Source organism: Pongo abelii, chromosome 7 (assembly GCF_028885655.2).
Source record: "Pongo abelii isolate AG06213 chromosome 7, NHGRI_mPonAbe1-v2.0_pri, whole genome shotgun sequence".
NCBI lineage: Eukaryota > Metazoa > Chordata > Mammalia > Primates > Hominidae > Pongo > Pongo abelii.
Window position 1 is genome coordinate 157,808,161 of NC_071992.2, and position 281,086 is coordinate 158,089,246.

The 281,086-nt window shown below is 56.0% G+C and overlaps 3 protein-coding genes, 1 non-coding gene and 1 pseudogene across 21 annotated transcripts; 4 read left to right on the forward strand and 1 right to left on the reverse strand.

The window, feature by feature from the left end:
• The first annotated feature begins 6,773 nt into the window (after positions 1 to 6,773).
• Positions 6,774 to 52,583, forward strand: PTP4A3 (protein tyrosine phosphatase 4A3). Of its 7 annotated transcripts, none has more exons than XM_054518935.2 (7): positions 6,784 to 6,891; positions 42,652 to 42,955; positions 43,450 to 43,614; positions 46,418 to 46,510; positions 48,344 to 48,474; positions 49,156 to 49,230; positions 51,973 to 52,583. In XM_054518935.2, exons 3-7 carry the CDS (start codon positions 43,510 to 43,512, stop codon positions 52,088 to 52,090), a joined length of 522 nt encoding a protein of 173 aa, XP_054374910.1. In that variant the 5' UTR covers positions 6,784 to 6,891; positions 42,652 to 42,955; positions 43,450 to 43,509; the 3' UTR covers positions 52,091 to 52,583. The 7 variants fall into 7 exon arrangements, with proteins under 7 accessions (XP_063582923.1, XP_054374910.1, XP_054374911.1 ...); XM_054518936.2 differs by having other exon boundaries at positions 42,652 to 42,874; XM_063726853.1 differs by having other exon boundaries at positions 6,774 to 6,891; positions 42,652 to 43,614.
• Positions 52,584 to 53,507: 924 nt separating this feature from the next.
• On the reverse strand, positions 53,508 to 132,113 carry LOC100451616 (maestro heat-like repeat family member 5). Of its 11 annotated transcripts, none has more exons than XM_054518923.2 (30): positions 125,926 to 126,608; positions 115,696 to 115,877; positions 114,710 to 114,855; positions 114,182 to 114,310; positions 110,376 to 110,535; positions 108,722 to 108,774; positions 100,441 to 100,548; positions 100,013 to 100,129; positions 99,308 to 99,427; positions 98,718 to 98,864; positions 97,870 to 97,992; positions 97,497 to 97,576; positions 96,114 to 96,249; positions 94,238 to 94,333; positions 92,937 to 93,041; positions 91,138 to 91,273; positions 90,681 to 90,844; positions 87,193 to 87,342; positions 86,206 to 86,360; positions 69,368 to 69,524; positions 67,685 to 67,866; positions 62,306 to 62,449; positions 61,813 to 61,927; positions 60,885 to 61,028; positions 57,604 to 57,780; positions 56,836 to 56,991; positions 56,051 to 56,173; positions 55,747 to 55,849; positions 55,474 to 55,548; positions 53,508 to 55,007 (listed from the first exon to the last, which is right to left on the reverse strand). In XM_054518923.2, exons 1-30 carry the CDS (start codon positions 126,003 to 126,005, stop codon positions 54,907 to 54,909), a joined length of 3,864 nt encoding a protein of 1,287 aa, XP_054374898.2. In that variant the 5' UTR covers positions 126,006 to 126,608; the 3' UTR covers positions 53,508 to 54,906. The 11 variants fall into 11 exon arrangements, with proteins under 11 accessions (XP_054374898.2, XP_054374897.2, XP_054374896.2 ...); XM_054518922.2 differs by having other exon boundaries at positions 90,681 to 90,847; XM_054518921.2 differs by having other exon boundaries at positions 91,129 to 91,273.
• Positions 67,256 to 67,330, forward strand: LOC112134815 (small nucleolar RNA SNORD5). Its single transcript, XR_002916165.2, has one exon. It is a non-coding gene; the product is annotated as a small nucleolar RNA SNORD5 (small nucleolar RNA).
• Positions 78,803 to 80,357, forward strand: LOC100939289 (heterogeneous nuclear ribonucleoprotein A1-like; annotated as a pseudogene).
• Positions 132,114 to 134,431: 2,318 nt separating the features above from the next.
• C7H8orf90 (chromosome 7 C8orf90 homolog) lies at positions 134,432 to 139,670 on the forward strand. Of its 2 annotated transcripts, XM_054518931.2 has the most exons (3): positions 138,175 to 138,359; positions 138,688 to 138,897; positions 139,157 to 139,670. In XM_054518931.2, exons 1-3 carry the CDS (start codon positions 138,342 to 138,344, stop codon positions 139,499 to 139,501), a joined length of 573 nt encoding a protein of 190 aa, XP_054374906.1. In that variant the 5' UTR covers positions 138,175 to 138,341; the 3' UTR covers positions 139,502 to 139,670. The 2 variants fall into 2 exon arrangements, with proteins under 2 accessions (XP_054374907.2, XP_054374906.1); XM_054518932.2 differs by lacking the exons at positions 138,175 to 138,359; positions 138,688 to 138,897 and adding an exon at positions 134,432 to 134,569.
• The last annotated feature ends 141,416 nt before the right edge of the window (positions 139,671 to 281,086 follow it).

Consider the following 281,086-nt stretch of genomic DNA (forward strand, 5'->3'; position numbering starts at 1 on the left):
GCTCCCTGTGGGGACACCAATCTCCCTTCCTCAGCCTCCCCAACAGGCCTCATCTGCTGAGGACCGGGAGGCACGGGGCCCAGGCACCAGGCCCGTCTCTCGTCCCTTCCCAGAATATCTTCTGCCTCCTCCCCTTCTCATCTTCCCTTTCACCTCCTCCCTCCTTTCTCACTCCCTCTCTCTCTTTCCCTTCCTCCTCCCTCCCTCTCTTTCCCTTCTCCCTCCTCCCCTTCTTCCTTCTGTTCCTCGCTCTCCTCCCCTTCTTCCTTCTGTTCCTCGCTCTCCTCCCCTTCTTCCTTCTGTTCCTCGCTCTCCTCCTCCTGTCCCCTCTTTGCCTTCCTCATCATCTCTCCTCTCTCCTCCTCAGCTCAGGGACCCTTCACTGAATCTGGAAAGAACAGGAGAAACAGCCTCATCACAAATTCTCCAAATTGTTCTTGGATAGAGGGTTGAGAACTTCAATGCCAGAAACGGTGTTGTTTTCCTGGTTTGGCAGGGGTCTCTGAGCCCTGTGGGCCCCTCCAGGGTCTAAGAGGTCCCCAGAAAATGAGGCAGGATGGAAGCCCTCTGTCAATACCCTTGCCCAGAGGTACACGTGAGGGCTTCAGGACAGGAGGCAGGAGTCCCACTCCTGGGCCCCTGGTGGGCCAGGGGTACAGGGGAGAGCGGCATTCCGAACCTGTATGGGTGTGTGAGTTGGGCAGGCCCCGGTGGAAGGCCACTCCCCACTCTCCCTGGAGACCTCCCGTGGGGTCTGCCCCTCTGAAGATACAGGTTTTCCTAAGTCACACTGAGGGGCGGGCTTGCTGAGGCCCAGCTGGGGGTCTTCCTGCAGACCGGCCTGTCACTCCCCACTTGCCAGTGGTCTGGGCTGCAGCTGGGGAGGGCTTCTGCTCTGGGCCTCAGGACCTGGTGTGGGCAACTCACGGAGCGGGCTCTCCCTGCATTTGTGGGGGTGAAAGGACAGGCCCTCCCAGGCTGATCTCTGGGGGAGGGTCCTGACCCCCGGGAGCCCTGGGTGCTGAGGAGGCCTCTCCCAGGGCCATAGTCTCCATGGATGGAAGTAGGGGGTGGTGGCTGGGCCAGCCCCCTGACACCCACCAGCTGCCAGGCCTGCTCTGAGAGTCCCCGATCCCTCCACCACTCTTGAGGCCACACCCAGCTGTGGTGTCCCAAAGCCCTGCTCCTGGGGCGGACAGGGAGCATGGTTCTACTCTCCCCACCAGCCGCTCCAGGCCGGCTCTGCTGGACCCTGCAGTGCAGAGAGGACAGAGCTGGACCCCACCTTGATGGGCCACAGGATGGGGGCACATCAGACACACGAGAGGTCTCCTTTGGCCATGCCATGTGTGCGGGAGCCTCAGTTAAACTGTGAACATGCTCAGCCTCAAAGGACTGAGCGGAGGGCCCTGTGCTTGCAGATCGCATCCTCCTTCACCGGGATTGTGGGGTGAGGAGCAGACCCTGGCTGCGGCTCTGCCTCTTGCCCTGAATGGGGTGCTACAGGGCTGGCATGTGGATGCTTTTTACTGGAGTCTCCCCTGAATCCCAACAGATGAGGAAGCCAGATGCGGACCCGCAGGCAGGACCTGATACGTAATTTCAGGGGCCTGGGGCAAAATGGAAATGCATGCCTCTCATTCAAAAATGTTCAACATCGCCCTACAGCAACAGCAGAGCATTCAACCTGGCTGAGGGCGGTGCCCGTGACCCGTGCCCAGCTCGTACCCAGTGCAGCGGCCCTGCCCCACAGGCCCCACGAGGGGGCGCCCGTGTGGCATGCCTGAGGCCCACATCCCACAAGCCCGCCTGCCCTGACCCTCCCGGCATCCTCAATGCCGCAGCATGGGTGTCCCAGCCTCCTCACTGGCGGGAGCATCTACGGACCTTGGTCCTCCTGGAGCTGGGGGTCACAAGTGCAATGGCAGGTGCAAGATGGGGCTGAGGCCAGCAGGGCTGTGTGTGGTGGGACATCTGGCTACGGTCACCCCTAGGGAGGCCCCGTCATCCCCAGGAGACACCCTAGCTCTTGCCTGGGACCCCAGCACCAGGCCACAGGGTCCCTGCTGACTCCCTGATTCTCCATCCGCCAAGGCGCCCCTCCTGCCTGCTGAGCGCCAGCCCCTTTACTCCAGGAAGAACGCTTGGCCGGCAGTTCCCTGCTCAGATGCAGTGCCTGGGACGTGCCTCCTGGATGCCCCCACTACAGTAGCTGCGGCACTGTCTGGGGGGGCTCCCACTGCAGGTCCCAGTGAGGCTTGGCACAGGTGCTCAATGAAAGTTTGCCAAATGCAGGGGCAGTGGGAGCCAGGAGCGCTTTCAGCTGTCAATGGGCGACACAGCTACAGCATTCAGGCTTAGGGTAGCCCCGCTGCTGCAAAGGTCCCAGCTCAGTGTCCCACCAAGCTCCCACACCCTACCTCATTGGTGGTCTCAGAAGTCCAGGTCAGGCACTGCCCTACCTCCACCCCAGCCCCCAAGGGGCCAGAGCTCAGCCTGTAGTGGCCTTCCCTCATCCTTGCAGGTGGCACCAGCTGCAGGCTCGGGAAGCCGCCCCACCCTGCCCACGCCAAGTCAGGGCAGGCCTGGGTGCCCCACAGAACACAGTGAGGTGGCGCTGGGTGGCTTCTGAGGTCAGATCACATGTGTCTTGCTCTTCTGGGTCACTCCATGTGGGAGAGGGCAGCCCCAGCACTGGGAGGACACCCAAGCATCCCTACAGACGGGCGTCTTGAGGAAGACTCTGAAGCAGCAGCTAATAACCTGCATGGCCTGGCCAGCTGGGACAGTGAGAGGGTTCCGAAGGGGATCCCCCAGTCACAGTCGGGCCCTTGCATGTCTGGAACCCTGGCCATCTGACTGCATCTCATGAGACCCCAGCCAGAACCGCCCAGCCCAGCCACTCAGAACTCCCAACCACAGACGCAGAGAGCGAGCAGGTTTCACAGGTACAACTAATACACAAATGAAAATTTCATCATCACAGTAGCATGGTGGCATTCATGAAACTAGAGGAAGGAGGGAAATGAAAATGACTTTCACAGCTCCTGCACACCCATCTCCTGAGTCCTGGCCTCCCTCAAGCCCTGCTTCCTCTTTGCATCAGGGGCATGGCTGCTTATGCTGGTTCCCTCGATAGCAGAGCCTGAGATAGGGACATTGGCGCAGGTGGTTTATTTGTGATGACCAGGCGAGGGAGCCAACACAGGTGTGTTATTGAGGTCTCAGCTGGTTTCAGGACCTCCTGGGAAGTGTGCCGGACACCTGAGGAAGGTCCTTCTGCAGATGGGAGGCAGGTGTATCCGCCAGAGCCCTGCCACACTGGGGAGGGCTGGCCCTCCTCTGCCCCTCGGGGCTTGGTACACACGGAAGGCAGGCACTGAGGAAGATGGTCCAAGCTTGCTCAGAATGGGCCACTGCCACTGAAATCAGGGCACAGAGGGGATGTGAGGTGGCCCAGAGAGCATCGTTCCCCACACTTACTCTCTTCCTAGATGTATACTCCTGCACCCCGCTTCTGTTTACCTAACTAACCACTAAACAACAAGCTCTTTTTTATTTTGTTTGACCCTCAGGGCTTGAGGAGGATTCAAAAGGACAGTCATAAAAACATCTACTTCTGCGCAGGCAGAAGCAACGCAGCACTTGACAGCCACCGTCTTGTGGGTCTTCCCAAGAGCCGTGTGAGGTTGGAGCTGCTACTATGACATTTATAGACGGGGAAACAGGCAGAGGTGAAAGTGTGCAGCCCAGTGATGGGGGTTCAAGAGCTGCTGCTGGTGCCACTAGCCCACCCATGCCCTCCGTGGCTGGATCTAGGTCCCCCAGCCTGGGCCCCTCCTGTAGGGCCCTGCTGGGCTGGAGGAGGCTTTCCAGAAATCCACTTAGCGCTGACCTCGTCTTTGTCCTCCTTGGAGCTAATCTGCTAATCCTGCCAGCCCCAGTGGGCCTCACCACTGTCTAGATCGTCCTGCATGGTTGGCACCCCTCTCCAACAATCCCCCACCTGCTGGGGGCCTCCTACTGGCCATGCCTCCAGGGCTGGGCAGGTCCAGTGACTGGGGTAGGTGGAGCTGGGATTCTTTCTGTGGAACATACCTCAATCCTGGGGGAGATTCTGGAGTCTGGAATTCAGGAGACTGGGCCTGGCTTCTGACCCCACCTTTTCACAGCTCAGCCATCATCTCTGAGGCCCCATTTTCTCATCTGTAAAACACGATCACTTTGAGCTCTCTTCCGGCTATGAAATCCCAAGATTCTCCCTAAGCCTACTCATGCCCGGCCCGTTCCACTCACAGCAGTTGGACAGCTCTGGCTTCACCATGCCTGGGTTTGAATCTTGATTCTGCTTTCACTTAGCTTCTGCTTCCTAATCTGCAAAATGGGGGTGTCAGGGATTCCTCTGCAGGGCTCAGTGTGGACTTGGTGGGTGGGTGTAAGTCCCTGGCATGTGGTCAGCACTCAGTGAGTGTCTGAGAACTGAAATGAATCCAGCATGGAGGAGTCTCCTCCTTTGCTCCTGACTCCCTGCATGATGGTAAGAGCGTGGGGAGGAAGGAGACTCCAGCCTCTTGGGAGCCCACTCACCCCAGCAAATTTGGGTGGCTGGGATAGAAACCTCTCTGAGATTTTGGGCAGGAGAGGAGGAAAATAGCATGAAACAGGCAGGGGGTGTTGGTGCTGCTCAGGCTAGATGAAGCCAAACATTTATTTATTAATGCTTTTTTTTTTTAATCTTTTTTTGAGACAGGCTCTCGCTCTTTCACTTAGGCTGGGGTGCGGTGGTGCAATCAGGGCTTACTCTAGCCTTGACCTCTTAGGCTCAGGTGATCTTCCCACCTCAACCTCCAAGCTTGGACTATAGGAGCATGCCATCATGACTGCCTAATTTTTTATTTTTTGTAAAGATAGGGTCCCACTATGTTAGCTAGGCTGGTCTTGAACTCCTAGGCTCAAGTGATCCTCCCGCCTCAGCCTCCCAAATTGCTGGGATTATAGTGTGAGTCACTGTGCCTGGCCTGAAGCTAAACATTTAAAAAATAAGAATTAAAATGCAGCCACAGTGAAATGGCAAGGGGCTGCTTTTACAGGTGCTGAACTTCCCGGCAATAGAAGCATTTAATGGGAGGTTCCCTTTTTCCTAGGACCTCAAAGCTGGAGCACCAGGGATGTTGCCTTGACCTTCCCATGTGTGGATTTCTGCTTGAACACACCAAGTACAGGACACCCTGTTTAGTGGCTAAACGTGGAAATTGCACCAGCTTTACTCCCAACTTGCTGGGCAATCTTTGGGAGTTGCTGACCTTCTCTGTGTCTCATCAGCAAAACAGGAAGAACACTAGCTCTCCCACCATGGGCTGTGTGAGGACTAAATGAGCTCATGAGCCCAGATTTGAACCCGGGTCTGCAAGGGTATGTCCTCTGAGCCATCCCCACCCCTGCCCTTAAGGACCAGGGGCCTCTGGACACCATCAGCTTGCCCACCTGTCCAGGATTTGCATGCACCTGCTCTGTGCCAGATGCTGGGCACTGGGGACAAACCAGGTGAGGTGTGGACCATGACCTGTGTTGTCATTGATTGGGGGACTTTCTGGCAGAGTGGAGAGTGCAGTGGGCTGAGAGACACGATGGCCAGTGGAGACTGAGCTCTCAGAGGCGGCGGCAGCTGATGGGGACCATGCAATGCGAAGGACGGAGGCCCTGGGACAGTCTGGGGTGAACTTCCAGACAGAAGGAACAGCAGGTGCAAAGGCCCTTAGCTGGGAAGGAAACTTTGGGTTGGAGGAATAGCTTGCAGGCGCTCTGAGAGAGGCTGGCAGCCAGGTGGCAGGGAGGCAGCCCAGTCAGGTGGTCTTGGGACAGTTTAGGGTCTCTGGCCTTCACCAGTGAGGTGGTGCCTGGAGACTTTTGCAGAGGAAGGCAGCTCTCACTCGCATCTTCCCGGGGTCCCTCTGGCTGCTGAGGGTGGATGGGTGGAAGAGCATCTTTCAGGGAAGTGGAGACAGGGCTGGAGCAGTTGAACATCTGACTGGGCCAAGGGTCCAGGGATTGGCATGGAACAGGGCTGGGTGGGTGAGGCCCCCTGGGAGACCCCAGCTTGCCTCTGTTTCCCCCTGTACTGGGGCCTCCTGCGTGAACCAGCACTGGTTTTTCCACTAACTGGAGCCACAAGCCTCCCTAGGAAGGGCTGACCCATAAGAGGACGTCCTCAAGGTCCCCAAGGGCTAGAGGCTGAGATGCCGCCCTCACCTGGGCGGGTCTCGCAGCCTGGAGGCACGGGGTGTTGCAGCTCGGGCAGGCCCCGTCCACACGCCTCCCTGCTCTTCTGAGCACCACGCGTCCCGTGGGCTCCCTACCCGTCCTGATAACACGGCGGTCCGGGGGCCTCGAAGCCGGTCTGACCCCAAGTACCCGGGCCAGGTGGCTGCTGTCTTGTCGCCCCAGCCCATCCCCTCAGCCAGCCCGCCTGGCGGCACGGGACCCAGCCCCAGTCGACTTAGGAGGAAACTGAGAACTCCAGAAGTTTCGTGAACTCCCTGGCCTCGTCCGCATCCCGCCCTCTGCCTCCTCACTCGGGCTTCAAAACTGCCCCTCCGACGCCCGCCTGCCCCAGGCCGACCTGGCCCAGGCGCCCGGCAGGCACAAGAGACAAGGTCAGCCCCCGAGGCCACCCGCGCGGCCGCAGCCGCCTCCTCCCAGCCCAGGGGCGGCCTCGGGGGCGGCGGGCGCGCGGCCGCGGCGTGGGGAGCGCTCCCATTGGGCCGTGCCCCCACGTGACCCAGCGGGTCCGGCGCGCGCCCTAAGCCGGTGGAGCCGCGGCCGCGCCTGTGCGCGAGGGCGCGCGCGTCCCGAGTCCTCTACCCGTCGTGCCGGCGCCGTCCGGACCGCCAGGTCAGTCTCCTCCGCGCCCGCTCGGGGCGGGGGCGCGCGGCGCTTTGTGGAGGCGCGTGGGGGGCCGTCCGCGCGCGAGTCCGCCGCCCGCTCCGGGCACGGCTTCGGGGCCGCGCAGCCGGGAGGGCCACCGCCTTCCCCCTGCCCGCGCGTCCCGGGACTCTTGCGCCTGGCGGCCGATCCGGCGGGAACGTGGGCCTGGAGGCTGCCACGTGCCGGGGCCGAGCCTCAGGAGTCCGCTGTTTCCCCAGGCGAGCCACAGGACACCCCTGGCTGGAAGGGGGTGACCCGCTCCCGTTTCTGGGTGCGCGGGAGACCTCCTACCCTGAGTTCATCCTGCCCAGGGTCCCGCCCAGGATCTGGCTCTGCCCCCATTCACGGCTCAGTGTCCTCAGCCACACAGTTTGGGGAGCTGGAACCCCACAGCCTTCCGTGCCTCCAGGGCAGGTCGTAGATGTCAGTGGAGGTCACGGGGAAGCAGAGCGTCAGGCCTCAGGCCGGGTGGAGTCCGCCTCAGACCATCCCAGTGTTGGGACTCGGGTGGCGCCTCAGCCCTCCAAGCACAGCCCGGTAGAATCAGGTCAGCAGGCTTGATCCACGTGCCTCAGGGATTAAACCGGTGACTCCTGACACGCCCCTGGGCAGCTGGTGGCCCAGGGGTGGGGTGGTGGCATGCTTAGCTCCAAGTGGGCAGAGCAGTTTCACCCTGCCGGTTCCCGGAGGGAAGCCCTTTATGAGGGAGGCTTCCCTGGCCCTCTCTGATAGCGGCTCCAAGGGCAGCGTGAGGTCCAGGCTAGCTGGTCACAGTGTGTGCCCGGGCACCCTCAGCCAAGGCAGAAAGGCACGTGTTGCACCCCCTCTCTCTGCCTAAGGGTTCTGGGGTGTGCCCCGCACACGATGGTGGGTATTGGGCATCCAGCTAGTCTGCGGACCCTGGAGGCCCTGCTCCCAGGATAGAGCAGTGTCCTCGGCTGCAGACCAGAGGAGGTCACTGAACACAGGGTGCCTGTGGCCTTGTACAGACAGAAGCCACCTGGCAGCCCTGTGCAGAGCCGTGCTTCACTGAGTTCCTGCAGTCCTCCCAAGAAGTTCATTAACCCCATTTCTCAGATGAGGAGACTGAGGCCCAGAAAGGCGGAGTTGGTGCAGCCCCTAAGCCTGCAGGGCTAGGCAGAGCCTTGTTGTTCCCATCTGCAAAGGGGGCGTTGGAGCTGCTGTAAATGGGGGGCCCCAAGCCTGTCACCTGAGTGGAATTAGGCATTGGGGCTCTCCCCATCACCACGCCGGCCCCCCTCACTGTGGTTACTAAGGAGGAGAAGCTGTCCTGTGTAGGAATTCCTGGGCTGTTTCCAAATAGCCCTGCTAGGGAGCTGGTCACCCCTCAACACCCCCAACGTGCTCGCCAAGCACTTACTCTGTGCCAGGCCCAATGCTGGACCTGGAGATGGGGTATGGCTGGCTGGCTGAGCGGGGCAGGTTGCGGACAGGCCCCCGCAGGCAGTTGGCGTGATGGGAGAAAATGCAGGCGGGGATGAGATGCAGCCTCCAGGTGGTTTCCTCAGCTGCCTGCTCCTCTCTGCCTTTGCCCTCCTCCCGGAAGCCTGCGCTGACCACTGGAGTAAGGCTGGGGGCCTCAGCTGGTCCCCTCTCTGTCCCAAGTACCAGCCCAGGACATGGTGAGGGTGGCTGGCTGATGCAGTCAGGCACTGGATATGGGAGGCAGGAGGAAGGCTGGGAGGGTGGGCATCTTTCTCAGACAAGTGGGCAGTTTGGATGGTGAGGAGGTCTTGGAGTCACCATGGGTGGCTGGGCTCAAAGATGACATGAGGGCATGCTTAACAGATGCTTAACCAAATCCTGAATTGGCATTGGCCAATTTCTGTGGTGTAACTACTCCCAAACTACACAGACGTGACTTTACTGGCTGAGGACATGGGCAGAGGTGCACACAGTCAGCCTGAGGGGGGCATAAGCTGGTGTGAGCCCTCCCGCTCACCGCCAGGGTGGGCAGAGTGTCCGCTGGTGCCTGATGCCTATGCACGTGACCTCCTTAGGGACTTACATCCAGATGGCGGTGATACAGCTTGGGGAGGCCTCTCCCTGGTTGGCAGGTCCTGGCGAAAGGGTGAGTTAAGTGGAAAGGGTACCAGGCTGGTGTCCAGGTGGCATTTGGCCAGAGGGGCTGAGCTGGGAGCTCCTGGGCCTGGGGCTGGCAGACAGTAGTGATTTTTCGCCCCCCAAGACCTTGGGCTTGCCTTGTTCCATGAAGGTCCCAAAACTGACCAAAGGCTGTAGCCAGATGGTCACTGTCCCAGACCACCCCAGGGCGCTTTCTCACCTCGAGAGCACCACTTCTCCCCACCTCCACCCTGGCTACCCTTGCTGTCACCTACTCCCTCTGGTCCCTGGCACCCCTCCCTGCCCGCAGTGGCGTTTCCTAGCAAGTGCAGCAGCCCGAGGCTGGGCTAGAGGCAGGAGGGCCTGGGAGGCTGGGCTAGAGGCAGGAGGGCCTGGGAGGCTGGGCTAGAGGCAGGAGGGCCTGGGAGGCTGGGCTAGAGGCAGGAGGGCCTGGGAGGCTGGGCTAGAGGCAGGAGGGCCTGGGAGGCTGGGCTAGAGGCAGGAGGGCCTGGCTTCCCAGTGTCTTGCTGGATACTTGGCTTCTTGCCCCTCCGTTTCCACACCTGTAAAATGGGAGCAATGACAGGTCTTCCTGGCAGGACAGTGGTGAGGCTTGGTCACACGGGTGGACATGTGTGAGGTAAAAAAAGACTTCCCATCCCTCCTTCTGACCTGGACCGGCTCGCAGGACCCATAGGCAGGGACCTGGGCAAGGTCTGAGGGCCGATGAGCCCTGCCCTCTCTGCACAGTTCAGAGTTGGGTGGGAGTGGCCGTGGGCCGCAGGTGGAGGTTCAGAGTTGGGTGGGAGTGGCCGTGGGCCGCAGGAGGAGGTATTGCACTTCGCACAGTTACGTGGTCGGGTTGGCATCGCCGCTGCCTGACTTCGGCGCCCCGCGAGTGGGGTGTGTGCGGTTGGGGGCGGCCCAGGGTGTGCCCCACGCCTGCCAATCGGGTAGGCCAGCCTCCCTGGAGCGTGGGGGGGCCTCCCCGAGGTGGGACGGGGACAGGGATGGGTGCTTCCTTCCACCCAGGAGCCTGAGCAGAGGGTGGAGGGTCCTGGCAGCCACCTACGGCAGCTGAGAGCTGCACTCTTTAGCCGAGCGGGATCAGGGCTACGTGGACACAGCCCATGCCAGTGTGGGTGGGGCATGAGCTGTGGGTTCCGATGGCCCAGGAGGTGTTCACCTGGCAGAGAGGGTGCACGTGTGTCCCCTCCTCGGGGCGCCTCAGGTCAGGACCCTGAGAACCTCACTTATCCTTTGAGCTGCGCCAAGGCTGTTGTACAAAAGACAGTTCAGAAAATAAGGACAGGCTGTTCCTCCCAGCTGAGGGTGTGGCCCTAAGGACCCCTAGGTGGGGCATTGCTTCCCGCCAGGCACGTGTCACTCAGTCTTGGGCTGCTTTAGTGGCAGCCTCCTGGTTTGGAAGCGGAACTGAGGGTCAGGGATGAGCACATGGCTCAGGGCTCAGCTGGGGTCCTGAGAGTGGGCCCTCAGGTTTACCTTCCTCCTGGAGGGGAACTGGGGGCCATCGCCCAGTGCACACCCACTTCCCCTTAGGTGCGTGGGCCACCCTCCCTCCTGCAGCCCCCGTTCATCTACCCGGGGGGTATGTCCCCCGGCTCCTCTCCTGGCGTCTTCCCGGGATGTAGGGGTGCTCCCATGCCCCCCCGGCTCCTCTCCTGATGTCTCCCCAGATGTAGGGGTGCCCTCATGTCAGGGCTCATGCTTCTAGAAGGAATGGAAATGCAGCACAGTCATTGCTGTTGCCTGCCAAGGGCCACCCTGGCTGGGGACAGATGGGGCTGCCTCCCCTCTCCCACCCTGTCCTGGCCACCTGCCCCGGCCAACCCTGCCACTGGCTCAGAGGAAGCAGGCCTAACCCGATGTGTAACCCCCACCCCTGCCATGACGGTAACCCCGTGCCGTGTGAAGGTGGGGCTCCTTGGCAGTGCCTGGTGATCGCAGTACAGCCAGAACTGGCCCCATTATCTGGGCTGTGGGTGCCATTGGTCAGGACCATGATGGACTCATACGTAGCACTTGATGCCTTTTAACTCGCTTCATCCTAGAGGATTGAGACCTCTGGGGTAAGTGTTCATATTACCGTCCTGCCCTAGAGCCAGGGAAGGACCCTAGGGGAGAAGGGACGTGCCAGGGTCACTGCTGGGAGGAGAGCAGGAATTTGAACGCTGGCCATGCCTCCTTTTTGGGGAAAGGTCAGTAAATGGCCAGGGGAGGGTTCTGGTCATTTGGGTGGTGGTGCCAGTGGGGCGAGCAGCTCCAGGGCATCAGCTGGTATGGAATCTGGCCCCAGGCAGCCCGTCCAGCATTCCTCTCTCACCGAGCCTGCAGCCCTGGAGCACCTACTGTGTGTGCCTGCTCTGGCTCACTGGGAACAGGACAGTCCCAAGCCCTGCCCCGAGGAGCTGGCACCAAGTGGAGCAGCTGCACCACAGGTACACGGGGGACAAAGGGCACCTGCTGATGATTTGGCCTGGAAGAGATGAGGTGGGGATGGGGGCTACAGGGTGGGGAGAAGGCGGCCTTGGGAAGGGCTAGCTTGGCCATGCCAGCTTGGTCATGTCACCTTCTGAGCCTCAGTGTACCCTTCTCACGTGGGACAAGACCACGCATAACCTGATGGGCTGCGTGTGTGGAGTCGACAAGCTGACGTGCGGGTCCTGAGTGCACTGAGTCTGCTGGGGTTCCAGATACAGTGGATGAACGATCCAGGGAAGGAAACAGCCCGGGCTGTGCTCTCTGGGACCTGCCCTTGAGCCAGGTACTCCTGTGGGAGGGTGGCCGGGCTGGCTGGGGACCCAGAGCCCACAGCCTCTCCTCCCTTGCTGTTTTCCCGGCCAGGGAGGAAGCCAGGCTGGAAGGCCCCAGAGGGCTCAGGGGGATGAATGCAGGTTGATCTGTGTTGACTGTGGCTCTAGCCGCCTCCTCAGGGCCAGAGCGGCTCCTGGAGCAGGAGTGAGAGCTGTGTTACAGGCAGGGAAGCCGGGGCTCGGGGAAGGTGGTTGCCAGGGTGTGCAGGGCTGTGCCGACCCCATCCTGGTGGGTCCCTGTGACAACAGGACAGGCCGTCTGCCCATTGTACAATGAGAGGCTGATGCTCTGTCACTTCATGAGGTCACACAGGCTCCAGGCAGTGGGGGCTCTCTGAAGGAGGTCCCAGTGACCCGAATGGAGCCCCCTGGGTGGGCTGGAACTTCTTCCTGTAAGGCCTGTCCTGGATTGGGGTTGGGTGGGAGAGGGCAGGAGTCCTGCTGGGAAGGGCCTCTGCCATGCCCAGCTCCTACCACAAGTACAGAACAACGACAGCTCTGCCACCTGGCTGCCCCACGCTGGCACATGCTCCCCGCTGGCCTCAGCTGGGAGTCCAGTGAGTCAGGAGGTGAAGGTGGGGTGCACGTCCCCTGCAGACCCTCACAAGGCAGGTGGTGGGCGAGTAATTGGGCATGAGAACCCTGCCTTGGGGCCTGAGTGCCTCAGTGGCTGTGGAGCCTGGTTTCGACCTCTTTGGGACCAGTGTTCTTGTCTATAAAAGGCAGTGATCTTTCTGGATAGTTCAGGGAGATTCTGTTGTCCTTGCCCATCAGAGCTGGAAGGGAGTTGAACAAAATGTTTTGCAGAAATTGGATCGGAGTTGGGCATTGCTCCTCTTGCTGCCCCTGGTTCTGAGGGCTTGGCGCCACTAGCCCGCTGTCTGTCCAGGGTTGGTCCGGCTCCTGCCTTTATTATGTGTGAGCCTTGCTGTGTGTGGCTCAGTCCTGGACGGGCCGAGACCCGGATGCAGGACCCTGGACAGTCAGCGCAGGCGGAGCAGGGAGGGAGGCATCTGCCTGAGGCCTGCTTGGAGGTGCCCAGGCTGGAGCCCTTGGCCCTGGAAGATGTGGTCAGGTCCCAGTGGTGTTGGGATGGCTGAGAAGAGGGCCCCTGTGCCCTCCGCCCGGGGCTTGGCCTAGCCAGTGCTCAGGGCTTATTTGCTGGATGAGAGGTGGAGTGGGCCAGTGGGGCCCAGGTCTCCTGCTAGGTGACCCTCAGAGGTGGGCATAACATCCCTTGGAGTCTCTGCTCTGCACTTGCAAATAAGAGGCTGGACCATTTGAGTGGTTATAAGTTGGGGAAGCACTCCCTGATTGCTTGGTTGTGTTTGAGGCACAGCCCCCAACTCCCAGAGATTCCAACACTCCTGCAGGAGCTACCATTACTGATGTGGGCAGAAGGGCATCTGGGAACCCCCCAGACTCAGCATACTAGGGTTCAAGTCCCTGACTTCCATCCTGGGGCATGGAGTGGCAGGAGCCAGGGAATGTTCTAGAGCGAGGTGGTGAGGTGGAGCAGGGCCTGCAGGGATCAGATTTCCCAAGGGTGGGGTCCTGGAAATGGGGCATCAAGAGGAAGCCTCTAACCCTGTGAGTTGGAGGGTCTCGGGTCCATGGCTGAGGGTGGATGTGCTAGAACCGGACTCTGGAAGCTGAAGACCCCCAGATGAGGGTGCTCAGGGCCTGGCTGGGGAGACTCTTGCCTTGTTCTCCCCAGTGTCCGGGCCTGGGCTGACCAGGGGACACTTCAGTTGATGACATCATTGTCCAGGAGGCTTTTCTCTTGGACCTCAGTTTCCCCTTCTGCAGGATGGGCTGGACCCACTCTGTCTAGCTCTACCACCCCCCAGTCCCTCTGGGGAGCTGCAGGAGCCTGTTCCCACGGCCTCGTCCTCACCCGCCACGGAGATCTCGAAGCCAGGCCTGGCCCAGCTAGAGGAGGTGACGGGTGGCCCTGCCCTGTCCCTGTCCCCATCTCGGTCCCCTTCCCACGGGACCGGTGCTCCCGGCTGCTCTCCTGGCCCTGGGTCCCTCCTGTGACTCAGGCTTCCTGGAAGAGGCTCGGGAGGGCTCGGAGGATTCCCCGCCACCCCACCCAGGGTTTTTGCCTGCCTGCCTCAGGTCCCCGTCACCACCCCTGCTGCGGCACACGGTGTACTTTACCTGCTCGTCCACTCCACCCTTGCCCCTAGAGTGGGTGCCTCTTACTCCTGGCACCCCCACTCTGGCATCTTCTACTGATGCCTGGAACGCTGGCCCCCTCCTCTGGCTCGCCGGCCCCCTCCTCTGGCTCGCCTGGTCCTGGGGCCCCTGCCAAGGCAAACATCTTCTCCTTTAATCTCCCCGTCCTGGGTCAGCCGCAGAGGCCCTTCCTCCCGGGCTTTGCTTCCCTCTGGCCAGCTGCCCAGAGGCCCATCTGCTGGGAATTGCCGTGTGGAGCTCAGGGGGTCCCTGGGGGTGCCCGGGGCTCCCGGCTGCCCCTCCCCTTGGTGGCCTCCCTGTCCCCTCCGCATGGCCCTAGGGAGCTACAAGGCCTGGCCCTGGCTCTGCTGACTCTCCCTGCTCCTGCCCTTTCTGGGCCTCGATTTTTGTGTCTGGAGAATGGGGAACCTGGGGGAGACCCCGGCCCCCACAGCAGATGGGTGGGGATCAGGACAAAGGCCCGGCAGCTGAGCCCCAGCCACCTGAGCCAGGCTGCTTGCTTCTGAGTCGGTGACTGCCATGGATGGACCGGGTCCTGGTGGCATGCCCGTTACTCTCTTCCAGGCCTGTGACCTAGGAGAGGGCTGTCCATGGGTGCCTCAGTTTCCCTACCTGCCAGGTTGTGTTCTTGGGGCAGGCTGGGGACATGCAATGGCAGCACTGCGGGACCCATAAGGCGCTTACATGGGGGAGAGGCGACATTTGAACAACGCTTCAAACATATAGTTATTGTTTTATCTTTTTTGAGATGGAGTCTCGCCCTATAGTCCAGGCTGGAATACAGTGGCACGATCTCAGCTCACTGCAAATCTCCGCCTCCCAGGCACAAGCGATTCTCCTGACTCAGCCTCCTGAGTAGCTGGGACCACAGGCATGTGCCACTATGCCCAGCTATTTTTTGTAGAGATGGCATTTCACCATGTTGGCCAGGCTGCTTCTCCTGGACTCAAGTGATCCTCCTGCCCCAGCCTCCCAAAGTGCTGGGATTACAGTGTGAGCCACTGCGCCCGGCCCGCCTCTGCACCCGGCCCACCTCTGCGCCTGGCCCAAACATGTGGTTATTGTTTTAGTCACACATTTGGTGATGTTCATTATAAAAATTCAAACAGCCTGGGAAATACATGGCTGCAGTAGCTCTGGGCTTCTGCTTCATTTCACAAGAAGCAGGCCGGCTTCGGGTGCTGTTCTGCAGTGTCACTTGAAATTTCCCTGGGTGTTGACTGGGGTCCTCTCCTGATGGCACCCTTGGACCCTGGTCTCTGGGTCTGGTCGGATGCTTGTTTATTAACCAGCCATCCCCCCTGCCCCATGATGGGCTCTCCTAAGTGAGGCCATGGACAGCCAGGATGTGCGTCTCAGCACTGAGGTGAGTCTTTCTTGGCCCACTGGCAGAACCCTGGGTCAGATGGGAGGGTTGTTGGTGCCCGGCTATGTGTCTGCCAGCCCCTTCATCCCTATCCTGGCTGCTGTGTAGCTCCTGCCTCCCCATAACTCTTGGGGGGCTGCCCGGACCCACACTGGCCCCGTGGGGATGGCAGTAGGCAGAGAGGGGCGGTCCTGAACCCAGAGACATCCCATGGGTGAGTAGGACTTGTAGGAGATGGCAGTTCCCTTCCTGGAGCATGTGTCCCCAAGACTTAAGAGGTCATGGTGGGGCGGGAAGCAGGTAGTCAGGGTGGGCTTTTGGGAGGAGATGGCATCACAGTACGGAGGGAGTCATGCATGAGGCACCAGGAAGGGGCAAGCCGGGTGAGGACAGGCTCCCCCTGGGGACCCAGGACCTGATGGAACAGCATCACTCTTGATGGCACCGTTGCAAGCCTCTTCTGGGCCAGCAGCCGGAGCTCACCCAGGGCACATCCTTAAACCTCAGGGTCCCCTGGTGGCAGCTGCCATGGTCGTCCTGTTTCCCAGGGAGGGAAGCTGGTGTCTGAGGCTGGCACTCTGCTAGGTAGCACAGTTGGGGAGTGGCAGTGCTAGGACAGAAGACAGACGAGCTGGCACCTGCACATCTGCACGTCCTGTCGTTCTGGTGACCTCTAGCCAGCCAGCTCATCTGCTCCTTTGCAGATGAGGCCAGAGAGACGGGAGTCTCCGGTGTGGAGGGGAGGGCACTGGGTTTGATGGGCTGGCCCTGGGGTAACTTGCCTGCCTGTGCTTCAGTGTCCCCCTCTGTAAACAGGGTGTGATGTCACCCCGGCCATGTCGGAGGCTCCGAGAGGGCAGCGGGTCCATCTCAGCAGATGCTCTGCTGACAGATGCTGCTGGCTGGCCCCTGCTCCCACCCTCCCCTCCTTTGGTGGCCTCCCCGGGCCGGGCTGTTCCCACGGCTGCCCAGCCACAGGAAGCCATCTGGAGGCCTTGTTTACCCCTCCCCCTGGCCTCCCTGGCAGGAAGTCACCGGAAGGGCCGTCCCGAGGGGCCCCGAGCCTGTGAGGACAGCCATCGGCTCAGAGGTCTGTGCCGTGGAGACCCAGGATAGCGTGCGGGGGCAGGGAGCTCAGAGAACAGCAGGTGGAGCGGGGCTCCGGGGCACTGGGGCATGTGGGCTGGAGCGTGGACCGAACCATTTACCGACCACATCCATCTGTCCGTCCACACAGTCACCTACCCCTCCCCCGCTACGGCCCCAGCAGGGCCCAGTCCCATGAAGCTCACAGTCTCGAGGCACGGACGAGGCCACTCCAGCTTCAGCCCAGGGTGGCCCCGTGATGTCAGGGCCATTCCTCCAGCTCCCGGGATCCCACACCTCCCCTGATATCACACAAGCCACCCTGGGTCAGGGCTGGAGAAGAAGACCTGGGCAGCAGCTGAGGTGTCCAGGAGAAGGGAGTTGGGGAGAGGGGTGCCAGCAGAGGGTGCAGCCTCTGGAAACACTGGAGGCCGCCCTGGGTGATGGGTCTGAGGCTGCAAGGTGTGGCTGGGGAAGGTGAAGGGAGAGGTCGGCAGGCGCAGCTGGCGGGGGCTGAAGGCATGGATGGGACCAGTCGGGGTGCTTGTGGCCCTGCAGAACCCCTCTCTCCACCACCTCCTCCAGCCCTCTGGCGCCCTGCTCAGGGCTCCCCCAGATAACCCTGTAGGTCTGGACCCTCCTGGAGTGGGCTCAGGGGCCTGGGTTTCCACTCCACAGGATGGGTCCAGCTGCCCTGGCATTTGTGGCAGCCCCAGTGCCCACTGACAGGCCTGAGTGTAGCTGGCTAGCCCAGGGCCTTTCCCACGGACACTGATAGCAGGGACTGCCTGGCCCTAGGGGGATCTTTGACCTCCGTGGGGCCTTGTGCCCTGTGTTCTTGGCGGCCTCGTGCCTGTCCCGGCCTCCTGCCTTCAGGAGTCAGGTGGGGTGGGGCAGGCAGCCCTGCCCCCGCCCACATGGGGAGGCTGAGGATTGGCCCTTCCACCTCTGGCTACCCCTCTTCCCCTCCTCCATACCTCCTGCTCCCCTTTTTCCTCACTTTCCCCCCACCCCTCCCCCCTCCTGCTGCCGCTTTCTCATCCCTTTAGAAGGTGCCTACTCATGATCTTCTTGGGTAAAGCCCTCCCTGAGAGTGTGTTGGGGTTTCGGGCCTGGCAAGCATCCCTAGCCTCCCCTGAAGAGGAAGTGAGCGTGAGAACTGGGGCTTTGGCGGATCCAGGTGCCTGCGGGCAGCCCAGGGGCTTGTTTGTTGGGGGCCTGGCCAGCGGGCCGGTCCAGAGAAGGAATAGATGTCTCAGGAGGGTCCCTGGCTGGTCCCAAGCACCTCCTGTGTGCAGCAGGGCCACTGTTCTTCCGTCCAGCCTCCCAGCAGCCCTGGGGTGTGGGTGCCTCTGATTCGGAGGGAATGACAGGACTTAGGGTTAGCCACCTCCCTAGGTCAGACAGGCAGAGAGCCCTGCGCCAACCCCAGGATGAGCCCCGTCAGCCTCTCCTTCCTGACTCATTCGAGATAGTAAGTGAAAGAGCGCATGCAACCAGCACGCAGCCCCAGAGGAAAGGCTGCAGCGGCCTCGCGCGGGGCCAAGGAGGCTGGGCACTGTGTGTGTGGTGGCACTGCCCTCCCTGGTGTTGCCGATGCTGCTGAGATTGGAGAATGTTGTGGCATTCTGGGGGAGGCTCTGGTCTGAGAGTCCTGAGCCTGGGGAGACGGCCTGGCTGGGCCCAGGCTGGCCACAGGGGCACCCCAGACTTTTTTCCTGGGCATGGTGTAGAGTAAGTCCTCACATCACATCATCCATAAGTTATTGGAAGCTGCAACTTCAAGCAAAATGATGCCAGTTTTAAGTGAAAATTGGTTTAAGGAAACTAGTGTTCCCATAAGTTGATAGATACAGATAAGAGTTAAGTTCCTGCCAAGTATTTCTGGTCACAAATACATCACCAGGCTTCCAATGAAGACCCCAAACACTTCTAATATTAAACACTGAAGTAAATGTGAGCTACACATACATGTAAGAAGAGTGAATTAAACAGGGAAGAGAATTGCTTCCCCAGCTTTCCATGGGTCAGTGAGTGGCAGCGGAACACACATCTCACAGTGACCGTGGTCGGGAGCTCCTCCTGCCACCACGCACTTCAAAATCAAACAATCACAAACGTGGCGGCTTCCTGTATTGCCATGTATTCGTCTGACTATGTCTATTTGACAAATTTTTATTTTGCAGTAATTTTTATTCATTTATTCATTCATTTTCCAACCCACTAATTCCAGTTCAGGGTCACGAGTGGCTGAGCCTGTCTCAGCAGCTCCGGGCACAAGGTGGGATCCGACTCTGCTCAGGACACCATCCCCTCGCGGGGCACACTCACATGCACAGCCACACCCACTCAGCCAGGGCCACGGCGACACGCCTGTTCACCGGATGTGCACAGCGTTGGGTATGGGGGAGCTGGAGGACAGGGAGAAAACCCACAAAAGGCGGGGCATGGTGGCTCACGCTTGTAATCCCAGCACTTTGGGAGGCCGAGGCGGGCGGATCACGAGGTCAGGAGATCGAGACCACGGTGAAACCCCGTCTCTACTAAAAACACACACACAAAACTAGCTGGGCATGGTGGCGGGCGCCTGTAGTCCCAGCTACTCAGAGAGGCTGAGGCAGGAGAATGGCGTGAACCCGGGAGGCGGAGCTTGCAGTGAGCTGAGATCGCGCCACTGCCCTCCAGCCTGGGTGACAGAGCGAGATTCTGTCTCAAAAAAAAAGAAAAAAAAAAAAAGAAAACCCACACAGACCTGGGGAGCTCGTGCACACGCCACGCAATGGCCCTGAAAGGGAAGCGATTTTTTTCTCATCGGCGTTATCACAAAACCATGTTGAAAGCAACACTTACTTGAGGAGCTGCTGTACTTGACGGATGGTGCAGGACAAGGTGGGCCCTCTTCGGGGCCTCTGCGTCTCTCCCCCTTTCAGGGGGTTGGGGTAGAAACTAGATCAAGGATAGGGGATTCTCATGGGGTTGGAGGGTCCATTGGGGCAGGGCCCCCCAGCAGCTGAGGGCCTCTCTCCCCCTGTCCTGGGGTCCTGGGGTCTCTGGCCCCCACGAGTCCAGCTGATTGCTCTGCCAAGTTTGCTGTCATGCCAGGAACTGAGCCTTTCTCCTCGTGAGCTCTCTTGGACCCGCAGTATAGCCATGGTATTCAGTAGGTGTCCAGTAAGTGTGGGCTGGTGAATGGGCCTCCAGGGAGGTGGGATTTGGATGGACAGAATGGCCGGGTCCTCGGGAGGTGGTACTGAGTCAGCAGAGGCTTGGGGGCAGAGCATCTCTGCAGAGGCAGGGGCTCCATCCTCAAGGACCCCCTGAGGGCCTCCAGGAGGAGGCAGCCATGGGGTGGGTGGGGAAGTAGGAGCGGCAGCTCTGAGTGAGCTCGTCCCAGCTCTGAGCTCCCTCCTGCACCTCCCTGTCTCCACTGTGGGGGCCATACAGCCTTTACATGTAAAGGGCATGAAGCAGCGCCTGGCACTCAGGCTGCCAGTACCACCAACTGGCAGCGCTCATTGGGCATTGACTGTCTACATTGCCAGGAGTGTTCAAGAAGTAATTTAAACTGCCAGAAATCCTCATCCCACGGCGTTAACTGACACCTGCTTTGGGCCTGACCCTGTGCCTGATCCTGGGGACCTGGCATGGGTCAGTCAGCACGGTCCATGACAGGGACAGACAAGTCACGAACAGGGCTGCAGGGGCTGACCCAGGAATGAGCAGGACCTCTCTGGCACTGTTTAGGGCTTTGGCCCCCTGGTGAGGGAGCAGTGAGGCTGTGGGGACCCAGGTCCCTTGGGCCTTGCATGCCTGGTTCCTGATCCTGTGGGCCCCATGCAGAAGTGGCCCCCAGTTCTTTCTGGGTGCTTGGCATGTCCTGTCTTCCTTGGGGGCTCCCCAGGCAATTTTGGCTAGACACCCAGCAGATGCTCCTTCCTGCAGGCCCCCCAACCTCTGGGTCCCTGAGGTCGGAGCTAGTTTTCCCCAAGACCACCCAAGCAGTGACTTTGGGTCCACCCACAGATGCCCTGGTCACTGTGTTGCTGGGAGTGCTTGGGTGAGAAGGAATGGCTGCTGGCGGGTCCTCCTTTCTCCATCCTCAGCATCCTCATCCATCACTGAGGATGCTTGTCTCTGCCTTGCTCCCACTCACAGGACAGTTGAATGTGTTCACACATCCACTGAGCCAGCAACTGCTGTGTACGGTGCCCATTGAGAACCAGGGAGCCGAGGGTGGAGCTGTGGCCGGGCTCTTGTCCTGTGTGGGGAGAGAGGCTGACAAGCTTTGCCAGAAGGGGGACAGATGATCCCTACTGTGTGTGGGGGACAGAGGATAGGTCTCGGTGGCTAGCAGGAGGAACAGGAGGATGCTGAATCTGAGATCCGAGTGGTAAGAAGGGGCCAGCACTGGACGATGTGGGGACAGAGCATGCTCCTGGCCACCAGCACAGCCAGTGCAAGGGCTTGGAGGTAGGACTGTGCTTGGCAAGTTGCAGGAACAGCTGGGAGGCAGGTGAGGCTACAGCAGATGAGGAGAGGGGAGTGGTAGGAGGTCAGAGGGCAGGGAGCAGCTCGTGTGGGGCCTTTAGGGCGATAAGGATTTTTGGCTTTCCTGAGTGATGTGGGCACCACTGGGGGCTTTGAGCAGAGGGGGCTATGATCTGACTTAGGTCGAGGACAGTGGTGGGGATAGCCAGGATGCCAGGTGGGTATCCCAGATTCTTGGTGTCCCTCGGTAGCCCCTCTGGGCGGTGGCTTTAGGCATCTGGGCTCAGGTATCACCATTTCACTTGTTGGCCACCCACGGCTGCTTTCCTGCCCCATCTGGGGATTCCGGGAACTTTGCTTCCTCACCTTGCATGTGATTCTGTGATGTGCCTGGACTGGGGACTGTGGAGGCCTGTCTGTGCCCTGAAGCTCTTCTGAGAAGCCAGGGAGCAGTTCCCTGGGGTGTCCCCTGGGAAGTCCTGCCGTCCTCTTTCTGCTGCCACCCAGAGCCCGCCCTTTCCGGAGAGCAGTTCCCTGGGGGGGTCCCCCTGGGAAGTCCTGCCCTCCTCTCTCCACTGCCTGCCCTCCTGCCTCTGGCCCTTGCTCAAGCCGCGCCCCCGTCTGGATGCCCCCTTCTTCCACTCTGCTCTGTTGGACCAATTAGGCCAACTCTGGGGATGTGTGACCCCAGTGTTTGTAATCAAACGGGGCCCAGACTCATTGACATCCTGCGTGAACTACAGTTTTGGTAGAGGTGCAAGTGGATTCTGTGTGGCACAGAAGATGGCGAGTGGTGACGGCTGTGTTGCCTGCACGCCACCGACAGCCCGCCTCTTCTTTCCATCTTAATCCATCTTGCCAGCTCTCAAGGGCTGTAGGCACTTCGCCCTGAATCCTCCTCTGAGCCGGCTTTGCCTCCTGCCATTCCCACTGAGCGAATTAAATAAGTCTTTGCCCTGTGCCCCCTGTACGTGCAAGGTCATGCAGGTTATGCTTTGAACTTCCAAAAATGCGCTCAGAAATCTTTCCTGTCCTCTAAGGCCCATCTCTGATGCCACCTTCACCTTCTGGATTCTCTCCAGGGGAGGAGGTCGGGCCCTTGGGGGGTACCCTTTGCCCTCTCTGCCGGGGATCCTGGAGAGTCCCTCCCCAACTCCCCTGGCCACTGGGACCTCTCTTCGTCGCTGACCTGCTCAGCATCCTCCCTTGGCAGAGCCTGGCACAGCCCGGACAGACCCTAGAAGGTGTGGATTCTGCCTGCCTGCCCTGTGTCCCCACAGTCCACATGCTGGCCTGGACTCTCAGGCCTCCCCACCTCCAGTCCTTCTCCTGCCCCCTCCATTCCTTCACACACGTGGGCACAAAGCTGGGGCTCCCGTAAGGGTGCATCTGGTAAGACCTCAACCTCCTGTACCCAATGGGGTCTTGGGAGAACAGAAGCTGTGGGTGATAGTTAAGGTGTAGCCCTCTTCCCAACCTTGCACAGCCCCCTGGCTCAGTCCCTGAGAGTAAAATTCAGACAGACCTGGAAATGACCCAAATGTCCATCAGCTGAGGATAAACGAAATGTGGCAGGCCATAGAGTAGAACGAGCTTGCCCAGCCCGCAGCGCGGCCCAGGACAGCTTTGAATGCGGCCCAACACACATTCATAAACTTTCTATTTTTTTTTTTTTTTTTTTGAGATGGAGTCTCACTCTGTTGCCCAGGCTGGAGTGCAGTGGTGGGATCTTGGCTCACTACAACCTCCACCTCCTGGGTTTAAGTGATTCTCCTGCTTCAGCCTCCCAAGTAGATGGGATTACAGGTGCCCGCGACCACACCCAGCTAATTTTTGTATTTTTAGTAGAGATGGGGTTTTGCCATGTTGGCCAGGCTGGTTTCAAACTCCTGACCTCAAGTGATCCACCTGCCTCAGCCTCCCAAAGTGGTGAGATTACAGGCGTGAGCCACCGTGCCTGGCCAAATTTGTAAACTTTCTTAAAACATCATGAGGTTTTTTTTGTTGTTGTTGTTCATCAGCCATCATTAGTGTTAGTGTATTTTATGTGTGGTCCTAGACAATTCTTCCAGCGTGGCCCAGGGAAGCCAAAAGATTGCACACTCTTGCAGTAGAATATAGGTGGCCAACAGGTGGAGCGGGCACAGACTCAGGCTGCGCCGTGGCTGAGCCTTTAGAACTCCAGGAGAAGCGAAAGGGACCAGGCGCAGAAGGCCACGTGGTGTGTGAGGCCATTCACAGCAAATGTCCTGAACAGGCAAGTCCACAGAGATGGAAAGCAGACTTGTGGTTGCCAGGGGCTGGGGGAGGAGGGGTGGAGTGACTGCTGGTGGGAGGGGGTGATGATGGAAGTGTTCTGGAATTAGTGGTGATGATTACACAGCACTGTGAATGTATTAAAAACACTGAAGGTTACACTTTAAGATGGCTAAAATGACTGGGCCTGGTGGCTCATGCCTGTAATCCCAGCACTTTGGGAGGCCGAGGCAGCGGATCACCTGAGGTCAGGAGTTTGAGACCAGCCTGGCCAACACGGCAAAACCCTGTCTCTACTAAAAATACAAAAATTAGCCAGTTGTGGTCATGGGCGCCCGTAATTCCAGCTACTCGGGAGGCTGAGGCAGGAGAATTGCTTGAACCCGGGGGCGGAGGTTGCAGTGAGCTGAGATCGTGCCACTGCACTCCAGCCTGGGTAACAGAGCGAGACTCCATCTAAAAAAAAAAAAAAAAAAAGACTAAAATGGTGGATTTCATGTGTTATTAATTTTATCTCAAAAAATAAATTAGGATAGCACCCCCGCCTGCACAGACTCTGTCCTGAGCAGCTCTCAGAAGTCCGTAAAATAGGGTGAAAGTGTCGTTGCCCTGCCCCCGGGTTCCCAGTGCTGTGGGGACGTCACCAGCTGCTGGGGAACAGAGGGATGCTGGCACCCACCCAGGGCTCAGGGCAGGGCAGGGGCTTGGTGTGCACTAGAGACTAGAGTGAGAAGGCCCTTCCCCGGCCCTCACAGAGTGCCTTGCCACTGGGGAGTTGAGTGAAGGCACAGACAAGGTTGTGAGGTACCCACGCTGCCGTGTAGCGTCACCATGCCCTGATATGGATAACCTGTTTTCTTTGCTCATCTGGGTAGACTGATGGGGCATTTGATTCTGGAGGGTGGGGTTCCAGTCTGCATGGTTCCCTGGGGATCCCCAGCCCCAACATGAAGGCAGTGTGGCCTGAGGGCCTCTCAGTCCCCAAGGTGCTGACCCACCACTGCCTTCCCGAGTCCTCCCTGGGCCCTGCTAGGGGAGGCCCGGGAGCTACAGCATCCAACAGGCCCGTGTGAATGGCCTGGCCACAGCACTGCCAGACAGGGCGAAGTTCCTGGCCCGGGGCTGTCTCTGAGCCCTGGAGTTGGCGGGGTAGGGACCAGCTCCTATGAGCTCCCTCCACCCCTAGATCCACCCTTCAGGTCTAGGGCTATTTGGTGGCAGCTCCTGGTGGGGCAGGGGGATGGGAGGGATGGGAGCCTCCATCCATGGACCCGGCACCCAGTCTGCCTGCAGGCCTGGTGATTGTGGCCCACCGTGGTGCCCACCCCTTCTGGGCACCACGGCGATGCCCAGAGCCCCTGAGGGGCTGTGCAGGCAGGGCATAAGATGGCACAGGGCTCCGCGTAGCCCCTAGGGCGGCAGGATGTGTTCTGAGCTGAGGTCCTCTGGAAAGCGCCTGTGGATTTCTGGCCCCTCCCTGGGGTGTTCCCCACCTGCCTGCTGAGCCTTCAGATGCCTGGGAGAGCAGGTCTCCCTTAGGTCCGCTGGTTCTGATGGTTCCCCTCCTTCTCTTCTGGGAGCTGGGCAGCTGCTCAAAGCGGGCAGTGCAGGCTGCCCAGTGTGCCCAGCTCCCAGGATGCACCATGTGACCCAGGCCCCCTCCTGCCCTGCTTGAGCTGGCGAGGGGCCGTGGCTGGGTGCCCAGTGGTGCCTGCGGGGGCCCACTCCCTGGGGCAGTGCCTGCCTGCCACCCACCTGGGCTGGGCATCCAGTCTGGCCTTGGCTGTTGTCATGGCAGCCAGTGCCTGCAGCCAGGAGCTAAACTTGCTACCTTCATGCCACTGTCACCACAGCTGTGACGAACATGGGGACATACAGGCTGGGTCGCGGAGGTGACCAAGCCTGGCTCTGCCCAGCCCCTGCTGCGGACGGTCACCGCAGTCACAGCCCACATGACCTGCCTGCCATCCCCTCATGCCGTGGCATGGGCTGTCTGAGGTTCCATGTCATGGATGAGGCCCCAGGATCACAGAAGTGCCCACAGCCACACAGACGGGCAGGAGTCGGGAGGCCCCGGCCCCCAGGCTCCTAGCCAGACTGGGGGAATGGGGCTGGCCTAATCTGGAGTTGCCAAGGTGGGGTTCTGTGAGGTACGATTGTTGCTAGTGCCTGGTTTCAAAAACATTCCAGAAATGCCCTGCTGGCCACCTGCCTGGTTCTGAGGTCCCCACATCTGTGGAGGAACAGGGGCTTTAAGAAGCTCTGCAGGGAAGAAGCCCCATCCGTGCAGGTTCCCCTGAGGATTCTGAGGCATCTGCTGGGAACTGTGGTCTTCTTGGGGCGCTCGGTGTCCTCACAGCCCCTGTGGGTACCTGGCACAGTGCCAGTGTTCCAGGGACTCAGGCGAGGCCTCTTGGAAAGGGTAATGTCCCTCCGATCCCAGGAGAACACCAAGGGCAGGTCCATGAAGGACAGCCTTTCAGTGAACCCATCCTACAGATGAGCACACTGAGGCACAGAGGACAGCCTTCCAGTGAACCCATCCTACAGATGAGCACACTGAGGCACAGCGAGGTTGCGGGATGTGCCCATCACACAGCTCACAATGGGGAGCCAGTAGGGGAACCAGGTCACACAGCCCTGTGTGAAGACAGTGGCCATGGGCTGAGCAATGGCCAGGCTTCGGGGGTGGAAAGGAGCTGTCCCCTCCCCTGGACCCCAGAGAACTCACCTGCCTTGGCTTTGAGCTGAGCTTTGAGCCGGGGTCACCGGCTGAGTCTCGCACCCTCTCTGAGCCTCAGGTTCCCCATTTGTCAGATGGGGAAGGCCAAGACCCAGGGTAGATGGAGCCCGAGCCAGTGCTGGCAGCACTGGCGTTGTGGGCTGGCGAGGCGTGGGCACCTCTGTGTGCATGGGGTGGACTTGTGTGTGCCCAGCGGCCTTCCTGCCACAAACCACCCTCCTCCTGTATGTCAGGGTCACAGGAGCTGAAGATAGTGGCCAAGCCCCGCTTTTTCTGCCCCCTCTTGATTGTTTCAGGGATGAGGTCTGGTTCTTTGTCAACCCAAGTGCCCAGCACAGGGTTTGGCATGTGGTGGTGGCCTGTAAAAGCCAGTGGTGTGACTATGAAACTAATCCACTCATAGCACTGCACGTGCTTTTTGGGAGGGAGATGGCTCAGAGAGGAAAGGCCATCAGTACCGGTCCCCCCAGCAGGATCTAGGCACCATGGGGAACCTGCGGGCCCCTCCAGCCCCTCCACCGTGTGTCCTGGGGGTAGCCCTATCCCGCTGGGCCTCGGTGGCGCCATGTGCACAGGCCCTGGGGGTGCCAGGCTGCGTCTCACCATCGGGCCAGCCCAGAAATAGCTGTGACCTTCCGCAGCCAGCTTGGCAGCGCTTGGGGCCGAGAGGCCTACGTGCATGCCGGCTGAGTCCCCTCACCGTGCAGGGCTGGCTATTTTGGACGTGGCCTCCCGAGGCCAGGTCAGAGCTCTTTCCCGCGGCTCCTCAGGCCCCTCTGACGTGCGTCCACTAGAGCCTTGGCTAGTGGCCCTGGCTAGCTCCATGATCTCGATCCCCCTTCCTATACCCCTGACCCCACAGGCCCTGGGTGGCACAGAGGAGGGGATCCCAGGGACTGAGCACAGGGTGACCACGCCTGCTGGGACTGACATGGAGTGTAGGGCTTGGCCGTTTTAAGAAGAAAATGCAGAGAAAGTGCCCACCCTGGGTAGGCCCTGAATCCTGTCTCAGCCTCTCAGAGCTCTCGCTGACTGCACAGCCTGAGCCTCAGTTTACTCATCCATAAAATGGGGTGATGGGCGCCTTCCAGGACTGCTCTGAGGACAGACTTGGGCATTGCCTGTGCTGAGGGCACCATGCAAGACCACTACACAGACGGGTTCTTGGGCCTTCTCCGCCTTCCATGGGACTGGACACTGGGTTCAGGGAGGGGCATCGTGGGGTATATGGGGGTGGTGCGCTGGGCAGTGGCTGAGCGTGGGCTCTTCCTTTTCTGTGACACAGCAGAGGTGTACATGCCTGCTGCCCTGCCCAGGGTGTCTGGGTATGGTGGAAGTGGCCCCAAGGTCTAGCCACCCTCAGGGACCACAAGCTTCCTGGACATCCTGCTGACAGGGTCCCACTGTGGAGGAACAGGCTGGCCCAGCTCCCCACCTCCCAAGTGAGCACAGGTGGCTGGGTGGGCATGTGGGATTGGCTCCCCTGCTACAGGGCAGAACTCCTGTTCCCGTGAAGGTGCTGGGTGGGGTGTGACTCTGCTCCTGGGTTTGGGGTCAGACATGCCAGGAACAGCAAGCGGGGGCTGCCTGCTTGCCTAGTGCAGGCTGCATGCTCATGGCCCTTAGGGCCCTGTCCCCTTGATGGTCTAGGGGTCCCGAGGAGGAGCCATGGCCTCTTCTCCGTGGGGAGGGCCTGTGGGCCCAAGGCCTGGCTCCATCCAGGCAGGCACATGGAATTCAGCCAGACTCTGGATCCTTTCTGCAGAGCAGGCTTAGCTTGAGCCCTCCCACAGCGAGCGCGCCCCCTGCCCACCCTACCCTCTCAGCCTCTGGGACAACTCTGTGGGCACTGCCGGGGCAGTTCCTGTGTGTTCTCATCTGGTGATGGGTTCATAATTCCCATGTTGTGCGGGTAACTAACAAGGTCTGGGAGCTCAGGAGAGAGGCCCAGAGGCACACAGCGTGCATGGGAGGGTTTCGCAGTTCCCAAGGGCACCTGGGGTGGAGGCTCAGCCAGGCCCAGTGGGCTCAGGGCTGGCCTCAGGCCCTTCGCCCATTGTGGACCACTTTGGGGCCTCTGGCTGATGCTGGTGGGTGAGGACCTTCCTGGGCAGCCTCCTCTGGCCAGCAGGAGGGACCATCAGGCCATGCGGACCCTCGGAGAGCTTGGGGGTCGGTTCCTGCTCTGGAGTCAGCTGCGTCTGCTGAGGGTCCACTGGTGTGTGGTACAGAAGGGGTAGGGGCTGTGCCTGGTGTGCCAGGGAGGCCCTGAGCTCTCCGGGAGGCCAGATCAGGGGCCTCCTCTGGGCCTGCTGGGGGCCTCTGCATTCTTGGCAGGGCCTCAGGGACTGGGGCGGGGAGAGGCTCCTTCTCAGAGGCCATGAGCTCCGAATGAAACTCCATGCCCTCCGGGACACCATGCCCACTTTTGGGTACTGGCCTTTAGGGGCCTTGGATGTGGGTGGCATGGTGCTGGCTAAATGGGGCCCAGGAGGAAGGCAGCAGGACCGTGGGCACGCAGGCCTAATGCCAGGGCCAGGGCAGGCTTCATGCCGGCTTCCTCCTGTCTAGAATCCTGGAGCCGCACAATTTCCAGAGTACTCCAGAGTGATTGGCTCTTAACGGAAGCTGCTGCTGGCAGGTGTGTTATAACAGAGATCTGGGGTGGGAGGTTGGGGACAGGGAAGGTTAGGGCCATCAGAACACGGCTCCCTCCTGCCCAGGGCAAGGCAGGGCCACGTGTGCACATGTGAGTGGGGCACCTGGTCTGGGTGTGGCCTGGGCACCTGCATGTTACAGACGCCATGGTTTTGGAAACACTCAGGAGTCCAGCTGTGTCTGTTCCAAGATGGGTCAGGGTTGCCGCAGGGAGGGCAGTGACTGGTCCACAGCTGGTGTGGCTGTGCCATCCTCCTTCCAGCCTGGGCAGAGGCCTTCCAGGCAAGATGAAAGATGCGGTGTGGACAGGAGGACATGGAGGATTCAGGGCTCATGGTGTCCCTGGAGGCTCTGGTGGGCATCGTAGGGCTGGACTGCTGCAGGGCAATGGGGTCCCCATCTTCCCAGCACAGGCGTCTGATCTGGTCATCTGTTTCTGTGGCGTGTGTGTGTGTGTGCACGTGAGCACACATCTCTGTGTATGCAGGTCAGTGTGTGTGCTTGCCAGAGCTTCCCATTGGGTGGTTTCCACAAGGGGTTCTCAGTCATCCTGGGAGGTGAGGCATGAGCACTGGACTGGGAGTCCTGTCTGAGCCACTGACTTGGCCTGCCGTTGTGGAGCTGTCCTGTCCACTCGCTGGACATCAGGCCATTTGTGTACAATGATCCCCTGAGGTTTGTATCCTCCCATGGGGAGATCAAAAGGGGCCGAGTGTGGCCCTAGGATCTGGGGGCCCAGCCTGGTGGGTAACTCCAGGTAGACCTGGCTTCTGGGACTGTAGTGGTGGAAGGTGGCTGGGGCAGGGGAGGTTCACTCACCGGGAGGCTGGAAGAGGTGGCCCGGTAGGGGGAGAGAAGGGCAGCCAGACAGAGGGCGTGTGGGAGCAGCAGCCTGCTGGCAGGCATGTGAGTCTCTGCACCTGGCCGGGGTCTTGAGGAGCAGTAGAGGTTCAGGCGGGTGGCTGAGGAGAATGCGGGCACTGAGCTTGGGAAGAGCTCTGGGCTGGGGGCGGTAGTGCCTGTTGGGCAGCCCCAGACTGGCACAGGTGGATGGGGTGCCTAGGCAGGGGGTGGTGAGTTATGGGGCAGCTGTCCTGGTGGCTGGGGGAGCAGGGATAAGGGTGGACTTCTTAGTGACCAATGTCTGCCCCAGGAGGTAGAGTCCTGGGGGCTAGGCTGGTCTGAGAGACGCCCCCTCACCCTTTCCAGGGTGAGGTACGAGGGCCCCGCCCCCTCCTGATATCACCAGGCCTGGGGCAGCATCCTGATGGGGGAGGGGCAAGTGACCCTGGCCCTGGACTGCAGGAACAGCCCCTCCTCCACTGGTGGAGTTCCCACTTCCTGCGGAAGGAACTATGTTAGAACTTGTGTATGTGGGGTGGGGGTTGGGTGTGGGTGGTGGGGGGCCTGGGTGGGGTCCACTAAGTCGCCTCCCCTGTCTCCCTGCACTTCCTCCTGGAGGAAATGGGGACAAAAGGATGAAGTGAGGGCCTGCTGAGCCCAGGGCTGCCACCTGGGAGTGAAGAGGCCCAGGGGGCTGCGCAGCCCGGGCGGGCTGCAGGGTCCGGGCCCTTCTGTGTGGGCGGGTGGGAGTGGTGGGGATGCAGTGAGACTCCCTCCGGCGCAGCAAGGAACGGGCCCTGGGACCCTCTTCCCAGCCTGCAGCAGGCAGTGGGGAGACACGCCGGAGCCCTGGGCAGCCCCATCTTTCCCCACCCCAACTACAGGGCCTGGGTCTCCGTGCGCCACTCCCCTCCCGCCCCCTCCCGCCCCCTCCCGCTCGCTCCCGCTGTTACAGGGCCCTAGGGACCGCCCTGTCCCCCGTGGGCCCCAGAGCCCAGGCCAGCGCTGGAGGGGCCCTCCTGCCCTCTGGCCGGGACCAGGGTGCCCGCCGCAGCCCTGGGACCCTGCGGCCCCGGTCCCTATTCGAGGCCCCAGCCGGAGCGTTCCGGGATCCTTCAGGGGAGTGCCCAGCCCCGTGCCCCCGCCTGCCACAGGACTCCGGGTGGGCCCTTTTGACGTGCGCGGAGGGCGGGGCGGGGGGGCAGGGGGCGGGGCGGGGGGGCAGGGGGCGGGGCGGGGGGCAGGGAGCGGGGCGAGGGGGTAAGAGGCAGGGGGCGGGGGTGGTGAAGGGTAGGGGGCGTGGCGGGGAGAGGGTTAGTGGGCACGGCGGGGAGAGGGTTAGGGGTAGGGCCGGGGACGGGGGGGGGTTGGTCAGAGGGTTGGTGAGGGTGGGGGTGCGGGGAGGGGAGTGGAAGGCGTGGGGAGGGGGGAGCGAGTGGAGTGGAGCGGGCAGGGCAGGGGAGGGGGGCGCGGGGGCGGGGAGGGCCGGCGCAGGCGGGGATAAAGCCCGCGGCGCGGCTCGGCTGACTCGGAGCGCGGAGGACCGGCCTGCCGGGTGAGTGTCTGCGCCGGCCTTGGCGGGCCCGGGACGTGGGACAGACCAGGGAGAGGGGCCCGCTAGGGGTCCGGTTGCGGGGGCGGGAAAAACCCTACCTTCCGCGCACGCGCGCCGCTGGGCCTGAGCGTGCAGTCGACCGGGTGGGCGAGGGCGCCGCCCTGGTGGCGGAAGCGCCTCCTCCAGGGCTCCCCCGAACGGCGGCGCCGGAACCCCGCTCTCCTTGGGCTCTGCCTCAGACCCCACGTGGCGATGCCCGGGCCTCGGTGTGCGCGTCGGTGCGGAGGCCAGCCCTTCGAGCTGGGTCCCGAGATCGCTGACATCTGGCCTCGACTCCCAGCCGCACCATCCGGAGGCAGGGGTGGGGGGCTAGCGGGTGGGGGTCAACCTGATTCTTCTGCGGAGGAGAAAGCTCCCGATCCCCTCTGCTCGTGGCCTGTCTTAATAGCTGAGGGTCATCACGCAGTGGCCGCGTGGTTTGTCCCTTATCACTCTGTCACTAAAGGAGGTCCTGTGAGCGGGCACTCCAGGACGGCAGGGTGGACCAGGGCTGCCTGGGTCACCCCAGTCACACAGGTGTCCTTGGAGGTGCCGTGGGACCGGAACCTGGCCACGCGGCCCCGTGGTTGGCATGGCCATTAGAGCAGATGCAACTCTCGCCCACACCGGAGTGTGGACCAACTTCTCCTCATCCTCACAGCAGCCGGGGAGGCTGCTGACCCCCGCTGTGCAGGGCACCTCAGCGGGGGTTCAGAGCCGCAGAAGCTCCCCACCCAATAGGCAGCGGAGACTCAGGACCTACTGACCCTGACAATCATCAGGCTCTGTCAAAAATCTGGTTCCCAATATGTGACAAATGTCACAATAACTGTTAACACATGGCAGGTTAGGTGGTCATCTACTCCTGGGTTTTAATCATCCCTGTGAAGTCTGAAGTCTCAGTGGCTTTCTGGGTTAGTTGGCCAGTCCCTGGCTGAGTTGAGGATCTGAGAAGCTGGCCTGGGGTGCAGTGGCTGAGTCCAGGCGTGAGTCTCTTTCCATCTGCTCGGCTGCTCTACAGGCTGCTCTCAGGATTTGCTGGGGTGGAAGAGAAGGAGCCCTGGGCTTAGCACTGGAAAACCTGGTTTCCCGCGGCTCTGTCCTGTCTGGCCAGCGTCTGTGTCAAATGGGGCTCATAGGCTTGGGTCTGTGGTGGGGGTGACATCACGCATGGGGGCGGGGGTGATGGGACATGGGGCATGAAGGGGCTCTGAGATGCCAGTGGGGACAGACTTGATGTGTGCTGTGCTCGTGGGGCTCAGTGGAGAGTCTGGTACATTCCCCACCTTGGGAGCCCATACCACCCTCTGGGAGGATCCTACCCTGCCTGAAGGCCACCTCCTCAGAGAGGCCTCCATGATTGCTCCCCCCAGCAATCACAGGAGGGATGGGAATCAATGGTTCTGTGGGTCACATGCCACTTCCCATTGCCATAATCCTTTGCCTGGTTAGTGTGTGTCCGCCCGCCCCCACTGACCACCCAACCAGTGCCCTCTGAGTGTGGGTGATGGGGTTTGCTCACCCCTGACCCCCACCCAGCACCTATCATGGGGCCTGGAGCCCAGAGGGTGTTTGGCAGGTACATGTATGAATGGAAATGTGATAGGGGAGACCCAGGCACTGAGGGTACCTGCAGGCTTCCTGGAGGAGGAGGGACTCTGGTCTGGTCTTGAGCATGAGGAGGTGTGTCCTGGGACATTCTGGGCAGAGAGAAGAGGGTACCTGGAGGTGTGACTCCTACAGTCCCTCCCCCTCCTCACCTGTGAGGGAGGCAAGGGCAGAGGGGCCAGTGGGCCAGGCTGAAAAGCCAGTACTTGGTGTGTAGGCCATAGGGAGCCACGGAAGGTATGGAGCAGCAGCAGGGTGGGGGCCACCATTGTGTCTCCAGTCCTGTGCCAGGCCTCGCTGTAGGGGGGTGGCTTGCCGGGTGGGTGGACAGCTGACATGGGCTCTTGACCCCAAGTGTAGTCTGGGCTGGAGGTGGGCTGCACACTTAGCAAACTTGAATCAAGCTGCCCTCAGAGACAAGGATGTGTGTACCTCCCTTGATACCTGCCCTGGTGAGGAGGCTGGGCTGGCTGATTGGGTGGGGGTGGGGGACAGGAGGGGTGGTAGACTAGAGACCCCAATCAGGTGGGGAGACCAGTGGGCCCCTGGGGCCTCGATGGTGGAAGCAGGGCTGGCCCAGCGGTGGCCCTCTGGAGGCAGACCTTTGCTCTCCCATTTGGTTCTCTGGTTGGGGTCCTGAGCTGCCTGGGGATGTCAGGGACATTGACAAGGAGAAGGCATAATGACATGGGTGAGAGGCCCTGAGACCTGGGCCCGTAGCGAGGCGGGAGTCAGGGAGGCAGCGGCCAGGGGCCCACTGTAGCCTCGGAGGATGCCCAGGCCTGGCTGGCCCATTCCTCGCTGGACCCAGACCAAGACCGGAGGAGAAAGGGTGGCATCCTTTCTGGGGTTTGGGGATACAGGGGCCACGCAGGCAGCACTAGGCACTGTTCTGAGCACTTTTCATGACCTGATTCATTTATTTCCGAGGAGGAAGCTGAGGTGCAGGGAGTGGCTGTTACTAGGTAGTGAAGATTCCCCTGAGGAGGTGGTGTTCCTGGCAGAGCATGACCCAGGCTGGGAGGTGGGGAGGGAGCTTGTAAGGGTGGGCTGGGAGGGGAGGTGGGCAGCTCCGTGGAGGCAGCTTGTGGAGGCCTTGGCTAGGCCGATGGCTGGGGACAGTAGGGGGAGTGGAGGCCTGACGGCCCTGGGTCCTGATCTGCCTGCCGTGGCGGTGTCTCCGCTGTGAGCCAGGCATCCTACATTCTAACCCTGTTTGTGACAGCCTGGGAAACTGAGGCACAGGTTGGCATGGGGTCTCTTTGAGGAACCAAGTGGCTTGGCTCCAGGGAGGAAGTGACCCCCGACTCAGTAGAGATGCCAGCATGTGGGCACCCTGGACCCCTCCCTGGAAACTCACGATATTGTCATTACCTGGCCCACCCGCCCGGGGAGTCTGGGAGGCAGCTTGGCAGGGCAGGGGGTGGAGGGGGTGGCTGGGCAGCCCCACCTGGGAGGGCAGGAGAAGGTGGGCAGGCTGTGTACTGGTTCTGTCCATTTCTTTCCTGAATCTCCCAAGGTTAGCCCAGCACCTAGCCCTTGAAGGTGCTCAGTACATATTTGTCAAATTGGATGAATGAACAGATGAATGAACGGATGAATGAATGGATGAATGAATGGATGAATGAACGGATGAATGAATGGATGAATGAACGGATGAATGAGGGGATGAATGGACGGATGAATGAATGGATGAATGCCTGGTCTCCAGTCCTCGTTGGTGGGAGTTTTGTGATCCAGGGTGGGCGTAGGGGAGGCTCAGAGGCACTGCTGAGCCTCAGGAGGGTGCAGGGCAGTGTAGAGAGCAGGACGCCCCCTGCAGGGATGGGGAGGTGGGTGGTGGGCTTTGTGCAGGGCAGGCAGCCCAGGATGCAGGCCTTACGTGCCGGAGTGTGGCACCGTGTGGTGTCAACAGGTGGCCCGGCTGGCAGTGGCTGCTGGGATGCTTTCCAAGCACTGACACCCCCATCTCGGCCCCCAGGAAGGGCAGGTGGGGGGCTGGGGTGCTGGGGGAATGACAAGGGCAGGGTGAGGGGAGCTGGGAGGGGGGCCTGGCTGTGTCACGCCCCCAGGCAGGGAAGATGCCCTACCTGTTCTGCCACCAGGTAGTCTTCTAGGGTGGCAGAAGGGGTGAAGGTTTGCATGGCCACATTTGGGAGTCACACTTCCTCTGGCCGTGCCTCAGTTTCCTCATCTGAGCTGCTGCCAGAGGCCCCGTCTTCCAGCTGTCAGTGTCCACTGTCCCCTCGTCCCCTCGTCCCCTCAAGACCCCGGTGAGCCAGGGCTTGCCATACCTTTTACAGGTGGGGAACCCGGGCTCAGAGGGGAGAAATGGTCACAGGCAGCACTGGGCTTGACCCTAGGCCCTGTGAGCCCAGAGCCCAGTCCTGACTGCCGTGGTTTGGTGCCACCTTGTGAGTGGGGTCAGAACCCCTCCCTGTGACTGTCCCCCTCTTCTACCTCCTCCCCCTGCCACCTGTCCTTCCTTGCTCCTTTCCTCTGGCATCCCAGGTCCCATTAGGGTGGTCCAGGCCCACAAGGGTGAGGCTGGCCGAGCTGAGTCCAGGTGGGGAGGGCTGGGGCTTGGCGCTGGGCTATGGGGGTAGGGGTCTGAGTCCTGGGTTGGGATTGGGCATCGCAGCAGGCCATAGGGTGGTATTAAGCACCTCCTGGGGTCAGGTTTCTACCCATCACCTGGGTGGTTCTCCTGATGCCATTGGAGGTTGGGAGGCTCCGGGTGGGCCTGGCAGGGCCTGAGTGGCCACAGATTTGGGAGGTTCCTGGTGCTTGGCGGGCATCACCTGCTGCCTGCCTGATGCTGGGTGCTTGGGGCCCAATGGCAGCCTGAGTGGAGCCCCATGGCCTCGCCCATGCTCTCGCCAGGTGCCCACCTACCCGCCTGCCTGTGGAAGCAGTGGTTACAGCCCCCAGGTCTGTGGTGGAACTGTGGCCTGCCTGGGCACTGCTGGTGGCTGGCAGCATGTGAGCAGCTTCAGGAGGAGCAGGGCAGGCCTCCTGGGTTGGCAGATTAACAAAATGCCCCAGGAGGCACTGTTAAAGCTGTGTGCAGCCTGGAAGGGCAGCGGCTGAGCACAGGGGCATGTCCTTGGAGCCCACAGTCATCTGTAGATGCCCAGCGGGTAGAACCTGAGCCAGTGCCCAACAGCTCTGCTTCCAGGCCGCAACCAGGCACCCCATGACTGGCTTGGAGCTGGCACCATCTTGGAAGGTGGCTTTCCTTTCTGGCAGCATCTCTATTTGTAAAGGCGGCCATGGACCCCAGAGGGCTAGCACTGGCCCAGGGTCACACAGGGAGTCGGGGTAGTGGGTCAAGCCTGATGTGAGACTCCAGGCATCAGGAGCATGCCTGCCTCCCCCCTGGCCATTTCCTCCAGGAAGCTTTCCCTGACCTCCCACCCTCCAGATCACCTGCCATCCTGGGGCTGCTTCCGCTCAGGGGCTTTCCTCCTGCTGGTCGCCGTCCCTGCAATGAGTGCTCAGAAGCACCAGAGAGGGGCCTGGGACCGACAGCTTGGGAGGCTGCCTGGAGGTGGAGGGCACGAGGGCTTCTAAGGAGTAGTGAGGTCCCCATCACCAGAGGTGTGCAAGCTGGTGCTTAGGTGTGGCGTAGGTGACCTTTGAGGTTCCTCTAGACCTCAGGGCCTCAGGGGTCGAGATTCCGTGATGGGTTCTGGATGTTTCCCAGATCTGGACCTCTGCCCACAATGTTGGGTCATTTGTTCCTTCCACAAACAAGTGGGAGCCCTCTTGGTGCCAGGGCCTGTGTAGGAGGTGGGGTGAAACTGAGGATCTCTCAGCCCTCCTCCAGTTGGGATGCCTTCCTTGGGGCCTGCGACACGCTACTCTAAAGGACACCACATAGCAAGGGGAGAGGGGATGGGATGGGGTGGGAAGAGGAGATGGGGTAGGGTGGGGAGAGGGGATGGGGTGGGGTAGGGATTGGGGATGGGGTAGGGTGGGGAGAGGGGGTGGGGTGGGGTGGGGATTGGGGATGGGGTGGGGTAGGGTGGGGACAGGGGATGGGGTGGGGTGGGGACTGGGGATGGGGTGGGGTGGGGACTGGGGGTGGGGTGGGGAGAGGGGGTGGGGTGGGGATTGGGGATGGGGTGGGGTGGGGATTGGGGATGGGGTGGGGTGGGGATTGGGGATGGGGTGGGGTGGGGATTGGGGATGGGGTGGGGTGGGGATTGGGGGTGGGGTGGGGTGGGGAGAGGGGGTGGGGTGGGATGGGGATTGGGGATGGGGTGGGGTAGGGTGGGGACAGGGGATGGGGTGGGGTGGGGAGAGGGGGTGGGGTGGGGAGAGGGGGTCGGGAGGGGGGTGGGGTGGGGATTGGGGATGGGGTGGGGTGGGGAGAGGGGATGGGGTGGGGTGGGGAGGGGGGATGGGATGGGGTGGGGGGATACGGCAGTGAGGGGGCTGGGCCCTTGGAGCTGCTGGGTGCAGAGGCCTGGAGGACTCTGGGAAGGCGTCCTAGTGCATCAAGCGTGGGCTTGGCCTGCTCGGGTCTCCCCTCCTGGCCCCCCTAGCAATGGGCGGACTTGGGCCCGCTCTGGGAGGATTCCAGGAACAGCTCCTGCCCGGATATAAATAGACTTCTCCGAAAGGCCTGGGGCTGTGCCAGCTGCAGCAGGTGCCCCCCAGACCCGGCCAGAGGGCCCCAGGCAAGGGGGTGGAGCCCGGGTGGGGGTGATGAGGATGCCGGGGTCCACCTTTGTAGCCCCAGAAGCATGATGGGCTCTGTCTGGTTGTAGCATCAGAGCTTGATGGGAACTTTCACCCTGAGACCCCTTTTATGAATAAGAAAACTGAGGCTGGGGTGGCAGGAGCAGCTTACCCCAGAGGTCCTCTCTCCCAGAGGGCTAGGGTTGGGCTAAGCAGGGTCTCGGGGGGGCAGCAAGACCCAGCTCCAAATGTGGTTCCTCTGCCTTTTGGCTGTGTGACTCAGAAGGGTTGCTCAGCTTCTCTGAGCTGTTACGGTTTGTCAATGCAGTGTGGCAAGTGTTAGTGCCTTGCTTGTGGAATGCAGTGTCTAGCCTGGTATCCTTAGAAAGTGGCTGAGGTTGGAGATTGGTGGGGCAGAGTCCCTGAAGCTGACCTATTTCTGCCTTGGACCTTCAGGGAGTCGCTGCTGGAAGTGGTGAGCTGAGAGCACTGGGCAGGAGTCAGAGCCTAGCATCTCCCTGTGGCGCTGGGTGCACAGACGTGGGTGGGTGTCCTTGCCAGGGAGCTCACACCCTTGGGGGTCCATGAGCTGGCAGGCAGGGCTACTTGGCTTGGTGCGCCCTTGGGTGGGGGCTCCCATGGGGCCCTTCAGACTGGGCACAGCCCTCCTGTCCTTGGCTCCCCAGCCTGCTTGCCCACCTGGAGGTGGGAGGAGGCTAGAGTTGCCGGCACAGCTGGGCCAGGCTGATGGTGATGCTGTCTGGAAGTGTGGGTGGGGAGAGCCTGGTGGGGGGAGGGGGGGTCGTGCTCTCAGCTGGGCCCCTTGATGACCTCAGATTGCAGGGACCAGGTTGAGAGCTGCAAGCAAGGCCACACCTCCAGGGACCCCGTGCTGGGGGTGCCACCCGTGCCCCTCCACCCTGCTCTGAGGGCCCTGGGTGGCCAGGGCGGGCACAGAGTGGGCGGTGATGCCAGCTGCACCCCTGGGGCTCATAGTCTGGGGAGCACATGAGTTCCCGGCACAGTGCTCCCAGGAGGCAGAGCCAGGAGTCGCAGAGAGGCCTTTGCTTGAGAGGGTCTGGGAGGGCTTCCTGGAAGAGGGGGCATCAGTGCCGAGCCTCGGAGTTTGTGGAGCCCGCCGCCTGGCTGAATCCTGCCTGCCGGTGTTACCTGTGTTCCTCGTTTCAGTGCCTCAGTTTCCTCACCAGTACGCTAGGGGAGACCAGCGTAGCCAGCCACAGCTGGGTCGTGAGGATTAAGTGAGGGGACAGCAGTGTCTGGCACACGGTGGGTGCTGAGTAAATACATGGAGGAGTGCCCGGGCGGTGGGCTGGTGAGCTGGGCAGGGGGTCTGAACTGGAGGGACTCGGGCGCCCTCCTCCTCAGGGTGCAGGACAGCACCTGCACAGCGGGGCCGTATTTCCATTTCCAAAGCTGGGCGCGCTCCTTCCAGGCCTCCCCACCAGGAGCGCGGCCCGGCGGCTCCTGCCCTCCGGACCCCCAGCCCACAGGCCCGTGCAGCCCCATGAGGGGGCCAGGGGGAGCTCCGAGGTTCTAGGGAGGGCGCGCACCGGGAGAGGGCGCTGGGCCGGCCGGCGGGAGGAAGGAGGGGTCCCGGGCGGCAGCGCCCCCGGCCCTCGCCGCGCCCTGCACTTCCCTTTCCTGGCCGGGCTTCCTCTTCCCCGCGCCCGCCCTGCGCGGCCCCTTTGTTTCCCGGGCAGGGCGCGGCTATATTTAGGCGGCAGGTGTGGGAGCCCCCGGCAGCCGGGTCGCCCGCCGGTCACGCCCCCCACGTGACGCCCGGGCGCTATAAATAGCCGCAGGCGGCGGTGGCGGCAGCGCCTGGAGCCGGCTCCGCGGCGGAGGGGCGGCGCCCCGACCCAGGCCCAGCACCGTGGGCACCGCCCGGCCGGCGCGTATGGAGGCGGCGGGACGCCTGCGGCGCGGGTGAGCCTGGCAGGTGGGGACGCGGCGGACCCAGGCCTTCCGGGACCCTAGCCCCGCCGTGGAGGAGGTGGCGCCCTCCGGAGGGCTGGGCGGGAGCCCCGCTGGCACCCAGGGAGGGGGCCGCGCCCCTTACCACGACCCCACCCGCGACTGGTTCCCCGGGACTCCCCAGAGCGCCCACCTCAGCCCTGACCGCGGCGCAGCCTTACTTCTCCTGAGACCCACTGAGCCGCGGGCCTCCAGCCTCCTCCCCCAAAATCACAGGGGGGGCCCTCTCCGAAGCAGAGGCTGGATTCAAACTTCTTAACCTGCTGTGCCATTGGGAAGGAGGGCGGTAACCTCTCTGAACCTCGATTTCCTCCTCTATACAGGGGGCTCCGTGTTATTCCTGCCTCCTAGACTTGAGCCAGAGAGAACCCAGTTAACTGGACGCCTGGTGTGGCCCTGGCGGAGAATGTCCTCCCTTTCCCTGGCTTGTTTCCTCATCTCGCAAACAGGGACAAGGATGGACTCTCCCTTAAAGGGTCTTGAGAAATAGCTGAGGGCTCTGGGCCTGCTGGCCCGAGGAGGCTGAGCCAGATCTTGGGAAGGGTTCTGCAGGGCTTGGTAGCAGGAGGGAAGGAGGGGCCACGGCTGCCAGTGGGTCCCCGTGCTGTGGGTCGCGGGCTTGGTGGGGGTGGTAGCGACACATGTAGGCAGGGGCAACCTGTCCCCATTTCGCAGATGGGAAGCCTGAGGCTTTGGCTTCAGGGAGTTCTCAGTGCCCATCCCTGGGGATCCTTAACCCTTGCTCTCAGGGTCCTACCCGGTGACCTCACTGGGGGCGTGTAGTTAGGGAGGGGTTTTCTCCCTTGGGGGACAGCCACCAGGCAGGGCAGAGCCACACAGTGGTGCCAGGGCATCATTGCTTTGCTCTCACCTTGGGCAGGGATAGGGGCCCTAGGCTGCAGAGACAAGTGGGGTGTGTGGCAAGACCCCAGCCCAGCCTGGTCCAGCCTCTCCCTGGACCCCTGACCCCATTCTAGCCTGGGCTGTGACCCCTGAGCGTAGCCCAGGCTAACCCCCTGATTCCGGCAGATGTGTGGCATCCTTAGGCCTTCAGTAGGGGGTAGTGTGGGGTGGTTCAGAGCCTCCTCCCTCCCAGTAGCCTGCAGCCCTGAGGACCTGTCCAGGGCCACTAGGCAGCAGGTCCAGGCCATGTGCTGGTGCCTGTGGGGTCTTCCCGGGTCCCTGGCAACTGTGGGTGTGAGGGGTTGGTCAGCCCCTCAGGGAGAGGCCCAATACTGTGGCTTCTCCGGTGCTTTTCCTCCTTTCTGTAAACATGAGCTCGGCTCCCACGTGCACACACACAGGGACATCCTGCTGCCCCAGGAGGGACCCAGGTATTTGTGAGCTGTTAGCATGCGGTGGCTTCCCTCACCCACACTCAGAGCCTGTGCTCCCTCCAGTTGGGCAAGGTGGGAGCTGGCGGGACCAGGGACAGGATCCTTGTCTCCACCTTTACCTCTTTCTGGGGGTCCCACCCCACCGCCTGTTTTTTTTTTTTTTTTTTTTTGAGACGGAGTTTTGCTCTTGTTGCCCAGGCTAGAGGGCAATGGAGCGATCTCGGCTCACTGCAACCTCTGCCTCCTGGGTTCAAGCAATTCTCCTGCCTCAGCCTCCCGAGTAGCTGGGATTACAGGCATGCACCAGCGTGCCTGGCTAATTTTTTTTATTTTTATTTTTAGTAGAGATGGGGTTTCTCCATGTTGATCAGGCTGGTCTTGAACTCCTGACCTCAGGTGATCCGCCCGCCTTGGCCTACCAAAGTGCTGGGATTACAGGAGTGAGCCACCGCGCCTGGCACCCACCGCCCATTTTAACCTTCCCAGAACCACGCAGTGGACAGAGCCTGAGGTGTGGCGCTGGCTGCCACCCAGGGTGTGGAGGGCAGGCAAGGAGGAGCCCACTGTCCCAGGTAGCCACCCTCTGAGTCCAGGGGCCCAGGCCTCAAGCCCTACCTGCACCTGGGCTAAAGCTCCAAGGGCCCAGCCTGCCTGGTGGGCAGCTGGGAAGGAGGGGCTGGGGCTGGGGCAGGGGCACAGGTGAGAGGGGGTGGATTAGGGAATGGAGGGCTCTGCTGGGCGAGGGGCTCTGAAGTGCCTTTCCTTGGGTGGCAGGTAGTAGTGACAGGGCCGGGCTTGGGTTGAGTCTAGGGGGCTGGAGATTCTGCTAACAGCTGGGTCACAGCTGGGGCCAGCAGCACGGGGACCCTTCAGCAGCAGTGCCCAAGCACAGCTTGGGTCACTTGTGTCACCCCTCATCGTGCTAATGGGGTAACAAAGAGGCCGGCACCTTGCTCAAGGTCTCCCAGCCCTTCTGTAGAGAGGGAAGGGGGCTGCGTGCTCCTGGAACCCCTTTGCCCGGGAGCTTTGGGATCATGAGACTCAGCAAGGGAGAGAGGCAGGTGTGGAGGTGCCTTGGGTTGCTATGGCCCCCCTGCAGCCTCCCTCTTCAGGGCCCTGTCATGGTGTGAACCCGCTCCTGGCCACCTGTGCTGCCACCACCTTGGCATGTGTGCCTGATGGCTGGCCGATTGGCGTGGTCTGTCCCCGCCTCCCCGAGCTCCTGGAGGGGCAGAGTTGGCCTGTTTATCCCCGAGCCTGGCTGAGCCCTGTGTGAGCAGTGGAAACGCAGTGGCAGGGGGACACTGGTGGGCAGAGGGCTGCTGACAGGCAGGAGACTTTCTGCAGAAAGCAAGAGGCGATTAGCGTGGCCCACGGCCGCGTGTGGGGCCAGGCCCCTCACTTGCCTGTGCTGGCAGCACTGACCGAGTGCCTGGGCCCCGTTCCCTGAGGATGGGCCACCCAGAGATACCTGGGCTCAGACGCTCGCAGTGGTCAAGAATCGGAAGAGGAGAGGGCAGCTGTCCTGGGGTGGGGTTTCCACAGAGCACAGCAGGTGGGCAGGGGCCAGGCTCAGGCTTCTTAGGGGAACTCAGCCTCTGTCCCCACAGAGGGACCTGTCATCTGTGTGCTGGGGTTCATCATGTCCTCGGGGGTATGTGTATCCCTGAAATCCCTGTCCCCCTCTGTCCTCCGTCATGCCCTGTTGGCTGTGTGGTGGCTGCCCTGTCGCCTCCAGGCCCTGGGTCAGTCCTGGCAGGAGCAGTGCTTCCTTGTGCTCCCACATAAGGAAACAGACCCAAGAGGGTCATTCTCTCAGCATGGTCAGGAGGAGGGCTCTGGGAGTGTCGCCTGTGACTGTGGGCTCAGGGCAGGCATGAACCCCTCGTGGGAGGCAGGGCCCCCTGCGACCCTTTTCTATTCATTTTCTTCATCTTTCCCCCCAGATGCTGTGTGCTGCAGACCCGCCTGGGGTTCATGGAGTGGGCCACGGGGCCCAGCCCTGAGCACTGCTGCACTGAGGGTCACTGCGCCTGCTGCTGAGGGGTCCCCGCGCCGCTGGCTCTCACCATTGCCCTCGCCTGCCGATGGCCTCTGCTGCCCAGCCTGGGGCCAGCTCTACCGCCTGAGCCCCCTGCCCCACTCCAGGACTCACCGTACCCCGATGGGGTAACGTGACACAGGCCCCGCACGTCAGAGGCTGCTGTCCCCACGGCTGCTGCCCGTGACCCCGGGCCCAAGGCTGCTGGAGTTGGTTCAGTTCAAGTTCATTCTTCCTCTGGCCCTTGGGGGCTTGGGGCCCACCTCTGAGTGAAGGGGGCTGTCTGCCCATCCACCGATGCGGAGAGGGCGCCCCCAGCGTGGGGTCCAGCTCTGGACACTGCTTGGCGGCCGGGTTCACTTTGGGTTTTTAAGTTTTCTTTGCTGAGCTTTTTTGGTTGTTCTTTTTATTTTTTGACTCTTTATGACTATCCAGCTCTGAGAGACGGGAGTTTGGAGTTTCCCGCTTTACTTTGGTTGGGTGGGGGGGGGGGGGGGGGCGGGCTGTTTTGTTCCTTTTCTTTTTTAAGAGTTGGGTTTTCTTTTTTAATTATCCAAACACTGGGCAGCTTCCTCCCCCACACCCAAGTATTTGCACAATATTTGTGCGGGGTATGGGGGTGGGTTTTTAAATCTCATTTCTCTTGGACAAGCACAGGGATCTCGTTCTCCTCATTTTTTGGGGGTGTGTGGGGACTTCTCAGGTCGTGTCCCCAGCCTTCTCTGTAGCCCCTTCTGCCCTGCCGGGCCCATCGGGAGGCGCCATGGCTCGGATGAACCGCCCGGCCCCAGTGGAGGTGAGCTACAAACACATGCGCTTCCTCATCACCCACAACCCCACCAACGCCACGCTCAGCACCTTCATTGAGGTGAGTGGAGACGGAGGCGTGGCAGACAGGTGGCCCAGGTGTCTGGGAAGCCCGGCTGAGCTGCCCTCAGGCCTCCCAAGAGGGGTCCCCCGCCCTGGCTGGCCAGACAGGGCTCACAGCCTTGGAGCAAAGCCCAGTCTGCCTGTTACAGGATCCTGGAGGAGGGACATGGGGGTGCCCTGGGGGTTGGGGGTGAGGGTGTTGGGGGATCAGCTGGGTCCCCTGGGAGGCCTGCAGGGGGCTGGCATGTGATAGGAGGGACTCCATGCCATGTGGATAGAGGCAGGGGGTGAGGCGGGGGGATACATGGACCAGGCTCTGCGTGCTCAGCCGTGGCCTGGGCTGGGGCCCTCCCGAGCCCTTTGCTGTCCTTTTGACCTCTATGTAGAGGCTGAGCGGGCAGGAGGTGCCTTGGTATGAGAAGTGGCTGCTTAATGGGGAAACAGGCAGAGGGGGGACAGGTATGCAGGTTGGCTCTGTGGCTAGCCCAGGCCTCCAGACGTTGCTGGGCTCTGGATGAGGCCTCAGGTTAGACCAGGCTGGACTTAGGGGCTTCAGGGCCCAGATCTCTGTGTGAGGAGGGACTGAGCAAGGGTCAGCACTGACTACAGGAGGGAGGGACCGCTGTCCCCTGGAGAGTCAGCCGAGATGCCTACCACTGGCAACCCTGGCAGATGGGACCAGATGCGTTTACAGAAGCTTTCTTGGGAGTGGAGTGTGGAGCGACCTGCATGGCCTCCTGGAGGAGCCTGGCCTCTGCAGAACACCCTGCTGTTTGCAGGCCTGGGGCCGTTTGCAGAGTCTGCAGCGGTGTGCGGGGCAGTTGACAGAGCCTCTGACTGTGCCAGGCTGAGTCAGAGGCTGCAGCGGTGCGCGGGGTCATTTACGGCTGAGTCCTTTCCCCTGTGACATGAGATAAACCATCATGGTCTTATCATCATGAAACAGGGATTTGGGCGTGAGAGGGCATTGAGAACTGTAGAGCAGCAGGCGGCATTGGGTACCCTGCCATCAGGGAGCCTGGACCCTGGACACTGAGCCAGGCGCCCTGAAGAAGATGGCTGTCCCTCTCACAGCTGAGACCTTTGAGATGACAGCAGGATCTACAGAAAGATTGGTGAGAACAGCATGTTGAGTGGCCAGGGTGAGGCCTCAGAATATGACTGGGATCAGGGTTAAGCCTGTAACCAAGGTCAGGTCTCAGTGTGTGACCAAGGTTGGGGCTCAGTGTTTGACCAGGATCAGGGCTCTGTGTGACCAGGGTCAGGGTTCGGTGTGTGTCTGGGATCAGGGCTCAATGTGTGACCAGGGTCGAGGCTCAGTGTGTGTCCAGGATTAGGGCTCAGTGTGTGATCAAGGTTGGGACTCAGTGTGTGTCCAGGATCAGCGCTCAGTATGTGACCAAGGTTGTGGCTCAGTGTGTGACCAGGATCAGGGTTTGGTGTGTGTCTGGGATCAGGGCTCAGTATGTGACCAGGGTCGAAGCTCAGTGTGTGTCCGAGATCAGGGTTCAGTGTGTGACCAGGATTGGGGCTTAGTAGGTGAGCAGGGTTAGGGAGGGCTCATCCTGTGACCAGGGTTAACGCTTAGTGTCTGACCAGGATCAGGGCTCAGTGTGTGACCCAGATGAAGGCTCGGTATGTGACCAGGATCAGGGCTCAATGTGTGACCAGGGTTGGGGCTTAGCATGTGACCAGGATTAGGGCTCAGAGGTGTGTGACTATCAAGGCTCAGGACGTGACCAGGATCAGGGCTCAGTGTGTGACCAGGATCAGGAAGGGCTCAGCCTGTGACCAGGGTCAGGGCTGAACCCTGGGCTGGGTGGCCATTCCCTCTGCTGAGAGTGCAGAGGGCCTCTGAGGTACCCTATGGCCACAGAGCCCAGCACCCTGCCTGCTCCCTGCATTCTCAGATAGTTGGGTGCTGGCCTCTCTGTGTTCCAGGTCCCTGTCCTGTGACCAGCAAGACCCAGCGGCTGATTCCTCACCCCTCCCAAAATAGCTACGAGAGCAGGTGGGGTGGGAACAGCCCCCGCACGTGACCCCCATGGAGTGGATCCCCCACAGTGGGGGTATAAATATCGGCCTGGCTGTGAACCACCACGACCTTTTCCCTGGTCGTGTGGGGCTTCCCTGCTGGCGTACAGGGCCCAGCTCCCTCCTGGCTACCATCTGAGCGGTGCCCACCCTGCCTGCTCTGAGGCGCCCCAGCTGATGCCTGCCCCTCTTAGACCCCAAAGACTGGACCCATCCCTGTGGCTCAGCTGTCACTGTTCGGATGCAGGAGCTCACACGTGGGCTGGGGAGTCCAGTTCCTGCTGCGGGGACCCAGTAGCCTTTCTGGAAGAAATGTCCTGGCTGGTAGATCTGGGGTCCTGGGCACCCCAGAGGAGGGAGTGGTGTGCTGGGCAGCTGGAGACCCAGCTGCCAGTTACCGTGAATGTAGGTGGGGACACCTTTGCCTCTGCTGGGTGGCCCAAGGGACCTAGTACAGGCTCTTCCATACCCAGACACCACCTCAACCAGTAGTGGAGCCTGAAGTCTGCTCTTGGTGGGCCTCATTGCATCAGGGTCTGCCTGGCTGGAGGGTGACCTGCCCTTCCCTGGGGGCTTCAGGGGCCACGACCCTGCCCCAGGGGACTGAGGGGACAAGGTTCCACCCCGAGAGGTCTGAGGGGACATGTCCAAGTCCTGGGTGACTGTGGGGGACACAGCTGTGCCCTGGGAGCCCTGGTGAATGGGTCCTGCCCCCTGAGCCCTGCAGCCCCAGCCCAGCCCTGCCTCCTCCGTCCTCCCACCCCCAGGACCTGAAGAAGTACGGGGCTACCACCGTGGTGCGCGTGTGTGAAGTGACCTATGACAAAACACCGCTGGAGAAGGACGGCATCACTGTTGTGGTGAGGCGCGCGCCACGGGGACCCTAGTCACTGCTGCCACTGGGGGAGGGTGGGGCGGGGGGCTCTGGGCCTGTGCAGAGGGTTTGGTGCCCCTCCAGTGGCAGCCCTGGGCATGTCTGTGCCTGGGCCACGTGTGTGTCTGGGTACATCGAGGGAAGGCCAGGGTGTTGGACCGTGTGACCTCAAGAAAGTCACCCTTGTGCACCCGTCTTTCTGTCTCTAGGGTGGGCCAGCCTGGCTCGCCAGGCAGGGGTGGCACATGGTTGGTGCATCGGCGAAGGTGGCGGGTGGGCTCCTCCGCCTGTCTCAGGCCCTCCTCTGGGCCTATCTTGGGTGCATCTCAGTCTCGCTGCCCGGGTGGCTGGGGCCCTGTTGCCAGGCAGCAGGCTCCTGGGGAGGACCTCTGGGCAGTTTCCTCGGCTCCTTTGGCCCTGGGGACCCAGGTCTGGGCGGGGGGTGGGGCGGTTCTGCTGCCATATCCTTGGGGGGTGGTTCACAGCAGCCGCAATCCTTGGTGGGTGGTTCACAGCAGCCGCAGGCCCAGAGCCAGACCCGGGGGGTCCACCCCCGGCCCGGTGGATGACTGCCCCCCGGTGCAGGCCCGCCCAGCTGTGCCTGGGCCTCAGTCTCCTCAGTGCGGAGCACCCCTCAGTCACTGCTTTTCATCCCAGGACTCTGCTTTTGGCTGGGGTTGCAGTTTTGTGACCTCAGCTTGGCGGTTTGAAATGGTGGCAGCGCTGGCGGTTTGGGGTCAGACAGGCCTTGGGCTGCGTCCTGCCTCTGCCCTCCTCAGCCTTGCGACCCTGCAGGTCACTCCGAGCTTTGGGTTCCTCACCTCAAAGAGAGGCTGCTTGGAAGAATGGGAGGCAAAGGCGTGTCCCCGCTTCTCGCGTGGGGTGCGGCCACACCCTCCCTCCCCTTCCACAGTAGCGGGAGGGATTGGGGTCAGATGTAAGTAGCCGTGCATACCAGTTGTCTCTAGGAGTTGCCCTGCCTGGAGGCTGGGGAGGGGTGAGATGCCCCCAAGGGCTGTGTGTCTGCCTCAGTGGGCCCAGCGGGCTCTCCCTGGCACCAGACAGCCCCATGCGTGGCATAGTCCCGCGGCCCTGCATGAACCCGCCTTCCCAAGACTGAAACGTGTCCATTCCTACTGCAGCGCCCTGGCCCGGGCCCTCCCCTAGGAAGACTCACGTTGCCCACTGATCCAGAGCGCTGGGGGATGGGACAGTGGGAAGCGCAGGTCATCTTCCAAGACCAAATTAACCTCCAGGAACAATGGGCCGGGGCCCGGTGGAACCTCCTGTTTTGTGTCTTGCCCTTGGAAATGTGGGGCCTGTCTCGCCCCACAGCCCTGTCTTCAGTCCTTCCTGGCACCTGGTCTGTGTGTGGCATATGCCAGCCATCTTTGCATGCCACCACAGGGGATGAGACCCCTTGCACCAGCCGACCCAAAACCTCTCAGGCTGCCACCGGCACACAGGCGTGAGGGATTGTGACCCCAGAACCAGAGCTCGTGCTGACAGGTGTGGGGATTAGGATTTGTGCGACTCCTGAGCAGGCTCTACTCGGAAAGGGGTGGGGTGGTCCAGGAAGGCTTCCTGGAGGAGGGGACAGCTGCAGTGTATGGGGAATGATGAGGAGTCTGAAGCACTCACCGTGGGGTGCTCATGGCCAAGCTGTGCCCCTCCTGTGTGCCCTCTGGGTCTGCTGCCCCCACCCTAGCGGGCTCCTGGCACCCTCTGCCTCTCAGAGCTCCCTGTCCTCGCCTGAGCCCCAGGGCCGCCTCTCCACCCTCCCTCAGCTGGGGGTCCTCATGTCTGCTTTCCTCTGCAGGACTGGCCGTTTGACGACGGGGCGCCCCCGCCCGGCAAGGTAGTGGACGACTGGCTGAGCCTGGTGAAGGCCAAGTTCTGTGAGGCCCCCGGCAGCTGCGTGGCTGTGCACTGCGTGGCGGGCCTGGGCCGGTGAGTGTCGGGGCGGGGTGCGGCTCTTCGTGTCGGGTGGTTGGGCATCTCGTGGTCTGACAGCCTCGCTTTTGGATGTGGGTCTTGAACACATTTCCACGCGACCTTTCCAGGAGGCCCGTGCCCGTAGTGCTGGGGCTCCCAGACTGGTCCTCTCCCAGCATCACAGAGAGGAAGTGTTTCCCAAAGTCTAACCCAGCTTCTTCCTGCTGTGGTTGAAACCATCTCAACGTCTTGTGCAGGAAAGGGCTGCCGTCCCCCTCTCCAGACACAAAGATTCCCCCACACACAGCTGGGGTCCTCAGACCCCCTGCTGGGAGGACGGGAGGAAGAATGGCAGCTGGGATCGGATGACATGACCAGTGGGACACACCCATCTGCAGAGGGGAACCCAGGCGAGCAGAGTTGATAGCAGGCATGGATCCGGCTCTTAGCACTTCATCCGCGAGCCCTTATTTAACCCTCCACCAGCAGATCACAGAGAGGTTGCCTAGGAGGGAGCCAGGATTTAGACCCAGTGCTCAGGCTGGGCTGTGAGGCTGTGGCCTCCATGAGGGAGCTTCAGGCAGGGGGGAGTCTGGGCCCCTTGGGCCCCCGTGCCCTGCGTCTTCAGCAGGTGCCCTGCCAAGGGGATAGGGGCGCACAGGCTCCGATGACCCCAGCCCTGCTGTTTGCCCCCAGGGCTCCAGTCCTTGTGGCGCTGGCCCTTATTGAGAGCGGGATGAAGTACGAGGACGCCATCCAGTTCATCCGCCAGTGAGTGGCCCTGGTGGTGGGGTGGGCTGTGAGCGCTGGGGGAGGGGAGATCCGGCTGCTCACAAAGGGCGGCAGCGTTGGCTGTGTGGTTCCGTCGCCCTGAGGCTGCATCGATCAGCACAAGCTGGGCCTTGCTGCAGAAACGGGGAAGCCCGAGGTGTTTCTGATGGGCGGGGACAGCAGCCCCCGAGTGACCATGCAGCCACTCATGGACACAGCGAGGCCACCCGCCACGCCGTCCTGCCCGCCCTCCACAGACAGAGCTCCTTCTGTCCCAGCCATCCTGACGGGGGTGGAAGGACCCCCAGAGCCAGCCAGTTCAGTCCCTCCATGAAAAGCTAGAACCTGAAACCCCACACCACACCGTGTCCACCCCCAGGGACGCTGACACTGGGCTAGTGTCTCAGGGCTGCTCTGAGTCTAGCTGCTCACCACCCCTCCCCCCAACCCCGAGCTCTCCAGCTCAGCCCCTGCCCACCCTCGGAGGCTTCCAGGCCAGCTCGCCTGCCCCATCCCTGTCACTTGGTGGCCTCCCTGGGGAGGGCTGCCATCTGCCCACTGCCCAGGGGGTCCTGGGGGAGTCTGGCCAGGACAGCAGGACCAACTCTGGAGGAACGGATGCGGCACCTGAAGCCTGCCCCTGCCCAGCCCACCATGTGTGTGCCTGTGAGTGTGACACACCCATGGTACTCCACGGACAGGCTTGACTGGCGGGGCCATCTCTTCCTCCCAGAGGCAGGCTTGTTTCCAGCCATGCCAGCTGGCCCTGTGGGTCTGTGCGAGAGCGTGGCCCACCCTGTGGGTCTGTGCGAGAGCGTGGCCCACCCTGTGGGTCTGTGCGTGAGCGTGGCCCGCCCTGTGGGTCTGTGCGAGAGCGTGGCCCGCCCTGTGGGTCTGTGCGTGAGCGTGGCCCACCCTGTGGGTCTGTGCGAGAGCGTGTTCTGCAGGTGCTCGGGTCTCCCTGGGGACCCTGGGATGTGCACGCTCACACACAGACATGCATGGGGGTCATACAGGCACACATTCACACACAAGCACATGTGTGCACACACAGACCCAGACATACGTAGGCACACACTTACGTACAGGCAGGTGTGTGAACACAGGCACATACAGACAAGTGGGTGTTTGCACACATGGACACACATGGATGCACTCAGGCACGTACACACGTGTGCACTCATACATGACACGCACTCTCACACATGGGGGTGCACACAGGCGAGCGCCTTCCCCAGGCCCTCTCCCCACCCAACGTCTCACCGAGCAAGGGCTTGTCTCCCTTGTGGCTTTTGCTGTGTGCCTCCCCGCACCTGAGGCTGCGCTGGTCAGGACAGATTGGGCCATGCTGCAGAAACAGCCAGGCCCGAACCCCAACGACTCAGAACAGCATGGGCATTTCTTGCCCCTGTTGCGTGTCTGTTGGTGGGGGCCCTGCGCAGAGGCCTGGCTGAGGGCTGCGCCTTCCCCAGCGTGCCGATTGCTGGGCAGAGGAAGCGAGCATGGTGGAGCCACACGGGGCACCTGCAGCTTTGCTGGGCAGAGACTCCTCGTGCTACTGCCGCTCCCACTTCCTTGGCCAGGGCCAGCCTGTGGCCACGCCTGAGGTCATGGCAGGTGGGGATGGATGAGCCTCCAGAGGCACTGGGTGGGCAGCCCCCGCCCCCCAACGCCTGTCACCTCAGGGCCTCTCAGGTGTGGCTGCAGCATCCTCTCCAGGAAGTCTTCCTGTCCACCCCAGCCAGGTACATGTGGTCAAGGACCACGTGGCGGGGGCAGGGTGAGTGCACAGCCCAGGTCCCTGCTGTAAGGACCAGGTGGCGGGGACAGGGTGAGCACATGGCCCAGGTCCCCGCTGTAAGGACGAGGTGGCGGGGACAGGGTGAGCACATGGCCCAGGTCCCCGCTGTAAGGACGAGGTGGCGGGGACAGGGTGAGCATACAGACCAGGTTTCCGCTATAAGGACGAGGTGGCGGGGACAGGGTGAACATACAGACCAGGTTTCTGCTATAAGGACGAGGTGGCGGAGACAGGGTGAGCATACAGACCAGGTTTCCGCTGTAAGGACGAGGTGGCGGGGACAGGGTGAGCATACAGACCAGGTTTCCGCTGTAAGGACGAGGTGGCGGGGACAGGGTGAGCACATGGCCCAGGTCCCCGCTTGTAAGGATGAGGTGGCGGGGACAGGGTGAGCATACAGACCAGGTCCCCGCTGTAAGGACGAGGTGGCAGGGACAGGGTGAGCATACAGACCAGGTTTCCGCTGTAAGGACCAGGTGGTAGGGATGGTGGGGACAGGGTGGCCATGCAGCCCAGGTCCCTGCTGTAAGGAAAGGTCACGCAGCTGGGCTGGAATTCTGGGCTCAGCCCCTCCCTTACTCACAGGCCCCCCCTTCCTGCATGGTGGAGGTGCCCAGGCACCACCCTTGTTGCCTGCTCATGGCCTTGGGGTGGGTCCTATCCAGCTGGGGAAGCCTGGGGGCCGTAGGGAGCCCAGAGTCAGCCTGGAGGAGGTGGCACTTTGGTGAGTTTGGAAGGCAAGCAGGGGTGAGCTGCAGGGGGCCAGGAAAGGGTGACTGACTCTGGGAGCAGCCGTGCCAAGGCCCTGGGATAGGAGGGGCTTGGCCAGCCTCAAGGCCTTACTCTAGCCCACTGCACTCTCAGCTTCCAGCTCCCTGGGGCAGGTGAGGTGGCCAAGCCAGGGCCTTGGATGATCCCTGTTCCTGTCCCCCTCTTCCCAGGAAGCGCCGTGGAGCCATCAACAGCAAGCAGCTCACCTACCTGGAGAAATACCGGCCCAAACAGAGGCTGCGGTTCAAAGACCCGCACACGCACAAGACCCGGTGCTGCGTCATGTAGCTCAGGACCTTGGCTGGGCCTGGTCGTCATGTAGGTCAGGACCTTGGCTGGACCTGGTGGCCCTGCCCAGCCCTGCTCTGCCCAGCCCAGCCCAGCCCAGCAGGGGCTCCAGGCCTTGGCTGGCCCCACATCGCCTTTTCCTCCCCGACGCCTCCGTGCACTTGTGTCCGAGGAGCCCCTCGGGCCCCGTGTGGCCTCTGGGCCCTTTCTCCTTTCTCTGCCGCTCCCTCTGGCGGCGCTGGCCGTGGCTCTGTCTCTCCGAGGTGGGTCGGGCGCCCTCTTCCCTGGACCCCCTGCCCGCCCCCTCCCACACCAGCCAGGCCGGTCTCCTCTAGCCTGTTTGTTGCGGGGTGGGGATATATTTTGTAACCACCGGGCCCCCAGCCCCTCTTCTGCGACCCCTTGCCCTGACCTGTTCTCGGCACCTTAAATTATTAGACCCCGGGGCAGTCAGGTGCTCCGGACACTCGAAGGCAATAAAACAGGAGCCGTGGCTGTGTGTGTGGAGTGGGCTGCAGCGTCAGGCGGGGCGGGCCGGTGGCCTGGGGGCCCCAGAGGCCGCTGTCTGGATGCTGGGCTGCTGCTCAGGATGGGGCTCCCGCGTGCTCTTGCGCTACCCTCTGGTGGCCGCTCTGGGTCCTTGCACCCTGACCAGGGGCCGGCTTGCCCTGTCCTGTCCTGATACTGAGGCGGGAGCCCTGCCTTGGCCAGGGTGGCCATGTTGACGGTTCTTGGGACTGTGACATTGGAAGGCGAGGCAGGTCACCAGCACTGTCCTCTGCAGGATGGGCTGGGATTCATTTGGCAGCTCCTCAGGGCCTGTGTCCGGCGGGTTGGTCCCTGTGCTGCCCAAACTAGGTGTCCACATTTCAGGCTCTGAGGTGCAGAGAAGTGGGCAGGTGGTGGCTTGGGTGGAGGAAGGCACCATCCATCAGCCCAGGGAGGGAGGGTACCGCCTGGGCACCTGGGGCTGAATGTGAGAGGCCTGGACCAGGGCCCGCCGGAGGGCGTGGACTGGATGCTCATGTGTTCCTGGGTGCAGTGTCTGTGTTGGGGGCTGGCCCCACCCTAGGCCGGGGTGCATGGAGAGCATGGCCCCAGCTGGGAGGAAGGTGGGCCTAGGGCTGGCTCCAGGGTGTGGAGAGCCTGGGAGTGGTCTCTGTCCTGGGGCCCCAGGAGGTTCCAGCAAGGAGCGACTGGGGCAGGTGCTGGAGGAGGTCAGTGGACAAGATGGGGAGATGTGGAAACCCCAAAAGCCCCTTCTCAGGCAGCCCTGCCCCCAAGACCAACAAATGGCTAAGGGGGCCGCAGACCTGGCTCCCCCAGCTGCTGCGTGGAGAAAGGGCAACAGCTGTCCCGGATGGTTACTCTCTCCTTTCCTCAAACACATTTGGAACTCAAGTAAATCCGATGCATGTTGGGTGAAGTTTGCTGTATTTTTTCAATCCACCAGCCAAGTTTTGGGGTCACCTCTGCTGGCCCTGTGTAGTCATGTCCCTGCCCCAAGAGGCTCACAGTCTAGCAGGCTTGGGGGGAAGACAGGCTGGTAAGCCTCCCAGTTACAGCTAGGGGTGCTCCACCTCGGGGGGCGGCAGGGGGACAGGGGGCATGGAGGTGGGGCCTTGGGGTGCTGCACCTTGGGGAGACTGAGGGACAGGGTGCATGGAGGCAGGGCCTCAGGTGCTCCACCTTGCGGGGGGGCGGGGGAATGGGGGCATGGAGGCGGGGCCTTCGTGTGCTCCACCTTGTTAGGGGGCAGGGGGACGGGTTGTGGAGGCAGGGCCTGGGGAGGCACAGTGCAGAGTACCAGGTCAGGAGGTGGGGGAGATGCCCCAGGTGGAAGGACCGCCTGAGCTGAGTGTGGAGTGGGGGTCAGCGCTGGTCAGGAGGGGAAAGGGGGTGCAGTCTGGATCATCCCATTGGTGGGATGGTGGCTGGCCTGGCAGGATCCCGAGACACATGCAGCAGGGGATGAGACCCCAGGCAGAGCTCTGCAGGGAGGGGCTCTCCAGGAGCTGTGTGGACCCCAGGCCAGGCGGAAACCCAGGCCGAGGCTGAAGGTTGGGCAGGTCCCCTGGTGGCTCTCTGGGAGTCCAGGGTACCTGCCTCTGGACTCATCCCTCCAAGGGTCTCGGGAGAAAGGTCTTACTGCCCATTTTACAGATGGAACAGCTGAGCATCAGAGAGCCAAGACTCCTGCCTCAGGCCACAGTGTGTCCAGGGTGGGTCTGGCTGGTTCTGCTGCTGGTTCCTGAATGGACTGAGAAGGATGTTGGTGGGGGTGGAGGGAGACGCTGGGGGCCGGAAGCTGGGGGTCCCGACTGAGGGGACCCCATCCCACCGTCAGCCCCCAGCCACTGTGGCGCACCAAGCTGGAGACAACTGAAGATTGAGCGGCCACCCTGGGTGGAGGCTGCCCTTGATTCGAGTGTCTGCCCAGCCCCCAGGACCCTGGGACCCTGGCAGGCTGTGGCTTGGGCTCAGGCCCTAATCAAGGTGGCCCTGTCTCCAGGAGTGGACAGGTGTCCACCTGCAGGGCCTTCACAGACTTCACAGTTTGTCTCTGTCTCCTGGGCCTGACCCTGAGTTTGTCCCCAAGTCCTGCCAGTGTCTGCTGGGGCTTGGCTTGGTCACAGCAGAGGGGCCTGTGGTGGGCAGGGAGCTGACACGCATAACGCTTCTTTGTTGAATCTAGATTTTTCTTTCAAATGGAAAAACGTTATGCAACCAAGCTCTGGGCGGGGGGGGGCGGATGGGGCAGGGCTGACCAGGTGGACACAGGGGAGGGGAAGATGGTGGGGGAGGATGGCTGGAGGTCACTGCTTGGGTCTGGCCGACACCTTGTGGAGGAAGGAGAGCTGGCTGGTGGCGAATTCCCGGATGCTGGGCTCAGGGTCACTTTTGAGATGTTCAAAAGCTCCAGAAGAGAAGGAGCAGGTCAGAGGTGACCCCAGTCCAGGAGCAGCCCCTTTACTTCAGCCCAGGTGTGGGGGGGGGGGGCAGCTCAGACCCCACCTCCTGTGACTCCAGGCCTGGGATGCTTCCCTCCACCATTCACCCACCACCCCCATTCCCCGGCCCCTTGTTCTGTTGGTGCCATGAGGCAGCTGTGGAATGAGTGTGAGCCCCAGGCCCCAGGTGCCCTGATGGGGGCCTGGGGAGGGGAAGGGTCAACCTCAGCCTCCAGACATGAAGGTGGGATGGGGGCTGGGCGCTGCTCAGGGGGCCTGTGTCTTTGTCCTGATGCTGATGCTGGGTACGGGGGGCAGGGGGGGTTCCCCTCTGGGGCCTCAGTCTTGCTGTGTGTGCAATAGGTCTTAAGAGTGCTTGGGCAGGGGTGGGAGGGTGTGGGTTGCGGGAGCTCTGGAGGGAGGGCTGCTTACTGCGGAATAGCAGGTTGGTGTCCACAGCATTCAGCATCTGCAACACGGCCTGGGGGTGGTAGCAGATGGTGTAGCCTGTGTAACAGACGGGCAGCTGGCGGCTCAGGGCTCCCTGTTTCCTGGGGGGCTCCAGCCCACCCCTGCCCCTCTTCAGCCCCAAGCTCCTCCTCATCCACCCCCTTTCCTCTCTTGTGGGCGGTGGGTCAGGGAGGGTCAAGGGTGCTTGGGTGGGGGCAGGCCTGGGGGTCTCCAAGCCCGGCTTCGCCCTCCCACCTATGAAGAGCGCCGCCCAGGTCTTGATGTGGCAGGAGTGGCTGTGCAGGTAGCTGAGGGCCTGTGACAAGTGGATGTTGAATTCCTCCTGGCTGCGGGTCATCTGGCCAGAGGAGAGCACACCTGGCTGGGATGGGTTGGGGGGCCCTGGGGATACCAGGGTCCTCCAGCCCCAGCTTGCCTTGCCCAGTCCCTGGAGCTGCCATAGCAGCTGTGTGTGAGATGGGAGTGAATGGGGGAGCCGCAAGTCTGGTCCCCCCCACTCCCTGGCCCTGTTCCTGCCCACCGATCCCAGGCCTCTCACCAGGCAGGTCCAGAGGAAGTGGCGGGCGCTAAGGCCCCTCTCCCAGGCCAGCGTGCAGAAGAGGGTGTGCAGTAGCCGCCAGCGGAGCAGCACAGCACAGCGGTAGAAGGCGAATTTGGCCTGCTGCAGGGACAGGCGTGGAGGGTCACCCACCGCTCGTGTCTGAGCCCTTTCCTCTAGAGACCACAGGCCTCCATGGGCACTGGAAGCAGCCTGCTGTGCGGGTGTTCCCTGGTTCTGTCCTGCTTGTGCCCCTCGGCAAGCCTCCCCGACCCTGGCAACAGCACCTGGCCCCCGGAGCCCAGGCTGGCCTGCCCGCGGCCCTGGCTCTGCCCCTTCCGTGGTTGCCGCGTATCCTTTTCCCCATGGCAGGGAGACCCACGAGGCCAAGCTCTGACTTCGTGGGCTGTGCACAGGGCGTGTGCTGGCACAGCAGGCAGGGCACAGTCCATATTCACACAAGCTCTGTGAGCTGCTGGACCCCCCGCCCCGTTACAGGCACTGGGGGCATAGCAGTGAGCAGAAAAGACCGGGTCCTGCCGCGTCGATGGCAAGCCTCGCTCGCATGTGTGTGCACAGTGGGGGAGCGGGCAGGCCAACTGTGGTCAGAGAAACCAGTGCAGGTGGCCAGACCCTCTGCCCGCCACTTGCTGCCCCGTGGGAGCTCCCCCAACTCTCAGGCAGCGCTGCTGCCATCCATCTGCCCCATACCCTGGCCTCGTGTGGGCCCCAGCCCTGGCCAAGGTGAAGGCCTATCACCTGCCTTTCCTGGGGTGGGCACTGACCGTGGCAACAGCTGGGCATTGGTCCTTCAGGTGCAGGAGCAGGGGCACCATGCTCTGGTGCACCTGAGTCCGCAGGCCGCTCAGCTCCCTGTCTGCCATGGCCACCACCAGGTCCCCGAACAGTGCCATGGCTGCCGCCCGAATCCCATCCCGCTCCTGCAAGGCAGAGGCTCAGAGGCATGGCCAGACCTGTCTAGGGGTCCCAGCTTTGGTCCAAGTTGGGACCCCACACCTTGTAGGGGTGCAACTCAGTTCCTTCTGCAGGATTCCTTCACCCAGGCTCTCGGCTCCTGGGGAAGGGCTGGGGCTCCCCACTCACACAGGGCTCTCTGGTGTCCCTGAGGACGTAAGAATCACATCTCCCTTCTACCCACAACTGCATCCTGGCAGCCGAGGCCTCATGAATGCATTTGAGGGGCGCCTATCCCCCAGATTCCCCAGTGAAGGAAAAACAGCCACGCTAACCGTGCTGACATGTCAGAAAGTTAATCTGGGTAGCCTGTTGTGGGGCCAGAGACCAGTGCACTTGGAGACTGAACATGAGAACTAGTTCAGCCTTGTGGAGAAGGGGTGAGCACCAGGGGCCCACCCAGCCCACCTGCAGAGTGCTCACCTCAACCGAGGGCCACAAGCGGGCAGCTCCCCTGGGCCTGGGCCTCCCTGCCTGCAGCTTGGGGTCCCCCCTTTGGCAGAGGAAGGGAGCTGGGTTGGGAGGAGGGTCCTGGAGGGCGTGAGCAGGAGGTAGCCCCGCCCTGCCCCAGTGCTCACATCATTAAAGAAGGAGCGTGCGCTGATGGCAACACTGAGGCTCTGGCTCCCTGCGCCCTGCGCGCCCAGGCGGTGCAGCGTGTCTGACACGGTGCCCATGATGCACACGATCACCTGCTCGCTGCTCTGGAAGAAGCCGTCGAGGAAGGGCCGCAGCTGTCCCTGGAGCAGGCTTCCCTGGGGGCAGTGGCGGCTGGTGGGCGGAGAGCACCAGGACCCGCTGGCCCCATGCTCCGCCTCGTCCTCCCACTTGACCCCCTCACCCCATCTGCACCAGGGGGCAGGGTGGGGGGTGGTGATTCAGAGCTGTGGGTCCCGGCCTGGCCCTGCCAGCCATGGGGAGCTGTGGGTCCCGGCCTGGCCCTGCCCACCATGGGGAGCTGTGCCCCTACCTGGGCTTTGTCCACCAGGAGTTGCGTGGCCTGGACAGGGCGGCCTCTTTTCTTTTTTGAGACAGGGTCTCACACTGTCACCCAGGCTGGAGTACAGTGGTGTGATCATAGCTTACTGCAGCCTTGACCTGCCAGGCTCAAGCAATCCTCCCAACATAGCCTCCTGAGTAGCTGGGTCTACAGGTGCGTGCCACCACACCTGGCTGGTTTTTTTTTTTTTTTTTTTTTGTAGAGATGGGGTCTCACTATGTTGCCTAGGCTGGTCTCAAACTCCTGGAGTTGAACAATCCACCCGCCTTGGCCTCCCAAAGTGCTGGGATTATAGGCATGAGCCAACACATTCGATTTGTTTTTTTTTTTAAATTAATTTTCAGCCAGTTCTGTCTTCTCCACTTGATTGCGTGTTTGCAGTGAGTTCCTGAGTTATCAGGATGAATGGTCAGAAAGCAGTGTGCCCACCAATGGATGTTTCCTGCCATTGGGCCCCTTAGCAGTGACTTGTGTGCAAAAGAGAGTGATTTTTACAACTTTTAAACAAGTTTAAAGCAACTTTTTTGGCTTTCTAGCTGTTTGCTTTGAAAATATTAAATTCATTTTCAGCAAGTGAGTCATTCAGCAGTCACACTTTCTGAGCATCTATGTTTGCAGCCAGTGTTCGAAGACCAGGGTTCTGGCCAGGTCAGAACAAGACAACAGAATGAAATTGTAATGGAAATGGTGAGAAAAGAAAATAAAAATGCATAGCATGGCGTATTTCTGCTCAGTTAGAGTGGAGTGGGGTGGCTTGCCCCAGCCACACCTGGTTCAGCCTGCCCATCCCCAAGCCGGCAGGCCTCCCTGGCTGGCAGTGCTCTCGGGGCCTGTCTCCTCTGGCCTGCTGTGGCTGCTTGTCCACATCCCACCTGATGCCAGGCGGGGAGCCATTCCCTCTTCTCTGGACCTGGTCCTCCTGATCTAGCAGGGCCCTTCTTTGCCTTTATGTATTCCCTGTATTCAGTGCAGGGTACAGAGGAGGCACATGGAAACTTCCTACTGATCATCTCCCTGCCTGAGAGAACATTTGGTGCACAGAAAACTGAACACTGAATGAATGAATGAATGAATGAATGAGGGAGCAAACGTGAATAACTGATTGGGTGAATGAATAGACATATAAAGAATGAACAAAATAAATAATGCAAGAATGAGTCATAGATGAAGGACCCAAGGAACAAGTGGGTGGGTGGAGGGATGTATGTGGGTGGATGAGTGGGTAGATGGATGGAGGCATGGATAGAGAGATGAATGGGTGGGTCGATGGTTGGATGGATGGATTGTTGAATGGAGGAATGAATGGGTGGGTGGATGGATGGAGGCATGGGTGGAGGGATAAATGGGTGAGTGGATGGATAGGTAGGTAAATAATTGGATGGGTGGTTGGATGGATGGAGGCATGGATGGAGAGATGAATGGATGGGTAGGTGAATAGCTGGATGAATGGGTGAGTGGATGGTTGGCTGGATGGATGGATGGGTGGAGGGATGAATGGGTATGTGGATGGGTGGGTGGATGGATGGATGGAGGGATCAATGGATAGACAGATGGGAAGATGAATGGGTGGGTGGATGGATGGAGGCATGGATGGAGAGATGAATGGATGGGTAGGTGAATAGCTGGATGAATGGGTGGGTGGGTGGATGGATAAAGGATGGAGGGATGAACAGATCAATGAGGAAGTGCTATCTAGTCTCCATCTTCCATTAAGCACCTACTATGCATCATGCACAATGCAAAGGGCTTTGCCAACTGTGACCCTAATGGAGGTCAGTCTTCTTAACCATGTGGAGGCCTGTGATTGGAACAGAATCAGAGTGAACTAGTCTGCTAGGCAAATGACTGGGATCTCTTTGGAAATGGCCCCTTCTGCTGCCTTCCCATGATGACACTTTTCTCCCATAAGCCCTGAAAATATTTATGTTTATAACAGCCTCCTCCAACAGCAACAGAAATGGGGGCTGGGCATGTCGCCTTCCCTCTGGGGTCTTAATGCAGCCCTGGGGTGGATGAGGGGAGGCTAAGGCTCCACACTTCCTGATCAGGTGAGAAAATTTCTGCCTCTAACTCAGCATTTTCATGGTGTAGAGTCAGCCAGGCAGGAAGTTTGCTGCTGCTGCCAGCCACGGCCCCTAGGGCTGACCACGTGCCAGGGACTGGTCTCTGCATGGCACTCATGACCTGCCTACCACAAGAGGCAGGCATTATTACTGCTCTCATTTTACAGATGTGGTCACTGAGGCCTGGAGAGCTGACAAAGCCTCCCAGCTAGAAGGTGCTGGAGCGGGGATAGGTCCAGGGCCTGCACTCTTAACTACTGCATGGTGCCTTGGGCCCCCACAGCAAGGGCGATGTCAGTTAAATGGGGGGCTGTAGCTGGGGTAAGGCCGATCCCCCAAAGGCGGCATCGCAGGCCTTCCCTCCCACAGCTGTCCGTGATGGGATATGGGTTATTATGGTGTTGAGGTAGAATTGGTTGGGACTGGAGAAGTCAGCAATGGGTTGGGGAGACCCATTCATAAGATTCTCAGAGGGCATTGTCCTCTCTGGGTGAGCTCTGGGATGCCATCTGGCGGGCTTCACAGTGACCACCTGGAGGTCTGCAACAAGGCCCCTCTCTCTTTCAGGTGTGGAGGAGACTCTGTGTCCGGGGAATAGACACTTTGACCCCTCCCACAACCTGCCGCATCTACAGATGAGGAAACAGGCCCAGAGAGGTGGAGTCAGGTGTCCCAAGCCACACCACCTGAAGTGACAGAGCCAGGATTCCAACCCAGTGGCCCTTGCCTACACCCGGTGCACCGGCTGTTCTGTGGGGTCGGGTGTGCACCAGCCACAGTGCCCGAGAGCCATTACCTTATCTGCGTGGAAGAGGATGTTGCTTAGGCCCTGCAGACTCAACACGCGGACCTCGGGGCTGGGGTCGCGGAGGCCTTGTGCCAGCACGGTCAAAGCAGCTTGTTTGGGAAGCACCTCCAGCAGGGCAGGGCTGTAGAGGAACTGGGGTGGCCCCCGGGAGGGCAGGCAGGTCACTCTTTTTTGAGGCGCCTGCATCTGTGTTGAGGGCTGGGGCTCTAGGACCGGAGTCTGGTGGGAGTTTCAGGGAGGGAGGTTGACCAGTGCCCTCTGGGTATCTTGGTGAACAAGTATTTGAAACCCACCTGGTTCAACCCCTCAATGTACAGCTGGGGAAACTGAGCCCCCAAAAGGGAAAGGGCCTTGCCTAAGGTCACACAGCGAGGCAAGGCCTCGCTTTTATCAAGAGCCGGGCTTGTGGGGCACCTGGGGGTAGAGCTCCCATGGAGGGCGGCCTAGGCAGCTGGTGGGTGGGAGCTGGCATGAGGCTTTCGCTTGGGTTCCCCTACTAGTGTCAGTTATGGAAACAGCACCCTCCTCGCCCCAGTCCCACCCCTGCCTGAGCTTGCAGCTCCAAAGTGTGCCACACCCAGCGGCATCTGCTTCTACCCGTTCCCCTTTGGCTTCACCCGGAGTCCCACAGGCAGGACAGGGCTGAAGTTGGAGCGTGGACCTGCCTGAGTCTGCACCCAGTGCCCCTTCAACTCTGCAGGGATTGTGCCAGGGAGGGCCGAGTGGGGAGACAGGTCCCCAAAGGCTGCAGCCCCCCTCCGAGGGCTGAGAGTGGGAAGGCAGGAATACGGGGGGGTCTGTCTAGGTAGCCTCCCCGGTCAGGGCGAGCTCTGGCATGGGTTCTGCTGGGGTGTCAAGGAGGCTGGAGGAGGAGGCTCAGGCATCTGAGGTGCTCCCTGCTGGCCTGCATCTCTACCTCGGTGAGGATGAGGATGGCCACCTTCCTCTCACACTCCTCTGGGCTCTGCAGGCTGGGCAGCAGCTGACGCAGCACCGCTGTGATCTGCTTGCAGTGGTTCTGCACCATGGCCCTGCAGGGGTGGGCCTGGGCTGGCGGTCACTGCTCAGAGCCCACCCTCCTGCCCCCGCCCATCTCATCAGGGCTGGTGTCCCAGAGCGTCCCGATGTGGCAGGCACGTTCCCACTCCCCTTGCACCCACTGGCTGCCCACTGCGTGCCAGGCTTGGGTTGGACATGCGGGAGACAGAGAAGCAGGCACAGCCCTTGTTCCCTAGAAGGTCACAGGCCAGGGTGAGGGCTGGGGGAAGACACTGCATCAACAGGCTCTGAGCGTGTGCCTGTGACTGGGGGCAGGGGGCCGTGTCCTGTCACAGCAGTCCGGATACCCAGTCCCCTGGATGGGCGTGGCCTGAAGCAGGCTGCCTCGACCTGTCCTGGCCCCACCGTACCTGGCAAGGAGGCCCACGCCCTTCGGGTAGGTGTGGATGCTGGTGAAGAGCTCCCAGGATCCCTGCAGCTCCAGGTGGGCAAAGTCATGCCAGTGCCCCGTGGTGGACAGCAGGCTCTTCAGTGCCTCCAGTGACGTGCTGCAGCTGAGCAGAGGGGACTCAGGGCTTGCCTCAGGCCACAAGCGGCCCCCTGGGCCACCCCCTGCCCTGGGAAGGGTGCCCAGCTGACCCAGATAGAAAGGCACGTTCTGGTTCCTATGCCTGGCATCACTGAGGCCCCCCGGGGCTGCTCTCTCCTGCCCTGTTTTACGCGGAAATGCTGGGACCTAGGATTGGCGGAGCTGGGCCGAGCACGGGGGGGCGGCATGTGCCCAGTCAGACCCCGGGCCTTGCTTGGGCAGGAGACCAGGGGGTGCCCTTCTAGGGAGGGGCACTCTGCTGAAGGACACCTGCCCTTCAGCTCGAGGATGGCAGCGTTTAAATATGGGCAAAGAGTACAGAGGGTAGCAGCGGGCGAGGGCGCAGGAAAGTCAGGGTGTGTGGCCTAGCGGAGCCCAGCGAGTGTCCATTCTCCACTCCCGAGATTCCTGCCCTCAGAGGACACGGAGAAACCCGCAGCACCAGCCCTCGCTTGTGAGTGATGGAGAAAGATGCTGTGCATGGCTTGTGGTGTCATCGTGTGCTTGGTAGTTGCCAGGTACCATGGACGGTGCGTCACCTGCCCAGCCTGAGGTGGCCCTCTACTGTCGCTGTCCTTCAGCAGAGGAGGGAGCAGTCCTGTCACACAGCCTGGCCAAGGGCACAGAGGTGGGGTCAAGCTGGGCCCTGGCTCCAAACCTGCCAGTGATGTCACTGTCACAGGATGTCACTGTCACTGAACGCAGTCCCTGGGGCACAGGTAGAAAGCCCCAGAATGCAGGCCCATGAAACATGAGATGGCCCTGGCTTGCTGGTGTGTCTCACTGTTCCGGCCACACACCCCCGCCCTGGCCCCTGTGCTCGGTCAGTGTAAGTGCATCACCCTGGATGTGTGAGCATGCCCGGACGAGGTTGTCAGCTTGGACCAGGCACGTTTCTGAGCAGATTTGCAAAACCGAGTGTCAAATGATGAAATGCCATCCGTGAAAGTTCTGACAGTGCCAATCCAAATGCCAGCTGGCTTGTCCTCTCGCCCCAAGCTGTGTCATAAAAAGAGGCAGCATTTTCCAGGTCACTGGCCTCAGCCACAATGTGACAATGATTTTCAGAAGAAGGGGACTTGGTGGGGGGAGTGACATTTTGTTTGCTCTGGGAGGACTCCAGAAGCTTCTGGTCCTGTGACTTCTTGGGCACTGTGTTGGCTTGTTCTTCAAGATTGCCTTGTCCCTGCAGCCCCAGCAGGGCTTCCAGAAAGATGGGCTGATTCAGCATTCTTGGGAATCCATGCCCAACTGCCCTACAGGTCCATGGAACCCAAAACCACCTCCAGCCCAGGACCCCCGGCAATGCTCAAGGACATGTGTCTCCTGAAATCCATACATAGCCCCAAGACCGATGAAGGTGGAGCCCCTTGAGTCTGTGCCTCGCCATGGACTCAAGGAACCATCCTCCGTTCCTGCTGGTCCCAACGTCGCTGCCTGCCTTCAGCCTCTTTGGACACTTGGCATCCCAGTGATGCCTGCCCCATGCTCGACCAACACTCCTTTCCCCACTCTGGCCCCGGAGAGGGCAAAGGCACCTGAGAAAGAGGAGGCAAAGCCCCTCTGCTCTCCACACTCCTCCCCAGCCTGAGGGTCCATGAGACCCTCTTCCCTCTCCCATTACCTCCTCCTCTTCTGGTTTTATTTTTATTTTTAATTGTGGTAAAATGCAAATCTCATAAAATTTACCATTTTAAGTGTACAGGTCAGTGGCATTGAGCACATTCATAATATTATGCAACCATCACCACCATCCATCTCCAGAATGTTCTCATCTTCCCACACTGAAACTCTGTCCCCATTAAACATTAACTCCCCATTCTCCCTCCATCTAGCCTCTGGCACCCAGCATTCTACTTTCTGTCTCTGTAGATTTGGCTACTCATGGACCTTAAGTAAGTGGACTCACACAGTATTTGACTCAGCGGAATGTGCTCAAGTTTCATCCATGTTGTAGCATCAGAATTTCCTTCCTTTTCAAGGCTGAGTAGTATTCCATTGTATGGATGGACCACACTGCTTATTCTAATTCACCCATTGATGAACACTTGTGTTGCTTCTACCTTTTGGTTATCGTGAGTAACACTGCTGTGAGCAGGGTGTACAAATATCTGTCCCAGGTGCCTGCTTTCCTTTCTTTTGGGTGTACACCCATTAGTGGAATTCCTGGGCCATATGGTAATTCTATATTTAATTTTTGGAGGAACTTCCATACTCTATTCCAAAGCAGCTGTGCTGTTTTACATTCCCACCAACAGTGCACAAGGCTTCTGATTTCTCCACATCCTCGCCAACACTCATTTTCTGATTTTTTTTTTGGACAGTAGCCAACCTAATGGGTGTGAAGTTCCTCCTCTTCTTTTGATCACAAGCCTTTGGCCCCAAATCCCCAGGGGACAGAGGGAAAGATGAAGATGAGATGAGGGTGAGAATGATGAGTGCCTTCGAAATAAAGAGAAACGATGTAGCCCATTCGAATTAAATAGAGTTGGCTCACATGGATGACATGTGAGAACAACGAGAATTCCTTTGTGGGGCAGGGTGGAGAATGGCTAGAGGAGGTCCCAGCTGAGAACTGACCAACGCAGGAAACATCTCTAAGGAAAAGGCTTTATTAGTGGAGGAGCAGGGGAGAGGGAAGCCCCTCTGGCAGGCCTGGCAGCACCTGTTGCAGTCCTGCCCAGGGAAGGGTGCCCTGCTCAACCCCACTCGCTGCTTCCTGGTCCCAGAGGCCTGCCCATCTAAGCAGGACATGAGAACTTCAGAGGCCCAGGGCTGGCCCCATCAGGCCTCAAGACTCGCCTGCTGCCCCATGGTGTCCTGTGCTGCCCCCGCCGTTTTGGGCATGCAGAGACAGTGGCTACTCAGCACTGCTCATCCAGATGTCCTTCTGGGCCTCTGCCCCACCTTGACAGTGCCACAGCAGCCTGGCAGGGACCTGAGACCCTGAGTCACCGGGATACACCTGGGTGACACTCTGCTCTCAGGCCTCCCTTCCTCCCTAGCTCCGTGGTGGCGCTGGGTGGCGTGGCTGCTGGTTTGGCAACCGGAGCCTGGGCCCCTTCGCCGTGGTCGAAGAGACCTGGGGCCATCCTGCTCCCTGGAGGGCGTGGGAGCCAGGCCTGGCCAATCAGAGCCGCACAGGCCCCTGTGGCCAAGGTGATTGGTTCAGGAGTGGGTATGTGAGCCAAGCTAGGCCAATCAGAGCCCAGGACTGTGCCCGTGGTGAGAGTTTTTCCTCTTGGGGCTGCGGGGGCTGCAGGAGCCACCTCCAGGGGTCCAGGAGAACCTGCCCGGAGAGGGGCCAGCGGAGCGGCCTGAGCAGAAACCACCCGTGGCCACGCGCGAGGCAGACGTCCCTGCTATATGGGGAGCCGGAGAGAGACAGACAGACGTCCCAGCTGTATGGGGAGCCCGAGAGAGAGAGAGACGTCCTTGCTGGTGGGGGAACCCGCGAGAAACAGATGTCTCAGCCGCATGGGGAGCCCCCAGTGAGACAGACAGACATTCCCACTGTATGGGGAGCCCCCAGTGAGACAGACAGACGTCCTTGCTGTATGGGGAGCCCGCGAGAGACAGACAGATGTCTCTGGCTCTTCGGGACCTTCCAGTCTATGGGTGCGGGCAGTAAAGCAGGTAAAAGGCGCAGATCACAGATGGTAGCTGATGGCGGTGCTGCGGAGAGAATAAAGCAGCAGAGGGTGGGAGGCGCCGAAGGGGCTGCTATTTTAGAGGGTGGTGGGGGAGGCCTCAGCGAGGTGCGGGTGAGCAGAGCCTGCAGAGGCAGGATGGCTGGGGGAAGAACATTCCAGCAGGGGGAGGAGCAGACGGGGTGAGGCTTTCTCCCAACCCTCCCACGTTCCGGGAGGAGAAGGTTTTATTAGCTTATTAGGAAAGATTCATGCATTTTGCATGGTTGAACTGAATAAAAAAGGAACTTCATGCACATTCGAATTCAGAGGCAAGATGAGAAGAAGTGGCATTTTTTTTTAAGTGACTTGCCTTGGGGAGAGCTGTTAAAACTGACAAATTGCGTGACGCACATCATAATACAAACAAATGAAAAGAGTCGGCCCCAGCGGTTTTTAAAGACTTGCTTATTGGATTTTTGGAAATATGACCTGGTGCAGAGGGAAGGTGAAGGCAGCCAGCCCTACTGAGGCCAGAATACGGCGGGCGGGGGAGCGGGCAACTGGCCATGATGTCAGTCCGGGCATGTGCTGAGGACCAATGAGATGCCTAAGAGGGCCTGGAAAGGCATCTGCTCCCATGGGTGAGCCCAGTTCGCCTCTGCATGGATGTGCTGTGTGGCCCAGGGGAAGCCTCTGACCCTCTCTGAGCCTCAGTTGCCTCATCTGTAGAGCAGGGACAATGACATTCATCTCGAGTCCTCGCAGGAAGCCCATTGGGGTAAGATGTGGCTCACTGCATAGGTGCTCTTGGTAACTGCTGTCCCCTTGGGGTCCCTGTATGGCAGTGACACTAAATATCTCTACTGCCAAGCACCCTCAGGTGACAGGTAAGCGGGACGAACACCTGCCTGCAGGTGCTGTCCACAGCCCCTGTGGGCCTGGCCGTGGCTGGGGCTCGGGTTCATCACTGTTGTGGGTTGAACTGTGTCCCCCCGAAAAGAGATATATTGAAGTCAACCAACGGTACCCGTGACTGTGACCTTATTTGGAAAGAAGGTCTTTGCAGATGTTATCAAGTTGAGGTCGTTAGGGTGGGGCCCTAACCCAGTGATTGGTACCCTTATAAGAAGGGGAAATTTATTCAGATGCTGAATTTAACTGTTCAACTGCTGGACCACTCAACAGACATGAACGAAAGCTTAATTCTGACAGAGCTGGAAAAAAAAGGGGGAAATTTAAACACTGGCACAGAAGGGAGAATGTCAGGTGACCACAAGGGCAGAGATGACCGTGGTGCAGCCTCAGGCCCAGGAACACCCAGCATGGCCACGAGACACTGGGAACCGGAATCAGTGAGGAAGGCCCCCTCAGGTTTCAGGGGAGCACACCCTGGTGACACCTTGGTTTGACTTCTGGCCTCCAGCACTGGGAGATGTTGCTTTGAGTCCCTGGGGTGCGTGTCTTTGTTACTGTGCCCTATGAGGCTAGCACAGTCTTTGCCCTCGGACGTCTGCGGAACCCTGTGTGTGTCTGGCCGGGCCAGGAGGCCTGGGAGGCTCTAGTCTTACCTTTGGGGGCTGGACACGGCCGCCTCCTGGGCCTGCGGCTTGGGCTGGGCCTCCCCGGGCAGGTTCAGCTCCAAGACATAGTGCATCTGGGTGAGGAGGGCCAGGAAGAGCTTGGGGTAGGCCTCCTGCACAGCCTGCTTGAACTCCCGGGCAAACTGCAGCTCATGCAGCATGTTCATGGCCTGTCGGGGGCAAGCGTGGAGTGAGGCTCCCAGGCCCTGGGTCCCGGGACCAGGGGTTCTGACCCACTGTCCCACAAAAGCCAAGTCCAAGCTTGCTCGTCCCTCCCTGCTGCAAGCTCTTCAGGACCAAGTCTAAGTGTCCACATGCTGTCCCTCCCTGTGGGGCCTGACCCCTGTGCCTCTGCAGCCTCAGCCTGGCCCTCTCTTGCACCCTCTGGACCCACCGCTTGCGTCTGGCTGCTGCTGGATGGCCTAGTGGTCCCCAGCCTCCCCCAGCTGTCCACCTGGATGCTGTCCACTCTACACCCCTGCAGACCTCCACCTTGACCCAGGGCCTCCCTCAGACCGCACACTGGATGCCGCCATCTGCCCTCTGCACTTTGCTCCTGTCTGAGGGGTGACCTGCTGGTGTCTGGGCCCTCTGCTCTGCTGCCTTGAAGGCAAGGTCCTGTGCTGTGTGGTCCCACGGTACCCTCAGCTCTGTGGCTGGCACACAGCAGGGCCTGATGCCTGGGAGTTGGAGAACCCATGGCCCTGGAAGGCAGAGTCAGCTGATAGCAGCCCCCAATCCCAAAGGCCTGCTGTGCCTGCCGGGGCCTTCAGTCCAGAATGTTCTCAGGGTGGGGCCAACACTGAGCAGTGACAACTGGGGGAGGGCAGGAACTGGCGGTGTGGTGGGGTGCAGGGAAGGCTCCCCTGCTACCCCTGGGTGGGTCTCACCCATGCTGCTGTGTGGTCCTCTGGTAGGGGGGTAGCATCAGCCCAGGGCCGACCAGGGCGGGGGTGATGGGGACGGCCAGCCAACAAATCCCCGGGCCGAGGGGGTGCTCTCCCACCGGCTGCCATTGTTAAGCCCTCATCACACCCCTGCTGCAGGCAGAAGCTTGTCTGGGGGGCTCTGGGTGGCAGGGGAGCTGCTGTGAGCTCTGGGCCACTGCTGGGGGGCCTTTGGGGCAGGGACTCAGCCTGGAAAGCTCTAAACAGCAACACAGCTGTGGCCTCACCAGGGTCCAGGTAAGGGGGACAGGTGTGGCCATGCCAGGAGGGGAGCTCATGGCTCCTGGGAGGGTGGAAGCAGTGCTGGTCTTATGAGGAAAACCAGGGGCTTCCTACAGGGGGGTGGCGGCTGCAGAGGGAAGCCTCTAAGATTCCTCTAGAATCTATGACTCCCCAGAACCCAAGCATGGGGACAGCTCTCAACTCTGTCCACACCCTTCCCTCTACCTGAAGCCCCTCTCTGAGGCTGCCCCACAGTGACTGAGTGAGTTCCCTTGCCAGCCCAGGGGACTGACACGACTGTCCTGATTCACAGACAGGAGCTCACAGCCCTCGGCCAGGAGGTGGGAGCTGGGCCTGTGTGGTCAGCCCTGGGCGGCTTTCCTCCAGGCTGGGGCTGGACTGGGTGTCTGTAGCCTGGATATGGGGTGCCCCCCTACAGCCTGGCACAGAGTGAGTGCCCGAGGTACTGCCAGTATCTGACGGGGCGGTGGCAGAGACTCACAGCCAGCGAGCGCAGGTAGGTCTTCTTGGGGCAGGGGCTGCTGTCGCTGGCACCGGTGGGCAGGGGCCGCTCCTGCAGCCAGGCCAGCAGCGTGGTCAGCACCAGGTGGCTCGTGGGCTGCTCGGCCCCCAGGGCCCTCCACAGCTGGAAGGTGTGGCTGTGGGTAGAGAGGGCATATGAGGGCAGTGCTGCCACCGAGGCCTGGCTGGGCTCAGCCACATGAGCAGGCCACCATCACCAGGGCCTGGGTGCCTGGAACAGCAAACTTAGGCTAGGCCCTGAGCTGGACCCTAGTGGGATGGGGCTCAGGGCAGATACGAGCATTGCAGGTTGGTGTGGGAGGGGCCCAAGGCGGGGGCTGGACAGGAGGCCCCTGGTCCCTGCCTGTGGTCTCACATCCACACCAGCCTCCTCCTGGATCTCCGCACTTTCAGGGTCTCTCCGCTAGCTCCTCACTCATGCTGGAGGTTTCCTAATGTGCCCTGTCTCCCAACTGCTTGTCATCTTCCCTGGCTCCCAGGTCCTGCGGACCACAGCTCCAGCTGGCACTCAAAGTCACAGCCTCCAAGCCCTCTGCTCTCTGACCTCCAGCCCCTGCCTGTGCTTCCCTTTCTCTCCTTCCCTTCCTCTGGACCCCCACATGTGCAGGCCTGGTGTTTAGAGCACTCCTTGTCCCTGACTAATTCTCCCTCATCTCTTAGGGCTCACCACAAAGTCACTTCCCTCTGGAAGCCTTCCCTGACTACTCCCTCCTAGTCTGGGTTTGCTGGGGCCCAGCTCCTCAGGCCCAACCTGCTTCAAGTGACAGGTCCTCACTAGCATGAGCACAGTGCTTTACAGTTTGTAGACTGCCCATTTTGCAGATGGGGCCACTAAGGACGAGAGAGGAGACCTGTCCTGATCAAGGCCCTGTCTTGGAACTGGGGAGCCTGGAGGCCAGGGCTGTCCAGTCCTGTGGCCTTTCCATGGTTCCATGGGGCATGGCTCGGTGAGGCCTGGAGGGAAGGAAGGGACAGCTGGATTGCCCTGAGATGCTGGTGACCACGATGGCCCTGTTTACTGCCCTAAATGGTCTTTGGGTCTGAGTGTTGGGTGGAAGGGGTTCGAGGGGCAGGAGGGCCCCTGGCATGAGGAAGCTGGGGCTGCGAGGACCACAGGAGGGTGGCTCCATGCGCTCCCACCCCTGCTTTAAGACAGACTCAAGGGCGGCTGCCCTTTAAACCCTGGGGAAGCCACTCCAGGACCATCTGACCCTTGGCTGGGTGGGCGCGGCAGCTCGGAGGACTCTATGAGTTTCCACCCAGCTGGAAAGAGCCGGGTCTTTGGAGTCAGAAGGGTCTAGGCTCAGACCCCCACTCTGCCCCATGCTGGCTGTGTGACCTTGGGTGAGTCACTTAACCCCTCTGAGCCTTGGATTCCTGGCCGCAGAGTAGTGGGCAATGCCTGCCTCAAGAGGCTTAAGCGGGAGGATTCTCCCCCGAGCGAGTGTGCATGCCCAGAGGGCGGGTGTTTCTATTCTGCTGCCGGCGGGCCTGCCCCTCAGTCAGCAGGTGTGAGCCGAGCGCCATTGCGTGCAGACAGTGTCCCAGGGGACCAAGCAGTGGCGGAACCGGCAGGAGTCCCCGACCTCCTGTGCATGACAGCCTCGTGGGACACAGCAGGAAGCGCAGTGTGCCGGATGCTCAGTGCTGCTCAAGAGAAAAAAGCAGCATGCGGGGCAGGGGGAGAGTCTGGGTGCCTTCGGTTTCAGACAGGGCAGTCGGGGACGCATCCCCTGAGAAGGGGACACTTGAGCAAAGCCCTGAGGATATCGGGAGGGAGCCAGGCAGTGATGCGAGGGAGAGAAGCTTCCAGACAGACAGCCCTGAGACAGCTCAATTCCTGGTGTGTTCAAGGGACAGAAAGAAAGGCCAGTGTCATTGGGGTGGAGTGGGGAGGGGAGAGGAGGAAAGACGGTGATATCATCGGGGCCACAGCACAACCTTGATGGCTGCTGTGGAGGCTTTGAATGAGATGGGACCACTGGAGGATTTTATGCAGAGTTGTGGCATGGGCCTACGTGTGTTCTTCAAGGATGGGGCTGGGGGTGGGGGGCGACTGGAAGTGGGCAAGTCACTGCAGGTGAGAGGCGGTGGTGTCCTGGGCTACGGTGGTGGCAGCAGGGGAGGGACACAGGCGGAGGTGGAGCTGGCAGGGTTTCCTAGGGGATGGGATGTGGGTGTAGAGAAGAGTTGGATGGCATCAAGAATTCCAGCCTGAGACGCTGGGAGCACAGAGTCACCAGGTGTGACATGGGGAAGCCTGCAGGAGGGGCAGGTTGGGGGAGGCCAGGGGTGTGGCCTGGCTGGGTCGGTGGGAGACGCCTGTGTGACATCCAAGGGCTGCTGTCAGGGGGTTGGGGGAGAGGCCTGGGCCAGAGGTGTCAGTATTTAGGGGATATTTGAAGCCATGGGAATGGATGTGGCCACCATGAAACTGAGTGTAGCTGAGGAGGAGGATCAAGGGTCAGCCCTGTGGCCCCAGGGCTATGAAATCTGGGAGATGAGGAGGAGCCAGTGGAGGAGGCTGAGCGGGAGTGGCTGGGGAAGTAGGAGGAGAGCCGGAGAGGGCAGCGTTCCCAGGAGGAGAGAGTCACTGGCTGAGTCAAATTCTGCTGACAGGTCACATAAGGTGGGGACAGAGAATGGACTATTGGACCTAGTGACATGAGGTTACTGATGACCTTGACAAGAACATTTTATTGGAGCAGCAGTGGACAAAGTCTGGTTCATGTGGGTCTACGAAGGAATGGGAGCTACAAGTCACAACCCAAAGACAAACAACCCAATTCAAAAGTGGAGAAAGGGCTTGAACAGGCATTTCTCCAAAAAAGATAGGCAAATGGCCAATAAGCACATGAACCAATGCTCAGGGAAACACAAATCAAAACCACAATATGTCACTTCACACCTCCTAGGATGGCTACAGCCCCAAGATGAGAAACACCAAGTGCTGGTGCGTATGTGGAGACACAGAAACCCTGGTACATTGCTGGTGAAAATAGAGAATGGTGCAGTTGCTATGGAAAATGGTACAGCAGTTCCTCAAAAAGCTAAACATAGTACGGCCACATGGCCCAGAAACTTCACTCCTAGGTACACACCCAAAATAGCTGAGAGAAGGGTCTCGAACATGCTTGTATGCCAATGCTGACAGCATCGTTATTCATGATGGCCCAAAGGTGGAGGCCACCCCGAGTGTCCATCAACAGATGAATGGATAAATAAAATGTGGCCTACTCGTGCAGTGGATTATTATTCAGCAATGAAAAGAAATGAAGTTCCGATACATGCTATGGCATGGATGAACCTTGAAAACATTAGGCAGAGGGAAAGAATCCAGACCCGAAAGGACAAATATCATATCATTCCACTTACATGAAATGTTGAGAATAGCCAAATTCATAAGACAGGAAGTAGATTAGAGGTTATCAAGGGCTATAGGGAGGGGAAGATGGGGAATTATTATTTAATAGTTACACAGCTTCTGTGTGGGGTGATAAAAAAGTTTTAGAATTAGACAGTGGTGATAGCTGTGCAACAACGGCAAATATAATTAATGCCACTGAATCATACACTTAAAAGTGAATAAAATGACAAAGTTTATATTATACATATTTTACTACAATTAAAAAATCATGTAATATGCCAAACCCATTGAATTGTACACTTTAAATGGACAAATTGTGTAGTATGTGAGTTATAGCTCAATAGATCTGTTTTTTAAAAAAATGAATGAGAAGACTTCTTCATCTTCCGGTAGTGGTGCACTAAGCTACTTGAATCAGCTCCTCCACTGAAAACAACTACAAAGGTTGGAGAAAATATAAACATGTAGGCTGGGCATGGTGGCTCATACCTGTAATTCCAGCACTTTGGGAGGCAGAGGTGGGTAGATCACTTGAGGTCAGGAGTTCGAGACCAACCTGGCCAACATGATGAAACCCCATCTCTACTAAAAACACAAAAATTAGGTGTAGTGGCACGTGCCTATAATTCCAGCTACTTGGGAGGCTGAGGCAGGAGAATAGCTTCAACCCAGGAGGCAGAGGTTGCAGTGAGCCGAGATTGTGCCACTGCTCTCTAGCCTGGGTGACGAAGTGAGACCCTGTCTCAAAAAGAAAAAAAAAAAAAGAAAATATAAACAAGGGTCCTGAGAGTATTAAAGAGATGACAAGACTGTAAGAAATTGCAAGGCCAACATGTGGGGAATATGACGACCCTGAGGGGTGGGGAGCAGGAAAGCTACTGATGCCTTGGGGGCATCTGACAATTCTGGAAAATTAGATCCTTTGTTCTGACAGCCTTGTGGGATGAAGGGACAGAGACCTAAGCTCAGAGACTGCACAACATGGTTAATCTCATAGGAGACCCTCGGCCACTTCCAGACTGGTGCCTAAGCAGGTGTGAAAAACCCAAGCAAATTTCAGCCACGTTTGAGTTGAATGGGGGCATCCAGGGAACCTAAAGCATTGGATTAGGTTTAAGGTAATCACGGGCTTACCTTAGGTATCCTTAGGTGCTTGGCAGAGACAAAGACAAGTTGTTTTTGTTGGAGGAAAATACCTTAATTATGGGCCCCAAATCATTCCTACATTTTTTTTTTCCAAAAACAACATCCAGTATGTAGTCAAAAGATAATCAGACACATGAGAAAGGCAGACTCCATCGGCAACATACAGCAAGAATAACAAATAAAGTAGACCTGAAAACTTAGAATTGTCAGGCATGAACTATGAAACAAATACTTGACTATGAATGCAGGAATAAAAGACAAGCTTAAAAATGTCTTCAGGGACTAGGAACCTAGAAGTGATATAGCAGGCGAGAAAAAGAACCAAAATGACATTTTAGAAATAAAAAATACCAAATCTGAAATAAAAAAAATGCAATGGAAAACTTTAACATCACATTGACATGGTTAAAGGAGAACTAATGAACTAGAAGATAACTCAAAATAAATTATACAGAATTCAGCAATGAGGGACACAAATATGGGGTAAGCCGAAGGGAAGTAAGAAATTGTGCTGAATATCTTCCGCTTGCTCCCGCAGATATAATATCTGCTCTTCCCCATCCTGCCTCATGCCCCAGGAAGCTGACCTGTATAGACGGCATCAAGAAGCTCTCTTGACCTTTGGCTTCCAGTTGACTTGGCTAATGGTGAGCACTAGCAGGAGGTCAGAAGGTGGGAGTGGAGGGAAGTCAGGGTATTTATACCGCAGAGTCTCTCCCTGTGGGTGGCCACAGGATTGCTGTGTCCCTCTGTCCTGTGGTCTAGCCATATAGACATCCTTGGTTCTGGGAGCACTCCCATTCCCTGCCCCTTTAGGTCTAGAAGGTGGCAATGACTCAACATTGTTACTTTTCCTGGGGCACTGGCCCTTCCCCTGTCAGTCACATTAAACTCTACCCCTTGTCCAATAGCTCTTTTATTAAATTTTCCACCTCAACCAATTTGAGTGTGTTATCTGTTCCCCTCAGCACTCTGAGTGATCTAGTGAAATAGAGGATATGGTAAGATATTGACATGTGCCTAATCAGTGCCCTAGAAGGAAAGTGAGAGAGAATGCAGGAGAAGCACTATGTGGAGAGATAATGGCTGGGATTCTTCCAGAACCAGAATATTCCAGAACAGGAATTCAAGACAGGATAAACATAAAGAAACCCATTCCTAGACACACTGTGGTGACTTATCAGACAAATAAAAACAAACAAAACAACAAACTTTCCCAAACCAGAAAAAACCAGAGTACTGTAAAACCAGTCACGGGATAAAGCACATAGCGTGATGAAAAGAGCAGCTGCCCTGCTGATAGCTGACTTCTCAACAGCAGCAATGGAAGCCAGTGACAGTGGGATGTTAGCTTGGCGTGCAGAAAGAAAATAACTGCCAGTATTGAATTCTATACCCAGTGAAGTGTCTATCAAAATTGAAGATGAAATGAAGACATTTTCATATAAAACTGAAAGCATTTGCTAACAGCAGACCCAAATTAAAGGGGGTTCTAAAGGATGTGCTTTAGGTTGGAGGAAAATGGCCTCAGGTGAGGGGTATGAGGCTTAAAAAGAAATGAAGAGCAAAGAAAATAGTGAAAATGTGGGCAACTCTAAATGAATATTGACTTGTGAGATTTAAAAATATACAGAATTAAACGACAAGGGCACTAAAATTGGGAATGTGTTCAGTCAGTTGAAGACTCTGAAGGTTCTTTTTTTTTGGTCTGGAAAGAAAGTAAAGATGGTAAATTCAATCCCAAATATATAAACAATTATATTACATGTAAATTGAATAAATGCTTCAATTAAAGACAAAGGTCATCAGGCTATAAAAACCCAACTAAATGCTGTTTACAAAAGACACATCTAAAACAAAAGAATGTAGAAATAGCAAAAGTCTGGAAAAAGGCATACTATGCAATATCAACAAAAGAAAACTGGTGTTATTATGACTAGAGACTTAATATTAAACAATATAAACTCTAAAAAACTACAGTAATATTAGGCAAATGGAAATCTCCAAGTATCTGCAACATAATGCCCTTCATATGAAAGTATAAAAATTATAACTCACATGAAATTATAATTTATATGAAATTAGAAAAACAATAAAGTACTTTTAGGAATATGTTTAGGTGCAATAAAACTAAATAAAAGAAAGCAACGGAATGATGAACCTTAGATATGGTGAGCCAGGGGACTGGAAATTAGCAATGGCGGACAACACAATAGAAACGTGTGCAGGATACTTGAATAGGCATATCACCAGAGGCTAAAAAGAAATGAAAAGATGTTCAGCTTCTTTATTTAATCATGAAAGTGGGAACGAATACCACAATACTGATTAATAGCACCACCAGATTGACTAAAACTTTGATTACTGGCTAAAAAGTGAATGCTAAGTGTTAGTAAACTGCGGAGTAACAAGAACTCTAAAAAAAATACTGCTGAGAGTGTGAATCAGTACAAGCTCTTTGGAAACATTTTGCATTATGTATTAGAGTTGGATATATGTATAGCTTTATGATGCAGACATTTCCATCCTAGATGCATACACTGTGGAAACTGAGAGCTTATGTACATCCAGGCACATGTATAAGCAAGTTCACTGCAGCATTGCTAACCATAGTACCAAATAGGAAATGACCCAAATGTTAACCTATAGTAAAAAGAATAATTGGCATTCATAAAATGGAATACTATACAGCAACAAAAATGAATGAACTACAACATGTTAAAATGAATCTTAGACACATCATATTGGAGGAAAAAAAAAAAGCCAGACATGCTGGGCATGGTGGCTCATGCCTATAATCTCAGCGCTTTGGGACGTCAAGGTGGAAGGACTGCTTGAGGCCAGGAGTTTGAGATCAGCCTGGGCAACATAATGAGACCCCACCTCTTCAAAAAAAAAATTAGCCAGGTGTAGTGATGCATGCCTGTAGTCCTAGCTACTCATGAGGCTAAGGTGGGAGGATCACTTGAGCCCAGGAGTTTGAGGTTACGATGAGCTATGATTGTACCACTACATTCTAGCCGGGGCAACTAAGTGAGACCTTGTCTCAACAAACAAACAAACACCCAAGCCAGACAACAGAAGAATATTGGAAGACTACATATTGTACAATTCTGTTTATACTTTTAGGACACACCCCACCATGATTTCGCGTATTTCTAAGAAAGAAAAAATGGCCAAGATGGGAGTCTTATAGGAGACCCCAGCATAGAGCTGGGACCCAAAGGTCTGCATGTACGGTTTAAGGGTGATCAAAATAAACAAACAAAACTCGGCCCTGCAGAAAGAAAAATCGAGAAAACTTTCATGCTTCAGTCAGCATACTGGGTGGAATTGGGAAGGGGTACGGATATCCTGAGGATTTGAACCCAAACCTGTTTGGATGCCTGAATTCACACCAATGTGGCCCAATAAAATCTCAAGCAGAGACTTTTAAATTTAAAGTGGTCTCAAACTAACAGTGCCCCCAGGTGACTGGCAGAAAACTATATAAATCCAGGTGTTAAGGCACCATCAATGTAAAATGCACCCTGATTTCATAAATGTTAAAATGTGAAAAAAAATGCTTCTTAGAGTTGAGGAAACAAGATAAAAATTCCAATACAATAAAATAGAACTGTAAACTTCTAGGTAGCTGAAGACGATGCCTGTTGCCTAGGTCTCCACCTCTCAAAATTTCCTTGAGATACAACAGAAAAAGAAGGGAAATAAAAATGCACAAAAACTATGACTCCAGTGCAAATTCAGAGAGTTCCCGAACTTCAAAATTAAGCAGAAAGAGAAGAGTGTCAACCTTAGCATGAAATCTCTACTGCTCCCGCCCTATCCCGTTCTACCATAAGGCTTTGATAAAGGCAGGCTGAGAGAAACTGGGGGGAAAGAGGGAAGGGAGGAGCTAGCAACAGGGCTTGAGATTGATATAAAGCCTAAAGCACCTTCTAGAAGACTAAGTCCACCCTAAGTCTTAAAAAAAAAAAAAAAAAAGTTCAGGTGTCAGAGCCCCAATCACAGAGAAGTGACTTAAAAGTATGCCTGCTTTGGAGGGCGGTCTTCAAAATGCACAGATTTTGGGAAAGGAAAGGGCAAAAAAGAAAGCAGAGGTATCCTTTGGAGATTAGGTGGTGATAGGGAAAGAGGTAAAAGGGAAAAATGTACAGCCCTGTAATAGAAATGGAACCAAAACATTGGAGGATCCATAATCCTTTTGCTTACCACCCAAACAGTCTATTAAATTATCTGGACTTTGCTGTATTGACAGAAGAGGGTGCCATTGAACTTAAAATCACATAAAACACTCAAAGAACACAAACATGAACAGGAACAAAATTAACAGATCCATAGAATTATTGTAAAAAATGAGAAAACAAAAATCAGCACACACAAAATAAGGAACTCCCCCCTGGAAAAAATCACAATACAAGAAAAAACCCTAAGACTACATTCATTCTACGTGTCATTAAATATGCTCAAATAAGCATTTAAAGATATGAAAACTACCTTGAATTATGAGTTCAAAAAAGGACAAAAAAATCCAACAGGAGCTGCAAAGAGAGTTGATTGACTTCAGGAAAGAAATGGATGAGATGAAGAAATTATCTCAGAAATGAAGAAAGAGTATAAGGTGTCCAAGAGAGATAAGACTCAAATGATAATTTAAAAAGGGGCATTTAGGCAAACAAGAAAAGCAACCAAGAGGATGAAAGTGAATTTAAGAAAGAGTCAACGGGGTCAGAGGGAAAGTAGTGAAAATGGAAGACAGGAGGAATAGCATTTGTATTATTGGAGTCCCTGAGGAAGAAAAACAGCAATGGAACGTGACTGATATTTACAACTTTAACCAAGAAAATTTTCCGGGAGTAGCAACCTCAAAAACATTTCAATTCTTTTTTTCTTCTGCCCGTGGATGCCCCTGAAGAAGCATCGTTAAAGTCTCTCTTCTTCCTGCTGTCATGTCTAAGTCCGAGTCCCCTAAAGAGCCCGAACAGCTGAGGAAACTCTTCATTGGAGGGTTGAGCTTTGAAACAACAGATGAGAGCCTTGAGGAGCCATTCTGAGCAATGGGGAACACTCACGGACTGTGTGGTAATGAGAGATTCCAACACCAAGCGTTCCGGGGGTTTTGGGTTTGTCACGTATGCCACTGTGGAGGAGGTGGATGCAGCCACGAATGCAAGGCCACACAAGGTGGATGGAAGAGTTGTGGAACCAAAGAGAGCTGTCTCAAGAGAAGATTCTCAAAGATCAGTTGCCCAATTAACTGTGAAAAAGATATTTGTTGGTGGCATTAAAGAAGACACAGAAGAACATCACCTAAGGGATTATTTTGAACAATTTGGAAAAATTGAAGTGACTGAAATCACGACTGACTGAGGCAGTGGCAAGAAAAGGGGCTTTGCCTTTGTAACCTTTGACAACTATGACTCTGTGGATAAGCTTGTCATTCAGAAATACCATACTGTGAATGGCCACAGCTGTGAAGTTAGGAAAGCCCTGTCAAAGCAAGAGATGGCGAGTGCTTCATCCAGCCAAAGAGGTCGAAGTGGTTCTGGAAACTTTGGTGGTGATTGTGGCAGTGGTTTCGGTGGGAATGACAACTTTGGTCATGGAGAAAACTTTAGTGGTTGTGGTGGCTTTGGTGGCAGCCATGGTGGTGGTGGGTATGGTGGCAGTAGGGATGGCTATAATGGATTTGGTAATGATGGAAGCCATTTTGGAGGTGGTGGAAGCTACAATGATTTTGGCAATTAGAACAATGAGTCTTCAAATTTTGGCCCTATGAAGGGAGGAAACTTTGGAGGCAGAAGCTCTGGCCCCTATGGTGGTGGAGGCCAATACTTTGCTAAACCATGAAACCAAGGTGGCTATGGCAGTTCCAGTAGCAGCAGTAGCTATGGCAGTGGCAGAAGATTTTAATTAGGAAACAAAGCTTAGCAGGATAGGAGAGCCATAGAAGTGACAGGGAAGCTACAGGTTACAACAGATTTGTGAACTCAGTCAAGCACAGTGGTGGCAGGGCCTAGCTGCTACAAAGAAGACATGTTTTAGGCAAATACTCATGTGTATGGGCAAAAAACTCGAGGACTGTATTTGTGACTAATTGTATAACAGGTTATTTTAGTTTCTGTTCTGTGGAAAGTGTAAAGCATTCCAACAAAGGGTTTTAATGTAGATTTTTTTTTTTTGCTCCCACGCTGTTGATTGCTAAATGTAATAGTCTGATCGTGATGCTGAATAAATGTCTTTTTTTTTTTTTAAATGTGTGGTGTAAAGTTAGTCTACTCTGAAGCCATCTTGGTAAACTTCCCCAACAGTGTGAAGTTAGAATTCCTTCAGGGTGATGCCAGGTTCTATTTGGAATTTATGTACAACCTGCTTGGGTGGAGACGCCATTGTCTTCAGAAACCTTGGTGTAGTTGAACTGATAGTTACTGTTGTGACCTGAAGTTCACCATTAAAAGGGATGGCCCAAGAAAAATCATGGAATTGTTGGTTATAAAAATGATTGTTGGCACATCCTATGAAATATATATAAATTGAATAATGGTACCAGATAAAACTATAGATGGGAATGAAGCTTGTGTATCATCCATTATCATGTGTAATCAATAAATGATTTAATTCTCTTGAAAAAAAAAAGATCTCAATCTACAAAATCAAAGAATGTACCAGGTGCCTGGGAACATTAACCCAGAATGATCAGCTCTGAGACATTTCCTAACTAAATGATTAGATTTCAAAGATTACAAAAAAATCTTAAAGTCTCTGGGCAAAAAGATCAAATAACTTACAAACTCCAAAAAAACCCCTATTGTCATTAACTTTTAAAAAACAACGCAAGGCAACGATGAAACAACATATAAAAAATACTTAATAAAATAAAATGTGAACAAAGAATTTTATATCCAGCCAAACCATTCTTCAAATAAAGAACTTTCAACATAAAAGAACCTAAAGAATTCTGAATCTTTTGGAGGATGACTAAGATGACTGGAAAACTTCAGCCTAGGAACTGATGGTGTGCCTGTAAACACGAAGTGTGGAGATGAGGGTGGAGCAGTAGAGTGTCAATGTTCAGTGTTTTGACAAAGTACAAATATGTAACTGAAAAATGGGAGAAGAAAGGAAACAGAAAGAGGAAAATAGAATAATTTCACTGACTGTTGTGCAGAAAATAGGTGGGAATTAAAGAGTATTGGGGTAGGAGGTGGGACACGGACACAGGACCAAATTGGGGACTAGCTATCACAGGGATGGGGCAGAAGCACCTTTCCATAAGGCACACCCACCGGCGTGCCATGTCAGTTTACCATGGCCATGGTTACGCCGGGAGGTTACCACCTCTTTCCACGGCAATGACCTGATGACCCCGAAGTTACCACCCTTTTCCTAAGAATTTCTGCATAAAATACCCCGTAATTTGCACGTAATTAACTGCAGAAGTGCCTCTGAGCTGCTCCTCTGGGCTCACGGCCTCTGGGTAGCCCTGCTCTGTAAGGAGCAGGCCTCTGCTGCTGCTGCGCATGGCCGCTTCAATCAAAGTTGCTGTCTAACACCATTGGCTTGCTCCTGAATTTTTTCCTGGGCAAGGCTAAGAACCTTCCTGGGGTAAGCCCCACCTTTGGGGCTCACCAGCCCTGCATCAGTATCAAATAAAAAGGATAAACCTGGCCAGGCACGTTGGCTCACGCCTGTAATCCCAGCACTTTGGGAGGCTGAGGGGGGTGGGTCACCTGAGGTCAGGAGTTCAAGACCACCAGCCTGGCCAATATGGCAAAACCCTGTCTTTACTAAAAATACAAAAATCAGCCAGGCGTGGTGGTGCACACCTGTAATCCCAGCTACTTGGGAGGCTGAGGCAGAGGAATTGCTTCAACCTAGGAGGCGGAGGTTGCACTGAGCTGAGATTGCACCACTGTACTCCAGCCTGGGTGACAGAGCAAGACTCCGCCACACACACACACACACACACACACACAAAGATAAACCTGATATTAAAGGGCTGAATAATAAAATGGGGACTAAGGGACTAAGGGCATTAAAATAGGTTAGGAGCACAAAGGTAACAACTAGGACAAAAATGCATTTCCTAGATTAAAACAAAACTGAAGTTAAAGAGCAAAGAATGCACCTCTTGTAGAGAGAGAAACAGCAAATATCATGGAATACACACAACTACAAAATGTCATGACAGATAAACATATCAATCGCATCAATATCGACAGGCTTCACTCACCTATTACAAAAGATTTTCAATTTGGATTACAAATCAGGACAAACTTTGTGCTGTATTTAAGATGGAGACCTAAAACAAAGGGATTCCCAAAGGCTAAAATAAAGAAGTAGAGAAATGCATACTGGGCAAATGGAAAAATAAAAAAGCAGGTTAATAATTCTGAACAGACAGTAGAATTCAAGTCCCCAAAGCATTAAGTGTGACAAAGCAGGGCATCTCAATACTAAAAGTCATGGTTCATAAACATAGAATACTTATGACTATGTATGTGGCAAATAACATGGCAACCACCTTCACAAAGTAAAAGTCCAGGGATTGAAAGTATAGATAGAGACACACCAACGTTTCTTTAGCGAGACTTTAACACACACTCAGTCCAAGACAGATCAAGAGGACAGAAATTAAGTATGTAGAAAACCTCGACAACACAATCAAGGTAAACCTTATACATATAGAGGCACACCTCGTTTTACTGTGTGTCACTTTATTGTACTTTGCGGATATTGCATTTTTTACGAGTTGAGGGTCTGTGACAACCCAGCGTCGAGCAAGTCTGTTGGTGCCATTTTTCCAGCAGTGTGTGCTCACTTCATGCCTCTGTGTGATATTTTGGTAATTCTCACAGTATTTTAAACATCCTCATTATTATTAATCAGTTATGGTGATCTGTGATCAGTGATCTTTGCTGTTACTATTGTAATTGTTTTAAGGCACCATGAGCCACACCCATATAAGATGTCAAACTGAATCCATAGATGTTGTGGGTTCTGACTGCTCCACCCACTGGCCGTTCCCCCATCTCTCTTCCTTTCCTTGGGCCTCTCTATTCCCCAAGACACAACAACATTGAAATTAGGCCAATTAATAACTTAACATGGGCTCTAAGTATTCAAGTGAAAGGAAGAGTCCTATTTCTCTCACTTTAAATCAAAGACTAGAAATGATTAAGTTCAGTGAAGAAAGCATGTTGAAAGCCAAGATAGGCCCAAAGCAAAGACTCTTTTGCCAAACAGTGAGCCAAGCTGTGAATGCACAGGAACAATTATTGAAGGAAATGAAAAGTGCTACTCCAGTGAACACACACATATGAAGAAAGTGAAACAGCCTTATTGCTGATATGGATAAAAGGTTTTAGTGGTTTGAGGAGAAGATCAAGCAACCACAACATTCTCTTAAGCCAAAGCCTAATCTAGAGCAAGGCCCTAACTCTTCCACCCTATGAAGGCTGAGAGAGGTGGTGAGGAAGCTGCAAAAGAAAAGTCTGAAGCTAGCAGTGGTTGGTTCACGATGTTGAAGGAAAAAAGCCATCTCCATAGCATAAAAGTGCAAGATGAAGCCTCAAGTGCTGGTGGAGAAGCTGTAGCAAGTTATCGAGAAGATCTAGCTAAGATCACTGATGAAGGTGGCTACACTAAACAACACATTTTCAATGAAGAAACAACCTTCTATTGGAAGATGCCATCTAGGACTTCTGTAGCTAGAGAGGTAAAGTCAAAGCCTGGCTTCAAACTTCAGAGGACAGGTTGACTCTCGTGTCAGGGGCTAATGCAGCTGGTGATTTTAAGTTGAAGCCAATGCTCATTTCCCATTCTGAAATTCCTAGGGCCCTTCAGAATGATGCTAAATCCACTCTGCCTGTGCTCTAGACATGGAACGACAAAGCCTGGTTGACAGCGCATCTCTTTACTTCATGGTTTACTGAATATTTTAAGCCCACTGATGAGACCTACTGCTCAGAACTAAAAGATTCCTTTCAAAATGTGAGTGCATATTGACAATGCACCTGTCACCCAAGAGCTCTGATGGAGATGTACAAGGTGATTGATGTGGTTTTCCTGCCTGTGAACACAACAACCATTCTGCAGCCTATGGATCAAAGAGTCATTTTGACTTTCAAGTCTTATTATTGAAGAAATACACTTTGCAAGAGGGTAGCTGCCATAGATAGTTGTTTCTCTGATGCATCTGGGCAAAGTACATTGAAAACCTTCTGGAAAGGATTCACTATGCTAGATGCCATTAACAACATTCGTGATTCATGGGGAGGAGGGCAAAAGAGCAACATGAACAGCAGTTTGGAAGAAGTTGATTCCAACCCTCACAGATGACTTTGAGGGGCTCAAGACTTTGGTGGAGGAAGTAACTGCAGATGTGGTAGAAATAGCAGGAGAACTAGAATTAGAAGTGGAGCCGGAAGACTGAATTGCTGCAATCTCATGATCAGACTTGAACAGATGAAGAGCTGCTTCTTATGGATGAGCTAAGAAAGTGGTTTCTGAGATGGAATCTACTCCTGGTGAAGATGCTGTTGAAATGACATCCAAGGATTTAGAATATTCCATAAATTTACTGATAAAGCAGTGGCAGGGTTTGAGAGAATTGACTCCAAATTTGAAAGAAGTTTTACTGTGGGCAAAATGCTATCAAACAGCATCACATGGCACAATCTTTTGGGAAAGGAAGAGTCTATTGATGCTAAAAACGTCATTGTTGTCTTATTTTGAAGAACTTGCCAGACACCCGAACCTTCAACAGCCACCACCCTGACCAGTCAGCTGTCCTCACCACCCACCAGCAAGAGGGTCCTGACTTGCTGAAGGCTCAGATGATCATTAGCAGTTTTTAGAACTAAAGCATTTTTAAATTAAGGTAAGTACATTGTTCTTTGAAAAGACATAATGCTATTGCCTACTGAATAGACCACAGTATAGTATAAACAGAACTCTTATGTGCACTGGGAAACACGGAGGCACACGTGACTGCTCTATTGTGGTGGCCTGGAACCGAACCCGTAATATCCTGAGATATGCCGGTATCTCAAACTGTACACCCTGACAACAGAAAATACACCTGCTTCTTGAGTGCCAATGGGACATTCACAAAAAGCATTTAAAAGATTAGTAAATTCCATAAGGTAAAAACTTTACAGACAACACTCTCCAACCACAGTGCAGTAAAACTAGAAATTATTCACAGAACCACAAATGCACTTCCACATGGAAATTAGACATCTTCCTGGAAACAACTCTTGGGCTCTGGGAGCTTATGACACCCCTGTTCTGGTGGCTTCTAAGTGTTCAGTGAAATGGGAGCAAGGCCAGCAGCTGGGGCCAGGGACCTGTGTGTGTGCAGGAGTCACTGTCTCACTGCCAGGTGCACCCCAGGCTGGAAGGAGGGTGACATTGAGGACAGGTGAGGGGGAGTAAGAGGGGTGCAGGGCAGTGCACGGTGGGTCCTGGGGACAAGGCTCACTGGGTCTGGAGCTGTAAAGGTGGGAGTGCCTGAAGCTGGTGATGGTCACACCAAGGGATGGCCGGGGGAGTGGGTGGCTGCGGGGGATGGAAGACAAGGTCCTTGGGAGGGAGGAGATCCAGGCCTGGAGAAATCAGGGTGAGGGGAAGACAGGGAAATCCCCCAGGAGTCAGGCACGGGGAGTGAGCTGGGGGGTGTCCCTGACTGGAGCGAGGGGCCATCCAGGACAGGTGCGTGGTAGGTAGGTGGCAGGGGGTATGGACTGAGGACCTGGGAAGCAGAGCTGGGACTTTGGGAAGGGCCATGAGCGGTGACAAGGATCCTAGCCCATCTCCAGGCCCAGGGGTCTGAGGGCTGTGAGAGAAAAGCCAGCCCCACCTGAGAGGGCTTTGATGGCCTCTGGCGGACGTAGTGGGGTGGTCTGTAGAGGGGCAGGAAGGACAATAGAGTGTCTGTAGATTAGAAGAGACAGAGGGGTTTGCTGCTGGGCGGCGAGGCTTCAGTGTGGGCTGGGGTCTTGCCAGGAGCACCCAGGGTCCTGCGGCCTCTCCATCGGGTGACAGAGTGGCCCGGCTGGGGCAGGTGTTTCATGTGGAGCCAGGACAGGAGACAGTGAGCAGTGCCTCCCCTGTGGCCGCCCAGGAGGTGTGCAATGATGAACAGATGTGGGCTCCCTCCAAGCACCCAGCCCTATAGAGGTCCTTGTGGGCCATGACGGGGGCAGACAGGAGGGCAGAGGTCACCACTCCTGCCTGGGGAGAGGACGGGGAGTGGGCACTGAGGGTAGAGGGGCAGGCACCTGTCCAAGGGGATGGAGATGTCCAGGAAGGTGGCCACCAGCTCGCGGGTGTGGCTCCGGGCCAGCAGGGTGATGGCATGCAGGGTCTTTTCCTTGGCTTGGGGGATGCGGACAGAGCACAGGCGGAGGCGGATGGCTTGGGCCATGCTGGAAACCTATGCAGAGAGGGAGAGGTCTGGCAGGGAGGCCCAGCCCTGCCCTGGGAGCCTGAAGGCAGAGGGAGGTCTCACCCTGATGAGCATGGAGCCCCTTCAGATATGGCCCTGTCCTGAGCTGTCTGGGTGGGGGGCACAGCCCTACCCCGGCTGCTTGGTCTGAAGAGAAGTCCCAGTCTGGGGGAGGGGACAGGTCCTGCCATGTTCTGCATGGCATTTGAGGTCTTTGTATGCTGTCCACACTGCCCAGGCCGACACTGGAAGGTCCAGGCCCCCTGCCTCCCAACTCATTCCTAAACATGGCACTTTGCACATGCGGTGCCCTGTGCCTGGGGCACCCTGCCTTCTCCTTGGGGTCTCTCCTGCTCATCCCTAATGCCCAGTGCCAGTCTCCCTGTCTGAGCTCGCCCACTTGCAGGACTTGGCACTGGGCATCCTCTCTCTGGGGTGCACTGCTCACCTCCCTGGGGGGTCCTCCTCCCCCACATCATATCCCCATACGCTGCCCAGGCAACATCTGCCTGTGTGTCCGTCTTCCCCGAGACCTCAAGCTCCTTGAGGGGCTGGTCTGTGCTGTCCCCTTCCTTTCCCACCATTCCCACATTATGGCACACAGCGGCTGCTCAGACCCCACAGTCACCACCCAGGACCCAGGGGACTTGCTTGGGCCATCCATTCATTCATTTGCTCACTCAAAACCATCAGACTAGTTGCTTCCTAGGGTGGGATCTGTGTCTCCCCCATCAGGCTCAAGGACCTGAGCCCTGGATGCTGACCTCTGGGCCCGCCCTCCGCCCCCTGGCCCTTCCTGGCTCAGCCCCAGCGCCGTCACCATCTCCAGCTTGGCCCCATGCTCCTGGATGGCTGTGAGCAGCATCTCGGAGGCCGCCTGCACGCGGAAGGGGTTGGTGGAGCCCAGGCCATCGATGGCCGTCCAGATGACGTCGTTCAACTCTGCCAGTGTGAGCTGCTGCATGATTTCCTGTACAGCGCGGGTGGAGAGAGGCCATCACCTTGGGCGCCCTGGGCCTGGGCATCCGCCTCCCCACTTCTGCTTTTACCCTTCTCCTTTGTCCCAGGATCTCCCAAGTCTCTGAGCATATCTGGCCTCCTAAGCCCCACTCCTCCGGGTTCCAAGCACCTGCCAGTGATTTGCAGTCTAGACTTGCGCACGTCCACATCTGTCAGAGCCAACCATGGCCCGGGCTCTTTCCCACACTCACACTCCGTGCTTGTCTCAGGACTGGGTGGCCGGGCCAGCCTCCCTTCTCCCCTCCTCTGCTGTCCTCTGCCCATAGGGCTTCCTCATCTGCCAGCCTCAGCCCCGTGGGGTGTCCCCCTGCCAGGCTCCAGTCCTCCTTATGAGCATTTATCAAAGAGAAAGTAACTTCCTGGCTGTGAAGGAGCTTTGAGGTCACCTGGGCCAACCCCCAGTCCCAGAAGGGGGCGTGGGCTGCCGTCAGCCTCGGAGCAGGTCAGGGTGGGTGGAGCCAGGACCCAGCTCCTGTCCCAGGACAGGCAGCACTGTCCCGGGACCCTGACACCCTCTGTCCATCTCCTCCCAGGAGTGGATTTAAAGGTCCAGGAAGGTGGGTCTCGCGTCCGCAAGCGGTCGTGAGCTCAGGGGTAAGGAAGGGGCTCTAGAGAAATGCAAGATGATGGGTGTGACCCCCCCCCCCCCATAGCCTCAGACTACAGCCTCCTGGAGGGGGGACCAGGCCTCAGTCACTGCTGTAAAGGTAGAACTTTCTGGAAAGACTTTAGGCATTGTGCAACTAGCTATACACAGCTATTTATATTTCAATTTAAGTACAATTAAAAATTCAGTTCTGCAGTAGCACTAGCCACATTTCAAGTGCTCCATGGCTCCCCGTGGCCAGTGGCTACCTTGGGTAGCACAGAGATAGAACACACCCATCCTCCCAGAGGGTTCTCTGCACAGTGGGGACACACAGCATTGAACCGAAGGAAGTTAGAAGCTGAAGGAGGGATAGGAGAGCAGCCTCACAGAAAATTAGGGTGTTTGCAAGGATGTCAGGATGGCAAAATGCTTCTTTGCATGTTAGGATATTTGTTGGCATGTGCCTGCAAACTTAGAAACTTAGGACGTTTCTAAGTATATTAGAACATCAAATTAAGTGTTAAATAATGGATGTTAGAATATTTATTAGAATCTTTTAATTCTAAAATTTTGGTACAGTGTTTGTGAGAATGTTAGAGTATTAGCACAATGGTTAGAATGTTAAAATAATTTTAGTGGAAGATTTGTGGTAAGAACTTTTTTAAAAGAATATTATGTTATTATACATCTGGCTAGAATATTTGTTAGATGATTAAAATCATTTGCTAGAATGTTAAACTTTTGCTTAAATCTAGCATTTAGAATGTTTGTGAAGAAATTCAACTTGGAATGGTGGTTAGATTCTCAGAATACTACAATCTCAGGATTGGTAAAGACTTTGGAGCCATCTTCCTTCAATCAAGGGCAGGAATAAATGTGAAATGAAGGTGGCAGTGATGGTAGAAGTGGTGGTGGTGGTGATAACGATGGTGGTGCAGGGTCATAGTAATGCAGATGGTGATGGTGGTTGTAGTCATGGTGATGTGGTGGTGGTGGCAATGGTGGTTATGGTGATGGTGGTGATAATGGTGGTGGTGACAGTGATAGTGATCATGATGGTGGTGATGGTGATGGTGGTGATGATTGTGGGGGTGGGGGTGGTGATGGTGGTGGTGGTGATGATGGTGATGGTGATGATGCTTATGGTGATAGTGATGGGTGGTGACAGTGATAGTGATCATGATGGTGGTGATGGTGATGGTGGTGATGATTGTGGGGGTGGTGGTGGTGATGATGGTGATGGTGATGATGCTTATGGTGATAGTGATGGGTGGTGACAGTGATAGTGATCATGATGGTGGTGATGGTGATGGTGGTGATAGTGATGGTGGTGGTGATGGTGGTGATAATGTTGGTGGTGGTGACAGTGATAGTGATCATGATGGTGGTGATGGTGATGGTGGTGATGGTGATGGTGGTGATGGTGGTGATGGTGATGGTGGTGGTGGTGATGATGGTGATGTTGATGATGCTTATGGTGATAGTGATGGTGGTGGTGATGGTGGTGATAATGTTGGTGGTGACAGTGATCATGATGGTGGTGATGATGATTGCAGTGATCATGATGGTGGTGATGATGTTGGTGGTGATGACTGTGGGGGCAGTGATGGTACTAATGGTGGTGGTGGTGATGATAGTGATGTTGATGATGCTTATGGTGATAGTGATGGTGGTGGTGATGGTGGTGATAATGTTGGTGGTGACAGTGATCATGATGGTGGTGATGATGATTGCAGTGATCAGGATGGTGGTGATGATGTTGGTGGTGATGGGGTGGTGATGGTAGTAATGGTGATGATGGAGATGGTGGTGGTGGCGGTGATGGTGGTGGTAGTGATGATGGTGATAGTGATGTTGGTGGTGGTGGCGGTGATAGTGGTGGTGATGATGGTGGTGGTTGTGACAGTGACAGTGATCATGATGGTGGTGATAATGCTGGTGGTGATGATGACAGTGGGGGTGGTGATAAAGATGTCATGTATCCAAGACCACATGAGGAGTTAGGGGCAAACTTGGGACCAGAACCCAGGCCCAAAATGTCTGTTCTCCAGCTGGAACCTTCTCAGCCCTGTAGTTCTACGATGGTTCTATGATTAGCAGACCCTCCCATCCTCTCCTTTCTACTGCTCCTGTCTGTCTGGGGAGAGCCAGAGCTGGACACCCATGGTCTGTGTGCAGGGACCACATGGAGTGAAGCAGCTGTCCCTTCAGTGAAACTCTTCCTTCCCAGCCCTGCCTCTGCCTTCAGGGCAGGTTCTGTAGGGTAAACTGCAGCCAAGTAAGGTATTTTTCCTTCTGAACACAGACAGTGAGTTGGCCCTAGGGCTTTAGGTTTTCCACACTGTGCCTCAGCACACCAATGGCTTGCAACAGTTGCCGAGGGCACGGGTTCTGGAGTAGCTGGGGCTGGATCAAATTCCAGTGGGGCACTGACCAGCCCTGTGCCATCATTTCTTCATCATTTGGTTCAAATCCGTTTATAAAACTTGAGGAAGGGATGTGGTAATGTCTGTGAAGCCCTTGGCATAGGTAATAAGTAGGCATCTAATGTGTGCTGGCCCCCCTGTGTGCTGGCTCCACCTCAACAACATGAGAGTGAGCGAGTGAGTGAGCGCATTTACATACCACTCCCCACTCCCCAGATATGTGGTGTGCTCTGGTCACGCCCCTGCCCTGCCCTCCACTCTAAGGACTTTGACCTTGATGACTTGGGAGCCGCAGAGCTGGAAGATGTGGTTCTTTGCCATCTCCTGGGGGCCCAGGGGAGTGGCCTTCTGGTCTCTGCTGTTCCAGAGTGGGGCTCCGTCCGAATGGGCCTGGGAGAGCTCCTTGGGGGCCTGTGATTCTGCCTGCAAAGCTTCAACTGCTGGCCAGGGACAGGGTGGGTAAGGGCAGGGTGAAGGTGGTCTTGGGGTCTAGTTTGGGCCAGGGCAGGGTTAGGGTAGTCATTTGTAATCAGGGTCAGGCCTGTGCCCAGTTTGGGGACTGGGATCAGAGTGGTGGGGGTCAGGGTGAGGCCATTACAGGGTTATGGCTCAGATCCGGGTTGGGTTTGGGGGTAAATTTGGGGCAAGGTTGAGGTCAGGGGTGCGGGTGTGGGTATGCCAGAGGTTGCAGCTGGGGTGGAAGTTGGTGCTCAGAACTCACAGAACTCACTTTTGTGGCGCATCAAGAGCTGGTAGAGATGGCTTGCCCCTTCCAGGCTGCAGTGCTGGGTGGCCCTGTCTGGGTCCTGGCACAGCATCCCCAGTATGCCCACCAGTTGCCCAATCCTTTTGAAGTTCTCTTTTGGCTGTGTTGAGAGTACAGGAATCACTGATGGCAGACCCTCCCTTCAGAGCCCTGCCACACACTCACCCAGCATGGCCTACATCAGAGATGACCCCTCCAACGGTGTGGCAGGGCCAGGACTAGGGGCTGGGCAAAACATTCAGTAATCAAGAAAAGTAATATTTTAGGTGGCTGGGTGCAGTGGCTCACGCCTATAATCCCAGCACTTTGGGAGGCCGAGGCAGGCAGATCACGAGGTCAGGAGATCGAGACCATCCTGGCTAACATGGTGAAACCCTGACTCTACTAAAAATACCAAAAATTAGCTGGGTGTGGTGGCGGGCACCTGTAGTCCCAGCTACTCGGGAGGCTGAGGCAGGAGAATGGCGTGAACCTGGGAGGTGGGGGTTGCAGTGAGCTGAAATCGCGCCACTGCACTCCAGCCTGGGCGACAGAGTGAGACTCTGTCTCAAAAAAAAAAAAAAAAAAAAAAAAGAAAAGTAATATTTTAATGCAGTATTTAGAAAAATCAGAATAAGTGCAAAAAACTCTGTGATGAGCAAAATCTCAAAACTGTAAGTAAAGTCAGGATCTGACCCTGGTTTTGCATGTCACCTCACCTGTCCTACCCACATCCTGGTCCTGGTTTAATAAAACTTTATTTACAAAAGCAGGTGGTCAGCCCATGGGCCATAGCTTGCCAAATTGAGTTTTGAAAACATGAATCATCTTGATTACAGAATTTTTTGTTTCTGCGGTAAGTTTTGTGCGCAAGGTGAGTATCTTGCTTGCCTTACCCTGGTCCAGTCCTGTGATGTTGAAATGGATTTTGAGTAAATTGAAGCCACTTTAATTGTCCACCTCCTCCTAGGGGTGCAGGGTCTTTCCCTTGGCAGAACAGTCCCCCCTCCTTTCAGCACTTCTGCCTCCTGCCCTCATTAGACCAGGCAGCCACCAGGCATTAGGGCAAGGAACTAATTTTCCCATCCCCCTGAGTATGTCTAGGGAGTTAATGCGGGTTTAATGCGGGTTTGGGCTCATACTCGCGGAAGCGCACTCTCTGACCATATGCTGATGCAACTCAAGGGCAGTAGCGACAAATAAGGGCTGTAAGCCATGTCATGATAGGGGCTGCACTGGCGGAAGGGTGGTGGGGTGGCCACTCCATGCAGCAAGGAACCCCTAATCAGGCGCAGGGCCGTACAGTTTACCAGCCTTCTCACGGCCTCCACCCCATCTGAGCCCCACCATATCGCTCTAGGGAGGGGTCATTTCCATTTACTTTACAGGTGAAAAGCTGGGGCTCGTTGAGGAGAAACACCTGTACAAGGCCTCAGGTGCATAGACAGGTGCCTAGCTCCAGGGTCAGGGGTCAGGGGTCAGGGAGACCTGCCTTCAGATCCCAGCTGTGAGGCCTCGGGCAGGTCCTGCCCCTCCCTGCCTGTTCCCTCAGTTGCAAGGAGGCAGATTGCCTGGGCCGCCAGTCAATGTGGAGCCCGGCTGCGCTGTCGGGTACTCAGGGATCCACTCTGTCCTGGAGGCAGGTGTCCAGGGGGCCTTGAACCCTATGAACCCTGGCAGGATCTGGGAGGAGGGCGGCTCTGGCTGGGCCCTTGCGATCCAGGGCAGGAGGCCCAGTCGGCAGAGCGGGTGCGGGGCATGGGACCGGCGAACCGCGTACTCACGTCCAAGTAGCCATTGTGGTTCAGGAATTTGAGGAGGATCATGCAGCTGTGCACAGCCCGCTGCCGCTCTTGCGCCTTCTCCGACGCCAGCCAGAGGTACAGGTGCTGCGGGGCGGGCAGGGTCGGGGAGAGGATTCTGCGGGGCCCTTGGCTCAGGCCCCGCCCACCACCGGCTCAGACCCCGCCCACTCGGCCCAGGCCCCGCCCACTCCGGCTTTGCCCCCTCTCTAAGGCTCCATCCATCCTCGGCTAGGCTCTGCCTGCTGCACTTACAAAGGCATCTGGAGACTGGTACGTCAGATAGTTTTTAAGCCAAATCTGAGCTCTTTATTAAGGTGGTATATGATTAGAAATATAATTAGTGGCTCTGAAGTAGGATGAGGGTACATGGTATTTGGAGATTCTGTGACCCAGTGGTGTCCCAGAAACACATCTGTGACTTCCCCAAGACGCGCTGGGCTCCTCTGCACTGCTCACCTTTGCCCTGCGTGCCCTCTGCCTGCTGGGCCCCACCCTTCCCTTCTCTGCCTGTGGCTGCCTTAGTCCTCAGCCAGGGCTGCGAGAAGTCCCGTTGGGCTTGACCTCTGAGCCAGAGCCAGCCTCCCCTCCCTGGGCCTCCGCCTGCCCCGGGACTGTCATTGCCTGCTCTGGTCTCCCTCCTGACAAGGTGAGGGAGGGCAGGCGGGAGTGGGGGCAGCGGGTTTGGGAGACCCTTCAGGGGACACTGCAGGGGAAGTTCTCTAGGAGGGGAGGGTGGGACCCTCATCAGCCCTCTTTCTTTCTTTTTTTTTTTTTGAGACAGAGTTTCTCTCTTTTGCCTGGGCTGGAGTGAAGTGGTGAGATCTCGGCTCACTGCAACCTCTATCCCCCGGGTTCCAGCAATTCTCCTGCCTCAGCCTCCTGAGTAGCTGGGATTATAGGTGCCCACCACCATGCCTGACTAATTTTTTTTTTTTGGTATTTTTAGTAGAGATGGGGTTTTACCATGTTGGCCAGGCTGGTCTCGAACTCCTGACCTCAAGTGGTCCACCCGCCTTGGCCTCCCAAAGTGTTGAGATTACAGGCGTGCACCGTGCCTGGCCCATCAGCCCTCTTTCTACAAGGCCACCTGCTGTCTCTCCCTCCCCAGTGCCCCAAACCACTGTGATCCCTAAGTGCCGGTGGCCCTCACCCCTCCCGGTTCCTGGACCACTCGAAGCCCCCAGGTCCCGCCCTGTCTCCTCTGGGATGCCCTCCTTTGGAGTCTGGCCATAGGCTGAGGACCCCTCGGCCCCAGCCGACTGGCCTCCCCGCAGCCTCACCGACAGTAGGAAATGCAGCTCCTCGGCGGTGGGGTTCTGCATGATAAGGCTTTGCAGCATGAGGTCCAGCGCCTCCGTGGTCCTGCTGTACAGGCTCTGTGTAGAGACAAGGGTGGTCAGGCAGTGCCACGCCCAGATGGACGCAGAGCCTGAGGAGCGCCTACTTCCTGCATGTGCCGGGCTGCTCACCACTGGGGCTCGCCACCGTGCCTGCGAGGGGGCCGCCATGGCCCCCATTTGGCAGATGTAGGGACTAGGTGGGGAGGCCGCTGGTGATCACCCAAGGGCACAGGTGTCTCCGTGGCCCGGACGAGTTCATTCCTAGCAGGGCTAGCTTCACAGGAGGGTGCCCTGAGTGGTCCCAGGGTCCCGGGCTGAAAAGGGCCCTGCGCTGGGTGAATGCTCTGGAGGTTCTTAGGTTTGAAGCAGGGGCTGGCGTCTTCATTTTGCCCAGGCCCTGCCAATGATGCAGTGGGCTGAGTTCTGGGTCTTACATGCCATGCTCCTAATCTTCACTGCTTTGCTTGCTGGGCATGTTCAGAGAGGGAGAGGACCAGAGAAATGCCCCCAGCTACCCTCCCTTCCAGGGCCCATCAGGAGCAGAGCCCTGGGGCTCTGGTCACTCACTAGGTGCCCTGGGGAGACTTACTTTGCCTCTCTGAGCTTACTTTCCTCACCTGAGAATGGCATGAAGCCAGCCCCACCTGCCAGAGTGGAGGCAGGCAGGTGATTGGAGTCAACAGGAACCCCACCTCAGTGCTCCCAGCTCCCAGCGCCGGACCCCCAGACACCAGGTGGCACTCCCTGGGTGAGCCAGCCTCAGTGTCACCGTGTCATCAGGTAACGAGATCACTCTGAACTGCGGTGGGATTGGGGTGTGGCCAGGGGCCACCGTTCTGGAGGGCTGTGTTGCCCTGGGCCCAGGACACCCTTGTTCTCTCACCACCCCACCCTAAGTGTCTGTCTAGTTCCAGCCTGGACTCAGCCTTGGGGGACAGGGTCGGGGTTCAAACCCTGCCTCTCCCACCAGACAGCCTCATTTCTCTGAGCATTTCTTTACTCTGGGGCCGCTGCTGGGAAGGTGAGATAACTGATCTAGGGCCGGGCACCTAGCAGGGGCTCAGTTAACACTGGCTCTGGCCACAGGCTGAGGACTGCAGACACGCTAGAAGCCAGGCACGGTGACTGTGCCCAGGAGCCACACATGTACCCGGTGGTGGCCATGAGCAATGGCAGGTGTCTCTCTGCAGGGGCGGCTTTTACTGAACAGAACCCAGGAAGGGGTAGGCACTGGCCAAGTGCTGAGAGCAATCCTGGAGTTCCTTTCCCCAGCCTCCTGGGGTGGCAGGGTGGGCTGGGCACAGCCTGGGCACGGCACCACCTCTGAGTAGCTGTGTGGTAAGACTGAGCCCACCCTGCAGGGAAGGTGACTCACTCCAGGTGTTGCAGGGACCCCTACAAGGTTGGGGAACTCATCTCCCTCCTCTCTGCTTCCCTTGGGCTGCTGGGGAGCTCGGCGAAAACTCAGATGTGACCCTGCCACATAGCATGGCGGCCAAGGCCTGCAGGGCTGGGCAGCACGGGCTTGCCAGCCTCTTCCCGCTGGCTCTCAGGGCCGGCAGGGAGGGAGGGAGGCTACACGCGCCACTGTTTACAGGGCGCTCCTCCACGCCACTGCTCACCCAGTGTCTCAGTTCAGTTGCCAAGTGTTAAGTACCATTGGCCATGTTAGTATCACCCCCATTTTACAGGTGGGCAAACACACTGCGGCATATAGCACGCAGCAAACCTGTAGGTGGTCAGAGCAGTGAAGAACTGCCCCGGGTCCCCAGCCCTGGTGCATCCAGCCTGACTGCTCCCAAGCCATAGGCCACACCTGGATGTTGGGAGGCTCCAGAAAGAGGCAGGTGTGCTTCTCCAGGGCATCCAGCAGCGGCAGGGCAAACACGCTGCGGAAGCAGGTGGACAGGAGCTGAGACTTCCTTTCCAAGTCTATGGGAGGCCTCAGCTTGCTGTAGGGAAGACAGAGGGCCATTAGCATGGGGCTGGGGCCTGGGGAGGTCCCTGAGTGGTGTCTGCCTTCATCCCTGCAGACTTCTGGCCTTCGGCTGTTCACAGAGACTCTTGTGCACACATCTGCCTCCCTGGCCCACCTGCCTCTGCAGGGCCTTGAGCTGGGGCATCCTGGCCAGGTGATGTCCTGGTCCATCTCTCCTCTCAGTCCCTGGCTTTAAATGCCATCCTGATGCTGTCTAAGGAGCATCTCCATCTTGACGCATTCCCCCAGGGTAGCTGCACCTGCAGCCCGCCCCATCACAGTGGACTGTCCTCCTTGTTGCTTGGGTGAAGCCTCAGCACCTTCTCCATTCTTTTCCCTCCCTTGAAAGCTGCTTCCAGCCCTCCAGCAGCTCCTGATAGCTCTACCATCACAATTTATTCGACATTTAAGGACTTCTTACTCTTAATTAGACCACTTGTTACTTTTCTCCTGGATTATTCTAGGGGGTCCTGACTGGTCCCCCATTTTTTCTTGGAAGCTCCATCTACTCCCCACACTGGATCCAGACATTCCTTCTCAAGTGTGACTCCCCCAAGGCCCCACCTCGCTCAGGCAAGAGCCAGTGCCCTGCAGTAGCCTGGACGACCTTCCCCGTGGCTCCCGGGGCCCTCATGCATTCCAGCCCTGCCACCCTGGCCCCCTGCGGGTCCTCCAGCAACCCTGCTGCGCACCAGCCTCAGGGCCTTTGCACCCACTGTCCCTTCAGCTGGAAACTGCAGGGCTACTCTCTCACCCTTTCAGGTCTTTGCCCAAAAGTCCCCTTTCAGGGCCAACTAACCCAGCCTCAGGCTGTATCCTGGAGCCTAGAAGAGCATGGGGCCAGTGGTGGGTGCCCAGCCCACCAATATTCAGTTAATCAATTCTCCTTTCAGAGTCTCCTGTAGCCCTCAACACGTGAGGATCTTACCTCCCCTCCACCTCGCTCCCCCAGCCCCATCTGCCTTCAGGCAGCAGTGTCAGCTGTCGCTGAGATGTGTGGTTTGCTCACGGTCTGTCCCCATCCACCAAATGTCAGCTCTTAGAGAACAGGGATGTTCCCTGCTGTCCCACAGCTGGGTCCTCAGACCCTAGAATGGTGCCTGGCACACAGAATGGTGCTCCATTTCTGACCTCTCCACCTTGCTGCCTGCCAGCTCCAAACCCGAGTGGAGAGGCTGCTGCATGGCACTGAGGAAGCCCTGTGTGAGGCGGGGGGCCTACCAGAGGCTGGACGCGATGTGCATGGCCTGCTGGCGACTCCGCGTGCACAGAGTGTCCTGGGGCTCCTTCTCCATCAAAACCTGCAAGTCCCAGGTGGCACCAAGCCGCTCAGGCCTGGCCAGTCCCACTTCCGACACCAGGTCTCCCCACCCTGGGAAGATCTCATTGCCTGGCATCCTCCAGAGCTGCAGGATTATGCTCCAGCCCTTCACCCGCCCAGAGAGGCCTCTGTGAGCTGCCCCACCAGGAGGCCAGAGCACCAGAGCAAAGCCACTGGAGTCAGGTTAGGACATGCCCTAGAAACCCACCCCACTCCTTCCACAGGAGGTAAACTGAGGGAGGCTGCCCGCCTCGCTCAGGGCCTGGAACGCACCATCAGACACTGGAGGAGCTCGGAGGTCTGGGAGAACTCATAGCTGTGGGCGCCCTCACTCCGGCTCACCGCACCCATCAGCATCAGGGTGGCTGTGAGGAAGCTCTGCTTCAGGGTCTCATCCTGGAACGGGGGACAGGGTCAGGGCCCAGGGCGCGGGAGTGTGCAGTGGGAGCAAGAGCGTGAGGCTGTGATCCAAGGGGCAGCAAGGTCATGGCTGAAAGGGGACAGAAGAGACCACCCACCAGGGCCGCACCTGGGGGGCTTCTTAAGGGTTGGGGCTGCATGGTTTTGTTTAAAACTGTAATTGGCAACGTTTAAACACTGGGAGAGTGCGTGTAAGTCTCTTGAGATGTGGCAACCCCATGCCCCAGGGCCACAGCAGCGGCAACCTGGGGCAGTGATGTGGCTACTTTGGGATGGGGGCAGCCCTGCGGGGCCCCTCACAGTGACCTGGGCTGGAGGCCCCTGGTGTGGAGTGTGGAGTCAGGGGCTTGTCATCAAGGCATGATGGATGTCAGCCTGGCCTCTCCATACCCATGTCCCCCACCCCCAAAGTGAAAACCCAGGGTTTGCTTTAAGAGGAGAAGTGAGGGTAGAGGCATCATGAAGCCCAGAGAACTTTCGGTGGGATGGACGGACGAAACCTGGGGCCACCAGGAAGCTGGGCCTGGTTCCTCATGATTCCGGGGTTGGGTGGGGCATGGGGGTGGGCTCCAAGGCCCTGGAAGGTCCTGGAGTTCTCCGCTCTGAGAGGCTGGTGGGGCAGCTCTGGGCTGGGGTCCAGGACTCGGTCTTGGTGGGAAGGGGCAGGTGTTGGGATGTTGCAGGGGCAGCCAGGGGCCTACCCAAGAGCTGTAGTGGAAGTAGAAGACCATCCTGGACACGATGTTGTCCACCCACGGGAGGATGTGGGCCCGGGCTTTGGCCGCCACCTGGCCGTATGCCAGGAGGATGGTGCTGCTGGCCCATTTCCAGTGCAGGTCCTCCGAGTTCTGGCCGAGGGGTGGCAGGCAGGTGAGGAGTGTCAGCACCCCACCCTACCCTCCTCTGGGGAGCTGTGGAGGTGATTGCCCAGCTCTAGCAGGGCCCTGGGGGCAGGTGTCTGTCCTGAGGGGCAGTGGGCCTCCATGGCCCTCAGTCAGAAAACAGGGGGACTGGGACTGGCTATTTGGGGGATGGCTTGGGCCTTGTTAGGGCCATGGTTTGGGTAGGGTGTTAGGGTGGGGTGTATGTGGGGCGCTCGTCTCTGCTGGAGCTGGCTGGAGTCCAGGACCCTTGCCTTCCCCTCCTTGTGGAGGCCCCTCCCACACCCCCCTGAACGGGGTGGGTGAAAGGGACAGTGTCCTGGGAGTCCCCAGAGGCTGGCCTTCACAGAGGGTGGGGGGTCTTGCTGTCCCAGCCCCCTGCTGGTCTCTGAGGACCCCTGAGCCAGTACCTTTGGGGAGGAGCTGTGGAGACTCCATCTGACAGGCCTGCTCCGGCCAAACTGGTCCAGGACGGCCCAGACGTCATCCAGGTGGCGGGTGGCCGCCAACCCCAAGGTCAGAGCCATGCCCTGTGGGTCGGGGATCAGGGTCACTCATCGGGGGCCCCAAAGTCCAGGACCAGACCCGGCTCCTCCCCTGGCAGGAGTGAAAACTGAGGGGGAATGGGACCCCCAGAGGGGGTTGGGGCTCATCCAGGGCCCCAGGGCAGCCAGCACCCACCCCACTCTGTCAGGACCCATGACCAAGCCCATGCCAGGGGACACACGGCTTATGGGGTCTGGTGTGGGGAGTGAGGGGCGCAGGGGGCAGAGGTGAATCCCTGGAGGCCCATTATCCCTCACTGCCGGCTATGAGCAGGCTGTGCCGGAGTGGGAACGAGGAGATGTGTTTAAGATGGAGGAGGAGGGCTACGCCGCGGCTGAGATCACGGCTGTAACTGGGGTCAGGGGCTAGCCTGTGATCAGCGTCAAGGCTCAACTGTAGACCAAGGTCAGAACTTAGTCTGTGACCAGGGTCAGGGGTTGGGGTGAGAACAGGGAGAAAAAGGCTCAGGCTGTGGTCAGGATTAGGGCATGGTGTGAGACCAGCCGTCAGGCTCAGCCTGTGATCAGGGTCAGGTGGTGGTGGGGACAGGGTGGGGCCTGGGTCCTCACCTCCCTCTGCTTGGGCCACTGGTGGGATGTTTCCAGGAGGGCTTGCAGGTGTCTCCTGACCGTGGCACCGTTTTTTTCAGCTTGAAGGATTAGCCCATAGTAGGTGAACAGGAAGGCCTGTGGGAGGGGCAGCATCTTGTCCTGTGCTTGACCCCCCCAGGTGGCCTGCCACCTCCTCTGAGCAGCTGCCACTGACCACGCTCGCTTGGCCTCCCTTGCCCCTGCAGCCACCGCAACACCTGGCTTTGGACTGTTCAAGCCTCTGCCTGTGGCTGCAGCGGATGCAGCTCAAGTCCTGCTGTCCAGGCCCCGCCCCTGCCTCAAGTCCACCAGCTTCTTTCTAGGGCCCTGGGTGTCCTATGGACAGAGCCCCTGGGGCTGTGTAGGGGGCAGGTAGGGGCTGCTCCTGGAGGCAGGGTGGGGCTCACCTTCTCAGGGGACTGCTCCTGTTGGGTCCAGCTGGGTGTGGTGAGTGTCCACAGCAGCTCCTTGGACCACACATCCGTGCTCAGGAATGGGACTGACTTGATGGCCATCTGTCAGCAGAGGGTCATGGGGGGCTGGAGTCATCTGTCCCTCTACCTGAGAGCAGGGCCTGGGATTCTAGCTGCCCTGGCCCACGCTGGCCACCCTGAAACCTGATTCCATCACCGCCTTGTCCCTCCCCTCTTTCGAGTCCCCAGCGCCCAGCTGTCTTCTTTGTTCTATGGTTCTCAGGGACAGGGAACTCATTCCCGAAGATTCTTTCTGTGGAGCTGCTCAAGGTGGGGCTGGAAAACCAGGAGGCTGGAGAGTGGAGTCCTGACTGTGTCCCGGGCACCACCCAGGAGTCTCCAACATAGCAGATGATTAGTGAGTGTCAGCTGAAGGTGGCCCCTCTGCGGTGGGTGCCAGGAGGGCAGGGCCTTGTCTGGTTATTCACAGCTGGATCTCCAGCACCCTGCATGGTACCCGGCACACAGCAGATAGGCCATTAATTTTATAAATCAATGAATGAGAAATAAATGAATGAATGAACTGTCCCTTCAAAATATAAGGTCCTGAAAGTTCTGTTCCTAACATCACGTGATTTTATAACGATGACTGCAATATTTCTCAATTTCAAGTGTTCCCAGATTCTGTGATTCAATATTTCCAAAGTTTTTGATCCCAAGATTCTTTGGGGGTGGGTGATAACCCCCAAAATTATGGTCCCAAACCCAAAAACCGTAAAAGCAAAGATTGATAAATGTGAAGATAAACATTTAAAAAAGCTAGTTCAGCAAAATTACTATAAATTAAGTGGAAAGATGAAGCAAAGTTTTGTTTTGATCTTTGTTGCTGCCTATTGCCAAGGGTTAACATCAGAGATCAACAACCCACACTTTATAAATCGATAAGAAGATGACAAACAAGACATTGTAAAATGATGAAGGGATACATGCCTGGTGAAGACACTGTAAACTCAACCTCGCTAATACTTAAGGAACGAAAACTAATGTAACATTTTGACTAAGCCTGGCAAACAGTCAAACGCTGACTATCAGCAAGGAAGTGTCCTTTGGTGGGAGGCTGATTGGATCTGCATTTTTGGAAGGTTTTTTCAATCTCAATTAAAAGGCAATGTCAATATCAAAGTTGAAAATATACAGAATTTCCCCAAGTGACCCCATTTCTAGAAGTTTATCCTAAAGGAATACTAAATGTGTGATGCTGTGAGCATGAGGGGACATCTTGTGGGGCAGAAGACATAGGTGGGACCGTTTGCATCCTCCTTGGGGTTGATCCCTTGGTCCCTGGAATGGAAATCCGCCCTCCACTTATGGCAGAAGCTGGATAGCTTGTCTGCCCAGGATAGACCTCCTCCTGGCCATTTGTAAAACAATGGGGTACAGCGGGACCTGGGGGGCTCTCTCACCCATGAAACAGGTGATGGCAGAACCTCCATGAAACCCCAGCCCCCCAGGAAGCCCTGAGGTCCCCCAGAAGGTCCCCTCCCCCAGACCTTTACTGTCTTTGTTCACTGCTGCATATAACAACGCCACAGTTCTTTGTCTAAAATTGAAATTCCCAAGCTCAGAAAATTAAACTTTTTTTCCCCCACAGCTTTGCAGCAGCCTCATTGGATAGCAGACACTGAGCCGCACTGACGTGATGCAATTTGTGGGACCCAGTGTGACTATTTGCTTGTGCAGCAGGGATGCCAATCTATTTCATTCTACATCTGCCCAGACCCTGCTAAGGATGTTCTTGAAATATACAGCATGTATATCATATTACTTTTTAAAAAATCTAAAATATTCTGAATTTTGAAGCACATCTCTTCCCCAAATTTTTAATTTTTAAAGTTCTAAGTATTTAAAAAATTGAGGTATTTTAACTCACAATGAAGGGCACAGATCTTTACTGTAGAGCTCATGAATCCAGCCCACGTAATTCACATCCTCTCAGGATATAGAACATTTGCCACCACCCCAAAAAGCTCTCTCATGCCCCTTCCTGGTTAAGCTCCATCACTACAAAACTGTTCTGATTTCCCTGCCGATGAGTTTGGCCTTTTCCAGAATTGCATGTAATTGGAAGCAGGCAGTCTGTGATCTTCTGTGTCTGGAACTTTTTCACTCAGCATGTTTTTGAGATTCATCCATGTCGTTGCATGTGCCGCAAGTTCATTCCTCTTTTTCTATTTTAACTTTTATTATTTCATTTCCTTTGCCTGGTTCAGGTTTAACTTGATCCTTCCCTAGTTTCCTGAGATAGACACTTAGATGATTGACTTTAGATCTTTTCAGGGGGATGTGCAGTATTCTTCCTGTCTGGGTTGTTTCCAGTTTGAGGCTAGAATGAATAAGGCTGCTATGACCATTTTTGTAGAAGTAATTTTGTGTATGGATGTTTTCACATCTCTTGAGTAAAATACCGAAAAGTGGGATTGCTGAGTCATATGTTAACTTCAGAAGAAAATGTCAGTTTTCCAAAGAGGTTGCGCCATTTTCCCATCCCGCCCTCAACGTTCTGCTGGCGCCATGGCCTTGCCAATATCTGTTGTGGTCCTTTTTTCACCTGCGTGCCCTCGGTGGAGACGCAGAGGTGGCTCCTTGTGGTTTTAACCGAGCCTTCCCTGAGGACTAACGACACTCATCGTTTTTTTCACTTGCTTATTGGTCATCGAGGTGTCTTCCTTCCTTTTTATTATTATTATTATTATACTTTAAGTTTTAGGGTACATGTGCATGTGCACAATGTGCAGGTTAGTTACATATGTATACATGTGCCATGCTGGTGTGCTGCACACATTAACTCGTCATTTAGCATTAGGTATATCTCCTAATGCTATCCCTCCCCCTTCCCCCCACCCCACAATAGTCCCCAGAGTGTGATGTTCTCCTTCCTGTGTCCATGTGTTCTCATTGTTCAATTCCCATCTATGAGTGAGAACATGCGGTGTTTGGTTTTTTGTCCTTGTGATAGTTTACTGAGAATGATGATTTCCAATTTCATCCATGTCCCTACAAAGGACATGAACTCATCATTTTTTATGGCTGCATAGTATTCCATGGCTTTTTTGCTCATTTAAAAAATTGACCTCTTTGTCTTTTGCTTACTGAGTTATACAAGTTCTTTATTTATTCTGGATATAGCCTCTTTTCAGATACACAGTTTGTGAGTATTTTCTCCATGTTTGTGGCTTGCCTTTTCATTTTCTTAGCATTATCAGTTGATGAAACGTTTTAATTTTGATGAAATCTAACATCATTTTTAAAATCTTTATGATGATTACTTTCTGAGCCCTAAGAAATATCTAGCTACCCTAAGGCTGGCAAGATTTTCTCCCATGTTTTCTTCTAGACACTTTTGAGTTTTACCTTTTACATTTTAGGCTTTGGCCCCACCTCAATTAATATTTGCAAATGATTTGAACTAGGCACTAAAGTTCACTTTTTTTCTTACATATATGAAATAGTGTATAAGACTTTCCCCATTGAACTGCTTTGATATCTTTTTTTTTAAAAAAAATCAATCAACTGTTTACGTGTGGTTTGACATTGGATTTTCCATTCTGTTCAATTGATTTATCTGTTTAACCTGTGCCAGTGCCTCATGTCTTGTTTGCTGTAGCCCTATAGTAAGTCTTGAAATCAAGTAGCTGATTTCTTGCAAATTTTTTCTTTTTCATAGTTGTTTTGGCTATTCTAGGCTGTTTAAAATTTCTTTATAAAAATTTATTCTATAGCTTATATTTAATCCTACAATATAGTTTTCTGAGGTTGATTGGCATTGCATTCAATCTACAAATCAATTTTGGGGGAATTGACATCTTACCATTATCGAATCATTTGTCCACAAACACCATATGTCTCCATTTTTTAAGGGTTGTTTTAATTTCTCTTTGCAATGCTTTGTAACAATATTGCATATATTTTGTTGCATTTATCTTTGAGTCTTTTATATCTTTGATGCTGCTGAAAATGTCATTTTTTAAGAAAAAATTTATTTTCTAATTATTTGTCACCAATATATAGAAGTTCAATTGATTTTTGTATATCGATCTTGTATCCTGAGATCTTGCTATATCCAAGTATTAGTAATTATTAGTTCTAGTATTTTAAATGATTCTGTAAGATTTTATATGTATATAGTCACATTGTCTACAAAAGAGATAGTTTTACTTTTTCAATTGCAATCTCTATGTCTTTTTTCCCTTCTCCTTTTTCTTACCTTATTGCATTGGCTAGCAACTTCAGTGTAATGTTGAGTGGAAGTGGAGAGAAAGGACACCTTTGCTTTATTCCTGATCTTAGTGGGAAAGTGTTCAGTCTTTGATCATTAATTGTGTTAACTGTAGCTTTAGATGTCCATTGTCACATTGAGGCAGTTTCCTTCTACTCCTAGTTTGTTGAGAGCTTTTATCGTGGACAGGTATTGAATTCTGTCAGATGCTTTTTCCACATGAGTTTTTATAAACATGACCAAACTTTTTTTACTTTATTCTGTTAATGTGTTGAATTGCACTTATTGCTTTTTAAATGTTAAATTGACCTTGTGTCCCTGGGATAAACCCTCCTTGATCATGGTGTATTATCCTTTTATTCAATTTGTTAATATATTGTTAAGATTTTTGAGTCTATTTTCAGGCAGGCAGTGGCTCATATCTGTAATCCCAGCACTTTGGGAGGCTGAGGCAGGCAGATCACGAGGTCAAGAGATTGAGACCATTCTGGCCAACATGGTGAAACCCCATCTCTACTTCAAAAGAAAAAAATACAAAAATTAGCTGGGCGTGGTGGTGTGTGCCTGTAGTCCCAGCTACTTGGGAGGCTGAGGCAGGAGAATTGCTTGAACCCGGGAGGCGGAGGTTGCAGTGAGCCGAGATTGTGCCACTGCAACCTGGCATGTGCCTCCAGCAACAGAGTGAGACTCTGTCTCAAAAAAACAAAACAAAACAAAACTATTTTTGAATCTATTTTCATAAAATATATTGGTCTTTAGTTTTCTTTCTCTTCTTATAATGTCTTTGGATTGTGTAGCCCTCATAAAATGATTTAGGAAGTTATTCCTTCCTCCTCTATTTTCTTGAAAACATTTGTATAGAATTAGTACTATTTCTTTTTTAACTTTTTGATAGAATTCACAGTGAAGTGTCTGGGTTTGAAGTTTTCTTAGTGAAAATGTTTTAAATTATGATTTCAATTTATTTAATAGATATAGGACTATTCATTTTTTGTTTCTTCTTATGTCAGTTTGGTAACGTGTTTTTAGAGAATTTGTCTATTCAATCTAAATTATCTAATTTATTGAATATTTCATTATAATTTTTAATGTCTGAAGGATGTGTAGCGTTCCTTATTCCTTTCTGAAATTGGTATTTTGTGTTTTCTCTCTTTTTGATCCATCTAGTGAGGGGGTTTATCAATTTACTTATTTATTTATCATTTTTTAAACAGAGATTGGTCTTGCTCTGTTGCCCAGGCTGGAGTGCAGTGGTTTGATCCTAGCTCACTGCAGCTTTGAACTCTTGGGCTCAAGTGATCCTTCTGCCTTTAGCCTCATGAGTAGCTGGACTACAGGTATAAGCTACTATGCCTGGCTAAGTTTTAGAAGTGTTTTTTTTTTCTTAAATCTCATATTCAACCCTAATATAAGTTTTTTTAGAGACAGGTTCTTACTACGTTGCTCAGGTTGGTCTTGAACTCCTGGCCTCAAGCAGTCCATCTGCCTCAGCCTCCAGAGTAGCTGGCATTACAGGCATAAGCCATGGCATCTGGTTCAATGTATTGATCTTTTAGTTCTAGTCATTCTCTGTTTATCTCTTTTTGTTTCTTTGATTTCTGCTCTAGTTTTTGTTATTCCTTCCTTCTACTTTAAGTTTATCACCTGCTCATTTTTTGGCTAGATTCTTAAAATAGAGGCTTAGATAATTGATTTTATACCTTTCTTCTTTCCTAATATAGGCATTAAAATATAAATTTCCTTCTAAGTGTTGCTTTTTATCGCATCCCACTGATTTTCATAGGTTGTGTTTCATTATCATTCAGTTCAAAATATTTTCTAATTTTTCTTGTGATTTCTTCCTTGACTGATGGGTTATTTAGAAATGTGTTGTTTAATTTCCAAGGATTTGAAGTTTCTCCAGATATATTTTATATTGGACTCTAATTTGTATTTTGATCAGAGAATGTACTCTGTTTGATATCAGCTGTTTTAAATTTGTTGAAACTTGATATGGCCCGGCATATGGTCTATCTTGGTGAATTTTTAAAAAAATTTAATATTTTTAATTTTTGTGGGTATATAGTAGTATATAAATTTATGGGGTATATGGGCTATTTTGCTACAGGTGTACAATGTGCAATAATCACATCAGGGTAAATAAGGTATCCATCACCTGAAGCATTTATCTTTTGTGTTACAAACAATCCAATTATACTCTTTTACTTTATTTTATTATTATTTTTTAAGACGTGGTCTCACTCTTTTGCCCAGGCTGGAGTGCAATTGCACGATCTCGGCTCATTGCAACTTCCACCTCCAGGGTTCAAGCAGTTCTCTGCCTCAGCTTCTCGAGTAGCTGGGACTACAGGTGCATGCCACCATGCCCAGCTAATTTTTGTATTTTTTAGTAGAGACGGGGTTTCGTCATGTTGGGCAGGCTGGCCTTGAACTCCTGACCTCAGGAGATCCGCTGGCCTCAGTCTCCCAAAGTGCTGGGATTACAGGCATGAGCCACTGTGCCCGGCCCTCTTTTAGTTATTTTATTTTATTTTGAGATGGAGTCTTGCTCTGTTGAACAGGCTGGAGTGCAGTGGCGGGGTCTCGGCTCACTGCAACTTCTGCTTCCTGGTTTCAAGCGATTCTCCCATATCAGTCTCCCGAGTAGCTGGGATTACAGGCATGTGCCACGACGCTGGGCTAATTTTGTATTTTTAGTAGAGATGGGGTTTCGCCATATTGGCCAGGCTGGTCTCGAACCCCTGACCTCAAGTGATCTGCTCGTCTTGGCCTCCCAAAGTGCTGGGATTACAGGGGTGAGCCACCACACCCAGCCTCTTTCAGTTATTTTAAAATCTACAATTAAATAATGGACTATAGTCATCCTGATCTTATTCATTCTTCCTATTTTTTGTACTCATTAACCATCCCCATTTCCCCCTACACCCCCTGGCGAATATTTTGTTTGCACTTTATTAGACGAATTTGGTTAATGTGTTGTTCAAGTTTTCTCTATCCTCGGTAACTTTTTGTGTTCTTGTTCTATTAATTGCTTGTGTTGCTGCTGGTGCTATTTCTACTGGATACCATTCCATTCCAAGTATTCTCCTGCCACCACCGCTGCTGCTCCTGTCACTACCACTACAGCTCTTACCATAGGACACTAATGATATTAGCGAGGGCTTCCTGCGTCACTGGCACGGTGCCCGACGCTTTCCACGGATTACCTCGTGTACTCGTCGTACCCACCGTTTGAGTGAGGTGCTGGGATTCCCATTCGACCGATGAGGAAACTAAGGGACCGAGAGGTGAAGTGGGTCCCCCCAGGTCACAGAGTGGTGATTGGTTAAATATGAACTTGGATCCAGGGGGCGGAGGTCTCGTGTCCCTTCCCTCAGCCATGTCAGCCCCTCACTCACTCGGGTGTGTGTTCAGGGATGGGCCTGCACGGACTCTGTTTCTCGGCTGGGGCTCCCTCTGTTCACCCCAACCTGCTTCCTGCCTTCCAGGGCGACAGCTCTGGCCGAGTACGTGGGGTATGTGCTCTGTGCCAGGTACGTGGAGACCAAGGTTTGAATCCCGACGCCTCAGTGACCGGCCCTGTGACTGTGGTCCCCTCCCCAGTCCCAGTGCCGAAGTGACTGGCCCTGTGACTGCAGTCCCCTCCCTTTTCCAGACTTGTGTGCTCATCTGCAGAGTAGGGGCCTCCCTTCCTCCTTCCCTCCCTGCTCCCTCTTGTTCCCCGATCTTCCTTCCTCCCCCTCAATCCCCTCTTCTTGCCTCCTCCTCCTCCTTTTCCCCCTCCCTCTCATTTCTCCCTCCTTCCTCCCCGACATTCCCCCTTCCTCCCATCCTCCCTGTCTCCCCACTACCCTCTCTTCCTCCCTCCCCTCCCCTTCTCTGCCTTCCCTTCCTCCTCCCTCCTTCTGTCTACCCCTCCTCCCAGGCACCCATCCTGCTGCCTCTCCCCTGTTGCCCCCACAGAAGGCCTGGTGGCTGGGAGCTGGGCTCCCTCCCTACCTGGATCAGTTGCTCTTCCCAGCAGGCCTTGTCTTCCTGGCTGAAGAGCTCCTCTGTGGGAGGAGGGATGGGTCACAGGGCCCTGTCTAATACCCGTCTCCTCCAGCCTTTAGCACTGGCCCAGGCTGATGCTGCTGGCCTCTGCCTGCCCTAGCTCTGTGGGGCGCGGGAGCTGGAGGGACGTGAGCCGGGCTTGGCTCTGGGTTCAGAGAGCTGGGGTGGACTCGCGGCCCAGCTGCTCTTACTGTGTGGTCTCAGGCTGGCTGGGCTCCCTCTCTGGGCCTCGGGCTCACTCATGGTGAATGGAGGGGTGGTGCCAAGCATGGCCCCTCAAAAGTGGGAAAATAAGCCTTTGGGAGGGAGGCATTGTGAGAGTGGAGAGCTTTTCGGGAACTTTGGAACCTACCCCAGAGGGAGAGGCTGCTTTGGGGAGGGATCTGGTGGCCTCAGAGGTACCCCCAGGTGCAGAGGGACCTCCACCCAGCCTGCTAATCCTGGGGTGGGAGATGCAAGGCTAAGTCGAGCAGGTCCTGCTTTGCCTCAGGTCTTAGCGTCCAAACACCCCTGCTGGGCCTGGGCCTCCCTGCAGGTCACAGGCCCTGCCACACCCCAACCCCATCCCTCACTGTGGCTGCTGACCAACTCTTCCTCAAGGCCCTTGGCAGAGGGAGTATCCCTCCTCACCCTCCTACACACCCCAACCCCATCCCTCACTGTGGCTGCTGACCAACTCTTCCTCAAGGCCCTTGGCAGAGGGAGTGTCCCTCCTCACCCTCCTACACATCTCTCTAGATGTGGCCTATACTGGCTGCCTCCTCCAGGAAGCCCTCCTTGATGGCCCCAGGACAGCTGGTCCCTCTCCTCTCTGGGCTCCCCCAGCTGCCCTCAAGGCAGCCCTGCATCTCCCAGTGGGAAGAGCAGCAGCATATGCTTGTGAATGAATGAGTGAATGAATGAAGGCTGGCCCTCGCCTCATGTGGCTGGGGGCCTGGCACTAGGTAGGTGCTTAGTAAGTGTTCGCTATTTTGTGTCAGCAACTCCCCGAATGTCCTTCCTCTGGGGTCCTCAGAGGCCCCACTGTCCGGGCCGGCCCTTCCCGCAGCTTGGAGGCAGCGGCTATGGTGGACACAGGGCCCAGACACTGCCGGCTGTGACAGGCTGGGAGTGGCCCTGGCTGGCCATGCTGCCTCTCTGAGCTCCATCTCTTCATCTTCCAGGGGAGGAGTGCCCACCTGCCTTGTGTGACCAAGGGAAGAGACAGATGCAGCAGCTGGCGGTGGAGTTGCCCGGCCGTGTGCCAGCCTCACACCTGTCCTGGGCCACCTCTTGGGACCTCCTCCGTCATCCTGGCTCCGCCCAGGTCCAGCTGTTGCAATACTGACAGCAGGAGTGGGTGAGCCGTCAGAGGGGCTGACACGGCTGGGCCTGGTGTCGCTCTTTCCAGGGAGATCCTGAGCACGGCCTGGGCCCTGAGGGGTGGTGGGCAGTGGGGGTCCTCGGGGCAGCAGCCTGTTGCTGCCGGGCACGAAGCTACCTCATGGTGCACAAGTGACGTGCAGCCCCTGTACCCTGCCCATGTGGACCCTCAGAGCCACCTCTTGGATCACTATCCATGACCCACCCCGTCCTGTCCACAAACTGGTGCCCGACATACCGCTGGAGGACAGGATGCCCATCACGTAGAGGAGGCTGCGGTGTGGGAAGACGCCCGTCAGGAGCTCCGTCTCCAGATGCTGCGCCACCGCCCGCCACGAGTGCCTGCAGATGGCCACCAGCACGTTGCTGGCTGCGTCCTGGTATATGTCTTCCAGCTCCTGGGGTGGGGTGGGAGCAGGCAGGGCGGGAGGTAGAGAAAGAGCGGCTTGTTACGAGATCTCATGTCTTCTCATGCCAGGGCTGGTTTGAGGGGCAGGACAGCAGCCACAGCCCATGTTTCTTTTGGTAGAAAACTGAGGCTGAGGGAGTCTGAGGCCTTCCTGGTCTGCGTCCATTGCTGGAACACCTCCTCCTCTTCCTCCCTACCTCTGAGCCCTTGCTCACGCTGTGTGCCTGCCTGCACCTCCACTCCCGCTTAGAGCCTGCTCCAAGGCCTGGGTTCAGGGCACTCATCCTGAAACCTCCAGCCCACATCACCTCTCCTCCTGAGCTCCCGGCGGCTCGGGACAATGTCACGTCTTTCACCATGAATTCAGAACCAGAGGCTATGTTCCTGTCCAGGAGAGCCAGGGCATCAGCTGCTCAAGGGCAGAGCCCCTCTGACTGGGTCCCTGGCCTCCCTGACCCTGGCCGAGCCCCCACTGTCCAGTGGAGGGGCATCTTCAGCAGGAAGGAACCACATGGGTCCCAGAGTCTGGCTCTGTGTGGTCACACCTGGGACTTTCTCAACAAGCGTGTGGGTATCCCTTTAGGTCTTGCTGCAATTTTGATTTCTACTCTTTTCTCTGTCTTCATGGGAACCATAAGGCAGCTTCTGTGGCTCTGAGGCAGGTGAACAGGAGGCCTGCCTGCACTTGGGGGCGTCTGAAAGTGGGGGTGTCTGAGCCCTGCCATGCAGCTTGAATCATCGCATGAAATAGATATATCATTTATAACTTATGGTAAGTATGGTTACAGGGGCTTCTTGTGAAGACGGTGATTGAATCTGATTTTGCTCTTTCAAAAAACCTACCTCAGCTAACACTACATTTAGGAGATTTTTTAAAAAGGACAATAGCAACCGCACTGTGGAAGCGGGAAGCAGGTAGGTGAGGGCCTGAAGATCACGTGTAGGCTAGTGGAACAGAGGCTGAGCGGCCAGCTCACCCACACGGCACCGTCCCCCACTATTTGAAGATGGGGGGGGCCTCTTGTCTCCCAACCCCTAGAACTGGAGGGGCAGTGGAGGGGGCTGAAACTAAAGGTGATGTGGTTTTAGAAGTAGTTGAGTCCCTAGATGTACCTCCCACACTCTGCACACGTGAAGGGAGCTGGGCCTGTCCCACCCCAGCAAGACTCTGGGGACTCAGTCTCTGGAGAGGGCAGATGAGTGTCTCTACCCAGGGGTTGCCAGGCCTGTAAACTCCAGGAATACTCACTTCCCAGGCCAGGCTTGGCATGACTGCCATGGGATGGGACCCTGACCTCTAGGCAGGGTCCCTGGGTGAGCGTCTCCCTGGGACTCCTCAGAGCGTAGAAGGGAAGATAGGGAAGATGGAGAGATGCTGACGTAGCTGGGTGAGGGTGGTTAGCAGTGGGCTCACCTGGTCACTCTACGGTGGAACCAAGGGCTCAGGTAGCCAGATGGAAGGGATACGTGACCACAAAGCGTGGTGGCTAATGCTGCACCCAGAGTGAGTTCCACTCCTGCGGAATGGGCAGGGCAAAGACTCCACGAGCCCGAGCCCCCCAGCAGACATCAGGTTGCGTGTGAAGGATCATGGTTCAGAGTGACTCTGGATCCTCAACAGTCACGAGGGCCAGAGGACAATGGACAGCAGTTGCCAACCCACAGTCCAGTGTGAAATCGAATCCAGAGATTTCTGGAAATGCAGAGGCTCAAAACCTTACTTCCCTTAAGCCCTTCCCCAAGAAGCACCTCCCAGAAGCTGAAGTTTGTCTCCGGTTTAAGAAAGTAAATCGGGAAAGGGGAGACTTAGGGTGTAGGAAACACAGTCCCCCACTGGAGCAGGGCAACAGGAGTGCGGGCCCAGGCCGGTCCTCGCTGACTCCAAGCTCTATGCTGGGCTGAAAGATTGTCTGAACTCGGCTGGTCCTGAGCTAGGTGACAGAGTGCCTGATGCCCCTCTGTGTCCCAGGTGGTGGGTAGGACCCACAGAAGTGTCCCTCTGTGTCCCAGGGGGCAGGTAGGACCCACACAAGTGTCCACTTACTCTGGGGGCTGGAGCGGGGCTGCGGTGTGTTCAGAAGCAGAAAATGTAGACCAGTCCTGGCCTCGTTCATGCCAGACTCCATGCAGGGGCCCCTCCTCATGAAGCCCCAGGAGGGTCTTGTCCACCCTAAGGGAGGCTGAGGCCAGACCACACCCCTGAGAGTGTACCAAAGCCCTCGCCTCCCTGGGGGAACCGCTCCCCGACCCCAGCTCCCTAGGATCATCGATCTGTAAACTGCAGAGACGCCTGATAGACTTCGCAGTGGTGAGTGTGACAAACACATGCATAGGATTCCAAAAGAAAAATGAGGTGGAAAAAAGAAATAGGAGGACAGGGCCCTTGCTTCCCATTTTGCTGTCTCTCACACCCAGGGTGGCCTCATTCACTTCTCTGGGGAAGCAAAGGGGCATGTCCCACCTGCCACCCACCAGCTGGGCTGTGATTGCAGGCCAGTCCCTAAGGCTCTGGGCTCCAGCCTCTCCATCCGTAAATGGGGCCACAAACTCCTGTGTGGAGGGTGTGTTGACCATGCTTGTAGGCCCTGTGCTGGCTGTTTGATGTCTGTTATTCCAAATAACCTCTCCTTGAGTTTGTTGAATCATAGGGCCAGGTGAGCAGCTGAAGCTGCTTACATCTTTTGGGGAGTATGGAAGTCCCATTACAATGCCCCCGACCTGCCTGTGTCCCTGTAGCTCCTAGGGGATGTCCCTACTTCATTACTTCCCACCACCACGGCCCTGAAGATATGTTCAGATGGTCCCTCTGTCTGCTTCCTGACCCCTGCGTGGGACAGGCCTGTGTGGCCCTGTGGGGTGTGCTGTGCCTTTCACTGTGCCTTTCGCTTTGGGGGGAGATTTGAGTATTAAAGACCTTTCAGTGGCCTTTGCCTCCTGCACAATCACGTGAATGAAGACTCGGCACCACACAGAGGGTAAATGGTGTCTACTTCTGCTGTGTGGGGCACCCTAGTGTGTGTGCGTATTGAGGTGTACCCTGGGGCCGCCCTGGCCTAGTCAGTCTAAGCCACCTGCTCCCAAGTCTCCACTCTTGGAGTGGAGATTGTTGGTGGCTAGGGCCGGCTCTTGGACTGCAAGCTGCAGGTGGGGTGGGGTGGGGTGGGTGGGGCAGTTCAGGTCCAGACCCCCAAGTCTCCATCAAGCAGGAACCCAGAAGGTGGAGGCCAAGGGCAGAGTTACAGCCTGCAGGCTGGGTTAGACTCGCAGCAGGCCTTCCAGAGGCTGGGCTGCAGGCAGCTGCCATGCAATGGTGAGGAAGGTGGTACAGGGGGAACCATAGCCTGCTTCAGGGAGAGACCTCCTTTGGGGAGAGGGCCCCCCAATTTACGAGCCCCTTGGCTTTAGACAAGCAATGCTCTCTTGAGCCTCACCTTCCTGAAATGGGAAAGTGAGATGGAAAAGTGTGATTGTCCCGCTGAAGGGGCTGGGGGTAAGAACGCGAGTCACTGGATGGAAATTGCTTGGTAAGCCACAAGGCTGGGCATGCCCAGCATCACTTGGGTCCCTGGGGCAGCCGCTGGCATTCCCAGAACCCGTGGGGGGTTGGCCCACTTGCTGCGGGAGGGGAGGCCCACCGTGGCCTTGGTCATGTTCTCCAGGGCGAGCCGCGTGAAGGTTTTCTCCCAGGTCTCCTCCAGGATGTCACTGGCCCGGATGACCGTCTCCAGGGTCTGGAACAGCCGGAACTTGTGCCTGCTGGAGATCTGTGGATGGCAGACCAACGGTGGCTTGGGGACAGATCAGGTCAGATCGTGTGGGAGATGTGGGCAGGGGCGTGGATGGGGAGGGTGTGAGAGGAGCCATTTCTCTCTGCCACTTCATGGTTCTATGACTCCAGGCAAATCCCTTGGCCTCCCTACGCCTTAGTTTCCCCACCTGTGAGGGTCAGGATCGCCACCTCATGAGTGCATTCTGAGGGTGGTCAATGCATGCGGGTCCACTTTTCTCTCTCCCCATTTGGCCCATTTGACATATGAGGAAATCGAGACTTGCCCCAAGTCATGTAGGTGTTCTAGGCAAGATCTAGGGTTTGAGCCCACCTTGGGGTCCCACCCTCCCCCTCTGCCCCCTGTGCCTGCCCCAGTGGCCCAAGCTGTCCCCACCTCCGGGTTGTCTATGAAGTAATCGTGGATGGTTTCCATCACCAGTTTGGGGGAGCCATGAGCCATGTTCTTGATCTTCTTGATGATGTACTTCAAGTGGAAGGGGTCGGCACTGTTCATGTCCTGCAGCATCTTGAAGCAGGTGGCTAAGGTTGGCAAGAAGGCATGTGTGAGCAAGCTGTGGGTTGCTCACATTGTGGCAGCAAGGCTTGGCAGGCAGGATGGTGGGTCTGGGGATGGAAGGAGTGCTCTGAAAATGAGAACTGGGGAATGGATGTATGAGAAGTCCAGGACCTCCTGACTGTCCAGATGGACTTTCTGGGGTTCAACATAGGTAAGGAGCAGGAGTACAGGTGCATGAGCACGTCCTCACTCACCATTCATATTCCCATCCGCCCATCATCCACTCATCCACCTGTCCATCCAGCCATCTGTCCATCCACCCACATGTTCCATCTGTCCATCCTTCCATCTACTAATCCACCTGCTCATCTATCTTTCCATTCATCTACCTGCCCATCTGCCCAACATCCATTTATTCATAAATTTATTCACCCACCCATCCACTCATGAATTCATCCCTCCATCCCCCCAACCATTCTTTTATCCTTTCACCATCCATCCAGTCATCCAGCATTCAACGGTGTTTGAATAAGGCAGGGGCTAGGCCTGGACTGTCGTTCCGAGGTGTGAAAGGGAAAGGGAGGATAGCGGAGGGCGGAGTGTAGGGTGAGCTGGGGCATTATTTGGGCTTTGGATGGTGCCTCAGGAGGCATGAAGAGGCCAAGCCGGGTGTGCAGGGTTCTTTGCTGAAAGCTTCACTATGTCCACACCACTTGATACCCTCAAGGTCCTGGAGTGGAGACTCCCTCTGGCCATCACCCTCAGGACTGCTTTTGGTGGAGGGACATGGTGGGATCTGCTGGAGCCTGACCCCATCTGGGCCGACCCGCCCCTGCCTGTCTGAGCCCAGGGCTGGCAGTCACCTGCACTGTAGGCCTCCGTCATGAACATCCTGTGCTCCTGTGGCATCAGTGTGGCCTGGCTGCTCTGCGACTTGTGAAGAATGATGGTGGTGGGGTGTGAACATCTGTCCCTGTGGGCAGAGTCCTGGGGTACCTTCATGCAAGATGAGTCCTTCGTGGATGTGGAGACAGGGAGGGAGATTCTGAAATGGAGGAGGGGCCCTGGGTGTTGGCATCTGAGTGCATATTTCTGCGTTAGTACACGGGGTGCTGAGTGCAGCATTGGCTTCCATCGGGCTCAGCTACATCCTTCATATGTTTGTCCTTCCATTCAATGGATTGGCTGGGCCCTGGGAGGAGGGCAGGGGTCTGGAGGCCTCAGGGACACTGTTGAGTAGGCAGCATCACCTGCCTGGTGGGGCCTGGCCTCCCAGCAAGTGTCAGGTTCTGAGGTTGGGTTTGAGACAGACATGGCTGGTGGGACGTGGCAGGGCCCAGGGTATGGTATCCCTAGCTCAGGCTTTTGACTTGAGAGAGCCATCTCATTCCAATCACATGTGAGACTGCCTCAGTCACCCAGACATCTGGTGGAGTCTCTGAGCGGGGGAGCTGCAGGAGCAGTGAGAGCGGAGCAAGGGAGGAGGCAGGGGCCTCCAAGGAAGGCCTCCTCTCCTTCCTCCAAGGTGGCCTCTGCCTTCTCCTCCTCTCCTGCCTCCAAGCTGGTCTCTGTCTTCTCCTCCTCTCCTTCCTCCAAGCTGGCCTCTGCCTTCTCCTCCTCTCCTTCCTTCAAGCTGGCCTCTGCCTTCTCCTCCTCTCCTTCCTCTTCTCTGGCAAATGTGGGGAAAGCACTACCTCAGGCTGTGTTAGTGGCCACAATGGGCCAAAAGAGACTGCGTTCTTCCTTTTGGGGATGCTGCCCAAGCCTGGTCCCCCATCACGACTTCTGCTGGTGAGCCCCTGGGACAGGCACAGGCTCCTGCTTCACCCACTTCCTGACCTTATTCATTTGTTCACTCTTGGTACCCACTTCCCAGGTGCCTACTATGGGTGGGACGTGTTCTAGGCTCCTGGGATGCATCAATGAATGAGATAAAGTCAGCAAATCAAATCAGTGAATGCTGTGGTACATTAGAAGACAGTTCATCTCTCAATATTTTACCCATTCATTTGTCCCACCATGGGAGGGATGCATGGCAGATCATGCCACTCAAAATCTACCCATATGCCTCCCATTTCACTCAGAGTAAAACCCAAAGTCCTGAAAATGACATAAGACACTGATGCTTCCATCTACGAGGGTGTAACAAGGACCAGCTTCACCCTCCTGTCTTAAACAACTCAAAAATTGGAAAAATATACAAAACCATGATTATCAGACATCAGACAACAGCAGCACAGGACGAAGATGCCTGAAAATGGAAAACCAGCAAGGTGAGCCCAGCATGGCCACAGCCAGATGCCTGGGAAGTTTCCAGTTTGCAGCGCAGGGAGAGGGAGCCCGATAAAGCCCAGTAGTCTCTCTGAGTGGAGGAAGTGGACGTGAAAGGCTTGGGGAGCCAAAGTGGCTGGAGTTTGCTGGGAAGAGTCACAGGAGAGAGCTGCAAAAGGAGGAGAGAGAGTTCTGGGGCTTTGTAGGGGATCCCCTGCATTCCCCATCTTCATCTGAGCTCAGTACGTTTGGGAAAGAACCACAAAGCTCCAAAAGGAGTAGAGGGAACAATCTTTGGAACTCACACAGAGCTAGGAAGAGTTCCTTTTCTCATCAGCAAGAGTGGAAAACCTGGTAATTCACAGGGCATTAGGTAGAGTGCTAATGATATGACCTCAGTAATGGGGGAAAAAATCTGCCCTAAACAACAATGCTTTGGCTCTTCCTACCAAAGCTTTAAAATCAAAGCCTCAAAGGAACCAAACTTTTCAAGTAATTTAATTGTGTTCAAGAACAAATCTGAAGGATATTTTAAAAGTACAGGAATATCCAGTACCCAACAAGGCAAAATTCACAATGTCTAGCATCCAATCAAAATTTGCTAGGCATGGAAAGAAGCAAAAAAATACAATCTACAATGAGGAGAAAAATCAATTAATTGAAACCAACACAGAAATGATATAATTAGTAGACAAGAACATTAAAACAATTATAACCATAAGGTTGGTGCAAAAGTAATTGCAGCTTTTGCCATTACTGTTAATGATATATTTCTCATGTTCAACATGGTAGAGCAAAACATAAGCATGGTAAGGAGAGACATGGAAAATATAAAACGATGAAGAATACATTTCATACTCTGAATACACTAGTTTAGCAGCAGATTAGACAATGTAGAAGCGAAGATGAGTGAACCTGGAGACACAGCAATAGAAACTATCCAAAAATGAAACATATAGAGAAAAAAGACTGGAAAAAAATAGAGCATTAGTGAGCTGTAGGACAGCATCACATGGCATTTTGTATGTGGAATTTGCATCCCCACAGAAGGAAGGGGAAAGAAAACATATTTGAGGAAATAATACCTGAACATTTTACAAATTTGATGAAAGTTATAAATCCATAGATCCAGGAAACTCAACGAATTCCAAGCAAAAGAAATACAAAGAAAACTACATGAAGACACATTGAAATAATATTGCCCAAAACCAATGATAAGAGCAAATCTTAAAAACAGCCATAGAAAAAAGACACATGAAAGGAATGAAAAATGAGAGCACAGTTCTTGTTGAAAACGGTACAAGCTGAGAGACAGTCGCGCAACAATTTAACGCCCTGAAAGAAGAAAACAAAACGAAACAACAACCTGCCAAGCTGGAATTCCATACCTAGAGAAAATATCTTTAAAAACGGAAGGTGATATAGAAACACTTTTCATGTACATAAACACCAGAAGAAGTTATCACCAGGAGTCCTGCACTACAAAAAATGTTTGAGATAGTCTTCCAGACAGAAGGAAAATGACAACAGATGGAAATAGGAAACTACACAAAAGAATAATGAGCACCGGAAATGGGATAAATGGAGGTAAATAGAATTTGTTTATTTTTAAAATTTAAAGTAAAAATAATAAGGCATTGTGGGTTTATAACAAATATAGAAAAAATATATAACAATAATAGCACAAAAGCCAGGAGGGGAAAATGAAAACAAAATATTGGAAGGTGCTTATATTCTTAATTTTACTGGAAGGTATAATTTCAATTGAAGGTAGACCGAGATAAGCTAACATGTATACAAGAAACCCAAAAGCAATGACTAAATAATAAAACAACATAAGACAAAATATGTGTGGCTAACAAGTCCACAAAGGAGATAAGGTGGAGTCATAAAAAATACTCAATGCAAATAAAGGCAGAAGATGAGAAAAAATTGCATAAAAAGAGATGAGACAAAGAGAAAACAAATTGTAAGATGGTAGACTAAAACCAAATCATATCAATAGTCATATTAAATATAAATTATTAAATCACCACAATCAAATAGCAGAGATTGTCAAGTTGAATAAAAAAGCAAGAGCCAAGTGTACACTGCCTATACAAAATCCACTTGAAATATAGTAGATACTAATCAATCAAAAGTAAAAGGATAGAAAATGATATACCATGCTAACACAAATATAAAAAAACTGTGTGGTTATATTAATGTCAGACAAAGTATATTTTAGAGTAAATAATATAACAGGGATAAAGAGAATCAGTTCATTAATCAAGGAGATATAAGAATCTTAAATGTTCATGCATCTAGTCACAGAACTTCAAAACACATAAAGCAAAGAAGTTAGAGCTAGAAGGAAAAATAGACAAGTCAATAATCTTAGTTGAACATTTCAACATCCATCTATTGATAATTGATAAAATAAGTCAACAAGTAATTGGTAAGACTATAAAAGGCTCAAACAATTATTAATCAACCTAACTGAACTGACATTTATAGAACTCTAACCACAAAAGAATAAACTTTATTTTCAAATACACATGGCACATTTACCAAGGCAGACTATATTCTGTGCCATAAAAAGTCTTAGCAAATTGGAAAAGATTCAGATCCAACAAAGCATGATCTCTGACCACATGGAATTAAATTGGAAATCAGTAACAGAAAGATAGATGGAAAATACCTAAGTATAAGGAAACTAAATAACATACTTTTAAATAATCCATAGGTAAAGAAGAAATAAAAGGTAATGAAAGTAAAAGGTATCTTGAACAAAACAAAAATGAAAACACAGCATATAAAAATCCCTAGGGTGCAGCATTAAAACACCTATATTAGAAAAGAATGAAGGTCTGAAATCAGATTATAACTGAATAAATTAGGAAAAGAACAGCAAATTAAACTCAAGAAAAAAAGAGCAAAAATCAATGAAATAGAAAATAACAAAAAATAGAAAAAAATCAGTGAAACCAGTAGGTTACTTTTTTGAAAAGATGAAAACATTGATAAACCACTAGCAGGATTTATTAGGGCTAAAAAGTAAAAACACAGATTATTAACATCAGTAAGAGTGGGTACGTCATTATAGGTTCTACAGACATTAAAAGAATAATGAAGGGATAGTCTGAATAACTTTATGCCAATAAATTTGGTGACATAGATGAAATGAACACATTTCTTAGAGTCATAAAATACCAAAGCTTACTCAAGAATTAAATAACAAGAATAACCCTATATTATGAAAATTGAACGTGTAGTTGAAAACTTTCCCACAAAGAAAATTTTAGGCTGAGTTGGCTTCACTCTTGAATTCTATCAAGTGTTTAAGGAAGAAATAATACCAATACTACAAACTCTTCCAGAAAATTGAAGAGGAGGGAACACTTCCCAACCATTCCATGAGGCAAAACCTGACACCAAAACCAGATAAATATATTGGAAATAGAGAAAACTACAGCCTAATATCTTCTATGAACAGACACAAACTTTCTTAACAAAACAATTTAAAGTATAAATAAATGATTATCCATCATCTCCTAGCGGGGCTTATCCTGGGAATACAAGGCTAATTGAATATTTGAAAAATCAGTCAATGTAATTCACTAGATTGACTGACTAAGGAAAGAAAATATAATGATCTCAATAGATGCAGAGAAATATTTGGTAAAACCCAACATCTATTCTAAAATAAACATAGGAATTAAGAAAAATTCCTCAACCTGATAAAGAGTATCTATAAAAATCCTACAGCTAACATCACACTTTATGGTGAAAGTCTATTTTTCCACATGACTGGGAATGAGGCAAGAAGTCTGCTCTTACCTCTCTCATTCAACATTAGACTGTGGACTTAATCAATGTGAGAAGTCACCAAAAAGGAATAAAAGTCATACAGCCTGGGAAAGAAGAAACAAACTATTTTTATTTGTAGAAGGCATTATTATACAAGTGGAAAATTCCAAATCTACAGAAAAGCCTACTAGAACTAAAAAATAAGTTCAGCAAATTTGCAAATTGTAAGGTCAATAAACAAAAATTATTCATATTTATGCATACTGGCAATGAACAATTGGGAATTGAAATAAAAAAGGTACCATGTACACTGGCACCAAAAATCATGAGTTATTTAGGCATAAACCTAACCAACAATTGCAAGGTCTGTATACTGTAAACTACAAAATATTGATGAAATAAATCAAGAAGATAAATAGATACACCATGTTCATGGATTGGAAGACTCAATATTGTTGAGATGTTAATTTTCTCTAACTTTTTCTAAATATTCAATGCAATTTCAATAAAAACCCCAGCAAGAATTTTTTTTGGTAGTAACCAACAAGCTATTTCTAAAATTTTTATGGAAAGGTAAAGAAACTAGGATAGTCAAAATGATTTTGTAGAAGAACAAAATTGGAGGACCATTACCAATGTCAAGACTTATTGTCAAGCTATAGTAATCAAGGCAATGTAATATTGATAAAAGCACATAAATATAAATATGTGTAACAGAACATGGATTCCGGAAAAAGGCCCACACATATAAGGTCAATTGATTATTTTTGTTCTGTTTTGTTTAGAGATAGGGTCTCACTCTGTTGCTCAGGCTGGAGTACAGTGATGTGGTCATAGCTCACTGCAGTCTCGAACTTCTGGGCTCAAGCAATTCTCCTGCCTCAGCCTCCTGAGTAGTTGGGACTACAGATGCATGCCACTGTGCCTGGCTTCAACTGATTTTTGATAAGGGTGCCAGAGCAACTCTATTAAAAAAGCATTAACAGATGGTGCTGCAATTATTGGACAGACACATGCAAAAAATAACCCCTAATCCATACCTCACACCATATGTAAAAATTTACTCAAAAAGATCATAGACCCAAAAGTAAGACCTAAACTTCTAAAACTTTCAGAAGAAAATATAGGAGGAAATCTTTATGATCTTGGGTTAGACAAAGATTTCTTAGATGTGACACCAAAAGCACTATATAAAAGAAGAAATGATAAATTTGATTTCATAAAGATTAAAAACTTCTGCTTTTTGAAAGATATGTGAAACATGTTGGAATCAAAATGGAGTCACTGTGTTAAAACTCTGATAAATGGGGCTGGAGGAAGCCTTAAAGGAATGGTTCTCATGCACAAATGCCTGACTGCAAGAACTATCACAAAAGACACTGCAAAACCCACAACCTTGCACAAAGGCCAATTGCAACCTTACATACACACACAAATACTTCTGTGAGGTCATCTACCCAGAAAACTGTCTTTCCAACCTAGGACTCACCCCAGCCTTGTTATTGACCCTTGTAGCCAAGAATTATTATTTCAGAACAACTTATATAATCAATCATTTTAATTTTGCCTTTAAAAACTTACCTTTGCCCCAGGCTTGAATAGGCATGTGGTTTACCATGGCACACATATTACTATTGTGATGCCCATTCCTGAATAAATATCATTTTCTTTTAGAGATCCCCTCTGTCTTTATTTTATTTTTGTTTTCTAGAGAGAGTCTTGATCTGTTGCCTAGGCTGGAGTGCAGTGGCACAATCATAGCTCACTCACTGTAGCCTCCAACTCCTGGGCTCAAGAGATGATCCTGCCTCAGCCTCCCAAGTAGCTAGGACTACAGATGCATGCCACCATGTCTGCCTATTTTTTTTTTTGTTTTTTTTATTATAGAGGCAGGGTGTCTCTATATTGCTCAGGCTGGTCTTGAACTCCTGGGCTCAAATGATCCTCCTGCTTCTGCCTCCCAAAGTGCTGGGATTACAGGCATGAGCCACTGCACCTGGTCCCCCTCTCTTTTATTTAGATTAAGGGATATGCCATTAAAAAATGATAAGCTGCAGACTTGGAGGCAGTATTTGCAAATCACATATCTGATAAAGGACTATCTCCAGAATATAGAAAGAACTCTCAAAACAAAACAAAGCAAAGCGCAAGCGGCCTAAGGAAACACAGGCAGGAGACTGGGACAAGGCATCAGAGGAGGCATACAGATGGCAAAGAAGCACCTGAAAAGCATTCAACATTCCTCACGAGGGAAACCAACTAACACCACAGTGGGCTATCACTACACATCTACTGAAATGGCTAAAATCAGAGACACTGGAAATACCAAGTGCTGGTGAGGTTGCAGAATAGCTCTGAGCTTCCATACATTGCTGGTGGTAATGCACAGTGGCACAGCCCTCTTGGAAGATAGCCTGGTATTTGCTAATAAAGTTGGATGTACACTTACCAAATGGCTCAGCTACCCACTCCTAGGCATTCGCTCAAGCGAAATGACTACTGACTAAAATATATACACAAACATTTATGCTGGCTTTATTTATGATATCTCCACACTGAAATAATCCAAATGTCCCTCACCCTGGGAATGTATAAACAAACCATGTCACATTCACACTAATGCTACTCAGCAACAAAAGAAGTGAATCACTGATAAACACAAAAACATGGATGCTCCAGGAGGGAAACCAGACTCCAAAAGCTACATGTAGTGTCATTTCACTTTTATGACATTCTGAAAAAGGTGAAACTACAGACAGAGAGCAGGTCAGTGGTTCCCAGGGACTGGGAGTTGGAGAGAGTTCACTACAAAGGGACGGGAGGGAGTGTCTGGGATATGGAGCTGTCTGGGCGTCATGTACCCACCGCCATATTTTGTTTGTGATGGTGGGTCCATGACTATATACATTTGTCAAAATTTGAGAGCTATATGCTAAAAATAGTGAATTTTGTCATCTGTAAATCATACTGTAATTGAAAAAAAAGACACATAAGAACAAAAATGGTCTCTCTGCCCTTATTTCGTTCTGCTCTCCCCTGCTTATTCCACCCCAGTGATGGGACGCTCCCACCACCGGGTGCACGTCTACCTCTCGACCTTTGTGTGGCCACTCCTTCCGTCTGGGGAACACCGTTCCTCCAGGTGGATGCCTGGCTCAGTCCCTCACCTGATTTTAGTCTTTGCTCAATTGTCACCTTCTTGAAGAACTGATTTAAAATCCTCACCCCACACTTCCCCCTCCCCACCCTCACTATTTTCCATTTCACTTTTTGCCCTGTAACATCATATCGTTTACTTTCCTGCTTCTGGTCTTACTGGCAGGTCTCCCTACCTGGAATGTAAGGCATGAGGGCAGGGTCTTTATCTCTTTTGTTCCCAGCAGTATCCCTGACACCTAGAACACCTGGTCCACGTAGCAGGTGCTCAGCAAATACTGGCAGAATGAAAGGAGTGCTTCATAGCAGGTGATGTATCCGGAGCCACCACCGGCCCCATCCTGGCCTTGGATATGGCACTGTGACAACCCTCCCACCTCTCCAGGATCCAGTCCGTCCCCTGCAATCATCACATCAGATCCAGCTTCCCAAATGCCTGCTGGTGGACCCTGTGAGGCTCTGCTTCCCTGGCCCCTCTGCCCAGAGCATGTCTCCTTCTCCTCCTTTCTTTTCTGTCCCCTTGCCAGGGCTGTAGGAGGACACCCACCAGGCTTCTCCATCCCATAACTGCATCAGAGGGTTGGGGTTGCCTGAGCAGCTGCATTTCTGCACATCTGAGCTCTGCTGTCTGAAGAGCTCCAGAGCCTGCGTCCTGGAGATCACGTGTTCTGACATCTCTTGGCATCTCAGGGCCAGGGTAGCTCTGGGGAGGCCCTCAAACCCTGCTCTCTTGACCTTGAGAGGTCAAGACACAGTTTACCCCTTCTGGAAGCCACCTCCTTCCTGTGACCTCTCAGAAAACTAGCCAGTTCCCTGATCCTGGAAAGGGTGACCTTCCAGACAGACCTGGCTGCGGCCCACTCTGGGAGTGGGAGTGAGGATCCTGTTGGAGCTAGAGCCCAGCTTCCCCCAGGCACAGCAGTGGTCACGGCATGGGCCGCAGGCACCAGCGAGGCCCGTACCTTGTCCCTCCAAACCCACATCGCAGCCCCTGTGGCTTCGAGTTAAATGCATTTTTAAAAATAGAAAAATGATGTGAACACACTATTAGCAAACATCTGCAGAGGAGTACTCTTGGCTTAGCAGCAACAGAAGCTATGGCAGAGAAGGGAGGCCTGACAACATTCAAACGTGGACTGCGAGGGCCGGAAATACCTGAGTTCACAGGCAGGTACCGAGACACTCCCGGAACAGCCACTGCAGGCAGTGTGGATTGCAACCAGGAATCCTGCTCTGAACCCATGGCTTGGCTATGGGCCCCAGCCCGGGTGGACGAGTGTCTGGACAGCAGAACCTGCTTTGAGTCCCCATAGAGGGGGCGGGCAGGGCTCTGGGCTAGGGGCCAGACAGCTCTGACCTGCCTATCGGATACAGGAAGGTAGAGATGCCCTTTGTGTATTTCCAGGTTCCTGGGACACTGGGGTTCCCTGGGGACCCTGGAAGGCTGTGGAGGAACCTTCCTTTATTCCTGTCCCTTAAATCTCCGCAGAAACACTGGCTGTGGTATCATCTCAATTCTGCTGAATAGAAGCCGAGGCTCAGAGAAGCAGGTGGACGGTCTGTCCATCCATTCACTGACCCGTTCACACAGACACAGCCTGCAGGCACTGTTGGCAACACAGGCCATGGTCCCTCTGGCCCTCACACAGGTGCAGGCTATGTGGGCAAGGCCCTCACTCCAGTTGAAGCTTCCGCCCTCCTGGCCTCCTCTCCTCCAACCGGATCCCCACTCCAATCCCCGCAGGCTGCTCTTGGGGGCAGGACACTCCTTCCTCAGCACAAGGAGCCCTGGACGGCCTGCAGGGAGGCTCCCCTGACGGATGAGGAGGCCAAGTACTGGTAGGGGGTCAGGGGGTCCCTGCTGGGGCTGAGCTGACCTGGAGTTTTGGGACACGGCTGACGACATTCTACCCGTCGGGGTGCGGCTGTGTGGCCTTTCAGAACACTGCCTGTCCATGGTTGGGGTGCAGTGCAGACCCACAGGAACCCACCACTAGCTCTGGCCTCACGCCTGTGAGCTGGCCCTGTCTCCAGCACTGGCCCTCCCCCGCCCTGGCAGGCCTGACCTCACCCCTGAGGTCACAATGGTTCCAGTGTCCACAGCATCCTTTCTAGGGCCTGTCTGTGTTGTGGGGACAGCAAGTGTGCGTGTGTGCCTGTGTTTGTGGGTGCGTGCTCAGACGTGTGTCCTCAAGGGGTTCCGGGCCTGCCCCTGCCTTCTCTGGGCCTCAGTTGTCTCTGGGAGACCCGGGGATGATCCGGCTTGGGCCATTTGTTTGCTAAGTCCAGGTCCCTGTGCGGGTGGCAGGTCCCGGGGCTGGAGCTGTGACTTCCCCTCTGGGTCTGAGTCTGAGCACCTGCGATGTGCTGGGCTCCCCTCTGGGTGCGGGTGCTTGCTGCCTCTGGGATCCTCTCCAGCCGAAGGAACCAGGAGCGGGGACAGCCTGGGAGCTCAGCCTGTGGGGCTGGGCAGGCTGCCCCGAATCAAATCCAGCCCCCTCTCTGCTGACCGCGTGCCCGGGAACCTCGCCGTGCCTCACTGTGCACTCCTCCCCATCTGTAAGACTGGAGCAGGTCCGAGGGTCAGAGGGGCCGCTGTGGGCCTGGCCCTGCTCACCGCCCTGGGATTGGGGTGGAGCTCAGAGAGGGCCAGGAGCCAGCGGCTGGTCGCACAGCAATCACTGGTGGAAATGAGCCTCAAACTCAGGTCCCCAGACCCAAGTCTAGGGTGAGGACGAGGCCCCTGGACCAGTGGCACCCCCTCCCTCCCCGCCTGCTCCGCGACCCGGCCCCCGCGCGGCCGGCAGATGGCGCTGCGGGCCCAGGCAGGACTCACGCTGCAGGAGGGCAGCGGCCTGGACCGGGGGCCTGTGAGAGGCACACGTGCCACCCAGCCCACGCGCCCTCCCCGCCGCACCCTCCCTCCAGCCAGGGACCCGCAGAAAGGGCGTCATGGGTAGGGGTGCCTGGCGTCCCACCGCCTTAGGCCTGGGGCTGCAGGCACTACCCACTGGGGGCAGTGAAGCCAGAGGGCGCCACGTGGGTCCCACCACCAAGCCTTTGCCTTGGTCGTTCCCCCTCCTGCTGTTCGCCTGCAATGAGGAAGGGGCCAGACTCAAGGGCCGGGCAGCTCCCTGGCCTCCCAGGCTCCTTCTCTCTGTCCCTGCCCAACTCCCCGAGGTTCCTAGGCTGCAGCCAGGTTTGAGGCTTTGTGCAGTGCCTTCCTCCTGGAATGCGCCCTGCCTCCCACTTTCCTAAAGAAACTCATTTTTGCCCTTTCCTATTTGTCCTTGGAGACCCCCGCCCAGGCCGCCTCCTCGGGGAAGCCACCCTGATTTCTTTGGGCTCCAATAGCATTTATTCTCGAGGCGGTTTGTTCAACCGTGCTGGGCTTGACTGGGCGGCGGGGTGGTGGGGGCTGTGGTTTGACTGGAAGTGACAGGAGGGGCCAGGTGGACACCCATGCCCCTCGTCCAGCTGGGTCCCACCACCAGCTCCCCTGGCTGCTGCCCCAAGGCCTGACTCTGTGAAGTTCCCTTCCCAGGAGACAGTCGCCCTGTTTGACCAGTGGACACCCCCACAGAAGACGTAAACGTAAGACCTGAAGCTGTAAAACTCCTAGAGGAAAACAGGGGAAATGCTGTTTGACATGGGTCTTGGCAATGATTTTTTGGATTTGAAGCCAAAAGCACAGGCGAAAAATCAAAAATAGACAAGTGGGACTACACCAAACTCAAAAGCTTCTGCACAGCAAAGGAAACAACAAAATGAAAAGGCAGCCTACGGAATGGGAGGGAATATTTGCAAACCCTCTCTCTGATAAGGGGTTAACATCTAAGATATATAAGGAACTGCTGTCACTCAATAGCAGAAAACCAAATCAGTCAATTAAAAAGTGGGCAGTGGATTTGAATCGACATTTATCCAAAGAAGACAAATAATCAACCGGTATATAAAAAGGTGCCCGACATCACTAATCACCAGGACATGCAAATCAAAGCCACAGTGAGATCGCCTTGCACCTGTTAGGATGGCTGGCATCAAAAAGACAAGATGGCAAGTGTTGGTTGGGGTATGGAGAAAGGGAGCCCTTGTACCCTGTTGGTGGGAATGTAAAATGGTGCAACCAATATAGGAAACAGCATGGAGGTTCCTGGGAAAACTAAAGATAGACCTGCCATCTGATCCAGCAATCCCTCTACTGGGTTACAGCCAAAGGAAATGGCACCAGGATCTTGAAGAGAGAGCTGCACTCCCATGATGGCAGTGGCTTTGTTGAGGATGGCCAAGATACGGAAACGCCCGCAGTGTCTGTGGTCAGATGAATGAAGAAAGAAAATGTGGTATATACACACAATGGAATATTAGCCTTTAAAAAGAAGGAAACCTGCCATATATGACAACAGGAATAAACCTGGAGGATTTTATGCCAAGTGCAATAAAGCCAGACCCAGAAAGGCCAATGCTGCTTGATTCTGCTTCTATATGGAATCTAAAATAGTCAAAGTCAGAAGCAGAGAGTAAAATGGTGGTTCCCAGGGCGGGTCGGGGGAAGCGGAAAGAAGGCATTGCTGCTGAATGGGGATAAAGTTTCAGTGAAGATAAGTTGCAGAAGTCTGCCGTGCCACATTGCACCCATAGTTAACGAAGCTGCACTGCACACTTAAATGTTTGTTAAGTGCGTAGATCTCATGTTAAGTGTTCTTACCAGAGAAAAACAAAAACGACCACCACAAACAACCACCACTGAGCACACCCGACCCAGCCTCTAGTGGCAGCGCTGGGATCCCCAAGAGGGGCTGCAGGGTCTTGAGGTTGGCCCTCCCCTAGCAGCTGCAGCCTGGCGGGGCTCTGGACTCTTGCTGGGGCTCCGTGCTCGTGGCTGAGGGAGTCCCTGTCCTCTCTGAGCCTCCCTACCGTCAGATGCACAGCAGGGATGGACTGAGTCCCCTCCAGGGGGACAGAGAGAGTGTCCACCTCCTGGCCCTGGGTGGTCCCCATCCTGCAGATGGTTGATTTCCTATGCCAAGATTGCCCAGGGAGGGTCCCACTGGTGGCTCTGGGGTCCACGGGGTGGGGCAGCCCCGGTCAGCAGCAGGCCCGGGTCCCCAAGCTGGGACACTGCCCATGGGCTCCTCCTCGCCTTCCAGGGCTCCCCTCCTCCTCCACACCCCCTCCTACGCTTTCACAGAAAAAAGAGTGGAGAAAAGGCAAAAGAAAGAGGTTTTCTCCTCCGCTTTCTGAAAATGAGATTTTAAAAATAACTCCTGGTGGGGGGAGCACTGGGAGGGGCCTTTCTGGGGAGGCCAGCCAAGCCTGCTCTCCCTCCTCCGTTGGCAGCCACCTCCCAGGGCCTTTCCGGGGAGGCCAGCCGAGCCTGCTCTCCCTCCTCCATTGGCAGCCACCCCCTGGGGCCTGGGGCTTGCATGCCTCCACCTAGAGGCTTCCTCTGCCTGGCCCCCTTCTCTGTCCCTCAGGAAGGCAGGGCCTTCCTGACCTGCTGGAGGAGGCAGCAAAGGCCAGTGTGTAGTGGGGGGGACTGCTGGGGGGGGTGATGCTGATGGCGGAGGAAGGAATGTCAGGCCGTGGCCCTAGGCAGGAGAAGGGGGCTGGCTCCTACAAGTCCCCAACATTTCCTCTGTCTCGCCGGTGCCCTTGGCCTCCTCTCGGCTCACTGCTCACCAGCCACAGGCCTCCTGGGCTGATGTTTCATGGTCCTCAGGAGCTGGGGCTTTTCCTGCCACGGGGCCTTTGCACACGCTGCTCCTAAGGCCTGCCTACCCCCTGCTTCAGCGTCATTCCTTGAGAGGCCATCTCAGATCACAGAATGGACACAGAGTGTCCCCCCAACCTCAACATTGTCGGAGCTCCCGGCAAATTTCCCTTTCACAATGGCATTTCCTTCTGGGTTTCTCTCTGTTGCCCTCCCAGCTTACAGTAGAGAGGCTCCGGAGGGTGGGCTGGGCACAGATGCTCTTGCTCCCTCACCCCGCACTCGGGCTCTCGTCATTCCTATTCTTCACCTGCCATCACCTGTGTTTCTCTCTGGGAGGATCTCTGGCCACTGCTGAAGCTACCAGGGAATCCAGCTTTCCTGGGAGCAGCCTTTGACCCGTGATTTGGGGGCGGGGACAGACGGCTTAGCCCTGCCCCTCCGATGGGGTGACCCAGTGGGATCAAGCCCTGGTGGCTTCCAGGATGCTGAGTGCTTGACAACGCCACTCTGGCTTCCCACCTTCCGAGTCTCTCTTCCTCCCCCACCCCACAGTGTTTCCTGGGATCACGTCCCAAGAACATGCCTGCCCTGAGTTGCTGCCTTGGGGTCTGCATGGTAGGCAGAAGAAATGCCCCAAAGTGTCAATGTTCTCATGCCTGGAACCTGTACTTATTACTTTTTATGGCAAATAAGGACTTTGTAGTTGTGATGAAATTAAGAATCTTTAGGGACATTATTATCCAGGTGGTCCCCCAATGCAATTATGTGTGGCCTTACAAGAGGGAGGCAGAGGCAGGTTTGACTACAGAAAGAAAGGAGGCTGTGTGGCCCTGGAGGCAGAGGTTGGAGGGAGGCAGCCACCAGCTTCTGGCAGAGGTGAGGAAGGCTCCGGCCAGAGCCTCGGGGGTGAGCATGGCCCTGCTGGCTCCTTGGTTTTGGCCCAGGGATGCGACTTTAACCCAGGATGGTGTTGATTAGTTACAGCAGCTCCAGGAAGCGCACCCTCGGCTGCAGGGGAGCCCACATTGAGACGCACTGGATCGGCTTCATTCTTGCCGCCAAATGAAGGTTGTCCCTCCAGATGCTGGGCACATGGTCACCCAGGAGTGGATGGCATGTCCCAGCCTCCTTTGCAGCCAACAGGGACCACAAGACTATCCTCAGTCTTGGAGTTTGAGAAGTGGAGTGGGCAGTGCCCTGGAGTTTGAGAAGTGGAGTGGGCAGTGCCCTGGAGTTTGAGAAGTGGAGTGGGCAGTGCCCTGGAGTTTGAGAAGTGGAGTGGGCAGTGCCCTGGAGTTTGAGAAGTGGAGTGGGCAGTGCCCTGGAGTTTGAGAAGTGGAGTGGGCAGTGCCCTGGAGTTTGAGAAGTGGAGTGGGCAGTGCCCTGGAGTTTGAGAAGTGGAGTGGGCAGTGCCCTGGAGTTTGAGAAATGGAGTGGGCAGTGTCTCCTTGTGTTCTCCATAGGAAGCTGCCAGCCCATGACTGCCTTTGCCCCTCCCGGGCTGGGATGCAGTACGTGCCGCTGCACCTTGGCCTCGCAGATAAGGACACCCACCCCCAGGTGAGGGCAGAGCCACAGGCCAAAGATCCTGGGCCCCTGAGTGTCCCTATGGAGCAGAGCTGCCCTCAAGGCCTGCAGTGGCCAGACTGTTGCAGGAGGGAGACAAGTGTTCTGTCTTGTTTTAGCCACTGTATTTGGGGGTGCTTTGTTGCAACAGCTTAGATGTCTCCCTGACTGATACAGCTTGGTTTAGAAGCCACCAGCCAGCTGAGGCGTGGTCCCCAGGAGGTGCTCAGTGGTGGTCTGCAGAATGAGCATGTCAGAATGAACTGTTTCTTCCTCTCATGGTCACACAATGATATTGATAGCTGAGCTGCCATTCAGGACCGTAATTCGGCCGGAGCCCACCAGGCTAAGCTGAAGTTGACCTGCGCTTGCCTTGAGAATTGGTGTCGGGGCGCCACCTGGCTGGAGCACAGGAAGGTGGAAAACACATGCGGGCTATGTGAATACAGGACCACACTCACCATGGCTGACTCTGAGGTCCGAGAGCTGGGTGTGCTCCTGCCTACAGGTGCCTGGAGGGCTGGGCTTCAGCCTTCCCATCCTTCTCCATGCCTAGCTCAGAGCCTGGCCCAGCAGGGGCTCAGGAAATGTTCGGGGGTGGAGGCTGGACGGGGCACTGGGACGCTGCTTCTTGGGACTGCGGATGGCGCTCAGGGCCTGGACGGAGGAAGCAGAGGTCGTAGACCTCATGGCTGGAGGCCAGATCCCGGGCACGCTCCACATTCCTGAGCACTGTGCCTGTGGGGGCCATCCCAGCACTGTGACCTCACTGGGGGGGGTGTCACACAGGACAGTAACGGGAAGGAACTGTGCACACATGCTGCCTACCAGCACCTGATCCCACTCTGGGGGAACCGATATCCCCATGAGCTCTTTGTGGCTGGGGCGAGGTCTGACCTGCTTCATAGGCACTACTGGAGTTGCTGAAGACAGGGACTGCTGACCCGGGCTCTGAGGACTTCAGGAACGCCTGTGGGAGTCCCGTGGTCTGGAGGGACAGGCCAGCTGAGGCTGGATCAAGGCCTCGGCTGCCCTGAGGATGCTCACAGGCTGCAGCTGTGGACACCTGCAGGGCCCTGGACAGGCAGGGCCCTGGACATGGGACCATGTGCAGGCGCCACGCGTGCGGGAATGCAGGGAGCTCGATTTCCTGTTCCACGTCTGTCGTTTTATACCAGTGAATGTGAGACACACATGTGCCTTTCAGAGCAGTGCCGTGGCAGGTTCCAGGCCCAGCCCCGCCCCCCATAAGATCGGAGGGTCTTCAACGACAAAGGTCCCATCACGAGGTGGCCAGGAAGTCAGGCCTCCAGGGTGAGGGGAGGTTCCAAGGCCAGGTTGACTTCCAGCTTTGTTTATACTGTATTGTCCCTTCTCAAAGGTCCATTTATTTCTCTGTTCACCTCAGGTCTTCAGCCCCATTTCATAGATGGGCAAACGAGGCTCAGGGAGGTGAGGAGGTTGCACAGCCCACAGGTTTCGAGCGTCCCACTCAGAGCCTCGGCCTCTGCTGGGTCTCCTGGGCTGCACCCCAGCCTTGCTGGAGGTGGCGGAGGGCGTGGGGTGTGGCTTATCTGGGGAGAAGGGTTCCAGCTCACCTGCTGGGGCTGGGCAGGCCTTTCTTTAAGTCTGGCCCAGAGGACGTGGCCCAGGCCTGTCCTGAGGGGTTCTCAGGGGGGTGGGAAGACAGAATGGGTACAGGGTTTTGCTATGACAACCCTGGCCTTCCCTGCCTCCCACATACCCACCTTCCTAAGTCTGAGGCTGGCACTGACCTAGGAATCTCAGCGGAGGGAGCTGGAGCCTGAGCTGCTCAGAGGTGTGGCCCCGAGGGGCAGGGCCCTGGACATGGGACCATGTGCAGCCTGAGGTCATCACCAGGACACATGGGAGCCCATGGGAGGCAGTGGAGGGACCATATCCAAACAGATGACTTCTGATGGGGGTGCCAGCCAGGCCTGGGAGGCTCTCAGGTACAGAGCAGGCCGGGTGGGCTTCCTGGAGGAGGTGGTATGAGCCAGAACCTGAAGGGGGAGCACGAGTCTGCATTGCAGAGGAGAGTGGGAAGGGCACCCTCTCAAGGCAATTGCACAGAGATGTGGAGGTGCAAAAATACAGAGACCAGGAGAGGGGAGGAGGCCCCTGCTCCCCAGTCAAGCCCCGTCCTGTCCTACGTCACAGCCCTGCTGTATTAGAGGCTGTGGTAACAGAGAGCCTGGCATGAGTGACACTCAAACACCAGGGGCGTTGACTGCTCGATCACATCCCAGTCTGTGGCTGGGGTTCTCCTTGTGAAGAGCCAGGCCCCAGCTCAGGCCCCTGGGAGCACTTACCTTTCTTTCCCTGAGGCCATCTCTGGCTGCCAGGCTGCTTGCAAGCCACACCTGCTGGGGACACAGCAGCCCACGGCTGTTTGGGCAGGCGGGGTAGCTCTGAGGCCATCCCCGGTAAAACTGTGCTAGGATGTGTCTTCCCAGGCTTTGTTCCCTTCTCTGTCTCATGTCCCCACCCCTACCAGCACTTGATCCCACTTTGGGGGAACTGATATCCCCATGAGCTCATTGTGGCTGGGGCGAGGTCTGACCTGCTTCATAGGGACTACTGGAGTTGCTGAAGATGGGGACTGCTGACCTGGGCTCTGAAGACTTCGGGAATGCCTGTGGGAGCCCCGTGGTCTGGCGGGACAGGCCAGCTGAGGCTGGATCAAGGCCTCGGCTGCCCTGAGGGCACTCACAGGCTGCGGCTGTGGACACCAGGCTGACCCGAGGCGAGTCAGGAGGAAGAGTGCTGGTGGGGACAGGCTGGCGGTCTCTGGGTGCCAGGTTCTCATAGTCCCTGAGCAGGACAGGTGAGCAGATGTGACTGGGGATTGATCTTGGAGGGTTCCTGGGTGCAATGGGAAGGGTTAAGGATGGGAGGCTGGCCCAGAGGGTGGCCCTGCAGGGTCCAGGCGAGGGGCAGGGTGCTGGGTGAGGGGCTGCAGTGATGCCCACAGAGAGGTTAGTGCACAAGAGGCCACCGAGCCCACAGGTCCCCACTCAGCCTCCCCCACAGCCCCAGCCCACTCCTGAGTGGAAGCCCTTTAAATGCAAGGTTCTGTCCTCCCCTGGGAGGCCCCTCCCTGTCTCCTGGGCAGCCAAGTAAACAGAAGCCTGTCCCCCGGGCTGCTGGCATGGCTTCCTCTTGTCCTGGGACCCCCAGCCCGGCAGGTCTGCCCCCTCCTTCTGTAGCCACTCCAGGTGAGACACTTGGTGAGGGAGGGGAATGGAGGGGAAGGAGGACGGGGCACCTGGGGCTCTGAGAATGTGGGAGCAGGAAGAGGCCCTCTGACCCATCTTCCAGAAGATGCTCTGCCAAGGTCATGAAAGAAAGTGGCAGTGGGGCTGGGCCAGGATGGGGGCATCAAAGCCTCCCTGTAAAGGTCCTTCTCCTCCCTACCCTCCCCAATGCTCTGATGCTCTGAAGTCCCCAGGGAAGGGGTTGGCTCTCTTCCTGAAGCCTTTGGACCTATGGACCTGGAGGTGTGCAGGGTCCTTCTCACTCTTTAGGGCCCCTTCCAGATCATTCTGCCCTTGCCTCTTCTAAAACCCAGCTCTGGATCTCAGAGGCAGTGGGAGGGACAGCCAGCCATCCATTCACTCACCCATCTATCCACCCATCCACCCACCCATTCACCCACCCACCCATCCATCCATCCACCCAACCATCCATCCATCCATCCATCCATCCATCCATCCATCCATCCATCCATCCATTCATCCATCCATCCACACTTCCACCCACCCACCCACCCACCTCTCTCCCCACCCATCCATCCACTCATCCACCCACCCATTCACCCACCCACCCATTCATGCATCCATCCATCCATCCATCCATCCACCCATCCATCCACCCACCCATTCACCCACCCAACCCACCTACCCATCCATCCATCCATCCACCCATCCACCCACCCACCCACCTATCCATCCATCCATCCACCCATTCATCCATCCATCCACCCATCCACCCACCCACCCACCTATCCATCCATCCATCCATCCATCCATCCATCCATCCATCCATCCACCCATCCACCCACCCATTCACCCACCCAACCCACCTACCCATCCATCCATCCATCCACCCATCCACCCGCCCACCCACCTATCCATCCATCCATCCATCCATCCATCCATCCATCCATCCACCCATCTACCCACCCACCCACCTATCCATCCATCCATCCATCCATCCATCCACCCATCCACCCACTCTTCCACCCACTCACCTGCCCACCCATCCATCCACCCACCCACCTATGCATCCATCCATCCATCCATCCACCCATCCACCCACCCACCCACCTATCCATCCATCCATCCATCCATCCATCCATCCATCCATCCATCCATCCACCCACCCATCCACCCACTCCTCCACCCACTCATCTGCCCACCCATCCACCCACCCACCCACCTATCCATCCATCCATCCATCCATCCATCCATCCATCCATCCATCCACCCACCCACCCATCCACCCACTCCTCCACCCACTCATCTGCCCACCCATCCACCCACCCACCCACCTATCCATCCATCCATCCATCCATCCATCCATCCATCCATCCATCCATCCACCCATCCACCCACCCACCCACCTATCCATCCATCCATCCACCCATCCACCCATCCACCCACCCACCCACCTATCCATCCATCCATCCATCCATCCATCCATCCATCCATCCATCCACCCACCCACCCATCCACCCACTCCTCCACCCACTCATCTGCCCACCCATCCACCCATCCACCCACCTATCCATCCATCCATCCATCCATCCATCCATCCACCCATCCACCCACCCACCCACCTATCCATCCATCCATCCATCCATCCATGCATCCATCCATCCATCCATCCATCCACCCACCCATCCACCCACTCCTCCACCCTCTCATCTGCCCACCCATCCGTGCACCCTGCCCATGGTCAATGCCTTCGCTCCTGAAGACCCTGGCCCCTGCCCTGCCCTGTCCCTAGCTCTCCTGTCATCCTATTGATGATTTCTCTCAGCCCCTTGGACTCCTCCAAGGATTTTGTCCCCTCACCCAGCCACCCGCCCCACAAACTGTACCCAAACTGCAGTCCCCTTGTCCCCACCGCACTCTGGGGATTCTCGCCCCAGCTCCTGCCCTCGAGGGCCAGCCCCAGCACTCCTTTAGTGAGATGGAAGCCCACAGTGTCTTCCACCTGTCTGGCCTCCTCCACCCCTGCTCACATCTTTGCCATGGCTTCTGCCCCCTCGCTGGCCCCCCTCCTGTTTTCTTGTACTAGTTTGGCAGCCCCAACTCCCTGCTGCCCTTGCCTGTGCCCTTGCAGTGGGCTGCAGCTGAGCGAACTCTGCCTTGCTAATGCCTGCACTTGGCCAGGGCTTCAGCAGCAAGGAGGCTGGCTCCGCTGCCCTCCCTGGTCTGCCCAGCCTCTCCTCACCTAGCAACCACCTTGCACCTTCTCTCCCTCTAAGCCCCCATCCTCTCTCTCCTCACACTGTGCTGCTGGCCTTGCAGCCTCCTTCCCTGAGAAGCTGAAGGCACTGGAAGAGGACTTTGCTGGTGCCCACCCACTGTACTTATGGCATTGGGCACTGTCCACCCCGGCCTGCTCCTGTGAATGCCCCATCCCTCCTCTCAGCCAAAGGCAGCATTCAGCTTCTCCCATTCCATCTCCCAACTCATGCTGTCACTCCAGCAACTCTTCACCCTCTCTCTCCTGCATCACGATACCGCTCTTTCCCAGGTTGTTCCCACTGGCATGAAAGCATGCTGCGATTTATCCTGTCTCTTGACCCCACTTCCCTTCCAGCTCCTGCCCTACTTCTCTGCTCCTCATTCAGAGCCGAACCTCAGGAAGGTCATTTGTCCTTGCTGCCTCCACGTTCTTCCCTCTCATTTGCTCTTGAACCCACTCTCACCGGGTTTTAATTTCCAGTGCTTCACTAAAGCAGCTCTAGCAAAAGTCATCAGTGACCTCTGCGCTGGTAAGTCTGAGGTCACTTGTGGGGCCTCATTTGATGTGAGGCGCCAGCAGCACACGGCTCAGGTCCCTGCTCCCACACTTGGCTTCCAGAGCTCCCACACTCCCATCACTGCCCGCTCTCTCTTGGTGCCCTCACTGGCTCCTCCTCTCCTTGACCTGGTCAGGAGGGAGGACCCTAAGCTCTCTGTTTGCGCTTCTGCCCTTTCTAACCCCACTCCCGCAGTGATTCATCTAGTTTTGTGGCTTAAACATCATCTCCCCAGTGTCTATGTCCAGCCTCGACCCCTCTACAAGCAGAGCAGTCTAGGCTCTGTGTGAGCCGGATCTTCTCCAGCCTGGGGGCTCCATTCTTAGCCCCAGCATGGCGCTGTCCACGGTGCTGATTTAGGAAAGTACTTCCCATTGATCAAACAGCCTGGTCAATGTCATCTCATCTGCAACTGCAGCAGAACAGGGTTGGTTGGTTCCATTTTCAGAGGCTCTTGGAAGGTGAAAGACTAGCCCAGGCCCTGACAGGTGGAAGGAACCCCACGTCTGTGCTGCTCATGGCAGTAGCTGATGGCTCAAACAGAGCCTGCCTGCCACACAGTAGGTGTTCAGTGAATATTTGTGCAGAGGGAAGAGACTCTTAATCAAAAGGCCCTTGAGCCGGGGGCGTGGCATAGTGGAAAGTGATTGCCCAGCCCAGGGCTTCAGCTCGGCATCTGTGTATGACTTCTCTGGGTTTGTATCCTCACCAGTAAAACAGACTGAATATTGTTACCCCTCTCAAGGGTGTTGGGAGAAGGATCTGACAATTCATGGTCATGTTTATCCATTCCCACTTCCTAACCTCCCAGTGTGGCCATCCCCAGAGAGCTGCCTGGTCTGGCTCCTGTGTCCACCTGGGGCCTGACTACATTCTTTCCTGGACTGTGTGCCCAAGTGAGGCCCCATGGCTGCTTTGCTCACTTCAGTATCCCTACAGCTAAGCACATTTGCTAAATGAAGGGAAGAAGGAAGGTAGGGGTCTCTCCTGAATGGAGGGCCTAGATTTGGGCAGGGTGTGGACCATGGGCCAGCAACCTGGGTGCCTTCTGGGGACCACGGATAGGCTGAAGGGTGGCATGACTGAGCCAAAACCAAACTCCCCTTCCACCACCTCTCCCTCCTGGGGCTGCAGCTCCCTCTGGATCCCAGGGTCAGCTGTGTCCAGGCTGCGAGCCAGGCTGTCCCCACAGGCTCCTCCCTGTCTCGGTCTACAAGGCCTGGCGATCTGGCCCTGCAGCCTCTCCCCAGGTGGTGTTTTCCCATCCTCATGTTCATCTTGTCCTCCCCTGGATCTGACCAGACCTTGAAGCTGGGCCCCCAAAGTCCATTCTCTGCACAGCGGCCGGATCAACTTTCAAATGAGAGTGACCGCTTCACCTCCTGCCCCAAGCTGGCCACTGTCTTCAGGGAGAACCTCAACATCCTAAGCTCGCTCAGTCCCCACATGGTCACGCTGGCCAAAGTCTGCAGCCTCCTCGCCATTGGGAACGCTCTGCCCAAAGAGTATTTAGTGAGCATCCCCTTCCCTACACTCAGGACCTCCCCCTCTTCCTGGTTTGCTGGTGCTGTTCCCTCAGAAATGCAGGGCCCGGCCTCGCCTCATCACCAGGTGGCCCTGGCCATCCCCAGCTCTGCCTTTCGAGCTCATTCGGCGGCTCCTTCCAGACTGGCCACCTCTCTTCGCGCCCGGCCTCCTCGTCTCCTGCCTGCGCGGGCCGCTCCGGGCCCTCCCCGCACTGCCGGGCATTCACTGTCCCCTCCGCCCGCAGGTCCCGCGGCGCCCCCGGAGCCCGCCTTCCCGGACATCTACGGCGGGGACGCGCGGCTCTGGGAGGCGCATTTCCGCGGCATCGGGCGCGCCTACCGCGCGCTGGGCAAGCAGGACGACTTCGCCATCCGCGTGCTCACCGAGAACTTCACGCTGCCCTTCCCGTTCGCCTGGCCGCCGGGGCCGGACCCCGCCTGCGGGCCGCTCTTCTATGATCCCCGCGACCGCGCAGACTTCGACTTCCTGCTGCGCGGCCCCGGAGCTTCGCCCCCCGCGCTGCTGCGGCCTCTGCACGCCACGGCCCAGGCAGCGATGCGCAAGCGGCGCCTGGAGCGACTGGCCCTGAGCTACGCCCGCGCGCGGGGCCCGGGCCCGGCCTCGTCCTGCTGCTGCCCGGCCCCGCCGCCGCCTTCCCGGAGCCCGAGGCCAGCGCTTCCGGCGACGGCACCCCCAGGCTGGCCCGGGCCCCGCCGCTGCCTCGAGAGCGAACAGAATAAATAAAGAGTTTCCCCAGCTCTCCCGCGCCCGGCGCTTTTTCTGCACACACTCCGACAGGCCTGGGCGGCTGGGCCTGGCGGGGAAGGCGGACGGTGGGACGGTGGACCAGGAACCCAACTGGGACACCGGACCAGGCCGGGCAGCGTCGGGACTGGGAAGCCGCATGGGTCCGAAGGTGCAGTGAACACATTCGTGGTAGAAACGGTGACGGAGGCAGGCCCTCTTCAGAGGGAGGAGGACCCGGGTACGGTGGGTGGGGGGCCGGGCCTCCACCCTCAGTGCCCACGCCCTGGGACCCTCCCCACAGCTCTGCGGTGGGGACTAGCGTCCCCATCCCACAGACCAGCATACCAAGGCCCCATGCCTCCAGGGAACAGCTGGGATTTAGTTCGCCACATGCAGACACCAAGTCCAGCAGCTTTCCCGTTTCCCATGATAGAGGCGCAGCAGGATGGGGAGGGGGCCAGGAGAAGGGGCGACGCAGCAGAACAGAGGAAGAGAAAAGAAAGGAGTGGAGAGCATGCGTGGGGCAGAGAGACGCGAAGGAGGGGGCACCACAAGGCACCTATCCCTCACTTGCTGCCTCCCCTTCCTGGTCCCTGGGGAGGGGCTGCCTCCTGCTTCCCCCGTGTGGGGCTGAGAGAGTCTGCTGAGCCCAGCGTGGCCATCAATGACCTGGCCTCTGCCCTGGACCACCTCCCTCTGCAGGTGACAAACCCCTGCCAGAGGCCTGGCTCTACTGTGGGCCGGCTGGTGGCAGGGCGGAAGGACGGCATGACCCGGGTATCTCCTCCTCCTCCTCCCCACAGAACACCAAGCAGGGAGGCCAAGTGGCCTTTAGGAGAGGTGCCATGGTCTCGCGCTGGGGAGCTTGCAACCCAGGCGTACAGGGGAGACCACATCAGGTGCAGGTGGAATCCGGGTGTTTTTTTTTTTTTTTCTCTTTTCTTTTTTTCCCGAATCCAGGAGTTATTTATTACATCCCAGTCATGGGGAGAAAAGGTTTCTCCAAGCCCTGGTTTTGCTGAAGAAGCAGTTGTGGATGGGAACACTCATCTCTGGAGAAGGAGGAAACCCTGGGCTGGGAAGAGGCGTCTCCAGCCTCCCCCTCCTCTGCTGCCACCGGCCCCAACTGAGATGCCAGCCCCTGCTCCAGGCTTCTCCCACCCCGGGCCTTGTTTCTTCAATTTTACAGATGCACAGTTACATTGCAATAATAACCATGCATTTGAATCCTGATGGGGCAACAGCAGTAATGACATTATATACTATATATCCTATATTGTAGATGAATTGGGGTCCCCAGAAGCAGTCCCTGAACATGGATTTTGGTGCAAGTGGTTTGTTTGAGACGTGGTCCTTGGAAATACAGGCAGGGAGTGAGGACGCAAGACAGGCAGGGAAAGAAGCCAGGAAGGGTGCGATGGGAGCAACTTACCCCTGCGGGCACTGGAGGTCAGTCCTACAGGGGACCCCTGGGAGACAGTGTGGCGCGTGCCCCAGAGCCGTCCCACCTAGGGAGAGTGGCACCAAGCACTACTACCTCCTTGTCATCACTGGCAGTTTGGCTTACCTGTGGGGTATGCATCCAGCTCCTCTGCAAACAGCAACTAACAGTGACCACTGAGAAATGTTTATAACAATTTGATAGAGTAATTTTATGACTGGAGAGTGTCACAAGATAAATGTGGGGTCTATACTTTGTGCTTTTTCAAACTACATTTTTCTAGAAATTTATTTTTAAAGTAGTTTACAGCAGTGTGGGGCTGTGGCAGATTGGAAACAAAAACCTTGGTCCTTCACCGCTGCTAGTGTGAGAAGCCTGGTCTAGGGGACCCAGACCCAAGGCAAGTAATCAAATAGGAAACAAACACGGTGAAGAAATGCAGTGAGTGCTGTGAAGGACATGAAGAGACTGACCGTACTTCAAATAGGGTGGTGAGAGAGGCGAGTCACCCTGGAGAAGGCGGCGTTGAAGCTGAGGATGGAAGGATGAGGAGCAGCCAGTTATATGGATATTGGGGAGGACACTCCAGGCCAAGGGGGCCGTGTGGGCAAATGCTGGGGAATGAAACAGAGCTTCAAGGGTTAAAGAATGGGAACCAGGGCTCTTTGAGGCTGGAGCAGATAGAGCAGTATGTTATTTGGAGCTCTGACTGGCTTAAACCACAAAAGGGACTAAGTGGTTCATGTAATTGGAACATTCAGAAATAAGATGAACTTCAGGGAAGGTTTGATCCAGGGGCTCAGTGTTGTTATGGAGGCCCAATCTTCTGTGATGCCAGTTCTACCCTCAGACTAGTTTCCTCAGTAGTGGCAACATGGTAGACACAGCTCCTGACTACACAGTCTGTCTGGCCACTGAGAAGGCCAGAGGCCACTGGCTTCCATGAGCTGTCTCAGATGAGCAACTGTATGTCCTGCAAAGCCCTGGGAGCCTCCTCACATGACCCGTGGGTCTGATTGGCTCATGTGCCCAATCCTGAACTATCCCTGCGGCCGAGGGAGTACCATGCATTGATTGGCTTAGGCCTGTGTTGCCTGAATCTGTGGCAAGGGGGTAGGGCGACGTTGGCTGGATTATGACAATAAGGTCCAGAACACTGTGTGGCCCACAGTAGGGGAGCTGACCACCATGTCCAGCACCGCCAAGTGGTATGAACCCTGGGATTTGCTCCAGAGCTGTCTTCTGCTAAATCTCAGGCCTTCCTTCCAGTTAGACCTGCTGCTCCCACAGAAAAGCATGGTCAGAAACGACCCCTGGCTGGAGTCTCTGTCTTTTGTGTAAAGCAGAGTGGATAATCTGTTTTCTCAGCATCTGTTCTGTGCTGTGCCTGATGCTGAGGCTGGCATTCACAGAGGGAAGATGCTTCCTGCCACCAGGAGCTGGCAGATGGAGGGCTGGGAGGGTATCAAGACAACAGACAGCCCGCATTGCCCCTTGGACAACAGCCTGGGCAATGCCTCCTGGGACTCAGTTTCCCTGCTTCCCTCCATCACACAGAGAGAGCCAGGTAGCCCTCATATTGCCCTTTTTGCTATGGCTGCTGGGATGCTCAAAGCACATTTGTGCCCCATTGTTCTGACTTTCCCAGGCTTGCCATTTTGGGGCAGCTTGCCCGTCTGCTCTGGCTTTGTGGTCCCCTGCAGCTGCCTGGCTTTTTTTTTTTTTTTCCACAATGCCTGGATTATAATTGTAAGAATGATGCTTCAATTATTTTTGGAAATTAGGGGGAAATACCTTTTTTGTAAAGTCACGGATTCCAGCTCTGGTTGGCAGCACTTCACTCCCCAGCTTCTTCCCACTGACCTGCCAGGAGACTCTGCCATCTTTTCTGAACAAAACCCAGTGGCCTATGTGGGAATACCGTGGCTATTTCCTCGGGAGCCAGCCACTGCATCATTGGGCCCTGGTGCCAGTGGGGTGGGCAGGGGCTACAGCACGGGCTCTGGGAGATGACAGAACTTGGCTTGCGTGCTGGGTCCTCCACCCACTGACCGGGCAGCCCTCAGCCACCACTGCTGATTTTCGTGCCTTAGTCCTCAGCTGTGAGGGGGAACACAGCAACGGGACCTCCGGGGAGCTGCTGGGGGGATCATGAGAGAGACTGTCGGTCATGCCCCCAGTCCCAGCCTGGCACAGTGAGAGCCCGACAGAGAGAGGGCAGCTGTTTCTCCATGATGGGGCACACTCCCTGCCCCATATGCAGGCTGGCACAGACACCTTCCCCAGGGCTAAGGGGGGCCATCAGCTTTTCCCCAGCACCAGCTGGCCCTTGTGCTCAGAGGGTTCTGGAATCAGAAGCACACATGTTCCCCCTCTTTGCGGCTGTGTGGCCTTGGACAAGCCTCTTGACCTCTCTGAGGTACCATGTCCTCACCTGTAAAACGGGAGCCAGAAGCATGTCTGGTGTATGGCCTTGATGAACTGGTACGACCAGACGGGGACCTGCCCGTGCAGTGTTCTGTAAATGTGGCTATTACTTGTTCCCTTGTCTGGCCACCCCTCCTCTGTCCAGAGAACACATCTGCCTTGCAGGGTGCCTCTTATCCTCCCTGGAGCCAGGGCTGCCGGCTATCTCTTCAGCTCAGCCCGGAACACACCAGCCTTGACAGGGAGCTGGAGTTGCCAAGGGCACAGCAAGGGCATGCTGTTTGACCTGTTCCATTCCCTGTGAGGCGCTGCTCCGAGAACCAGGATAGGCACGCAGGAGGTGCTCAGTATTTTCTGAATAGGCCAATGTGATCTGGGAGATAAGCTTGCTGAGCAGAGGGGCTGGGGCCTCCTGGGGCCCTGCCCATTCTGGGTGCAGGTGGAGCCCCAGAGGGAGGGCAGGAGTCTGGGGCGTTGGCTGGAATCGGGAGGCCAGGTTCTTTCCACCTCCCCAGCTGCCCCCCGGAGACTTCATGCCCTTCGATATTCAAAGGAGACAGGTTCCCCTTTTGATTCTGGGGCCGCTGGGGACAGGGGTCAGGTATCCCCCTCTCCTTGACCCTGCTCCAGTTTCCTGGGAACAGACTCTGAGGAGCAGCGAAGATGTTTAATTAATTGCAATTACTATCTTCAAAGGAAGCCCAGAGTTGAAAGTTGTTCCTAATTACTGTGTTATGATGTTGACCAGCTACTCAAATTGATTGTGTGAGAATTTCCGATGGAGGATTAATTGAGTTGCTGTGAGGACCTACTCTATGTCCCTCCCCTTTAGATGTTCGGCCTAGGCAAAGGCGTGTGGGGCCGGAATGACAGCGAGGGCTGGGACCCGGGTGGCAGCTGCCTGGATGAAGACCTCAACGCCAAGGTCGGGGCCGCGGGCTCAGTGTGACGGCCCGTGGAGTTCATCGCGTGCTTTCTGTGCTGGACTCTGGCACTTCACAGGGGGTGCCGCTCCTCCTGGCCCCTGCAGTGGGTGAGGTCAGCAGGTGACCAGTGCTGGCCGATGAGTTGTGGGCACAATGACATCTGTCACTTCTGAGCCAAAGCATTTATGGCCAGTGTGAGAGCCTCTGAGCTCTCTTTCTGTCTGCCACCACTGGGTGTGCTCAAGACAGTGGCTCCTTCACCACCGGAGTCCTGGGCTGGCCCAAGGCGGGGGACCTGCAGTGTGAGTGAGAGGCGAGCCGTCATGATGCCCAGCCCCTGAGAGTTCGGGAAGGCTTTCTCACAGTGTCATCTAGCCTCTCCTGACCAGCACAGGATGCAGCAGGCAGGCCTGGCTGTGTAATGTGCAGGCCCAGTGTGAAGTGAAATGCAAGCCCATTGTGGGAAAATTACTAAGATTTGGCACGGCAGTGGCAGCACGTTAGAGCCAGCTGGGTCCTTCTGAGCATGGGCCGTCTGTGACCACTCAGATCGCCTCCTGTGCCGTCAGCTCTGTTGCAGACTCAGGTGTCTTTTGGGGTCTGCAGGTGTGGATGTGTGGCTTCGGCTGAGTGGCTTTCTTCCTCTGTGCCTCGGTGTCCTCATCTGTGAAATGGGAGGCTGTGAGGCCCGAATGGGATGGGGCAGGGGTGTGACTGTGCATCAGGGGCCGCAGGGAGGATGAGTCAGGGTGACTCACTTTCCTCCTGTCCTTCTGCCTTCAGGAGGAAGGTTCCTCCCTCAGCAGGTGGTCACCTGTTGCATTTCAGACACGGGTCTCTGGCCTGGGACCCAGCGGGAGCCCCTGCCTTCCTGAACGAAGATGGAGCACAGGGTATGGGGCAGTGCGTGCCATCTCAGTGAGAAAAGTGCCTTCCGGGGCATCAAGCAGGCCTGAGGGCGGGGAAGAGGGGCATCCTTTCCCGCTGGATGGCAAGGAGGCCTCCCTGAGAAGGGGTGCTGAGCAGAGGCCCCAGGGAAAGGAGGGGTCTGTGGAGGCAGACAGTTGCGGGCGGGGAGCCCGGGCAAAGGGAACACGAGCGCAGGAACCTGGAGGCCAGAGGGAGGCCCGAGCCTCCAGCCCACGAGGGCAGAATTGGAGGACGCGGTGGCTCCCGGGACCCAGGCCTGATGGAGGGAACTTGGACTTGTCCCTTGGGTGGGTCTGGAGCCAAGAAATGCCATGATCTCATTCATGCATTAGAATAAGCCTTCCCAAGGGGGTGGTCTCAGCCCCAAGGGGAGTGTTTGGTTCTTGGGGCATGAAGAAATCTCACTGTTTATGTAGAAAGCCCAGACACTTACACGGCACATAAACAGATGCATATTTGTCTGTGGTTTTAAAATTCCATGGTGGGCGGGCAAATTAAAAAAAAAAAACAGCCTATAAAGTTTCTTTAGGTTAGACGGCAGTGATTAGGAAAGCAAGTTTGAGATGCTGATCTGGAAGGATCGTTTTCACCGCCATGGGCTGGAAATAGGTTTGGGGGCAGAGGCGGGAGGCGTTCAGGGCTGTCGTGAGGAGCTCTGCCAGCTCCCTTGCTGGGTGGGTCTGGCGGTGTCAGAGGCGGTGGAGAAGTGGGTGGATTCGAGGGTCCTCTGGAAGGTGGAGCCAGTGGGGATTCCTGAAGGGTAGACACAAACTCGGAGAAAGAGAGGGTCAGGATGGCAAGGCTGGGGCCGGGGCGGTGGGAAGGATGAGGTTTCTGTGCACTGAGATGGGGCTGCTGGGGGCTATCTGGGGAGTCCAAGGTGCCCAGGGGCAGGCGGTGGGCTCAGTACACGAACACTGCAGGCAAACAGCACTCGGGGACAAACATGAACGCTGCGGGCAAACAGGCCAGGGGAGGAGCGAGGACCTGCCTGCTGGTGGCCGAGGCTCTTGAAGGGCCCCTGGAGAGGTGCGCTTGGAGCCCCTGATCGTGGCAGGCCCTCAGGCTTCTCATCTGCAAAATGGGGCAGCTGACTCTTGGCCCCGGGTGGGCTCCCATCCCTGGGGTGGGGCTGGAGTTGCTGAGGCCCATTTCAGGCCTGAAGGCCGGGCTGTTCCTGGGAAGTGATGAGTGCCCTGTAGCCCTTTCATTACTGAACACTATACCTAGCCCTGAAATGCAATCAAGAAGCGAGGGTACCTTGTCTTCTCTCCGAGCCCAGGAGGGATATCAGGGACAGATGGAGGCCCCGGTGGGGAGGCTTCCAACAGGCCCTGCCCTGTGCCACCGAGAATGTGGCATATGGAGGCTTACAGGCTATTCTGACATTCAGGCACCCTCTGGGCCTCATGTGGGCCCCAAGAGAGGTGGGTGGATCAGCTGGCTCCAGACTGATGGCGGGTCAGGGGCAGGCATGAGAACACCCCAGCTCCAGACCTGGCGGACCCCGTCATCCCCATATTTTGCAGTTGGGGAAACTGAGGCACACAGCAATGGCAGGCAGAGAGTGACACTGCAGGTTTCTGGTCCCAATGTCCATGCTGCTAATGACTGCCCTGTGGCCTGGCTGGATCCCCAACTTCTCTGAGCTCTGGTTTCATCTGTGCAATGGGGTGATGGGCACCACTGTCAGAAGATCACTGCGTATTACGGAAGAAGACGCGCACCATGTGTGTGCCCAGCCCAGCTTAGACCACAGGGCTGACCGGGTCTCCCCCTGCCATCAGGGCTTGGGTCTGATGCCCAAGGTGCCTGTGTCCATGACTGCGGGGCCACCCTGGGGTGGGCCTCAGCGCTCTGACCCCAGCCCTGCCCTTGATCATTGGCCACTCCATGCCCTTTGCCCAGTCCCAGGCCAAGGGCTTTGGAAAACATCCCAGGGAGCTCCCTACTCCCTCATTCAACATGTTGGTTCCAAACCCATGAATATGCAGTTGTTGCCCACCCCCTCCACAGAACTTCCTCCACTTCTGCAGCCAGCTTCAACATTAATCACAGCTAATTGCTAGCAGGAGTCGTTTATGTCAAGAGCCATTATTCCTGGGAATAAAGAGACATAAAAGACAGTTCCTTTTTGGAAGCCCGGCGTCGCCTGGGGAGGAACAATGCCAGACCCGGAAGAGGTCCCTGGCCGGCCCCGGCCCACTTCCAGCTGCTCCAAAATGCGTGTGACAAACTTGAGGCCCCGGCCTTTGCTGCGTATTCAGTGAGATGAGTCCATCCGTCATGTTCACGCGCTTCTCTGAAGTTGTTGTGAGTTTCCTTGAAACCATGAGGGTTTTTTTCTTTTTTCCTTTTTTTGGCAACAACAGCTGGGAATAAGTTGACACTTTCTAAAAACTGCCACTTACCGCCCGGAAGGGGCTGAGGGAAAGACACCCCATGCGTGCCAAGTCCCCAGGCCCAGAGCTGAGCTCACATGCCAGATCCTGTCCGTCCTCAGCATCTCCAGGGTGGGCGGCCTCCAGGGTTTTCAGGAGGTCAGTGGAGAGAGAATTCTGGGTAGGAGGAGGTACGGGGTTGAGTTTTATTCACAGGCGTTATCTGTGGGCATTATGTGCGGACATTATCCCTTGGGCTCTGGGCCGGGCTCTCCTCACAGGACCCAAGGACGGATTGAGGGGAAGGTAGAGAGGAGTTTCTGCATGTTGTTCATTTTTAACACTGCTTCCATATTTTCATTTTTATTGCAATAGGTCATAAATCAGTTTATTACCGGGAATATCTGGTTGTTATTTTCTTATAATCAAACACCATGTTTGTCTGTGTCTGTTGATACTGACTGCGGCCACACATGAGGCTTGGGAACAGCGGGTGGCTGTGCAGAGCTCTGGGCACTCTGTGCTTGTGCACATGTTTGCTGGTATCCAGTGCAAGTGCATGCATGCTTCACACATGTGTATGCATGCAGGTGTGCACACCGCTTGCTAGTGTGTGTGTAGACGTGTCGGTGGCAGTACACATGCATACCCGTGTGTGAGTGCCTCGTGTGTGCGTGTGTGTCTCTGGGTGCCTGCGCTCGCTGTGGTTTCTGTACATGGGTAATAGAAAGCTCTTGTAACTCTGGAAGCCCCATGCCTGCCTTGCCCCCTCTGTGTGTCAGGAACTCTTTGAGCTCTGTCATTTTATGCATATTCTACTGAGGGGGAAACTGAGGCTGAGAGGGCTCAGAGGACCTGCCGGCTGGGACATGGCTTGGGTTTCTGATTGTAAGTCTCATCTATGTCCATAAGGACCCCCTGGGAAGGGCAGAGGTGGCTGCATGGTGGATTGGAGCAGCAGGCAGGACGTGGTGTTCTGAGGCCCCTCCTGTCTTTGTTCCCTCGCCTCCTGGTTGGTCTCACTGCGATTCTCACCAGCCCCGCTTCCAGTGCCCACTCCTACCACACCCTTCACAACCAGCGTTGTGGTCCTTCTCCCCTTCAAGAGCCTCTGGCTCCCACTGCAGTGGTTTCCTGGGCATGCACCTCTGAGCTCCACAAATGGCCCAAAGGCAAAATGAGACTTGCAATCCTCCCTGAACTGGCTTCCCCTGCTGGGCCTCTCCCAAGATGGCCCTGCCATCTGTGCAGCCAGACAGTGGGGAGTCTTCCGGTTCTCCCACCCCTACCCGCCCCCGCCAGGAGCGTGCTTACCTCCCCACTCTTGCTCCTCTCTCCCTGTCTGTGCCTCAGATGGTCGCTGACCACACATCCTCACCCTGGCACACCTCCTCCTGGAAGCCTCCCCAGATCCTCCCCACACTCCAGGCTGGGGATCCCCCGGGCTCGTCTCAGCACCTGCCACCACTCTGTGTGACTGCCACTCTGTTCATCTATTCCCAGCAGGGTTGAGTCTCATGGGCCTGGATGCACAGCACCAGACGCAGAATGCTCTGTGGTCACCAAGGTGACATGAGATATCAACTAGAACTCAGGATGAACTGGATCCTGACCTCTCCAGCCGCATGTCACTGGGGGATGACAGGCAGGTTTCATGCTGTGTGCTGCTGCTGGTTCTTGGGTGTGGGCCTCCTCTGGTGATGTGTTGAGAAAGACCCTGAAGTGAGTTCTTGGCTCAGGCAGGCATGCACCCTGATGGACTGGTGATGTCTGCCATGGTGTGGAGTGGGAAGAGGAGGGAGGAGGGAGCAGAGGAGAGCAGGGAGAAACACAGAGGAAGAGGCATGGAAGGTGAGGAGACTGAGGGAAGCTTCCAGCCTGGGCCTATGTGGGGCTGACTCTGCCTCTCCTTTGGCTCAGAGCTGCATGGGCGTGGGAACTCCCTCAGCTCAGCTGGCAGCAGGGCCCTGCCCTGGCAGACCTGGAGCCCAAGAGCCAGCAGGTTTGGCAAAAAGCCCCCGACCCCCCATCAGGCCACTCACCCAGCCCCGGGGGACCCAGGGCCCCTCCCCAGCCTCAGCTGGAGCGCCCCAGGTGAACTGATGAAGTGTTCCTGGAACAGTGTGAAAACATTTTCCATGTCTCCCTTGTAAGCCTCCTGAAGGGTGGACCCTTGTCCCGCCCCAACTAGCCCTGGGGATGGTGTCTCTTGGTGAACACCCTGCAGCAGGACAATGACTGCCTTCCTGACCCCGGCTCCCCTCCACCAAACGCTGAGGCTACCCCGCTGCTTCCTCCTCCCTGCCTCTAGGCACCCGCTGGAGACAGCCTGGGCCCAGAGTCAGAAAAACTCAGGTTCACACCCAGGCTTCTTCTCTTATTAGCCACGTGATTGCAGGCAGGTGGCTCCTTGCCTCCAAGCCTCCATACCCTCATCTGTAAAATGGAGGTGCCATGAACTGAGGTGAGGCGAGGTGAGTTGAGGTGCACCTGGGACCCCAGGGTGCTTGGGGAGCTGGTGGGAAAGTCAGTCTTGCCGTCCTGCTGGGAATCTCCAGGTCTCCAGGCGTGTTTGGCCACCTTCGCGATGCTTCGGAGGCTCAGCTAAGGACCAGATGGTGTTTTGAGCATTTTAATAAGAGCTATTTGCAGTGTTGCTGCCATAAAAAAAATTCCTGCTTAATGAGCAAATGCACATTGGTATTGAGTTAAAGGCGCTTGGATGTTTTAAATATTATGTACGTCGTGTTCGTGTTAACAAACCTGATTTTTAATTACACCTTCCCCTGCTGCCTGGCTGGGCTGAGGGTAGGGGAGGGGAAAAAAATCAGGCAAAACAAGTGTGTCTTGCTGTCAGAAATGACAGGCAGTTTCTCCGGATCTGTCCTCTGCAGACACCGCTCTGATGGCACACGGAGTACTGGAGCTTGGCGGGGGTACAGGATGGCTCCTCCTTTGCTAACCCTTATTTTGCACTCCCAGCCTGAGCCCTGACCCTGGTTGAACACTGAGCCTAATCCTGGTCATGTACTGAGCTCCTATCCCAGGTCATACTTGGAGCTTTGAGCCCTGACCCTGGCCACACACTGAGCCCTGATCTCAGTCACACACTAAACGCTGATCCTGGTCATAGACTGAGTCATGAATTCAGGCATAGGCTGAGCCCTGATCCTGGGCACTAACTGAGTCTTGACACTGGTTGCAAACCTAGCCCATTTCCTGGTCATAATCTGAGCCCTGATCCCAGCCATGAACTGAGTCTTGATCATGTTCACAGACTAAGCCCTTAGACATGTACGGAAGACCTCAGCTCCCTTGGCTGGTGTCCCCAGGGGGAGGCAGACGTGGTGGGTCTGAGCATGCAGGAAAGGCCTTGTGCGCCTGGACTAATGGTGTGGGCCTCAGGGACAGAGGCGCGGCGCTAGGCTCCTTCGCTGATGGCGGAGACGTGATCCTTGGCTTCCCAGTCACGAGGTGTGACATGGAGATGCCCCTTTCCACGTTCTGTCCACAGCATCCCTGCCTCCTTCCCAGTGAGGATCCCTCAAGGACCTTGTGGTCTCATTGCAGAAATGAGAGAGTGGGCTTATGCTATGGTCCTGTGTCTGCTGGGAGTTCCTCCTACCAGATCCCTCCACCCATCTCTTCCTTTCACAAGTGATAAAGTGGGGGCTGTGGGAGGTGAGGTGACTTGCCCAGGGTCCCATGGCTGGTGCCTTGCAGAGTCATTGGGTTTGAAAGCCTGCAACAGACAAACAGAAGGGGCCCCAGGTCCTTAGGGCCAGTGGATGTGGGAGTGCTGGGGAAGCCCCACGGAGAGTCACCCCACCCCCCCTTGGGGACAGATGGCTGCATTCACAGAGACGGTGATGGTGGATGCCTCCTGCCTTTGCTCTAGCCCAGCCCAGCCTCCAGCCCCATCCCCCTCATTCTAGGGAGAGGGGGAAAGCTGCGCCCAGGGACAGAGCCAAGACGCAGGCCCAGACAGCTCACTCTTCCCCTCAGCCCCTCTGCCCACTTGTGCACACTGTCTTCATTCTCTTCCCTTTAGCTGGGCCCCTCCACTGGGAAAAGATGAAATGTCTTCTCAGATCCAGTTCAAAAGGCTCCCAGGGAAGGTCCCTGCTTGGTCCAAACTGGGTCATGTGCTCACACCCTGGACCAATCAGCTGCTGTTGGGCCGAAAGGCTGCTGTGATTGGCAGCTCCACGGAGCCTCGTGGTTGGGCGCTACCCCGCCCCAGCAGGCCAACTGCCTGGGAGGGGCACAGGGAGCCTGGGGGAGGGGCATGCAACTGCCACCCCCCCCCCCTTCACAGGGAGCACGGCTGGCCAGGGACAGTGCAGTGCTGGGGGCACTCGGAGTGGCCGTTTTTTTTTTTTTTTTTTTGAGACAGAATCTCGCTGTGTCGCCCAGGCTGGAGTGCTGTGGCGCGATCTCGGCTCGCTGCAACCTCCGACTCCCTGGTTCAAACGATTCTCCTGCCTCAGCCTCCAGAGGAGCTGAGACTAAAGGTACCGCCACCACGCCCGGCTAATTTTTGCATTTTTAGTAGAGACGGGGTTTCATCATGTTGGCCAGGATGGTCTCGATCTCCTACCCTCGTGATCCGCCCGCCACGGCCTCCCAAAGTGCTGGGATTACAGGCGTGAGCCACCGTGCTCGGCCGGCGTGGCCGTCTTTATGGTTGTACAGTGCCACTTTGATTTTGTGGCAATCATGAAAATCTTAAATTAATAAAACCATCATGCTGCTGATAGATTTTAATGTCATATTTGTGAGTTTTTGCCCGGAGATAAGCTGCAGCAATAAATGCTATTAACTCCTTATGAAGTCTTCTACTTAAATTTTTCAAAAAGTGATGCTGATTTTCGATTGGGGACTTCAGAGAGCCTGGAGCCCCGTCACGTCCCTGCGCTTCCCCCGTTCCTGCATCAGAGTGCGTCAGAGCTGCGAGGGAACCTCACGATCCGCATGTGAAACCTGCTGCTTCCCAGAAAGGAGGTGGGGGCCAGAGGAGGCCGGGGACCTGCTGAGGCAGCGCAGCCCCTCAGAGAAGGGGCAGGAAGGCAGGTCCTCTGAGTCCCAGGCTGCCTGTCCCGTGCCTGTCCACCCTCACAAGCACTGGCCTGTCACATCCCAGAGATGCCAGACTGCATGTGATGGTTAATACTGAGTGTCAACTTGATTGGATCGAAGGATGCAAAGTGTTGTTCCTGGGTGTGTCTGTGAGGGTGTCGCCAAAGGAGGTTAACATTTGAGTCAGTGGACTGGGAGAGGCAGACCCACCCTCGACATGGGCGGGCACCATCTAATCAGCTGCCAGCATGGCTAGAATAAGGCAGGCAGAAGAACATGGAAGGACCTGGCTTGCTGTCTCCCGGCCTTCATCTTTCTCGTGTGCTGGATGCTTCCTGCCCTCGAACATCGCACTCCAAGCTCTTCAGCCTTGGGACTCTTGGACCTTCAGCCACAGACTGAAGGCTGGACTGTTGGCTTCCCTACTTCTGAGATTTTGAAACTTGGACTGGCTTCCTTGCTCCTCAGCTTGCAGACGGCCTATTGTGGGACCTCACCTTGTGATTGTGTGAGTCGACTCTCCTTAATAAACCCCCCTTTATATATACATCTATCCTATTGGTTCTGTCCCTCTAGAGAACCCTGACTAAAACACTGAGGAACAGAGGACGCGCTGGACCCTTCTTTGCTCAAGAACCTTCAGCAGCTCCCAAAGCTCAGAGGAAGAAGCTAATGTTGCTAAACTTGGCCTCTGGAACTAGGTCCTCTCTTGGCCCCCAGAATGTTCATGGGTCTCTTCTTCCTCCAGGGAGTCTTTTCTTCCAACTGGAGTGGTTGGCATCTGTTGATGAATGCATGTTTGTGAAATGAACGTGTGAGTGAATGAGTGTCCTCCATAGCTATTTGCCTAACATGTTGGCTGTTAGATTCCGTGCTGTGCTGGCTGCAGTGGCTCATGCCTGTAATCCCAGAGCTTTGGGAGGCCAAGGCAGGAGGATGGTTGGAGGCCAGGAGTTCCAGACCAGCCTGGGGAACATACCTAGACTTTGTCTCACAACGAATTAAAACATTATCTTGGTGTGGTGGCATGCACCTCTGGTCCCAGCTACTTGGGAGGCTGAGGTGGGAGCATGGCTTGAGCCCAGGAGTTCAAGGCTGCAGTGAGCTGTGATTGTGCCACTGCACTCTAGCATGGGTAACAGAGCAAGGCTCCACCTGTAAAACTAAAAGCACAAAACAAAAAAACCCCGACCGAATAGATTCTGAAATCTGAAGATCCTAAGATGCGTGGGGGTCACATTGATGGAGACGCCCTGCCCCACCATCTATGACCCTTACTCGCCCCTCCCACTGGAATGGGTGTGGGTTGTTGGAATGCACCCTCCTGTACCATGCCCCCTCCTTCCTCCAGGCATTCACCCTTGCTGTTTCCTCCACCAGAAACAGCCTTCTTTCTCTTCTTTGAGAATTCCTACTGATTCTCAAGTCCCAGCTTGGATACCATTGGGGGCCATGGTGTCTCTGGCCAGTGGCTGCGTAGGCTCTGTGTCCCGCGGGACCCTGAGGGGACTCCCTGACGTAGCACTTGTGTGCTTCTCTCTGACTGCTGGTGTCTGTCTCCTGCCAGGTGGTGTGTGCCCTGGGACAGCTGCCTCTCCTTCTGCTCAGTATCCACAGGAATAGTAGCACCGACACCACCATTGTCGGCTCCCCAAGGCAGCTAGCCACATGCCTGGCGCTTTGTATGGGTTTTGGAGCTCCTCCTTTCTACTGAGGGCCGGCATTTGATGACCTCAGAATGCATAATTTTCAGTGAAGGAATGGACAAAGGCACAAGAAACATGCAAAAGTCGCCAGGTAGTGGGAGCGACTGCTTGCTCTAGATGGCCCCTCTACCCCCAGCCTCAATCTCAGTGCGGCTGCTATCAGCATCCCAGGGCTGGAGCTTTGGGCAGGGGCCTTTTCAAGACGGGGACCCCAAGACGAGTGGCTCCCCAGGAGGCTGGGCAAGTCAGCCTTGGGATGGAGCTGTGCCAGGAGCCAGCCAATGGAGGTGGTCCCTAGGCAGGACATGGAAAGACCCCACCACCACGCCAGGGTTGAAATGTTTTTGACGTGCCTGACATGGCCAAGAAATTAGGATGTGCTGCCGGCTGGATGGACTGGATTGGGGTGGGCTGGATTGGGGTGGGCTGGGCCCAGCAAAGCATCTGAGCTTGGGCTCCCAAGATGCTTTCAGGGGATCTGCAAGTTCACAATTGTTTCAGCAGGAATACTCAGATGCTATTGTCTCTTGATGTTTGATGTTTTCCCCGATGGTGCAAAAGCAATGACCGGTAATGCTGCGGATGTGTGAGCACCGATCTCCGTGGTGGTGCCAATGCCGCTTGAAGGCGGGCATCGATTCTGCCGTGCCACACGCTTGCAGAACTCCCAAGCCCCAAAACAGTCAGTTTCACCTAGGACTGTCTTTGATGAAGCACAGAAAATACTTTTTATTAAATCATGACCTTGAGGCTGGGCGTGGTGGCTCATGCCTGTAATCCCAGCACTTTGGGCGGCCAAGGCAGGAGGATCACTTGAGGCCAGGAGTTTGAGACCAGCTTGGCCAACATGGTGAAACCCTGTCTGTGCTAAAAATCCAAAAATTAGCCGGGTGTGGTTGGGCGCCTGTAGTCCCAGCTACTCAGGAGACTGAGGCATTAGAATCTCTTCAAACCAGGAGGCAGAGGTTGTGGTGAGTCGAGATCACACTACTGCACTCCAGCATGGGCAACAGAGTGAAACGAGTTCTTCTCGCTGGGACGCTGTCTTCTCCTCTGGAACATGGGATGGTTGTAACTTCTTCACAGGTGTCCTCTGAAGAACGAAGAGTGTTTGTAAAGTGCCCGGCATTTGTAGAGGTTCTAAACCCGTCACCAGTTGTTGCTGGGAACGATCATTTTCCTGAAAACCTTATGAAATATGTCCCAATGTGTCTGTTTTGGAGAGGGGGAAACTGAGGTTTGGGGGGAACTGATCTGTCCAGGGTTACACAGCGAGGAAGGATTCCAGCTGGGCTGTTTCACCCTCTACGGCTGCCTGGCACCCCTCCTCCCACTGGTCTTCCTCAGACCCCACCACGGGGTCCTGCCACCCAGGTGGCTGTACCCCCACCCTGGCCTGCAGCTCAGGCCTCGGCAGAACCAGTTTCTCAGGGCAACCCCCTATCTGGAGCTGGCTTCCTGGCTGTTGTCATGGAAACTGTTTCCTCATTGCCAAATGCTGCTGACCGGGGAAACTGAGTTGGACGGATGGGATGGATGGGATGGATGGAGGGAGGACCGGAGCTGGGGGGGCAGGAATGAGGAGCCAGGAGGGGAGACAGCTTCTGGGTGGGCCTGGATGGGCAGCACGAGGGGGAGGGAGATGGTCGTCTCTGTCCCATCAATGGACATGCAGTGGGCACTTGGAGTGAGTCTCTTCAGGGTGCCAGGCAGGAGTGGGTGACCAGAGGGACTGGGGAGGAGGGGGCAGGCAGGGCTTGAGGCAGGCCCCACGGCGGCCTATAGGTGGGAAACGCTCCCTCTTTTCCTGAGTAAGGGGCTTGACAGTGACTCCTGAGTGAGGGGCTTGACAGTGGCTGCCCCCAAGCCTGTGCCTGGAGAACTCCATGGACCCGACTTCCTGCAACTTTGGCCGAACCGGGGAGTCTGGGGCTGCTCTCCATAGCCCCGTGGCTGGCCTGACCCCACACTCCTGGGGGATAGGGCTGCTCCTCTTCCCTCTCCCCGACCCGGGCCTGGACACCTGGGGGGGTCTGTGAGGCTGTGGAGTGGAGGCCAGCCAGCCCAGGACATGGGCCCAAGGCAGCCTGTGTGGGTCCAGGGTTCCCGGCCCAGCCCATCCCTTGACTCAGAGGGTGACCTTGGAGCTTCGCTGCTGTCTCAGCATGGCCTCCATCTCCTGGGCCTTCGGGCTGTGTTTGGGCCTGAAATCCAGCTTCGGGGCCGGTGCCCTCTCCTGCCCCGCTGGGATGGGATGGGGCTGGCTGGTCCCTGGATGCCAGAGCTGCAGAAACATTTGCTCTCAGAAGCAGAACATGCTGCACAAAAATAGCAGCCTGGCGACGGATCCGCCTGCCGGGAACATATGCTGCCTCAGGAGGGGGCGGTGGGCAGCGGGGAGGGGCGGGGGCCTCTCTGCTGGAGGCATGGGTGCGTTGGGGTCCCTGTCATTGGCTCTGGGTGGAGAGGGCCAGGCCAAGCTGCTGCCCGAGGCTCTCCTGGGTGCCTGGTGCTGCCCATCTGTCCTCAGGGTCGCTCTGAGAGGACCTGCCAGGCAGGTGCTCTTGTCCCTCCCCAGATAAGGATGCCCAGGGAGAGAGGCCTCAGGACTGCCCGGTCACATAGAGGAGGGGCAGAGCCGGGGCTGGCCTGCCTGGCACCAAGGGAGGGGCCCTGCTGTTGGCACGGGTGGGACAGATTCACCCCCTCATGCATTCACTCATTCATCAGTTACTGTGCTGGGTGTGAGTTCTCACCTTACTTCACTCACTGAGGACCCCTGCCATCTTACCTGGGGCCCTGTGGAGCCCTGCATCCTCAAGCGGAGAGTGGACACCTCCCCAGGAGCCCTGCTGGCCGAGCAGGAATGGCACCCTTAGCCTAGTCCCCCATCCCCGCAGGCCGCCTGGAGAGGGACTGGCGAGGCCTCTCCCCTTCCACCCCCACTTCTGCCTCACTGGCATGGTGGCATGGACTTGGAGCCGGGCTGCTGGGTCTGCTTCTGGCCCCTGTAATGGATCTCTCTATGTGCCATCCATATCCTCAGCTGTGAGATGGGGGACTAGTCACCCCACCTTAGTGAGTAGTTGGGATAATCCAACTGGGACATGGATCTGGAGCCTGAAAACAGGTGGGCTGTTATGACTGTCAGGATCCATCAGCTCCTGGGCACCCACTCAGGGCTGGGCCCAGTTCTGGGGTCCAGAGACTCAGAGTGGAGTGGCCCTTGTCAGGAGTTGAGTGGCCCTTGTCAGGCTTTGTCCCCAGGATCTCAGGTCTAGCTGGGGGCCTACAAGTGAAGGGACATTGGCCGTGCAGTGTGACCAGCCACGGGGCAGGCGAGGTGGACAGCTCCATGGGGGTGTGCTCTGCAGCCACCTGCCTCCTGCCTGGGTGGGACCCCAGCCCTGGGCTGCTCTCCTCTGGCTGTCCCTGTCCCTGGGCAGCTTGGAGGGAAGAGCACACAGCCCGGCCTCGCAGCCTGCACGCCCTTCCCAGCTCCCCCGGGCGGGGGCTTGTGAGCACCACGGGCCGGGATCCAGCCTCCACCTGGGCTGGCCTGGGTGATGCAGGGCTAGGGTGCGCAGGGCTGGGGTGTTCAGTGATGAGTCGGTGATGGTCTGAGCAGGGCTGGAGACCTTCCTGGGTTGGTGGGGGTGCTGTAGTGGGTACCACACCCTCCCCTGCTTCCTGGGTCTCCCTGGGAGAAGTCCTTCCAGTCTATCCCGGCTTCTACCCACTGCAGCTCCAATCAGCCTCCCCTCTGGAGCCTGATTAGGACAGTCAGTTGGAGGGAAGCTGTAGCAGAGGCATCGCCTGGCTGGGAGGGAGGGTGACATGCGGGCTCCCGTCAAACGCGTCCTCCTTCTGCCTGTGGTGGGGCTGTTGAAGAGCAATTTGGAGCTGGTGTGCAGGGTGGAGAGCAGAGCAGCTTCCGCGGGAGAAGGGGCTCTTCTCTGGGCAATAGAGAGACACGCCTCTGCCGCCTCCTCATCCAGAGTGAGGCTGAGGGGAGAATGAGAGGGTCACTTTTTTCCTGCAGAGGAGGCTGTCAGGCAGACAGGGAACTGGCCTCTGCTGTCTTTGTCATCATGACGAAGGCCACCCAACCTCTGGCGTCCTCTCCCCAGCAGCCCTGCCCTCCCCCAAGGCTAGGTCATGGTCCTGACCTGTGGGCTCAGGTGGCTTCAGAGTGTCTCCCTTCCTGAGCATCTCCCAGCCTGGCTTTTGGTGTCCCCAGAAGCCATTTGGAAACAGGATTTCCACATAGGAGGTCAAGTCTTGGAAGCCTGTCAGGCAGAGGGGGTACAGGAGTCACTGAGTTTAGGCTCAGAGTGTCCTCGGATGGAGGGGGTGGGAGACGCTGTGATCAGCAGGCTGCCCAATCGTAGGGTTGTGGACCGGCCCAGCACGGCCCTCACCATGGCGGATCCAGGAAGGCCCAGCAGGTCAGAGCCTGGCGGGGGCATCTCACAGATGGGGAAACTGCCTCCTCCATTGCACCCCACAGGAGCGTTTCCCTCACTCTCTGCCTCCCCCATTGTACCCCACCGGGGTGTTTGCCTCACTCTCTGCCTCCTCCATCGCACCCCACGGGAGTGTTTCCCTCACTCTCTACCTCCTCCATCACACCCCACGGGGGCGTTTCCCTCACTCTCTGCTTCCTCCATCGCACCCCAAGGGAGCCTTTCCCGCCCTCTCTACCTCCTCCATCGCACCTCACAGGGGCGTTTCCCTCACTCTCTGCCTCCTCCATCGCACCCCACAGGGGCATTTCCCTCACTCTCTGCCTCCTCCATCGCACCCCACGGGAGCGTTTCCCTCACTCTCTGCCTCCTCCATCACACCCCACAGGAGCGAAGTTTCCCTCACTCTCTGCCTCCTCCATCGCACCCCACAGGAGCTTTTCCCTCACTGGTTCTGTTGGTGGTGGTGGCACCAATCCGAGTCACATGGCACCAGAGTATGTCACGGGCGGCGGATCTGGATGGGGCTGCAGAGCCTCACACTTCCGGTGTCTTGCAGCCCTTCTGCCCTGACACTTTCCTTGGGGTGCGCTGTCTGAACGCACATGCTTGAATCCACTCGCCCAGCTCCTGAGATCTTATCGGGAAGCGGCTGATCACGTTTCGGGTGTTTCCTATCTGTTGGGAGATGGCCTTTCCCTGGCGCTGGCTGCGGCCAATTATTACTTTAGAGAGACAGTTAATGACCGCCTGACCATCACCCGAGGGTTGGCTGACACTTCTGTGTGTGGGGGCCGTCTCCTGCCCTGCCCTACCCGATTAGCTACCCACTGGGACAGTTCCTGGGCCGTCTCCCCGCCGACTGGGTTTCCCAGGAAAGGGTTCTGTGTGATGTTTTCAAACCATGCCCCCGTCCGAGGCCCCTGGCCCAGAGCAGGTGACAGTCAAACAGTGACTGAATGGCCGCTGGCGTGGCTATGTCATGAAGGGTGCAGGGCCAGCTGAGGACTTGGGAGCTGCAGGTTGGTGAATGCACCATGCCCCACCCCAAGGCCCCTGAAAGCATTGCTCATCAACCACAGCACCGCTTCTCCGGTCCGGGTGCAGGGAGCTTCTCAGTCACCCTCCACGTGGTGCTCCAGGGGGCCTCTCGCCTGGAAGCTTCCTCACACAGTCCTTGGCTGGGGCAGCGGGAGCCTCTGAAGGTGGTGGGACAGGGAGTGACATGGTTGTTTAGGAGCTGTAGGAATGGCTGATCCTGGCTGGATTAAGGGCTTCCTGTGTAAGGGGCTCGGCGGTGGGGAGGTGTGCGTCAGCAAGGAAAGCTGGCATGGTTGTGGGTGGGACAGCTTCCCTGAGGAGGTTGGGCTCGGGCTGTGCCCAGCAGAAGAGGTCAGGTCCCTCCTATGGCTGAGAAAACTGTGTGTGAGAGCCCTGAGTGGGGAAGCTGGGGAACCACACATGCGCTGGCCTCATCCCATGATCCAGGCACAGAAAAGGGGTCCCCGCTCATTATCTTGGTCACTGACAGCCTTTCTAGGCAGGCACCCTCCACCCCCTGCTCTGGATAAGGAGAGAGAGGGTGGGGGCTGTGATGACTGCCCGAGGTCACCCAGCTTGGGGTGAAGTGCAGAGAGGATTGTGAACCCTGGGTCCCCCTCACCTGCACGTACACTATGTACACCAGCACACACGGACACTTGAGCATGCAAATGCGCAGACACACACACACTCTCAGACACATGTGCACACAGTGCAATACATGCACACACACACAGGCACGTGTCTGCACACAGCCACACCCACTCAGACACATGTACACACACACAGCACATACAAACGTGTCCATGTGCACACTTCCATACGCACACGAGATCCACGGCCCGCCCAGGACCCATCCCCAGTATGCTCTCTTGCTCACTGGCCTCACTGAGGGTGACGTCTGGGTCAGGAGCTCCCTGGGGGACCTTCTCCTTCTCGCTGTCTCCGAGGCCCTGGCTGGCAGGGTGGCTGGGTCTTTGTTGGTGTCCACAGGGAGCAAGGACAGGCCCCCTCCAGATCAGGACAGAGCAGGAAGCACCCTTGTTGGCCCCGTGTCTCCGTGTCCAGTCCTGCCTCGGGGGCTGACCCTGCTTCCTGCTGGTCTCAGCCCTCATCTGGGCCAGCAGGCCCTGCCTTATCACCCACTAACACCCCGTGGCCTGGAGCAGAGATGCCCAGGTCCTTGTCGGCTGAGAACGAGGCTGGGGCCTCCACTCCCAGCCCCTGAGGCTCCTCTGGATCTCCTTTTTCTTTGCAAGCTGGGGAGAGCTCCTAAGTTAGTTCCTGGGGCTATGGTACAAAGCACCAAAGGCTGGGTGGCTGAGGCAACACAGATAGGTCCCCACAGTCCTGGAGGTGGGACCCCAGATCAAGGTGTCCCTCCTGGGGGTGCCTGCAGATGCCACCTTCTCCCTGCTTCCTCATGTGGTCGTCCTTCTGAGTGTGCCTGTGTCCCCATCGCCTCTTCTTATAAGGACACCAGGCATCCTGGATCAGGGCCCACCCCAGTGACTTCAGCTTACCTTCACTGCCTATTTAAAGACCCTATCTCCCAATACCATCCCATTCTGAGGTCCTGGGGGGCAGGACTTGCACAGAGAAATTTTTGGGGCACTGATTCAGTTCATAAACCCCTCCTCCTCCGGGTTTGGGGAACTGCCTGCTCCACTTCCCTGCAGCAGGGCAGAGACTCTTGTTATTTAGTGTCATTTCCTTTAGTTCTCTCCATTGCTGCAGGATGGAATCTACACAACCCTGTCCACATATACACCCTTCACACACACACCACACATGCACGTACACCACACAGACACCAGACGACACACACACGCCACACACCACACAGACACACACTACACACACACCACACAGACATACACTACACGCACCACGCACACACACCACATAGACACAAACCAGACATACCCTACACACATCAAACACACACCACACTCACACCACACACACACCACATGCACACACACAGCACACACACACTTGCAAACTCCATGTCCGTTGTGCGTTCCTGTCATACCCAGTGCTCCACATGCACAGCCCAGGAAGCCCGCAGACCTTTCACACGCTTGGCACACGTGTTACACAGACACATACATTGTACAGAAGCCGTGGCTCTCCTTCACATGTGCACAGCACACATGTGTGCAGGCGGAGCAAGGCCAGGTCCTGCATTCTCTACACCAGGGCTCTCAGGCTCCAGAGGTCACTGGGATTGCCTGGAGTCTGATTCGCTATGCCTGGGTGGGGCCAGCCAGGTGCGTCTCCGTGAGCAGGGACCCGTGGCTGCCATGCACAGTCCCTGAGGACATGCTAGGCCTGGCTTCTCAGCTGCGTGCCTTCTTCCTGCATGGAGCTCACGAAAGACAAAGGCCTTCCTGGCGATGGGGCAGTATCAGGGATCCCACTCCTGCAGCCTCTTCCTCCCAGGCTTCCCCTCTGCCTTCCTGTTCCACCCAGGACAGCTTGGACCCAGGAGGACTCCCACCTGCTGGAGGCTGGAAGTGGGCAGGCAGCCCCAGGAGGAACCAGCCCCACACAGGACCAGCCGACTGCATGAAGGACGCTTCTCATCCCATCACTTCATTTTTAATCAACCAGCCCCGTGCTGGCTGGGATGCCCCTCTGGGGACAGACGTCTGCGGTGCCCTTTCAGAAGCCAGCACATTTGGGAGGAACTGGAATCTGTCACTGGGCACAGACATTATTCACTGCTGGAGGCCAAGCTGCCGAAAATGTAAATTTCTAATTAAAATAGAAATTAATCCTCTCTCCCAACTACCTGCTATCTCCAGCTGGATGAGCAAAAGTTTTATGCTGCTAATTAATGTTATCACCCGGAAGCTTTATTTACATAAGCAGATAGAATTCACACGGCTTTGCAGGAGCTGATGGAGAAAGTAAAAAAAAAAAAAATTAAGTTAAAAAAATTAATTACCTTGATCCTCCGTCTTGTATTCTAATCACACACTGGCAGGGGTCCCTCTTTGGCTTCCCTAAAACCCACCATTGGTGCTTTCTTTGATGAACTGGGCACTTGTTCCAAATGCAGAGAGAAAAAGTTGAAAATTGCCATGAGCGGTTCAGAGAAAGGAAGAGCAGTCGCTGGTACATGGAAGGCCCAATGGATGGGAAAATTATTTACTGTTCCTGGCGTCGGATGTTTTTGTTACCCAGCTAAGTAGATCCTAAATTTCAAATTAAGATCTTGAGAAGTTCCTGGCAGATTAATAAATCACACTAACTGCTCTGTGTTCTGCAGGTCTTACAGGGAGGTTTGAGTCTGGGGATGCTTCTGTCACTTCCCTGGAGGGTCCACACCTCCCTGTCCTCCAAGGGGAGGAGCCCCCGAGACATGTGGAGGCTGGAGGCCCTGGCCCCTTGCTGGAGGTCTCTTTCCTTCAGGCTGTGGGTGGGGACCCAGTCAGCCTGACTGTCTCTCTGCTCTCATGAAATGAAAACTCAGACGTTCAAGTCGGCTGCTGGGTGCCTGGGTGATGCTGGCCCAAGGTGCTGAGAGCTATGCTCCTGAGGAGGGAATGGTGGAGTGGGGCCATTATTCAATCAGCAGACGTACTGTGGGGGGCCCCCCATGTGGTTGTCTTATGCTTGCCCCCGAGCGATGTAGACAAGCTCTCTATTTCGGGTTGAATTGTGGCCTCCCCAAAATACATGTTGAAGTCCTAACCCCAATACCTGTGAATGTGAACTTATCCGGAAAGAGGGTCTTTGCAGATGTCATCAAGTTCAGATGAGGCCATACTGGAGGAGGGTGGGTCCAAATCCAATGTGACTGGTGCCCTTATGAGAAGAGGGGACTTTAGACACAGAGAAAGGGGAGGATGCCACTTGAAGACAGTGACACGGAGGCACCAGGAGAAGGCGGCATGATGACGGGGGCAGAGGTCAGAGCGATGCATCCCCCAGCCAAGGAACACCAGGCACTGGCCATCCCGACAGCTGGGAGGGAGGCCTGGAACTGACCACCCCCAAAGCTGGGAGGGAGGCCCGGTGCAGCTCCCCCTTCACAGCCTCCAGCAGGTGCCAGCCCTGCCAACACTTTCATCTTGGACTTCAGGCCTCCACAACAGGGGGCGAAACAACCTCTGATTGTTTCAAGCCACGCAGTGCGTGGGAATTTGCTACGACAGCCTGGGAGGCCAATTCACTGCCCCCTGGGGCCTCCGTCCAGTGGGGAAGACAGAACCTCAATCCCTATAGACACAAAGCTCAGGATGGCCTGGGTGGGTGGGCGCAGGGCACCAGGCTCAGCCCCAAACTCACGGAGGGCTTCCTGGAAGAGGGGAGGGATGGGGCTGAGCCCCGGCCCAGGCTGCCACTGATCCTCGTTCCACCTTGTGTGTCCGCTTCCACCAGCCTCTTCCCCCATCCCATTCTGAACCTTCCACTGCCATGCCTGGGCCTTTGCCGTTCCTTCTGCTGCAGGGTCCTTCCACTCTGTCCCCACTTTGAGACCCTAGCCCACCTCCTGGCACCACCCCCAGGAAGCTTCCCGAGGCTGCGACCTGGGAGAGGCCTCTCCCTCTGTCTCCTGCACGCTGCTCTCTTATGCCCAGCTGTGTGACTGTGATTTCTGCTTTCCTCCCTCTGGGGCTGGAAGCTCCTTGGGCATCTCATTCCACCCATGGTCCCCAGTCTGTCCCCGTGCACGGCACACTTAAGCTTCTGGGAACTGTTGGCCAGACTCCAAGGAGTGGGACCCCTTTCTGTGATTGCGGGATCAGAGGGCACCCCGGAGTCCCGGTGTGGCACTGCCAGCCCCTAGCACAACTCTCCACCTCTGTCTCCACACCTGTGAAATGCAGGCTGTGCCCTCCGACCTAGGGCCTCAGGGTGGGACAAGGTGGTCAGGTGGGAGGGTCTCAGTGTGGCCCCTCTCTCTCCTCATCTCTTCATCTCCTACAGGGGGAGAAGTTGGCTGTCGGCTCCCCGATCTGCCAGTCTGGGGGTCTTGGATCAAATGCCACTTGGAGATCAGAGAGGCCTGCGGTTTTGAAGACTCCCAGGAATGTAAAGATCACCAACCGCCACACTCCCTCAAGAAAGGATGGGGTTTCTTTCAGGGGACAAAATACAGTGACACTTTGAAGAAGTCTTCTTCCCCGCCCTGCAGAGAGCAGCTGTGTAGGGTCTGAAAGAATTTCCTCCCCTCTAAAGAGATGCTGGTGTGTTTCTTCCCCTCCTTGAATGGAGGAAAGAAATGACGCTAAGTAGAGAGTAATTACTCCAATTGAGGCGGAAATCAGTCATGAAAGGGAGAGAAATGAAGAGGATCAGCCAGGAAATGCCCCCTCCCCGCCTCGGCCCTTCTTCCACCTGCTCGTCCGCCTGCCTCCCTACCCAGGCCCTGAGGGATGTGGTCCTTCCCAGCAGCAGGCCTTGCTCCAGGGCGCTGGACCCCCATCCCGCAGCCAGCAGGGTCCCCCAACCCCGAGAGCTCTTGGCACTCCCAGCCCCCCTCACTGGTAGCTCCCGCTGCTTCCAGGGCCGGGTGGAAACAGCAGTGCCCTGGCTTCACAAAGTTGTGGAAAAGAAACCTGAACATGATGGAGCCAGCTCATTCTTTTTCTTTCCTCTTTTTGAAATCATGCTCATTTTACCTGTCCGGTGGGGAAAGATGAGCTGATACTCGCCAGCAAAGGAAATGCAGGTGGAAATTCCCCATGCGGCACCGCGCAGAGCAGAGACGGCCACTCACCCGTGATGTGGCCTCTTCCCTCTGGTCCTTTGCCTTCTACATAAGGGCTGCCAGCATCAATGCTGTGCTTCCTGTTTATACAGTGGCAAGCGCCCGCTGTGTCCCCTGCCTCCCACAGCCAGGCTGCTGCTCTCTTTCCATTTGTGGAGACACAGCGGCTCCAAGCCAGGGGTTGTCGGTGTTGAAGCCCAGTCGCCTGTCCCGCTCCAAGCCAGGCCAGTTTGAGAGCTTCCGGAAGCAGTTTTGTAGAAAACTGCTCAAGAAAATTGTCAAGGTCAAATCATGAGCGGGGCCCAGGGACATCTGCAGACCCCAGAGTCTGCCCAGGAAAGGCTCCCAGAAAGCCTCCCGAGAGGAAAACCAGGGAACTTTGAAGAAAAAGGCTGTTTAACATTTCTAACAACCAGTTTTATTGAGATACAGTTCACATACCATACAATTCACAGCTTTAAAGTGTACAACCAATGGGTTGGCAGCATATTCACAGGGCTGTGCCACCAGCACCATAATCCATTTTGGCACATTTTCGTACTTTCAAAGAGAAGCGCTGTGTTCTCAGCCCCTGCCCCTTCCATACCCCCTGGCAGCCCCTGGCAACCCCTGCTTTACTTTCTGTCCTTGGATTTGCCTGTTCTGGGCATTTTCATATGAGTGGAATCAGGCAATGTGTGGCTTTCTTGTCTGGTCCCTTTCCATTTCCTAGGACCCTGAAGGCTCATCCACACTGTGGCCTGTGACCGTGCAGCGCTCCGCCTCACCATGGCACATTGTTCTGTTGTGTGGATGGACTGCATTTTGTCCATCCTTTCATCAGCTGATGAGCGTGTGGGCTGTTTGAACTTTTTGGCTTTTAGGAATACAGCTGCTGTGAACATTTGTGTACAAGGTTTTGTGTGACATAGGCTTTGCTTTCTCTTGGGGATATGCCTGGGAGCGGAATTGCTGGGTCACATGGCAGCGCCATCCTTAACTGTTTGAGGATGTGCCCAGCAGCCTTCCAAGGCGACGGCACCATGTCACATTCCCACCGGTGGTGTCAGAGGGGTCCGATTTCTCCAGCTCCTCATCAACACTTGTCATTGTCTATCTTTTTGGTTCCAGCTATGTTAGTGGGTGTGAAATGGTATCTCACTGTGGGTGTTCAACATTTTCTATACCAAACTTTTACAAATGTTTTGGACCCCACATCCCTCTCTCCCTAAACACCCGTGCAGTCTCCACAAAACCAGGATGCAGGGCACCCCTCAGGACATGCTGGCCTTGCACAGAGTTGCTGAGGGTGAATGGTGGCATCATGACAGCCCAGGGTCTCCATGGGGTGGTGCTTAGTGTGTGTCTAATAAATGCACAGAGGTATGAATGGCTGAGGGGCTCAATGGATGGCTTGGAAAGAGAGGATGTGGGGCCTCGTGAGGTTGGAAATAGAGGATGGGTAAGCATACTGACCATTGGCTGGGCCTTGCGCCTTGTGGAGGTGCAGAGCCTGGAGCCAGAGTCAAATGGTGGTGGCTCGGACCTGGCATCCCCACCCCCTGGCTGTGGGGCCCTAGTCACTCTGCACTCCATGCCTTGTTTTCCCCATCTGTAAAATGGAGGCTTCAGAGGGTTGTTCTGTTTGGTTGGATTCCCTTAGAAGCAGATTCTGAAGCCAGGAATCTAGTGTGCGTGGCTTATTTTGGGGTGTGAGATGTCTCAGGAAGCAGCTGTTCGGGAGGAGGGGTCTGTTATCAAGGCAGTTACCATGGTGGCACCTGAAGCTCAGCTGGGCTGGGACCTGGGATGTGGGTCCCACAGCTCAGAAGTGCCCTACCCCAAGGGTGGGGATGTGGATGGTTCAGTCACCACTTCCTGGCCATCCCTGGCTGAGGGCCGCTGCCTAGGCCACACTTGTGGCCTGTTCCTAAGGCTGAGGGTCTTGGGTCCTTGCAGAAGGTCACTGCCAGCATTGTCTCCAGAATTGAATGGGTAAAAATGCAACAAATCCCGGCCACACTGCCTGGACGTACAAGCTATGCCAACGCACCTTTGTCATCTGCCATTCGTATCATGGTTGAGCATCTCTGATCTGAAATGCTTGGGACCAGAAGTGTCTTGAATTTCTTTGGATTTTGAAATATTTGTATCATACTTAGTGGCTGAACATCCCAAATCTGGAAATCTGAAGTCCAAAATGCTCCACTGAGCATTCCTTTGAATATCACGTTGGTGCTCAAAAAGTTTTGGACTTAGGAACATTTTGAATTTGGGATCTTTGGATTTGGGATGCTCCACCTATATTAGGATTACTTTTCCCCACGCCAAGAGCTGGGCCCCAGGTTATCTGCGTTTTCAGAGGATTGTCCCTCTGCCCCGGGGAGCGCTTGGTGGATGATGGGTACTAAGACAGGAGCAGAGCGCCGCATGTGGCCACATGTGTTCAGTTTCTCCAACACCTCCCAACTTTGGCAATGTGGCAGTGGAAGTGGCTGTTTCTTGCTCATGCAGTCTTCTGTAGGGTGGCGGGGGTGACCGAGTGAGGCTGGGGGAGTCTGCTCCACAGAGTCACTCAGGGCTCCAGGGTGATGAAAGACCCACCTTTGGTATATTGCTGGGTATTGCAGGAAGGGGAAACTGCAGCCAGCCACTGGCTCTTCTGGACTTTGGCCTAGAAGGGACTTGGTATCTGTTCTCCTAGCCCATTGGGAGAGTGGAGGAGCAGACAGAATGTGTGGGAGTGCCACCCTTCTGGTCACAGTGCCTGTGGCAAATGACTGTGCTTCTTGAAGCCTGTTTCCTTAGCTGTGCAATCGGGAAAATTGTCTTCTGTTGAGGTTGTGTGAGAATTGAATGTGACTGTCAGTGAAGGAGCCTGGTGGAGGCACTGCATCTGTTGGTGCTCGATAAACGTGTAGTGCCCACCACTGTGGTTGGCTTTAGGTGCTGGGGGGATCCCCACGTCCTGGAGCCGTGCTTTGCCTCTGCATGGTGGGTGGGGTTTGGGTCTGGGAAGGGCAGTCAGGAGGTCTGATTGCCCGTGTCCTGGGAGGGGCCCGTGGCTCACTGCATCTTTCCAGAAAGTGACATTTGGAAGGAGGGGGGCCTGGGGCTTACTTAACATTTGAGTGCAATTGGTGAGTGCTCCCTGGGGCCAGCCAGATGCCTTTGCAGTGACATTAGCCGGCTGTGGAAGCTGGCAGAGAACACGCAGGCAGGATTTAGGGGCTCCAGGGGCATGCTTAATGGTGGAAGCTTCAGCCTCAATGCCCCAGAGAAGGAGGGAGGAAGGATGAGGAAAATAGCCTCAGAATTATCCTCACCCCTGTCTGCGGTCCTGAACTGGTTCTCCACAGGCCGTGTTCTGGGTCAGAATTGAGCGCCCACTCTCCCTCTGTCAGCTGTCACCCCATCCACCCTAGGTCCGGCCAGCAGCACCCTCCTCCCCCTCCTCCCCACCCAGGTCTGACCTTCGCGGGGTGGCAGGGGCGGTCTGAGCAGAGTCCCCACAGGGCTTCAAGGAGGGCCGGGTTGGGGATGCAGACCCAGGAGCCGGTTCGGGCTCAGTTTACCTGCCTGTGCTTCTGCTTCCTGAGCAGCAGGTCGACCGCTCCCAGACTCCCAGGGCCCCAGGCTGGCAAGGTGGTCTTCCAGAGTGCCCGGGGCCCCTGCGTTTCTGTGCCTGCCAGCACTGTCCTCACAGGCACAAGCACCTCATGGATGCTGGTGGGACAGGTGGGCTGTCGTCTCACAGGACCCCTTCTGCCACTGCCCTCGAGGGTCCTCAGAGGCGGCCCCTCAGGGATGCTCTCAGCAGCCCTTACCTTCCAGCGTGGGGCTTCCTCGGGGCTGCAGGGCAGAGATCTAGAAACGGGACTGTGGGCCCAGGTCTGTGGCTGGGAGCCAGGCTCTGAGTGGAGTACGTTTGGATCCTGGGCTCTGGCAGGAAGAGTCTTGTGGGGCCATCCAGCCCTGCTCAGGGAAGGGGTGCCGAGGTGATGGGACCCAGGCCCACTGCCTTCACTTCCTTCTTGGCTGGCTGCACCTGCGGTTGGGGGCATGAGGGGGGCAGGAGCCCTGCCATCTCTGCTGCGCTTCCTTCATGTGGCATGTGGCCCTCAAGGGAGCAGGACCAACTGTGCCTCTGTTTCCTCCCTGGACTGGGCCCCTGGGGACTTGGGGACGTGTCTTGCCTTCCTGGCGTGTTCTCTGCCCTACTGCTTGGCTGGGCGTGCCTCAACCTGGAAAGCCCCCACCTCTATGTCCTAGGCTGTTCGCCACTGGCCACGGTGGCCTTGGCTGCCGTGTGTGGCTCAGAACCAGGGTTTCCAGGACAGAAGGTGGAGCCAGAGGTCCGCCTGGGGTCACTGGGCGGCAGGCATCTTGTCTCCGCGGGAAGCTCAGCCCAGCCCAGCAGTCAGGGTCCCAGCACCTGTGTACCTCGCGGCTGCCACTGAGGAGCAGTGGGTACCTTCCTGAGCCAGCCCACCCGCTTGAGGCTCCACCCCTCTGCTCGGCCCAGGAAGCCTCATAGTGGAGGGCACTGTTCCTCCTGTCACTCAGTGGGCTGGCCCAGCCCAGCTGTCCCCAGGGAGTCCTCAGGCCCCACGGGCAGCCCAGGCCTGTCCTCTGCAGCCCCATGACATGGGTCAGCCTGCCCCAGGCACCCATCCTTCTTCTGATGCTGTCCCTCACCACCTGCTGACACAGGCGCACCCTGTGAGTCCCTGGCAGGTGTCACTGCCCCCAGGGCTCCACGTGGCCTCTCCTGCATGTGCTCAGTGCTGGGTGGGCCGCTCCCAGCTGGAGCCCATGTCCTGAGCCACCCTTCACAGTCAGGCCCGTCAGCTGTCCACGGGCCCAGGGCTGGGCCTGTATCTGCCAAGCACGGTGATCCAGTGGGTCGGGGTGGACATCAGAGGACAAACCAGGTGAGCAGGGAGGACGATGGCCACCATCAGGCAGATTCCAGGCTGAGGACTCCTCAGCGAGGCTAGTGCTGCAAAAGCACATGCTGCAGAGGGACCAGGGGCCAGGGGCGCTTCTGCCTGGTGGGCAGGGGTCTGTCTGGGGACTGGGAGCGTTTCCGCCTGGTGGGCAGGGGTCTCTCTGGGGGCTGAGGGCACTTCTGCCTGGTGGGCAGGGGTCTGTCTGGGAGCCGGGGCACTTCTGCCTGGTGGGCAGCGGTCTCTCTGGGGGCTGGGCCGGCGCCCCTCTAGAGGACCTTAGTTCCCTGACCATCCTGAGCAGGGGCTGTCTGCAGAGTTGCTCCTCCATGTGCTGGGCACACCCAGGCCTAGCACAGAGGCACAGTCAGTCCTGCTCCCTCAGGGGCCACATGCCACAGAGTGCAGCAGAAGTGGCAGAGCCCCCGACCCCCTCATGCCCCCAACCACAGGTGGAGCCATGCCTGCCCCCCACCCCCTGACCTCCATGCTTGGCCCCATCCCCTTCCACTCTGACCTGGCCAATGTCCCTCCTGCAGGCACCAGTTTCCCTGCAGTCTGGCCCTGCCATGCCCACCTCAGCTGTCCTGAGCTGGGATGCCAGGAGACGCAGCTCCAGCCCCATCCCTTCCAGACCTGGCCAGCTCCACCTCCTGCTCATGAGGCCCCCAAGTCTGGCTCCTTCCCCCTCCCTCTCTGAGCAGTTTCTCTGCCTCTGTTTGCCTCCTTCTGGCCCCTGGGCCTCCCCCCGGGGTCCTTGAGAGTCTCAGCCCAGCTCTTGGCTGTGCGAGACGCCTGCTACTCTCCTGTGGGAACAGCAGCTGAGACGCCCTTCCCGATTTCCGAAAAGGCACCAAACCTAAGTGGTTGCCAGGTTGGATCTTCCATTACTCATTCACTTAACCTCTTCACACTTTGACAGGAGACACAGAATTGCTTCTTGCATTTTCCTTGCTCGAGGGCGACCCTGCACACAATTACTCAGAACAGATGGAGGGCCATTAGCAGAAAGCCCCTTTCACAACCCCCAGGAGCCCCCTCCCCTCCTGCTGTGCCCTGCTTCTCCAGGCATCCCTCAATTCCCCTACTGTACCACCGAACCTGCCAGTTCCTTAGGGGCAGAAGGGACACTGGTGCCTTGACCGGTGTGGCATGGTGGCTCTACCGTCCATAGGGAGGGCGTGTGGCCGTGGCTGGGCTGTCTGAAGCTCACTGGGACTCAAGGAGACTCAGTCATTCAGTCACTCAACAAACACTGCCTGAGCACTTACCAAGGGTCCCTCAGCCCTCCCATCTCTTGCTCTGGACAGCTTGGAAGGGCAGCTGGCCTCAGCTTCCTGTCCCAAACGCTTGCTCATAACTCCGGCCTGATGCCGGTGGTGGTAAGCGCGAACAGTGGAACTTCCTGCTGCCCAGTGCCGTCTTGGTCTGTGTAGGCTGATTTTAGTCTAATAGTGAATGGTGTGTGTGCATGAGTTTGAGTGTGTGAGTGTGTGAGTGTGCACCCACCTGTGAGCAATTGTGAATGCTCAGTGAATGCTCACACACACGCAGTGCACATATCTTCCCATACGCTCCAGATGTTCACTCTAGGGCTAAGCCGCCAACACAGGCGCTGCAAAGCAGGGTAGACGTCGACACAGCAAGACCCGCCCAGCTGGGAGCATCCCCCAGGCATCAGGGGGACTCAGCTTAACCTTGCAGAGCTCTCTTCATCATACTCTTCCTCACTGTCTTCACCATCACTGTACAAAAAGCTTTTGTATCTCTCATCTCATTTTATAGGGTCCTCATAGCAGCCAGGGGTCCAGCAGCGGAGGGTAGCACATGCATTTTACAGATGTGGACACTGGCACTGGACAGCGGAGACGGCCCTGCCCACAGGCCGAGGGTGGACCTGGGTAGGTTAGGCTGTCAGGCCGAACACGCAGGGGACAGGCACTGGTTGGCCCTTCAGGTACAGTTACCTCTTCACAGATGGGCACTGAGAACTGACAGACAGATCAGGAAGGGCTTCCTAGAGGAAGTGTCCTGAGGAAGTGGCTTAGAGCTAGCCAGCTTAGAGCCAAGGCTTCTCTGTGCATTGAGCAAACCCCTGAGTTCTCAGCCTGGGCTTGTCCTGTGTAGCATGGAGCAGGCTGCCTCGGGCTTTGCCAAGGTCCTTTTTGCTCTGAGGCTTTGTGACTTTGGCTCCAGGTCCAGGCTCTTCCCTGATGTATCAGCACTGAGGTCTTTGGTATGTGAGACGGGAGAGGGCCAGTGAGCGACTGGATGCTAGCAGTGGCAGTGGGACTGTGGCACCATATGAGGCACACACACGGCCCAGCCATTCCCACTGCTTCTGTCAGATGTTCAGGTGAGGCCAGCAAACTGCAAAGGCTCGTGTGAGCCCAGACAGCATCCTGTGGAGCAGAGGACTCATCCCAGCTGAGTCCTGTTCAAACGACCGACTCAGGATTGTGAACACAGAATGTCACTGCTTGAGGCTGCTTAGTTTTTGGTGTGATGGTTACACCACGACAGGAACTGACACACTTGATTCATCACCACCACTGCTTGGCTAATCCTTATGATAGGGATCAAACTCCCTATGGGGAAGTGGTTAAGAGAACAAACTTTGGAGACAGAGAAACCTGGCTTCAAAACCCTGCATCTCTTAATGTCCCTGAGGCTGATTCCTCATCTGAAAAACAAGGATTAAAAATATTAGACTCCAAACTCATTGGTTGTTGTAATGGTTAAACACGCATGAATAATTTAGACACTCCTGATCTGGCTGGAATAGAAGCAGGGAGAGGTGAGGGAGCTCAGGCACAGGGACAGGCGGCCTGAGGGCTGCTGGCCAGGAAGGGATTACATCACACAACTCCTCAGGCCCCAAGCACCAAGTATTATGCAGGGTCGGGCAGGTCTGCAGAGAGAACCAGGCCACCGACATCTCTACAGAGAAGGCCCCAATCTTAGTCCTGCTGGCTAAGATTACTTTTATTTTGCCTTTAAACTTGAGAGAGAGAGAGAGAGACAGCACCTGCACGCGAGAAGAGAAACAGGCAGAGGATGTACTGGAGGCTGAACACTGCACTTGGAGGAGGGGTGGTGGCTTTCACTGCCTGGTCTCCAGTGTGGTCAGGTCTCACTGGACTTGGAACTGTGCACCTGCCTGCTCAGAAGGCACGAGGCAGAGGAGCGGCCACCTTCAGACCTCCAGGTTCCAGGGAAGGGAGGCAGAGAGGGAAGGTAGAGCTTTGTTGAGAGAAATGGAGGAGGAAAATGGAAGCACAGAGTGGGCAGGCGGGGAGAGAAACTCCTGTCTGGGCAGAAGCTGAGGTGTGTCCATGGTGTTGGAGGCGTGTCCATGTTAGTGGAGGCAAGTCCATGACACTGGAGGCATGCCCATGGCATTGAAGGCGTGTTCATGGTGTTGGAGGTGTGTCCATGGTGTTGGAGGCGTGTTCATGGTGTTGGAGGTGTGCTATGGTGTCGGAGGTGTGCCATGGTGTTGGAGGTGTGTCATGATGTTGGAGGTGTGTCCATGGTGTTGGAGGCGTGTCCATGGTGTTGGAGGTGTGTCCACGGTGTTGGAGGTGTGTCATGATGTTGGAGGTGTGTCCACGGTGTTGGAGGTGTGTCATGATGTTGGAGGTGTGTCCACGGTGTTGGAGGTGTGTCCATGGTGTTGGAGGCGTGTCCATGGTGTTGGAGGTGTGTCCATGGTGTTGGAGGTGTGTTCATGGTGTTGGAGGCGAGTCCATGGCATTGGAGGCATTCCCATGGCATTGAAGGCATGTTCACAGTGTTAAAGGTGTGTCATGATGTTGAAGGTGTGTCATGGTGTTGGAGGTGTGTCCATGGTGTTGAAGGTGTGTCGTGGTGTTGGAGATGTGTCATGATGTTGAAGGTGTGTCATGGTGTTGGAGGTGTGTCGTGGTGTTGGAGGTGTGTCATGGTGTTGAAGGTGTGTCCATGGTGTTGGAGGTATGTCATGGTGTTGGAGCTGTGTCCATGGTGTTGGAGGTGTGTCATGGTGTTGAAGGTGTGTCCATGGTGTTGGAGGTATGTTCATGGCATTGGAGGTGTGTCCATGGTGTTGGAGGTGTATCCACACCATTGGAGGCATGTCCATCACACTGGAGGTGTATTCATCCAGTTGAGGACATGTCCATGGCATTGGAGGTGTGTCCATGCCATTGAAAGTGTGTCCATCTTGTTGGAGGCCTATGCACAGTACTGAAAGAGTGTGCATGGCATTGGAGGCATGTCCATGTGTTAAAGGCTTGTTAAAGGAAAGACTAGAAAGGAGGGTTGGACTCTTGCTGAAGGTCTTTGATGTGGGGACTTGGGCACTGGAGCAGTGGAGCCTTGGGGGGCCCTGGGAAGGCATGTGGCTTGATTTGACAGGCATTTAGAGAAAAATCACTGGTATGGTTTTGCTGTGTCCCCACCCAAATCTCATCTTGAACTGTAGCTCCATAATCCCCACATGTCATGGGAGGTAATTGAATCATGGGGTCAGGTTTTTCCTGGACTGTTCTCCCTATAGTGAATAAGTCTCATAAGATTTGACAGTTTTATAAAGGGAAGTTCCCTGCACATGCTCTCTTGCCTGCCACCATGTAAGATGTGCCTTTTCTCCTCCTTCACCTTCTGTCACAATTGTGAGGCCTCCCCAGCTATGTGGAACTGTGAGTCCATTAAACCTCTTTTTCTTTATAAATTACCCAATCTTGGGTATTTCTTCATAGCAGTTTGAAAATGGACTAATACAATTACCCTCCCAGTGTAGGGTGAGAGTTGGGCTGAGGCCAGGAGGGACAGAGAAGCTTGGGAGGGACAGAGAAGCTTGGGAGGGACAGAGAAGCTTGGGAGGGACGGAGAAGCTTGGGAGGGACGGAGAAGCTTGGGAGGGACGGAGAAGCTTGGGGGGGACGGAGAAGCTTGGGGGGGACGGAGAAGCTTGGGGGGGACGGAGAAGCTTGGGGGGGACGGAGAAGCTTGGGGGGGACGGAGAAGCTTGGGGGGGACGGAGAAGCTTGGGGGGACGGAGAAGCTTGGGGGGGACGGAGAAGCTTGAGGGGGACGGAGAAGCTTGGGGGGGACGGAGAAGCTTGGGAGGGACGGAGAAGCTTGGGGGGGACGGAGAAGCTTGGGAGGGACGGAGAATGGAGGCTGATGGAGCATAAAGTAGGTAGAATGTCAGACCCTTGGGGGGACAGGGAACTGCCAGTTGCTGCTTTTCCTGGGTCATTCTATGGGATTGCCTCGAGTTTCCTTCCAGGTGGGCCTCCTACCCACAGTGGGATGGCCCAGGACCCCAGGCTCCATGAGCTTGGTGCTGGCCAGGGTCCTGCAGTTAGTGTTGGTGGGGCTGAGGCTTAAATCTCGCCAGCTTTCCTCCAAAGCCTGTGAGGGGGCCTGGCCCAGGCCACTGAGTCTCCCAGGGTTGTCTTGCAGGTGGTGCAGGAGGGATGCCGTTGAAGTTTTGTCTTAATTTGAGGCCCCACTAAAGATTTTGAGACAAGGAGAAGGGTGCAGGTCCTCTGGGAGCTGGCCAGGGATGCAGGGCGTGTAGTCTTCAGGTGGCCATAACAGAATTCCACAAAGTTGGCACCTTAAACAGCAAATATGGATTCTCTTGCCGCTCTGGAGGCTGAAGCCTGAGATCCAGGTGCTGGCAGGGCCCCCTCTCTCCGAGGTTCCCAGGGAGGCTCCTTCCTGCCTCTTCCAGCTTCCGGTGGCGCCAGGCATTCCTTGGCTTGTGGCCGCATCCCCCAGTCTGCTTTCATTGTCTCACGGCCGTCTTCCCTCTGTGCCTGCATCCATGTTTCTTGTTCTTTTTTTTTTTTTTGAAACAGTCTGGCTCTGTCACCCAGGCTGGAGTGCAGTGGTGTGATCTTGGCTCACTGAAACCTCTGCCTCCTGGGTTCAAGTGATTCTCCTGCCTCAGCCTCCTGAGTAGCTGGGACTACAGGTGCATGCCACCAAATCTGGCTAATTTTTTGTATTTTATTTTATTTTATTTTTAGTAGAGATTGGGTTTCACCATGTTGGCCAGGCTGGTCTCAAACTCTTGACCTCAGGCGATCTGCCTGCCTCATCCTCCCAAAGTGTTGGGATTACAGGCATGAGCCGCTGCACCTGGCCCCAAGTTTCTTTTCTGTATGAAGACCCATCTTATTGGATTAAGGCCCACATGAATCCAGCGCGACCTCATCTTAGTGACGCCTGCACAGACCCTATTTCCAAATAAATTCACATTCACAGGTTCTGGTGATGTGAACTGCTTGGGGACACGATTCAACCCAGTACAGGGGTGACACCAGGAAGTGAGGGCAGCCCATTGGGGGCGTGTGGCCCAGTTGGCCACTGCTCTGGGAAACTGACACTTAAACCTGTTGGAGACCCTGGAGGGCAGCCAGGGAGGCCAGATGCTGAGCTGCGGTGTGAGAGAGCTGCGGTTCATCCAGCACCTCCTTCCCGCCGCTGGTGGCTGAGTTGACTCACAGGCAGAGCAGTTGGGTTAGAGGCACAGAAGGGCTTCCTGGGTCCCTCCCTCCTTGCCATCACCCCGTTGCCTCCTGTCTCATCTTTGAGATCCCTGTGGTCTGGACAGAAAGGGGGCATGTCTGTCCACTGGGGCACTTGGGCTGAGAACTCCCACTGGCCCAATCCCCGAGACCCCATCCCCACATTCACGTGTCTGTCTGGGGAGAGCTGCTCTCCTGTTATTTCTGGGAATATTTTTATTCATTGTTCATCTTGGCATTTATTGTTGACATTCCAAGAATAGTCAAACAAGATAAATGTCCCATTTCCAGGACCCACAAACCGCTGCCTCTCCCCGCTGTAAATTCAGTTCTAGCTATTGAGCAGTCAGGGGTGCCTGCACCGGGTTAGGTGGAGGGAGGCAGGTGCCAGGCCTGCCGGGGAGGGGCTGCAAGCTGCTGGAGGGAGATAAAGCCCTGAGACCAGATGTGATTACACCCGGCCAACGCGACGGCCCCGGGGAGCCCGGGATCTGGCACAACCTGCCCATTGGGGTGCCCAGCTCTGCCCCGTGTGGGTGTGCCAGCCTGTGGGACTCTGTGAGACTCAGGTTCCTGTGTGGGCCTGCACGGCTGGCTCACGGCTCAATGTCCTGTTGATGTCGCTGACCTGGGCTTCTCTGCCTTCAGGTGGGTGTTAGTCAGGGCTCTCCAGAGAAACAGAACCAGTAGGCGTTAGGTAGATAGACTGCTGGATCCATCAAGAGAGCTTTATTATGGGGGGTTGGCTCACACCATCGTGGAGCCCGAGAAATCTCATGGTCCCCCATCTGTAAGCCCAGGACCCAGGGGAGCTGAGAGTGTAAGGCCCAGCCCAGGTCTGAAGGCCTGAGAGCCCTGAGTGCTGACTTCCAAGCATATACCCAGAAATCATGTTTTCTTCATGGTGTTGGAGGTGTGTCCCTGAGGAGCACAAATGCCCTAGGCACCGGGCACTCATTGCCTATCCCGGGTGCCATGCAAGCCTGTGGCCTGCGCTTCCCCCTTTCAGCCTCACACTGACACTGTGGGGTGGGTACTTTTCCCAACATGTTTTATACAAGGGGAGACCAGAGCTCAGAGAGGTCAAGCCACCTGCCTGAGGCCGCACAGCTGGCCTGTGGCGAAGCCGGGGCTCTGCTACCCAGGTCCGCCTGATCCTGCCATCGTCCGATGCTCTTGCTGAGGGCACCACAGGGCTGTGGAAAGGGTAAGTGATGTGATGAGCACAAACGCCCTTCAAAGACCAACCTCTGGGCGACTATCTGCTGTCATGTCTCTCTCTGGACCCCAAGCCAGGCCATCCCTTAGCCCGGTCAGGTTGACACATAAATAAACCATCACAGGGCATCCATTTCTCCCGCACAGGATTTCCAGGGTCATTAGAGATAAATTAGGTCAGCTGTCGGGACGTATTTACACTGAGTAGATGCTCCATAAATGGGCTCTGCCCCTCCCATATGCTCCTCTCTCCTTCTTGGGTGCTGGTGATGCTACTGAATAAGGCCTCTCACTTCCCGCGCCCTGTGCTGGGAGCAGGGCTGGGGCTGGGATCGGAGACCTCGTCCTGCACCTCAAATGTCTAGAGAGGCATGGCAGCTGACAGTCACCCGGAGGTTGGTCTTCAAAGGGCATTTGAGCTCATCACGTCACTTACCCTTTCCACAGCCATGTGGTGCCCTTAGCAAGAGCACCGGACGGAGGCTGTGGGACAAGGTCAGGCAGGCCTGGGTAGCAGAGCCCTGGCTTCTCCACGGACCAGCTGTGTGACCTCAGGCAGGTGGTTTGACCTCTCTGAGCGCTGGTCTCTCCATGCATAAAGCATGTTGGTAATAGTACCCACCCCACAGTGTTGGTGTGAGGCTGAAAGGGGGAAGTTCAGGCCACAGGCTTTCATGGTGCCTGGGATGGGCAATGAGTGCCCAGTAAGTGCAAGCTCTTGATATGACCGTCCCCATTTTCTAGATGAGGAGACTGAGGCTCAGGAAATTAGAAGGCTTACTCAGGGCCTTTACCACATGATGAAGGCTGGAATGAAAATCCCAACTCTGTCCCAGGCCCTGGCCTCTGTGTGCCGAGAACATTAGGCAGAGAGAAGTTGTGCCTGGCAGAGGGAAAGATGGCCACAGCAGGAGCAGTCAGGGAGGGCTTCCTGGGAGTGGGGGCACCTAGGCAGTGGCCCGCAGGGTGGTTAGGACTTGGCTGGGCTGAGAGGCAGTGAGAGGTCACTCCTGTTCAGGGCAGGGAACGGGCCACACCCTTCATAGCTGAGCCAGGCAACAGGTATACTGTTCACCAGCAGCCAGTGGAGACCCAGGCTCAGAGAGGACAGGCAGCCCAGCAGAGCTGCTCAGGGTGAGGCGCAGGGGCTGGGACTCATCCCCACATCCTCACTCCCTCACCCCTGCCTCCCCATCCTCTCCTTCTGCCCTGGCAAGTGTGGAGCATGGCTTCCAGCCAGGTTCACTTTCCTGTCGGGACTTGGCAGCAAGAGCTAAGGGGCTTGCTCTTAGCTGGCCTGGAGTTGGACACACTCAAGTGCTGGCCAGTGAGGTGGGTATTTGGAGGGACGTGGATCCCAGGAGCAGGTGCTGGCAGGACACGAGTTGCCAGGCTTGGGAGGTCAGGGGCGACATCCTCAGACTTGATCTCCATGCCCCAGGCCTGGAATGTCTGCTTGAGCTGGGGATGACCCGAGTGAGCTTGGGTCCCGCCACGCAGCCCGGCGGGCCTTCCCCTGACAGTGTTTGAGGCTGGCATGGGGCCGGACAGTGGAAGGCCACCCCTGGTGAATGGCCGACTGGCCACCTCATCCTCGTGGGGCCGCCACAGGTGCCTCTACCCAGCTCTGCTGTGCACTGAAAATGCAGGAGAGGGGCTGGGGTGGGCGGGGTGCAGGGGTGTGTGGTTTGGGGCTAGGAGGCAGGAAGGGGGGTATCTTTGAGTGGAGACAGAGTCCAAAAATGTAACAGCTGCCTTTCAGGGGACACAGGGAGGCAGGCACTGGATGTGGCCACGTGCTAGACTCTGTGCTGAGGGCAGGGTGCTCTCTGGGATCTGAACCGTCAGCATCCTCCAGCCCCAGGTGGAATCTGAGGACTCTGTCCTCCTCCCAGGAGGGAGCCAGATGGAGAGTAGGGGAAGAGGGAGGGAGTCAGGGGAGGAGGGACTTGAGTGCAGGAGCCGTTAACACTAGGGGCTGCGAGGGCCGGCTGGGCAGTACCCAGAAGTCCATGCCCATATCAGGAGTGGTTGATGGTGGTCCGCGATTGGCTTTCCAGGGAGGAGGGACCGATGCCAAGGCTGCAGCTATGATTGTGTTTTCCAAGAGTGGAAACTGAGGGTGTGTGACCAGCCTACTGTCAGCCAATTCGCAGCAGTGAGGCCAGAATTGGCATCAAAGCAGTGAGGCCAGAATTGGCATCAACCTGAAAGGTTCTTGCTCCATGTCTATCAGCGGGAGTAAATTCCCTGTCCCTGCAGAAGCCCAGATTGTGTCTGAGAATGTACCAGTGTCAATGTCGGAACGTCATGAAGTCACCGAGGGCTGTCTCTAGGGCCTGGAGGTGAACAGACACGTGCATGCGAGCCTGTGTGTGTGTGCATGAGTGTGTGATTCGGGGCCCTGCCTCTCTTTGCTCTTCTCACTCAGCTTCTTTCATTGTTCTGGCCTGTCCCCCTCAAGGGAGGAGCCTCTCAGTGTCCTAAATGACAGGCTTCTTGGGAGAGGGAGGTAACCTGCTTGCACACCTCCAGGGCCAGGAGGCTCACCACCTTGCAGACAACCCATTGCCTTGTGCACATTGTGAGCCTGTGAGAAAGTCCCTCCTTGGGCTGAGCCAAGCTACACTCATGTCCCTGCTCCTGGCTGTGCCCATGGAGGCCCTGGATGGCCATGCTGCTGCCCCAGGCCCTCCCACAGTGAAATTCCCAGTCTCCTTCTAGTCTGACCCTGGCCAGTGTCCTCCAGATGAAGGCCAGGTGCCCCGAGGAGGCTCCTGACTTCACCAGCACCTCCCTTTACCCATTCATGCTGGTCTGGACTGGGGTGTGCAAAGTGCACTTGTGCCTTCATATGCATCCACAGCACACACACAGGGATCCAGATACGTGCATGGATGTAGGCACACCACATACACACACACAGCACACATACAGGCACCCAGATAAATGCACAGATGCAGGTACACCACATATGTACACACAGCACACACACAGGGACCCAGATACACACATAGACACAGGTATACCACATATGCACACACAGCACACACACACATACGGACACCTAGGCACACTCATGGATGTAGGTACACCACATCTGCACACACACAGCACACACACACAGGGACCCAGATACATGCACAGATGCAGGTACACAGATGCACATGCCACACACAGGCATGGCTATATGCACACGCATCCCATGAACCTGACAGGCACACGGATGCAGATACACAAACATTAGAATGCGGACCTCCACAGCCACATGCAGCGCATGTCCGGACACACACATGAGCACACAGACACATACACCTCTGTGTGGGACACAGCCGGTGGCTCTGGAGAGCTGGCAGGAAGCCTGCAGTGGCCCTGAGTTTGCCAGTTATGTGTGCACAGCTTGGTGCACCCAGCTCCCAGGCTGGGAGACAGCAGCCCTTTCAGTGAGGTTTTTATGGTTTTGTTTTGTTTTTTAGAGATAGGGTCTCGCTCTGTCACCCGGGCTGGAGAGCAGTGGCACGATCATAGCTCACTGCAGCCTCAAATTCCAGGACTCAAGTGATCCTCCTGCCTTAGCCTCCCAAGGTGTTGGGATTACAGTCGTGAGCCACTGTGCCTAGCCTCAATGAAGCTTTTTGGGCAGGCATTTGGTCTTTTCCCGTATCCCTGCTTAAACATTAAACATTTCCCTGGGCAATGATGCCACCTCCTTTACCAACTGACTGTCCCATCGGCTACCCAGGTTTGTGGGGACAGGGTGTTCCTCCCGCACCCTCCAACGTGACCTTTCCAGCCCCTGCCACCATGCCCACTGGCTGATGGGCCCTCTCCAAGCCCAGGCTGGAGCAGGCTGGCAGCTGATGTGTTTATTTGCCTGGCAGCGGGGGCGGGCGGGAAGGCGCGGAGGTAATTGGTACATTTTGCAAGCAATCATCTCCTGGCACCCTCTGCCACAGTGTGTGGGCCGCCAGATCCCGTTAATCATGACCTGGAGGCCTGGGGCCCCCACCACCTGACAGCCTCATTTCTCTCCTCGGAAGGATGGAGCCGCTCTGCCTCCCTAATGGCATTATCTGTTATTCCCGGACACACTGCTCTCTCCTGGCACACTGGTGGAGCCAGGGCCTGTGCATGGGGCCCAGCGGGTGGGTGAAGGGGGTGGCAAGCAGGGGAAGACACTGATTCTGCAGCCTGTGACTGGCCAGACCTCGGCCGAGTGTTAGGGGTTTCATCTCCACAGCGCTGCACCCATTTCAGTGGCAGAGACAGCGGGAGAGGCTGGTGCCCCACAGGAGGGCACGCTACTGGAGGTAGGTGGCATTTGATACCAGGTGCCCCTGACTGTAGCCTCCCGTGGAATTTTGGGGCTCACTCCAAAATGAAAACTCAGAGCCCACTGTTAAAAAGTTATTAATCATTCCACAACGGCAACAGCAGAGCATTAAACCAAGCAGCAGGCCTGGAGAACTCGGGCCCCGTGCGAATGCACAGGCCACATGGCATGCAGCTGCCCTGTCCACGTGTTCTGACACAAGCCTATGGGTGCACACACATCCACTTCACATGTGTGCACACATGCACAGGCATGCCCTGCTGCAGGCAGACGTGGGGGTCACAGTGGAGTGACCCAGATCCAGGCCTTGCTCATCAGGGGTCACCAGCCAAACCCCTCCCTACCTCAGTTTCCTCACCGCTTACAGGGGCCCAGGACACAGCCCAATGCGGTGGCCAAGATGGTGCCCAGTTGAGGGAGCTGGCTGGTGCCCCCTGGCTGGCCTCCTACAGGGAAACGTGCCTGGCATCGTGATTGATGTTGCTCTTAATGATGGAAATGACAGCCATGTATGAGAGACGCAGGAGCAAATCATCCCTGCATGATTAATAAAGGGCTCCCAGGGGGTGCCGGTGTGATTAATTCCTGCACTTACTCTACCTCGCATACTCATACATGCTCACACACATGCACACAGCACCCACTGGGTGCCAGGGCTTTGCAGGGGCTGGCCCTACCCATGTAGCACTCCAGCTCTGGATGCAATCCAATCCTTCATTCTAAGCATCCATCCATCCACCCATCCATCCATCTATCCATCCATCTATCCATCCATCCACCCATCCATCCACCAATTCATCTGTTCATCCATCCACCCATTCACCAGTTTATTCATCCAGATAAATCAATTTATCCATCCATCTGTCTGTCCATCCATTCATCCACCCCTCCAACCTCATTCATCCATCCGTCCACCAGTTTATCCATCTGGCAAGCTCTCATCCTTTCTGTAAGTATCCACCAAGTTTCTATTTGTGTCAGCCCCTGGGGATCCAAGGATGAATCATCCACATGGGCCCTGAACTGGAGGCCCTCCCAGGCAGGTGAGGGGTCAGTGGAGGGAAACACCACCCCGCTATCCCCAAGCTCTGTGCTGCAGCCAGCCGAGGTGTGGGGTGGGCTGTGGAACCGGGGGCCAAGTTGGTGAGGTAACTACTCTCTAGGGAGTAGGGAAGGACTCACTTCCCCATTTTGGGCAAGTCACTTCATCTCTCTGTGCCTCAGATTCCTCATCTCTAAGATGGGGATCATTATGATACCTCCTCTGTCAGGATTGTTGTGGGGGATTAAAAGAGTTAATTCAAGTCAAGCATTTAAAACAGTGCTGGCCATATTGTCAGGGAGTGCCACGTTAGCATGAGACACACATGTAACTTCTAAATTTATCCTTTGCATTTAAAAATAGTACAGCCTGATAGAAGGATCTGTGTGATCCCAGCACAGATTCTAGTTAAGAAAAGGAAATCAGAGACAATATTCAACATAAAGTAACACATGTGAAACCCTTCTCAGGGTGGACAATCACTGACTCCCAAAGATGTTCCTTCTGGAAGGTTCTATTACACACCATGGATGAAAGATGCCTTTCCCTTGTTCCTGGAGCAACTGATCTGGGCACAAATCCTTGAAACCCAATGTAGTCAGAGCAATGATGGGGGCTGAGGGGGACACAGCGCCCAGGGAGCTGGGAGGAGGAAAAGCTGTTTCTGTTCAGGGGCTATGAAGATTAACCCAGGTTGTTGTGGCAAACAAGGAGAGGGGGCATTCCTGCAGGAGAGGCCGGTGTGTGCAAAGGCCTGTGGTGGTGATGGATTGGAAGTTATGACGACACCTTCCAGGAGAGAAGACAGGCTGGGCTTGGAGATTATGCCCATTCTGCAGGTGGGCAGACTGAGCCAGGAGGAGGAAAGCAGTTATTTATTGAGTGCCCCCACCCTCCAGGTGTGGTGCAAGATCACATGCTCTGAGGCAGCCGAGCCACCTTTCTTCATGAGATGAGCAAACTACAGTTCAGAAAGGTTGGGTGATGCATCCAGGGCCCAGCTGGTCAGGAAGCGGCTGAACTTGACCCCAGGTCTCCCAGTTTTTTGTCCAGAGCTCTGTTCATAAAGGATAGGGGGTGCAAATAGGAGCAGAGGAGGATAATGGGGACCCATGAGAGGGTCCCTGCCTCCCATCTCGCTCTTGACCTTCCATGGCGAGGCCAAACTCTGGCCCACTGAGTCCAGCTGCCCCCTCAAGAGTTAGCGTGGCCAGGTTAATGGTCCCCAGGAGCTGCAGCGGAGGGGCCAGTGGTGCACAGTTGGGGCTTTCCAGGCTTTGCCTGGCAGGCGGCCCCAGCATCCCCTGACAGCAGTGTGACGTGCCTGGAGTGTGACCCCAATCCGGCAGTCCCTCTGGCCTCAGTGTCCTTTGCAAAGACAGCTGCTGCAGCCCCGTCGCTAGGCTCCTGCCACAGGCCTCACCTTTCCCCCATCACAATCAGATGCTCCTTCTCAAACCTCCACCCTGATGCCATCTCTCCCTGCTCTAAAACCTTCAATGGCTCCCTATCACCAGCCCTGTACCATCTTAAGGCATGTGGGTTCATGGCCTCATGGGACTTCCAGCTGCTCTCACTGGCTGACTGACTTTCTTCCCCTTGCCCTTTCCTGCCCCGATCTGAGGCCCATGAGCTCATCTCACTCAGCCCATGCTCTGCAGTGTTTTCTTCTGTTCTCTGGAAATCGTGTCAGGGTCCTCTTCTCCTTGGAGTCACCCACAGCTCCCTGTGCCCTCATCCTCAGACTGGACTTGGAGGGCCTTGGATGACAGGCTGGGCAGGGCCTCTGCCTTATCCCCCATCAGGGCTTGCCCCTCCCTGAAGTCCCCCCTCAGGTTTCCCAGACTTTGCTCTGTGAGGGTGGGGAAGGATGGGGAGCACGTGTATTTGGGAACCACCACCTCTCCCATGCCGCTCTTAGGGAGTTGGTGCTACCAGCCTGGTGCAGGCTCTGTGAAGCCTGTTGAACTCAGTTTGTCCGAAACCTCTAACCCCAGAGCCTGGCTGCCCTGCTCCAGCCATGTGGGGTGACTTGCGGTTGCTGTCCCCTGCCCCAGTCCTTCCCTGCCTTGTTTCTGGGCTTGCCCTTTCTCTCCCCTTCTTCCCTATGGTTGCCTGGGAGGCCCTGGGCCCACCTCTTTGGCCCCTGGAGATCTCTTTGAAGCTGAATCAGCTCACAAAACAAGATTCTTACCTGTTCCTAGTAGAGACACAGGCATCCCTGCTGGCCTCAGGTGCAGGATGTACTGGGCTCTTGAAGGCGGGTAAAGGAGCCTTCTGGCTTGGGGTGGCCTGTGGTGTACTTAGCAGCCTCGTAGTCTGAGCTAGGGGGTTGTCTTTGAGGGAGCGTGAGGTTCCTTTGGCTCTGGCTCTGTCAGTGATGTTCTGTGTGCTGCTGAGTGGTCAGTTCTCAATCTGTTTGTCACTGTGTTTGTCCTCAGCAGTGGGACAAGAACCTTAGAGAACCTCCAAGAGCATTGGAGCCTGGGGCCTGGGTTCAAACCCTGGCTCCAGTCACCACTGTGCAACCTCAGACAAGTTGCCCAACATCTCTGAGCCTCAGTCCTGCCATCTATAAATGGAGGGATTTGTATGTTTGTTGTGAGTTTACAATTAGTTCACAAACATAAAGTGCCTAATATACGAAAGCTCCTGGCATCTAGTTGGCTGTGCTGGGGGGATATCTGGAGTCCTCTCTCCAAGCTTGCCATGGCCCCAGGTGCCAAGGTCAGGCCTGGTGATTGCGTGATTCCGTCCCAGAAAAGCTGTGGTCGTAGTCTCTCCTTTGGGGCTTTGAAGATGAATGTGACCTCTCTGTCCTTTTGCAGAAGAACAAGGCTTTCTAAGAAGATCAAATGATGAGGCTCTGATGCCCTCTCACTGATAACAACCTGTCACGGAGATGCAGGCCACACTCCACAGCAGATGCTGCCCCCAGAGGGACGAAAGCCCCGCCTGGTCAGCGGTCCTGCTTTCAGGCTCATCCTTTTTGACCCTGTAAAGAGGGTCAGGCCCTGCGATGTGAGGTCCAGCGATCCTGGGGACAGCTGCTACCAGGCCCTGATTCTAGAATTCCTGAGAGCAGTTGTGGAGGCCGCCGCCTCTCGCTGTGGGGCACGAAGGGACAGATGTTGGGGCCGGTTTTCGACTTAGTTGAAAGGAGAGACGCTCTGTCAATCAGCACCATGGACAGCACCACAGGATGAGGTAATTTGTGATGGAAGGGGAGCCCTGAGGGGCAGGGCTGGGCGTGAAGGCAGCTTAGGGGTGTGAAGACCAGCTTCCTGCTGGAAGACCACAGGGAGGTTTGAGATGGACAGAGCACCTCGCTGCCCATCACAGGCCACAGGACTCCCCGAAGCACAACTATGCTGGTGGCCAGGTGGCAAGAGTCCAGGCAAAGTGGGAAAGTAGGTGGGGTGCCCTGGCTCAAGGGCCTGAGAGGGCATTGTTTGTGTGGGGAGAGATAGAAGGGAAAACCCCTCTTTGGCCAAGACCTGTGCCATCTTCCAGGTGGCAACCCCCGGGGACTCCTTGGAGAGGGATTTCTTGACCCTGCCCTGCACACCAATGGCTCCAGCCTCAGGCTCCCCTGCGCCTCTCAGTGCTTCTGTTCAGCTGTCATGGGAGCCCCGGGAGGCGCTCAGGATGCACGGGGGCAGCTGGGAAGATGGGTGCCCCATGCCCCAGGAGCAAAGCTCCACCCGCGAGGGCAGACAATGCCAGCCTCCACATCTCCAGCACAACACTCCTGAGAGGTGTTCAGCTTCCTGTCACAGCCTCCAAGAGGGACCCTGAGTTTTCTGTGCCCCAGGTCACTTCCTCTCCTGAACTAGGTCAGCACCTTACAGCAGGGATGTGGGTCAGATCGACCCGAGCTTACAGGCTGGGCATGAAGTGCCCCTGCCGGAGGAATCGGGGCCTGCCTTAGCCTCTCTCAGCTTCAAGGCCTGAATTCATAGCCTGACTCCCTGGGCTGAATGTGGATAGAAACAAGGCTTAGTGGGAGCAGTGCCGAGCGTGGCGTGGGGCACGGGCTGACCACAGCAGTGCTTGTTCAGCATTCGCCATGTGCTCAGCATGGTGCTGGGGGAGTTTATTATGCACGGAGCCCTCGCTGGTTTCTCCCAAGAAGCCCACCATGTAGCTGATTCCCCCACCTCCTGGCTGTGTGACTTGCGGCAAGGTATGCTCTGAACCATGACTTTCTCCTCTAGGAATCCGGCACTAACGCTTCCCCCTAAATGAGATTGTACCCCTTTGAGAAAGAGCCTTGCACCTGCCTGCTTATCAAAGTCCTCAGGAATGGTTGGTTGGAGGTGGCAGTCTGAGGCTGGACCTGGCCAGGGGGGACCCTGCCTTGTCTTTCTCCTTCTGGCCACCGTCCTGCTGCCCTTGCAGCCTGGTCAGTACTGGAGGTTGGCTACCTGGACAGGCTTGTCTCCAGACAGACCTGTCTCAGAGGGGAGGCCTGTTTAGATAGATGACTTGGCCATGCTAGGCTCAAATGGGACCCATGGGGAGATGGAGAGAAGTACGGCCTGCCTACTTAACGGCAGTGTGTGGTGGCAGTGGGCATCAAACATGCAGGACGTTTATGTGCCCTAATAAAGCAGCAGCTGTAATTTTCTCTCTGTTCCTTGGCAGAACCTTGGGGATCAGTGTGCCCTCTGAGTCACCTCTGGAAGGAATGATTCTGCCAGCATTCCTCCTTGGAGATCCAGGGAGCCCAAGCAGCGGGGAAGCCTGGCTGAGTCATGGTGCTTGCAGGGTCAGTACTCGGGAGGGATTGGGGAGGCCATGAGGAAACGGACAAGATGCTGATTCAAGGAGGGACCAGTGGGAGTGGACGAGGCGGGGTATAGAGGGCTGCGGGGAGAATGTGGCTTGCTCAGTGAGGCCAGGGCTGCACCTTGAGAGTGGATGGCAAACTCCTCTCCTGGCTGCGCTGTGGCCGCGGGCCGGGCCTCTCCTTGAGAAAGGGGCCTAATGCTCCCTGCCCTGCTACCAAGCACGGAGTGAAGCCTGGGATGTCAAAGCACTTTATCTGCAGCCTGGAGCCCCCATGACCAAGGCTGCTTTGTGCTGAGTCCATCGGTGCAGGTGCAGCTCCCCACTGGGCCACTGTTTCTGACCCAACAGGCCTGTCTCATGTTGTCTAGGTCCTGGTCGGGGGTTCTGGGGGCCCCTCACACTCCTGGGGCTCTGGGAGTCTTGTGGGTGCGTGGAGTCTGGGGGTCTCAGGGTTGGACACAGTTGAGCAGGGGCCTCTGCAGCAGGACTTTGACAAGCTTGTGCCCGTGCTGACTCTCTAAGAGCAGAGGCTGTAGGAGGCAGCATTTCCTGAGATCTTTTGGACCTAGAGTCTTTCTTCCGTAGCATCTCCTGGGATTTTGTGTTTTGCGAGACAGGGGTTTTGGGACTGCCGTCTTGGGAATGTGGTGCTGCGCATCCACCCATCTGGTGAAGCAGTAAAAGACTCACATTCCCTGTCCTCACATTCTCTGTCCTGCACTGACAGCCACATTGCCCCCACCATGGGACCAGGAGAGCCTTGGAAGAGATGGCAGGGGTGGGCTGGGGTGAGGAGGCCTCAACCCTAGGCAGAGCCACCTGAAACACCCAGGCAGAACAAAGGTGAGGAGTGGGGGAGGGCTTTAGGGACAGTGGCCTTGGGACACTCCAGGTGGAGTGGCCTGGAGTCTGCTGGCCTGGTGGGGTGTAGGGAAGAGTGGAGAGTTATTAGGGGGAGAAGCCCCTTCCCTGGATCCAGGTGCTGGCCTGGGTGTGGTTGCTGGGTCAGGGACCCCAGAAAGAATACAGTTCCCACAAGGAAGAGGGGAGGGCCTCTGGATCCCCCCAGCACCCATCACAGGCCAGCCTGCGAGTGCCTTGCCCTGGAGCGCCACCTGCATCCCACCCTGCAGGAGACTGAGGCTGGGGAGGCTGAGCAACTTCTCAGGGTTGTGCAGGAAGCTCAGGGCTCCCCCAGCCTAGCCTCCCGGACAGACTCGCCCCCATTAGGCCTGATCCCTTCAGCTTTCAGCTCTCACCAGCTATGTTTCCAGATTCCTTGAAATTCTCTCCTTGCCTGAGGCTGGCTTTTTCAGCCCATTCTATCTGTGCATTTCTAGTTGGGAGAGAAGCTTCTTCAGGTTCATGGGGGTGGGCTGTGTGCTGATGAGAAAGTGATGCTGGGGCCACATCACTGCTGAGGCCCCTCTGGCGAGTCTGGTGGTGACCTTGGGCCAGTTATGCTCCTTCTCATCTGTAAGGAGGATATTTGGGCTCAGTGGGTGATGAATTATTTGAGCTGGAAAATCAAAGACCTTGGCATGGGGGAAGTTGTGAAGGGAGAGGTGACATGGGGTGGCTGGGGCTACTCAGGGCCCACCAAGGCCTGCCTGATCCCTCGGCAGCTGGATGTTTACTGACATCACCTGCTGTATGTGGCCTAGGTGGGGGCAAGGGTGGTAACCTAGAAGCACAATCAGGCCCTTCCCTGGCCCTGTGGGGGTCAGGGGGCTGGGATGTGGGGAAAGGTGTTGTTCAGCCAGAAAGTTGGTTCCTCAGTATGCTGTGGTCTGAATTAGAAACCTCCTGGGTGGTCCTGGTCATAAATACCTCACTGTTGATGACACTCTGATGGCTGCACAGGGTGCACAGGAGAGTATGGGTGTGCAGGCCCTACCTGCACCAAGGGCTTCAGGACCTGGGGACAAGGTAGGGGCAAGAGACTGGAGCTTTCTGATGGAGCCCCTACTGTCCACTGCGCCCTGGCCAAGACCTGGATGGTGGACCTGGTCTCCTTGAACTCTCATGCTTGAGGAGTGTCTTAGTCTGTTCTCACACTGCTATGAAAAATACCCGAGACTGGGTAATTTATAAAGGAAAGAGGTTTAATTGACTCACAGTTCAGCATGGCTGGGGAGGCCTCAGGAAACTTACAATCATGGCGGAAGGGGAAGCAAACACATCCTCCTTCATATGGTGGCAGGAGAGAGAAGTGCCAAGCAAAAGGGGAAAGCCCCTTACAAAACCATCAGATCTCACGAGAACTCACTCACTATTGCAAGAACAGCATGAGGGTAACCGCCCCCATGATCCAATTACCTCCCACTGGGTCCCTCCCAGGACATGTGGGGATTATAGGAACTACAATTCAAGATGAGATTTGGATGGGGAACACAGACAAACCATATCAGGGGCAGGGAGCTGGGTGGGTAGAACCTGGGGGTCATGTCTCAGGTCAGGGACTGAGGGTCCCAGGGTCTCCCCAGCGGGGTGGGGGTGCCCCTAAGACCCAGGGCTCACAGTCATGGCAGGAATACCCAGCACAGCCCTCCTCCCCAACCCTGTTGGCTTTTGTGGGGGAGTGTGGGCAGCCAGCCTGTCCCCAGCTCCCATGGCACCTGCCCTGGTTGTCTACACTGGCGGCCCCATGCAGCACCCAGCAGAGCAGCCTTGGCTCTCCAGGGTGAGGGCTGGACAGTGGCAGTGGGATCCTGCTCACTGGGACGCTTGCCCCAAACACCAGAGACCGGCAGTTCTCACGTTCCATACCCCACGGGCTTCCTCCACCCAAGCCCAGTCGTCCATGGCCAAGTCTGCTTTCTGGTGGGGTGGGGGTGGGTTGGCAGGGACAAGCCTATGGTCAGCTCTGCTAATGGCTGTGGTTTGGAGCAGGTGTCATCACCCAGCTGGTGGCAGGTGAAGAAATGGAGCCTCCCGTGTAGACAGCAGCCCCAGATCTACAGGAAGCACAAAGGGGCCCTGGATCTGCCATCATCCAGTCCGCGGCCACCTCTCTTTCCACTGTCCTTTCCCACACTTCCCTCCACGCCCCAAGCCCCATGTTCCAGTTTCCTCCTGGGCTGCCTCCTGGAGCCCACGCTCTGCTGTGTCTCTGCCTTCCCACCCATTGTCCATCTGGTGACCTGAAGGAGCCAGGCTTGGGCTGCCTGAACCAGGAGCCCCTCCCTGGGGATGTCCCTGGACATTTTCAGCCCTGCTATTGGGACCACATGGCAGAGGGGGCAGAGTGGCCCAGCCCCAGTCCGGAAGAGCTGCCTGGATGATGAGGGGGTGTCTCCTGGAACCAGATGGAGGGAGCTGCTCAGCCTCAGTGAGGTGACAGAGGAGGAGCTGGGGAAGCAGCCCTCCTCTGCCCACCAGCCATGCTCAAGTCTCAGCTCCCCACTGTCAGGGACTGAAAGTAGCCCCCCAAGAGATGTTCACACTCTCATCACTGGAACCTGTGCACGGGGTGCTATTTGGAAAACAGTTGTTTGCAGATGTGTTTAATTGAAGGATTTTGAGGGGAGAAGCACACCTTGCAAAGGGTCTTTGTTAGAGGGAGGGAAGGGCAGTTAAGGTGGTGGGTAGGGTTGTGTGACCGGGAGCTGAGATTAGAGTGCTGTGGCCATGCACCAGAGATGCCTGGAGCCCCGGAGCCGGCAGACGCAAGGAAGTTTGAAACACTTGGCTCCCTTGGTCTTCTTCCTTGGTGTCTGCCTTGCCCACAGGGATTGGTGCTCCCTTGGGAAACTGACAGGGTCTGATCCCCCGGCCCCTGCACCCAGCTCTGAGTGGACTTCCTATGACTATTTGTCAAAAGCTTCAGGGAGGGTCCTAGAGGCACAGCCCACCTTCCTGGGAAGCCTCTGGGCACCTGGCTGGGGTGGTCTCATTACTGGGCCTGTCTCAGTGCTAGGGTGAGCCTGAGTCTTCGGTGGGCGGGGGCAGTGAGGCAGAGCAGTGTGCAGAAGGGGGCTCTGAGGCTACTCTGGCCCCACCTGCAGATGCCAGAGCTTTTCCTCAAACATCTTCCAGGTGCAACCTTCACACCTTCTCCAGGGAACGGTCAGTGGAGGTAACTTGAATCACTCTGGGAGGCCGTGACTTACTCTGTCTGCTGATGCACCGCCCTCTTGGCTGTACTTTTATGACTGCCAGGGACACTTCGGTGATGAGTGGCCTGCACGGGGCCTGAGAGCTATGCAGCCGTATGTAGGGCGGGGTGCGAGGCGGGGTGGCGGGGGGGACGAGGAGGGCGGAGGAGCCATTGGAGTGATTATGATGGGCTGGCACTGGTCATAAACTTTAATCAACTTAAAACCCGCTTTTGGTATTAAACTTTACCAACCATTTAATACCCCTGGACAGGCCCTGAATGTGGGAGCAGGTGTCTGTCAGAGCCACCTCCTCAGATGTGCCAGGCCTGAGGTTGGTCCAGGTGCCCGAGGACACCACCGTCTCCCATAGGCGTGCTGGGATCTGGGCTTGGCTGGCAGGAGACAACCTGAGCTATGGCCTGAACAGGATGGGGGAGCTGGTTCTGGAGCTCCCACTGGCCTGTGTAGCCTTGAGCAAGGCTGGTGAGATGGTCTGGTCCTCAGGGCCCCCAGGAGGTGATTCTGAGGCAGGAGAATAGGATCTGCATGCAGGGAACCTAAAGCTGATTCACACCCACCGGATATCAGAGGTTGCTCTTTTTTCTGCACGGCAGCTGGAAAATGAAAGTACCTCTGATTGGTCCCCTCCTGCAACCAATCAGACTGGTCACAGGCCTATGCTTCACTCTGATTGGTCCCCTCCCACAACCAATCAGACTGATTGCAGGGCTACTCTTCATCCTGATTGGTCCCCTCCTGCAACCAGTCAGACTGGTTGTGAGCCACTACTTCATTTGAGTGAACCAATGAGAAAAGTCTAGAGGGTATTTAAACCCCAGAAAATTTTGTAACTGATGGCCGTTGAGCTGATTGCTTGAGTGTCCTGCCACCCTGTGGAATGTACTTTCATTTAAAATAAATCTTTGCTTTTGCTGCCTTGCTTTATTTGTGCATTTTGTCCAATTCTTTGTTCAAAACGCCAAGAACCTGGACAACTACCCTCAACTGGTAACAATTCCAGAGGCAGGCAGCAGAGCCGGCAGCCCCCGGGGAGGATGGCTGCAGAGTGACTCCACCTCACATGCTCCTCAGTGACTCCTGCCAGCCTCAGCTGGACCTGGGATTGGAGTCTGCTCGCCTTCACAGATGGGGAAATTGAGGCTCTGAGAGGGTACAAAGTGGTCACAAGTCACACAACCAGGAGCAGCAGATTTGGGCACTCAGTGGACCCTGGATTGGACACACTGCAGACTGTCCCCAGAGGGTTCACAGTCCGGGGGAGGGAGCATGGTCCTGTGTCTGGGCAGAGCAGGGAGCTCCTTCCAGAAAGATGGGAAGCAGCACAAGAGCTAACTGCTTGTGTCCTCCACTGTGCACTCAGGAGCCCTCTGAGCTGGGGGCTTCTGGAGACAACCCCCAGGCTCCTCATACCCAGGCAGCTGCGGTAAGTCCTTGGGTCACTTGATGTGTCCAGCCCTGAGCGGGGTATCCCCTGCCCATCTCCGCAGCTCTGTCTGTGGTGACCCGGGAGGCCCAAGGGGCAGTTTCAAACTCCTGCTGCTGATCAGGCCAGGGAGGAAGCTAAAGAGGCCCCAATGGGCTCCAGTCCTTCCTTCATTCATGTAACAAGCATTTATTAGGCCACTCCTGTGTGCTAGGACCCATGACAGGTGACGAGTAGGGGACATGCCTTGGCCCGCAGGGGGAGAGGAGCTTCCACAGGCCTCCACCATAAGACGTTCCAGGCCAGAGTGGGACGTCCTATGGTGAGGGAAGCCAGGAGCTCATGGAGGACAGAGCATGCTTCCCTGTGCAGGTGAGCATTGAGTTGGGTATTGAGGGATGAGTAAGAGTTTGTCAGGAAGAGAAGGGGAGGAGAAGACTCTTCAATGCACAGTGAACAGACTGTGCATTAGCAGAAAGGCATACAGCAGCTCCATGAGGCTTCAAATAACCCAGAGGAGGCAGTGAAGAGGCGCAGATGTGCTGAGAGAGTCTGGAGAAGAGATGCCATCCACGGGCAGAAGTCTGCATTAGGGAAGGCTTCCTGGAGGAGGCGGCTCTGCAGTGAGACCCTGAAGCACTGAGGGGACTAGAGGTGGACATTCCAGCTGAGGGAACAGCCTGGCCTTTCCCACCTGCCTTGGCTTTTTCTTTTCTGCACAGCCACCATGGGTTCTCACCTTCTTTGTCTTTACAGCAAAGCAGAAAGTGGCCCTGGTGTGGCTGCACTTGAAGCACCTGCAGCCTGTCTGACGTCTCCTGAACTCACAGACTTCCTGCTGCAGAGACAGGCCATCCCCAGCCTGAGATGCTAAGACCCTGTGGCTCAGCCCTGTGGGGTCCAGTCTGGGCACAGACCATGGGAGGGGGCTGTCCCTCAGAGGGGTGCAGGGCCCACAGGCAGACATTTGATTGAATAGCAGTTGTGTTTCTAGGGCACTGGCCGAGCCCCAGGCTCCGGGTAATCTGTTGTCCTAGTTATCCCTGATCCCGGGCAGTGGGGGCATCCTTGCAGCTGCATTCCTCAAGTGAAGTGGAGGCTCGGTGAGATCCAGTGACTTGCTGAAGGTGCCAGCCCACCCCACCACGTGGCGGTGGTAGGACATGAACCCACGTCTCAGGTGGCAAATGCCATGTTGTCTTCAGGGCAAGTGCTGAAGTCCTTCGCTTCTGAGTGGGGCTGGCATTTACACTGTGAGCTCTTTTGTTTGTTTGTTTTGTTTTTTTTTTTGTGAGACAGAGTCTCTCTCTGTCACCCAGACTGCTGGAGTGCAATGGCACGACCTTGGCTCACTGAGTTCTTTGACCATGGGCCAATAGCTTCTCATCCTCAGGTCTCGGTTTCCCCATCTGTCCAGGGTGGGGCTGGCCTAGATGCTCTCTGGGCTCCCTGCCAGCCAGTACTTATCTGCCCCACATGCCCCGGGTGGTCCCTGCCCTGCCCTACCCTGCCCCTCCCAGTGCTGATCCTGCCTGCCTGCCAAGAAGAGTGTTACCCTCGGGGGACAACAGTGGTTTCAGGTTCCCTCCAGGAAGCATGCCTGGGGATAGGAGAAGACTCAGCGCTCACTTCCAAAACCCCCCATGTGCCCGAGTAGTGGGTGGCAGATGGAAGCTGACGAGTTGAATAAATGAGGCATGATCAGGTTTTAGCAGAAGTCATAGGAAACAGCTCGAGGCCCTGTTAATCAAGCATACCGGGCTGTGTGTCAGAGAGGAGGGGGGTCTCTCCGTGACCCAGGGATGGTTCTGAGATGCCAGGCCCTGTTCAATCCCTTCCAGGGGCTTCTTTGGTGCTACTGCTGGGGTCCTGGCCTGCAGGCCCCCCAGCCCTCAAAGTTCTGGGTACCAGGACTGATGAGGGTGCAGCTCAGAAGGCCCCGGTCCACTGCTGCCCACTCACTGCAGGAGCCAGGTACACCCAGGCAGGGATAACCTGGGATGCAGGGGACCCCTAATCCTTGTCCTCAGCACTATGGCAGGCTGGAGCTTTTTCTAGCTCTGTGACAGCTTTGCTATCTTGGGATGCCTAGAGCTGGTGCTTTTCTGTTCATTCAAGAAATATTCCCTGAGAGCTTCTGTGAGCCAGACACTGTCACAGGTTTTCGGATTCAGCAGTGAACAAGAGAAGGCCCAGCCCCGAGAGCAGCCATGCTGGGAGAGAGGGTTGAAGTTTATATTTCAGATGACAGAAATTCACAGGGCACTTTCTGTGCCCAGCCTGGCATTAAGTGCTCCATGAATCTGACCCCATTCAGACCCAATCACAGCTCTCAGGGGAGGCTGCGCTTGCCTGTGCTATAGACACGGACCATGGGCATGGGGACCACAAGTGACCTCCAGGGTCACCACTCGGGAGGGACACAGCCAGCATTGGCACACAGGCGGTCTGGCTCCTGCTCCCAAGCCCTGCCAGATGCTGGTAATAAACACACAAGAACACGGCACCCCAGAGTGACGAGCGCCAAGAACACACGTCTGTGAGTGGCTGCTCTGCTGGCTGGGCGGGCAGTCAGAGTGGCCTCTCGGAGGAGGCGGCCTTTGAGCAGAGACTACAGTGGAGAGAAAGGGCGGGCTTGGCTGCAGCATGCGGACTGAGGGGTAAGTATGAGGAGCGTGGCCAGCGGCTGGGCCAGACATGGAGGGTCAGGAGTTTCCCCACCATGGACGGCTGCCAGGGGAGCTCCTAGATGTAGACCTGGTGTGTCCTCTGCAAACTGCCAGCCTCATGATCTCATCACCCTGACCTTGTAGTTCCACCAGCTCAGGCCCTGGCACCCCAGCCCCCACTCTTTCTTAAGAGGAGAATCCAAGTGCACCCCATGACCCCTTCCCGGGCCTGTCTCACTCCATCTCCTCCCCTGCCCCTCGTTCCCTGGTTCCACCTCAAGCTACCTTCTCCAGGAAGCCCAAGGTGATTGCTGCTTTCTTTGGGTTCCTACAGCATCTTCACTGGATTACCAGCCTCTGCTGTGAAATGTCCCTTTTTGGGACCACAGCTCCTCTCTGGCTCTGGAGTGAGTGTTTCTCTGGGGTTGCTGAGGCAATAGTAGGAGCTGGGACTGGCCTTGTATCCCCACAGTGTCCAAATACCCCTCGGTTGGCCACAGGGTCCAGGGTGTGTGCTCAGAAACCCTCCCCTGGAATTTGGGGACATTGGCATTTGAATGGAGGTTGAGGCTCTGTCTTCCATTGTTTCCCTGCCAAGATACAGCAAAAGCAAAACAATCAGAGCCCGGATTTGTGGCTCTGGCGAGTGGAGGTCATAATGAGAAGCCTCCTCTGGGGATTCTCCTCTCTCTCTTTGCAGGTGGAAGGAGCCCTGTGGACAGCTGTGAGGTCCCCCCAGCCCCGGGGAGGTGGGGCTGGCCTATGGGAAGTGGTGCTGCCTGTCCCATGCTTGGGCACATATGGGCTGCAGCCAGATCATTTAGAGAAGGAAGGTGGAGGCTGCTTGGAGGAGGGCACATGGGCAGGCAGGGGCTGGAGAGCCCCAGGAGGGAGCTGGGGCAGTGCCCAGGTAAGAGGCCTGAGCAGATACGCTGTGGCTGTGACCTGGACCCATAACAGGAACCCAAAATGTGGGTGAGACTGAGGCAAGCAGACACCATGCTCCAGCAACACGGGCACCACCAGTGCAGCCACCATTTCCCAACAGCCTACATGTGACCTGTGTCAGCCTGGACACTTGTCACGCATTGTCTCAAATGCCCACAACCACAAAAAGCAGCCACTGTTGTTCCCATTCTGCCTCCAAGGAAGCAAGTTCCGAGAAGCAAAGACATTCCCCAAGGTCAGCCAATGGGAAAGTGGAAGAAATGGGGTTTCAACCCAGGTCAGAACTTGGTTCTGAGCCTAAGCCACTTCCCCTGCCAAGTCCTGGGGAGTGACTAGCAAGGCTGGCTGAGAGCTTGGCTTTGGACAGGATAAAGTTGAGGTGCCTGAGGGACCTCCTGGGAGATGGGAGCGCTTGGTCTGGAACCTGTAACCTGGCAGAGAGAGCTGGGCTGGAGATGAGGATCCCACAGATGGGGCTGGAGATGAGGATCCCACAGATGGGGCTGGAGGTGAAAATCCAACAGATGGGCTGGGGGTGAGGATCCCACAGATGGTGTTGGAGGTGAAAATCCCACAGATGGGCTGGGGGTGAGGATCCCACAGATGGGGTTGGAGGTGAAAATCCCACAGATGGGCTGGAGGTGAAGATCCCACAGATGGGGTTGGAGGTGAAAATCCCACAGATGGGCTGGAGGTGAAGATCCCACAGATGGGGCTGGAAGTGAGGATCCCACAGATGGGGCTGGAGGTGAAAATCCCACAGATGGGGCTGGAGGTGAGGATCCCACAGATGGGGTTGGAGGTGAAAATCCCACAGATGGGGCTGGAGGTGAAGATCCCACAGATGGGCTGGAGGTGGAAATCCGACAGATGGGGCTGGAGGTGAAAATCCCACAGATAGGGATGGAGGTGAAAATCCCACAGATGGGGCTGGAGGCGAAAATCCCACAGATGGGGATGGAGGTGAAAATCCCACAGGTGGGGCTCGAGGTGAGGATCCCACAGATGGGGCTGGAGGTGAGGGTCCCACAGATGGGCTGGAGGTGAAAATCCCACAGGTGGGGCTGGAGGTGTAAATCCCACAGATGAGCTGGAGGTAAGGATCCCACAGATGGGCTGGAGGTGAAAATCCCACAGATGGGGCTGGAGGTGAGGGTCCCACAGAAGGGGCTGGAGGTGAGGGTCCCACAGATGGGCTGGAGGTGAGGGTCCTACAGATGGGGTTGGAGGTAAGGATCCCACAGATGGGTTTGGAGGTGAGGGTCCCACAGATGGACTGGAGGTGAGGGTCCCACAGATGGGCTGGAGGTGAGGGTCCCACAGATGGGGTTGGAGGTGCGGGTCCCACAGATGGGCTGGAGGTGCGGGTCCCACAGATGGGCTGGAGGTGAGGGTCCCACAGATGGGGCTGGAGGTGAGGATCCCACAGATGGGCTGGAGGTGAGGGTCCCACAGGTGGGGTTGGAGGTGAGGATCCCACAGATGGGGCTGGAGGTGAGGGTCCCACAGATGGGCTGGAGGTGAGGGTCCCACAGATGGGGCTGGAGATGAGGGTCCCACAGATGGGCTGGAGGTGAGGGTCCCACAGATGGGGCTGGAGGTGCGGGTCCTACAGATGGGCTGGAGGTGAGGGTCCCACAGATGGGGCTGGAGGTGAGGGTCCCACAGATGGGCTGGAGGTGAGGGTCCCACAGATGGGGCTGGAGGTGAGGGTCCCACAGATGGGCTGGAGGTGAGGGTCCCACAGATGGGGCTGGAGGTGCGGGTCCTACAGATGGGCTGGAGGTGAGGGTCCCACAGATGGGGCTGGAGGTGAGGGTCCCACAGATAGGACTGGAGGTGAGGGTCCCACAGATGCGGCTGGAGGTGAGGATCCCACAGATGGGGCTGGAGGTTAGGATCCCACAGATGGGGTTGGAGGTGAAAATCCCACAGATGGGGCTGGAAGTGAGGATTCCACAGATGGGGCTGGAGGTGAAAATCCCACAGATGGGGCTGGAGGTGAGGAACCCACAGATGGGGCTGGAGGTGAGGAACCCACAGATGTGGCTGGAGGTGAGGATCCCACAGATGGGCTGGAGGTGAGGGTCCCACAGGTGGGGTTGGAGGTGAGGATCCCACAGATGGGCTGGAGAGGTGACGGTCCCACAGATGGGGCTGGAGGTGAGGGTCCCACAGATGGGCTGGAGGTGAGGGTCCTACAGATGGGGTTGGAGGTGAGGATCCCACAAATGGGGATGGAGGTGAGGGTCCCACAGATGGGCTGGAGGTGAGGGTCCCACAGATGAGGCTGGAGGTGAGGATCCCACAGATGGGCTGGAGGTGAGGGTCCCACAGATGGGGTTGGAGGTGAGGGTCCCACAAGTGGGGTTGGAGGTGAGGGTCCCACAGATGGGCTGGAGATGAGGATCCTACAGATAGGGCTGTAGGTGAAAATCCCACAGATGGGGATGGAGGTGAAAATACTACAGATGGGGTTGGAGGTGAGGGTCCCATAGATGGGGCTGGAGGTGAGGGTCCCACAGATGGGGCTGGAGGTGAGGATCCCACAGAAGGGACCTGAGGTGAAAACCCCACAGATGGGGCTGGGTCATATCAACCCCTCAAGGGCAGGAGGAGAGGAGTAGCCAGCAGAGAGGTTGCTCACCTTCACTCCTCAGCAACCCCCTTCCACCAGCCCATTCTGAAGACTGCAAACTGAAGCAGGAGGTCCAGTCACCCGGCCTCTGTGCTGCAATGCAGCCTGGATCCTGGGCCAGCATCTTGGCGTTGCTGCCCCTATGGCTGGGCCCCGTGTGAGCCCTCAGCCTCCTCCCTCTTATCCCACAGCCCGGAGATGGCTCAGGGTTTTGTGGGAATCATGATGAATTGGTTGAGAGTCTCACAATTGCCGGGAAGGGGAATAATGAGTCGGAGCTTGCAGTGTGGAATGGCAGGGAAGAGAGATGGGCAGGGAAGAGATGGGCAGGGAGGTGCTGGCAGCTCATTTCTCCTTTCCAAGGCCCAAGAGGCAGGTCCATCCAGGAGGGTGGGAGTGAGGGAGGAGGCTGAGAGTCAGAAGGGCCTGCCAGAAGGGCCGAGCCAGGCTCCTGCTCCTTCAGTGGACATAGAGCAAACACGGCAGTTGGAAGATCCTGCTGGTCACGAATTTTCTTCCAGTTTTGCAGAAATGTCTCACTCTTGGAAGGGACTGTGGAAACAGCCTTGCCCTTGGTCACACTCTGAGTCCTGTTTCTGGTCACAGACTGAGCCCTGGTCATAGACTGAACTCTTATCTTGGTTATAGACTGGGCACTGATCCCCTTATATACTGAGCCCTGATCCTGGCCACTGACAGAGCCCTGATTCTGGTCAGAGCCTGAATCTTGATGCCTTCTTACCAATCTCTCTAAAGAGGTTACAGTATGACTACAGGGATGAGATGGACATTCCAGACACAGTTAAGTAACAGCATCGGGCTGAGTCCATCTGTGCTCTGGAAGTCCAGGAAGTCCTCTTGGCCACGTGGTCAGAACAATTCAGGCAGGCTTCCTGGTGTGGAAGCTGGACGCCGAGGGACTCCAAGAACAGCCGGCTTGGTGGGGAGAGGACTGTGTGGACATGGGGGCAGCACCTAGGTGTCGGGGGGCCGAGGGCCCACTAGTCTCAGGTGTGGGAGGCCAGCAGGCCCTAAGGCAGGCATGGCAGACCCCTGCGTCCTTTTCTCTTCTCCACGGGGCATGTGGGGCCCTGCGCTCCTGGAGAGGTTCTGCGGGGGTGATGTGACTCTGGTCTCTCAGGCTGTCGCTCAGGCTCCCTGCTCCTGCGCTGCCACCTCCAGCCATCTTGGGGTCCCCATACACGCTTGGAGCAGTGGCCTGGCCGTGCAAGAGCCCACAGGACCTCTGGGCCACATGACAAGATGCGGCTCAGTGCATGGTGGCCTGGGCCCACCCCTATTGTCCATGCCGTCGTGCTGCCTGTGGGAAGGAGAAGTGCCAGGAGTAAGGGTGGAAAATGGGAAGGACGTTCTGGGATGTGTCCCTCTCCCCTGGAAAAGAGAGCTTAACCACCAGGATACTCTGGCTGTGAGTGGAAGAATATGAAACTCAAAAAGGCTTAAACATGAAAGGGTATTTATTGGCTGGTGTAACTGAAAAGATCAGCGTTCGGTTCCAGCGTTCATTTCCAGCCGCACAAACAGTATCTGCAGCGCTCAGCCTCTCTCGTTTCCTTTGATCCTCTCTGGGTCGGGTCCATCTGTGGGCTCCCGCGGAGGCGGAGTGACAGCCCTCAGCTCCTGGCCAGATTCCTGCCAGGCTGATGTTCATGGCAAATGGGAAACATCTTCACAGCAATTTCCCCTCAGTCCCAGGGGTCCCTCTGTTTGACCACCTGGCGCCACGGGCCGGGCTCTGAGCTGGTCACTGTGGCCAGGGGCATTGGTGCTCTGACCGGCTCACCCTCTGTCATGTGCCTCCAGGGAGGGGAGGGGGCTCCCCCAAAAGAAATCCAGGTGATTCTTTGCTGAGGGGCAGCGCTTCTCACTCTGGCCACACAGTCCTGTGGATGCCTCCAGGCCTGAGTCAGTCTCCCCTTCCCTAGGAGCCCCCCAGGCCACAGTAGCCCTTCTAAAGTGCTCAGGGCCTGGAAGGAACTAGATGCGGCTGCAGTCTCTTCGCCCTCCCTGGGGGTAGTGGAAGAAGATTCTCCATCAAGGACGAAGAAGGGGAGGCCTCAGCCCGACCCACACAGCAGGCCCATCAGACTATAACTGAAGAAAACCCTTCCCGCCTGGGAGAGCCACCAGCCGGGAGTGCCCCTTGGCTGACAACACTGCCTGGGGGAGCCACCAGCTGGGAGCGCCCCTCGGCTGACAACACTGACATGGGGTGGGACCTCGAGAGTCAAGACTCGGGGTACCCAGGGCAGAGCTGTCGCGACTAACAGTGAAAAGACCGAAGGACCTTCCACCCAAAGCCCCGCGGAGGAGCCAGAGCTACAGAGCTGCTGTGGGGCTGAGAGCCTCAGGATTGTGTGCAGTGGATAGGAGGCTCTGCATGGGGCAAAGGGGATCGGGCACTTCCTGCCTCCTGAGGCCTACCTCTCATGGCTTTGTGATGAGTGATGGGAGAGGCAGCTGGGGCAACACTGTGAAGCTGGACCAGGCCCTTCAGGAGCTGATGGCAGGGCCTGGGCCGCACACCCCTTGAGAGAGGGTGGGGGACAAAAGGTTGAGTCCGAAAGAGACAGGAAGACAGTGCTAGGGACAGAGAGAGCCTGGGAGAGAGACAGAGAGTTGGAGAGAGACAGGGAGACAGAGAGAGACAGGTGGAGACTGGGAGACACAGGAAGAGAGACAGAAAGAGACAGACCGAAACGAGAGAAACTTGGGGATAGAGATAGGGAGATACAGAGAGACAGAGAAAGAGACAGAGACAGGGAGACAGAGACAGAGAGGGAGACAGAAACAGAGAGAAACTTGGGGAGAGAGAGACAGGGAGATAGAGACAGACAGAGGTGGGAGACCCAGGGTTAGGGAGACGCACAGACAGATGCACAGAAAGAGAGACAGACAGAGACCGCCTTGGCGAGGCAGTCACGAGGCTGGGAGGCGGAGCAGGAGCCAGCGCTGAGGAGGGCACAGGGGGAGTGCGGACATGCCTGGCTCCGTCTGGGTGCCAGTCCCAGAGCCGGACATTTCCCATAGTCATCGGCCCCCTGCCCACCCCCAGCATGTCGAGGAGGGGAGGAGTATTTTTAGTTCCATCTTGAAGACGAGGCACAGGAATGGAGAATAACTGCCTGAAAGCACCGTCCCTGGTCCGAGCAGCCCTTGGAAAGGCTCAGCCTGGGTGAGCCGGAGGCAGGAGGGAGGGAGAGGGCAGCAGAGATGGGGGAGGGACTAGTGAAGGGAGGGGACAGGCTCAGCAAGGGGCAGGCTGAGATCAGAGGGCAGAGGGCAGAGATGAAAGGGTGAGGCCAAGGAGGGATATAGAGAGCTCTGCCCTGTGCTGGGTCTTCCCCAAGAGCGTGGTTGGGGTCCCCTAGGGCTCTGCGCTCCCAGGCGGGTCACCCTGCATCTCTCTCCTCAGCCCAGGCCTTGCTGCTTCCCATAACAGTTACAAGCACTGGATTTGCCATTGGAGATGAAAGGGTACACGTGGGGTTCTCCGACCTTCCAGCCGGGTGACCTCAGGACTGTGAATGGACCTCTGGGCCTTGGTTTCCAAGTCTTAGCTACCTCATAAGGGGGTGGTTGGGATGAAATGAGTGAATCCATAGAAAGTGCTCAACCAGGGCCCAGTCAGTGCTGGCCATGCTGTTGTGCTCTGGGCCCCAAGATGGGGGTGGGCTGAGGGCAAAGGCTGCCTTCCTGCCAGCACCTGGACGCTCAGCCCCCGCCTGCCAGCAGACGCCAGGCTCTTTCTTGGCTGAGCCGACCAGCTGTCCTAGGTCCTAATCCAGCTGCATTTGACTGCTGTTCTCTTTTTGTCTAACTTCCGAGGGGGACCCAGAGACCTCTGTTTGCTTAGCCCCCTCCACTTGCCTTCCTCGAGTGTGGGAACCTCGGACTCTGTCTTGGAAAAGACCCGGCCCCTCCTTCTCTGGGTTGGGTACATCCGTGGGCTCCCGCAGAGGCCTGTGGCTGCAGAGACTGGAAGCTGCAGCTTCAGGAGGGTAAGTGACTGTGCCTGGGAGCCGCACTGAGCAGCAGCGGGCTCCGCAGGGCCTCCAGGCTCCCCAGGGCGTCAGTGGGTCCTGCCGCCTCCCCCTTCTCTGTGAGCTGGCACTGTGAGGCCGAGGGGCACAGGCTGGGGCAGGAATCTCGGTTCTTCCCAGCTCTGTGAGAACTGGGAGATGCTCGAGAACTATCCCATTCCCAGGTCTCAGTTTCCCCATTGTAATGGGGCAGCTGGACTCAGGGGTGTCCAGTCCCCATGCTGGATCCCACCCTCATCTCCCTGTGTGAGGCGGGGGTGGTGTCCTGTGCCCCATCCACATCCCCGGGCCTGAATTCCCAGCTGCTGTCCTGGTGCCCAGGTCCGTCCCACCCTGAGCCGCCTCCAGACCAAGCTATTGTCTTGTATCCAAGCAGCCAGGCTGGCTGGGCCTGGAGCGGGACGGGTGGACTGAGGGATTGGTGGGCCAGGAGGGGAACGGAGCGCCTGCTTCCCTGTGACTGCCTCTTGGACCGCTAATCACAGAGATGTCCCAGAGCAGGGCTCCTCAATGAGCCCTTCAATATCGGATCTGTCACGGAAGAAAAATGCTGCGTTTTGTGTCTGAGACCTTTCCTTGACCCTATCTTGCAAGAGAGAGAGAAAGAAAAAAGAAACAACAAAGGCTCCCGGGAGAGTGAGAGATTTGGGAGGATCATTTCTGAGGGAACCGTGAGTGTCGGGAAGGGTGGGCCTGGGGTCACAGAGCGCTTTCTGGAAAGCCGCCTCACTAGCTCTTGCCACAGCAGTGCCGTGAACAAGCGTCCTGCCATTTAGGGGCTCAAAACAACAAGGTGCTGTGGTTTCTCCTGAGCCTCGGGTGGGTCTGATCCACCTGCTGGGCTCGCTGGCACGTCTGTGGTTAGCAGTGGGCCGGCCGGGAGGCTCTGCTGGTCTGGCCTGGGCCATCTCACATGCCTGGGACAGTGGGGCTGGGTGGGCTGGCTCCCCTGCAGGCTTCTCATGGCAGGGGCTGGGTCTGGGGAGGCAGAGGGTAGAAGCTCCTGCTGCGTCTTGAGGCCCAGGCTCAGGGTCATCTCTTCTGCCATATTCTGTAGGCCAAAGCCAGTTCTGGGCCAGCCCTGCTTCCAGAGGTGGAAAGAGGGCTTGGCAGCTGGGCGGCTTTAAATCGTGCAAAGAATGGAACGTTTGTGTCCCCCAAACTCACACATTGAAATCCTAGCCCCGAAGGTGATGGTATGAGGCGGTGGGGCCTATGAGAGGGGAAGGGGGCGTCAGAATGTTGTCCTCATGAATGGTACCGCGCCCTGATAAAAGGGACACCAGGGAGCTGCCTGGTCCCGTGTGAGGACTGAGTGAGAAGGTGGGGTTGAAATCTGGAAATGTCCCTCCCCAGACACTGCCGGTGCCCTGATCTCAGCCTCCAGCCTCCGGAACGGCGAGAAATAGATCTCTGTTTTTTGTAGGTCATGCAGTCTGTGGAGCTTGGGTGTAGTAGCCCAAACAGACTGAGACAATGACAATGGGAGAGGAAAATAAATCTCAGGACCCCAAATCGCTAAGCTAGAGGGAAAAGTCAAGCTGGGAACTGCATGAGGCAAACCTGTCTCCCGTTTATTCCTAAATAAGACAGCTACGAAGATAAAAAAGCTACACAGCTCCCTCACCACTTGTCCACAGGGTATTCCCTGTGGACCTCAAGATCTTTACTATGAAGCAGTTCTGTTGCATTTCGCCACAGCAATGTAAACTGATAGCTTATCTTCACAGGCGTGGGACAGAAAGCCATCCCTCTGCTCACCTGAGACAAATGCTTATCTGATTGCTTTCTGATATGATTTGGCTCTGTGTCCCCACCCAAATCTCATCTCAAATTATAATCCCCAAGTGGTGAAGGAGGGGCCTGGAGGGAGATGACTGGAGCATGGGCCAGATTTCTCCCTTGCTGTTCTCATGATAGTGAGTGAGTTCTTACGAGAGCCGATGGTTTTCAAGTGTGGCACTTCCCCTGCTCCCGGTCTCCTGCCGCCATGTAAGACGTGCCTGCCTTTTCCGCCGTGACGGTGAGTTTCCTGCGGCCTCCGCAGCCCTGCGGAACTGTGAGTCAATGAAACCTCTTTTCTGTGTAAATTACCCAGTCTCAGGTAGTTCTTTTTAGCAGTGTGAAAACAGACAAATGCACTTCCTCTGCCCTATTGTTTACGTAAAAATGCAGACTCATTGAGCTACACTAAGGATTCAGTGAAAGGCTAATCAGAGACTCAAAAGAATGCAACTGCTTGTCTCTTACCTACCTGTGACCTGGAAGCCTCTTACTTCGAGTTGCTCTGCCTTACTGGACTGAACCAATGTTCATCTTACATATATTGACTGATGTCTTACGTATCCCTAAAATGTATAAAACCCAGCTGTGTCCTGAACACCTTGGGCGCACATGTCATCAGGACCTCCTGACGCTGTGTCACAGATGAGTCCTTAATCTTGGCAAAATAAACTTTCTAAATTGACTGAGGGCTGTCTCAGATCCTTCGGAGTCACAGCAATGAGGGACAGTTGTCTTCCCCAAGCCCCGAGAGACTGCAGCAGGCCGAGGCTGGGGACTGTCAGGAGCGAGAGGAGCCGAGGTGTGGACGGAGTGAAAGGCCCACAGAGGGACCTGTCTACGCGATGGATGTACCCGAGGGCTCCCCTATCCTGCCTGTAATTACACGAATGTGGGGGGGAAGGTGGGGACATGAGTCCACTGCACACTTACCCACCCTGGACCAATACATAGTGGGTGCTTCACACGCACTTGCTGAAGGTTCAGCCCAGCCTCATGTCCCCCAGAAAGCCCTCCCTGGTCATTCACCCTGGACAACACATAGTAGGTGCTTCACACACACTTGCTGAAGGTTCTGCCCAGCCTCATGTCCCCCAGAAAGGCCTCCCTGGTCATTCACCCTGGATCAACACATAGTAGGTGCTTCACACACACTTGCTGAAGGTTCAGCCCAGCCTCGTGTCCCCCAGAAAGGCCTCCCTGGTCATTCACCCTGGACAACACATAGTAGGTGCTTCACACACACTTGCTGAAGGTTCAGCCCAGCCTCATGTCCCCCAGAAAGCCCTCCCTGGTCATTCACCCCGGACAACACATAGTAGGTGCTTCACACACACTTGCTGAAGGTTCAGCCCAGCCTCGTGTCCCCCAGAAAGCCCTCCCTGGTCATTCACCCTGGACAACACATAGTAGGTGCTTCACATGCACTTGCTGAAGGTTCAGCCCAGCCTCATGTCCCCCAGAAAGCCCTCCCTGGTCATTCAGTCTGTCATGGAGTGAGGCGGGGCAGTTTCATGGTCCAGGACAGAGACCCCAGTGCCAGGTCGGGCAGGTTTTCATGCGACCTGGGCTCTCCCTGGCTGCTGGGTCTCGGGCGTGTGTCTTAGTCTCCTTGCATCTTAGTTTTGTTGAAGAAAAGAGTCAAACTGTAAAATATTTGAAGAGATTTATTCTGAGCCAGATATGAGTGATCATGGCCCATGACACAGCCTCAGGAGGTGCAGAACATGTGCCCAGGGTGGTCAGGGCACAGCTTGGTTTTATCCATTTTAGGGAGACATTAGACATCTATCAAATACATTTAAGATATACACTGCTTTGATCCAGAAAGGTGGAACTACTTGAAACAGGGGCTTCCAGGTCTGTTATGGTCTGGCTCTGCGCCCCCACCCAAATCTCACCTTGTAGCTCCCATAATCCCCACATGTTGTGGGAGGGACCTGGTGGGAGATAATTGAATCATGGGGGTGGATCTTTCCCATGCTGTTCTCGTGATAGTGAATAAGTCTCAAGAGATCTGATGGTTTTAAAAATGAGAGTTTCCCTACACAAGCTCTCTCTTTGTCTGCTGCCATCCCCGTAAGATGTGACTTGCTCCTCCTTGCCTTCCACTATGATCATGAGGCCTCCCCGGCCATGTGGAACTGTAAGTCCATTAAACCTCTTTCTTTTGTAAATTGCCTAGTCTTGGGTACATCTTTATCAGCAGTGTGAAAATGGACTAATACAAGGTCATAGATAGATTTAAGTTTTTCGAATTGGCAATTGGTTGGAAAAATTATTTTTTTCATGCAGATGAAGCCTCCAGGTAGCAGGCTTCAGAGAAAAAAGATTGCAAATGTTTCTTATCAGACTCAAGTTCTGTGTTGATGTGAATGCCGGAGCGGTATAATGAGGCACGTCCACCCCCCTGCTTCCTGTTATGACCTAAGCCAGTCTTTCAGGTTAAATTTTAGAGTGCCCTGGATGAGGAGGAAGTCCATGAAGATGGTTGGGGGGCTTATAAATTTATTTTTGGTTTGCAGTTTCCTTGTCTGTAAAATGGGGAGAAAAGGCACAGCCCTGCTGTGTTGTCTTGGGGCCAGTTCTCCACTGGAGGGCAGGGGGACAGCTGCCCACAGCCAAAGAGGCAGCACCTGGCACATGGTCAGTGCTTAGGAAGTGTTAGTGAAAGGGGAGGAAGCCAGACACAAAAAACCTCACATCTCACCCAGGAGATAGCCAGGACGGGTGCATCTGCAGAGACAGGTGCAGTGCAGACAGGGGGTTGCCAGGCACTGCAGGGAGGGATGTGGGGGACTGACCATGGGTGCAGGCTTTCCCTCTGGGGTGATGAAAATGTTTTAGAATTAGGAAGAGGGGGTGGCTGCACAACATCATGAATGTGCTCAGTGCTGTTGGATTGGACGCTTCAGAATGGTTGGTTTTGTGTGATGTGAATTTTGCCTCAATTTAAAAAAAGCCTTAGCTGTGATTCTTCACCAGATACTCCAGAAATACCAACCGAGCACCAACACTGTGCTGGGCACAGGCTGAGGACACAGAGGTTAGCAGGGCAGGCGGGTCTCTTGTTCTCACAGAGTCTGCATCCTGGTGACTTGTTTATTCACTCAACAAACTCCTGTACGAGGTCATGAAGCCCCATGGCGTGCCGGCTCCCGAGACCAGACTCCAGTGTGGCTGTGATTGCCTTCAATTTCCTACTGGCTTGTGGCTCTGCCTGCCTCTTATCCACTCCTGCCCACGTGTCTGTGCCACTGGCTGTGGCTCTAGCCAGATCCTGGCTGCCTGAACCCTCAGTCCACACCTCTGCCTGGCGTTTCCTGCTCGGTGTGTGGGGCAGGGCCTCCAGGGTTGCTCAGCGGAGAGTTGCTGGATTGAAGGGAGCATAGCTCATTGCAGACTTGTGACCCTCCCCCTGAGACTCCCCAGCTCCCAGCAGCAACTTCCTGGGAAGCCTGGGACCTGATGACTCACTGTGAATTTGGGCAGTTCACTTCTTGTCTCTTCATCCAGAAGCTGAAGGTGTCCACTCAGTAACCCCTGTGGTCCTTCTAGATCCAGCCTCCTCTGGGCCTGTCCAGTGGTTTTGTGACCCAATCCCATGGTAATACTTAAGTGCAGTGATTCTATTCTGGGAGGCTCAGATTCTGTTTTGACTACGTGACTTGTTTCTGTGATCTCATTATTTTATTCTATGATCCGGGTGCAGTCTTCCATTATTAATGTCCGTGATTAGATGATTCTCTGGGTCCTCTAGAGATGTGCTTGAAAACTGGGGTGTATGGAAAGCCAGAAGAGGGGAAGGCAGCCTCTCACAGTCCCCACAGTCCTCCTATATTCGTGTAATTACAGGCAGAATGAGGGAGCCCTCCAACCCTCCCCCAGATCAGTGAGCTATGTCCTGGCAAGGACCCCACTAGCAGGACAGCTTCTGGGGCCCTCACACTGTCCTGCCATTGTATCTGCTCCAGGAGGGTGCCAGCCTGGGAGTGGGGCTGGGGGACAAGATGAAGCTTCCCTGTTGGACAGAGTGAGCCAGGAGGAGCCCATGTGGAAGGGGACGTGGGCAAGAGAGCTGGAGGGTGGACAAGAACCTGGAGCAGAGGCACATCTCGGCGGGGACGGAGGGGATGAGAGGCACCTCGACCATGAGGACAGTGCAATCGGAGGCTGCGGCTAAGAGCCATTGACGATTACAAGAGAGAAACTGACACACTCAGATCTGTTAGTCATCAATTTAACACAAGTTGTGGGGGTCGGAGGGCCTCCTTGGAAGCATTGGAAGAGAACTAATTCCCTGCATCAGGGGCCAAGCAGGCTTGGGAAGACACACAGGACTGAGGGGAGCTGAGTTCTCAGAAGCTGGGTCTCCTACCACCGCTGGGTCCTGACGGGGAAGGGGCAGTCCCTGAGCCTGGGGGCATTTCTGGAGAGATGCAGTGAGAACCCTGGGCCCCCTCCCCACCCTGCGTTGCCCTGGGGTTCTACAGACACGGCCCTAGAGGCACTGAGTAAGGTGGGTACCTGCAGGACAGTGTGGCCCCTTCCTGGATCTGCCAACTGGACTCACAGTAGAGTCAAATCCCAGGAAAATGGGAGGGAGGAGCTGGGCCTGCTAAGGGGGCAGCCGCTAGCCTGGTGGTGGTGCCTGCAGGCCTGGGGCGAGATGCTGCTGGAAGTGGCGGGGAAGTGGCACGGAGGGAGATAAAGGAGCCCGTGGTTCTCGGGGTGCTCTCCCCTGAGGCTGGATTTCGGCCCACCAGGGTCCTGGGCAGCCGAGCTGCTGTGCTCCTGGGGCAGTTCCTGGAAGCTTTACATTAAATGAAGGAGAGGCCAGCACTTCCACGCCCAGCCCCAGAGGACGGGATCAGGAGGCTTTGAGGAGTGGTCTTGCCGGGAGAGTTTCACTGCATGGAACTGGAGCCCACCAGGTGTTCACCAAGGTGATCAGGACTGCCCCAACAAGGGCCACCTGTGCGAGGAGAGGCTCAGCGATGCCTGTCCTCTCTAGCTGTCAACAGCAGGAGTTGCTGTTACTGAACTGGGCTCCCCCAAAAGCAACAGGGTGAGAAGGTGCCAGACTTGCAGAAGCTGGTGGGGGACTCCACTTCATTGCAGAAGCAAGGTGGGGGGGATTATAGGGGGCCCTAGAACACTGTGCTCCTAGGGGCAAGATGATTGGGCAGGCACGAAGACATCTGCTAATATATAATCAGAAGAAGTCAAGGATGGACGAGCGGAAGGTCAATGTCAGCTGCCTGGTGCCAGATCCAGGCAAGTTCTCAGACCCAGAGTCCCTCAAGGTAAGGAGTGGTGGGATCCCCATGTCTGGAGACAGAAAAGCTAAGAGGGCCTAGAGTGGTCAGGCAGCTAGAGGAATTGTGCAGGGCGGACAGCCAGTGGGGCCGGGAGGCCGGGCGCATTCTCGACGATGGCTCTCAACCTTGACATATCAGGGATGTGTGTGCATATGTGCATATGTGTGTGTGCGCGTGTGTGTGTGCATGCGTGTGTGTGTATGTGTGTGCAGGCGTGTGTGCATGTGTGTGTGTGCACACGTGTGTACAGGCATGTGTGTGCGTGTGTGTGTGCGTGTGTGTGTGTGCGAGAGAGAGAGAAGGAGAGAATTGAAGAGTTGGAGAGCTTTACTGGACACCTTGCCTTTGCCTTCTGATAATGCCCAACACAGCTTGTCTCTACCCCTCCAGCAGTCCCCTAGAGTGGGTATTCTTCCCATTTCACAGAGGAGAAAGTTGAGGCTCAGGAAATCAATCAACCCCTGGAGCTTCCAGGGCCAGGGCCAGGATTTGACCTCTAGTGTGTCCATCTCTGAAGCCCACACTTTCCCCTGCTGTCCCTACTGGGAGTCAGACTGGACAGGGCCAGTGAGCAAAATTGCTGAAGCCAGCCAGCCAGACCTACGACTGACAGCCTGACCTGGTTGGTGCAGGGTCCCTCTCCTGCAGCCTGCATGACCCTAGGTGAATGACTCAGCATCTCTGACCTTCAGGTTCCTCATCTGCAAATTGTGCATGCAGGTTCACAGCCCCCATCTGCAACATGAACCCAAAATGTGCTTGAACAAACCAGCCCACTTGAAATTCGTGTGGCGGTGCACCCAACCTCAACAAATGCATTTGGGATCTCTGTCTGTCTCACCCAGTGTGAATATGAATGGATTTTGCTGCGAAACTATTGCTATCTGTGTTGTGGGAGCCTCCAGCCCCAAGAGGGTGTTACATGATAGGCACTTTGTGATAGAGAGCACCATACTGCTCTTCTAAAATCCCAAACACTCTGATTCACGCTCCCTCTGGACCCAGGGCTTGGGTCACGGATCAGGGCTTGCAATGACAGCCATCATCTGCAGGCAGAGGTGGGGCTGCTGTGGGGGCCGTTTGAGTCCGGCAGGGGCAGCACCAACTGGTACCATCTGTTCCACGCCCTCCTCATGTTCCTGCAGGCAGACCCAGCTTTCCAAGGCCCCACAACTCAGGAATGCCCCAGCCCGGACTTGAACCTATGTCCATCCAAGCCCCACACTCTCTCCACCTCCCCAGCATCTGCAGCATGGGTGACACAGGCGGGCTACCTGCAGGGGCAGGCAGGGAGGGTGCTGTCCCTGCAAGGGAACAACAAGGAATGTTCAGTCCTGGAAACCGTCTCAGCCCCATCAGCTTTCCCAGGGGCCACACCTCGGGACAGTGCAGGGAACATCCCTAGAGACCTACAGGGCACTCAGTGCCGTTCTGGATGCTGGCGGCTCCAGCTCCTGTTCCCCTGGAGGGCCTGGCTCCTTCCCCTTCTGAGTGAAGGTGGGAGAGGTCTCCTCACCCGGAATGCTGGTGATTAGTGGAGACTGTCCCCCACATTCCCAAGCCCCCATGCTGGGACACTGAAATGGTTCCCTGGAGGGTGACGTCCCCATCGCGGTGGAGCCTGGTGAGGGGAGATGGAGCACACTTTGCCCTACACTGGGGAGAGAACTCTTCGCCCTCACGGAATTGTGCTGGGGGAGGCCCTGTGCTGTGTGGAAGTGGGTTTGTCTCAGCCCTGCCATCCATGCTTCTGCCTGGAACTTCCAGAGCCTCAGTTTCTTTGTCTGTGAAACAGGGTCACAGCAATTCTCTCCCACGGAGGTCATGCAGCCTGAATGAGGCAGCGTCTCAGTGCCTGCCCCGTGTGGGACCCCAGGCGGACACAGCCCTTGTTCCTCATTTCTCCTCCCATCCAGGCTGAGGTCCAAGTTCCCTCAGCACGTGGTCCTCCCTCAGCACGTGATCCTCCCTCAGCACGTGGTCCTCCCTCAGCATGTGGTCCTCCCTCAGCCTGGGCATGTGATCCTCCCTCAGCATGTGGTCCTCCCTCAGCATGTGGTCCTCCCTCAGCCTGGGCACGTGGTCCTCCCTCAGCACGTGGTCCTCCCTCAGCATGTGGTCCTCCCTCAGCCTGGGCATGTGGTCCTCCCTCAGCATGTGGTCCTCCCTCAGCATGTAGTCCTCCCTCAGCATGTAGTCCTCCCTCAGCATGTGGTCCTCCCTCAGCCTGGGCACGTGGTCCTCCCTCAGCACGTGGTCTTCCCTCAGCCTGGGCATGTGGTCCTCCCTCAGCCCGGGCATGTGGTCCTCCCTCAGCACGTGGTCCTCCCTCAGCACGTGGTCCTCCCTCAGCATGTGGTCCTCCCTCAGCATGTGGTGCTCCCTCAGCCTGGGCATGTAGTCCTCCCTCAGCATGTGATCCTCCCTCAGCACGTGGTCCTCCCTCAGCACGTGGTCCTCCCTCAGCATGTGGTCCTCCCTCAGCATGTGGTCCTCCCTCAGCATGTGGTCCTCCCTCAGCACGTGGTCCTCCCTCAGCCTGGGCATGTGGTCCTCCCTCAGCACGTGGTCCTCCCTCAGCCCGGGCGTGTGGTCCTCCCTCAGCCTGGGCATGTGGTCCTCCCTCAGCCTGGGTGTGTGTGTGTTGTTCCCTCAGCTTGGGCATGTGGTCCTCCCTCAGCCTGGGCACGTGGTCCTCCCTCAGCCTGGGCATGTGGTCCTCCCTCAGCCTGGGTGTGTGTGTGTTGTTCCCTCAGCCTGGGTGTGTGTTGTTCCCTCAGCCTGGGTGTGTGTGTGTTGTTCCCTCAGCCTGGGTGTGTGTGTGTTGTTCCCTCAGCCTGGGTGTGTGTTATTCTCTCAGCCTGGGTGTGTGTGTGTTGTTCCCTCAGCCTGGTTGTGTGTTGTTCCCTCAGCCTGGGTGTGTGTTGTTCCCTCGGCTTGGGTGTGTGTGTGCTGCTCCCTCGGCTTGGGTGTGTGTGTGGTGCTCCCTTGGCTTGGGTGTGTGTGTGTTGCTCCCTCGGCTTGGATGTGTGTGTGTTGTTCTCTCGGCTTGGGTGTGTGTGTGTTGTTCCCTCAGCTTGGGTGTGTGTGTGTTGTTCCCTCGGCCTGGGTGTGTGTTGTTCCCTCAGCCTGGGTGTGTGTTGTTCCCTCAGCCTGGGTGGGTGTGTGTTGTTCCCTCAGCTTGGGTGTGTGTGTGTTGTTCCCTCAGCCTGGGTGTGTGTGTGTTGTTCCCTCAGCTTGGGTGTGTGTGTGTTGTTCCCTCAGCCTGGGTGTGTGTGTGTTGTTCCCTCAGCCTGGGTGTTTGTTGTTCCCTCAGCCTGGGTGTGTGTTGTTTCCTCAGCTTGGGTGTGTGTTGTTCCCTCAGCCTGGGTGTGTGTTGTTCCCTCAGCCTGGGTGTGTGTTGTTCCCTCAGCCTGGGTGTGTGTTGTTCCCTCAGCCTGGGTGTGTGTTGTTCCCTCGGCCTGGGTGTGTCTGTGGTGCTCCCTCAGCTTGGGTGTGTGTGTGGTGCTCCCTTGGCTTGGGTGTGTGTGTGTTGTTCCCTCGGCTTGGGTGTGTGTGTGTTGTTCCCTCGGCTTGGGTGTGTATGTGTTGTTCTCTTGGCTTGGGTGTGTGTGTTTCTCCCTCAGCTTGGGTGTGTGTGTGGTGCTCCCTCGGCTTGGGTGTGTGTTGCTTCCTCAGCTTGGGTGTGTGTGTTTCTCCCTCAGCTTGGGTGTGTGTTGCTTGGTTCAGTTGACTGTGTGTATCTGTTTTGGGGCCAGTCTTGAGCTCTGAGGCGTGTGTTTAAATTCCAGGTATCAAACTGCCCTCCTTCCTCTTTCCATCCCCACCTTCCCCAGCTCTATTTTCTCCCCAGGAAGCGCTGAGATTGGCTGTTGCCACTGATTCCTTGCAGAGATGGACTTTTCCCCCTTTTCATACCAGCCTCTTTGGTTGAGAGCTGTGGGCCTCACACGTTCCCTAAATCTCCTGCCCCTGCTGTCTTCTTGCCATTTCATAAATCTCAGCCTCATTCCCTCCGGCCCGGGAGGCCACGCCGCCTCCAAGGCGACCTCCTCTTGGGAGCTCTGGGTATGGAACACGCCATTCATCATGGAGATGCGGGAGGCGTCACAATTTCTCCTGCCAGGGAACCTGGTCAGGCCCACCGTGGCCACACATCCAGGATGGCGACACCCACGGGTGGGCATAGGAGGGGGCATGGAGATCACAGCCACGCCTGGCCACGGGGACAGGTAGGTGGCGTGGCTCCCAGGTGTGGCTGAGGGCACCTGTGTCTGGTTCTCAAGGGGCCCCCATTGTGCAGGGAGACCCAAGCTGGTCCCCAGACAGCTCCCACGCATGGAGGTACAGGCTGGGAAGGGGCACCCAAGGCCTTGGGGCACGCTGAGGGTGGCGCCCCGCCCTGTCCTAGGCATGGGGCAGGACCATGAAGGGGATTTGCACTGTGAGCAGGGAGAAGGCACTGCAGGCTGAGGGACCAGTGTCTGCACAGGCAAGGTGGTGGGACAGCGGGGCAGTGTGTGTCGTCAGCAGAACCCCCAGAGCCATGAGTGACAAAGCAGGCATGTGGAGCTTACCTTCTGGTGCACATGTGCTTACGTGTTTTCATGCACATGAGGGTGTGTGCATGTGTGCAGGGGTGTGTATGTGTGACAAAGCATATGAAACATTGTAATCAAGGCCTTCTAGAGCAAGCTGGACAAATAGGAGAAAGGAAAAGCTGAGCGGAATGAGGGGGATGTGGAACTGAGGGTGAAGAGGGGGCTGGGTAGCCTCCTTGAGCAGGGAGCTCTGAGCAGAAACGTGAAGGAGGTGTGGGAGAACCCAGTTCCCGCAGGGGGAACGGTGCTGCAGGGGCCCCAAGGCAGCAGGGGGCAGGGGTCCCAGGAGCAGAACGAAGCCCAGTGTGGCTGGAGCAGAGTGAGCCAGGGGACATGCACTGTGGTGTGGAATCACGGTTTACTCTGAGCGGGGCAGGGGCCACACAAGGAGGGACAGGGTGTGACCTGGGCTTTAACAGGACCTATGGCTATGGTGGGGTCCGTGACTGTGAGAACAGAGAAACTTGGCTGGGACCTGGGTGTGCCTTGATGGAGAAGCCAACAGAATTTGCTGCCAGACCAGATGCTGGGGCTTGTGGTGTGTTGGACAAAGGTGACATGTCAGGATGGCTGTGACAGGGAGCGGGGGTCCAGATCCTGTGGCTGGGTGATGAGGGTTTCTTCCACTCCATCACGTAATGACAGAGACCAGGACCTCTCATGGATGCTTCCCACTTCCAAATAGGCTGCAACAATCTTTCCCACGCCACATGCTCTTTTGCCATGTGGCTTTGACATTCTTCCCAGAGAGAGATAGAGTCTGTGTCCCCATTCCCTGCACCCCAGTGGCCTGTGATGAGGGCAGAGATGATGCCAGGTCACAGAAGGTGGTAAGCTTCTGCCTTGTTCTCAGAGGACATTTACACTTAGGACCCAGCTGCCGTGTCGTAAGGAACCCAAGTAGCCCGTGGTGAGGCCCATGTGGAGAAGAGCCAAGGCCCAGGGCTCACAGCCCTGGCTGAGCTGCCAGCCACTTGAGTGAGCCACATAAAAAGGAAGTCCTTCAGCTCCACTCGAGCTGCTCTCACGGCACAGATGAGCCATCCTTGCAGGGCCCTGCCCATCTTGCAGATTCATGAGCACCTGGTTGTCTTCTGAAGTCACTAGATTCTGGGTAATTTGTTATACGAGGCGAGTCGTCAGCTGAATGTCCAGAGAAGTCCCAGGTCTGATGTTTCCCTTTAGTGTTCATCTGCTGTGCTAAGCTCCAGACTTCCCAGTCTGGGCCTCCCTCCTCAGTGTCCCTTTGTCCCCAGAAGTGTCCGGAGGCCATTTAGGAAATACTGGGGGAATGTGGACAGGCTTCTGTGTGTGTAGCTCGGAGAAGGTCTGTGGAAGAAGAGAGCCCTCGGGCCCTGGAGCTGTTAGCTTTTGCTGACCCTGTTTTCTCATCTCTAAGAGTGCTAACGGCCACTGCAGCTGGCATTTTTGGAGCCTCCCCACCCTGCCGTGTACCCTCCTAAACACTTGACGTGCACTCATGAGTGGTTCTTTCTAGTGCTAATGTTCCAGAGCCCAGATCTCACCCTGTCCGCATGGCCGCCCTGAGCAGTAAGCACTGCTTTCACCCCATTTTACAGATGAGGACACTGAGGCCCCAGTGAATCACAAGTGGCAGAGCCAGGGCATGGCCTCATGTTGTCTCACTGGGAGTCCTGCTCTTGGCCTCCACTCCCTAGAAGAAGTCCCTCAGGTCCTGCACAGTGCCCCCAACGCTGTGCCAGCACGGTGGGATCTACCCCCGGGGTTCCATCCTGTAGGCCTGTCTGCAGCGCACGGGGCCTTCAGGCTCCAGAGCAGAGGTGGCCATGGCCCTGAACCCTAGCACATGTGTCTCCCTGGTGCTCTGGCTCCGAGGCACCTGGGGAACCTCAGAGAGGCAGATCTGAGGCTCCTGCACATCCCCGCATGGGAGCCAAAGACCAGAGACCTGGTTCTAATCTCGGCCCCTGCACATGCTCTTCCTGAAGCATTACTAACTTCCCTAGGCCTCAGTTTTCTCATCTGAGCAATGGGGCTGGAGGCTGAGAGCTGCTTGGTTGTGGGGAGCAGATTCAAGGTGACTAAGTACCCAGCCCAGCACTGGCCCAGAGCAGGCACAGGGCCGGGCCTTCAGGGGTTATCTGAAAGCGAGAGGCGCTCTCTCCCTCAGCACCCAGCTCCCTCAGCCGACTCTACATAGAATCATTCTTCCTCCACTTCTCTGTGGTGAAATTTAATCTATGCAGGGGCTGGCGGATGCTTTATTTCTGGAGCTGGCTTTGATTTGGGGAGGGTATTGTTAGCTATGTCCCTTGGGAGTAGATTTAGGAGCAAATATTACTGTTTCTTATCAGAGGCATCTAGGAGCCTCTTGCAGACGCCTCCTTCCAGCAGCGAGATTCTAGACATTGTTTTTTTGGGTCCCTGCCAGAGTGGGGAGCCTGGCTCATTTTCTCTAAGTAGAAGGAAACAGGGGGTCTAGCAAGCACCTAGCCTGGGGCCTTCCTGCCCCGTTCCACCTAGACACGCTGGGTGATCTTAGGGACGCCCATCCCTCTCCCTGGCCTCAGTTTCCCCAGCCGTAGGTGTGTGAGGGCAGATGACAAGGTCCCTCCTGGCCCAGCTGCTTGGGCGGAGCTGACCCTCAGGGAGGAGGACAAAGAGCCACACTTCCCTGCAGCTGATCTGGGGGTGGTGTGATTTGCATATTATTTGCATGAATATGCAGGCAGATTTCATAAAGCCCTTAGCTCCAGGCATTTAAGAAAATTCCAACAAATAGATTCCGGCAGAATGCCTGCCATTGTCCTGTCCCCAAAGGCAGCTTTTCTGAGGACTGTATTCCCTGCATCCCCTCACATGGGCCCTCATCTAAGACTCAGGAGGAGGCTGGGGAGGGGTGTTAGCATCTCCTCGCTTGGTTGGGCTCCAGACAGGCCTCAGGATTTCCCAAGGCTTGTACAGTGGGAGGAAGAGATTCCTGGACCCAAGGTCAGGGCGCCCTGGGGGAGCCTCCCGTTCTGGCAGACCTCCTCTGGCAGCCCAAGAGTTTAGCCCCTTGCCTCCCCTGAGAGAAAGAGAGATGGGCCCTTTAATTCGAGTCAAAGCTGCTCTCCTGATCTCCGGCTCCGTCCCTCCCTCTCTCTCTCTCTCTCTCTCCCTCCAGCTTGGGGAGGGCCCTTCTTCCACGGAGCATCTGAGCCTGGAGTCTGGATTCCCCTCACCCCACCCACCACCCTGTCTTGTCAATTTTTCCCCCTAAATAGCTCTCCCACTTCACATTGTGAAGCTGATCACAGCACACCCCCGCCCGGCAAAAAAAAAAAAAAAAAAAAAAAAGCCCAAACCAAAAACCCAGACACGCAATGGCTCTCTTTGCTCTTGGAATAAAGACAAAACCCTTTCATGTAGGTCCGCAAGGCTCCTTCCGGCTTCTGCCACCGCCGCATCCCCAGTTCCAGCTGCGGCCTGTGTCCTCCCTTCCACATGCTCTGTTCCTGCCGGATGGCGTGCTGTTCCCAGTCCCTCTCCCCTGCCCAGCTGGGTCGCGCCCCATCAGAGTTGCTCCCAGGGCCTGCTCCCTCCACAGAGGTTTGACGTTGGTTGGTGAGCAGCTGTGCCTGGCCCCTGCAGGACCAACCGTGGCCATGGGGCGGGAGCCAGGCCTGCCTTCTGCTCCCCTCTAGGGCCAGTGCTCAGTAGGTGCTCACTGAATGAATGCATGTGTGACTGTCTGCACCACCCTTGCTTTCGTGTCAGGTGCCCACATAGACCGCGGGCTCCCTTAGCCAGGGCTGGGTCTCTCCTCCCATGCTGGTCCCGGCGGGGCAGAGTGCACACTAGGGTGGGCTGGAGGGAGCCTCTCTGGGCTCCCCATACGCCCTGACAGGAACCATGGGCACGGCAGTGGCTTCCTGTCTTCATCAGCATGGGGGCACAGGCTTTCAGAGGCGTTTGTTCTAATGGCTGTATTTGGCTGTATGGCGTCCTGTTCTGACGCTGGCAACCCTGGCAGAAGATGCTGCTCCGAAGAAGGCCAAAAACACCCAACATGGTGGCTGGGTGGGGGAAGGAGGAGGCCTTGTGGGGGTCTCCACTTGTCCATCAATTCCCCCTTTTCTTTCTTAGCTCCTGCAATCCATCACCCCACACCTCTGCGTTCTGGCAGAATGGGTGAGTGTGGTCTCCCAGCCCTGCTCCGGACTCCCATAACACAGTCCCCACCAGGCAGCCAGAGGGCTGGGTCCCGCTGCCCGTAGGACAGAGACGGCTCCTTGCTGGGCCAGTGACACCCTATGTGCTCAGTGCCTGTAGCCCTGCAGCCTTGGCTCTCTCTGCCCAATGCAGTGGTGCGATCGTAGCTCACTGCAGCCTTGACCTCCTGGGCTCCTGAGTAGCTGGGACCATAGGCACAAGCCACCAAACCCAGATAATTAAAAAAAAATTTCTATAGAGACAGAGTGTCACCAGATTGCCCAGGCTGGTCCCAAACTCCTGGCCTCAAGGGATCCTCCCGCCTCGGCCTCCCGAAGTGTTGGGATTACAGGCGTGAGCCACTGCGCCTGGCCTCGTATTTCTTGACTGTGTTCGCCGTCTCCCGCGTGGGCCTCTACACAGGCTGTTCCTTTGGCCTGGGAGGCTCTTCCCTACTCATCTCCGCCTCCGAATTCAGGCCTGACCTGCCCTCACTTTCCTGGGGGTCTGCTTGCTTCTACCCTGACCTGCCCTCACTTTCCTGGGGGTCTGCTTGCTTCTACCGGAGCTCGCTAGTTCCACTGACCTCAGCTCTTCAGCTGCAGGCTGCATGAGCCTGGGGCTCTCTGGCAGGCACTGCCTCAGAGGTTGCAGCTCCCACTCACTTAGTGGCTATTCCTGACTCAGAACTTGTACTTCTCACACCTTCCACGGCCTGAGGACTCTCCTCTGAGGCAGGAGCACTGCAGAGCCTCCTTTCTCCTGCCCCTTGGCTCTGTCTCTTCCATCCCTACAGCAGGAGCTCTCACTGGCCCCGCCGGGCAGGGGAAAGGCCAGTCTTAGAACACAGCACAGGTAGGCTGCCACAGCCATGCCCTTGAACTGCGCCCCTCCAGGCTCCCTTGCCCTTAGGTCATGGTTGGGTTTGGTGTTGGGAGGCCCTGGCAGGAGATTGGGGGTGGGAGGAGAAAGAGGTCTGCGGTTTCTTCCTGCGGCCATGCCAGCTCCAGCTGTGGTTGTGTGGCAGTGGCTTCCTCCACCTGACCCCTAGACCCTGCCGACCCTGCCCTCTGGCTCTGGCAGAGCCTCAATGCCTGCTTTCCCGCCCAGCCCCTGTGCCACAGGCGGGTCCTGGCTCCTGCCACCGCCACTCTCTAGGTGACTTGGTGTCCCTTGCTGGGGTCCTTAGCCCTGCCGGTCCTCTGTGAGACTCCTCCCTTAGATTCTCCTCAGTGACCCGTGACTGTGTCCTCTCGCTCCCGTCAGGACCCCAGCCCAGGTGCCTACCACATTGCTGTGCCACCTGGGGCTTCCTCCCTCTCTGAGCCTGCAGCTTGGAGCTGGGTTTCTGGAAGCTTCCTCTGTCCCCCTCCTTGGGTGCTCTGTGATGAGGCCTGGCTGCCAGGGGTTGGGGGTCGCTCCCCCATGGTCAACTCTGGGCTGAGAAAGCTTTCCCCTGGGCAGAGTGGGGGGTCTCAGGAAATGAGTGGCGCAGTCACACAGCTGAGGCCTGTGAGCTGCTGGTCCTGAAGCTGGGATGTGAGAAGAGGCAGGATTGGGGCTGGGCTTGCTGAGCCTCGGGGGAGTCCACTGGAATGATCACGCTGTCCCCTCCTCTGGATGTCCCGTTTCTGGCTGTCTTTCTCCAGGTGAGCTCAGCCTTCAAGGTCAAACATGCAGACCTCCAGGAGGGCTGTTGGGGAGCAGAGTGTAGCCTGGCCTGGGAGAGCTCAGCCTGGGTTCCAGCCTTCTGCCTCCAGGATGTGCTGCTGTGCAGCCCTGAGAGGTCCTCTGACCATTTCTGAACCTTATCTTTCTGCACCAGCTCACGGGGAGGTGCTTACAAGGAGAGCAGTCACTCATGGGGAGTAGTCAAGGTCAAAGGTAGGGGTTGGCAAGCCTTTTCCGGAAAGGCCCAGATAGTAAATATTTCAGGCTTCATGGCTCACGTGGTCTCTGTTGCAACTGCTCGACTCTGCCATTGTAGTGCAAAAGCTCACAGTCAATATAGAAATGAGTATGCATGACTGTTTCAATAAAGCTTTATTTATAAAAACAGACAGCGGGCTGGATGGGATTGGCAGGCTATGGGATGCTGACTGGTCAACAGGAAAGAAAATCCCTTTGTGCATGCTCAGATCCTGGAGAAATGAACATCATCATTAGGTAGTCTTGCCATGACCTTGTCAACAGCACCAATTTCTCTCTCATGAACAAACTCAGCCATAGGGAGGCGGTCAGGGAGGCCTTCCTAGAGGAGGTGACATCTGAGGCTACCTTGAAATAGGAGGTGTCACCTAGAGGCTGGAGGGGGAAGGGGATCCCAGCTGAAGAACTTTTCTCTGTTAAAGGAGGAGTGGTGACAGAGGGGAAGGTGCTGCAATTTGTAAACTTGAGAGTGAACAGCCTGTCAAAGTCCCAAAACCATGATAAATGCCCCTGAGCTTCCAGCGTGGGCCCACGTGCTCCTGAGTGATGGTGATTTATGATGGCTGAGATTTTTCTTAAGCAAGTGGTTTTCGGAGGAAAAAGAAAGGTCACAGCACGTCAGGCCTTACACATCTTATCCTGTTCTCCACCAGCTGTAAATTCCCTTTGAATGCAGCAGAGCCCGATGAAGGTGTTGGCTGCCAGGGGATGGACATTAATATCAAATAAACAAAGGCAGCGATCGCATACCTGGCTGAGCAGGGAATGCCGTTATGTTATTATTCCGGGGGTTGGCTACAGGGGAGGGCCCGTGAGGGTGGCTGCCAATGGAGCCCAAGTGCGAGATGGGAAATCTCAAGCTGAGCTGGAGGAAGTGGCCGTGCTGGGGGCTCTGGGGCACAGGTGGGGAAAAGGCAGGTGAGGCTGGCTGGCCTGAGGAGGGAGGGCAGCCTGGCCTGGCGTCTGCAGGTGGTAGAGACTTGGTCCTGGTCCTGGCTGCAGCCAGGCACCCTCTACACATGCAGGTGTGTGCAGGCCTGCTCTACTGCTTCTGGGCTGTGTGGTTCTGGACAGCTTGCGCACCCTCTCTGGGCCTCCTATTCCTTAACCATCTACCCCTCACTGCCACCGGATGTTCGCTGCTACAGAAGGGCAGAGATAGCACACCTGGACCTCAGGCCCCTGGCCCTGAGACACCTGCACAAGTAACCCCTGGTCCGGAGACACCTGCACCAGTGACCCCTGGTCCCGAGACACCTGCACCAGTGACCCCTGGTCCCGAGACACCTGCACCAGTGACCCCTGGTCCCGAGACACCTGCACCAGTGACCTCTGGCCCCGAGACACCTGCACCAGTGACCTCTGGCCCCGAGACACCTGCACCAGTGACCTCTGGCCCTGTTGCTTGCCCTTTGCCCCTCCCTCCTGAGCTGGAGCCTGAAGCCTGGAGCCAGGGCCTGGATGTGGGTTGCACTGGGGGACTTGGTCTCTCTGTGCCTGTTTCCTTGGCTATAGTGTGGGCTTGCGATGGCACTGACCTGGTAGGCTGTATGAACTGAGATCATACCTGCTTGGAGCCCAGCACGCACATATGTGTTAGCTGTTTAGCTGTTGTTTTTGTCAAGCAATGTGTTTGTTTTCACTTAATGACTTGGTGAAGACGAAAAATTTAATTCTTCAGAGCAGATACTCATTGAGTGTCCTTCTGAAAAAAGGACTGCTGTTTGAATTATTCAGGTCTGTTTGGATACAAACACAGTCTTTCTCTGCCTTTCCCTACCCTCCTTCTGAGGTAGGAGGCGGGACTCAACTCCAGAGGCAGGACCACACGGAGGACGAGCTAAAACAGGGAGCGGGTGGAAGCTGCTTTCCCGGAGACATGCCCACCAGTGCGCCTGTCCGTTTACCATTGCCACGGCAGTGCCTGGGAGTGACCGTCCCTTTCCATGGCAATGACCCAAGACCCAAAAGTTCCCACCCTTTTCCTAGACATTTCCGCAGAAACCGTCCTTTAATCTGCATGCAGTTAAAAGTGGGTATAAATGTGACTGCTGAACTGCCCTGGGCTGCTGCTCTCTGCCTTTGGGGAGCCTGCTCCGCAGGAGCCGCCTCGGAGCTGCGACCTGAGCTGCTGCATCAGGAAAGCTCTTCCCTTCTACCTCTGGCTAGCCCTTAGATTCTTTCCTGGGTGAAGCCAAGAACCCTTGCTGGCTAAGCCCCACTTTGGGGCTAACTTGCCTTGTGTCACTTCTACCAGCAACACAAAGAGAGCCTGTGCAAACACCCAGTTATTACTTGCCGATTGTCCCTAAGATGTCATACATTGTATGTGACTGTATATACATGTACAGATATTATATAATATTATCTATATATCTACACTTAGCTTCTTCATGTGGTATTTTGATACCCAGCTGATGTTGGCACTTATGCTGAAGGTAGGGAGGAGGGAGAGGAGGAGGAGGGAGGGAGGAGGGGAGAAAGAGGATGACAGAGCGCAGGAGTGAGAGCGAGAGCGTGTGAGCTGAGGGAGGTGCTGGGGAACGTAGTACCTTTCCTGTGTGTGTTACACTGGGGTTTAATCAGATTTTGCTTCCTCAACACCCAGGAGGAGCGAAGGGCAACTCCAGCGGTGTTAATGGTGGAGATGATTCGGGAACACAGGGCCCTAGTGTTGCCTTATAGATCTCCATGCCTAGAGGGTCCTGTGACGGGCGTGGGGCAGCCAGAGGGCAGCTTGGGAGCTCCTGCCCTGCTGGGCTGGTCGGTGGACAGGCTGTGTGAGGAGGCCACCGTGGGCCCACCTGAGGGAATTTCAGAGACAGTCTAGTTTGACTCGGCCACGTTAGACACATCCCCATTCTGAAAAGTGGCTTACTGGAAGGCAGCTGTCTCCTCAGGGTGACCGTTAGCTCCTGAAAGCATCGGTCCATGGCATAGCTTCTCATGCCCGAAGTCTCAGCCTCAGCAGGTGGGTTTGGAGCCTTAGGGAATATGGGACAAACCCACAGTGAGACGAGCGAGAACCTAAGTTCTGCCGCTTCACAGTACAGCTGGGCCATCAGAGGCTCCCAGCTCCCGGGTGTGAAATGGAAACATTATCTCTGTCTTCTTATCCCCTCCAACCCCCCGACCCCCGGGAAAATGATCGATCCCTCTCTTGGTCCGGTTGTGCCTTCAGTTCCCCCGTCCTCACCATTTTCAGTGAATAAAACCCCGAGCCTTCAAGGCTACGGTGTCCCTAGAAGCCCCCAGCCCTGGCATAACGCCCGGCACATCGCAGGCTGTCATACGAGTTCCCTGGAGAAGGAGAAGAGGCGTGAGAGATGACAGGGAGGGGGCCTTGGCCTCCTCTGGAGGCCGTAGGAATGTGTGTGGTTTCCCCAACCAAGCCTGGCACACAGGAGGCCCCCAATAAATGTGTCAGCGTGAGCTGGTGACGTGGCCAGATGGTACCGATCTCTTCTAATGGAGAGGGTGGGGGTTTCCCCACATCGGGCAGCTAGGGGTGAGCAGAATCTCCAGGTTCTGAACTCACTTCCCCACAGGCTGGGGGCTGGGTCGGCCCTCCCAGATCCAGGGCCTCCACAGCTGTCTTTCCTCTTGGACGGGTCTAAGGCACATTCTCCAGGGGAGTTGGGCGTGGTGGTCTTTGTGAAAGTCCCGCTCAGGCCAGGAGGAACCAGCTGCTATCAATATCTGGCTTTGGGTTTTTGGAGAGGTAGCAGGTATCAGGGAAAGAGGGACTCTGTGGCCACCCAGGCATGGATTCAAGTCTTAGTTCTCTCCCTTAACTGTTGGGTGTCCTTGGGCAAGTATGCTGGCCTCTCAGCCTCAGTTTTCTTCTTCCCAGAAAGAAGCTCACACAGCCTGCTGGGACGGTTAGAGGAGACGGCCCCAATCGCCCTCTGCTTCTCCTGAAGTTAAGGATGCTTGTCCTTGGATTTAGGGTCCACTCGGATAATCCACAACGATTTCCTTATCTCAAGATCCTGAAATTAATTACATCTGCAAAGGCCCCTTTTCAAAATAAGGTTTTTCACAGGCTCCAGGGGTTAGGGTTTTGCCATATCTGTTTTTAGGGTCACGCTTCAGCCTTCCCAAGGGAGCCAGATCTGCATCAGACCACCTTTTCCTGTCCATGGGGGTGAGCAGGGCAGAGGCTCAAGGGGCCTGGCTCCCTCAAAGCTGGGCAGAGACCACAGGACGGGTCAAGGGTCTGGAAGGAGCAGCCTCTGCTGGGCCCCAAGAGGGACGGGATGAGCCCAGGCAAGGCTCAGAGACAGAGTGTGGGCTGGGTCTGGGTGAGCGAGGTTAGACATGGCTGGAGAAGAGAAAACCCAGTGTCCAAATCCCTGCTTGGTGTGACCACGGTGCGACCCTTAATCTCAAAGCCACAGCGGCCCCGTTAAAAAAGGGTGCCTGATACTGTCCTCCCGTAAGGCTGCAATGAGGGTTGGTATCGATCGCACGCTGTGTTATCTTTTTTATTTTATCCTTTCTTATGTTGCTGGATCCCCATCTCATTCCCAAGAAGCTGAAGGCATGCGGCAATGCATGGAGCTCAAGGACCACAGCTGTCATTCATACCGGGGCCTCTACTTTGCCCTCCAGAAGGTTCCCCCTTTCCCCGAGAGCCTCTGGCCTCTCCTGTCTAAGGCCCTCGGGGGCCACGCAGACAGGGACCCCGACCTCGCTGCCCTGTGCGTGGGTGTGTGGGGGTGCCCCCTGCTTGGGAAGGGCTCATCGTGTCCTGTCGGGGTGACAATCTTGTGGGGCCCTAGGGCAGGCCCCGGCTGTCCTTCCTGTGGAGGGCATGGTAATTCCTGAGTGGCCTCCATCTTCATGGGAGGCAGGAATGAGCAGAGGTCAGAGTAGGTGTTGCTTGGGCCTCGCTGGCCCAGCCTGACCATGGCCAGTGCCCCTGTGGCAGATGCCTTCGTGGCAGGGCTGAGTTGGCAGCTCTGTGCACAGGCAGCTGGGCAGGGGGACCTCACACCTACCCAGAAAGGCCACCAGAGGGTCTGGAGTGAGGAGGGGGCAGAAGCACTGGGCCCTTGGCTGTGTGCTCCGTGGGGCACCTGAGTGACGTGGTGAAGAGCCCTGGGCAGCCAGGTGGCAGGTGAGCCCAGGCCGGTGTCCTGAGGCTTGAGGGAGTGAGTGGGGACCTGTGGGCAGCCAGTCCTGAGCCCAAAGTTTCCACAGGCTGGATCTGGGGCTGCCCTGTTCCCTGCACTCGGGCACCCTGGATGCCTGGCGGTTGAACAGTGTGGGTTTGAAGGATACCGATGCTGGCCCTGCCCTCTGGAATTACATTCTAATGGGGTTAGACACAGAAGTAAATAGGGGCAGCAAGCCCAAGTCAGGGGGCCAGAAGGGCCTGGAGAAAGCCAGAGCCTGGAGGCACAGGGAGGCTGGGGCGGTTCCTAAGAGGTGGGCAGGGGAGGCCTCCCTCAGTTGGGACCTTTGAGCAGGTGGGGTGAGGGGTGCCCTGGAGGGGAGCAGAAGGGGTGTGACCGGGGCGCCTCGGGGCTGGGGAGCAGGGTGGCAGGCTTGCGCATGTTCAGATCCTTCTCCACCCTTAGCTCACCCCCGCAGGTGGGCAGCCGTGTCCCTAAGCCATGGAGTCATCCCCTGTAAAGTGGTCCGCGGAGGCCTGGCTTCCTGGAGCTGATCACAGCAGTGAGGCTTCTCTCAGCAAACAGGGCTTTTCGCTGTCCCCTTGTTATGATCATTGTAATGCCAGTCACCTCCCCCGCCACTGCCTCAAGGTGGGTAGGCGTCTGAGATGGCAGCTTCTGAACACCGGGCTTCCAGGATCCACATCCGGGCTCCTCTCCACCCTCTTTCCTAGCAGCAGCGGAGGCTAGAGGCTCATGTGGGTTCCTGCCTGGCTGAGTGCCGGCTCCTGCTCCGTCCCTCCCATCCCACCCTCCTCTTCCCTACCTGCCCCTGCAGGGTGATAGGGTTGGGGATGGAGTGGGCAGAGGCAACTGTACAACTGATAGTTTTCCGGATGCTTCTTAATTTCAATGTTTGTCCACTTCCTGCTGTGGGCATCAGGGCAGGGGGTGACCTCAGCGAAAGCCTCAGAAGTTTCTGGAAGGGCACCTAGGATTGTGTGTGCTTCCACATGGGAGCGGATGCTTGTCTTGAAGAGGGTCAAGTGGCCCTGGGCCCCTCATGTCCAAGTGCAGGTGAGCTGCAGATTCGAGGGGCTTCTAGGTGGGGGCCCAGTTCCTCTGCCTCCCAGCCCTGCAGGATGATGGAGGTCCATGGGGAGCTGAGGCACAGAAAGGCTGGCAGAGCTACTGGGGTCTGCCTGGTGTCCACCCTGGTCTCCAGCCTCCCAGCAGACAACTGGATCTGAGAAAAAGGAGGGTCCCATGAGCTGGTTTGGCCCAACCTCCATTTATGCTAGGGAGGCATTTTGGCCCAATGAGACTTTAGCTCAGAGAGGGGAGAGGCAATTGCCTAAGTCCTCCCAGACAGGTGGCAGCAGGGCCAGGCCATGGGCTGGGGTCTCATCCGCCAGGGCTCTGCTCTTTCCTGGAGTCACCCCTGGAGTCCACAGGGCAAGGTTCCTTCCTTTCCTGAGGGTGTCCAGGCTTCACATCTGCCCTCATTGCCAGGTAGGTGTGGGGACACCTTTGTGAAGTTCCCGGGCCCTTAGGGAAGACAGAGGAGAAAAGAGAAGTTTGATAAGGTGCAGGAACTGTCAGCCCAAGAGAGGGAGCAAGGAGGAGGGTACGCATTCATCCTGACAAACGGAGGGAGCAGGGATGTCGGGGTGCTCAGGGCCACTCCTGGGGCCCCCCGACCACCCCCCTGTCTCTCCCCTCCATTTCCTGCCTGCCCTGGCCTCCTGAGGCTGCAGCTTCAGAGGCACTGGATCCATGTGAGGTTTACTCTATCCGCGGTTTAGTTGTTGCCCAGTTGGGGGTAAGTGAGGATTTTGCTGACTTCCGTAAGCTGTGCGTGTCCTCCTGGTGGACTTGGAGACCATCGTGCACCCACCTCAGAGGGCCTGAAGCTGTGAGCCGTGGCCCCGAATGCTGAGACCCCGTTCCCGCAGGGGCTTGGGCGGCAGCTGCCAGGTCCTGCCCGGCTTTGGTATGCCCACCCTGATTATGTAGTCTGGGACAAGACAGCAGGTGCCGCGTCACCATAAAAATATCTAAACAGACCGACTGCAGATCCCAGAATTAAGTTTAAAACTGCAGCTATTGATGTTTTCGAAAAATAGCGTGTGCTAAGAGGCAGGAAGATGTTTTGCCCAGTAGGCTCCTTTTCCGTTTTTTTTGGGTGTATTTTATTGATTTCTGCCCTGAAATAGTGCTTTTGACATTTTAAAATAGAATCCTAGGCGAAGGTATCCCAGGCTCGGGATTTAAGTGAAAATGGACATGGCTTTTCATAAACGCACCTTTAAGACGAAGCACTCAGGTGCTGGCTTCCTGGGCTGGCTCAGACGTCTTCTATGCCCTCCAGTCTGCAACCCCCTCCTCCATCCAGGCTTTTGGACTAAAAAGAAGCCACTGGGACGACGGCTCATTGCTGCTTTATTGTTCTGCTATGGATTATTTTCTCTTCTCCACTGCTAGATGGGGCGGGAGAGAGCGGTGCTGCAGGTCAAACACAGAGCTGCCTGTGTAAGCCTGGGGCTAAGCTGCTGCCCTCAGCCTCAGGGCCCTGGGCCCGAGGCCATCCAGGCCCAGCATCCGGTGCTGGCTGCTTCCTCCTTCCTCCCTCTTACTGGGCAGCCCCTGCTTCAGGCCAGGAGGGCTCTGGGACTGTAGGAGAACTTGACGAAGTCCTCAGTCTTTGAAAGACAACCTAGAAAAGGGCAATTCTGATACAGAATGCAGGTCCTGTCCTTGGGCCACAGGCCAGTGGCTGGGCTCTCTGAGGCTGGGCTTCCTTTCCACGAGTCAAACACCCCCTGTCCTGCCGGCAGTATGGGCTGCTGCAGGGGGCAAGGCGTGGTGGGAATAAGACAGAGGCCCTAGTGGGGTCTCGCCCGCAGCTCCTGCCTCGGCTGCACTCCTCCCTGGCCTGTGGCAGTGGCCGGGCACTAATGGCTGAATGTTTGTGTCCCTCCAATCTTCCATGCGGAAATCCTAACCCCCAGGGTGATGGGATGCGCAGGTGGGGCCTTTGGGAGGCGAGGAGGTCCTGAGGGTGGAGTCTTATGATGGATTAGCGCCCTTAAACAATGAGACTCCAGCGAGATGCCTTACCCCATCCACCATGTGAGGCCACGGCAAAAAGACAGCTATCTATGGACCACGAGGCAGCCCTCACCAGACGCCAAATCTGCTAGTGCCTTGATCTTAGACTTCCAGCTCCAGAACTGTGCAAAATAAATTTCTCTTGTTGATAAGCTTGCTTCCCTTCCCACGGTTGTCCAGGCTCCGTATCTGTCCCCATTGCCAGGCAGGCCACCAGGCTTTGACATTCTGTTATGGCAGCTTCCATGGGCTCAGACACCAGGCCTTCAAGGGGTCCAGCCTGCAGGTGGTGCGGCCCAGGTGCGCGTCGTAGGAGAGGAGGCACTTCATTGCTGTCAGCTGCTTGGCTATTGTTCCATGACCCCAGAGACGCCCATGGAGCTCAGTCCCAGCCTCATGTTGATGCAAAGTGGCTTCCCCATGCCCAAGGGCTGGTTTTCAGTCGTCGGAGGCACTGCTGGCCCCCAGGGTCATGAGCCATGCCTGAGGATGAGCTCCCAAGTTGGCTGGATTAGAGGGGCTGAGGGGAATTTGTCCCTGGGCATCTGGGGACACCAGGGCTGTACCCCATGTCCAGTGGCTTCAGGAACAGGTACTGCAGGGCAGGGACAGCTAGGTGGCCAGGGCTGTGGGAGCTGCATGAGGAGCGGTCACCAGTGCTGGTGTCCTCTGATCCACCCTCATTGCCGGGGTTCGTGCTGCAGGGGATGGGGTAGTGATGGTAATAACGGCCGAGGGCTACTGAGCACGTCCTCTGAGCAGGTGGGATGCTAGGGCTTTTCCTGCATTTCCCCATCTGACCCTTCTAGAAATTCTGGTGGCAGGTACCTCTCCATTGTCCAGGTGAAGACAGGTGAAGCAGAGAGAGTGATCTGCATCTCTGAGGTTCAGCAGCTCCAAAGTGGCAGAACTGTGAGCTGAAGCCCGAGAACCTAGTGCCAGGCATCTCCAGGCGGCTTCCACAGACAGCTGCCTGCAGGGACCAGTGGCAGGGAGTGGGGGCTGGGGGCAAGCCGGGCTGTGCTGGGGGGTTGGGGGGAAGTGGTGGTGGAGTTAATAGAGCCTGGGGGCTCCAGCTTCCTTCCCAAGGTGGGGCTGCCCCGGAGGAGGCCATACAGACTGGCCACAGCACGGGACCCGTTAGTCTCCACAGCATTGCTTAGGCACCTGCAGAATCCGATGCCTAGGGTGACGGCTGGGGGCCCTGCCCTGCCGCTCCCACCAGCAGGCCCGTTTCTCCAGCTCTCTTGCGCTGGTAGGGTAATTAGCTCCAGCAGCTGGGACTACATTTTCTGAGCAGATGCCAGTGAGAAATTAGTTGTTCCGGAGTTGTAAATTATGTCATCTCTTTTGTTTTTATTTAAAATGTCCCTGCCTTCCCCTACCAGCTCCTTTTCTTCTAGCCGAGGGCCAGGGGAAGGTGGTTTCAAGACGTGCTGTAATGACCAGGATCCCTGGTGGCTCCCGATGGGCAGCCACGAGTCTCCAGGTTGCCAGTGGCTCTGAGTTCAGCGTGAGGGGGCTGGAGGCCAGGTCAGGCTCTGAGAGGGGTTCTAAGCCGGAACCACACCATCCTGCAAGGAGCAACAAAGATGCCGAGCGGCACGCCACCCAGGCTCTGCACAGCTTTGCCAGGCTTCAGAGCCAGGATTCATCTATCTTTAATTCACTCAATAACTCACAAATGATTAACTTGTGACAATTGTAATTTTCAAACATGAAAGAGTTTTGTGATGCTGCTGAAGGTCACGGTGCAAACAGATCCACCGGCGGGTCCTGGACATCTGGCCCCACCCCTCTCAGCCCAGGACGCCAGCAGTGCCCGCTTCCTCCCTCTGCTCCTGCCCTGGGCCAGGCTCTGCCCCTGCAGAAGAGAAGAGGTGGCCCCAGTGAGCACAGGGACCTGGCGTTGAGATATGGTGAGACTGTGCTGGTGCCCTGCAGGACCTGTCCCTAGGTCCTGCCTTGCTCTCCCCAGGTATCATTCATTTGATGCCTCAACACAGTGCCATGTCATGCCACTGTCCCCCAGACATATATTAAACAGTGTTTCCAAATCTGGCCCTGCCATCTCCTGGCCATGTGGCCTTGGCAAGCCCCTTCACCACTCTGACCTTTTGTTTCTTCTTCCACAGGTTGAACCTACGCAGCTGACCTCATGGTTGGCATGCAGCTTAGTCTTGTGTCTGGTTCCGTGGGACACGTGGTGCCCTGTGCACACATGCCCACCTCGCCCTGTTGGCCCCTCTAGGCACAACCGACTTTGGGATAGGGACCAGAGCCTGAACTGTCCTGGGGGCCCAATGTCATTGGTGATCCCCTAGTTGGAGAATGCTCTCTGGCAGGGAGCAGGAGAGGAAGAGAGACTGAAGCCAGAGGAGGATGCAGTGTGTGTGGCTGACTGGCAGGCAGAGGGGTCACCCAAGGAGGAATGGGGGCCCTAGGGCAGAGAGCAGCCTCCGCGGACGCCAGCAAGGAAACAGGGGTGTCAGCCCTGTAACCTCAAGGACCTGGATTCTGCCAGTGCCCGGGTGAGCCTGGGTAAAGATTCCTCCCGGAGCCTCCAGGTTGGAGTCCAGCCCCACCACACCTTGATTTTGGCCCATGGGACCCTGAGCAGAGAGCCCAGCCGAACTCACATGGCAAGAAAGACCGGAGCTAAAAAGGATGTTGTTTTAAGACACTAAGTATAGGGCGATCTGCTACACAGCAATAGAAAACCAAGGCAAAACCCATGTGGGTGAAGACACTGGGTTTGGGTTTGGACACGCTGAGCTTGGGACGCTTTAGGACTTCCGGGTGGAGGAGTCCAGAAGGCATTGGTTGCCCATCCATGGTGCCCTGAAGAGACCAAGAGGCTCAAGTCAGAGGGTGGTCTCAGAGAGGCCGAGCGTGTGACAGCAGAAAAATTCCTTGGCGTCTAGACCCACTCTCCTTCTCTGCACGAGGAAGTGGCACCAGAAAATTGGCAGTCTTTTCCTAGCCTAAAGCACCGCAGTGTGCACCAACTAGTGGTTGCCATCACTGGCCTCACTCCGAGTCCAGCTCCTGTGGCAGGACAGCCGAGCTCTGCAGAGGGGCTCGGGTTGCGGCCTGGGGCTGCGTCCGCCAGGCGCTTCCCTGTCTCCTTGTGCTCTAGGGGCAGTCGGCTCTGGGGCATGCAGGAGTCCCAGTGGTGCCTGTCTCTCATCCTGCATCCCTATCATGCTGGCACACAGTAGGGCCCCTCATGCTCCTGATGTCACATGCTGACTGCTCGCTGCCTTCCGAGAGCCCGTCCTCTTAATCCTGGGGCCCCAGCAAGTGATGCCATTTTAACACAAACTTCAAGAGCAAAGTTTGTGACTCAGTTGCTTTGAGCCCAGGAGCTGTGTCTTGCCTGTGCCTGGCCTGCTTCCTAAATTCCAGGGATGCCTCCTGACCTCCAAGCCCACTCCTCAGCCCCCATCATCTCTGCTTCCTTTTCAGGTTGCATTCAACTCAGCCGTAAAATAGACCAGGGCTGCCGGATCCCTGCCGCTCAGAACATGAGATTTTCTCCCTGGCAGTGGGAGGCCTGACATCTTATTAAAAACAGAGCAAATGGCATTGGTGGAAAGGTAACTCAGGGCTCCGAGTGATTTGTGCTTCTGGGTAGGGACTTTAGCCTCCCCGGTGGGTGGCCCCTCAGCCCAGCTGGAAGGGAGGTGGGCTCCACTGTCACAGGGTAGGCGTCCCACTGGTATGGAGGTGTCGTGGAAGGCTGAGCAGGGAGTGGCACTGTCAGTCGCATCTGGGGGGCTCACCCTGCTGGAGGGCAGCAAGGAGAGAGTGGGGAGGCCTGTGAGAACTGCTGGGTGCTGTCCCCAATGCCCCATCCCTGCTGTCCCCAGCTGGAGCCCTCCAGCCTACACTTGCTCAGCGCTGGCCTGGCTAAGAGAGCTGTGGCTCACCCCTGAGGGTCCCACATCAGCCTTGGTGCTGCCCCAGGCTCCACCGGCATCTGGCCACCTTCAAGTGCTGCCCCGGGCCATGGCATCGCTGCTACCCTCCCAGCCTCGGATCGGCCCCTCGTGGGCTTCTCTACTCTGTAGCCAACCTGTGGCCCTGTCTGGGCTGGAGATGCCCAGCCTCACTCATCACCCTAGCAGGGGCCAGGGGAGAGCTGGAGGGCTGCAGCTTTTGGATGCCCTGGGGGCACTTGTTAGGGAGGATGGAGAGAGGTTGAGGGGACAGAGCTGGTGTCTGGGGTGCAGAAGCCCGGCCCCGATGTGCTGTCCTCACTCCTTCCCCTCTGAGCTCCTCCTGGTGCACATTGGCAGGGAACAGTCAGCAAGGAGAGGTCAGGCATCACCACGGTGAGCAACGCTGGTGCCCACACCTGGGGCCACAGGCTAACTGGGGAACTGATGGGTGGGCTGTGCCCGGGGTCCAGGACAGCCTCCCTGCTTCTGGCCAGCTCTCAGCTTCACAGCTAGCTGGGTTCTGGAGTCTGACTCTTTATCCGCTCAACCCAACAGGTAGTAACTGAGTACCTGCTATGTGCCTGGGGATGGAAAGAGGAGTTGGGACTGGAAAGAGGAGCGGAAAGAGAGGCTGAGCTGTGAGTAAGATGGCTCCAGCCCAGCATGAGGCAGCCCAGCCTACACAGCAGCCAGGAGGCAGGGAGCAGAACACAGTGGCCCCAACCTTTTTGGCACCAGGGACCAGTTTCATGGAAGATAATTTTTCCATGGACGGGGTGGGGGATGGTTTCAGGATGACACTGTTTCATTTTAGATCATCAGGAATTAGATTTTCATAAGGAGCGAGCAACCTAGATCCCTCGCACACGCAGTTCACAACAGGGTTCAAGCTCCAGTAAGAATCTAATGCCGCTGACCTGACAGGAGTTGGAGCTCAGGCAGTAATGCTCACTTGTCCACTGCTGACTCCCTGCTGTGTGGCCCGGTTCCTAACAGGCCACTGGCAGCTCCATGCCTGTGGCCTGGGGGCTGGGGACCCCTGGGAGAAGGGACAGCTCGCCCCATGGGCAGGGCTTTGGAGAGCATGGCAGTCCTGGGAGTGGCCTGGAATTAGCCACAATCACCCTAGTGCCCCTTCTAGAGTTGGCAGGTAAAATGAGGGATGCTCAGTCACGTTAGAATTTCAGATAATTAATGAATATTTTTTCAGCATAAGTATATCCCATCCAGTATTTGAGACATACTTTATACTAAATAATTCATTGTTTATCTGAAATTCAAAAATCTAAATTCCTGTAATTTTAGTTGATGAATCTGGCAAGCCTAGATCTTGCCTGTGGGGGGAAACTCGGAAGAGGGGCTTTCCCTCCCCTGACCCACAGGCCATGGGGAGAGTGGGCTGGGAGGAGAAGGTGGAGACCCGTGGAATTTGGTGGCCACGCTGAACGAGTGTTGTCTTCACAATGTCTGTAGTTCCTTGGCCAGGGCTGGGGGGTCTGGGCCCCCATACTACATGCGTATTCCCCACAGAAAAGTTCATAAGGCCCTAAATCTCTGCAGCTGAACAAATGAATGCATTTTCCATCTGATTTGGCTGAGTCACTCCTCCGTGTTCTTCTAGGAATCAAATAACTCTAAGTGTGTTTGGTCACTGATTTTGGCCACTTGACTTAGCCAAGTGTTGCTTCCTGTCTGGAACAGAGCCTTGCTCTCTTGACACCACAGGCCTGAGTGACCTCAGCTCCCCCATCTGTCCCCGTCTGTCTCTCAGCTGCCTCGAGTGCTCCCTGCGTCCCAGATGGAAGGAAGGCACCTGCTGGTTCCAGTGGTGGAGGCGTGGTGTGCACAGTTGAAGGGGATGGATGTGCCCCCCAAGAGCTGTGTGATCATGGGCTAGTGGCTGCCCCTCTCTGGGCCTCCTTTCTATCTGTGGGTCATGGGAACTCTTCCTCTTGTAGGCACCGTGGTGATGTAGCAGTCCCCAGCCACATGCTGCAGGACCTGAGATGGGTTGAAGTTTGCTTTGTTGAGCCAGCAATCTCAGGCCTTCTTCCTTGGAGCAGGGGGAGGGAGGTGTTATGTTTTAATCAAACCAGTTTGGGGCCCCAAAGTCTGATCAAGAACTAAACAGCTGTTTTACTGGCAGCAGATTGGGAGGCCGAGATGACCCAACATCAGAGAGGCCAGGGAGGAGTGACAGAAAAGGCCTCCTGCTCCCCCCACCCCCCACCCAGGGGCTGTATTCATCATAGGAGCTGCTCTCCTCCCCCTCCCCGGGGCCCAGGGTGGCCCATGAGCTCTCCGCTGTGACCATGGTACAGCCAGAGTGGACAAGGACAGAGGATGGGGGATCCAGCCTTTTCTGGGAAGCAGCCAGTGTCAGAGTCAGGAGCAGGGGATCATCAGAGAGAAGCCATGAAGTGGGGCGGGCTTGGCTCAGCTTCAAACGTGCCCGGAGAGGAGACCCTGCTCCTGACCACATTGGCTTCCAGGCCCTGGAGTGGGATAGGCCTGCGAGGCTCATGGAATGGGTCTGAGGACCTCCACGGGCTCCAGGGAGGGCAGAGAATCGGGAGGACATTGTAAGAGGACCTCCAGGTTTTCAAAACTGGTTGTCATGGTTTCCAACAATCTTGAGGTGGGGTAAAGAGATTCCTCATTATTTTGTAGTCAATCCTGTATACTAACAATGAATGACTTTATAAAACTGCAGTGCTTGCTGTTCTGCCGTGGATCAAATAGTTCCTGATGAATTCATTTCTTCTGTTATAATGCCCTGAGTTGTAAGAAACTCTTCAGGTGGCTAGAAACAAACACTGGGAATGCACGCCTCTGTGATATCCCAACTCCAGCTGAGATCCTGGGCAGGCGAGTGGGGGCACCTTCCGCAGAATCAGGTTTGGTCCAGCCTGGGGGTGTCGCTCGGTCCAGAGGTGCTTTGGGGAGATGCCCTCCTCCTCCAAGGGCAGGGCTGTGGTTTGTTAGTAAGAGCTGGACTGTAACAAAGCCCAGCTCTCTGTGTCCCCAACACCCACCAGGTCTCCCATCCTCCTGTCCCCCAAGGAAAGGCTGGTTATAGACAGGCTTTATGCATGCTGCCCCGGTGGCCTCGCAGCCCTGCTCTGTGAACGCTCAGGCAGAAAGCATCACACACTGTTTGCTGGTCACTGCCCACATCCCCTGAGATGCTCAGAAGGCTCAGCATCCACTGTGTCCCTGGTTTCTGGACTCTCATTTAATTGGATGAAGAGGTATTGACCAGGCAACGGGCACGGGGCTGGCGGAAGCCATCAGGTATGGCCCCTTGGGAATGGCTGCTCGAAGGATTCCTGGCAGCCTCAGTTGGAGGTGTGCCCCCCTGACTTACTGCCCGGCTCCCACAGTGGGTGTGGCCCCCTCCTGGGGAGCAGTGGTCTTCAGGTGGGTTGCGTGGTCATGGGGGTGTGGAGGATCGCCCATCAGAGAGCAGGGAGCAGGTGAGAGCTTCTGTGTAGGGTGGTTTTTCTGTGCACTGCGGAACTGCAGAGGTAGCATTGAGGCAGGGAGTGCCCTGGCCCTCGCTCCTGCCTGATGTCGGAGGGGTGTGCACTGCGGACTCCAGGGCACCCCTGAGTGGGATCCACAGTGCGGAGGAATGGACAGCACCCACTCTCTCCTTCCCTTCCAGTGTACTTCGCCTTTTGCAGTTTATGAGTGCCCAGTGCTGTGGATTTATTTGCCAACTTCTCCAGCCATATTTCATATCACCCTCACAGAATGGACAGACGCCCTGGAACGTGTCCCTGGAGCTCGCCAGGGCTGCTTAGAGGAACTTTAAGTGCCTCCCCTCCCAGGCACGCAGCTTCCAGGCTCCCTCTCCCCTCCCCCATCCATGCATTGGAGATGGGACTGCGCTTTCCGCTGGGTTCCTGGATGACCACAGGGAGGAGAGACTGTGCTAGGCTCCTGCAGTCCTCGGTGTGCACACAGTATGTGTGAGAAACTAAGCTTTGTTGTTGAAACTCCTGAGGCTTGGGGGTGCTGTGTGTTCCTGTTGAGTAAACCAGCCTGCCTGACTACTGCACCTCCAGAGACTGTGGCTGAAGAGGGTCGAGCCCCCCACAAGCCCAGGAGCAGTGGGGTGATGCTCCTCTTGATCCGGACACCAGAGCTCTGCCAGCAGATACCATCCAAAATGTCACAATTGACCAGCTCCCAGGAAAAATGGGCAAAGTGATTCCAAATAATTAAAAAATCATTTGAGATATGAACTACATGCACTATCAGTAACAACCGATCTTTTCCTCAGCATGCATGTGCCTTTAGTTAGAAGCTAATGCTGGCACGACGTTATACGACCTGTACACAAATACAGGCCGGGTGTGCACTTACATATTTGCGGGAGCACAAGCAAAATGCTTGGAGAGCGAGGCTGTGGCAGCTCAGGTGCTCTGGGAATGAGATGAGAGCCTCCCGTTAGCCTGTAGAAGGGGAACCCCAGGTCTGGAGAACCAGGTACCTGCGGGGGGTGGGGTGTGTTTGGCCCTTGCTGTTTTGGCATTTCCTAGGCGTCACGAACCCCGGGCTCTTGGTTTCCTGTGTTGCTTGGAAACATCTCATTGTTCCACCTCAGGCTGCTGTGAGGTGGCTGTGCCCTGTGTCCCGTGCCCCGTGTTCAGGAATAAAGTGCTGTCTGTCACATGGACTCTCCCACTATGCTCCTTGCCCTGCCTCTTCTCCGTCAGAGGAACTCCTTGCCCCCTGCTCTGTGGGTTTAGAGTCATTCTTTAAGTGCTTATCTACCTAGTACACAGCTTCTGAGCACCTACCGAGTGCCAAGCCATGGGGACGGAGGACTCCAATGGGGTCCCTCTGATCCCTCGCCATGGCAGCCTGTGTCCTCCCAAGGGTGCCACAAGGCCAGCACATTTCATCCAAGTTGTCCCAGCCATTTTATCTGCCTTATCTATTTTACCCCACGTGTCTACACAGATCCATGATTCCTCTAACTTTTTATAGAGCAGTGCAAATCTTTTTCTGGAAGAAAATCTTGCACGAGACTCCAACATATAAGAGGTGTTAAGCAAAGCCGCTCGGGGAAGTGGCAAGGGCAGGCGCGGCGGAGGCCCCCGGGCAGAGGTGCCTGCCTCCATCTGCGCCTTTGTCTCCACACCCTGGGATTCCTGAAGGGCTCTGCAGTCGGAACCCCCTGGAAGTCTCTGGAGGCCAGAGGCTGTGTGGTCTGCCAAGTACCTGCGTCCTGCATGCAGCTGGCACCAAGCAGGCTCAACACATGTGGCTCACAGCAAACACAACCAGATGGTGCAAGGGGAGGCTTCCAAGACTTCAGGGTGCTCACTTTGGGATGCCTTAAATTTGGGTAGGGACAGGTGCTGCATCTTTGAGAACCACACGAAAAGGCTGTCGGGCAATGAAACATTCACATCTGCAGTGCATACCAGTTCCAGACCCTGCTCCAGGGACCGTGGGGTTCCCGGCCGAAATGTCCCCAAGCCTGCCCCACGGCCTGAATGGGTTCCCATTGGGTTTGAGTTCTGGAAGGCAGACCAGGCTGCTGATGCGTGTGTCCCTGGGGTGGTGGAGGTGGGCCAGGCTGCAGGTGTGTGTCCCTGTGGTGACAGAGGCAGACCAGGCTGTAGGTGTGTGTGTCCCTGGGGTGATGGAGGCAGACCAGGCTGCAGGCGTGTGTCCCTGGGGTGATGGAGGCAGACCAGGCTGCAGGCGTGTGTCCCTGGGGTGATGAAGGCCAGGCTGCAGGCGTGTGTCCCTGGGGTGATGGAGGCCAGGCTGCAGGCGTGTGTCCCTGGGGTGATGGAGGCCAGGCTGCAGGCGTGTGTCCCTGGGGTGATGGAGGCCAGGCTGCAGGCGTGTGTCCCTGGGGTGATGGAGGCCAGGCTGCAGGCGTGTGTCCCTGGGGTGATGGAGGCCAGGCTGCAGGTGTGTGTCCCTGGGGTGATAGAGGCCGGGTTGCAGGCGTATGTCCCTGGGGTGATGGAGGCCAGGCTGCAGGTGTGTGTCTCTGGGGTGACGAAGACGGACCAGGCTGTAGGTGTGTGTGTCCCTGGGGTGATGGAGGTAGGCCAGGCTGCAGGTGTGTGTTCCTGGGTTGATGGAGGCGGGTCAGGCTCCCTGCTCCAGAGGTCAGAACAAATGAATAAGTCAAGTACGGCATCACGTGTAACAACAATTGAGAAAGTAGCAAATCACTTTCACAGCAATCATTGTATTGAAGCCCCACCTTTTGGGCACTAACCCTGCAGAGAAGTGAGTAGCAGCAGCCTCTGTTCATAGACGGGGAGGATGGAGCACAGATGGCATTGTCAGTGGCTTGCTAAAGGTCATGGCCTCAGGGCAGAGCCAGGCTTGAAGCCACACCATCTCCACTCTCCCCACAACCAGACAATGCTTTATTTGGGTGAGAGAGACAGGCAGCCCAACTCATGAAGGGCCCGTGTGCTGCCAATGTGGATGTGGGATTTAGGTATGGCTGGATCCAGGGGTCTAATGATGCCATTAGGACCAGGCCTCCGCTTGCCTTCTGGCTGGCTTCTTTCCCAGGCTCCACATGGCAGCAATACAGCCCCATCCACTTCAGCCCCCATCTTCCCAGTGTCAACTCCAGAGACAAAGAGCTCCCTGCAACCAGGGAGCCAGGGAGCTGTCTCTAATTGGCCCAAGCTGGGCGGCATGTCCACACCTGAACCACTCACAATGGTCTGGGACATGAGGGACTCTGATAGGGCAGGCAGCGTGCTCACCATGTCCTCCTGTGTGACCTGTGCTAAGGAGGTGCTCCCCATCCCGGGCCATCCTTCCATCCACCTTCATCCCCCACCTCTGTACTGCTTTGCTGCATGCTTTTCTAATACTTCAAAATCCGAACCATGAGGCACCTCTCAGGTGTCTTCCAGGGCTCCGAGCAGGATTCCTCACCCCTCTCCTCCGCAGCTGCCTGCGTGGGGTGTTGCATGCTGCTCATCCTGGAAGCCTGCGCTGTGACTCCTCATGTGGTCATGGGCTTCCCCCACCAGCTCCTGCACCGTGAACTACTGAGGGCGGGCACCAGGCCTTGCCATCTCCCTTTCCCCGGGTGCAGCTAGCACAGGATGGGGCCCTGAGCAACAGTTGTTCCATGACTGAACACAAAAATAGGGCTCCCTGGGAGTTGGGCCCAGGGCGGGTGCCCTTTAACGCCTGCCTCTGGGTTGCTTCAGTGCAGATATTGAAATACAGAGTGCGCTCTTCTCTCACTGCAAGCGGGGAGCTTGGCATTTGCTGAGAAGCTTCTGGCTTCAAGGAGCTTTACCCACATGGATGCAAGTCCATGCAGCTGAGCCCCGAGGCTGCATTGGCACCCTGTTTGACACAAGGGACCCTGAGGCGCAGGGCATGGAAGTGACTGGCCTGAGGCCATCAGCAAGAGGGGACAGAGCTGGGATGGCTGGGTCTTTGGCGTGGGCCTAGTGATGGTTCTCCAGGCCCTTGCTTACCTGACATCCCTGCCCCTCCAAGCGAGGATGACATACACTAGGCTATCCATCAGTGGAGAGGCTGGGTGTCTCACGGAGGCCTCCCCACACTGCAGTGGTGACCTGGGGCTCCCCAGCCTCCCAGCTGCTTCTCATACAGAAGCCAATATCAGATAAGTTGGCTAATCAAAGAGTAATTCCCAGGGGATGGGGAGCAGACCCTCTGCCAGGCTCAGAGGCTCCTTGCTATTAGTTTGACAAACTGGGGTGTGTGGGCACCATCGGCTTTTGGGCACTAGGACAGGGAGGCAGGACTTTGGAGAAGCCAGCTGGAAGCCACATGCCCAGGAGAGGACAAAGGAGAGCGGCTGGCAGGGAAAATGGACATTGGCATCTCCCTCAGGGTCCTGGCGCTGTGCGGTGCAGGGAGCGCCAGGCTGCTGTTGTGTGCTGACGCTGCAGAGAGGACGCCATGGTGCTGTGGTGGGTGTGCCTGTCCCCTTGTCTCCTCCACGATCCCCTCCCAAGAGAGGGCCAGAGCCACCTGGCAGCCACTGTGGCACCACAGAAGGAGCACTGCGTGGCGAGTCCCCACTGAGGGGCAGTTGCTGAGCCAAGACTTGGAGTGGATGAGGCGTGGGGACTAGGGGGTCAGGAGGCATCTGGGTTATGTCCTTTCTGGCAAAAGTCATTCAGTTGACGTTTCTCTCCTAGACCTCCACTGAGAAAAGCAATCTTGGGAAAAGACATCATCATGAGGGCTGTGGAAGGAGGTGAGGGCCTTCGGGTGCCGAGAGTGGTGGGCACCCCGGAGCGCTGGCGGGGATTGGGCAAAGACGTCAACACCAGGGCTGTGGAAGGAGGCTAGGGCCTTCAGGTGCTGAGGGTGGTGGGCATCCCGGAGCGCTGGCGGGGATTGGGCAAAGACGTCATCACGAGGGCTGTGGAAAGAGGAGAGGGGCCTTCAGGTGCCAAGGGTGGGGCACACCCCGGGGTGCTGGTGGGGGGTGTTCACCTTTGTTGCCAGAAGCGTTTGCTCATCCAAGATGGAGTGGTGGAGGTGGCACCTGCATGTTCCTGGCTGGCACACCAGTGTGGGGCTCACTCCAGGAACTGTTTTCCTGTCTGGGAAGTGAGGGGAAATCTTAAAGAGTCCCCTGTCACCGGGTTGCAATCCTAGTCTCGGATAAAACAGACTTTAAGCCAACAAAGATCAAGAGCAAAGAAGGCCATTACATAATGGTAAAGGGATCAGTTCAAGAAGAAGAGCTAACTATTCTAAATATATATGCACCCAATACAGGAGCACCAAGATTCATAAAGCAAGTCCTTAGTGACCTACAAAGAGACTTAGACTCCCACACAATAATAATGGGAGACTTTAACACCCCACTGTCAACATTAGACAGATCAAGGAGACAGAAAGTTAACAAGGATACCCAGGAATTGAACTCAGCTCTGCAGCAAGCGGACCTAATAGACATCTACAGAACTCTCCACCCCAAATCAACAGAATATACATTTTTTTCAGCACCACACCACACCTATTCCAAAATTGACCACATAGTTGGAAGTAAAGCACTCCTCAGCAAATGTAAAAGAACAGAAATGATAACAAACTGTCTCTGAGACCACAGTGCAATCAAACTAGGACTCAGGACTAAGAAACTCACTCAAAACTGCTCAACTACATGGAAACTGAACAACCTGCTCCTGAATGACTACTGGGTACATAACGAAATGAAGGCAGAAATAAAGATGTTCTTTGAAACCAACGAGAACAAAGACAAAACATACCAAATCTCTGGGACACATTCAAAGCAGTGTGTAGAGGGAAATTTATAACACTAAATGCCCACAAGAGAAAGCAGGAAAGATCCAAAATCGACACCCTAACATCACAATTAAAAGAACTAGAAAAGCAAGAGCAAACACATTCAAAAGCTAGCAGAAGGCAAGAAATAACTAAAATCAGAGCAGAACTGAAGGAAATAGAGACACAAAAAACCCTTCAAAAAATCAATGAATCCAGGAGCTGGTTTTTTGAAAAGATCAACAAAATCGATAGACCGCTAGCAAGACTAATAAAGAAGAAAAGTGAGAAGAATCAAATAGACGCAATAAAAAATGATAAAGGGGATATCACCACCGATCCCACAGAAATACAAACTACCATCAGAGAATACTACAAACACCTCTACGCAAATAAACTAGAAAATCTAGAAGAAATGGATAAATTCCTCGACACATACACCCTCTCAAGACTAAACCAGGAAGAAGTTGAATCTCTGAATAGACCAATAACAGGCTCTGAAATTGTGGCAATAATCAATAGCTTACCAACCAAAAAAAGTCCAGGACCAGATGGATTCACAGCCGAATTCTACAAGAGTTACAAGGAGGAGCTGGTACCATTCCTTCTGAAACTATTCCAATCAATAGAAAAAGAGGGAATCCTCCTTAACTCATTTTATGAGGCCACCATCATCCTGATACCAAAGCCTGGCAGAGACACAACCAAAAAAGAGAATTTTAGACCAATATCCTTGATGAACATTGATGTAAAAATCCTCAGTAAAATACTGGCAAACCGAATCCAGCAGCACATCAAAAAGCTTATCCACCATGACCAAGTGGGCTTCATCCCTGGGATGCAAGGCTGGTTCAACATATGCAAATCAATAAATGTAATCCAGCATATAAACAGAACCAAGGACAAAAACCACATGATTATCTCAATAGATGCAGAAAAGGCCTTTGACAAAATTCAGCAGCCCTTCATGCTAAAAACTCTCAAGAAATTAGGTATTGATGGGACGTATCTCAAAAGAGCTATCTATGACAAACCCACAGCCAATATCATACTGAATGGGCAAAAACTGGAAGCATTCCCTTTGTAAACTGGCACAAGACAGGGATGCCCTCTCTCACCACTCCTATTCAACATAGTGTTGGAAGTTCTGGCCAGGGCAATTAGTCAGGAGAAGGAAATAAAGGGTATTCTATTAGGAAAAGAGGAAGTCAAATTGTCCCTGTTTGCAGATGACATGATTATATATCTAGAAAACCCCATTGTCTCAGCCCAAAATCTCCTTAATCTGATAAGCAACTTCAGCAAAGTCTCAGGATACAAAATCAATGTACAGAAATCACAAGCATTCTTATACACCAATAACAGACAGAGAGCCAAATCATGAGTGAACTCCCATTCACAATTGCTTCAAAGAGAATAAAATACCTAGGAATCCAACTTACAAGGGATGTGAAGGGCCTCTTCAAGGAGAACTACAAACCACAGCTCAACGAAATAAGAGAGGATACAAACAAATGGAAGAACATTCCATGCTCATGGGTAGGAAGAATCAATATTGTGAAAATGGCCATACTGCCCAAGGTAATTTATAGATTCAACACCATCCCCATCAAGCTACCAATGACTTTCTTCACAGAATTGGAAAAAAACTACTTTAAAGTTCATATGGAACCAAAAAAGAGCCTGCATCGCCAAGTCAATCCTAAGCCAAAAGAACAAAGCTGGAGGCATCACACTACCTGACTTCGAACTGTACTACAAGGCTACAGTAACCAAAACAGCATGGTACTGGTACCAAAACAGAGATATAGATCAATGGAACAGAACAGAGCCCTCAGAAATAATGCCACATATCTATAACCATTTGATCTTTGACAAACCTGACAAAAAGAAGCAACGGGGAAAGGGTTCCCTATTTAATAAATGGTGCTGGGAAAACTGGCTGGCCATATGTAGAAAGCTGAAACTGGATCCCTTCCTTACACCTTATACAAAAATTAATTCAAGATGGATTAAAGACTTACATGTTAGACCTAAAAGCATAAAAACCCTAGAAGAAAACCTAGGCATTACCATTCAGGACATAGGCATGGGCAAGGACTTCATGTCTAAAACACCAAAAGCAATGGCAATAAAAGCCAAAATTGACAAATGGGATCTAATTAAACTAAAGAGCTTCTGCACAGCAAAAGAAACTACCATCAGAATGAACAGGCAACCTACAAAATGGGAGAAAATTTTTGCAACCTACTTATCTGACAAAGGGCTAATATCCAGAATCTACAATGAACTCAAACAAATTTACAAGAAAAAAACAAACAACCCCATCAAAAAGTGGGCGAAGGATATGAACAGACACTTCTCAAAAGAAGACATTTATGCAGCCAAAAAACACATGAAAAAATGCCCATCATCACTGGCCATCAGAGAAATGCAAATCAAAACCTCAATGAGATACCATCTCACACCAGTTAGAATGGCAATCATTAAAAAGTCAGGAAACAACAGGCGCTGGAGAGGATGTGGAGAAATAGGAACACTTTTACACTGTTGGTGGGACTGTAAACTAGTTCAACCCTTGTGGAAGTCAGTGTGGCGATTCCTCAGGGATCTAGAACTAGAAATTCCATTTGACCCAGCCATCCCATTACTGGGTATATACCCAAAGGATTATAAATCATGCTGCTATAAAGACACATGCACAAGTATGTTTATTGCAGCACTATTCACAATAGCAAAGACTTGGAACCAACCCAAATGTCCAACAATGATAGACTGGATTAAGAAAATGTGGCACATATACACCATGGAATACTATGCAGCCATAAAAAATGAAGAGTTCATGTCTTTGTAGGGACACAGATGAAGCTGGAAACCATCATTCTCAGCAAACTATCGCAAGGACAAAAACCAAACACTGCATGTTCTCACTCATAGGTGGGAATTGAACAATGAGAACACATGGACACAGAAAGGGGAACATCACACTCCGGGGACTGTTGTGGGGTGGGGGGAGCAGGGAGGGATAGCATTAGGAGATATACCTAATGCTAAATGACGAGTTAATGAGTGCAGCACACCAACATGGCACATGTATACATATGTAACCTGCACATTGTGCACTTTTATCCTAAAACTTAAAGTATAAAAAAAAAAGAGTCCCCTGTCACCATGATGCCCCAAGCCGTCCTCGCAGCAAAGACATGCCCCCGTGACAGCTGCCCACCTGGGAGACCCTTGGCAGGGTGTCTCCTGTAGGAGCTGCCTCCCAGGGGCAAGCTAGAGAATGCATAGGCGGGGTCAGGAGAGCCTGGCTTGGGCCCAGCCCTGTCCCTCTCTATGTGACCTTGAGCAAGTCAATTCATGTCTTTGAACCTGAAATGTCCTCAACTGCAAAGTGGGGGTCAGAGACAGCCCAGCCAGGGAGAAACTGAGCAGAGGAAGACGTCCTGAGGCCCTGTACATTTGTTAGGGGCAGGCAGGTTGGCACCGAGCTCCCTGGCAGCCAATCACAGAGGAGGCATGGGGTCAGGTCATGGGGCACGGGGACCACAGACGACCCCACAGCCATCCTAAGGAGATGAGGACTAAGGGGAGAAACAGGGTGACTCCTGGGGGCTGAGAAGGGTGTCTGAGGCTCCTCTGAGGGGCTGGGTGGATGCTGGCCCTCCCGGAGCCCCTCTGGCCAAGGCTGGACAGTGCAGCCATGAGCTGCCTCCCAGCTTCATCTGGACGATCCTCGAGGGGCAGAAGGGCTAGCTCAAGCACCTGGCGGCCCAACCGTCCACCCAGGCTCCTGCAGGGGCGCGGAGCTCCCGGACACAGCCCTCTCCACTGCCAGCCCTCACTGGGCTGGGGCAGTGGTGAGTCCAGGTGGAGTTTCTGAAACAGACCCGGATGCTGACCAAGACAGGGCAGCCACTGCCCGTGGAGAGCTGGGTTGAACGCTGCAGCTTGGTTGGAGTCCCTGCCAGCGCCTCACCCCTCGGTGGCCTCAGGCTCAGACCTGGTTTTTCTAGGTGTGGGGTAGGGATTAGGGCCTTTGCCTTTTGAGGTTGTTGGGGAGAAAACGGAAATGAATGTCAGCGTCTAGTGCAGAGTGGCTGCCTCAAGACCCCTCTCAAAGATAGTCCAAGACACCGAAAATCCGCCCTCAAGTGTCCACAGCGGTGACTCACGCTGCCGACCTCTGGGATCACTCTCCCTCCAGGCTGGGGCTCCCGAGGCCACCCCTCTATTGAGAGGCCCAAAGCCACCCGAACACCGTGCTCAGCCTTGCCCAGCAGCCTCCCACAGCACGCCCATGGTCCGGCGCATCGCCCCTCGGAACCTCAGTTTCCCCTCTGACTCCTGGCCTCCCAGCGTCTCTGCGAGGCTGTGGGCGGGGTGGTGCTGGGCCAGCTTCCTCCTGGCCTGGGCGGGGTGGTGCTGGGCCAGCTTCCTCCTGGCTTAGGCGGGTCTCTGCTCCACCGGAGACCCTGTACCATCTGGAAACTAACGCTCTGAAGTAAGAATAAGGAAGATTAGAGACATTAATTTAATTTAGTTCGAGTTCTAATTGTCTGGAGAAACTTCATATGCACTAACATTAATTTATTCCCACTTAGGGCCAGTTATGCTAATTCAAATCCACTTTAAGTATTAAAACACTGATATTGTGAATTAGATAATAAAACCAATTAAGGGAAGCAGGGGAGGTGAGAACGGAACTGTGGAGGCAGCGGCAGGAGCTGCATCTGTCCGGGGCGGGGCTCCTCCAGCTTCCTCCCAGCCCTTGCTGCTGCCAGAGGGTCAGGGGCACCTCCCTCCTCCGCAGGCCAAGGGGAGCCTGGCTATTGTGAGCACCACCCATGCTGTCCCCACCGCCACCACCCCTCTGTCTCTGGCAGGGCCCGGATCTTCACTGCAACCTCACTATCACCTCATCTCCACCACTGCCACTCTTGTCTTCACCATTGATGTCCTCATTGCTGTCCCCGTCACTGCCTCCATGATCATCACTGCCATTGTCATCAGATCACCATGTCACCCTCGCCATCACCGCATCTCCATCACTGTCACCACTCCATTGTCATCGGCCGTCACTGAGTGGCCACCACTCCCATCACCTGGTCGGTCTTGATGCTCACTGTCCTTATGACTGTCATTCGGGTGGTGACGGAACCTCTCCGGTGCCACTGCTCACACCAATCTGCTCTTGGGTCCTGGCCCGGGGGGCTTGTGTAGGGCCCTGTGAAGGTCTATTTGGAGGCCCCTGGTGCAAGGGCTGATGTGGCCATTCTGACCTGGGGTCCTTTGGGGAGGATTTGGATCCTAGTGCCTTGGGGTCTGGGCATTGTGCTGGCCCATCACATGAGCCTTAAGTCCAGGCCCAGAGGAGGTGGGGCCAATAAGAGCCCACCCAGGGGAGGCTGCTGATGGGAGGGCTGAGCACCGAGGCCACTGGTGCTGCTGCAGCTGTGAAGGCCCCACCTGGAACACACGTGGCCCGGTTCTGCAGGTACTGGGTCCAAGCTCTCAGCTTGTGGCTGCCACATCCTGGGGGCTGTGTGTGCGTGGGCCTGGGCCATGGGCCTGGCTGTGTGCACATCACTGCAGCCTGAGAAGAGCCAGTTCCCAGCTGGCGCTCCTGCCCCACTCACCAGACTCTGCCCGGCATCCTCAGCTGGGCCAGTGCCGCCCTTCCCCAAGGTCCCATTGTTCCATCTTTGCTCACCCAGCACCACGAGGCCTCTGCCAACATTGTTCCATCTTTGCTCACCCAGCACCAACAGGCCTAACTGGCCCACTGCAAATTGGCTCCCTGGCGGAGGTGGTGGATGGGTTCTCTCAGCAGGGGCCAGGTGCTGACCGGTGGACAGGCATGCATCTGCAGAGCTCAAGGGTCCCAAGAGCAGGCCCTGGATTCTGAGACCTCGTAGCAGCTGGCACTCCTACACTGTCTCACACCATGTCCACAGCTGCCAGGCCCTGAAACCTGCTCTCCACGTGGCCGTGAGCTCCTTGGTGACAGTGCCCAGGTCATGGCCTGACCCTCTGTCCCCAGAAGGCAGAGCAAATCCTGGAATGGACAAGGTGCTGCGTTTCTCCATGCTGCTAGTGCTCTTTCTACTACCCGAGGGAGTGAGCACCGTCCCTGGAGATGCCCAAGCAGGCCTGGCTGCCATTCTTGGCATCGCTATAGGGCCGCAGGGGCCTGGTGAGATTCTGAGTTCTGATCTCACGTCTGAACACCCACAAAGTGCTGATTGGATCCCCCAATCCCCAGGCTGTTCGAGGACAGCTCCTGCAGGCCCCTGGCCCCGACCTTCCCTCCCAGCTTGCCGTCAGATCTTCTCACCCCAGCCCCTGCTGTTGCCTCGGCCACAGCCCGGCTTCCGCGAGTGCCCAGGACAAGGCCTCTCCACATGCTCTAATGAGGCATCTCCCGTGTCCTTGTCTCTGTTCCCTAGCATAGGGTGCAGGCTCTGCTTGCGGGGTCCTCGGTGGGTCTGGTGAAATGACAGGAACAGATTCCCAATGCTTCATTCCTACTCTCATGTGCTCAGCTGTGCTGGCCAAGTGCCTGCTGTGGGGCTGGCCCTACTCCTGGTCACAGGAGTGTGCTGGATTGTGGCGGGCAGTCAGGTGGTGCTGAGGGTACCTGCTGGAGGTGTGGACAGGGCCCAGACAGGGCTCACAGCCGGGAGGGCCCAGGTTGGGGTGGGGTCAGAGGCAGTCAGGCAGGCTTCCTCGTAGCTGAGGATGGGGGGCCTCATTCTGTGGTCTGTAGGGTCTGGGAGAGTGGACATGTGGCCCTCTCCCCCCAGTCCTAGTGCTCAGACAGGGTGGGTGCTGGCTAGACACTTGCTGCGTGAATGAGTGAGTGAGGGTGAGCTGGGCAGATAGCCGTGCTTAGGGCCCTGTCCCATCCAGAGGCCACACAAAAATCGACAGCATCTCAGGGCCCCTTGGCCTTCAAACTGGAGCCCCGCGTGCTCCAGAGCAGAGCACCCCCATGGGAGCAGTGGGTGCTGGGGGCAGACGGACCCACTGGCTCTCAATACGGCCACATGAGTTCCTATCTTAAGATCTTGGGCAAGTGGTTGGAGTCTCTCAGAACCTTGGCTCCCCTGGCAGGGGCAGCGACACACCCTTGTGGGGGAGTGGCTGGGCCCTGAACCTGCGTGGGCAGAGCCTCTTCTTTTCTGGGGAGGGTGAGGTGGGGACAGAGAGCCCGAGGTGGGCATGAGTGTAGCCAGGACAGGGGCCTTTGCCCCGCCTTGAGCTCTGGTGGTGTGAGCCCCACATGGTGGGAGGGAACAGAGCAGGCAGAGGCAACAAAGCTGTGCTCAGGAGGCACACCGAGGTCCCACCCTCACTGCCCCTGGTGAGCTGTGTGACTTTGGGCAAGTCAGTGCCTCTCTCAGGGCCGCAGTGACCTCACTGTCAAAAAACGTCCAGGATGGGCTTCTCCAGGCCTTGGCTCCAGAGCCCCTCAGAGCTGAGCCCCACCTGCCTCCTCCTCCAGGGCTTCTCTCCCTGGAGGGGGCAGTGATCACTCAGGCTGTGCCAAGGCTGGGCTGAGTCCTCAGTGTGGGGGTGGCTGGAGCAGGGCCCCCTATTGCCAGCAGTGTGACTCATCATGTGTTGATGGGGTGAGTCATCAGGGAGAGCTGGGGAATGGTCTTCAGGGTCTGAGATGCTGGCTCAGAGCAGGGCTGACTGACAGCACAGCCTGGAAGGCCGACCCTGTGCCAGCCCCGTGCACTCATCGTGGCCCCACCCCCACCTCATGCTTCCGGTCCCCTCCCTGGGCTGCTCTGGTGAGTCAGGACGCCCTGGGTCCTGGAACCTGTCTGGTCCTAGTGTCATCTTGCACAGGTGGGCAGACTGAGGTCCAGAGAGGGGTCATGGCAGGGACAGGGTGAGGACCCAGACACAGTGCGTGTGTGGCCCATGGTGTCCGCACCAGGAGGCAGGTATGCGGGCGAGGACCTGACTTATCTGTCTGCTCCTTAGGGTCTTGCTAGGCTTGGGAGGCAGAGCCAGGGCCACTTGGTTTTGGCTACAGCCTGAGGTAGGGGAGGAAGTAAAGGTCCAGGGCTTGCACCTCACCCTGGTGGGTAAAATGGTGGTGGGGATGGGGAAATGGGAGATGTGGAATTTGGCAAGTGCAGGCTGTGTGTCCAGGGTAGAGTGACAGAGCGAGGAGCTGGGAGAGGGTGGCGGGATGGGAGTGGCAGGAGTGTCATTGTTTTTAAGAATGATTTGTTCCCTCTTATTTTTTGCTCCCTCCTAATCCTGCTACCCCATATGCATAAAGGGCAGATGAGTTTGGGGTCTTTTCCAGTTATAATGGCATATTGCTCTTGTTGAGCGCATAGCCAGGAGCACATAGATACATGCTCAGCAAATCTTGGATGAATAGATGGCCCTGAGAGAGAGTGGATGAGTGGTGGATGGATGGAGGGGTGGATGAATTGGTGGGTGGGTGGGTAAATGATGAAGGGGTGGATGGATGGATGGGTGGATGGGTGGGTGGAGAAATGGGTGGATGGATGGGTACATGTATAGATGGATAGGTGAGAGGATGGATGGGTGGGTAGATGAATGGGTGGGTGGATGGATGGGAGGATGGATCTGTGGATGGATGGATGAGTGGGTGGATGGATGAGTGGGTGGATGGATTGGAGGGTGGGTGGATGGGTGGGTGGAGAAATGGGTGGATGGATGGGTACATGTATAGATGGATAGGTGAGAGGATGGATGGGTAGATGAATGGGTGGGTGGATGGATGGGAGGATGGATGTGTGGGTGGATGGATGAGTGGGTGGATGGATGAGTGGGTGGATGGATGAGTGGGTGGATGGATTGGAGGGTGGGTGGGTGGGTGGGTGGAGAAATGGGTGGATGGATGGGTACATGTATAGATGGATAGGTGAGAGGATGGATGGGTGGGTAGATGAATGGGTGGGTGGATGGATGGGAGGATGGATGTGTGGGTGGATGGATGAGTGGGTGGATGGATTGGAGGGTGGGTGGATGGGTGGGTGGATGGATGAGTGGGTGGGTGGATGAGTGGGTGGATGGATTGGAGGGTGGATGGATGAGTGGGTGGATGGATTGGAGGGTGGATGGATGGGTGGGTGGATGGATGAGTGGGTGGGTGGATGAGTGGGTGGGTGGATGAGTGGGTGGATGGATTGGAGGGTGGGTGGATGGGTGGGTGGAGAAATGGGTGGATGGATGGGTACATGTATAGATGGATAGGTGAGAGGATGGATGGGTGGGTAGATGAATGGGTGGGTGGATGGATGGGAGGATGGATGAGTGGGTGGATGGATGAGTGGGTGGATGGATGAGTGGGAGGATGGATGGGTGGGTGGATGGATGAGTGGGTGGATGGATTGGAGGGTGGGTGGATGGGTGGGTGGAGAAATGGGTGGATGGATGGGTACATGTATAGATGGATAGGTGAGAGGATGGATGGGTGGGTAGATGAATGTGTGGGTGGATGGATGAGTGGGTGGATGGATGTGTGGGTGGATGGATGAGTGGGTGGATGGATTGGAGGGTGGATGGATGAGTGGGTAGATGGATGGGTGGGTAGATGAATGGGTGGGTGGATGGATGGGAGGATGGATGAGTGGGTGGATGGATGAGTGGGTGGATGGATGTGTGGGTGGATGGATGGGTGGGTGGATGGATGAGTGGGTGGATGGATGAGTGGGTGGATGGATGAGTGGGTGGATGGATGGGTGGGTAGATGGATGGGTGGGTGGATGGATTGGAGGGTGGATGGATGAGTGGGTGGATGGATTGGAGGGTGGATGGATTGGAGGGTGGATGGATGAGTGGGTGGATGGATGAGTGGGTGGATGGATTGGTGAGTGGATGGATGAGTGGGTGGATGGATTGGAGGGTGGATGGATGAGTGGGTGGATGGATTGGAGGGTGGATGGATGAGTGGGTGGATGGATTGGAGGGTAGATGAATGGGTGGGTGGATGGATGGGAGGATGGATGTGTGGGTGGATGGATGAGTGGGTGGATGGATTGGAGGGTGGATGGATGGGTGGGTGGATGGATTGGAGGGTGGATGGATGAGTGGGTGGATGGATTGGAGGGTGGATGGATGAGTGGGTGGATGGATGAGTGGGTGGATGGATGAGTGGGTGGATGGATTGGAGGGTGGGTGGATGGGTGGGTGGATGGATTGGAGGGTGGATGGATGGGTGGGTGGATGGATGGGAGGATGGATGTGTGGGTGGATGGATTGGAGGGTGGATGGATGAGTGGGTGGATGGATTGGAGGGTGGATGGATGGGAGGATGGATGAGTGGGTGGATGGATGGGTGGGTGGATGGATGAGTGGGTGGATGGATGAGTGGGTGGATGGATGAGTGGGTGGATGGATGAGTGGGTGGGTGGATGGGTGGGTGGATGGATGGGAGGATGGATGTGTGGGTGGATGGATGAGTGGGTGGATGGTTTGGAGGGTGGATGGATGAGTGGGTGGATGGATGAGTGGGTGGATGGATGAGTGGGTGGATGGATTGGAGGGTGGGTGGATGGGTGGGTGGAGAAATGGGTGGATGGATGGGTACATGTATAGATGGATAGGTGAGAGGATGGATGGGTGGGTAGATGAATGGGTGGGTAGATGAATGGGTGGGTGGATGGATGGGAGGATGGATGAGTGGGTGGATGGATGAGTGGGTGGATGGATGAGTGGGTGGATGGATGAGTGGGTGGATGGATTGGAGGGTGGTTGGATGGGTGGGTGGTCACATGAGGAAGGGGTGGATGGATGGATGAGGTGGGAGGCCAGATAAATGGGTAGATGGATGAATGGGTGGGTGGCTGGGTAGATGGATTCATGAATAGATTGAGTGGTGGATGGATGGATGGATGGGTGGGTGGATGGGAGGATGGATGGACAGCTGAGTGGGTGGGAGGACAGATATAGATGCATATGTGGATGGATGTGAGTGGGTGGGAGGATGGAGGATGGATGCATGAATAGACGGGTGGTAAGTGGATAGATGCATAGGCGGATGGGAGGGTGGGTGGATGGATGAGTTGGTGGGAGGACAGATATAGATGCGTATGTGGATGGAGCAATGGATGGATGAACAGATGGGGGGATGTGTGGCAGGACAGGAAGATGTCCGGATGAATAGATTTTGGGTAAGGGGACGGATGATGCCTGCAACCTTTCTAGTAGTAAAACTTTGGGCTTTCTCTCCTATTAGCAATTAGATAGTGGGGGAGCTAAGTGCCCGTCAAAAGCCCTGGTCTGGTGGATGGAATCTCTGGGCATAATTTTCACTCTGTCACTGTGTGACCTTGGGTAAGTCATTTGCCCTCTCTGATGTTCCCTTCCTCATTTGCAAAATGAAGGGGTTGGAGTCATTGCCTCCAAGTTTCCTTGCTTTGTAAGGGGGGCAGTCAGGAGTCTCCTGCCCTCTCTGCCCTCTGCCCCTTCTCCCACCTTCCCTTCTGGGCAGGGGTCCACTCTCCGCTCCCTCTGGCATACCTGGGATTCAGGGCCTTCCCGGGGGTGGCAGCTCAGCTGACCTGTGGTGAAGGACGGTCAGGTGGTCCTGCTGCGACACCTTCTGGAGAAGGGACTGCCGATGCCAGCTCCTGGTCAGATTTGGGCAGGTGCCCAGCCGGCTTCAGGTTGTCATTTAAGGGCTGCGGGGGGCTGTCTGTCTGTGTGACCTCCCTGGCTGAGGACACAGCCCCCTCTGTGGTCCCAGACAGCTGCCATCTGGTGGTGGTGGGGAATCATATTGTTTTTGTTATGATTACTTTTTTGGTGAAGTTGAAGTGTTAAGTATTCATCTGGAAACACTGCAGGTTGCCTCCCCAACCCGCGCCCTTCCATCATTCTATCAACCACCTGATGTCGCCCCGATGATAGGGTGTCCATGGGACAAGTGAGAAAAGGAAGAGAAGAACTGACATTTTCTCCAGGATGATTACGGAATTAGAACTGGAATAATAGTGATAACGCACGCTGCACCTGGGAGGGCCTGTGTGGTTCTGAGCATACAAGTTGGCGTGTGTCAGCGTGGGGAACCTGAGTGGTAACGGTTTAGGTTTCTGGGCCCTGCCAGCCAGAGTCCCCTCCCCAGCTCTGCTCCCTGCGGATGGGTGGCCTCGGGCCTGCTTCTTCCTGTAGTGGGGAACATACCCTGCCTCCTAGGCTGTGAGCGACAGCACAGTGCCTGCCATGGTTGTCAGTGATGAGGCCCTTGTCTCCTCCTTCCGATCTGCATAGCTGCTGCTGGTGGGACATATGGCCTTGCTGGCTGGATCCACAGACCCCTAGCTCTCACGCGGGACCCGCAGCCTGCTCCGGCCTCCCTGGGACCCAGGGCAGAGCACGGACCATCACAGACCCAGGGACCTATGTGTTTGATGAAAGGAGGCTCCAGGAGACAGGGATGCACTGCAGCTATGTCTTGAGCACCAGGCCTTGTCCCCTCTGGGCCTCAATTTCCCATTTGATGAATGCATGTGACAGGCATTTCCATCCCCGGCGTTTCTTAGGTCCCTTTCAGCCTGGCTTTCTTGGCTCTGAGACTGCAGGAGGGAGGAAACTTAGCACCGGTACTTCCTCTGTGCCAGGGCCTGTGTAGGGCTCAGGACCTGTAGTGACGGTCCCAGATCCCCTTCCATGGAGCTGTGCAAGGAGGCGGCCCCAATGGCTCCCCCCAGGTGGTAACTTCCATCGTTTTACAGTTGAGGACGAGGCTCTGTGGGGCGCTGGGCACAGCTGAGGCTCAGGGCTGGGAGATGAGGAATCCTGGGTGACAGTCCTGGTCGTTGAGCCTGGAAGCAGTTCAGGGGCTGTGGCGGGAGAGGGCACTCAAGTCCTGAGTGTGGCCTGGAGGGGTAGAGGCTGCAGGGGACATCCTCAGTCATGGTTCCTCCTCCCAGTTGATGCCCTGAAGGGCAGTGGTGGTTGTAACCAGGCCACACCCTGTGGCAGAGCCTGAGAGGGAGCCCCAGGGAGCTGCCCATTGCTCCCCTCCCCATGCTGGACGCCATCTCTGTGGGCTTGGCCTGGGCACTTGGTCAATTTCCCTCACAGGCCTCAGTGTTGCCCTCTGTGAAGCTGTTGGGGTGTGGTTGAAAGCAGGCAGCCTCGCTGGAGACGGGTGGGACTGGACGTGCTTGTATTCCCGGGAGGTTGTTGAGTGGCAGGTCTCACTGGGCTGCAGCATTGGGGACCTGCTGAGAAGTTTGTAGGGCACGGGAGAGCCAGTGAGAGGGCACCTGGAGCAGCCATGGGTCTTGAGGGGCTCAGCTGCTATGTGGGAGACAACTTTTCCCTCACACTTGTCTGTCCCATCCAGCCCATGCTTTAGGGGCTGGGTTATGCTTTTGTTTTTAAGACATTTTAAAGGTTTTTTTTAGACAGGGTCTCTGTCTCCCAGGCAGGAGTAGTGTAGAGTGGCTTGATCATATCTCACTGCAGCCTCGACCTCCTGGGCTTAAGCGATTCTCCTGCCTCAGCCTCCTGAGTAGCTGGGACTACAGGTGCACAGTACCACACCCTGATAATTTTTAATTTTTTTGTAGAGAAAGTGGGTTGGTGGTCTCTCTATATTGCTCAGTCTGGTCTTGAACTCCCGGCCTCAAGCGATCCTCCCATCTCAGCCTTCCAAAGCACTGAGATTACAGGCATGGGCCACTGTGCCTGGCCTGTTTTTATGATGTAATTATTATTATTATTATTATTATTATCCTGGGGAAAAGCAACTAACAGGCGAGGCCTGGCCTTGGTGCGGGTCTGGGAGGCAGCTGGTGTCACCTGGTGGGCAGTCTGCTGGCTGTGACCAGGAAGCCCAGGTCTGAGGAGAGAACCATGTGCAAGCCTGGGATGCTGGAGGATGATGGAGGGAGCTGGGGCCCGGCATGGCCCGACATGGCTGGGGAGCCTCCTAGGATTCTGGTCCCTTTCCTGACTGAGGCTGCGAGTCCCGGGAGGGGCACCTGTGAGCTCGGAGGAGTGGGCAAAGGCTCGGGAGCCTGTGCTGCCTGCCACTGGCTCTCGGGGTCCTTGGGCATCTCTGTGCCGTCTCTGGGCCTCAGGGAGTGACCTGAAACTCCCTGGGCCTATGGAGGAAATTTCAGGGCTCAGGCACACGCCCCCTCTGTAGGGCCTGCTGGGCTGGCTGGTTCTAGGGCCATCCTTGAGCCGGCGGCCTGGCTCCCAGCCAGCCTCTGGGTGGCAGTGGTGGTCCAGCTTCCTCCCTCCAAAGGCCAGGGCTCTGCCCCAGGGTCCTTTTTAGGGTATTGCCGGCAGCCAGAGGCCAGGGACATTTATGGAGCTGCCGTGTCTCCAGGTTGAGGGGCTGAGGTGGGCTGATGGGGCCTCAGCAGTGAACCCTTCATCTGCTGGGGCTTGTTGCAGGCCTCAGCCGCTCACCAGATGGGGCCACACAACCGCTCCGTGACCTGCTTTGTGCACGCGGCTTCAGCACTTGGCCCTCTGCCCTGACAGAGCTGGCTGAGCACCCCCACTCTGTGTCTCTTTGTTCTTCTGCCTGTCCCCGATGCTGAGCGATACGATTTGCACCTCAGAGGTCCTTTGAGAGCTGAGAATCTTGGAGAACATTCCATGGCATCCCGGCCATGTGTACCTGCAGCTCCGGCCTGGCAGCTTCTTGTGTTGGGGGTCTCGCTACCACCTGTTTCAAGGCAGCCCACTCCATACAGGGAAAGTTCTAGCTTCCGTTTATCGAGCTGAGGGTCTGCAAAAAATCATGCTCACTGGCTTCGCCCTGTGCGGAGGGTCTGGGGGCTGGATGAGGCTGCCTTGAGAGGTGCCAGGCACACGCTTTTCCCCTTCCTCCACTTGTGAGCTTCCCCACAAGACCGAGCCAGGGTCCCCAACAGGCCCTGCCTCTCTCTTCTGGCTCCACGGAAGCAACATACACCTCCGGCCTCAGGTCAGCCCTTCAGGGCTGTGAACAGCAACCTGCCCTGCCCCATCGGCAAAGGGAGACACGTCTATCAGTGCACCAGTGCGGTGACACTGCAGATGTGGGGCAGCCACCAGGGTGTGGGGTGGGGCAGGATGACCTTCTTTCCCTCTGGGAGTCAGGGCAGGCCTTGAAGGAAAGGTAACATTTAAGGAAATGTGAAGACTAGGCAGCCACTCTGCAGGCAACATGGCACAGGTGCCAGGAACTGTGTGGGTGAAGGCCTAGAACAGTGTGGACACAGCTACCTGGAACAGCATAAACACACACACCTGGAATAGTGCAGGAAAGGTCCTGGAACTGTATTGTCATGGCTGCCTGGAACAGCATGGACACAGGTGCCTGGAACACTATTGGCAAAGGCCTTGGAACAGCATGCGTGAAGGTCATGGAGCAGTATGGGTGAAAGTCCTGGAGCAGTATGGGTGAAGGTCCTGGAACAGCATGGGAAAGGTCCTGGAACAGCATGGGTGAAGGTCCTGGAACAGCATGGGTGAAGGTCCTGGAACAGCATGGGTGAAGGTCCTGGAACAGCGTGGGTGAAGGTCCTAGAACAGCATGGGTGAAGGTCCTGGAACAGCGTGGGTGAAGGTCCTAGAACAGCGTGGGTGAAGGTTCTGGAACAGCATGGGAAATGTCCTGGAACAGCGTGGGTGAAGGTTCTGGAACAGCATGGGAAAGGTGCTGGAACAGCATGGGTGAAGGTTCTGGAATAGCATGGGAAAGGTTCTGGAACAGCGTGGGCGAAGGTTCTGGAACAGCGTGGGTGAAGGTTCTGGAACAGCATGGGAAAGGTTCTGGAACAGCGTGGGTGAAGGTTTTGGAACAGCATGGGAAAGGTTCTGGAACAGCGTGGATGAAGGTTCTGGAACAGCGTGGGTGAAGGTTCTGGAACAGCATGGGAAATGTCCTGGAACAGCGTGGGTGAAGGTTCTGGAACAGCATGGGGAAGGTTCTGGAACAGCATGGGTGAAGGTCCTGGAACAGCATGGGAGAAGTTCTAGAACAGCATGGGAAAGGTCCTGGAACAGCATGGGAAAGGTCCTGGAACAGCATGGGAAAGGTTGTGGAACAGCATGCGAAAGGTCCTAGAACAGCATAGGTGAAGTTCCTGGAACAGCGTGGATGAAGGTCCTGAAACAGCATGGGAAAGGTTCTGGAACAGTGTGGGTGAAGGTTCTGGAACAGCATGGGGAAGGTCCTGGAACAGCATGGGTGAAGATCCTGAAACAGCATGGGAAAGGTTCTGGAACAGTGTGGGTGAAGATTCTGGAACAGCATGGGGAAGGTCCTGGAACAGCATGGGTGAAGGCCCTGGAATAGCATATGTGAACGTCCTGGAACAGCATGGGAAAGGTTCTGGGACAGCATGGGTGAAGGTCCTGGAACAGCATGGGTGAAGGTCCTGGAACAGTATGGGTGAAGGTCCTGGAACAGCATGGGAAAGGTTCTGGAACAGCGTGGGTGAAGGTCCTGGAACAGCGTGGGAGAGGTCCTGGAACAGCATGAGAAAGGTCCTAGAACAACATAGGTGAAGGTCCTGGAACAGCATGGGAAAGGTTCTGGAACAGCATGGGTGAAGGTCCTGGAACAGCATGGGTGAAGGTCCTGGAACAGCATGGGAAAGGTTCTGGAACAGCATGGGTAAAGGTTCTGGAACAGGATAGGTGAAGGTCCTGGAACAGCATGGGAAAGGTTCTGGAATAGCATGGGTAAAGGTTCTGGAACAGGATAGGTGAAGGTCCTGGAACAGCATGGGAAAGGTCCTGGAACAGCACGGGAAAGGTCCTGGAACAGCATGGGAATGGTTGTGGAACAGCATGAGAAAAATCCTAGAACAGCATAGGTGAAGGTCCTGGAACAGCATGGGAAAGGTTCTGGAACAGCATGGGTGAAGGTCCTGGAATAGTGTGGGAACTGTTCTGGAACAGCATGGGAAAGGTTCTGGAATAGTGTGGGTGAAGGCCCTGGAACAGCATGGGAAAGATCCTGGAACAGCGTGCGAAACATCCTGGAACAGCGTGGGAAAGGTCCTGGAATAGCATGGGAAAGGTTCTGGAACAGCGTGGGAAAGGTCCTGGAATAGCATGGGAAAGGTTCTGGAACAGCATGGATGAAGGTCCTGGAATAGTGTGGGAAAGGTCCTGGAACAGCACGGATGAAGGTCCTCAAACAGCATGGGAAAGGTTCTGGAAAAGCGTGGGCAAAGGCCCTGGAACAGGATTGGTGAAGGTCCTGGAACAGCATGGGTGAAGGTCCTGGAACAGCATGGGAAAGGTCCTGGAACAGCATGGGTGAAGTTCCTGGAACAGCATGGGTGAAGGTCCTGGAACAGCATGGGAAAGGTCCTGGAGCAGCATGGGTGAAGGCCCTGGAACAGCGTGCATGGTCCTGGAACAGCATTGAAAATGTCCTGGAACAGCATGGGAAAGGTTCTGGAACAGCATCGGAAAGGTTCTGGAACAGCGTGGGTGAAGGTTCAGGAACGGCATGGGAAAGGTCCTGGAACAGTATGGGAGAGGTCCTGGAAGAGCATGGGAAAGGTTCTGGAACAGCATGGGTGAAGGCCCTGGAACAGCATGGGTGAAGGCCCTGGAACAGCATGAGAAAGGTTCTGGAACAGCATGGGTGAAGGCCCTGGAACAGCATGAGAAAGGTTCTGCAACAGCATGGGTGAAGGTCCTGGAACAGCGTGGGTGAAGGTCTTGGAACAGCATGGGAAATGTCCTGGAACAGCGTGGGTGAAGGTCCTGGAACAGCATGGGAAAAGTTCTGGAACAGCGTGGGTGAAGGTCCTGGAACAGCATGGGAAAGGTTCTGGAACAGCAAGGGCAAAGGCCCTGGAACAGCCTGGGAAAGGTTCTGGAACAGCGTGGGTGAAGGTCCTGGTACAGCATGGGAAACATTCTGGAACAGCATGGGTGAAGGCCGTGGAACAGTGTGGGTGAAGGTCCTGGAACAGCATGGGTGAAGGTCCTGGAACAGCCTGGGAAAGGTTCTGGAACAGCGTGGGTGAAGGTCCTGGTACAGCATGGGAAACGTTCTGGAACAGCGTGGGTGAAGGCCCTGGAACAGTGTGGGTGAAGGTCCTGGAACAGCATGGGTGAAGGTCCTGGAACAGCATGGGAAAGGTTCTGGAACAGCACAGATGAAGGTCCTCAAACAGCATGGGAAAGGTTCTGGAAAAGCGTGGGCAAAGGCCCTGGAACAGGATTGGTGAAGGTCCTGGAACAGCGTGGGAGAAGACCCTGGAATAGTGCGGGCAGAGGCCTTGGGGCAGGAAGAAGGGGCAGGTTTCAGAAGTTGAAAGCCATGTGTGCATTGTGGCTGGGATGTGGCAGCAGAAGGCAGAACTCTGAGCTCAGGGTCCTGCAGACATGTTCAGGAGTTTGGGCTTCATCCTGAGTACACAGGGGGACACTTGTGAGCGTCAGTCATTGTTGAGTCTCTCCAGGGTCCCCCTTTCCGTGGAGACCTTCCCCCACAGCCAGCATTATAGCTCGGTGTAGTTTCCAGCTGCTCGACAGTGTTGAAGGTTCAGCCGCAGAGCGTGGGAGGAGAGTCAGGGTACTTCTCCTCTTCTCTGCCCATCTGCTGGTGCTGGCAGGCTGTCCTCAGCCTCCAGTGCCTGCCAGGTACCCTTGCTACCTCCATGTCCCAGTTCCTGCGGGCAGCCCCTATCACTTGGTCAGGGTGGCCTGGAGGCTCTGGAAACCTGCCCCGCTCAGCTGGGCTGGGTTGCTGTGGGTACTGATCCCTGGGCAGCCTCTGTGCTCCCTGGTCGACTCTCAGGTCCCTGCATGGACATACATGGCCTGATGTTCCCTCTCTCTGGAGGCCTTGGAGGATTTTCTGTCCTGGCTGGATCCAGACTGATGCCTTCCCTTTCCCTTAAGCTAGTTTGAGTTGGGTTCATGTCACTTAAAGCTGAAAAAATCTGCCTCTTAGGAACTTACGAAGAGGGTGATGGGAGTTGATTTGAACTTTCGAGGAGTTCCTGGATGTTGGGGAGTTGGAGGTGGGGGCATTCCTGGCAGAAGGAACTGTAGATGCAAAGTCATTAAGTGCAAAACAGCCAGAGCAGGGTCCTGCTCCCCAGGGGACATTGGCTATATCTGCTCTGTCAAAGTCCTGGGACATGTTTTATTGTCACAACTGCAGTTGGGGTGCTACTTGTGGGTTGAGGCACGGATGTGGCTGAGCACCCAACTGTGGGCAGGGTGGCCTCATTCTGGGCAACTGCCCACCCAGGTGTGGAGGGCGAGACACCTGCTATTCACCAGTAGAGACACAGGGACGCTCCCGTTCTAGGCATTGCCCTCTGAGCGGCGGGCAGCGAGGGGTGCCAGGAGGTAGAGGCTGCACAAGAGGCTGCCTTACTCTGGGGAGCACCCTGCCTGGCTGCCGCATGGACAAGGCGGAATGAGTAGGTGTGATAAGGGCTCGCTGAGCCTGTGCTGGAGCTGGGGCCAGGCAGGGGCACTGTGCCTGCGAGGGGGCACTCGTGTATAGAGCAGCGGTTGGCATGCTCAGGGCCACTGGGCAGGTCCCTGGGTGGTACCTGTTAGGGAGCAAGCAGGAGGGGCAACTGCCGGGACCCTCAAATGCTAGGCCCCGGACTCTGGACAAACACCAAAGGCCACCGATGGAGGAAGGACCCTGCTCCCAGGCCATGCACACAGACTCACTCCTCCAGCTCCGAGCTACAGGCAGGCACGAGGCGACTTTGCTGAACGTATGCAAACCCTGCTGTAGCTGCTGCCGAGATGGCAAAGTGATGGGTGAGAATCCTGTGCGCTCCTAGCACCGAGCCTGGCACCCTTCCTCCCTCCTTTAGGGAGGAGCTGCTTGCCTCAGTGACAGTGGAAAACGCTCTCATTTGAAGAATGAGATAGGATCTGGGGCGTCCTGAGAAAAGACACTTCCTGCATTTGGTGGCTTCCAAAATTCATCAAGAAATCACACAACAGAGGGGTTCAGAAGAGGCGTTCCCTGGCAGTCAGGACTGTAGAAAGACCAGCTGAGAAAAGATGTCCCCCGGTAGTCAGGGTCATAGAAAGACCAGGTGCTGCAGTGGCGCTGGCTGTGTGGAGTTTCTGAAGTGCCAGCCAAAGGCTCTCGGCTCAGGGCAGCTCAGCCGTGTGCAGGCCCTGCATTGGTCCACTGGCACGCATTTGTCATGAGACCTGAGACCCGTCCTCCGCTGAGCCCCCAACACCGGTGCTGCCCTCTGTGGCCCTGTTGGGAGGGTGGAGGGCAGGTTTTTTGGTAGGAGAATGACAGGTCTCACTTGGGGAGTGAGAAGGGATCAGTGGTCAGTGGAACGTCCTTGCGTGGTGCTGGCCTCTGAGAGGGTGAGTGGGCACTGCCAGGCCCTTGCTGCCCGGGCTTGGAGCTTGCAGTGTCAGCCCTGCCACATTCTGTGGGCCACAGAGGGCTGCAGACTCAGGGCCGGGCAGCTGGTACCACCATTTTTTTTTCTTTTTTGAGACAGGGTTTTGTTCTGTCACCCATGCTGGAGTGCAGTGGTGCAATCATAGCTCACTGTAGCCTCAACCTCTAGGGCTCAAGCAATTCTCCTGCTTCAGCCCCCCGAGTAGCTGAGAACACAGGTGCATGCCACCATGCCTGGCCAATTGTTAGATTTTTGTAGAAAGGGAGTCTCATTATGTTGCCCGGGCTGGTCTCTAATTCCTGCGCTCAAGTGATTCTCCTGCCTTGACCTTGCAAACTGCTGGAATTACAGGAATGAGCTACTGACGCTACCTCTTAATGAAAGTGGGTGCAAAATGCTGTGTTCATGATTCTCAACCTCCCACAGTGGGGACAGGCGAGGGCTAGCGCACTGACTGGGTGGGCCACTGAGGGAGGTGACAGGTGCCCCCGGGGGGACCCCATGTTCCCCGCCAGCCTGTGATGGCTTTGACCTGGCAGGCATGGAAGGCTCAGCAGGAAGATGTCTGTGAAACGTGCACAGCAGGTGGGTGTGACTAGGGAGAGCAGGTGGAGGCAGGGAGATTGCAGGGGCCTCCTCATTTATTCAGCACTTATTTATGAGGCATCTACCATGGGCCAGACTCTGGGGCACAAGCAACTCACCCCTGCCCTCATGGAGTTGATATTCTTGTTGGCAGGGGGAGGCAGACTGACTCAAGTGACAAGCTCAAGCATGTTGTCCCTGGCAAGGTAAAGGAGTAGGGCCTGGGGTGGAGCACACGGGATGAGGCAGTCTGCGAGGGCTGCCTGGAGGAGGAGACAAGGGAGTCAAGACTTAAGAGAGGAAAAGGAGCCAGCTTCCCTATGAAGAGTGCAGGGATAAGCATTCTGGGCAGAGGAACAGTGTGTGGGGAGGCCTGAGTGCTAGATGCCGGCGATAGCGAACTTTCTAGAGGGAGAGTGAGAGGAAAGGAGTTGCAGCTGCTCCAGGGTCACTGGTCACCTTTAAAAATGTTTCCAGATGTGAGTTTGTGTCTTTCAAGTCTACTTTTGCATGGAAGTTGAGGTTAAATACAAGCCTGTTTATCTGAGGGACGTGGCCTTATCTGGGCCTTTGCCCCAGGTGGGTAAGGCTCACTCACTCCCCTGTGTTCAGGACGACTGGAACAGTAGAAGGTGTGACACCTGCCTGGGCTCAGGCCAACACTTGCTGCGGCCCAGGAGCGGGACACGTGAGGACCACGTCGGCATGGGACTGGATGGACTAGTGGCCAGATAAGCCCTGGCTGGGCTCCTGCAGCAAGAACACGACACTCCCAGGAGGTGACTTAGGCTGTGGCTCGCTCTGTGGTGTGCACTGGGTGGGCCATGGGCTGGGAGCAGCTGTGGGGAGGAGTCCAGCACTGCCATGGAGGAGCCTGCTCAGGGCAGCCTGCAGGGTTGAGGTGGCAGCTGGTGAGCAGCAGGTTCGTGCCCCGAGGAGCTCCTGAAAGCATCTGGGGAGCGGGGAGGGTGCTGGGGCTTCCTGCCTAGGGCAGGGCCTTGCTGCCCCCACCAGATGAATTGCCTGAGTGTGGCTACATCTCTGCCGTCCAACCAGGGCCTTTCTGCAGGAGCTATGCCTCCCACCTGATATTACAGGCTTCCAAAGGCTAGGCCATGCCTCTACTCGAAATTTTCAGCTACCTACATGAAGGCTGCGGCTGTGCCATCTCTATCCAGCCACGAGATGCTGTTTCCATGTTTCTGGAACAAGCTCTCCCCACCCCCTGCCTTCTTTTTTTCTTAAACTTTCCATTTTCTTTGCGCAAATCCACCTCTCGCCACTGGTCTCTTGGTTTGATTAGAGCAGTCACTTCTAAGCTTGAAAATACCCAAGTTGAGAGAAGAAGAAAAAAAAAAGAAAGAAAGAAAGAAAGAAAAAAGGGACGCAGACTCCATCCCGCAGTCATTCGATGGAGATTTCCTTATCTCCTGGCCACAGTCTGCGGGTCCGTGTGTGCTTAATAACCCAGCAAATCTTGTCCTTTGCAGAGAACATGACAGCCTGTCAGCTGGCAAAGCCCTTCTCAGTGGGATTGCCCTCCCTCGCAGCCTCCACTCGGGAGCAGCAGCGCTGACTGGTGCAGGGAAACAGGCCTGGCCCAAGGCTAGGCTCCTTGGAAGCGGGGTTTGGAGGGGTGCAGCGGGGAGGTTGGAGGGCATCGTCATAGACTCGGAGCCTGCGTGGCCAGCGTGGGCCTCCCCTGCGGCTGTTGGGCAGGGGGAGGGCCTAGAGACCCATGCTACAGATGGGGAAACTGAGGCCCAGAGAGGGAGCGGAGTATCCAAGGTGTATCCAAGGTGGGGCAGGAGGCTCACCAAGCAGGACAAGGACTGGAGTTAGGAAGCTTGGGCTTGGTCTTCACTTTGTCCCTGGACTAAATGTCCCCACCTGTAAGATAAGATGAGCAGGTAGAGTAAGGTGTTCTGCAAGACTCCGAGGGGCCTGGTCTGAGGACACAGCCAGGGAGGCCTGGGGTCTAGGCTCCAGACTCGGTGTTTCCTGTAAGCGCCCTGTGGGAGGAGGGGGGTTTGCACAGGGAGCAGGTGGGCTGTGCTCGATGGAGCCTCCCTATCTGGGTGAGTGTCGTTGCACTTTTAGGAGCCTCTACCCGTCTACCACCTGCTTAGGCAGTCACTGAATCTCTCTAAGCCTCGCCTTCCTCATCTGCAAGATGGGAACAGTAGACCCTTCTTGCAAGAGCCATCGGGTAGCCTTGCCAGGGTTAACCGAGCACACGGGAATGAGTGCTATCTGTCACTCTCCTCCCACTTGCAGAGTTCAATTAAAAAAGAAAATCCCTGCCACTCCGGGTGGCTTTCACGTGGGAGATTGCAGAGTGAAGATGTGTGGAGAGGTAATTTTCCCCTCTCCTTTCTCCTCGCCGGGTCATTATCTGAGCTGGAGAATCTGGACTTGAAGTGGAGTATGGAGAACTTGAGAGAGGCTGGAGGGGTCTCTCCAGAATGAGCCCCAAATTGGAAAACTTCTCGTGAGGACGGGCTGAATAAAGTGCATGTTTTGGTGCAAGGATGAGAGCAATGAAGGGGGACTCAGCCACGGGCTGGAGACGCTTGGAGAGCCCCAGAGAGCCTGCAGAGAAGGCTGCGCATGGCTGTCCCCTTCTCCAGGGGCCATGGGTCAGAAAGCAGGCGGGGCTGGTTGGCGGAGAAGCAGGGGGACGGGAAGAGACTGTGTGGGAAGGGCAAGAAGGAGCAGCGTGCTCTGTGGGGCGTGGGTGTGGGCATCAAAGAGAGTGGCCGTGGGCACCACACTGTGGGGCCTCCACTGTCGCCTGGTGGTGCAACATCCTCACTCCAATCAGATCTTCCTCCTGGGGGTGCACTAGACACAGAGTAGCTCCCCGGCCCCCTCGGGCTAGTGGGGAGCAGGGCTGGGCAGGTGGACACAGTACTGTGGAGTGATAAATGACGTGATGGGGAAGGCAGGACCCTACGGGTCATGTCACAGGGACTGCGACTTAGAACATGCAGACCTCCTGCAGGTGGGCTCCCTGGAGCTGGAGAGTCGCCATCATCCTCATTGCCTTCTTCTTTCTCCTCCTCCTTCTCCTCCCCATCCTCTCCTTCCCGCTCCTCCCCCGCTCTACCTACATAGCAGCTGCATCGCCACCTACCAGGTAGATTTGAGAAGAAATTCTTGCTGGGATGGGCGATGGGGCCAGGACCCACCAGAGCTGCTTGAAGCCCATCTGACTGGCAGCCCCCCAGCGGCAGTCCCAGGCAGGGGACTGTGCCACTTGCTCATCGTGGCTACTTGCTCTGGTGTCACTGCTTCTGGAGCTGGAGGATGTCTGCATTTCCATAGGTGATTAGTAAAAAAAAGGCTACAATGTGAGAAAATCTCCCTGGTCACAGGCCTCAGACTCATCTAGGGGAAACCAAATGGCCCTCCCATTTTCCCTGGAGTACCTCTGGTCTCCAGAGACTAAGTCCCAGTGATGGTGACACTCTCTGGCCTCCGTGTGCATGGCCGGGGCCGCTGAACTAATGCTGACTGAGCATTGTCTAAGGGGCCTGGCCTGGGTGAGCCAAGTGCCCAGAGCACAGAGGCTGACATAGGGCCACGTGCTGTGGCCTCAGAGGGAGGTGCAGCCCCACGGCACCAGAAGGGAGGGTTAGGGGAAGCAAGGCCAGGGAGTGGGGGAGAGACACAGAGGGGCATTCCTGAGCTAGTGGCAGCTGCACGGGAAGGTACAGCTGTGTCTCCGTCATGTAGAGCATGTCCTGAGCACCCCCCAAGTGGGAATGTGGTGCTGGGGAGGAAGGTATGGAGGGTGCCTGCCAGCATCTGGCCCCACTGGTACTGAGACTCCCCCAGCTCTTACCCGCCCCTCTGGGGAGATTCCAGCCCCACAGCAGTGCCCCCATGGAGTCCAGAGGCGGAGTAGAGGTGGGCCCTGGAGAGTCTGCAGCTGTGACTGTGACAGGCCTGGCCTTCGCCCTGGGGCAGACAGGGACAGTTGGGTATTAGGACATGGGGCCCTGGGGGCAACAGCCAGGACTCCCCACTGGGCAAGGCAGGAAGCACAGGGGCAGGCGGGCTGTGACTCAGGAGGGCTCTGTGACTGCATCTGTGGGAGCACCGGCGGCTGGCACTGGGAGAGACGCTCAGTCCAGCTGGAGGGAGAGCAAGGGGGCTTCCTGGAGGTGGGGGTGCCAGAGCTACACCTGCAGGAAGAAGAGGATTCAGGCAGGAGAAGAAGGTGAAGGACTCTAGGTTGATTTGGACTTTTTTCCTTGACAGTAATGACCTGCTTCCTAATTAGGGAGAGAAATGGGGTGGGGAGAGGATGTGGATGGAGGCGGACAAAGCCCCAGCTTTTCCCGCAGAGAGAGTGCTCCTCACTGCAGGGCAAGAAGGGGGCCGCAGGACCAGGCTTTCCTATTCGGAGGCGCCATCTCCAGCCCCGGAACCACCCGCTTCTCAGGCTTCCCTGGGCCGCGTACACCAGGCAGACAGCGCAGCCTGGGCCACACCTCAGAGGACTTGCGAGGCCCAGGGACCGCAGGGGACCGTGAGCGGGTGAACTCTGGAGTTCAGGGTCCTGGGAGGGGTGCAGGGTGGAGGGTCCCCTGCTGGCCTCTGTTCTACAGGTGAAAAAAATGGATGACCGGGGCCTGCCCCTCGCCACTCCACCTCTCTCCGAAACTCTCATGCAGTCACACCGCCCTGAGACACCTGTCCCTTTCAGAGCTGTCCTGGCTCATGGAGGGGCCCCTTGATTTCTCAGCTGTCATGAGTTACCCCAAATACATAACCTTGCTTTTATCTCCTCAGACAAAGGTGCCTCCATGGCTGCACTGACAGTCTCCAGCGCAAGGGAGGAGAAACAGCATCGGAGGAGACAACAGTCTCCCTACGTGTGCAAGACACGGTGCGGAAGTCATCTCCCCAGCATCTCAGCCCCTGCCCACTGCGGCTCGGGACAAGGTCAGACTGCCCCAGGCAGAGAAACAGGGGACTCCACACAGGGCTGGCCAGACAGACGCAGGCCGTGTTCGGCAGGACACCACGTGGCGGGGTTGGGTGCTTGCTGCGGACACATGGGCTGGCAGCCTCTCTGTTGTGATGTTGCTGACAGCTGTTGATGGTCAACACCCCGTCCGTTAGCTCACTGGAGGCCGCAGAATCACGATGTCATTTTACTTTTCTCCACAAATAAGGATTTCCCTGCCAGGAAGAAATGAAGGCTCACCACACCCTCCTTGTGGTCGGGCTCCTCAGGGATGCCCAGTGCCAACACTGCGTGGTCCTTCTGGATCTTTCTCTGAGTGTGATGCCTCCTAGACAGCTCTCTCTGTTCCTTTTTTTACAAAACAAATTGGATGGCATTCAATGCATTGATCTGTGGCATGCTACATTCACTCCAGGTTATAAATTATGAACATTTTCCATGTCACTGCATAGAGAGCTGCTCAGCTTTTATCCATAAACATTTCAGAGTGCATCTCTGAAAGATGAGGGCTCTTAAAAATATACAACTGCTACACCCGTCTCCCACCTAAAGGGAAGAACGGTATTTTTTTTATAATGTCGTCCGCCAGCCAGGCTTCCAATTTCTCTGATTATATCATGAGTGCTTTTTAAACAGGATTTTTATTAAAATTATTTTCGAAATGAGGCCTGCACACATCCACAAGAGGCCCCTCAGATCTCCTAGTTCACAGGCATCCCCTCCATCCCTCCCTGCGTGCTCTTTTCTCTTTACAGGTAACCTGCGGAGGAGGCAGCCCGTGTCCTGGGAGCTTCCAGCTGAGACCCTGATGACACATCCCTGTGCAGTCCCATTCCTTGTTGGTGAGTTCTGAGCCACAGCAGTGTTGGGCGCTGGTGTCCCTCAGTGAGGAGGTGCATGGTGGCTGCCTGTCCCTCTCCTCCGTGACATTATCTGCCATTGCCTGCCACATCCCCCAGTTATCAGGGAATCGCAGGATGATGATGAGGGTTTGTCAGCCTTCTGCACTCGTTGGCTGGAGTGCTTCCCTATGAAGGAGCGTTCCCTCGCCAGCTGTCGGCTACGTGGATGTGTGGTTGTGTAGGACGGACCGTCCAGAGACACGCTGGATTCTCTGCCTTTATTCGCTAGCTTCCAAAACAACAAGCTGGCGGTCTTGCCCCCTCCAATGCTTGCCCATGAGAGTTTTCATCATTCTGAATGTGTGAAGTTGCAGGTATTTGATGGGTTTCAACCCACTGGGGTTAGGATCTGCGTTGATATGTAATTCCTTCCGTCTTCGGCTTGTGGAAAGCTCTTCGACTCGATTCCCGATGGTTTTGACATGATTCCAGAAAGCTTTGATGGCTTCCTTGCTTTGGGGATGACAAGAAGCTCCAGGCTCCTCTTGGGTATTTCCTAGCCCAGCCTGGTAATCGGCCATTTCTCCAAGGAGCTTGACATGGGAACGTGGTCTCAGTCCCTGGGCACCGGGAGCTGAGCGCTCACTGCTCCTGGGCTGGTTTGTTCCCAGGCAGGCTAGGAAAATTACTTTCTTAGAGATTAAAAAAAATCACAAATTTATGCAGATACTACCCGATCCCACATAGGCTTGCAGGATCTTGCACAATTTCTTCACTTTATGCTGTACCTCCTTTCTGTCATGCTGACAAACTGGTCTCCCCAGACTTGGAGAGGTCAGTCGTCTTATTATTTATCTTTGTGTAAATGCAGTCTTAGAATAGCCACCGATGTTATTAGTCACAATATAATTCCTGGGAATTAAGTTCTCTATTTTTATTTTTGCTTTTGCATTTCTTTCTGTCCTTAGGGTCTAACCCGCAGGAATATCCTGTAAAATTGCTGTGTTTGAAGCTTACATCAAATGATTCCCTCCGTGTGGTCATGCTACCCATTCCATATACGGTTCTCTTTTGCTTTTAATTTTTAGGGATTGTTTTTTCAAAAATGTAATTTTGTTGTGTAATTACACGAATGTTGGCTGGGGAGATTCAGAGAATCCTGGCTCTGGTCCCGATTCCCTCTGTCCTGTCCCATCCCTCTTCTTTTTTTTTTTTTTTTTTTTAATTATACTTTAAGTTCCCTCTTCTTACATGTTTTCTCCTTCAGCGTTTTGCTCAGGCCCTCCATTGTGTTTTAAATATATGCAAATGACTCTCCTTTCCCTGGCCCTCCTATTTGTGGGCACTCTGGCTCAGCTTCTGCACACTTTCCCCTCCCTGTTTTCCTTTCTCTTTCTTTCTTTCTTTCTTTCTTTCTTTCTTTCTTTCTTTCTTTCTTTCTTTCTTTCTTTCTTTCTTTCTTTCTTTCTTTCTTTCTTTCTCTCTCTCTCTCTTTCTTTCTTTCTTCTTTCTCTCTCTCTCTTTCTTTCTTTCTTTCTTTTCTGAGACAGAGTCTCGCTCTGTTGCCCAGGCTGGAGTGCAGTGGTGCGATCTCGGCTCACTGCAAGCTCTGCCTCCTGGGTTGGGTTCACGCCATTCTCCTGCCTCAGCCTCCCGAGTAGCTGGCACCACAGGTGCCTACCACCACGCCTGGCTAAATTTTTTGTATTTTTAGTAGATGCAATTTCGCCTCGTTAGCCAGGATGGTCTCGATCTCCTGACATCGTGATCCACCTGCCTCGTCCTCCCAAAGTGCTGGGATTACAGGTGTGAGCCACCACGCCTGGCCCTCCTGCCTGTTTTTCTTACTAGCAGCATCCTAGAGATCACTCCCTACAGTCACCCCATCACCTCTTGGTGACACCAGGTCTTTACCACAGGGAGGAAGTCCTGCAGGAAGGCTCCCTCCCTCCCCACTCCCTCCCTGCAGCCTACAGGCTGTGATAAAGGGGACCCTGGAGGGCCCAGGTGGCCCCCGCTGTCTTGGCCTCAGCTCAGCTCCTGCTGTTGCCTCCGGCTGGGGTCCCCTCGTTGTCTTCATTTGTGGGCCCTGGCGCGTCCGACACCCAGGGCTGACCTCTTTGGGTTGTAATCCTTGCTCCCCTGTGCCCCCACTCCAGAGGGAACTCAAGATGACCAGTGTATCTTGTGTCCCTGTTCCCCGGTCCCTCAGTGACCAAGGATGTCCCCAGGGCTGAGTTACACTGAGAACCACAGCAGCCCAGGTGGCCTCTGAGATGGCCGTGGAGAAGGCTCTTGAAGCTGGGGCATCTAAAGGCCTGGGCCTCCTGTCCCTGGTGGCATGGAGACCTTGGCCCTGCCTGCTCGAACTGTAACCTCTGTGGCCCCAGGACAACTGCACCCAGTGGCTCTGGCTTCCCAGGCTGTGCTTCCTGAGTCCTCTGGCCACCTCCCACCTCTGAGGCCTCAGACTCCCTCAGGTCGCCTCACTCAACCTCGGCAGACATGGTAGGCAGCATCCGACCCCTCCCCAACTGCCTGTCGCACATTTGCAGAGCAAATGGACTCCCCGTGCCACTGCCCCTGACCTCCCCCACCCATCCCACAGGCGTGTCCTAGGGCGATCCAGGTGCTGTGCACTGCAGGAAACTGCCGAGAAGCAGGCACTGCACGCACCTGCAGCGAACGCATGCCTGCCCTGCCATGCTGCCTGCCCGGCCCCGGAGCCCAGCCTCCCCTCCCTGCTGTCCGAAGCCTTTTTGCCATCTGATCCCTCACTCCAGGACCCCTGCCTCTCAGCACCCGCCCCCCCCCGGCCCCAGCCACCCTTGCCTTCCTCCCCTCTGGATCCTAGCTCCCCGGAGACGGATCTGACACCCACAGCCGCCTCCAGCCCTGGCCCCCATCTGAGGCTCCTGCGGCTCATCTGGCCGCCCCTCCCCTCCGACAGAACAGGTCCTGGGCAGAACCTGGACCCCAACCCGAGCATCTGGGCCTCCTGCAGCAGCTCACTCTCGGTGATGTCTCTCCCCGCACCCTCCTCACTCCAGAAACTCCCTCTTGCTGATGTCTCTCCCCACAACCCCCTCACTCCAGAAATGGGTGGATTTCTGACAGCTCTTCTCCCTCACCCCTGAGCCCAGCCACTACAATCCTGCACATCCCTCTGCTCCGTAATATGCCTGGAATCCATCCTCTTTCCCCCTCCATGCCACCCACCTCCCCACGGAATCCAGGCCATCTCTGATCTGAACCATTGCCGAAGCCTCCCCAGGGGCCTCTGGTGCCCCGGTGGCCTCCTTACTATCCATCCCACACCAGTGACTGGGGGATCCAATCATGCCCCCTGACTGATGTCCCCCATGGCCTCCAGGGCACCTGAGATAAACCCCCAAAGGCCTCGTGGGCCAGCAAGCCTGGAGGATGTGGCCCTCAACTTACCCTCTCCTTTCGCGCCCGCCTCACCCTCCATGGCCCTCCCTCACTTGCCTTGGTCAACAGCTGCAGCCATGTGGGTTTCAATTTTTCCTGCTGTCCACATTCTTCTCTGCACAGGAACTTGGCACGTGCTTCCTGGTGCCCTGTGCTGGCAAGCTTCTTGGGGGCCCCTTGATCTTACTTTAAATATCTTTCCCTGGTCCCTAGTTCAGCTCCGGACCAGTTCTCATATTTTCTTCTGTGTCCTGTTCCCTTCTTCAGAGGGCTCTCATAGCACAGGGGTTGGGAGCAAGACTGAGGCTCTGGTACCAGGTGGCCTGGGTTCAAATCCTTGCTCCACGCCTCACCTGCTGTGTGACCCTGGGCATGTTACTTAACCTCTCTGTGCTCAGTTTCATCCGCCATAGAGTGAGAGTGGTGATAACAATAGCACCAATAGTTATGAGGCGCCAACCTAAGTAACACAGAGGGATGCTCTCTAAAACAAGATGAAGTTTATTTGGCAATAGGCATTATTGGGAATCCCCGTGCCACAGTAAACTATGTGTATCTTCAGGGAGGTAAAGGAAGATGAAAATTTTTAAAGGAAAAATGAGGAGGATTACGTAATAGTTTTGGGACAATTATCCTTGGCTACCAAAATCAATAACAAGGGTGGCGTCAGTCTGAGTTTGGACAGGAAGTTGCTGAGCAGACGTCCTTGCAGAAGTGTTTGATGAGACCCTGAGATTGAACATCAGCAGGCGAGGGGGTCCCTCTCCCCTGCCCTGTTCTGGTCTCAGAGGCTCGCTGGGTCCGCCGGGACAAAGTGACTTCTGACATGTGGGGTTCTACCCATGCACCAGGCATGCTCTAGCTGCTTTGAGGGTCTTATCCCACTGAGCCTCATGGCAACCCTGTGAGAGGGCCAAAGCACAGAGAGGGTAAGGAATCTGTCCAAGGTCACACAGCATATTAGTGGCAGAGTCGAGCTTTGAACCAGGATCCTGGGTCCAGCCATGCTTCCTGTCTCTTTATTTTGCTCCCTTGAGCTCAGACATGCGTGACCTCTTGAATCCCGCCTTCCTGGCCTGCAGCCCATGCCCACCTGAGCCAGGAGAGCCATCTCTCCATAATAGAAACTTTATCCCAACTGTCAAGGCTTCCTAGCCTGCCCTATGACCTACTTTTCCAGACCCATCTACTGTTATCCTTTCCTCTGTCTCCTTAGAACTCAGCGTTAATCACTTGTCCTAAAAGTTACCACCACCATCCTATGCCTATGTAAGGGCAATGTCCTCCCAATCCTCACTGTGGCAACTCCTATGCATCCTTCAAAACCCAGCTCGAAAACGCTTCCTCTTCAATCTCCCCCTGATGCTCACCTGCTTCAGCAAAGTTAGTCATGCTGCCCAGAGCACAGCCTGTGCCTCAGCCTGCAGCCTGCACCTCTACGTAGCTGTGTGACCATGGGCCAGGTGTGAGTCTTCCTGAGCCTCACTGTCCCTCATCTGGAAAACAGGGGTGATAGTAGTAACACCTGCCACATGGAGGGTGGCTGTGAGGTGGTTCTGCAGCATCTGGAACAGGGCTTACTCCTAGGGGCTGGTTATGGCGACAATAGCAATCACTGTGAGTGGTCTCAGGGCCCTCAAGCTCCCCTAGGCAGCAGGCATCATGGGGACAGCAATGGCCTCTTCTTTGCTGCACCCACGGAGTTGGTGACTTGGGGATCATCACAGGCTCCGCTTGCTTAGCTCTTCTCCAGGCCACCAACCCGAGGGGCTGGAAGTCCATGGTGGCTGGCGTGGTGCACCCGGGAAACCTGGAAGTCTCGAATGGTCTGTGGATAGCTGGCATGCTTTGTGCAACGTGGGAAGCCCAAAGGAGATTTTAAGCACCTGCGGGGGGTGAAGTCGCCCATGGGCCCCGGCCTCTCAGCTGGCGCGCTGCTGAGTCTCCGGGAGCCCCGTGGGACTCGCCCGCCTGCCACACCTGCAGCTGGGCTTGATGGTGTGTACAAACACCCCATTATGCCTGATTACCAGCCATTAGTGCAATTAGGGTAGCCCCTCCGCGTCCCGGGGCTCCAACCAGCTGTGCCGGGGACCTGGGGCAGAATAGCAAACAGCCTCCTCCAGAGCCTGCGCAGTGGCTGGCAGGGCCAGGGAACTGTGGGCTGAGGAGTCCCCTGGAGCCTGCTTGGAAGGCTGGGGCTCTGGAGCATGGGGACCACCCAGTGGGCCGGCTTCTCCTCCTCCCCATTCTTTGCGCTGCTTTTGTGCTGCCTGAGGCTGTCTTTTCCCTCCCAGCTTGTCACCCTGAGCCCTCCTGACATGTGGGGCGGGGAGTCTTTTCTGGGGCATCCCATGACCTGTAGGGTGTCAGCTCCATCTGTGGCCTCCACCTGCTGGAGGCCAGCAGCATCCGCCTCCCATAGTTGTATCGACCACAGATGCTTCCAGACATGACCAGTGTCCCCTAGGGGCAGGACCAGCCCTGCCTGAGACCCACCATCCTGGGTCTCAGCTGGTCTTTCTGGCCATCACTACCTCGTGCTCGGCTTCCGTATTTGTGTGTTGCTTTGCCAGCGCTGTGCTGGCTCCTCTGCCTGTTCCTATTCTCCCTCCCTCTCTTTCAACCCTCCAGAAGAAGCCTTTCAAGCCCAAACTCACAGTCACCTCTGACCTGTCGCCCCCAGGGATGCCCGAGTCAGAGAGGCCCCACGTTGCTGTTCCCCTGACCACGCATATGCTAGCATGCAGCCCCAGCCTGCGGGACTTCAAAGGGCCATTTGAGGTATGCACTTGACTAGGGAGGAAGAAAAGAGGCCAGTGGCTGTTTGTTCTGGGACTTGGGAGTGAGCTGTGGCTCTTCAGAGCTCGGCTGGTGGGCATCCTCTGTGCCCGGCCCTGCAGCCCTGGCCCTGGCCCCACCCCTGTGTGCTGACCACTTCCCACTCCGTACTCGTGGCACGGCCGATGCATCACCGTCCTGTGTTTCAATCTGAGATAATCGCTTTCCCACATTTTAACTGGCAGGAATTTGGGATGCATCGTATGGGAGTTGGGGTCTGACAGGTGCTATCTTCCGGTGGGAGTCAGGACTCAGCTGCCGTGGCCTGTGTGTGTGTGAACTTGAACTTATGAGGTATTGGTTGCAAACACGCACGTAAGTCTTCACCTCGTCTTCATGTATTTTGTGGCATACGATGCTGATGCTTCTCCCATAAAGAAGTGGCATCAGTTCCCAATGTCTCCCTGAGACAGAAGGGTTTTAGGAGACAAGGTACTTTCAGAGATAAAACTGGGAACATTTGAGCAAATTGAGGCAAGCTGGTCCTATTTGTCCTCCATTTCTCGAATGGGGGTTGGCCCTGTGACTGGGTTTTGCCCGTAGACCATGGCCGACCAGTTATGTGCTGGTGAACTGGGTTCCCGCTCCTGAGAAGCCCAGCCCCTGACTTGTAGCGTATTTCCATGGTGCCAACACCCCCACTGCAGCTGCTTGCCAGCCACCAGTGTGATGCCAGGGAACTCACGAGGTGCTAGCAGGTGAGGTGCACACCACTGTCTGGCTCCACGCTACACGTGGCAGGAATGGCCTTTGTGAGTTGAGTTACATTGTGAGCTTCTGCTCCTGGGACCCTGCAACTGCCCTGTGGGCAACCGAGGCCCGGGGCAGCTGCTGGAGGATGAGACCATGCAGGCCAGGCCACGCTGCCCCAGCCAGGACCCTGTGCACCGGCCTACAGCCAGCCTGCCCCCAAACACATGGGAGGCCAGAGCTGCCCACTCAATTCACAGCTGAACTCGGATGCAGGATGAGCCCTGCTGACAGCAGAACCACACGCGGATCTGTACACTCCTGAACTCGTTGTTCAATTCTGTTGTTTTAAGCAATGATGTTGCTTTAATTGTATTGTATGATGCAACTCTTCATTTCAGGGTGGTTTGTTATGCCGCAGTCGCCGGCCGAGGCATCGCTGTTCATGCTGCCTTCCCTTCCGTTGAGTTCCGTGTGCTGTTGACATTGCCCCGGTTGGGTCTAATTGCCGCTTTGAATTGCTTTAAAGGCAACACTCTGATTCTGCATAGAACGGGACTTACCACACAGAAGCAAGGACAGAGCAGCAGGGCTCCCTCTTATATCAGGGAAGCAAGTGTTCATCCTGGAGGAGATGACCATGGCTCCATATTTCTTTTTTTGTAAAGCAACAACCAGGCGCTTTATGTGCCTGGGGAGCTCTGTTTAGTACAAAGATATACACAAACGCTGTCTAGCTCAGGACAAGCAGAGCAGCTGGAGGCAGGAGAAATTGCCGAGTACCTCGGAAGAAATGGAAACAATTATCCAGCCAGAAGGGGCTGCCGTGACCCTGAGTGCGCTGGGCAGGACTGTCACAGGCCCCATGGCATCATTTCACTGGCAGTGTCTGCGTGTCACACAAAATCATGGCATCTTAGAATCAACGGTATTTTCAATTTGACAGAATAGAGTATCAATGACGTATGTCCTGTACCTTTGCCATAGACCACCAGCCCCACATGGGCGAGGACCTGGGTGAGGACTTTGGCACAGGGAGTAGAGTCGGAACATGTGACCAAGCAGATACAATGGATTCCAGCAGCGGGGATGTCAGATGAGGAGCCATAGCCTTGACCCTCACTCCTCCCGCCCCTGGGGGAGCCAGGTCACACTGCCCATCTCTCTGTTCCCTTGTTTCTCAGTCGTCTCACCCTCAGAGCAGCCCTGAGACAGGGCAGGGCGGTCACCAACACCACCTGTTTTGCAGCTGAGGAAACAGAGGACATGCAGCAGAGGGGCTGGCTTCGTGGGGGTGGGCTGGGCAGTCCCAGGGGCTACACGCAGAGGGACTGCATGTTCGGTTTAATCCTCTGCTGTTGCCTCGGTTTTAAACCAGGACCCCGTATTTTTATTTTGCACTGGTCCTCACAAGTTGCATAACTGACCCTGGGGACCAGGCTTCCAGAGGGCTCATCGCAGAGCCAGGGTTAGAGCCCAAGGCTCTGGCCCCAACCCAAGCATATTGTGCATGGGACTCATCGTAGCACCGGGACTCAGAGCCACTGCCAACTGCGTGGCCTTGCCCAGGCCTGGCAGATAGTATGGGTGGTCACGTTCCTCCACCCATGGCCTCTTCCTGGCAGGACTGAATGAGTCCATGCTAGCTTTGTTTGTGCTTCAGCATCTGGCTGGTGTTTGCAGGATCATCGCCTTCGCCGTCGGCATTGTGTGAGCTGCAGCAGTGCACGGCAGCCGAGGAATCCAAAGAAGGGGCCAGACTTGGCTACGGGTCCCACTCTGCCTCCCTCTAACCCCGAGGTGGGTGTCAGTGACCTCTGACAGCCTAAGACCCTATGGGGCTTCTCCACCTCAGCCCTCAGCATCCAGACACCGACTTCTGAGGGGCAGAGGCGAAGGGATGACCTTGAGTCACACTGGAAGGTGACCAGTGCTAATAGACACTTATTTCTAAAATAGCACTGACTCTCCAGCAACCGTTATTAACTTGGGGAAAGGGAGTGCTATTTCAGGCCCAACAGCAGAAAACCATTTTCCTTTAAGAGCTTTTCCTGAACTTTTCACGCAGGTACCCCCATGAGGAGCAGGGATGGAGAGCTCAGCCCCCACCTCAGGGTCCCTGGAGAGCAGCCACGACTGACGGGGTGAGCCACGAGCACGGGGGCAAGGGGACAACCCGCCTTCAGTGAGTGGCTCTGAGGCTCCAGCACGTGGATCCAGCATCTCAGCCTGTGGCCAACAGGACAAGGGCTGCACCTGGCCATCCATATCCCCTCCCTCTGCCCTGAGTACCTGTTCTTCCAGTGGCTGGCAGTTAGGATTTATGTTCATAGCTGGGGTCAGGGCCTAGTCTAGGATTAGAGTCAGGGTTCAGCCCATGTTCAAGGTCAGGACTTAGCCTGTAACCAGGATCAGGGCTCAGCATGTGACCAGAATCAGGGCTTAGCATGGGTCAGGATCAGGGCTCAGTGTGACTCTCTGAGGGGTAAGAGTGGGATCAGGCATCGATCTGAGGCTGGAAACTGGGGCATGCATCCCCCTGGGGGTCACTCTGGTCATGGTGTTGAGTCTGCTGCCCAAGAGCTGTACAGTTCTCAGGTCCCCACAGCCCAGGCAGCTCTGGGAGAATCGTGGCCTGGGAGGTTTCCTGGACATCAGGGGAGAAAGCGGTGTCTGCAGCGTGGTTTCCTCTCTGGCTAATCCCTTCCCCAACTCCAGCAGATGGTCCTGGTAGGGTTGGTCAGGTGGGGGGAGGCCTGCACCTTAAGTGGGTGCTGGAGCCAGACCCAGGTGAGTCTGTGGCTTCCTCTATGCACCAGGCCCTGACTGCAGAGTCTAGACCCTCAGAGGGAGCATCCAGACCCCAGGGGAAGGAGAGGGGTGGGCCGAAACCAGCTCCTTCGCGGGACTTTGTGTGCACAACCCTCCCCTCCTTTGGGTGTTTGTTGCGAAGCAGGCAATAGGCCTCTATTAAAACTTCATCAAAGGAGAATGCAAAACCAGGAACAGGATGGAAGGTAGGCACATGCAGGGCAAGCTCACCTGGCCAGGCCAGGCATTTCCTGCAGACTGGAGCTGGGGGGTCAGAAGGGCCTCCTTTCATACATGGCGGCTTTCTGCCTCAGTTTCTGCACAGTGCTCAGTCTTGGAAGGCACAGGGCCAGGCGCTTCTGGATAATGGTGGTGAACACATTCACAGAACTTACCGAAATGCAGGCACTTGTCCCTTCACCAGTTTATTCTCACAATAACCTCTGAGGCAGGGACTATGATTCTCATTTTACAGACGAAGAAATTAAAGTGCAGGGAGGCTAAGTAGGTTGCCCAAGTTCCCACAGCCAGCAAGAGGAAGGGCTGCATTTTGAACCCAAACAGTCCAACTCCAGGGGTTATGCAACGAACCTCCAGTTTCCCTGCCAGGCCACATTGATGGCATCTGCTGGCTCTGGGGATGGGTCACAGACCCTCAAAGTGTACCCTTAGTGCCCTTAGTGCCAGCTGAATGCACACAGGGGGATGATACAGCTGAGAGTCATCTTCAGGCCTTCCCTGGTCAATTCTGGGGGTCTCTGCCCAGTTTCGAGTCCCATT

What these genes read in the sequence shown, in the direction of transcription:
- PTP4A3 (XM_063726853.1), top strand. Translation starts at nt 43,510, where the DNA reads ATGGCTCGGATGAACCGCCCGGCCCCAGTGGAGGTGAGCTACAAACAC. An exon ending in AGGACGGCATCACTGTTGTG is followed by an intron (nt 46,511 to 48,343) that starts GTGAGGCGCGCG and finishes TTTCCTCTGCAG; the next exon opens with GACTGGCCGTTTGACGACGG. An exon ending in GCCATCCAGTTCATCCGCCA is followed by an intron (nt 49,231 to 51,972) that starts GTGAGTGGCCCT and finishes CCCTCTTCCCAG; the next exon opens with GAAGCGCCGTGGAGCCATCA.
- C7H8orf90 (XM_054518931.2), top strand. An exon ending in CTCTGCCCAAAGAGTATTTA is followed by an intron (nt 138,898 to 139,156) that starts GTGAGCATCCCC and finishes CTCCGCCCGCAG; the next exon opens with GTCCCGCGGCGCCCCCGGAG.
- LOC100451616 (XM_024251148.3), bottom strand. Translation starts at nt 126,005, where the DNA reads ATGGACAGGCAGTGTTCTGAAAGGCCACACAGCCGCACCCCGACGGGT. An exon ending in CACATCGCGTCCAGCCTCTG is followed by an intron (nt 96,250 to 97,496) that starts GTAGGCCCCCCG and finishes TCTTCCCTACAG; the next exon opens with CAAGCTGAGGCCTCCCATAG. An exon ending in CCATCCTCATCCTCACCGAG is followed by an intron (nt 61,029 to 61,812) that starts GTAGAGATGCAG and finishes GGGCCACCCCAG; the next exon opens with TTCCTCTACAGCCCTGCCCT.